The sequence below is a fragment of the Neovison vison genome, chromosome 1, assembly GCF_020171115.1.
Source record: "Neovison vison isolate M4711 chromosome 1, ASM_NN_V1, whole genome shotgun sequence".
Lineage (NCBI taxonomy): Eukaryota > Metazoa > Chordata > Mammalia > Carnivora > Mustelidae > Neogale > Neogale vison.
The window spans coordinates 23,310,499-23,569,718 of NC_058091.1; the positions used below are offsets into that span (position 1 = coordinate 23,310,499).

At 43.8% G+C, this 259,220-nt stretch overlaps 1 protein-coding gene, 1 non-coding gene and 1 pseudogene across 2 annotated transcripts; all 3 read right to left on the bottom strand.

Moving 5' to 3' along the window:
* Window positions 1–98,027: 98,027 nt before the first annotated feature.
* Window positions 98,028–98,562, bottom strand: LOC122898478 (annotated as a pseudogene).
* An 18,800-nt stretch (window positions 98,563–117,362) lies between these two features.
* FOXO3 (forkhead box O3) lies at window positions 117,363–240,342 on the bottom strand. The gene is made up of 3 exons (XM_044244534.1): window positions 239,663–240,342; window positions 134,883–136,315; window positions 117,363–122,144 (listed from the first exon to the last, which is right to left on the bottom strand). The coding sequence occupies exons 1-2, from the start codon at window positions 240,278–240,280 to the stop codon at window positions 134,918–134,920; spliced, it is 2,016 nt and encodes a 671-aa protein (XP_044100469.1). The 5' UTR covers window positions 240,281–240,342; the 3' UTR covers window positions 117,363–122,144; window positions 134,883–134,917.
* A 10,152-nt stretch (window positions 240,343–250,494) lies between these two features.
* Window positions 250,495–250,597, bottom strand: LOC122898273. Its single transcript, XR_006382946.1, has one exon. It is a non-coding gene; the product is annotated as a U6 spliceosomal RNA (small nuclear RNA).
* Between the last annotated feature and the right edge of the window lie 8,623 nt (window positions 250,598–259,220).

The window sequence follows — 259,220 nt, forward strand, 5'->3', positions numbered from 1 at the left end:
TTTTCCAGTTGGGAAAAAAAAAAAAAATCACGGAAGAATGAATCTCTCCCACAGAATTCAGCATGGAGTTGTTTTGTGCAGTCATTCCTCCTTTCTGGAAGCCAGGAGGAGGCAGCACGGAGGGCTAGGAGTTTGGCTCAGGGCACAGGTGATGGGGTGCTTTAGTCCCAGCTTAGCCTGGACACGGCTCTCTGTAAATAATGCAGCCTGATGAGATTTCTCCCCTTTCCTTTACCCTCTCTCCTAACCCCTTTGGCTCAGTTTGCTTACATCATCCTGCCGGGGTTTAAACGGCTACCTGTGCCATGCTCTCCTAGATACACAGATGGAGGCACTGGCTACCGCCCCTGCTGGCCTCAAGGGACTCAAATGCAGGAGGTACAGCTTTGGGGACAGTGGCTGCCAGAGCTCGGCTGCTACTAGGGTTCAGTGGCTTTTTTGTCACTAAGGGAGGGAAGAACATAAAAGGTACAAGAGGTCAGTCCTGAGCCCTGCCATACTTGCATGCCTGGTGTACAAATTTTGCTATGTCCTGGGTATAAGAGGAAAAGATCACACACATCCTTTGTTCCCTCCTGTTGAACTGCAAGCCAGTAATAAAATCAAACTTGGTGGTTCACTGATAGAATAATTTCAGCTCAAAGGAAAAAAAAAGAAATAAAAGATGGATAGGAAATCTCTGGAAACTGCAGCCTTTCTCTTTTCATTTTAAGGATAAGTTAGCTCCATCCTAAGGGCAGTGAGATATGGCATAAATATCAAGCTGAGTTTAACTTCACTCTGCTCAAAAATGAACGCTTTTAATTATTGTAGTTTTTTTTTTTTTTTAAGCCATGAATTACACGTTAAGCAGTCTGCGAGGCTATAGTCATGTTCAGTAAGAATTCTTGCAAAGAAAACCGCTGTAAGAGAAAACTGATTGAGGAAGGTAAGAGTGAGACTAATGTAACCCGCTGGAATCATACCATTCTCGAATTTTAATTAAGTAAATTTAAAAGCACTGGAGAGCCATCTACACAAATAATAGGCTGAAAGTTAGCATGCTGTGTTGAATACGGCAATCATCGTTCAAAGGAAAACTGGAAAACCTTAACCCTATCCGTGCAGCCTGCAAGGAAAGTGAACACAACAGAGCAGGGAATGGGCACAGAGAGAACGCCTCGCTTCCTATTCAGAAAAGCATTATTTAAACCTTTGCAGAAGAAATGCAATAAAGTATAATGGAAATTACACACACACACACACACACCACCCCTTTACAAAGAGATTAAGCCACAATCAATTTAAGAGATAAGAATAAAATTGAAAGCTCATTCCATTTTATTTTATTTTTTTAATAAAGATTTTTACTTATTTATTCAGCAGGCAGAGATCACAAGTAGGCAGAGAGGCAGGCAGAGAGAGAGGGAAGTAGGCTCCCTGCTGCGCAGAGAACCTGATGCGATGAAGGGCTCCATCCCAGGAGCCTAAGATCATGAGCTGGGCCGTAGGCAGAGGCTTAACCCACTGAACCAGCCAGGTGCCCCCTCATTCCATTTTAAAAGGCACAGAACTAATCCCCATAAAGTCACTTATGCTTATAGCTGGATTCTTGGAGTACACTCTATGTGGTCCAAGTAGTACTTTTTAGCTAATTCAGGCCTCTTTCCAGCCTTCCTCACCATCAGGCCAGGCCCGGGTACTCCCCCTGCTTAAGGTCAAACACACCAAAGAATAATATTCAGGAACACACGGGTGATGATTCAGAAAAAAACAATCCCCTTTGGATATCCCTGAGGCCGCTAGATGGAACACACTTACCATCCTTGCAGCATCTGAATGCAAAACATCGTAAAGCAAGATCTGATCACCTCCTTATTCCAAATCATTAATGTATAAGCCATGAGTTAGTGAATTTACACTTTGGGGTTTCCTAAATGAAATAATGATTTTCCTTGTTGAGATGTAATACTCCTCTCACATAATAGTTGGTTGGACTGTTAGTCACATTAATCTTTATACTTTTTGTATATTTAAACTATTTTGCAGCTCTTAAAGTGTACATACCATTTGATCCCATAATTCTTACGGCAATGTATTCTATAACTATGCTTATATAGAGGCATTGTTTGAAACAAGGGAAGATGGCAAACATCCTGGAAGTTCTTTAAAAAGAACTGTCATGAGGGGCGCCTGGGTGGCTCAGTGGGTTAAAGTCTTTGCCTTCAGCTCAGGTCATGATCTCAGGGTCCTGGGATCGAGCCCTGCATCAGGCTCCCTGCTCAGTGGGGAGTCTGCTTCCTCCTCCCTCTCTCTCTCTCTCTGCCTACTTGTGATCTCTGTCAAATAAATAAATAAAATCTTAAAAAAAAAAAAAAAGAACTGGCATGAATGCTGTATCCATACAGGGGAAAACCATGCAGCTCATCAAAAGAATGGGGTAATCCTGATTATATGACATGGAAACATCTCCACAATTCACTATTAAGAGGACGAAAGTGGAACACCTGGGTGGCTCAGTTGGTTGTGTGTCAGACTCTTGGTGTGGCTCAGGTCATGGTCTCATGGGCCATGGGATCGACTCCCACATAGGCTCCATGCTGGATGGGGAATCTGCTTGAAGATTCTTTCCCTCTGCCCCTCCCTCCACTTGCATGCATGTTCTTTCTCTCTCAAATAAATGGATAAATCTTAAAACAAACAAACAAACAAACAAAAAAAGAAGGCAAAAGTGAGGATAAGAGTGTATACAATACTGCCATATATATGTGTATATATATATATATTTTATTATTATTATTATTTATAAACAGAAGATTTTAAGTGCATGCAAGAAACTTTTCTGGAAGGCTACTCCCCAGTCCCTACCTCCCAAAAAGATAACCGCTGTGGCCTCCAGGGAGGCTTAGGGCATCTGGGGAACAGGAATGTGAGAGGGACTTGCTTAAATATCATAACTATTTTTTTTTTTTCCGATTTAAGTCAGCTTCGTTGAGACATACTGGATGAGTTTTGACAAATGAATGTTATATTCTTTTGTACTCTTTGATTTTGTGCATGGATTACAAAAAATAATTTTGAGGGGCTCCTGGATCAGTGGGTTGGGTCTCCGCCTTCAGCTCAGGTCTTAATCTTGGGGTCCTGGGGATCCTTGGGGTCTCTCTGAGCAGAGAGCCCACATCGGGCTCTCTGCTCGGCAGGCAGCCTGCTTCCCCCACCCCCACCCCCCACCTGCCTCCTCTCTGCCTACTTGTGATCTCTCTCTCTGTCAAATAAATAAAACCTTAAAAAAATTATTTTGAGGAAAAATATCTAAGCTAGATTCCTCAGAAGTTCTATGGAATAAAATATTTACATAAGATACTTTCTTTGGTCTGTGAACGAGTAGTAGAAGGTGGCCACGGTGGGATGATCAGTTATTCTGATCTTATAGGTAAATGTCCCATGTGGTAGTGAATCACCTGGGAAGTCGTGGAGGTTCCAACAGTGAAGAAGTGGAGGGTGGGTTTAGGGAGGTGACAAGAAGCCAGAGGGCTGCTCTCACTTCTATGAGCTAAAAGTACCCCATCCTATGTTATGGTCTGAATGGTCGTGTCCCCAAAATATTTGGGATATTAAATATATTGAAGCCCAAATCCCTGATGTGACAGTATTGGGAGGTGGGGCCTTGGGGAGGTGATTAGTTTTAGATGAAGTCATGAGAATACAACTTCATGATGGGGTTAGGGCCCTTATAAGAAGATGGAGAGACATCAGAGTTTCTTCTCCATCCTTTGTGAAGATACAGCAAGAAGAAGTTGACAGTCTACAAACCAGGAGAGGGCTCTTACCAAACCCCAATCATGCTGGCACCCCAATCTCAGACTTCCCAGCCTCTAGAACCATGAAAATAAACTTCTCTTCAGACATCCAGTCTATGGTATCTTGTTATGGCAGCCCAAACTGATTAATACAAACTAGTACAGAGGAGACCAGAAAGCTCTTTGTTTTATAATCACTGCAACAAAATTTAAGAAGGTCTTCTTGAAATGCTCGCTTATGGTCCAACATTTCCAGGCCCTTCTGAAGATATCTGTGAATTAGTCTGTGTGCTAAAACCAAGATAATGCTCTTATTGTATCTCCTGTCAACTTCGGAAGTGGAATTCCATTTCACCTCAAGTGGTTTGAAATTTACAATGCCAGCTTGGTTCGGGTACTTTGGCCCTTCTTTATCAGGAAGGCCCTTGGAGGCCCAAGCAACAAAGAAGGGAGGACTGTGGCAGAGTCAAGCAATGGGCTGGGAAGGCCACAGAGCAGGAACGTGGTACATTAACACCACCAGAGGCAAGGCTAAAGGCCAAGCATGTATAAGGAAGAGGCTGGAGACGTTGAAATGATCCTACCCAAGCAACCTGAAGTGTGATCAGCTTGTGACCAAACACTGTCACAAGCTGATCATTCTCTAGTTGTTTCACATGTATGCAGTCTGTGCTTCATTTTCCTCTTCTGTAAAATGGGACCAATAATAGTATTGCCCTCACAGAGTTACTATGTCCACTAAATTTAATATATATCATATACATATAGATATGTATTAATATATGTATGCTGAGCGTAATACCAGGCACACAGAGACCATATAATATTAACTATTATGATTATTACAATCCCTTAATTATTTACAGTTTCCCCACCTTAAATAGCTTAGTAGTATTAACAATGAAATGGGATGCCTGTTTCACCTAGGGCTCAAGCATTCTCTGGGCTCTAGGTAATGACGACATGTACAAGAGTGGGTTGCAGATAATACACTAATTGATCTTGTTTACTAAAGATGGAATCTATTCTACATTCAAGTGACTGTACCCATCCATGAAAAGAAGCCTATCTACAAAAAGACCTAAATACTACACAGATAGGGGTGTTAGTCATTAAAATGTGCTAACAGGAAAAAAAATTCCATTTCCTGTCATAATTATCACTAGGGAAAGAATTCATGAGAGCAGCCTAGGAAAGGCAAAATCTGCCATCAGACCCTGAGCACAAGGCAGCCTCAACTTTTCGAGATACTGAGTGCCCCATCAAAGGCAGAGTAATTCCTTGATCAATGTATTATATTCTTCCAATGGACTCATCTATCTAACATGAATTCAATTTAGAGGATACTGCCAGACAGAATTAAATATCTTCATTTGAAAAATTACAAGGAAACTGTGTTTATAATAGCTCCATTTTGATTGACTCAATTTTCTAAGCATTTATCTTTTAAGAGTCCTAGAGGTCTTGCCCATATGGTGTGTCTCCCAGATAGACTTGTATGACATTTTCTGCTGCAAGAAAGGACCCCACAGTGTTTTTTGTGGTTTTTTTAAATGATTTTTTATAGATTATTTATTTGATAGAGAGAGATCACAAGTAGGCAGAGAGGCAGGCAGAGAGAGAGAAGGGGGAAGCAGGCTCCCTGCTGAGCAGAGAGCCCGACATGGGGCTCGATCCCAGGACCCTGAGATCATGACCTGAGCTGAAGGCAGAGGCTTAAACCACTGAGCCACCCAGGCGCCCCCCCCACAGTGTTTTGTTCTGGGCCTTCAGTAGCTGTCCAAGGGGACTACTGCAGGAGAAAAATGTGTGAAATGTCACTTACCGCAGACATTTCCACAAGCAATTATTCTACCCCTTACCTAGATTAATTATTAATTTGTGTTTTTTAGGGAGATCAGAGTTACAGCAAAGGGGTTATGATGGGACATGACTAATGAGATGATCTCAAATACTAAATGGGGATAACCCACATAATGGCACCAGTTCTGATTAAGATTCTCATGCAAGAAATAAGAATACCCCTTATGAAGCTCTTGCCATTAGCCAGACTTTGCACAAGCCTCTTCATATATAACTTATCATTGGTTTCTCATGTTGATGCTGATGGGTTTACTTTACAGATGATGAAATTAAAATTCAGAGAGACTCTGTGAGGTTAAAAGAAATTGCCCAAGTCCCACAACAGATTAACGGCAAAGCTGGCATTGAAACCCAAGTTCAGCTGACCCCAAAGTATATGCCTTTTTGCATCCTACTGATCTGTCAGGCTCAACAGCTAAAAGTGTAAAATATGCAGTCTTTTCTCCCAACTATTTTCAGAGATATTCCCCTAGCATAGATCCTATTAATTAACCAATATTCTGTTAAAAAGATTATAGCCACTGTAGGACTATTCTCTATTTTTAAAAGGTGGAATTGGAGAAGGTATAGTGTCTTTATGGGATCCCCCCCCAAAGAAATTTCAGTCCTCCTTTTCAAATTTAATATTCTTTTTGAGGAGAGTTAATCCCCTTACTTTGTATTAAGTCAAAAATCACAAGAAAGAAATAGCAAATAGATCTGAAAAGTATTCTAAGTGCAATTCAGAATGAGATTTTTGTAATAACAAAATAAAGACAATGAGAGTCTAAAATGAGAAAGTGTAATACTCACAGGAGTTGCAGAAAGAGACTAGAGCCTACTATATCCAAATATTAATAGCTGAGAATATTCTAGAATTAATAAGAAAAATAAATCTTCTGATTGAAAAAACACAACAAACATTAACTAGAATAAATAAAATAAGACTCACTTATATATGGTGAAACTGTGGAACCTCAAAAATAAATCTTAGAAAAATGTAAAAACAGTCAGTAAAAAAAGCACATTGTCTGCAAAGGAACAGCAATTAGACTGAGAGTTGACATCTCAGTAGCAAAAATTGAAGCCAAAATGAAATAGGAAAATATTTTAAGAACTGCAGACCTAGAATTCTACACCCATTTAAATTATAATTCAAAAATGAAAATGAAATAAAGACATTTTCAAACAAAGACTAAGATAATTTTCCACTCACAGATTCTAAATGAAAGACCTATATAAAGAGGGGCACCTGGGTAGCTCAGTTGGTTAAGCATCTGTCTTCAGCCCAGGTCATGATCCTAGGGTCCTGGGATGGAGCCTGACACCAGGCTATCTGCTCAGTGAAGAGTTTGTTTCTCCCTCTCACACCCCGGTGTGTTTTTTCTCTCTCTCTCTCAAATAAATAAAATCTTAAAAAAAAAAAAAAAAAAAGAACTACATAAAGATATACTTCAGGGAATAGGAAAAATGAACCCATGAGAAAGGATTCAATAAGCAATAAATTAGCAGTGCACAATCTAAAAAAAAAAAAATTAGGAAAACAATTCCATTTATACTAGCATCAAAAAGAACAAAATATTTAGTAATAAATTAACAAAAGTACAAGTACAATGGTACAAAACTTGTACTCTAAAAATTACAAGATATTTTTAAGGAAATTAAAGAATTCCTAAATAAATGGAAAGACATCCCATGTTCATGGATTGAAAGATACTACTGTCAAAATGACAATACTCCTGCATTCATCTATAGATTCAATACAATGCTAACAAAATCCTATCTGACTGTTTTTTTTTTTTTTCCTATCTGACTTTTTGTACAGAACTCAAGATATTAAAATTCACACTTAGGTACAAGGGACTCCAAATAGCCCTCTGAACAAGAACAGAGTTGGAAAACTCACACTTCTGGACTTCAAAACTTATTACAAAATTATAGTAATGAAGACAATGTGATACTAGATTAAGAATAGACACACAGATTAACAGAATAGAGTCCAAAAATAAACCCTTGAGTTATGGTCAATTGATTTTCAACAAGGGTACAAAATATTCAATGGAGAAAGAATAATCTTTTCAACACATCGTTCTGGATAACTGGATAATTATGTGTAAAAGAATGAAGTACTTATTCCTCACTCTATACAAAAAAATTAACTCACAATTAATCATAGATGCAAATGTAAGGTTGAAAGTATAAAATTCCTAGAAGAAATATAGGGATATATTTTAATGACACTGGGTTAGGCAAAAACTTCTTAGATATGATATTAAAAGCACACATTAGGGCACCTGGGTGGCTCAGTGTGTTAAGCCTCTGCCTTCGGCTCAGGTCATGATCTCAGGGTCCCGGGATCGAGTCCTGCATTGGGCTCTCTGCTAGGCAGGGAGCCTGCTTCCTCCTCTCTCTCCCTCTGCTTGCCTCTCTGCCTACTTGTGATCTCTCTCTGTCAAATAAATAAATAAAATCTTTAAAAATAAATAAATAAATACAAGGCAGTATTGTAAATGTATTTTCTCTTCCTTAGGACTTTCTTATTAACATTTTCTTTTTTCTCCTTACTTTATAGTAAGAGTACGACTACAGTATATAATACATATAACATACAAAATAGGTGTTAAATGATTATTTGTGTTATTGGTAAGCCTTTCACTCAACACTAGGCTATTAGTAGTTAAGTTTTGGACAGTCAAAAATTATACATGGATTTTTTTACTGTGTGGGGCGTCGGTGTTCCCACCCGCTGTGTTGCTCAAGAGTTGACTATATATTTTAGCAAATATGTTTTTTTAAAAAGCAATAGAGGGTAAAGAACTTGATAAGTATATAGTCAAATCTAAACAAGCATTAAATGTATCAAATAGTAGAAAAAGCACTCACGGAAGTTATGAAATTTGATGGAATTAAAATGCTGCAACAACAATAAATGAAAACAGCAGAAGACTGATAAGTGATAAAGTATCCCAAGATCCTTATTTTATTTGAAAGGAGAGCAAGGACTACTGATCAACTTATAAGACTGCAGAACAGGATGTCTGCTAAATTTAAAAGTAAATAGGAAAAAATAGCAATAGAATCACTCAAGAAATACATTTTTAGTTCTACAGAAGAGAAGGAGAGAAAAGAACAACAGGGTGAACATAAAGCACACAATAAAAGAATAAGTCCATCACTATATGTAATCACAAAAATGTAAATGGATGAAATATACCAGGTAAAAGACCGAGACTCAGATTTAAATAAATCCAGCTGTACATAGTGGTGTTTTTTTTTAATTACATTTTTTGTCTGTTCCTGGTAATTAGGATGATTTGCATTTGAATATTTTTCCTGGTCTTGTTACTGACTTTAAATGGGATGCTCTTAGCATTTCACCATTAGGAATAATATTTGTTGATGGGATGGCTGGGTGGCTCAGTTGGATAAGCGTCTGCCTTCAGTTCAGGTCATGTTCCCAGGGTCCTGGGATTGAGTCCTATGTTGGGCTCCTTGCTCAGCAGAGACCCTCCTTCTCCAGCTGCCTGCCACTCCCCCTGCTGTGCATGCACTCTCTCTGATAAACGAAACAACAAAATCTTTGAAAAGAAAAAAAAAAAAAGAAGAAGAAGAAGAAGAATATTTGTTGAGGGATGGGCTGAATGGGTGATGGGTATTAAGGAGGTACTTGTATTGAGCACTGGTTGTTGTATGAAATGATAAATCACTAAATTCCACATCTGAAACCAATTTTACCATATATGCTACAAACTAGAATTTAAATGAAAACCTGAAATTTAGGGGCGCCTGGGTGGTTCAGTGGGTTAAAGCCTCTGCCTCCAGCTCAGGTCATGATCCCAGGGTCCTGGGATCGAGCCCCTTGTCAGGCTCTCTGCTCAGCGGGGAGCCAGCTTCCTCCTCTCTCTCTGCTTGCCTCTCTGCCTACTTGAGATCCCTGTCAAATAAATAAATAAAATCTTTAAAAAAAAAAAGAAAAAGAAAACTTGAAATTTAAAAAGAAATTTTTTTATGGTTTTGGTAGATACTCTGTTTCAGGTTAAGGAATCTCCCATCTATTCTTAGTTCACTAAGAGAAATTATATTCAGAATGTCAAGAGAAAATAACTGCCAACTTAGAATTCTAAACACAGTTAAAGGCTGAAGTCAAAAGATTTCAACACTATAAAAAAGCTATATAGTGCCTAGATGTAAATCTAGCAAAAGACATGGTAACTTTTATGAAAAAAATTCTAAAAGCTTATGGAGAAACATAAAAGATAACCTGAGTAAATGGAGTCATATGTTCATATATGGGAAGACAAGAGCTTCACAGTAAATGTTCTCCTAGATTTACACTATAAATTTAATAAATTAAATTTATTAAACTCTGGGGAGTTTTTTTTCCTTCACTGACCCAGATAAGCAGCTCATAAAGTTCATGCAGCTCTAAGAGTAAAGGCCCAAGAATAGCCAAAACAATGTTGAAACACAGAAAGGCCTCACCTTAACAAATCTCAAGTCATCGTAAATTAATAGCAATTCAAATACTCTAGTATCAGTATCTAAGTAAACAGATCAATGGGTGAGATTTTCTGTAAAACCTAGAAATATTATACACATAGGAACTTCAAATGTGACAGAGGGGACATTACAGATATTACAGATCAGTAGGGAAAGGGTGACTATTTCATAAATAGCACTGGGACTCCTTGCTAACAACATTCTCAAGGGGAAAAATTAAATTCACACCTCACAGCATGCACAAAAATAAATTTCAGATATGTTAAGAGAAAGTTGGAAACATGTAAACAAAATATAGGAAAATATATGTAACATCCTAGGAGGGCAAAGCAACAAAAATCATGGAAAAGTGATCAACTGAACTATGTAATTTTTAAAAACTTCTCCAAGACAAATGACAATAATAACAAAGTAATAAGACAAGCACTTAGAGAAAATATCTGCAACCTACTCTTCCAAGAGTAGGTAAGTATCCAAAATGTACAGTAAGTTCCGAAAAATAAGAAGAGAAATAAGAAAATACCAAAAAGGCAAAGGATATGAAGAAGCAATTAGCAGAGGTGGTCAAGAGACACATGAAAATAGGCTCGACTTCACTAGACGGGGAAGAGAGGCAGATTACAACAAACAGATAATATGTCACAACTATTAGAGTGGAAAAAAAAATGTTTAATGCTCACATTACCAACAATACCAGTTGGTAAGAACAGAGAGAGAAAAACTTGCATCTGTTGCTAGTGGGGGTATAAAATTCTATAACCATGACTGACAAGGATCTGGCCATATCTGGTAAAGTGAATGCATAACCTGTGAATGACTCCGCTTTGATGTATCTAGAAGCTCCTTAGAGATACATGGGCCCAAGGAGATACAAACGGAAGAACATTCTTTTCAGCACTCCATACGCTAAGCTGAAAAGTAGTGACAAGCTACCTGGCCTTCAGGGGTAAAATGGGGGGAATAAAACATGCATTATTAAAATCTTTTTATTGGGGCACCTCGGTGGCTCAGTGGGCTAAAGCCTCTGCCTTTGGCTCTGGTCATGATCCCAGGGTCCTGGGATCGAGCCCCACATCGGGCTCTCTGTTCAGCAGGGAGCCTGCTTCCCTTCCTCTCTCTCTGCCTACCTCTCTGCCTACTTGTGATCTCTGTCTGCCAAATAAATAAATAAAACCTTTAAAAACATAAAATAAAATCTTTTTGAAAAAATTTTATTTATTTATTTGACAGACAGAGATCACAGTTAGACAGACAGGCAGAGAGAGAAAGAGAGAGGAGGAAGCAGGCTCCCCGCTGAGCAGCGAGCCTGGTGCGGGACTCGATCCCAAGACCCTGAGATCATGACCTGAGCCAAAGACAGAGGTTTTAACCCACTGAGCCACCCAGATGCCCCGTTTTTATTTTTTTAAAGATTTTATTTAGTTGACAGAGAGACAGAAACTTCGAGAGAGGGACCACAAACAGGGGGAGTGAGAGAGGGAGAAGCAGGTTCCTCGCTGAGCAGGGAGCCCAGCATGGGGCTTGATCCCAGGATCCTGGGACCAAAACCTGAGCCGAAGGCAGACGCTTAATGATGGAGCCACCCAGGTGCCCCCAAATGTGCATTATTTATACAATGCCACATCACACAGTGGCTAACATGAGTGAACTACCTCTCTGCCCTCCGATAAATCCAAAATATATAATGATAAGCTAAAAAGGTGCAAAGTAAATATTTACATGCAGTATCATTTACATAAAAATGAAAATAAGTGAGACAATAGTACATATTATTTACAAATGCATTAAAGATATCAAAATCTTACCAGTTACTATTCACACCTCTGAGGCGGAGAGAGAGGCGCCTCCTCGTCCAGGTGTCCTGGAGGTCCTTGAGCTCACACATAAAACATAAAAGGGCTTTTTGAGAACTAAGCCACTAATGAGCGCTATTTGTGTACTTCAGTACAAAGAACCCTAAAGACATTCGGTGGATTCTAGTATCAAGAGCTAGTTCTTCTTCACTAAGGAATCAAGGAGAATGACCCTCCAGCAGCGGGGCTGACAGAACAGCTCTGGACAGGCTCCTGTCTTCTCCTGCAGCTTCTGGACTATTCTCTGGCACCTAGGCTGGTTTGCACTGGGAAATCCCCTTGTGTTTCCTTGGGCATCCCCCAGAGGTACAGCCCGACACCCCAAGTTTTACCTGCTGACTTCCATAGAAGATTCTATAGCTTTGCTATGCTTCTGAGCCACACGCAGAGAGCCTACCCTTGTGCTTTTCAAGGGGCTGCCGCTTCCCTGGGTGGGCTTAGCTTTCCTCTAGGAGCTGCCACGCCAGGCAGAGGACCTTTTAAACTTCCTTCAGCCTGGAGTTCCAGAACCATGATCCTTCCTTGGTTCCTCTATTCAAGATGTGCACACACACACACACACACACACACACAGACTCTTTCATATTCACACAAACACACTGATACACACATGCACACACGTACACAAACTAGCACATACAAAGAAACACACACCTACCACTCCCTTCTCTGCAACAGGACCCCGGCTTGCTGAATCACTCAAAATTCAATATTGTGTAGACATTGTGTGGCAGATCTGATTTTATAATGGAACACAATGGGAATAATAGAATTTACTTGTCACGAACACATAGATCTCAAATATCAAAGGACAATTGCACGATACTATTGAAACCACTTAACACAACAGACTCCTCCTCTTGCACGAGCTCAAATCCTGTGAATTTTCTTTTCTTTTTCACTTGAGGAGCAGAGTTGATGCAATTATACCATTCAGTTCTTAGCCCATTACTATCGCCATTCTGGGAGGCCCCTCTCTAGTTCTATTTTTCTCGATTTTATTTTTCCCCTTCGTGCCTGATTCCACTCTTCCGGCCCTCCCGTCCCTCACAGGCGTCCTCTGTAATGTCTTTGATGTTTGCCCAGTTGTTATTTATCCTATTGCTTGTCTACTAGGATGGCCCCGCTAGATGATGTTTATCTCTGATTCATTACCCTGATTCATCTTTATGAAGCAGCCATAAAATTGTAGGTGTTGTGCGGAGGGGGAGGAGGGGGGCTCTGCCGTGGCACCTAGTGGCCAAATGATGTGAACATCTGTCTAATTTTGATGGTGGGTCCAGAGGTGTCTGTTATATAATTTTCTTTATACACAGAACTCCGCTCACGAGTTGATTCCCTTGCAGGAAAAGTTTTCTTTCAATCGGGAAAATGCGCACTTGTCCCAAACGAATGGCTTTGTCTCGGGCCAATGGTGCAGTGACTGTGCCACGAAGAACCCCTTCTATGGGAAGATGGGGGCCTGGCCAAACCCCACGTGCGGGCTCCCCTGGAACCTGGCCCATAGGTGGCAGTCTCCCATCATTGTTCCTGGACCACAAACCTCAGAAGGGCGGACTGCACTCTAGGTCTCCTTTGCTCTTTTCTTCCGGTTTCCTAATATTTAATGTGCCCCCCCCAACTTCTCCTCTCCCACCCCCAACTTCCCTGCACCCAGCGGGTAGAGCCCAGCGTAAGGGAGAGCAGCAGTGACACAAGAAACTTTGCAACCAGCCAAAGTCAGAAGGGCCTGGTTGTGCCCCCCTTTGGCTCCTGTTTCAGAACTGCAGGACAGCTTTCGCAGGATTGCTCTGTAAATGGCACGAAGGGTTATCGTTCACTCTAAACAGAAAATAAAGCCTTTTCGAACTGTTATACTTTTTAAAAAGCAACCACGCTAATGCAAGTCTTTATCCTCCCTGTTTTGTCTTGCCCCTCACCTCTCTGCCAACACACACCCACAGATTTGGGATTCATTTTTGGGACTGGATTGTGACTAGGCGTTCTTCTCCAAATATGCCCCAGCCCTCACCTAGCCCCTCACAGAGCCTATCTGACAGGCAGAGATGGGGAGAAAGAATCCGCCTCTCCTTGTGCAGAGAATTCTAGATAGAAAGTCTGATGAGGGAAACGGAGAGATAAAGAAAAGTACCACCTTCTCACCTTCCTTCTACCCACTCCACACCAGAGAAGAGAAGGCCAGAGGAACACTAACCCATCCCCAGGCCTTTCTAGGAGAGTCTGGCCATTGAGCTTCTACCAGCCTGCCCCTCTGGTCTGCCACTCAAGGTTTAAGAAGCCAAAGTGAGTTTCAAGCACTAGCAATTGTCAAATGGCCAGAGGATCCAGGATGTACTTGCCTAGGAGGCCAAATGGAGTGGCTCGTTAGCATTTGTAAAACCTGCCTCTACAACAACAACCAGGTGTTGGGGTGGGTTTTGTGTATTCCACTTGAATTCGCAAGCAGAATGTGTTTGGGCGCCTGGGTGGCTCAGTCGGTTAAAGCCTCTGCATTCAGCTCAGGTCATGATCCCAGGAGATCGAACCCCCCCCCCCCCCCCCCCGCATCGGGCTCTCTGCTCAGCAGGGAGTCTGCCTCCCCCCGCCTCCCTGCCTGCCTCTGCCTACTTGTGATCTCTGTCTATCAAATAAATAAATAAAATCTTAAAAAAAAAAAAAAAAGAATGTGTTTGCAATGTTACTAAAACCTGCGTTCTAGAAAGGACACTAAGGAAAAGACTTCCTTGAAAGGGGGCTTTCTCTGCTTCTAGGTACTTCCCCTCTCCAGAGAGTAACCTAGATGCCTTGTTTCCCCCTTGCCCAGAGGTGGGTAGGACTCACAGGACTCAGAGATTGTTGATTAGGTTTAGAGGAATGAAGATACAGGAAGTCCCAAGTGTTACAGGAGGCATTCCCCAGTCAGAGAGTCGGTGGTCAGCCTATTCCAAAGGCCAACGCGTGTTCCTCCAGAAGGCTAGAGACGGGCGGGGCGGGGGTGGTGCTGGTGGTGAAGGTGGAGGGGCTGGTGGAGGAGGTGAAGGTAGAGGGGACAGACACGGAGGGGTAGTGGAGAAGGAGATGGTTGAGGTGGAGGGTCAAGATGGAAAGAGTGCACGGCGTGGAAGAAGGACTAGAAGAGGCCTGGCAGAAAACTGGGTCAAGCTGGAAACTGACTGAGCCGCCGCCATGACAGGGAAGCCTCTACCAGCCCCAGGAGTCTTCTGACACTGCCTTGGTCACTTGGCCAGTCCGTGGCATGCACTGGACTCACCGGGTGTGGTTCTGAGGAACCAAAGCCCCTCTCTTCTTGCTTGGCTGACTTCAGGGGAGACAGTCCCTGCAGTCTAGCTGGGGGTGTTAGGATGTGCCTGGTGGCTAGAACCGTGTGAGGGGGCAGCCAGTCAGGAGGGCTGCCCTCTGGGCACATACCCACAAGGGAGCTGAAGTCACTGCACTTTCAACCCTAGTTGAGAATTTCTGAGATGGGAAGACCTGGTTATTCATGAGCTGGACCCTATCAGGAAGGTCCACTGTCTCAGTGGCTATGTTCCTTTATGACCCAGGAAATCGTTTGTGGAAACCAACATTACAAAGATTCTGTGGATAAAAATGTTGTAAAACAACCACAGGATTTCAGGTTAATTTCTTCTATCTGGATCAGATCTGAGTTCATTATAATTCTGTGATAATTTACCACTCTGCATTTCCATTGACCTTGGAGGTACCCATCAACCTGGGGAACAAATGCAGATCAGAGAACGTAGGATCTTTCCTCTCTTTAGACTCTTTCCCTTGAAAAGGAAAGAGTCCGTGGATTCAGATTTTTCTCTCTCGTGGAAAAACAACTGCTTAAAAGCACCACCAATCCTCGAAATCTATACAATGAAGGCTTACCGGGGTATTTCAATTCCACTGGAACATGAGCCCAGCAGCCTTCCTACTTCATCTCCTATCGCTGACCTCTTATCAGACTCATCCCAGTTGTCCTTGAAATACCAGGAGCGTTTCCACACCTCTGTGCGTCTGCTGGGCCTTCTCACCCTACTCCACTTGCCCAGAGATCCTTAGTCCTCAAGGCCTGTCTCAAATTTCGCTTCCTTCCTGAAGCCTGATCCCTCTGGAGTAGGTGACCAAGACCCATGCTGTGCTCTCGTACGCCCTGGGGACCTCCAGACCATTGTTTTTGATCACTGCCCGGTGGGTGAGCAGACTGCACGTGTGGCCTGCCTTCCTCCACAACCTTAAGCTCCTGGAGAGGGTCGTCCATGTCTCTGTGGATTTCCTCTACTACCAGCCCAGTGTCGCCCAGTTGGAAGAACTCAACAATTGTTGGCGCAATTTGCAGTCAAACCATGTTAGCTTACAAAGATAAACACAAATGTCAGGCCTAATCCTTCCCTATTCAATAGAAGAGGCACCACTAATTCACTTTAAACAGAAGAAAATTAGTAATTTAAAACTAGAAATGAATCAGCTAATGAAGTGAAAGACAAAGAACATTCAGCCCCTCTGAAATTCAAAGACTTGCCTGTGCAAATAAGGAAATGTCAAATTTGGCAAAATCAAATTAGCAAATTTCGAAGAACTTAACAGTACTCATTGTTGCCGGAGTCACAGGGAGACGTACGTGCTCACTGCCAGCAGTACAGGAAGGACAGCCTCTCTTAAAGTAATTTGATAAAATATCTCAGGAGCCTGAAAAATCTTCATTCGCTCTGATCCAGTAACTCCAACAAGAACGTTTTGCAAGGTAACGAGCTGCGAGGCAAATGAAGAGTTATTTTTATTATTATGACCATTGCAATGAGTGTGATTGATAATACTGAAGAGTTGAAGATAACCTAAACTCCAACACTATGGAAATGGTTCAACAAATAATGGCAGATCCGTAGAATAGTTGGCTGCCGTGTATTAAGATGATTTTTAAAAAACATTGTCATGGGAAAGTGTACACAATATAGTATTAACTGAAAAATAAGACATAAAACTGAATATATATTAAGATTTCAAATCTGGTGTTATGTTTACCTGTATATACATATTTATATACCTATATATGTGTATATAACCAGTTTTATCTAATATGATCACGACCAGCCACGCGTGGCTATTGGGCACTTGAAATTGGGCTAGTCCAAAGTAAGAGATGCTGTGTCAACTACATATTGGATTACAAAGACTTAGTATGAAAAAATGATGTGTAAATTATCTATATAATTTTTTATTGATTACATCATGAATGGCAATATTTTAGACATATTAGACTAAATCAATTCTATCGTTAATCTCGCTGGTTTCTTTTTACTTTTTTTTTTTTTAACATGGCAACTAGAACGTTTAAAATTAAACATAGAGGGGCACCTGGGTGGCTCAGCGGGTTAAAGCCTCTGCCTTCGGCTCAGGTCAGGATCCCAGAGTTCTGGGATCGAGCCCCGCATCAGGATCTCTGCTCGGCGGGGAGCCTGCTTCCTGCTCTCTCTCTCTCTCTCTGCCTGCCTCTCCGCCTACTTTGTGTCAAATAAATAAATAAACTCCTTTAAAAAAAATTAAACATAGAGTACACATCTATTTCTTTTGGACTTGCTATATTAGACAACTGCATTTTTTTAAATGAAGAAAATTTCTAGTTGAGGTTATCCCTGGGTTTTAGAATTCTAGGTGATTTTAGTTTTGCTCTTTAAATCCTTCTGTCTTCTCCCTGTGTTCTGAATAAGCAGATAAACACTTCCAGTGTTTCACTCCTTTTGGGGAGCTTTCTCCAACCTCCCAGAGTGGTGGTAGATGCGCACATGACTTACTACACTTCTGTACAGCACTTGCTAGAGTTTGAAATTACATGCTGTCTGATCCTGATTCGTGTCAACTAGCGCAACCGGCTATAAGATCCACGAGTCTGGGACCCATGTCTGTTTTGCTCAATTTTGTGTCCCTGGCACTTAGCAAAATGGATAGTATATAGTAAGTACTTAATAAAATGCTGGTTGGATGGATGGATGGATGGATGGATAAATGAATGAACAAATCCATGAGTGAATGATTAAGAAAAAAAAGAATTCAAAACCAGAAAAGCCCAAGTCACCACAACAATAAAATCAAAGGAATTCATGTAAGAGAAGTATTGGCAGACTTCATGCCAAAGGAATGGTCAAAACAGATTTTGGAGGTGCGATGGACAGCACATCTGTGGTAGGGAGCACTGGGATCGAGAGCCTTGGTTGCTGAGCTATGAAGCCACCAGGAGCTCTGAGGATGCTTCTTCAGCGGCTCCTGGCCAGTGACCAAGTACAGCAAGGAGACTAAGGCACACCCATTCGTGCATGAGGTGGGACTCTTCTAACTGGCCTTTTACCTCAAGGACCCCCACTGGCCCTGCCAGAACTTCCTTCCATCCTTCCCTCTCTTCTTCTCAGGAGTCAGACCTTCATCACCATCTGAGGGCTCTCGCTGCCCATTTTCCCCAGTAAATCACTTGAGTGTCTTATTTCATTTGGGGGTTTGCTTCTCAGAGGACCCAAATAATGCATCTGTTTCCAGAATTTAAAAATGGATCTTATTTACTTATTTGAATGGGCAATCCATACACAGTCTACAAAATTTAAACTGTACAACATTTACAAGGAGGGTATATTATAAAAGGAAAGTTGTTCCCATACCCCTTTCCTCCAGCCACCTAATTATTTTCCAGATTCCCATTCCAGTCCCAGAAGTCCATCTCTGTTCTACCATTCCATTCTGTAGATACACTATCGTTACATTGTTGTAGTCACCTGAGAGTGTATCTTGACGAGTTCTTCATGACTTATTTCCCCTTATTCTTTTTATGGCTTTATCATATTCCATTGTATTTCCCTGTTTCCACATTGGTGAACATTTAAGTATATAGAGTCTTTCACCATGATTATTGTACTGTTGTAGTTTGTCTTTTCATTTAGGTACAAGTATATTTGTACATAAAAAATTTCTATAGAAAAAGTCCAGTAGTGGACTTACTGGATCTAAGGATGAGGGTATGCTACATTTTACTGCTGAATTGCTCTCCATAGAGGTCAGACAATCCATACCTTCAAGAGCATGGCCTCACACCCTTGCCAACACGATGTTATTAGTCTTTTCCTCTTTGTCTGACAGGTTAAAAATGTAGTTCTACTTTTCTCTTATTGTAAACAAAGTCAAGAATCTCTTCATACCATTAAGAACCATTGATTCCTTTCTTGTGAACTGTTTTCCCATCCCTTGCTCGTTACTTTATTGAGTGTTTTTGCTCTCCTAAAATTGATTTGTCAGTGCTCTTTACACTTTAGGAAATTTACACTTTGGCTGAGATTTCAATGTGCTAGATTTTTTCCCAGTTAGAATTTCACTGGTATTTACTTTACTGTTGGTGTTTTGTTTTGTTTGGCTGAGAATTGTTTTAATTTTGAAATTAATTAAATTTATCATTCTTTGCCTTTTAAGATTTCTACATTTTAAGTCAGACTTTGAAAGGCTGTCTTCACTCTGAGATTTAAAAAAAAATAATCCCCCAAAATATTTCTGCAACTTATTTTTAAAAATTAGAAAAATTTAATATATGTTTTCTTTTCTTCCCTCCCTTTCTCCGTTATTCCCTCCCTTCTTTCTTTTTAAACATTTTACTCTTTTATCATAATTAACATTGGTATAAGGTGTGAGTTAGGGATTTGTGCAAGAGAATAACTAGTTATTAACCAAATCCATTTCCCCCCTGGTTACAAAGCTAAGACTACATTTTTCCTCTTTCCTTGAAGTTAGGTGTGGACATGTGACTGAGTGTAGCTAATGGAATGGGAGGGGAGGTAAAGTGACCCCCTCCTCCTCTCTCTTTTCCTATCTGCCATGTCGTTTCGACATGGAGAAGACTAGACCTAGAAGATCTAGAGCAGTGCTGTCCAATAGAAATAAATGTAAGCCATAAAAGCGAGACATATTTGTCATTAAGTAAACAAAAACAGGTATTTCACTTAACCTAATAAAGTACTATCAGTTGAACAAATAATCACTGTAAGATGAATTAATGAGATGTCTTACATTTTTTCATACTATGTCTTCGAAATCTGATGTGTATTTTATACTTATAGCACATCTCACTTTACATTGGCCATATTTCCAGTTTTATTGAAATAGTGTTGGGAGAATTTGACCTACACTATTTCCATATCTTTCAAGTAAATAAAATATTCTTTCAGTTTAATATAGTCATATTTTTCTGACTACTGTTTGAATACTTCTACTTTAAAGAAGGTATATTCTCTAATACAGTGTTTGAATATATATTCATGAGGTCTATCTTATGTTATTTAGGACTTTACTATTTTTATTTTTATGTACCTGTCTGGGCTCAAATTTTAAAAAAATTAAAATCTACCATCGATATTTTCCTTCTTTTTTTTTTATGTTCTGTAGCCTTTGCTTCATTAATTTGTTGGTATATTATTAACTATATATTTGTAATTGTTAGATGTCTTTTGTGATTTACACTTTTATCATTCTAAAACAGGACGCTCTGTCTTAATGATTAATTTAGTGCTGAACTTAATGCTTTTTGTCTTTAATTCAACCTTGTTTGATTTGGGGGATCAATCCCATTTTTCTGTTTTCTTTGTTTTGTATGATTTTACCCATCTTTGTTTTCAAGTTTCGAAGACATGTGTGTTTCATATATCTACACATATCCATATTCCATTTGGGCATTTTACTTTAATATCTAGTTTAGCCTGGCCATTTCTAACCATTGAAATGTTTTCCTCCCTGCTTCCTGCCTCTCGCCTTCAACACCAGCTCACCTATATTCATTTCTTGAGTTATTTTTATTCTACCTCCACAGGAACTAGCATGTTAGCCTCCCTTACCATAGGCATCATACTAGACCATAATAAATATCCTTTGAGTCTAAATCAAAATGCAGAACACTTACTTAAAAATTGGGTATGAATATGTTATGTGTGTCTTCCTACTTCAATCTTATGAGTAAAGTTCATATAAACAAGACAGTACAAATGTACACATATTTGGCATTTGGGGTGGAGACCTTGCAAGGAATATTTTATTTAGGAGATTGCCCTTTAAGAAGTCACTGAAATTGACTTTTTGTTTTATTTAATAACTATTAGATACTAAATAGACGTGTATGTGAAGCATAAAAGCAACTGTTCGTTCATGGTAAGCATAATTACTGAAAACTATGTTCTGATAAAAGTTCTATGACTGTTTAAACAAACAAACGATTCCAAAATTCAACAGTAAAAGACAATCACTGTAGTAAAGATTGTGTGGGTCAGGAATTTGGAAAAGACCAGGTAGGAACAGCTTGTTTCTACCTCAAAATGTCTACAGTCTCAGCTGGAAAGACTTGGAGGTAGAACAACTCAGCGAGTAGGGATAGAAATTATCTGCAGACATCTTCATTCATGTTTCCAGTGGGCCCTCAGTCGGCCCTATGAGCCAGAGCACCTACGCCTGAGCTTTGTGCAGCTGGGACTTCCTCACAGCTTGATGACCTTGGACTTCTTACTGGCAGCTCTGGGCTCCAAAGGCAAGAATTCCGAGGGAACCAGGCAGAAGCTGCACTGCCTTTTATGACCTAGCACCAGAAGACATGGGGTGTAATTTGTGCCTTACTCTATTGGCCAATCGGTCACTAAGGTTGATCAACTAATCACAAAGGCTCAAATTCAAGAGGAGGAGATAGTCACCCTAATTCTCAATGGGACAAACATCAAAGAATTTTCAGTCATGTTTTAAATTCACCACATTGGCACTGCTCATCACTGGGCTCTCTCTGTGTCTCTGTCTCTCTCTCAGACACCATCACGCACAATCACACCCATACTCACAAACTTGCCTCGCTGCTTATTAACACTAGCTGTCAGTATAATAACCAAACTGCAGTGGGAGTTGCTGTGGCACTTTGCAAGCAAAAACACCAAAACTGAAAAAAGTGACATATACTGGTTATCCACAAATAATACATCTAAGATGATTTACAGTCCCCAAATATCTACAAAATACAAGGCCAGAAATTTTAAAGGAAATTACACAAGGTAAAAGGCCAGAGACATCACAAAAGTATATAACCTGCCTCCTGTTTAATTTTCCATGTGTTGGGATGGCTTCAGAGCCTCCCTGACTTCACCCTCACTAACTTTCCCCTCAAACCTGACAGGTTTCTTTCTTCCTTGACATAAGGATTGTGTATCTTTTGCTAAAATTTACTCTAGAAGGATACAGTGTTTTGCTTCTCTGCTACATGCATACCAATGTCCCATCCATTTTTATTACTTTGTTTCTCCTACTTAATAGTTCCTTTAGCAGTCATTTATCAATCACTGACCATGTGCCAATCCCTGCAGTAGATACCCAAAGGACAGGTAGACGGAGCCTAGCTATGCTAGAGTACTGGACACCTGCAGGCAGCTGGTGCTGGGGTTCTTCCCAGTGTTAGTGGCAGACACCTCCAGATGGTAGGGAAGAATTAGCAAGGCATGGAAGTAGATGGGGCAGGTGGCATCGACAGACCAATCGAACGGATGGAAACAATGGCTATGAAGGAAAAGGAAGGCTTCAGCTAGAGCAGAGGAATGGTTGGGACCTGCAGTAGCAGAAATTTTATGTGATCCACTCCTCTTCTTGTTGGAGGGCTCCTAGAGCCATACAAGAGAGGGAGGGACTTTGCCATTTGGTTGATGGAGGCTGTTGACTCCAGAGACATCAAAACACACTGTTAACATGATCTACTTTAATAAGGATTCTCAAGCGGGTAGGGTTTTATAGTAATATCTATTTGAGACAAATGTAACTTCTTGTCCCCCCCCCCAAAATTTAAACAACTGAAGAGAAGATATATAACAGTTTTTTTAAAACTACACAAGATAAGCATGGGGCAGTTTGTCCTCAATTTCCCTATTACCAAGTATAATATCTGTGATCCATGTCTTTAGACTTTATTAATTGCACCCATTGTAGGAAGAACTTCTCACCCCTGAAGACGGGCTCATCCTGTGTTCTTTGACTTTTCTGTGTTGGTCTTCTTCTCTGGTTCCTCTTTTTCCCTCATCCTTTGCCTAATGATATTTTTTATGACTCTTATGAGGCTTGCCTCTCTTCATATTCTGCCTATTCATCAATAGCCTTGGCTTCAGCTATCACCTATCAGCTGCTGTCTTTGATCAGGTTTCTTCAAAAACAGAGCCTGAGGCAAGGATTAGGTACCTATGCTTTATTTGAGAAGCGAGGAAGGGAAGAATGTGAAGCAAATGCAAGATCATGCATCACCACACTAGTCATTGCTTCATAATGAACTGTGATGAGTCACAGGTTATTAGCAAGTATGTCTGCATGACCACATGGATATTCCCAAATAGGCCAGCTGGACACACTATACCTCTGTATCAGTTCATAGGACATAGGAATTTCCTCTGCTCTCCTATTACCCCTTGGTAATCATTTATTCCATGGGGAGTTAGCCCCCCCACATTCTCAGATTATATCCTTGGCCTCTTGGTGACTGTTTGGAATGCCAGGACCCATGAACTGTGATAAACCATTTCATCCAAGTCTGGAAGTGTCGGGAGGCACCTGAATCTACAATATGTTGCCATTTGGCATCACTGTGTGGGGGTGACCAAGGAGGGGGTGCCTGGCATAGTTGCCTTATTGCAAGCAGGTTCAGTCAACTGGTGATGACCCCATTTAGAGCAGAACAAGTGGTCAAGGGTCCAACAGGCAGTGGTGGCAAGAGAATCTGAGAAAATATGTAATATCCATGTCCCATACACATGGCAACTCCCAGATCTATATCTCTGCTTTGATTTCTCTCCTCATCCCTAGGCCTATATTTCCAATAAGAGGTCCCAATGGCAGTTCAAAGTCAATGTGCCCTCATCCTAATTCATTATTTTACCCCTCCACCAAAACATGCTTTCTACCATGTTCCTTAACTCAGTGTAGAGTGCCACCTCTAGAATTATATCTAGAATGGTACTTCATTCTCTCAGAGATCTAGAGATCTCTAGAATGGTACTTCATTCTCTCAGAGATCCAATCCCCTGTAGTTCTGGTTGCCTCAACACTTCTCCACGCTGTCAAAGAGCTGTATGTATTTTCAAGGACAGCTTTCATGGTTGCTCTTGAGAGGAAGGTAATCTGTCAGGAGCCACTCCCTTTTAGCCAGAAGCAGAAGCCCTCTGCGAACCTTCCTAACACAATTCCATTAAAAAGAAAGAGTGGCTCAGTTGGTTGGACGACTGCCTTCGGCTCAGGGCGTGATCCTGGAGTCCCGGATCGAGTCCCACATCGGGCTCCCAGCTCCATGGGGAGTCTGCTTCGCTCTCTGACCTTCTCCTCGCTCATGCTCTCTCTCACTGTCTCTCTCTCTCTCTCAAATAAATAAATAAAATCTTTAAAAAAAAAAAAAAAAAAAGAAGTTTCATTGTAAGAAATCTATGTAACAAACATTTACTCCGTAGACAGTTTATGTAAAGTTAAAATCTTACTTTATGAAGCAGGACCCATTGACTGCAGTTGAGAGAAGACACGTCCTAAACCGGGTTAAACAAACAAACAAACAAACAAATTTTTTTTTTGCTCTATATACCAAAAATTTCAGGAGGAAGATCGTTGTGTACAAGATTTCACATGAAGTTTATCAGGATCCAATTTTATCTTCGTCTCTGCTCAGCTTCATGTAGAATGGTAAAGCTATTCTCAAACAGGCTTATGACCATGAGATGGCTGTCAGCTACTCCCTGAACTACACCCTTCCAGGTCCACACCCAGCAGAAAAGGAATGTGGAAAACCTCATTGGCTCTAATTGGGTCACTGCCCATTCCTCAATCAGTCACTTCGCCTAGGGAAATTTGAGAGAATGGAGTTGGTGGTAGTTCCCAAGCAGGAGGTTAGGACGTGGTTATGAACAGGAGCAAGCAAACTGGTTTTGGACAACGGGAAGAACAGTTGTTCACTTCTCTGGCCAAATCCAGTCTGTACATCCACACTGCCTAAAGTTACTTGGAAGATTATAGTCTTCCTGCTTTGGTCCTCTAAGTCCATTTCTGGGATCCTGTTCTGGATCTGTGACCCCAGCTCCCTTCACACAGCCATGTGCTTGATACCCAGCCCCTCCAGAACACACATACAGCTCTCCCAACACTAGCACGTCCCTACCCATGTGTTCCCTTTCTCCTGTCACTCTGAAATCTTAGCAAGGTTTGCGACAGGAGTAGCAGGAGGATGACATGGTTTTATTTCCTCACTGTCACCATTTCCTTTTCTCTCACTATCTGCCCACACACCGAGAGTTGGATGACCAGATTTCACTCCCTAATTCTGCCCCTTACTGCTGTAATTCCAAAAGACTCACTTCACCACGTGAAGTCTCAATGCCCACAACTGCAGACAGAGCTAGATGTTCACTTTACTCCCTTCCAGGCACTCTCTGTAAAGAGTTTAAGAGTTCTCTAAAAGAGGAAGAGGGTGACAGGCCTGGAGACGTCCTTCCTTTGAATGACTGTTGAGGATGCTGGTGATGCTTCTGATAGAGACATCTCAAAATGTGGGATTTTTTAAGCATTTCAATGATTGTGAAGGTTAAATGAAATATTTTGAAAATGTTTGTAGACTCTAAAGCTCTTCAGAGATGCTGAATGGCATTCTGGGCCCCCAATTGGTCATTGAAAAGCTCTTGCTCCACCTGAAGTGTTGTTTGTCTGTAACACTCATCAAGGGTTTCCACCCCGGGAAACAAAAGCACAAAAGTTTCACTGAAGTCCTCTGGCCTAATCCTCTTAAGACTCATTGAAGACTCTCTGAAGTGATCCAAAGGTAGTCAAGTACCTTCTTAAAACAGGAAGCTCTTTTCACATTCTCTTGCTATTCCTCTTTCTGACAAATTCACTGAAGTGTTCCTTGCTACCCATCACCATTCACCGCTGGCAGCCAGATATTCTGCTGCAGTGGCACCACAGGGATCTTTCTAGAATCTGCCCTCCCTCCAATTGGCCAGGGGAAGCCAAGACTCATAACTACAATGAATACAGGCTGTGGAGCATCTGAAAACCATAGATTTTGACCCCATCTTGGGGGAAGGAGGAGATGAAGTGTCTGAGTCAGGGCTGTACGCACAAGGAGTGGCAGGTGTGGAAGTGGAATCAGTAAGATTAGCTCCTGGACAGGTGCAGGTGCATAACCCGGAACCGAAGTCCTACAACCAAGGGCTTTAATGATCTTTGCAATGTCTGAATTAGTGGACGTGCAGTCGGCCTGACGGTTGGGCTGGACAGGAACAGACAGATTTCAGACGTGTCCTGGACGGTAGGCAGATAACATCTGTGAGTGGGTGAACATGAAGGATGAAGGGAAACAAAGGGCAAACTACGGCCCTGGGTCTGGGGAACTGGCTAACAAGAGCCATTTGGGTGGGATGATTAAGAAGCCAATTATAGCTTTGGTTTGACGTGATGGTAAGTCAGCCGTGGAAACCCTACCAGAGATTTCACAACATTACATGAAAAATTTATATGACATTCAAACGTTTTGATGATAAAATATTAAGCCCATAGAACATTTCTTACAAAAATGTTTCTTTAGACACAGAGCACAGATTGCTAGACCTCCTCCCCACCCCCACTTCTTTTTTGCTAATAGAACTCTAATTTTTTTCTGAGGCAGCTATGAGCCAGGTTTAATATTTCCATATTCCAGTCTCCCCTGCCAGATGAACCTGGAACTAAATCTAGCCAATGAGATATCAATAGAAGCTGTTGGGAGGGACCCAACTAACATTGTTCTCTTGGCCCTTCCCCTTTTTCCATTGGCAATGCAGCCCTGATGGCTCGCGTTCCGGTAGCCATCTGACGTCCTCGAGGATGGAAACCACATGCTAAGGATGGCAGATGGAAGGAAACTGGGCCGTGAAGCTACCATACCAAGCTCTGGATGCCATCCGGAGGTTTCTGTTTAACATGAGAAATAAAGCCTCTAACTTCTTATGTCTCCGTTTTTCAGGTCTTTGTTACTCACAGCCAAATGCGAAATGCGATTTCTTGTCAATATACCATTTGTCTTAAAAATTATAAAAGACAACCTCAGAATGAGTTTTAAAGTTTTGCAAAAGTAATTAGAAGAGTAAGGCATTGGCACCTGAATCAAAATAATGACCACCAGCCCTATAAGCATGCCTGTTATTTAAAAAACCTGAAAGGAAGCCTTTGGGGAGCCCTGTGAGATTAGTCACTAACACAGCCTCTGACCCCCAACATCACAAAGGTTAAGAGAACAGCATGTCTCATACACAGTCCAAGGTTATAACGCCAGTTCATGACTCTCAGTTTGAACTCAAAATCACCTATATGTACTTCCCGTGATACAGAGTCCAATAAATTCCAAGAGCATCCAGGTTCTTACTGTGGTGGAATTCAGTGAAAACAAGCTCATTCTTAGCAATGACGTCCCAGGGAAATCACAGTTAGTGAGGGGAAGGAGGGAGGCACCCATGTCCACAGCAGGCTCTCTCTTAGCTCTTACAACTGAGTGGGAGGGTTTTGTTTGATTGAAGGCACAGATCAGAAATGACCGGTTCAACCCTGCCTCCGTCTTGCACCCAGCCCCAGCCAGCCACTGACCACCAGACTGGCCAGGCCCAATGCCATTTTCCAGGAGACAGTCTCTGCTTGGTCCAGCCCAATTTGTAGACGGGTTCTCCCCAGTCAAAGGTGGGGCAGGATCAAAAGAAATGAAATCTTGCCATTTGCAATGACGTGGATGGAACTAGAGGGTATAATGCTTAGCAAAATAAGTCAACCAGAGAAAGACAACTATCATATGATCTCCCTGATATGAGGAAGTGGAGATGCAATGTGTGGGGCTTGGGGGGGTAAGTATGAAAAGAATAAATGAAACAAGATGGGATCGGGAGGGAGACAAACCATAAGACACTCTTAATCTCACAAAACAAACTGAGGGTTGCTGAGGGGAGGGGGAGTTATGGAGAGGGTGGTTGGGTTATGGACATTGGGGAGGGTATGTGCTATGGTGAATGCTGTGAAGTGTGTAAGCCTGACGATTCACAGACCTGTACCCCTGAAGGTAATAATACATTATATGTTAATAAAAAAATTTTTTTTAATTTTAAAAAGGTGGAGCAGGACCTTTGCATGTAAACCTGGCTCAGAAGCACACCCTTGGCCAGGGGCAGCAGCAATTCTTAGAGCGAGGGATGAGGACACCCAATAAATTCATGTTTGCAAAGCTTCCAACTTACCTGATTTACTTAGAACAGATTCACACAGGAGGGTGAACTCTTACAAGAGCTGCCTCTGAATTTCTTCCCCACCCTGAAGTTTTTGGAACTCCAACATCCTCAGTGGTGAAAGGGAAATGAAGCACACTCATTAAGTCTTGTCTAAGCAGTATTATTTTCTCCAGGCACGTCCAGAGGGATGGGCAGAGTATAGCAACTGATTCCAAGGCCAGTAAAGAGTGAGTATAGACAGACACTTCTCTCTTCATGTGGGAATAACGGAGTGTGTTTTGATGAAGGCAGATGCAGGCAGTTTCTACAGCTTCTACAGCTCCTCTCTCAGATGGGGCAGCCTGCACCCAGCATTTAAATTTCGTGTCACACACATTCTGTCACCTCCTAGATGACTAGTGTCAATCAAGTGACCTTGCTTAGCTCCAATCCCACACGGTGTAGGGTGCCACACACCAGTCCCTGCCAGCAAGTCAGACTGTTGCCCGTCTGACGGGAAGGAGCTCACCCCCCCACACACACACCTCCCATCCCTACTTTTAGTTAAACTCCTCTCCCTCTAGTTTCCATTCACCGGCCTAGCTCTGATCCTGCCGCTTCCTACACAGACTCTGTATTTTTTCATCTCCCTGACCCTTTAATTATATAAAGACCACCATCAAGTCCCCCCACAGAGTATTCCCCTCCGATTTGTCAATGACGCTCTTAAAGAACATTCTTTTGGAAGCCAGTGCTCACATGGCCACGCATGCCAACTCCAGGGGGAGTCCTTCTAGGCCCCACACCTCTGTCCTGGAGCCTTGGGTTGCACTGTCAACCCCAGTCATGCTGAGCCTCCAGTCCCCCCAAACTCGTCAATATTCTCCAGTCCAAGCATGTGACTTTAGCTTTCTCAAAGCCTTTCCCAGAGTAAGAAAGCTGTGGATCAACGACCAGTGCCACCCCTGGCGCCGTCATTATTAAACCTGAGTACAGTTCTGCCCATTTGCCTTAGAAGTTTCATCCCAGCGTTCTGACCAGTCTCAAGATCATCTAGAAACCTGACCCATCATGTGTCATTATTAGCTACACTCTCCAGCAGCGTGGCATTCACAAACTTGATGGGTCTACCTTTTATTTCTGTATTGACGACATTGCAATAAAAGTTGGCCGGATAAACCAAGGGAGTGAGCAGATGTGATCAAATATGTCTTATGTGGGGTTTTCTCAAGGTCACACAGCTGACCTAGGCACTGTGGGAATGGCACTGGAATTCCAGTCTCCTGAAGCCCAGGTGGAGATTTTCCCACAGTGCCATGGGGCCACCATGCAGGGTGCTTACCTCCCACAGGCCCTGTTATACCTGAGCAGATGCTCGCCATCCACTCCACAGGTAGGGTCTTCACACAGATTTCACAGCAAGAATCTGTGTTTATTACCTTGCTTTGGCTGACACAGAGGTCTATACTGAATAACAAAGTTGCTTTCTATTCACTTTCACTTCTAGACTTCAAGAGATTCTGACCAAATGCAGCCAGATCCTTCTCCTCCATGGACCCCCCCTTATATCTGTCCAGCTGGCCATGATGGGATTGACATGATCTGATCCAGACATTAAGAGACTTGGGCCCTAATACTCATCCCACCATATTTAAGTCCTTGACCTTGTCTGACATTTAATTTCTATTTATCTCAGTTTTGTCACTGAAAATAGGGGACCACTCTGCCCTACGTTACAGGGCTGAATTGAGCATCAAAGGAAGAAAATGAATATAATTTTTTTTTTAAACTATCCGATGCTTTGCAATGTTTATTGTATCAAATGGGTACGGAGAACTCCAAAATGACTCAGTATCACTTAAAATTCCTTTTTAAACAGTTCATTGTATCCTAACCTATTTATTCATTTCTTTTTCTTTTTTCCTCTTAAAGTCCCAACAAAAACTGAATATTAAGAATGCATGCAGGGAGAGCACTGAATACAAATTAGCTATGCAATGTTCTGTAGTCACTTTGGCAGGGAAATGATACACCTATTAAAATACCCCAGTCAGAGCTGGCACGTACTCTGCTGATAACCCCAGCAGGCAACGACCTTGGCACCATTACAAGGGCAATATTTTCAAATGGATGAACTATTCCTGAACAAAGTGTCCAGTGTACTAGGAATAAACAGGCTTTTCATCCGCCAAGCATGTGTGTTTTCTGGTTCCAACAACCTTTCCCAGAGACAGAGTCGGAGGGCAGGGAGGGGGGACCAGGAAGCAGCACCTCTTAGAAACCCGCCCAATCTTGCTCATCTCCCCTTACAACTATGACTGAATTGGTCTCCAAATCTCCATCCTCTCTTCTGAAAGTTTCATGATTTCTTCCCTGCACTCTTTGAAAAGTAGAACCCAGGCTGTCCATTGTTCTCATGATCAGATCTCAAGGTATTCCCAGTAGGAGAACAGGTCAGGGGATCAGCACCTCCCACCCCATTCCCCCATTCCCCCAGTGTAAAATGGAGCCCTGGAGCCTCACGAGCAAGAATTGGTGCTGGAGATTCACAAAGGATGTCACCAAATATATGTGAGGTCAACTCTAGGAGAAGGTAGACAATTCAAAGTTGAATACCAAAAGGCTTTGAAGATGAGATTCTTAAGATGAAATTTTCTGGGAGAGCAAGAAAGGGCTCCAGATTCACCAGGAATGAAGCACACATGCAATGCTCAATTGGTGGGGCCTGATTCCTCCCCTGGGCCAACAAGGCTATGGGGGGACCATTTAGCTACTCATCCTTTCATTCATTCTGTGATTACTTCCTGATCATCTATCATATGCTGAACATTGTTCTCTGTCCTGAGGACACAGAATAAACAAAGTTCCTGCTCTCCTTACATCCTGATGGGAGCGGGGCAGCAATAAACAAATAAATAATTGAATCTAGGGTTTGCCCAGTAGTGGCAAGTGCTAAGAGGCACAAGGAGTGTAACTGTGGGTGAGCATGACTTTGAATCAGGGAAGGTGACACCATTAAGATAAGTTTGACTGGGGGTCTGAAGGAAGTGACACACCGAGCAACGACTTTCTGGGCAAGTGTGTTCCTGCCAAGAGCGTACTTGAAACAGCAAAGAAGACATCGTTACAGGAATGGAGCAAGCCAAGGAGGGACTCTGAGGAGATGAAGTCAGAGAGGTAATGGGGAGCCAGTTCGTGCAGGGCCTGAGAGCCATTTTAAGAACTTTGGTTTTAATACTGAGTGATCTGGGAAAACCCTGTGTGTCAAGGGAGGGGGAGAGATTGGAACAGAAAAGTGAGATAATTTGATTCATGTGCATAAAGCTCTTCTTGGCTGTTCTGCTGAGAACAGAATGTAGGCAGGAAAGAATGTGAGCAGGGAGACTATCAGGGGACCCCATGATAATACAAGAAAGAGATGATGGCAGCAGCTTGCACCATGACAGGGCACTGTGAGGGCGAGGAGAGGTGCTTAACATTTCTTTACTATTTTTTTTAAATATTCATTTATTTATTTATTTGACAGAGAGAGATAACAAGTAGGCAGAGAGGCAGGCAGAGAGAGAGGAAGGGAAGCAGGCTCCCTGCTGAGCAGGGAGCCCTATGCGGGACTTAATCCCAGGACCCTGAGATCATGACCTGAGCTGAAGGCAGCAGCTTAAACACTGAGCCACCCAGGAGCCCCGGTGCTTAACATTTCTAAAGCAAGACCTACAGGAATCGATAATGATGGGATGTGGGAAATGAGAGACAGTCAAGGATTAGTCGCTGGCTTTTGGCTTAAACAGTTGGAAGTTAGCGGTTTTAGAGTTAGCATTTTTCTGAGAAGAGGAAGATTATGGAGGAAGTAGAGTGAAAGTCATCAGGAGAATGATTTCAGATGCGCCAAGTCTGTGATGTCTGCTAGAAGTCGAGTGGAGGGGTCTAGCAGGCCACTGGGTTAGCAAGTCTTGGGTCCAGGCAAGGGATGTAAACTTGGGAATATCTTCGAGGAGAAGGTATTTAAAGCCAAGAGCAAGGATGATATTACCAGAGAAGTGAGTACTGATGGAGAAGAGGTGTAAGAACTGAGCTCTGGGCTGAGCTAATACAAGGAAAGATGAGCAAAGGTTTTATTAAAGGGAGATAGAAAGAAAGAAAGAAAAAAAGTCTTGAAGAGGATGTGAAGAAAATTTCTCAAGAAGGAACCACTGACTAACTTGGCTAAATGCTGCTAAAATAACTGAGAATTCACTATTGGATTTAGAAATTTGGAGCTCACTGGTAATTTTATTAGGATAGGCTTACTTCTGTAGCAAATAACCACCAAATTAGTTGACTTAACACAATAAAAACTTATTAGTCACTCATGTTATAGTGCAGTCAAGTGTTTAGTAGATGACCTTCCATGCGGTGATTAGGGTAGTCAAACTCTTTCCATCTTGGGTGTGTTGCCTCCAGGGTCACCTTGGAAAGGGAAGGGACAGTCATATGGAAGTACTCCCATACTCAAATGCCTCAGCCTGCAGCTGGCACATTACCCTCACTCACATTCCAATGGCAAGAACTAGTCACATGGTCTCATTTAGATGCAAAGAAACTGGGAAACATCATTTATTTGTGTGTCCAGGGAGAGGAAACAGTTTTGTGACCATCTGGCCAATTTCTACCATAACATCCTTAGCAAGATCAGTTTTGGGGTCTAGGGGGACCAGAAGACTGATTGAGGGGAGTTCAAGAAAAAAAGAGAAGTAGAGAAATGGGGTGGTGGCTAAAGTGGGATTTGAGATCAAGAGAGGTTTTGTTTTGTTCCCTGCATGTTTATACAGTAATTGAAAACAACCCAGGAGAGAGGGGGATAGTACGATGATGCACACGAAAGGTAGTAACCTCCGGAGGGACATCCTTGAGCAGGTGCAAGAGAAGGGGACCTAGCTCAGTGCTTCTTAAGCTTCATCATGCATAAAAATCACTTGGAGAGCCCATTGAAACACAAACTCCCAGACCTCACCCTAGAGAGTCTGATTCAGCAAGTCTGGAGTGGGGCTGATGAATTTACATCTTAGACAATCTCCCTGGTGTTGCTGATGCTGCCAATCAAAACTGAGGACCACATCTTAAGTAGCACTGATTGAAGCTTGGGAATTCATCCTCTCCTAGGAGAGAAGGCAGAGTGGACAGGCAGAGAGGACAGTGAGCAGGTGGGTATAGTGGTGGAAACGTGCAACTTCGTGGTTCATTGATCTATTATCTCCGTGGATTAGGAAGCAAGGCCATCGACTGAAAATGATGGCAAGGGAGGAAGATGGAGGGGAGAGAAAATGTGAAATCATTGTCTTGAAGGATGGGAGAACAGTGGTGTAGGGAAATCAACAGGAGTGCAGGTGAGCCCCAAGGACCCGCCAGCGGCTGTGGTGCTAAATTTAAAGTAAGACCAGCAGCCATACCCGGTTGTCCAGATACACACGTGGTGGACAGAGTGTAGATTGAGTCAAGGTCATAGTTTTTCCAGGAAAGTACAATATAGGGAGAGAGAGGTCAAAGGGTGTTGATTATATATCAATGAACGGGGGGTCATGAGGGACCACAGAATCCAAGTGAGTAAGGAGGGCAGTGAGGACTTGCAGCCAGTGGTGGGGTGGAGAGAAACAGCGGAAACGTGTGAAATCAATCAACTGTGGAGTTCAGTGAGGTTGAAAAACCACCGGAGAGAGCAGAGGACTGAGCAGGAAGGAGGAATTGTGATAGTGGAGTGGGATGCTTGAAATCGAAATTACGGAGGGAGCACAATTGTTGGTAATGATAAGGTCAAGGGCAGAGCCAAGGTGTGAGGGGCCACAATACCATAAAGCACAAGATTGCTGGAGGAGAGGAAGTCGAGGAACTGGGAGGCGCGGGAAGGACCTTGTTTGTGGATATTGAAATCACCGGGGATTAGTATCAAGAGTCTTGTTAGAAAGAGTACTGAGAGCTATTGCTTTCAAACCCTCCTACAGAATCTGGTGCTCTCAGGAGGGGGAGCAGTTCTAACATATAAATTCTGGGCCCCCAAGCAAAACTTTCCCCATGAGTCTCCTTCTAGCACTAATTGCAAGATAAACCCGTAAAGCAGTAGGGGCTGCCTGGGGAGAGGCTGAGCCAACAGAGAGGAACCTCACTCTAGCTGGCTGGTGTTGGCCTTAAAAGAGCCCAGCTTCCCCCAAGCTCGTTCCCTGCTTAATTTGAAGAATGAAAAGTGATGGTGGGTTGCTGAGAACCTGTGGTGATTCATCCCAGCCCGTGAATGCTCATGTCTCTCTACTCATTTTCCATGGAGTAGCAGGCTGCTGGTCTGTGACGTCTTTGATTTCATATTTAACTACTATGTGTGTTCTAGTGCAGAAAAGACTAAATATAGACTCTGAACTAAGAAATCTAAAAGGAAGACCAAAGTAGCATCAGTGGTGAGCACTGGAGGAACCGTGACTCGGAGCGGCAGGCACGTGGCCAAGAGGGCGGGATCCCTGCTGGAGGCCCCGCTCCACGACCACCGTGTGCCAAGACCAAAAAGAGCAGCTTCAGGAATTGTTGAGAATGAACATCCTCCCTCCCCTTCACTTGTCTGAGCAGAGCTGTAGCTCGGGTCCTCACTGGGAAGGAGCCGCACTCAAATTCCACCCAGACCGGGGTGTGCATTTCTCTCTCCTCTGGGCCAGACACACCCCTGAGGCAGAAAGGGGGCCAGATTCCATGCTGTCCAGTCCATTTACCCTCCAGGCCTGAGAATCCAAACACAAAACCTGGCCTCTTCCCTACACAGGCCGGGCTGCCAATCAATGAAGGGGGTGATGTAGGGGGAGGGGCCCAAACTCTGACCACAGACGGATCCCATCTGGGACCGTCACATGGGTATGCAGCTGGGTATGAAGCCAGAGCTAAAGAGAGAAAGGAGGGGCAGGGAGGTTTTCTAGCTAAAACAGACTGTGGTCATCTCTGGGTAATAGGGTTATGGATGATTTTTCCATTGTCTCACCTATAATTTCTAAATGTTCTAAAAGGAGTGTATGTTACTAATGTGTATACTAATATATGTGGAAAAACTCATCAACTTGTTTTGTTGTTTATAAAATATTTTGATGGATGAGTTTCCCTTGGCCACACCAACCATATAAGACCAGGCAAACAGCAAAGGACTCACCTTGCTTGCAGCCGGAGCTTGAATCCTGCACAACAATGGCAAGCGTGGAAGAGTCTGGTGATTCAGAGCTAGAATCACCTGACAGGTGTGCCCTCTCACTTGCCAATGACAAACTGTCAGAGCCCTAAAACCCAAGAGGATGGGAAAGACAAAGAAGCACGGAAGGCAGTGGTGGCATTCTTAAGGGGGAGAGGACACTTGGGGTCCCCTCTAGTCTCTGATTCTCCATCTGGAGAATGGAGTTTCCTCCTGGGATTTCCCTGCCTGTGAGCAAAGGGTGCCGCTCCATTGCTGTGGGCCAGTATCCCAAAGAGGGGATCCTGGACCGCCCACCCAAAGCACATTTCATTTTTGGCCATTGGTCCGGGTTGTTGAATTTGAGTGCAATACCCAAAATGCCACATTAGCTTTGACCTGAGCTTTGAGATCAGGTTCAAAGACCTCTGGTCTAGGGTAAACACACAATGACCTCCGATCAAGGGCAGGGCCTAGATAAAATTGTTAAATGAACAAAATGCATCTTTGGACCTCTCCCTGAAAAGGAAAGAGCGGTTACTTCTTATTATGGAATCTCATTCTGCAGGATTCCATGCAGGAACCCACTGTAGAACTTCCCCGCCTGATTCCCTGTGCCTCAGGATCTCCTCCCTGGATGGGCTCCGTAACCTGAGTAACACACATGTTGAGGAGGTATCAACCCGATGTGTTCACACCTCTCACCAGACTGAAGCTGTGACTGAGCTTGGGTCTCTTTCTAGAAAGACATGGCCTTACCCAAATAAACAAAATGCTAATGATAGAAATTTTGGATTGACCTACTGGACACTGGTAAAGGAGAAGTTAAGGGATAGGGTAGAAGGTCAGGAGTCTCCCCAAAATAATAACACTTAAGTACGTCAACAAGAATGTTGACTTAACAGAAGAGTAAGCTACCTTAAATCCTTTGTGGAACAAAACTTCTTAAATGACAAGAAAGGAGGGAAGGGAAGGGAAGAAAGAAAAAAGGAAACAAGGTATTAGTAGAATGAGCAACTGATTCTCAAAACACAGATCCACATTCTTTTGTCTGCTTTTCTCTTTTGTCCTTTGCAAGGGGCAAGATAATATTTAGCCCCAAGATAATGTGCTTTAAGTCTTATTTTTTTTAATATGGTTTCCTAGGACAGCAGTTCTCAAAGTGTGTTCCAGGGAACCCTGAGTTGGGGGAGGTCTTAGGCCATTTTAAGAGATTGTTGAGATCAAAATTATTTTCATAATAAGACCCGATTTACCTTTTCCACTCAGCTGAGTTTTCCACAGGCCACATGGTAGGTGATGACATCCTTACATCAAAAAAGATTCTGTGGTCCAAAGAGTTTAGCAAATGCTTTTAGACATCCTTAGAGAATTCAGTGTCCACTAGCATATTAAAGGCTCTGAGAAGTTCTGAGTAAAACAAAAACCAAAACAAGACCCTGTTGAACATGGTTTCATATAACATTGCAAATTTACTTGACCATGGAATTTATTCTTGTTTTTGTTTTGGTTGGTTGATTACCTGTTGCTGTCATGTTTTGGAAAATGCTCCTCCAGAGGTAAGACATTAAGCCAATAATCCTCTGGCCAAGGAACTTATTAAGGATCCCTCATCCAAACCTGCTGTGAATTGTCAAGGAGTAGACAGTAATATGTCAGCATAATGCCAAGAACACAGCCAAGATGCCTGAGTTCAGATCTTCTCTCCCACTTACTAGCTGTGACTTTGGACAAGTTACTAAACCCCTCTGTGCCTTATAATCTTCATGTATAAAATGGGAAAGCTTAAATACGCCTCTGTGTGTGTACCCATATCTTACAATGGACCTTACATTACACATTGCACACATTATATAAGAATTAGCTATCATTTGTTCCCTTGAAAAACATGCTGGCCCGGGACCAGGGCTTCAAGCTAGGCCACCCACCAGCGACATGCCCCGAGACAGGTCGTCTCTCTGCCACAGACTTCAATATATCCATGTGTCAAATGAAAAATGAGCTGAGGCCATCTCTGAGGCTCCCTCTACTCTGGATATTCTCTGATTCCACGCATTTGTGGCAGAAGGAGCACTCACGAGAGCGTGACAGGAGAAACAATGTCGGGAGGTCAAGGGCAGTCTAAGAGCCCTCAGGCCCTGGGCAGTATCACTGAGGGATGGAAGGACTGACAAATTATGGTTGGCCTTGGAGGATGGAGTTCATCTGCTCCAGAGTTCTGCCTCCTACCGACCTCGCTTCTCAGCCCACCCAGGTAGGAAGCAGAAAAAAGGTGGGGGCTGCCATTTCTGCCACCATCACCAGCATGGCCCCACAACTACTTAAACTGGCTACTTGAGAGAGGAACCTGGTTACTGAGTGGAAGAGGCTCTTCAAAGGGGGTTAATAGCTAATGGGGTTTCTGGCTTCATGGGCAGCCTTTTCTGTCCTCTTCTGAGGATCCTTCCCACCGCCCCATCCCCAGAGAGAGCTATTGGACACCTACTCCTGATAAGGCACTACAGAGGTCACCTCTCTGAAGGTTCTCCGATGCGACCACAGTTGGGAGTGAAGAAAATGCACAGACTAAAAACACAAAAAATGCCTGTCGAAGAGAGAGCTTTGAATTGCTGACAGCTGTGGGCCAAGGTAGAGACACCCAACATTATGCTTAGCAGGCTAAATTGGGAACATTTGAATGCTTGGTTTTACTTGTGCTTAAAAAAGCAAGTAGCATCTCAGCTGCCAGATGTTGGAGAACTTCAACGTGGAGTTCATGGGCATGGTATCAGCAATGCTTTTGCAGGTGACTACACGTCAAAGGGAAATGATGACTTGCTTTCCTAAAAACTGCTTCTCGGGAGGGAGCCCAGTGGCTTTCGTGTTTCACTTTCGCCAGAGAAGTTAAATTTGGGAACACCAAAAAGGATGTCACTTAACTCAGAGAAGAGTAACACTAGGGTTTGTCAGCAAAGGAAAAAATTCTGAGAACTGAGGCTTCATAAGAGCTCATATTCCCTGTAGCTAAGGCCTTTGAATATCACTGAACTACCTTCTAATTTGGTGTATCAATTAGGAATTGCTTTTGGTTGCTGGACACAGAAAACATATAATAAATAAACATATAATAAACATATAAACATATAATAAAATAAACATATAAGAAAAGGCTTTTATAAACATATAAGGTTCTTATAAACATATAAGAAAAGGCTCTTTCCTTCCCTATGTCATAAGAAATGCAGACATGGGTAATTACTGGTTCAATCAAGAAATCAGGAAAATCAGAGTTGAGTCTTTGTGATTCTCCTAGTCTTTTCCTCATGGCCTCAAAATGGCTGTGGCAGCTCCAACCATCATATCCACAACCCAAACAATAGGAAGCAGGTAGGATGGAATGGCACAGAAAGCTTTCCCAGAGGTTCCATCCAACAATTTCTGCTTTTGTCTTCTACAAGAGAGTCTTTTCACTGGATGCATGTCACCTAAAATGGCACTGGGACTCCGTTACTCAGAAAGAAAGAGAGTGGAAATTGCAAGGAAACTAGCACTCTCTGTATGGGACTTCCTAGAGAGATGTGCCTAGACAAGAAGTTGCTGCCTGGCCTGATCCCTCTGGGATAACTTGTTATGTGAAAGGGCAGGTATTGGCAGGAGCCTCAGTTTACCTATGAAACTGACTTTCAGACCTCTTTCAGATGGGAGCAAAACTGGCCTCTGTTCCAGGACTAGCCCTACTTCCCAAGGACACTTAGCTAGGAAAAAAGGATTCTGAAAACAGGAAATGAAGCAGCAGATTCGTTTCCTGATGAGAGACAGTGCACTCAGCATGGAGCACGCGGAGGTGAGTGTGCCCACAGACACAGAACGACTTGATGGCGTGAGGCAGGAGGCAAGTAGAACACGTGGTTCTGAACCTCCATGATCTTAAAATTTAGGAGAGAGAGAAAAACATGCAGATCATCAGAGAGGCTGTCACTGATTGAATATGTGTGCCCTGACCCCAAACTCATTAGTTGAAATGTATCCCCCCCCAGTGTGTGGTGTTAGGGATGCGGGGCCTCCAGAAAGTGATGCAGTCGTGAGACCGGACCCCTCGTAAACGGAAGCAGTGCCTTTATTTAAAACAAAACAAAAAGAAACAAAACCAAAAAACCCACAGAACTCCCTTGGCCCTTTTGCCACGTGAGGACATACCAAAAAGGCAGCCATCCATGAAGGAGGAAGTAGGCTCTCACAGGACATGGGATCTGTCAGCCCCTCGATCTTGGATTTCCCAGATCCCAGAACTGTGAGAAATAAGTTTTTGGGGAGCGCCTGGGTGGCTCAGTTGGTTGAGCATCTGCCTTCAGCTCAGGCCATGATCCCAGGGCCCTGGGATCGAGCCCTGAACTAGGCTCCCTGCTGGGCAGGAAGCCTGCTTCTCCCTCTCCCACTCCCCATACTTGTATTCCCTCTCTCACTGTCTCTCTCTCTCTTCTCTTAGACCAGTTCTCCTTAGGTCTTTGTTCTTTTTTTTTGAAATCTTGGCTACACAAAGACCATCCTTTTTTTTTCCCCATAAGACATGACCCATGTTCACATCTTGGCCTGATTCTTGCCTGTTTTATTAGTTAGGAGTCAAAAATGTGTTTTGCTTTTGACCTATTTGTTCCTTTCATTTCAAGCTGATATACATCCTTTAAAAACTTGGTGGGTTTTTAAATGATCACATTATAACCCACTTCACTGTATAAAAGCCTTATTCTGCTTGGAAATCTCCTTATCCTGATTCATTCTTCATTAACTACCCTTTCTAGCTTTTATGATAAAACAGGTGACAGTTTTTTCAGCTGACTGACTAGTATGTAACCCAGGTCCCTGGTTTTCCAATCCCCGAGAGCAATTTCTTCATTGCCCTTCCACTCTTCACTAATAGTCTTACTAAGGCTCTTCTATCTTCTGACTGGTCCCAAGGACAATGCCACAAATTTTAAGTTTCTATTATGTCAGCAAAAAATTCTAGGAACAAATTTCTATTTGTTAATTGCTACATTGTAAATATCCCCCAAACATAATGGTATAAAGCACCAACAGTGTATTCTTTCTCATAATTACATGGCCTGACTATGCTGTTTTTTTGCATCCCATGCTGTTGGCCAAAGCTGCTATCATCTGGGGCTCAACTGAGCTGGTGTCTTAGCAGGGACAACTGAAAGGCTGGGCTCTGCCAGCTGTCTCTTCTCTATATGACCCCTTCATATAATGTCTCCATGGAGCCAGCAGCAAGGGGAAATTCAGCAGGGAGCTGAATTTCAATTAGTAGCTTAGGGCTCCTCAAAATGCAAGTAGGAAGCTTCCAGTCCTTCTTAAGTCTTAGGCATGGTCCAGCCCAGTAGTACTTCCATTGTATTCTGTTGTTTAAGATGAAACACATATCATCCAGGTTCACTATGGAGGAGGGAATGGAGAGACACTCCAGCTCCCCATCCAACCACCTGAAGCAAAGAAGTGCACCTAACCAGATCCAGCAAAAACCAGGGGAGGGCACAGCACACGAGAGAGACACCATTAGCTGAGAACCAAATACCAACTTTTGCAGGAAGTGGAGACTCTTATACCTATGAATAGGGGGATGGGTTAAGGAAAAGGGGCTACTTTGTCCTGGCCTTTCTTCCTGGGCTTCCTGCAGGTTTGGGAGCAAAAGCAGCTAGAAAGACAACCGCGGTATCTGGGCTGTGGGCGAAGCAGCAGCCAAGAGGAGGAAGGATGAGTGGCTGGTTTGGTTGCCCTCAAGCCTACCCATTTCCAACTGCCCTTCCGCGCTTCCAGCAGTTACCATATGTTCACAGCTTTGTTAATCACGATAAACGTCACTGAGCTGCTATGGAATAATTCCCACCTTTGCTCATTTTCCAGCTCCTCCCTTCAGATCACATGGCTTAAATAACGGCCGCTTCCCTGCTGCTCTTGCACACCCTTGCACGTCAAGGTCACAGCCCCTCTTTGTTAATGGCCATGAGAATGGCCGGTGTTACTCCCAGGGGAAGAGAGCAGCATCACCGATTGACTGCTGAGCTTTGGATCGGCCGTGAAATGCTTAGTCCCTAAAAGTCCTTTTTCCACTGGTTAGATTTTCAAAATATTTCTCCTCTCTAGTGGCATCTTTTAATCAAGCAAATTATCATGGGCTCACAGCAGCAAAGACTGATTCCCTCCCATCCATGGCGTTTTACTTGCATCCCGAGAGGCTGAGGACGTGGGAGAGAGCTTGTGTAGTCCTCTGGAGATGGGCTCTCTGGGCTCAAAGCCTGGCTCTACCTCTTACTCGCTGTGTGACATCGGGCGCGCTGTGTAACCAGTCTATGCCTGGAGTTCCTTGCTTGTCCAACGGACTGATGAAAGCGTCTATCTCAAAGCACTGGGAGGATTCAATGAATTGACCAATGTGAAGTAACGAGTGCCAGGACCAGATGCTAATCATTATTATTAGTAAATAGCCCTGAATGTAATCATGTACTTGTTGAACTTCGTGGCTTCTTAAAAGTTAAGTCTTGGGGCGCCTGCGTGGGTCAGTCATTAGCGTCTGCCTTCGGCTCAGGTCATGCCTGGGATCCAGCCCCACATCAGGCTCCCTGCTGGGCAGGAAACCTGCTTCTCCCTCTCCCACTGCTTGTGTTCCCTCTCTTGCTGTGTCTCTTTCTGTCAAATAAATAAATAAGATCTTAAAAAAATAAAAAATAAAAAAGGTTAAGTCTTGCAGGGAACAATGTGTTTGCACAGGTGGACTCTGGGCAAGGAAAAGGCCTGGTCTTCTGCACACCTTCCCTCACTCTCCCACCTGGGCTTCCCATCGCCAGTTTCTTTGATAGTAGCAGGAGGAGGTCTAGCAGGGGCTAAGTTCTGGCTTACCAATGCTCAGCCACAGAGGGGAACAGATGAGACCGAGGGATGGCAGAGAACTGAGGGGGACAAGGGCACCTGGGGCTGCCTTTGGCTCAGGTCATGATCTGAGGCTTCTGGGATGGAACCCTGCTATCGGGCTTCCACTCAGCGATTTCTTCTCTCTTTCTCTCTCAAATAAATAAATAAAATCTTAAAAAGGGGGGGTCGGGGGGACAAAGGAAGCGTCCTCAGCTTGGAGATTTTCTTTCTTACTTTTCTGCAAGCCACTAGAGTTGCTACCTTACACCATTGCTTTCTATCCAAGGCATCCAATTATTTGTACATCTGTTTGAAAGCAGCCTGCTCTTGGGGGCAGGGACACAGGCCTGGCCCAGCTCCTTGTGACTCCAAACAGACTAGCACTGCTCTTGGGATCTCTGCCCAGTGGTCTGGCCTTGGAGGAGCTGCCAGCTACCCAGAGAGAGCTGGAGCTTTGCCATGTAATGAGATTGACTCAAAAAGAACAAAGTTGCTCTCAACACCTGCTCACCCTCTCACAGCTATGAAGGCCAAGAGGGGAATGGGTAATTGCAGACCACAGGCAATGAAAGAAAAAGACAGGAAAAAAAGAATCAGCAGCCCTTGCTTCAGCATCTTCCCACTGTCCTTTCACGGGGGGAGGTCAATGCCGATCGCTAGCCATGTCTGTCTCTGGGTGGAGAGCTGGAGAACCGAGTGGCTCAGAGGGCAGCAGGCAGGAAAGGATAGAGGGATCTGGAGAAGAAGCCAGAGAAGGATCTTTTTTGTTGAAACTAGCTGGGCATGAGTTTCTATGACTTGGACCCACTCTCATTTGTAATTTACCTTGTGAGAAATGCAACATGGACACCTTGGGCCCCAACAGAGTAGCCTGGTCACGCTGAAGGAGGGGCAAGTTGGCTGCAGGATCCCCAAGGCACCCCGTGGGCCTCGCCCCACTCACTGACTGGGCCTTCCAACCTCACCTTTGCTCACTTGGGCCTCAATGCCCAGCCCTGACCAGCTTCTACAGAGCTCACATGATAGAACTCACAGACGACAGCAGAGACAGGGACGCTATGAAGGGAGTTTCTTAAAACTGAGATTCATTCTTCCACCAACTTTTGTAATCATACCACCAGGTGTTGCCCCAGTCTTTGTAGCGGGTGCCTCCCCCGGGGCCTGCCCAGCTCATCCCCAGGGTGATGGCCAAAGGATGGCCGAGTTTATGTCTTGTGACTCCCGCCCACACTGCCGACTCAGCACACAAGGAGTGAACCCCCAGTCCAGGCTCAACCAGTCTGAATTAGGACCTGATATAAAAGTCTGGGTTCGTGGCTTGAACATAGGGGTGTGTAATCACTGTGCCACGGAGCGACGATATTGGGCCCTGCAAGCCAGTCTGCAGAGAGAGAGAGAGAGAGAGAGAGAGAGAGACAGAGAGAGAGAAATGAAAATCAGAGGAGCCAAAGGGAGTAAGGTGCTTGTGGTCCCCACTCTCCAGACTCCATTTCTGGATCTAGCCTCCCTTCCGGCCATGCTTTCTGAGACGTGGCCCAAGATCCTTCAAGCCAGTGCCTTCCTTTTTTGCATATTTATTGGGTTTCTCTCACACGCGTCCAGGAGAACTTCCACGAAGGCAGACAGTGATTCACAGTTTACTGAACGCTTTTACATGTTACCATGTTTAGATTTTGTGTCTTGTGCTACTCTAGGGAAAAGGCAAGGGAAGTATCACCATCTGCATGGGATGGCCCCAGAATCCCAGGTGATGATAGTTAAAGTTCTCCCAGACTGGGAGAGAGGTCTTCCACCCATGCCCAGCATCCCCTCTACCTTGAGACGTTGACTTTTGGCGGTGTGCTCCCAGGAACAGGGACTTTGGCCTCAAGGTGTAATCAAAGGTGATGTATTGCATTCCTCAGCACAAGCAGGTGCTTCAAAAAGAAAACAGAAGCTTCAGCTGGGTCATTAGTGGTCACACCTTCATGAGCCTGTGCAGGCAGAGCTGGCCATGCCTCTGACTCAGAAAATAAGGTGCACAGAGAAAGCGGAATCAGGCATGGACATTTCCATGGGGGAATCCTCCCTCTTACAGAAATATGTGGAGGGGCGTCTGGGTGTCTGCCTTTGGCTCAGGTCATGATCCCAGGGTTCAGAGATCCAGCCCTGCATCAGGCTCCCTGCTCAGTGGGAGGCCTGTTTCTCCCTCTCTCACTCCCCCTGCTTGTGTTCCCTTTCTTGCTGTCCTCTTTGTTAAATAAATAAATAAAATCTTAAAAAAAATATATGTGGAGTTAGTACTATTACGATACCACTCTAGCATATGCAGAATTTTACATCTTTCTTCCTCTAGGATACCCATGAACGATGGGCAGACAGGTTATATTTCTCTTCCCTACCTTTGTCTGGTCCTCACAGACATTTTCTCTGCAAGGTTGATTAACTCGGAAACTGGCAGTCTCTCATGTTAGCGCACACACGTGTGCATGTAAACACGCACACGTACACAACTTGTGGATACTATTTTTAAAAAAACAGCTTTTTGACATATACATTCAGATACTGTACAATTCACCCACTTAAAAGATACAATTCAGTCAAACTGTTCCAAAAAAATAAAAGAGGAAGGAAAACTTCAAATTCATTCTATGAGGCCAGCATTACCCTCATACCAAAAACAAAAGCAATTCATCTGATGAACATAGATGTGAAAATCCTTGACAAAATATTAGCAAGCTGAATCCAACAATACATTAAAAATATCATTCATTCAATCAAGTGGGATTTATTTCCAGTATGCAAGGATTGTTCAATATTTGCAAATCAATCAATGTGATCCAGCACATCAGTAAGAGTATGAGTAAAGACCATATAATCACTTTCATAGATGCAGAAAAAGCATTTGACAAAGTAAAATATCCATTCATGATAAAAACCCTCATCAAAGTAGGTTTAGAGGGAACATACAACATAATAAAGGCCATATATGAAAAATGTTTGTTATTTGCAGATGACATGATACTATATGCAGAAAATCCAAAGAATCCCTGCTAGAAGTGATAAATGAATTCAATAAGACTGCAGGACACAAAATAAATGTAAAGAAATCCCTTTATTGCTGTAGACTCTAATAATGAAGCAGCAGAGAGAGAAATTAAGAAAATAATCCCATTTACAGTTACACCCAAAATAATAAAATACCTAGGAATAAACTTAACCAAGGAAGTGAGAGACCTGTACTCTGGAAACAATAAAATACTAATGAAAGACACTGAAGACACAAACAGCAAGATATTCTATACTCATGGACTAGAAAAACAAATATTGCTAAAATGTCCATACTACCCAAAGCAATCTATAGATTTAATGTAACCCCTATAAAAATACCAAGAGCATGTTTCACAGAGCTAGAACAAACAATCCTAACATTTGTATGGAACCACAAAAGACCCCAAATAGCCAAAGCAATCTTGAACAAGAAAAACAAAACCAAAAGCCACAATTACATGGTCAGTTAATCTTTGACGAAGGAGGTGAGACTATGAAATCGGAAAAAGACAGTCTCTTCAACAGATGGTGTTGGGAGAATTGGGACAGCTACATGCAAAAGATTGAAACCGGACCTCTGTGTTACACCAAACACAAAAACAAATTCAAAATGGATGAAAGACCTAAAGGTGAGACCTGAAACCATAAAAATCCTAGAAGAGAGCACAGGAAGTAATTTCTCTGACATCAGATGTGGCAACTTCTTTCCAGGTATGTCTCCTAAGACAAGAGAAACAAAAACAAACTATTGGAAATATATCAAAATAAAAATCTTCTTCACAGCAAAGAAAACAATTTAAAAAACTAAAAAATAACCTATTGAGTGGGTGAAGATATTTGCAAATGACATATCCAATAAAGGATTAGTATCTAAAATATATAAAGAACTGATACAACTCAACACCCAATAGACAAATAATCCAATTTAAAAACAAGCAGAAAACATGAGCAGACATTTCTCCAAAAAGACATCTAGATGGCCAAGAGACACATGGAAAGATACTCAACATGACTCATCATCAAAGAAATGCAGACCAAAGCTACAGTGAGGTATCACACCTCACACCTCTCAGTCCATCTAAAATCAAAAACAGAAGACACAACAAGTGTTGGTGAGGATGTGGAGAAAGAAAGAACGCCTGTGCACTATTGGTGGGAATGCAGATTGGTGCAGCCACTGTGGAAAATGGTATAGAGATTCCTCAAAAAATGAAAAAGAGAACTACCCTAGGACCCAGTAATTGCACTACTGGGTATTTACCCAAAGAATATGGAAACACTAATTTGAAAAGATATATGCACCCCTATGTTTATTGAACATTATTTACAATAGCTAAACTGCAGAAGCAGCCTAGGTGTCCATTGATAGATGAATGGATAAAGATGGGACATATATGTGTGTGTGCACACACACAGACACACACACACACACATACACATACACACACTGGAATATTATTCAGCCATAAAAAGGAATGAAATCTTGCCATTAACAACAACATGGGTGGAGCTAGACAGTATAATGGTAAGTGTGTCAAAAAAAGACAAATGCCATATGATTTCATTTATATGTGGAATTTAAGAAACAAAACCAATAAACAAAGGAGGAAAAAAAAAGAGGGACAAACAACAAGAAAGCACACTTTAAGTACAGAGAACAAACGATGGTTACCAGAGGGGAAGTGGCAGGGGAGATGGGTGAAATAAGTGATGTAAGATTAAGAGCAGACTCATTCTGAGGAGCGCTGGGTGAGGTATGGAACTGTTGAATCACTATATTGTACACCCGAAACTAATATTTAAGCACTGTCCATTAACTATACTGGAATAAAAGTAAAAATGTTTAAATTAGCATAATAATGTACACTTCAGTGAGTTTTGGTATATTACAGTATTTTTAAAATTTTGGTAAAATACATAACATAAAGTTTTCTATTTTAACCATTTTTTAAAAGATTTTATTGATTTATTTGACATAGAGAGAGATCACAAGTAGGCAGAGAGACAGGCAGAGAGAGAGGGGAAAGCAGGCTCCCTGCTGAACAGAAAGCTGACACGGGGCTCTATCCCAGGATCCCAAGATCATGACCCGAGCCGAAGGCAGAGGCTTTAACCCACTGAGCTACCCAGGTGCCCCCACATTTTAACCATTTTTAAGTGGCATTAAGTACATTCACAATGTTGTGCAACCATGACCAGTATCTACTTCTCATGGGTACGATTTTTTGCTCTTATACTCTTCTCTCTCTCTCTCTCTCTCTCCCTCCCTTCTCCCCTTTTTTTGTTTTTAAGAAGAGAAGGAAGCCCATCTTCCCCAAGCCCCAGCTTCCCCGAGCAGATGAATCCCCACTGTACTGCTCCCCTCTACACTCTTCTACTTAACCAGTGTAGAAAAGACTTGGAGGCAAGATACTGACTTGATCTTACGTGAATTTCTGCTGAAAGTCTCCATGACACAGAGAGAACTTAATTCTTCTGGAACATTTCTGATGCCAAGCTCCATTGCCTGAAAGGGACCTGCTTGAGTACAGAGCTATATATCCTCAACCTGAACCCCTGAATTTGCCATAGGGGCTCAGCAAATGACTGCAAAATGGCCTTGGCCCCCAATTGTGTGACAAGCACCTGTGGGGATTTCTGAAGGAATTTCTTCCCAGTGGAATGTTAGATTTTGATTTCTCTTCTCTTTATCACCTTTACTTGCCTGCTGTTACTTCTTACTTGCCCTAACTGGTATAAGAAAAGAACCTTCTAGAAATGTGGTCTATTTGGATGTTAATGTGGGCTCTCCCTGAGTATTGGGTGCTGGATCCTTACTTCTGGGTTCTGTGGGGGGTCCACATCCTCCTACCAATCTACTCAGAGGGGAAGAGAGGAAGAAGAGGGTGGCTTTCCAGAAGAGAAAGCACAGTTCTCAAGCAGAGCCTCGAAGTCTCCCCACACAGGACTGACTTGTGAACCTGTCTGGAAGGCTTCCAACGAGAAGCCCCCTGTCAGCCGCTGCTGCCAAAAGCCGTCCTTTGGGGGATGTCATTACTGCCATTCACTGTGCATATGGACGATCAACAGCCGAGTCCCTTGTGAGGATCTTTTGTGTAATTAAACGTACTAGTCCGACAGCCCCCAAAAGGGGGGTAATATCTCCTAGAGGTAGAATGGCTTTTCTCTAAACCTGAATGACAGCATGCTATTGCTAGGTGCCCAGTTTTCTGCCTTTCAAATAAAAAGTGACTAATGGGGTATATTTCATAACACATCTGCAAGTATGTAGTTATTCTTATACTTCAATGCCCTTTAAAATATTATTATCTGCCAACACTTGGACTATGTGCTGGTATGCAAATTAGACATAATAAAGGAAGCAGGGAGACGTTTCTTGCTCTTGAAAAATCATATTTATAAGGTTAACAAGATTTATATATTACATCAGGGAACCAGGGTTAGAAAGCAAGACTTTTAAAATGTAATCGTTGGCAACAATAAAGATTCTCTGGTGTTTTCCCCTGGACGAGATCAAAACTTTTCATCTATGCAGAGGTTTAATGAGATGAGAAAAAAAATTCCCACAAAATCAAAACACATAGAATCCAACTTCAGGAACAAGGCTGACATTCTGAGTTGAATGTTTCTGACTGGCAGTGCCAGGAACAGCAGCAGTGTTTTAAAAACTTAGGACTTTGCATTTTAAAAAATCAAGTTAAATTAATCATTTCAATGAGTTATCCATTTAAGCCTGAAAGTGGGCAACTTTACTTATTTACTTATTTTGATAAAAGGAAAAATACCAGGAAAATTCAATCTAATATAAGAAAATACAGAACAAAGTGGGAACAATGTATAAACACATATACACCTTTTGTTGAATTATGAACTACTTTATAAACAAACAGAAAAAAGTCCTGAACTCAGTCTCTCAAATAATGGGGTGTCAGGATTTAGCATACATTCTGACAATGGGAACCACCTCTGTCTCAGAGCTTACAACTATTTAGTATAAAGATAGACTCATAAGGAAGTTCATACTTCGCTAAAGAATCAGGTATCAACAATACACACTCAAGACTAAAAGAGTTGTGATGATCAAGTTATTAGCACTTGGGATCTTGCTGCAATTGGGACCAAGCTCTGGCTCTGTAGCCACACACCACGAAAGAATGACAGAGTTCCCATTGATGGGATGTTGAGATAATCAAATGCAGAGGTTTGAAGAGGTTTCAAGAAGCCAGCACGTGGTGGATGCACCCAGCATACCCAGAAGAGGCCAAATCCAGGCCAGTCTTACTCCTTGCTGGGCATACCTGGGCAATAGCCCTGGGCACATGGTCCACGCTGGGTATTTGGTGACTGCATAGCATGAACGAATGAATTAATGAAAAACAGAGAGTTAAATTGGAATGTTTCTGTTGTTTGAGATTTTCTGCTGATGCCAAAAGCTGAGATGGTAACAAGAGACCCCAGATTCTAAAGAGAGATGCAGCTTTCATCCATGTAGGATTTGTTAAGATTTGGCCAAAACTACAGAAGTGAACATAGACATAGTTTTGGGTTGGTTGTAAGGGAGTTCTAGTAAGAAGTATTGTGCATTTATTTTCCTTTTCCTCTCAGACTGGGCAAGGGGAGGGAGTGCTCATCCCATCACTGATCCAAGTAAAGATGGCCAGAAGACGACTGTTCAGAGAACAGGGGAGGGTGCCAGGAGCAGAGACTGAAATCTTCCTTTCTGGTGGGTGCTCGCTCAGCTGCATGGTCTTGTAGGCCTGCCATGGCTTCCGCCATCTTGGGGGGAAAAATGTTTTCGGGCAAGGCCTGCACTTCCACAGTTTGTTGTGACAATGGGTAAAAAACTTCTCTGTGGGCCATGTGGACTCTGCAGATGGCAGCTGGGCTCAAGTCCTCTTGATACAACCGGCCAGGGCCTTACTGCCAGAGAGAGGAGCACCTGGCATTAGATGGCTCATGGAGTATCCCACTGGCACCGGGGTTAGAGCAGAATCATAAGAGTCAGCCAGGGAGGGCATCAGTCTGAGTGTAGACACTTTGAGGCACAGGCCCTGGGTTGGGTCGGGCACATCCAAGGGACCTACCAAGGTGCCTTAGAAGGAAATAATCAGTATCTGAGCATCTGTGTTTAGAGGACACCAAGGGCTGAGTTATTTTGCTCCTTTTCCTGTTCTCCCCGCTCTCTGCCCTACCTTGGGGAGTCAGAACCAGCTAATGAAAGCCAAGAAACAACGCAATGATAAAAGGCAGACGGTGCCAGCTTTCTGAGCTTGGGTCTAGCCTGAGCTGGGAGAGGGGAAATAGGTTTGATGGGGAAGAGTTGTAAGTGTATATTGGACTAGGTTTTTCAATACTGCAACACGAGAGCTGTTCATTAACACCTGGAAGGAACTGGAGAGTACATGGGAGCTGCCTGAGATGTTGCCCAGGGAGAGATGGGACAGAGGAGTCTGGAAAGAGAGTGATGAAAGAGGAAAAAGACGCTCTTCCCTGTTATACCCCAACGAGCCCAGCCCATTCAGTACAACAGTTATAAGTAAACGGAAGGATACGTGCTTGCATGAACGGAAGAAATCATTTCTGTGTAATTCAGTTGGCTCTGTGCCTACCACAGTGGCCCTGCTCAACCTATATCCAGACTACGTCCTTGCCTCAGCTGCAGGCGGGGGACAGGATGGGACCTCCGTACCAGCTTGGAGGTGTGGCCAGAAAAGTCACCAAGTCGGTGAGTCAGGGATGGCCGACCTCCTGCCACTCCTGACTTCTCCCAGGTTCACTATGGGTTGATCATTCACCACCCCCTTCTCAAACACTGTAACTGCTTAGTGTGACTTTGGCCCCAATAAAAGAGAACTTTCAGCAGCCAAGCTAGCCAAGTGCCCAGGTGTGACACACCCTACGCTGAGTGCACCTGGGGTTGCTTGGGACACTCTCTGTGCAATGCAAGACTCTCTCCAAACACTAGGGGAAGTGTACCAGCCTCTCCCCGCTGGGGCTCTGCAGGCTGCAGAGAACAACCCTGTGTGAGAAGGGTGGATGGTTCCTGTTTTCACCGTGTCTCCCTAAAGAGCACAGCACAGGCGCTATTGCAGAGGAGTCAGTGAGATGGAACTGGCAAGAAGGTCCCTTCTAATTCTGCTACTTAAGTGGGCATCATTCCCATTTTTCTGTGTCACCCAACTGCATTGGCCTGGAGTGGACCAATCACTAGCCTGTCTCTTCTTCAGAAGAAGGGCAGAGGTTTTCTTGGATTCCTAATCCTACCCTAAGTGCCAGGCACAGAGTAGACCCTCAGTAAGTTCTGGCTCAGGGAATGAATGTGATTTGTTCTGCCAGGTCTCCCTGAGACAGGTGAAGTTACAGAACAGACCCATTTTCCAGATGGAGCAGCTGAGGCACAGAAACACAGGTGGAGTGCTTTGGCCAAGGTCCCGGGGGGAAGCAGAAGGACAGGGGAGACTAGAACAGGGTGATGGGCCTTGAAACAGAAGCATGAAGCCAAATGTCTCCCTAAACGCAAGCCAAGAGCCGGCTGCCAAGAGCCTCTGCGCACAGAGCCCCTCACAGTCATAATGCCACCGCACCCTGTTTGATAACATTTTGCGAATTACCAAATGCCTCCCTACTCTTCACAGTGATCTGGAGGCCTGGCACTATCATCTACATTCCATAGATGACGGTTTGCGGGGTTTTTTTGTTTTGTTTTGTTTTCTTTTTAAAGATTTCATTTATCTGAGAGTGTGAGAGAGAGCAGAAGCAGGGGCAGAGGAAGACGGAGAAGCAGGATCCCCGTCAATCAGGGAGCCCAATGTAGGACTCGATCCCAGGACCGTGGGATCATGACCTGAGCTGAAGGCAGATATTGAACCCACGGAGTCACCCTGGCGGCGAGTCAGGTGATGTTCTTAAGGATGCACAGCTACTGAAGGGGAAATGATGGTGAGCTTCGGTCAGGTTAGCTTCTCGCCAAACCTGGACAAACCTGCCTGTGCAAAAAGAGCCCGGGGCCCACATCAGGCCCCCCTCGATGTCCCTTTCAGTTAAAGGCCAGCGCGAGGCGAGAGGTCTCCCCCTTTGTAGGAGTCCCTCAATGCCGCCCCTTCTGGGCTCACTCCAGCAAGGCGGTGCTCCTGTTCCCCGCATAGCTACACTCGGTGCCTCCTCTGGGCTCCCGGGTGTAGCCCCGGAGCACGGTGGCAGGATCTGGCTCCCAGTCAGCCTCTACAGCTTGCACAGCGCCTGGGCAGGACAGACTGCCGGGACGCGCTTGCCGTATGGGCGAGGTTACTGTGCTAGCTCTGTCAATCTTCCACTCCAGAGTGTCAGGCGAAGATGGAGACCGACAGCATTGGCCCCTCGGCGCCTCAGATGGGGGGACTCTTGTCTCCACCCCCCACGATCCCCCAGGCTGCCTTCTTTTCCAAGGAGCACCTCATTACGAGAAGTTGGCAGAGTCCAGGGTCTCATTGACAAAGTTGGGAATCAGAAGATGGAATGGCTTTCGAGGTTTCATTCAGACTGTTAAAAGAGATGCCAAAAGATGTCTTTTTTAAGTTCCGTTGGCTTCATCTGTTAACGTCAATACCGGCTTCATGCTGGAGGTAACAAATGATATACGGTAATAGCTCGCCGGGTTAATTTTTAAACGGCAATTTCGGAAGGGGGGGAGCCTGAAATGACTTTCTGCTTGTTTGTTTTTTAATGACAAAGCATATTTAGACCAACTAAATGTGGCAAAATAAACAAGTAACTACAAGTTCAGAGATGGCAATTCACTGAAAGCAATTTTAAAAGCAAGAGGAGACGTGAAAGGCAGAACATCCACTCAGATTCAAACAGTTTCCAAGGAAAATTCCTGTAACCTTGAGGAATAATAAAGGCTCACGGATATATTTGGAATTTCTGAATGGCAGGACTGTTTCCCAAGAGCATTTTAAATATCCCAAGTGAAAAATGAGAACAAGGCCTAAATTGTTCAGTAAAGAGCAAAGAACCCTTTGGTTTAAGAAAATGAGAAAAAGACTAGAAGAGTCAAAAATGCTATAAAGGCCTGGAGCTTCCCATGAAATATGAACAACAGAACTTTCTTACCAGAAAACTTTTTACTTGATGCCATATGCAAAGAATGTATACTGCAATTTTTTTTTTTTTTTTTTTAACCATCTCATGCCATCTTGCATTGCATCCTGTGAGTTTTCCCTTCGCGTTTTAGTCCTGCACAGGGTATCAAGGTCTGGGGCCCTGCTGGCTGTGGGAGGAGGTCTGCCAGGACATAAAGCCAAGCCCTGTCTCCCATCTCTGTAGGACACTAGGCATCGGTAGTCAACAGTCCCCTCCCTGCCCAACTCCCTGCCAATCTTGAGGTGGTTGAGATTTTTCTGCTCTTATCTTTATTCACTCCCACATTTCCTAAGACCCTCAAACCTCAAAATTGGGCATTATCCTGGTCCCTAGGTACTATTCATACTAGGGACACCTGGTAGACAAGGGACACTGCCTGCCCTTGAGTGACTTATCCTCCATGGGCCTGGCTAGGTATCCTGTAACACACATAGAAGGTGAAATCACAGCCAGCCTCATCTGATGAATATACTGAAGTCCAGGCTCTCAGAAATTGTTAAGAAGAGAGCAAATACTTCCGGCGGAAAGGGCTAGGGAAGCCCTCCTTCAAGCAGCACGTTGCGGTTAGGGGCTGGGACAGGGAGTGCGGGTGGCAGGAACGCCAGCCCCAAGCCCGTGTGCGGCCACACCAAACGGGCTACGGGAGGCCCTGGGAAGGGCAGTTGGGGCCCCTGCCATGGGGGGTTTGAACATCATGATGAGAACTGAGTTCATTCCAGAGGTGAAGTGAGGCCACACATCATCTTTGGGAGCAAAGGAATCATGAAGTGCTCAGGACCCATGGGTGGGCTCAGGGGAGCCAGGAAGCCCCTGTATGTGTTCCTGTGCACATGTGCAGTATGTGGGGGGGAGCACCAGGATAAGTCTGTAGCTTTCCCTCACTTCTCAAAAGGTGTCACTGTTCTGAGCCCACACTCCAGGGCCAGGCTGGAGAAGGGCCTCACCACCACCCTTCGCCCCAGAGCCTCATCCTCAGCCCAGACATAGGACACAAAAGTCATTTCGTGCCCACACTCCCTAGACACAAATCAGCCATTAAAATAGAGACCTGGGGTGGGGGGGCTCCTGATGCAGGTGGCCCCATCGGGCCTCTGGGACCTCCTGTGTTATTAAGGTTCCAAATTATGCAAGGGTGTTCATTTACACCGCATTTCAATGTCAAAGGAATGGAGAATTCCAGAATAACTTCTGCCCCAACTTTCAGATTTCCAACTTTCCCCCTTTGGCAACATCGTCTTAGTTATCTGAAACAAGGCAGCGAACTCCACCCATAATATCCGGCTCCTATGGCAGCTCCAAACCAGACCCCAGCCTCTCCTCCTGCCCTCCTGCCCTCACCGCCACCAGCGAGCAACCAACAGAACTCCACTAGGCCTTCTGGATTTTTCTTCTTGTAAAAGTAAATGTGGCCTCTTCCCCTTCACCCCACTCCTCTCCTGCTCTTCCTTGGCAGGCCAGGCTGCAAATCTTGTCCTCGGATCCCTTTGCACTACAGTCCACGACAGTGATGGACTTCTCCAGAACGAAGCCCATGCCCCATCTGAGATTAATGTTTGTTGTTTTACCACAACCAACTAGCCATTGTTAACAGCACACCTTTGCCCATCAGAAGCCCTCTGCCTCTAGAGCTTGGGGCTAAGCATCCCCTGCCGAGGGCTGCGGGAAGTGGAAAGAGGAGTCACAGAATCTGGGGGAGGGCCAGGACGGGGGGTAAGTTTTGGATTCAAGTCAAAGCCCCCACGAAGACTGGAGAGAGAAGGGACGCATCCAAGTGTAGCTTCTGAAGTGGCCTGGCTGATCTGGGGAAGTATAGAGGCTAGAAGCCAGAAACACCTTTCAGAAATCTTAGATTGAAAACACGCAAACTGAACGAACCAGTGTTTCCTTACAACATGCACGTGTATGGGCGCACCTCTGTCTGCACCTGTCGATAGGTGTCATTCCTGCCTCGAGCGTCACGGTAGATGCCTTTCCTCTCCCTCACCTGACTAGGACCTTGCAAGGTGTGGGTGCCGAGTCACCCGGGCACTCTGCCTCCCCCTGACACATGCAGTCTGAGGTACGGGCCTTGCACATAGTCGGCATCAGTAAGTTTGTGCCAAAGAGAATTTGCTCGTTCAACTGTTTGTTGGGGGGCGCTCCGGTGGCTCAGTTGGTTAAGCATCTGCTTTCAGCTCAGGTCATGATCCCAGGGTCCTGGGATCGAGTCCCATGTCAGGCTCCCTGCTCAGGGGGAGCCTGCTTCTCCCTCTCCCTCTGCCCCTCCCCCCTGCTCATGAGCACGTGTTCTCTCTCTCTCATAAATAAATAAAATCTTGAAAACAAAACAAAACAAATGTTTGTTGAAATCTCATTATGTACTGGACACTGCAGCAAACCCTGAAGACAAACTTAGATGAATTAAGCCAAGTCCTGGTGCTCCAGAAGGCTATCTAATCATGGCAGACATGAAGAGGAGAGCTAACATTTAAAATGACCTAAGACCTAAACAAAGGAGGAAGTGAACAAACCAGAAGGCATAGGATGGGTCTGGTAAAACTCTGCTTTTATTGGCAATGCTAAACTGCTCACATTACCTGAGACTGAGGGCAAGGACTTAGCCTACTTACTTCCTCCCCTCCCGGTAGAGCCAAAGGGAAAAGGAAACCATGTCTTAGCCCCAGCAGGAGAATGTTGCTGGACATCAGCCCCTTCCTCTCTCCCATCTCACCTCTTGGCTCTGGCTGCTGGACATTCACCAGCATGGTTTTGCTCAGAAACACAGAAAGGTCAGGACACCCCAGTGTCCTGGGGACAGGTGGCCTGGGACAAAGAAGACAGGAGGAGGTTGACTGGAAGAGAAAATTCAGAGGTGGAACAGCAAATTTTTAGAACTTTCCCTAGGCTAAACACACACACATCCACACATCCCTATCTGTCGGTCTATCCATCCATCCATCCATTGCTTTTTGCTTTCAGAAGTAAAAATAAAGAAAAAATAGAGAACTAGAGTTTTGGGGGGGGGTGGGAGGAATTGGGGCAGGATGTGGAGCCTCTTAGTTTAAAATAAACTATAAATGAAGGACCACAGCTCTCTCCTTACACTCTCCCTGGGAGCACACCCCTCCCTTCACCCTTCTTACGAAAGTCCCTGGCTTTTATGAGAAAAATAAAACAAAACACATTACAAAATCTGTACAATCCCATCTAATTTGAGTTTCTTCCTGAGTAACTACCATCAGTCCTACCCTCGTGACCACACACCCCCCTCCCCGCAATACTTTCTAATTTTAGAGCTAAGAGCATGGAACTTGACACTGGATATGTTTCCATTTACCATGAAAGGCATGTTTCTCCACAAACAACTGGAGGGCAGGCTTGGAAAACAGGTTTAAAGACCAGACTTGTGGAACTTTGGCAGGGCAACTTTCTGGAAACGTCTACCATCCCACCAAGAGGCAGGAAGCATTGAGAATGAATATGTGTTCTGGCTTCTTTCAAGTAAAATGATTTAATTTTAAGAGTTTCAATTCATAAAATAGCCCCAGTTAATTTTCCAAGGAAAATGAGCATATTTTGTTTCTTCTCGTTCTTTAAAGAATATTGGGGGCATGAAAAGAATTGGTACTGAAGACCTAATTGGGCAATGCCCCCGGTGTCTTTGAAGGAATATAGAGTGGTGGGGAAAAAGGCAAGTTTGATAGGGATGGAAAATTTGTGACTTAGAAATTTGCAATCCGTTTAGCTGCCATGATATTCACAAACAAAAAATAAACCAGAAGAAAATCCTTTAGCATGGTATAGTTCATGTCCATAGTTTTATAGATCTATAGAATTAGGAGTTACTTCTACGGGGGGGAAAAGCAAAGTCTTTATTTGCGAAGCGATTATTTTCGTATCTACATGGATGTCCTCTTCACCCAGAACTGTGAACCAGCTCCCTTTATTGCCACACATATACTCAAATTATCAGTATTTCCCATTAATCGGCACCTTATCAGAGTCAGAAGGCATGGTCAATGCAGTTAAAAGAAAAACAAATCACACCTGATTCCTAGCTGTTCGATCTCCTTGTCACCTCCCTCTCCCTTGCCCACCCCCTCCATCACCTGCCCATCCAGAGGGCAGCAAGCCTCCTGGTGCACAGGCTGCAGGGACTTGACCTGCTCTTCTTTCCGTTCCAGAGCTGCTACAGGACAAAGAACACTTTTCTTCCCCCATGACCAGCTTCTGAGCAAGGCACGGTCTCCTAGGCAGCTCCCTTCTGCCTCATTCCTCCAAACAAGCAAATCAGCAATCAGTTCCCCACTGAGTTAAAGATCTTACTGCTAATCCCACTGTAGAAACTGATGGTAGGCGGCCCCAGTAACAAGCATGAGGAAGCCTCCGCAGCTTAAGGAATCTCCTCCAGCTCTCCAAGGCACGTCTCTGATTGGAGCCTGACTTCTTCTTTCTATGCAGCCTCAAGGAGCTTCTCTCAGGGTGTCCTGGATGGTGGGCAAACCTGTGGAGATTGGAGGCCAATTTAATTTGACCTGGCTTCCCTGCTGGAAAAATTGATCGGGAGCGTTCTCAGCTGTGTAAGGTACACCGACCCCGAATGCCTGATACTGCTGCTCCTCCATCCCGAGCCCACATCAAACCCACCCAAACAATGAGAGATCTGTCTTCTGCGAGCCTGGACGAGGCCCTAGAATCTCTCTTAACAAGGTGCTAAAGTGACCGTTATTAGCGATTTTTAGATTTGGCCTATGAGATCAACTTCTTTGCCCTTTCTGTCCCGCCCTGTCCCATTCCCTGCGTGCTCTGAGGGACACACAGCATCAACCAGTTGTAAAAGCTGTGTCCACCTTGCAGTAAAGCTTGGCTTCTTTGCCTCTGGTCTTAAGGGCCTTCCAACAGATGGGGATTTAGCCTTCTTGCCCCCAGCTCCTCTGCTAGGGTGTGTCAGGCCTGAGGTTTTTAGCAAATCTTCAAATTTCCCATCAGTGCATATGAATGAGTCAGGGACTAACTCCCTGCCTGCAAGAAATTGAGCCCTTTGCTCTCGGCATGGAAAGGGAGTTCACCTGATGCTGAAGGAAGGGTTGATTCAAGTTACTGGAGAAGGCAGCTGTCCCCACTTCCTGAAGGGCGTCATCAGAAGACCCGGAGACCCGGCAAGGCAGGTTCCTCACTGGCAGAAGGGTTAAGGAAGCGATGGAGGTGGTGAGTTTCTCCACGCTCATGGCCTCCCCTGAAGCCAATGAGTGATGGGACACTTGGAAGAAGACACAGTGAAGAATGCACATCCAGTCTATGTTAATGCAGGCAAAAGGCTGGGTTCTAGAAAGTTGGAGAGATTTCCTCAGCAGCTTCCTCAGAACCGGCTCTTGTTAGCATCAACATGCTCTGAGGGGGCTCACATGGTTGTGCCCACCTATGATGGCATAAATGATGCCAACGCATGGCATCGAGGCCGCTAGGGGAAGGAAAGTATTTCTTTTTTTTTTTAAAGATTTTTTATTTATTTATTTGAGAGAGAGACAGTGAGAGAGAGCATGAGCGAGGAGAAGGTCAGAGAGCGAAGCAGACTTCCCATGGAGCAATGTGAACGTGGAAGTATACAGGCTTCCCGACTCTTGTGGGTGGTGGTTTGAAAAGTAAATAAAACAGCCTTTCTTTCCCATTCCTGAACTGCTTTGGGTGCCACAAAGTGACAGATTTGAGCCACTGCAGAGGTGTCTGGTGGAAATAAAGTCACAATTTAAGAAGACGGTCATGGACGAAGTGATGTGAATCATGCGTAAGTTTCTCTCCCTGCCTTTCAACTTGGGGTGTGGCTCAGTTACCACGCATCTGCCCCATGAGGATAACTCCGTTTCACTGGATTGACCACCTAGATGACAGGAGAGTTCCAGAAGCTTGAAGATACATCAAAAAACAAACGGTACTTGAACTGTCTGCTTTGAGCCAAACTCTATGCCTCACATTTACCAGAAATCAGCTGGAATCAAAAGTCATCACTAGTCCCATAAATCTACATTGAGAATTGAGACATGTTTTATACTTAATACATACCATAGTTCTTGAGGATAGTCTTCTAAATACCATTAATCTCTTGACCTGGCCACATCTGATTAAAGTCTAACTCTAGGCTTCTAACTGTATAATGTGATCTGAAATAATGCTTTAGATGGTTTTTGTGTTTCTGATAAATGCCTACATCTTTGACTAGATAAAGCATTTACTGTTAAAACATTTCATGCAGCAGCGTACACCACATACGGACTTTTGGTTGAATGGTTTACAAATTAAAAAACAAAACAAACAAACAAAAAACCTAAAGCCTTCTCTCTTAAGGTAAGGCCTGGCCTAACTTCTCTGGATTCTACATATTCTAAATGTGTTAATCCTTTTAACTCATTCTTCTTTCCATTTCCAGCCAAATGGTTTTTATTTAAATTCACTGTGTCCTAAGGCTTGGGTTCCTGATTCCAGTGTGGAAGAAAAGTTCTTGTCGGTTCACTGCCATGTGCCAAGCTAAATGATTGGCCTGTCCTGTGACTAAGGAGGGCCGACCTTTCTGATTTCATATCCTTAGCCCCTCCCCCCACCCCAGGCCCCTCAGGTTTTCTGGAATGACTCACTCTCTCTTATGCCTCACAGGCCCTTCTTCTGGAGGACCTCCTCCCCCTCCCTATAAGGGATCCTCTGAAATTACCTTTTAATAGATATAAACAGAAGAAAAAAATGAACTTTTCTATCAAAAGGAGAGTCTTTTCACATCTCAGAGGAGGAAGAGGAGGAGGTGGAGGAGGGGGAGAAGGAGGGGAGGAGAAAAAGAAGAAGATTTATTTGGGGGAGAAAGAGAGAGCACATGCATGAGTGAGTCGGGGGAGGAGCAGAGGGAGAGAATCCCCAAGCAGATTCCCCTTGGAGTGCAGAGCCCACCATAGGGCTCTTGACCTGAGGGGAAACCAAGAGTCGGTCACTCAACTAACCAAGCAGTCCAGGCACCCCTTCTCAGAATATGCTAAACAGAAATACTTCAGTCTTCATTCTGAAGCTTCTAAGGACTTGTAACAGTTCCAGTGGCTCATTCCCATCTACCCTCTGCCATCTTGCCCTCCATTCCTGGACATGACAGGAGTCCTGACTGGCATCTTCCAATCTGCCAGGCAGGGTTCTCTGGTTTTTCTGCGCACTTCAATCTCAGACAAAGGGATCTTAAGCCCCCAGAAAATCTGGCACCTTTTTCCATTCTTTGTATAACAGGAAGAACGGGGAAAAGAATTTATTGAAAAAGAATCCCAGAGAGTACATTCCTGGCTTGCCACTAATTCCCTTGTGGCATTTAGAAGGTCACATCCAGTGTCTCTGGTTTCACTTCCTCATCTCTCACAGGAGGTATTGGACCAGAAGACTGCCAAAGCCCTGCCCAGGTCTAGCAAGATAGAATCTTCCCTCCCTTGGGAGAGCCCTGGAAAGTGGCCACCAGAGAAATGACCCTTCGTGGCCATAGAGACGGAATGACTGATCCTACTCTGTGAGTGTGGTGGAGAGGCAGTGACAGGGAAGAGCAGAAGTACAGAAGCTGATGGGGTGGCTAACAAAAGCTTTTAAAATGGACAAATAAAACAATACAGCGGGAGAAAGACAAATACTGAATGATCTCACTTAAGTGGAATCTAAAACGCCAAACTCATAGAAACAGAGAACAGATTGGTGGTTGCCAAGGGTGGGGGTGGGGGAAATGGATGAAGATGGTCAAAGGGTACAAACTTCCAGTCATAAGATGAGTAAGTTCTGGGGATGTAATGTACAGCATGGTGACTGTAGTTAACAACACTTGATTATATATTTGAAAGTTGCTAAGAGAGTTGATTATAAGTTCTCACCAAAAAGTTCTCATGCAAAAAGTTGTAACTAGGTGACGTTATAGATGTTTTATTTATACTTTATTTTTTTAAAGATTTTATTTATTTACTTGAGAGAGAAAGCAGAGGGAAAGTGAAAGAAGCAGACTCCCTGCTCAGGTGGGAGCCCACCGTGGGGCTTGATCCCAAGACTCTTGAGGTCATGACCTGAGATGAAGACAGACACTTAACTGAATGAGCCACCCAAGCACCCCCACATAACTTTTTTTAAAAGATTTTATTTACTTGAGAGAGAGAGAGAGACAGCAAGAGCACAAGTAGAGGGAGCAGCTGAGGGAGAGGGAGAAGTAGGCTCCTCGCTGAGCAAGTACCCTGATGGGGGGCTCAATCCCAGGACCCTGAGATCATAAACTGAGCCAAAGGCAGATGCTTAATGACTGAGCCACCCAGGGGGCCCATGATGGATGTTTCAACCAGCTGTATTATGGTGATCACTTTGCAATATACATGTGTGTACACACACACTATGTATAAAATTACTACTGTGTTGTACACCTTAAACTTACACAGTGTTATACATCAATTATATCTCAATAAAGCTGGGGGGAGAAAACAGTAAGGATGAACAATTGTATGACACTTCGTACTTAAGTCAGGCTTTCATTCACACGATCGCATCTAAAAGTGGAGAAGCACTTTATGGAGTACAATCCCCATTTTTATAAATCATAAAACTGAGGCTCGGAAGCTATGTGAGCTGTCCCAAGTCACATGACTAGGAAATGATAGCGCACAGTCCACCATGCAAGCCTGCCATTATTAGATCTAATGTTCTTTACACCGGGCCAGGAAGACTTGTTCAGTTGCTCCTCGACTCTGCAACTGTGAAACCCCTGACCTTGGCCCCTAGGGCGCTGGTAACCCTTCCCCCTGCCAGACCTCTTTTTTACTCTAATTTATTACGATTTATGTTCTTTGGTTCCATTCATCAAAGCTTCTCATCATGTTCTGGTAGCTCAAGTTCACCTCTCTAAGAAAAGTCAAGGCAGGGGCACCTGGGTGGCTCAGTCGGTTGGGCATCTGCCTTTGGCTCAGGTCATGATCCCAGGGTCTTGGGATTATGTCCCGAATTGGGCTCCTTGCTCAGCGGGGAGCCTGTTTATCCCTCTCCCTCTGCCTGCTGCTCCCCCTGCTTGTACTCTCTGTGTCAAATAAATAAAATCTTTAAAAAAAAGAAGAAGAAGAATAAAAAGAAAGGTCATGGCACTTGGGATTTGCCTTCTCTATCCCTAGAGATCCCAATATACAGTTATTAGGGCTTTACAGGGGGAAGTACAAATAGAGCATTTCTTTCTTTCCTTCTGTCTTTCTTTTTTTAGAGAGAGAGAGCAGGTGGATTGGTGGGGAGAACGAGAAGCAGATGTGGGGCTCAATCCCAGGTCCTGGGGATCATGACCTGAGATGAAGGCAGATGCTTAACCGACTGAGCCACCCAGGCACCCCAGAATAGAGCATTTCTTAAACGTAAAAAATATGTCTGTTTAAACAAACAACAAAACCCTCATGCCTCTGAGGATGGATTTAAGTTATTTTCACTATGTTTCTTGAGAGCAGCTCTCACTGTGGCGGCCGTCTGGCACCTCTGCCTTTTCCACTGGAAGGGAAGGTTCTGCCGGTCCTGCTGGCCGGATCTTGCCACCGGCAGCTGGATAAAAAACCAGGTAAAGATACAGATGTGTGTGACATCTCCACACGTGTGTGGCTGTGGGCTGTGGAGTCTGGCAGGCTTTTCCTGCCCAGGTCTCCCTCATCAGGGACGATGCCTTCACATACGTATATGTGGGGTGGGCCCTGAAGAGTGGGAGGCACCCGGGTCTTGGTGGTCCCCCAGATGACCCAGGAGAGGCTCCTATAATTGGGAGGGATCATCACTGCAGAAATCTCAGTCCCACACAGCCCTGTGGAGAAGTACTGCTCAGGGGTACAAGACGTCACATCTTGGGTTCAAGTCCCTCCCAAGCCTTTTGATCACTCTGTCACCCCATGACAAGTCACCTAACCTCCCTGTGCATCAACATGTTCATCTAAAAGACGGAAGCAAAAATGCCTGCTCTTCTAATCTTACAGGTTTCCTGCAAGGCAGTCGTTCTCAAAGTGTGGTCCCCAGAACAGCAGCATCAGCAGCACCTGGGAAATTGTTTAAAATGCAATGCTCAGGCCCTCCGACCCCAGACTTATAGAATCAGAGCTATCGCTATGGGCAGGCAATCTGTGTCAGCACAAGGCCCCCCAGGTGGTTCCAACGCCCTCGGACATCAGAGGAGACCCGCTCTAGAGCAAGGAGACAATGAATGTGAATGGCGTCTGCAATCTGCAACACCAGCACCCTCACCGTGAGAGCCACGGCTCCATGGAAATGATGGTCCCGACTGTATCCCCCAGGCTCTTGTTAAAACACTGACTCCCCTGAGGTGAGTAATGCCTTAGGCTTTGACAGGTGTCAGTCACTTGCAACAGGGTGGCAGGCTGTTAAGAATAAACACTTTCCAGGGGCGCCTGGGTGGCACAGTGGGTTAAGCTGCTGCCTTCAGCTCAGGTCATGATCTCAGGGTCCTGGGATCGAGCCCCACATCGGGCTCTCTGCTCAGCAGGGAGCCTGGTTCCCTCTCTCTCTCTCTCTCTGCCTGCCTCTCTGCCTACTTGTGATCTCTCTGTCAAATAAATGAATAAAATCTTAAAAAAAAAAAAAAAAGAATAAACACTTTCCAGAGGAAAACCTTAGGAAGGTCGAGTGTCTGTATGGTGGATAAGAGGCCAGGAGTGAGAGGGAAGGAAGGGACTTCGGCCATGTTCCGCCTCTGCCACTCACCGGCTATATGACCTTCGGCAAGTTACTTAAAGGACATCCTTATTTCGATAATGACCTCCATAGGTTCTCAAATTAAGTGACGCCATACGTGCAAAGCTCTGAGAGCGATGCATGGTTCATACAGGCCTCCAAGAAGTGACAGCTGTCGTTAGCAGGAGGGCACCCGGGCTACCTGAGGCTACCACCCAAGACCAGTCCTTGCTCCCGTGTTGCTCACCAGGCCCCCAACCATCCTATTGCTGCTATTACTCTCACCATCGCCATCAACAGCCTCACTCCTTCCAACCCACAGCTCCCCGCTCCCCGACCTTAGGCTTAAGACTGCACCCTAAGATGTCCTTGAAAAGCTGAACTGCCAAGGAAGGAACGAGGCAAGGGATTATTTCCCAAAAGGGCGTGGCTGTCTCAGAGGCAGCCTGGGCCATGTGATGCTCTCCAGAGGGGACAGCGGTGGGTGACACATTCTGAAGCCAGGAAGATGGCAGGCTACCAGGGGAACAAAGTCCTTCCTCTGTGGGCATGCCCTTTTCTGGTCTGGGGGTGTGGCAGGTACAGCCCGAGGTAGGCAGAGTGGACAGCCTTTGTCCATTGTTAAGCACTGGTGGATCCGGCCAGCCCAGATTTTATGTCTTGGGTGGCTCCAGGCACCTGTCTGCCCTGGTTCAGTCCTCTGAGATGGGTCATGTGGGCTTGTCTTGTCTTCCCCGGGATGACTCAGGGGCAGCAGGCGAAGAGTCGCCCTCTGCTCCACTCCTGATAATGAGAGGCTGGATTCCTTCGGATTTAGTAAGGGCACTGCTCGAGGCTGTCTTTTGTCACTCATCCACAGTGGGAATTCTCCTTTAATGAGCAGTGAGGCACACCCTTCCCCCAGAATGGGGGGTGGAGGTGGGGGGGGTGGCCATTCCGGGTGGCACATGAACAGTGCTGATTCCACAGTGGCCGGCCCAAAGGTGAGGGACAGGGCGGGGGGGGGGGCAGGCCTGGCTAGAGCAGTCTGAGAGGGACACGCCTCCTGGGCTCGCTTGGCCAGCCCTCCCCAGCCTTCCCGCCCAGGCCCCAACTCCTCCACACCCCACCTGCCCAAATAGCTCCAGGGAGATGCTGCTACAGACGTGGGAGGCAGAGGAATGGTCAAAGAGCGGGGGTCCTGAGTGCTCAGTGATACCCGACTGGGGACAAACAAAGCCGCCACTGGGCACCCGTGCTCTGGCCAGCCCCACTTAGAACCCCGGGGAGGCCTTGGCCTATTGCAGCACCCTATCCTTTGCATGCAATGCCCTATCCTTTGCACGCAGTGCCCTATCCTCTGCACACAGTGCCCTATGCTTTGCACGTTCACACCCTGTCTCACCCTGATCCTGAAGCTCCCCACAGCAGGAAAGGAGGATGAAACTTCTCTTCAGCTCAGGACTGCTGAAGGACACATTGGGTCACATGCTCCATCCCGTGAGGTCTGACTCCAAAACCCATCCATTTTCTTCTACTATACCACTGGTTTTTAAACGTCTTTTTTTAAAAAGAATTTTTTGAACATCTGAAAAGAATGCCTCACTGTATTCTCTGTATAACTTCCTGTGAATCTATAATTATTTAAAAATAAAAAGTGAAAAATATATCTATGCGGGGCCCCAATATATAAAATACATCAATGAGATACTAGGAGAAGTCAGGAGAGTGGCTCCCCTTTTGGGGGCAGTGTTGGAAAGGAGCATGGGGGCTCCTGTGGGGCCCAGATGTTCTATTTCTGAAGCTGTGCTGATTCCACAAATGTGCACAGTTTGTAAAACCTCCCTGACCTGTACCTTGATGATCACTGCCTTTTTCTAAGTAAATGTTAAACTTGAAAAATGCAAAATCGAAGTAAAGGTGCTTGGTTGAAAAGGCAGTGGGGCTGGGGTTTGCTCAGGGTTCTACAGAACCCAGCTTGGAGTCTGGGTCTTGATTCCTCCTACTGGTATGTGAATGGCTGGGTCAAAAGCCCTCGGCTCCTTGGGTCCCTTGCTGACTCTTCCAGTGCCATGTTCCATCACCCAGTTACAAACCGTAGCCCTCGAGCTAAAAACCACCATTTGGACGTGTGTGGAGAAGAGCTTCTTCCTGGATGTGGAGGAGGATACCACAAAAGGACGCTGAGTGAGAATGGAAATGACAGGCTCTGGGTCTCCCACAGAAAAGCTGTGGGACCCACTTGGCGGCAGGGGATGGGGGGCACCGACTTACACAGAAAGCAAGGGCTTAGCGTGGAGGATACCCAGAGCAAGCCAGGTTTTTGAAACAGACTTCTTTGGACGCAAGAAATCCGTTCAACAGTTCTCTAATCACAGGGAGCTAGAATTAGCAGCCATTCAACATAGTCGCTAAGTAAAAAGGCAGGAGACACATAAAACAAACTAGCAAATCTTACTCGTGCTGAAAGCTGGCCACGTACTTCATTCGCACTTGATTTGGCTTTGATGCAGATTTCTGGGTGGGCCGTGTACCTCTGATCAGCATGTCTCAGCCAGGCTGTTTGTTTCCTCGCGCCTGGAGGATGTGGTTAACATTCTCTCCTGTAATGCACCAAGTTAGTGTCCATGGTTCCCTGCCCACTCCTGTACCTGGAATCGGCAGTAGCTGCCAACCCACAGCTAAGGGCAGAAGTTGGCCCAGTGTGAGGTTAATTGGACCAAAATGAAGCCATGACAGTTTAATAGACCCTCCCAGAAGCCTCCTGGAGGAATGCTTAGGTGGGCTCCCCCAAAACGTAAGCAAAGTTTGGAGGTGAAGTTGCTCTTGCTATTTATGACAGCAGGGTCTCCTGTCCCTGTGTCAAACAGCCACTCTCCCACCTGCTGTGGGGTAAATCGGTTAGACAAAGGGAAGTCGTTTATGAGCTCCTGTTTCTAGAAAGGGCTATTCTCTGAGGTGTTAGGATAAATGATAAAAAACGGTAACTCAGACCAAGGACCTGACCTAGGAGGGGAGGGCAGGTGAGGAATAAGGCATGCAGGTGTCAGGGTCTCCTTGGTGACATGGCTTTTCTGTGAGGTTCTTTCCAGTTCAACGGCACTGCACTTCACCTCAAAGAAACCTGAGTTTTGTTCTACTGAATTTTCAGGCTAAGGGGAAAATTCTTTTTAGATACAGCATTTGTCACAGGAGAGCCACGTTCTCTGATTTCTGCCCAGGACACTCTCTCTGCCCTAGGACTCCTCCTCTGCAGAAGAATGGCGGGGAAATCCCAGTTGGTCAAAGTAGAAGCAGCCAATCGCAGCACATGGTTAGCTCTTATAGTAAAAGCCAACCCAACTCAGACACATCCATCAAAGGGTTCATCTAGCAGAGTGTGGTAATAACATGGTCCCTCTATACTTTCAGACGTCAGGTCTGTTGGGTCCAATTGTGGGAGTCTTATTTTTAATACTGACACATTAGAATCCTTCCAGAAAAGAGACCAGCTTGGTAAGGTATCTGGGAGCTGAGTCAGTTGAAGAGAAGAGATATGTGTAGCCCAGGAAGAGAGGGCTTATCTGGGGATGGGATAGTTCTTAGGCAGGGGGAGGGGGATGAAGAGCTCTGACTCTTCTGGGTGGTGACCATCTGAGTGATACTAACAAGGGCTTGTCCAATCCGAACTCCTAGATAGAGTTTCCCCATGGCCCAGTCACTGATCTGAACTCTGGACATACAATGCACTCATTTAATGCTCATAACAGCCTTATGGGGTACTGACTGCTGTTATTACCCTCATTTTATGGAAGTGGAAACAAACACAGAGAAGTAAGTGACTTGCCTGGTGTCACACAGCTATAAATGACAGAGCTGGAATTTGCACTCAGCCCTCTTACTAGCCCAGGATTTCTCCAACTTGGCACTACGGATATTTGGGGCTGGGTAATTCTCTGTTGTAGGGGGATACCCGGTGCACTGTATGATATTTTGTGCCATTCTTGGCCTCTACCTGCCAGAAGCTGGTAGCACCCCTCGTCAGAGCAAAGAAATGACTCTAGAAATTCACCAGTGTTTCTTGGAGGGCAAAGTCACCCTCAGTCAAAAACCACTAAGCGCGAAGGGATGGGACTAAGATCTCTTGGGATGGGACAGCGAGCTTCGTGCAGGAGAGGAACCATGCTGCTGCCTTCCTCTTCCATTCGGTTGTGGGGGCCAGAAGGACCTCTCTCCTGGAGGCTTTATCATGCTCATCCTAACCGAACAGTGTGATTGCCTTGGACCCTACAATTGTCTAGAGACATCCTAGCCCTAGAGGCTGTTTTGATTTTTTTTTTTTTAAGATTTTATTTATTTATTTGACAGAGAGAGATCACAAGTAGGCAGAGAGGCAGGCAGAGAGAGAGAGGAGGAAGCAGGCTCCCCGCTGAGCAGAGAGCCCGACGTGGGGCTCGATCCCAGGACCCTGGGATCATGACCCGAGCCGAAGGCAGAGGCTTTAACCCACTGAGCCACCCAGGCACCCCTGTTTTGATTTTTAACATGCCCAATATTTCTTAATTTTACTACCGTTTGCCTCAGTATGCCAAAAGTCAAAGGCCAGAAAACAATGCCAGCTCACTGGGGCAAAAGCTGAGGGAAGGCCTAAACCAAAACCCACACGTTTTTACGGGAGGCTCTCAGAGATAAGCTCAGACAGACAGTGCTCACAGTGATACACTGGGACATGGATAGCCGGAGCAGGAGGGGTGAGTGTGAGGACAAAGGGTAGGAAGCCGGCAGTTTCCACCCTCCTGGGAGACAGCTAAGTGTCACAGGCTACTGTGACAGGGCCAAGGACAGGGTTGAAGAACATATTGTCCAACTCGGGCCCTGTTCTTTCTGGGTCACCAGCCTCCTCTGCTTTCACTATCTCTCCTCAAGAGCCCAGAACAGTCTGTTAAAACCCTCCACCTGACCATGTCACTCCCCTGCTCTAAATCCTCCATGGCTACCCTTCTCTCCAAGTCAAAGCCCAGACTGTCCAAGGCCAGACTCATGAGGCCCTCTCCACTCCCTGAGTCCCCTTACACTCCTTCTTTCCTGCTGTACCTGGAATTCTGGGCTTTTCCTCTTCTGTCTCCACGTCAAATCAAGCTTTCGAATGGAATGTTGCTGAGTAGATTAACCTCACCTCCTTCCTTTATTATTCAAGCTCCAGATGGCTGGGTCATCTCTGTCCATGATCCAACAGGTAGAGTAAGTGCTCCAACTTTGTTCTTTTTAAAGTCAGCTTTAGTTGTCCTGTATGATTTCCAAGTCCACGTACATTATACAACAAGCCTATTGATCTTTATAAAAGATCTTCCTAAGACTTTTTTTTTCTTCCTAACACTTTGATTGAAAATATGTTGAATCTGTAGATCAATTCAGGGAGAATACTGAATCTTCCAATCAACAAACACAGTACTGCTTTCCATTTAATTGTATCTTCTTTAATATCTCTCAGCAGGGATTCGTAGTGCTCAGCATGGAAGACTTGGACATTTTTATTAGACTCATTTCTAACTATTTTATGTTTGGTGGTGCCATTACAAATGGAATTCTTTTATAAAAGTTTCCTTTTCAAATTGTTTGCTGCTAGTATTTAAGAATATAATGGCTTTTCCTATAATATCTTTGTGCCTGCAACCTTACTAAATTCACTTACTAGTTCCACTAGTTATATGGTAGATTCCTTGGGATTTTATGTATAAATAATTGTAACATTTGCAAAAAGGTAAAACTTCGTATGTTCCTTTTTGGTCTTTGTGCCTTTTATTTACTTTTCTTACCTGATTGCAATGGTTAGAGCTGCCAGTGTAATATTAAATAAAAGTGAATGCAGGTATCCTTCCCTTGTTTCTCATCTTAGGGAGAAAGCATTTTATCTTTCACCATAAAGTATGATATTAGCTGTTGGTTTTCCAGAATTGCTTTTTATCAACTTGAGGAAGTTTCTAGTTGCTTAGAGTTTTTATCATAAATGGGTGCTGAATCTTATTAAGTGCTTTTCTGCATTGATTGAAATGGTGAAATGGTTTTCCTCCTTTACTAAGTGTCTTAGTCCGTTCATGCTCTATAACAAAATACCAGATTGGCATATAAACAACAAAAATTTATTTTTCAAAGTTCTGGGGCCTGGGAAATTCAAGATTAAGTTGCCAGCAGATTCAATGTCTACTGAAGGCTCACTTCCTGGTTCATAGATGACTGTTTTTTTGTCCTGTCTTCACATGACAGAGAGGATGAGGGAGTTCTCCAGGACCTGTTTAGAAGGGTACAAGCCCTCGTGAGGGCTAGTTTCACAACTTTATCACCTCCCAAAGGCCCCATCTCCTAATAGTATCACATGGGGGATTAGGTTCCAACATACGAATCTGGGGACACATACAGTCTGTAGCACTAAGACTGACGTAGTTTTATGGAGGTAATAAAAAGTGTGGCATATGAGATCCTGCCATGGAAAGCTTCCGAGTTCTTGGAGAAGAGGTGCGAAGGTGTGAAGGTGACATAAGGACCACAGCTTTTCAGTCAGCAGACCTGGCCTTGAGAACTAGTTCTACATCTGACTATAAGCAAGTCAACTGAACCACTTTGAGCCTCAGTCTTCTCAGATGTCAGATAAAGGAAATAACCCCTACCTGGGAAAGCTGTGATGAGGATTAAAGCACACCACCTAGTGTCTAGCACATTTAATAGTAGACACTGGGGGTGGGGGCTGTGGAGGACACAGTCAGTTAAGTGTGTGACTCTTGATTTCAGCGCAGGTCATGATCTCAGCATCATGAGTTTGAGCCCCCATCTTGCAGGTGGGGGTGTGTGTGTGTGCTCAGCACGGGGTCTGTTGAAGATTCTCCCTCTCCCCCTGCCCCTTCTCCCTTCCACTCTCACATCTGTGCACTCTCTCTCTAATAAATAATCTTTTTAAAAAATTGTTTAAAAAAATAGGGCATCTGGGTGGCTCAGTTGGTTAAGCAACTGCCTTCAGCTCAGGTCACTATCCTGGAGTCCCAGGATCGAGTCCCGCATCGGTCTCCCAGCTCCATGGGGAGTCTGCTTCCCTCTGACCTTCTCCCCTCGCATGCTCTCCCTCTTTCTCTCTCTCTCTCTCAAATAAATAAATAAAAATTGTTCAAAAAAATAGACACTGTTGCCTATGCTGCTATATGTGAAACTCTTTTTTTTTTAAAAAGATTTTATTTATCTATTTGACAGAAATAGAGATCCTAATTAGGCAGAGAAGAGGGCAGAGAGAGAAGGGGAAGCAGGCTCCCTGCCAAGCAGAGAGGCCGATGCGGGGCTCAATCCCAGGACCCTGAGATCATGACCCGAGCCAAAGACAGAAGCTTAACCCACGGAGCCACCCAGGCGCCCCAGATGTGAAACTCTTGAGGCATTGCTTCTGGAGAGTGAAGATACAGTGTGTCCAGTTGGGAGGACAAACACCCCAATGCAGCTTCAGCTCAGGACAGAGAAAACTACTTCCAGGAATATGTGGATAAAGGCTTCTCTGATTCTTTCCTGTGTGCCTTGATGATCCTGTGTAGCAGACCGGTTAGATAAAGTAGTAGACTCATTAGATAAAAAGCCACATACATCCAAAAGTGGCATTGTTTTTGATTAAACAAAATGCTCAGATGCTGGAGTATCTGAATCCAAAAGGAACCAAACCCATCTTTCGCAAGAAGGCCGTCTTTTTAAACCACAGGTTAACAAAAATTCCTGATGTCACAGAACATCCCCTTTTTGGATTTCCAATTCAATTTAAAATCTATCTTTAAAATTATCACAATCCTTGAGATAGCTTACACTAGGAGTAGGGTAACTTAGCACATCTCGGAGCGTTACATCAAATCAGGGATATTAACCATGTGACATGAATAAAAGGGTCCTTTTTATTAAGTGGTCCAATAAATGTGCAAACACTGAGTTAATCACAGTTAAATATTCTTTTTAAATCACAGGACTTTAAGATACAAATGCACAATGCCAACTTCCTAGAGGAACATATAGGTTATAGCGTTTCCCAAACACCACATTTGATTTCAGATCTCTTTCACAATCACCATCTCTTTGGTTCCAAAAGCACAAGCCCTAGGAAAGCCCAATGCAAATTTACACACGTCTTAGTGACATTATACTTCAGAAGTTTCAACCTCCAAGTCAAATATCTTTAGAAAAATCCATACAAATTCATTCCTTGCAGCTTTCCACAGAACCACCCTTCGGAGGCTGTTAATAAGTAGGATTAAATTCTCACCAAGTATCATTACCCCTAATTTAGAAGTGAGAAGAAACCTAACACTTGATATATTTCATCTAAGTGAATCGGCTCTGCTTCCCGGTCAGGTAGGCATCACTACCACCAGCTGACAACAAAGGAAATTAAATGACTCATCCAGGGTCACACACATCTAGCGGCAGAGAGTAAGAAAAGGAGTTTCCATCACCTCCATCCACCCGAGGTGAGTGGGTCACTGGGACAAAATGGACACAGATGCACTGATCCAAATTCCTCCGGAGGACCACACTGGGCAGGTGCTGCTGACTCACCCCCATCCAGCATGCCTCCAGGTGGGACTTTGGGCAGAAGAGGGAATGAAAGTGTAGGTGTTAAAGAGCTCTGAGCTACTTGAACAAGAGGGCTTTGTTTTCTGGGAATCCCAGTTGACAGCAAGAAAACCGAAAATCGACAGTCGGATCTGCAATGCTGGGCTCACACACCCCACAGCTCTCGGGTGGGTAAGGCTTTTTCTGCAGCCCGTGTTGGCCTTACTGCTTAGACTATGTGACTAGTACACTGAGGAAGGAAGGAGGCATAAGTCCTTCACACAGATGTTTGCATGAATATTCCTCCCTACCCCAGTCCTGCCCAGTTTTCAGCTGAATAAGAAGAGAGAGAGAGAGAAAGAGAGAGGGGAAAGCCCAGACCTTGAAAATTCAGAAAATTGTGGATGGAGGAGAGTGAAGAAAATGTACAACCTGATATTCAAAATTTAAAAGTTGTCCATATGGTGGTTACTTGATTGTATTAATGGGCAAGTAGCTGCCAGGGTGTGGGAAGGAAAAGACCTCGTCAGAAGGAGCTGAGGGTAATTTAGTAACCCCACCGAGACAAGGAACAGACACCATCCTGAGATGTTTGGAAATCTGACTTTACGTGTCATTTGTGGGGGGCGGGGAAACTCGGGTTTGCCTTTATTTTAAAGACGCTGAACATTGCCTGCCCCACTATTCCAGGTTTAAATGTGAACATTTTAATATTGGACAGGGTAGGGGAGGAATAGGCAGTGAGATGTCAGCTTCCCAAACAAATGAGGTAGTTTCTTTCTCAGCCGTAGAAACAGTTTGATAAGCATCCAGCAGTTTTCGTGGGTCCACAGACAGAAGCCACCCAGAGTAAGGGGAGAAATCTGAGACAAACATGAAAAATTAATCGGAGCTTATAGAAAAAGACCTGTAAAATGAATGACACCAAGCCCCCAAGCAGGCATTTTTATCTTATCTGGGATCACGGATCCACGGGGGAATCTGATGATCACTGATACAAACACACAGAACTTTGTGTGAACCTAAGGTACTCACTGTCTGGGGCCTCACCATGGACCTTCTGGGCACGCAGATACTAGATTAAGAGGCCCTCATCTTGGCAGAAACCAAACTTAACTGGCAAGTGGCGTTATGACTTCCTCCTTCAGTTTTGAGATAATTAGCCGAGACGACTTCTAGAGCGATCTCTGGGACCACTCCAAGAAATCATTTCACTTAATCATCTAAGGTAGTCTATTAGATATTGGCTGTTCTGAAAAATTGGTCTGCAATCTGCCAATTCTGGTGACTTATTAGAAATGATAAAAGACAATTCCCTGCAGGACAGATTTAGATTCCATTAACCCCTGCCGAAATGTGGTGCAAATATTCAGCAGAGTACCCTGGTCTCCCGAGACGGGCTTTGGGATGGGATCTGCAAGCACCACCAACTGCTGATTGCTGGGGAACTCATTTCGTCGTTGGCAAAGCACATAGCAAAATAGGCTGAGGATGCCCTGTGCTAAATTTGACAAGAGTCCTCTTCCTCTTCTCCCATATAGGGGGTCACTGGCAAACATTTGGGGATGGGAAGAGCCCAGGCTCCAGGGGCAATTGTTCAGGGTTCTCCTCTTTAAAGTGGAGCTGGTATTCTCTTCCACTTCTAGGCCAAGGACCTCACGCAGACTCCCCACATGACCAGGCTCAAAAGGTGAAACTGATCAGCTTTACCAATCCACTCAAGGGTCTTGGCTACCATTTGGGTTAGAGCAAGGAGTGACGGAGAGAAAGGGGGACACTGACCAGCCACAGAGTCTCCTTGCCCATACCACAGTAAGGAAGGCATTTCCTATATCCTTTCAAAGCTTCTGGGTCACTCCAGAACAATGCCCTCCGACATTTGCGTGGGTCATCCTACCGGGAGCGGTTTCCCCTGCCTGGTACTACCTTATTTTCTGAACCAAGATGGAGGCAGGGCAGGGGGAGGTGCTCCTGGTCTGGTGTGCAACAGCAGACGCAGGGGGTCACATGAGCTGGGGCCTGGCTAGTCTGGGACACTGGGAGTCATCGTAACTGTTCCTCACATTGCCTTCCCTCCCAAGATGGAATCTGACGGTCCATCCAGGCAGGCGTCTTGGTGCGCTTCTGAAGGCAGTGGCTTGTTTTTAGGGCAGAGTGACTGGAGCCCTGCCACTCTGTGGCCCACCTTCAAGGCTTTCTAAGTAAACTCATGATAAATCAGATGCTGCCTCACATTATGGTCTACATTCTGGACCACAGAAGCATTTCAGGTGATTTTTAAGAAGAATTAAATAAGAACATTCTTAAAACTGAGGAAAATTAAACCATGAACCTAATTTCCCACCTTCTCTTCCCTCTCTCACCCCCTCCTGTGAATTAGGAAATGACCCAAGTTCTTTGCCTTGGGAACAAATCACCCTAATCCAGCTTGTGATGCACCAGCATCAGCTGGGAGCCATTGGTTTAAGGTTTTAAAAGAGAAGTGAAGGGCGGGGGGGAATAGAAGGAGAGAAGGGGGACAGAATTATTTGCATTGGTATTACAGGGAATAAATCTAAAATTGTCTCATGATAGCAGGCATTTCCTTTCAACCAAGTTTCTTATGTCTCAAAAAAAATCATAGTGTTTCACCCAGCTTTCCATTCAGCTTAACAATTTAAATCTGTTTCCAGCAGTCTGAATGGAAGTCTGCGCGGACTCCATGAGATTTCTTTCTATTCAGATTTTCTGAAAATACTTAAAATGAGAATTTTTTAAATTCTCCTTATTTATGCCTTCCTAGCAGAGACGAGGTGGCTGCTGGCATAATCTGGGGAGGTCAAAAGCCACCCTCACCCCAAAACTCTTCTTCCACCGGCTTCCCGCACCGCCTCAAACGTTTCCCAGCACATCGGTAAGGTGTATTGAAAAGAGAGCGGCCTTGGAGGGAAAGCAAACTTAAGATCTAAAACCTAGTTGTTCTACCACTTACTAGCTGGGAATCTTAGCAACGTATTTCGCCTCTTAGAAACCCAGTGTTCAGTCTATATACCTAAATGCGATCTACACTGGTTTGGGTCTGAATGGTCAAACTGATGATCTAGGAAGTCAACTGATACCTAATAGGGCACCATGCATGTCGATTTCAGGAAAACAGAAACCAGCTTCCGAGGATATAAAGCAAGAAGAATTGAACGCAAGGAATTGAATTCAAGGTGACAGGAAAGGTTAAGAAGTCAACCAGGGGAGAGGGTGGCAGCCCAGAGATCAGCTACAGCTGAACGCCACCACCGCTTGAGGCTGGAGTGACACAGGCGGCAGGCAGGCTCTCCAAGGGCAAGCACGAAGGTCACCGGAAGGAAAAGTGGGGCCACAGCCACGGTGGGAGCCGGGGTCATGAGAGAAGCCTGTCTGCTGCCAGAGATGGCACCCAAGGCAGAACAGGAGGGGGAGAAATTCTGTGCTTCCTCCCACTCCAGCAGTCCCCCACCTCTTGCCAAAGCCTCCGGCTGCCCACCCACACCCGGGCAGTGCCGCCTGCAGAGCCTGCTCCTTACCACACAGAGCCGAGCCGAGGCTCAGGAACCCGCCTCAGCACAAGCAGGCCTGGAGACCGGAAGTCCTGATGCCACGAGACCGGAAGTGCCAACGTCACGTGGTCTAGCCACGTGGAAGCCTGTCCCCTTGGGGCAGGTCTCAGGTGTTGCTCCTGCTAGTCCTTTCTGTAAAGCCAACACCACCTTCTATCTTTCTCTAAACAGACCCTGGAATAAATAGATTTCTATTTCTTCCTCTTTCTAGGCATTGCTCCCTAGAGGCAAACACTCCCCACCGCACCTGCCCAAACCCATCGTGTTGGGCGGGGTAGGCAGGGGACAGCTAGCCTGGAAGCACACAGGCTTTGGAGGGTTCACAGGCAGAGTGCTGCCCTCAGGCTTGGGCTGGGGTGCCCCTCCTCTGGACCTCACTTTTAAAAGGCCAGGACTCTAAGAGCCAAGGGAAACTGGCAGCTCCACGCCCCACCCCTTTGCCCCTGCTCCAGGTGTCTGACATCTAATTCCCTGCCCAAGGAGCCTGGAGCATATTTCTAGGCCCTGACTGGTCTTTCCCTCTGCTCCATCCTCCTGAGGACGGACAGTCCCTCCAGAGCTGTCATCCTTAGACCTGAGGGGTGACCATTCATGGGGGTGCAAGATGGGAAGGGAGGGATATGGTTATAAACATGGCTTATGTACCACATACCTGGTGTCTACACATCTGCCTGTGGAGCCCCTCCTGGGGAGGGATGTAATGAGGGGCGTGCAGAGAAGGGGGACAGGCTGTCTGCCTGGGGTTGGGGGGTTGGGGGGTTGGAGTCAGCTCTCCACCTGCCATGACATTCTGGCATAGAATTTTAAGGAGTTCTCCATAGGAATCCGGACTTCCAGGTTGTTATGAAGATGTGACTACTGAATTATGAGGACAGAACATATTTTACTTAGCAGTTTTCAACTTGATTTCTAACTTTCATGTATTACCAGCGGCCATGAACCCTCCTGCTTTGGTCCCCACACATTTTCAGTGTGGACATGGGCCAGAAGGAGGTGGGCTCTTTAACCAGAGGATGGGCTCTGAGAGTGTGGGGCTCAGACAAAGGGGAAAGAAGAGGCCCAGACCCACGGATTCTCACAGGCCAGGGATGCACAAGGGCTCTATATCCACACAGGGCAGGGGTTCCAGGGCTTCTGAATCTGTTATCTGTAGCCTTCTTGAGAAGACTTCTTCAGGCTTTGCGGGACAACACCCTTCTGATATTTCTGAGCTAACATTATGGAATATGGTGTATTTTGTTCTAAACACATTCCATCTGTTGTCACATGTAATCCTCCTGTGAGACAGATAATATCATTACGTCCATTTCACAGATAAAGAAACAGATAAGGAGGTTAAGCAATTTGCTCAAGGCACAACCAGGATTCAGATCTCTGAGTCCCAGTCTCAAGCTGGGCTCTTAACCACACCCCAACTTGCCTCCCACTCCGAGAGAGAGAGAGAGAGAGAGAGAGAGAGAGAGAGAGAGAGAGAGTGTGTATGTTTCACTGAGGGCTTAAAGAAGTCTCTTACCCCCCAGATAGTGAGGGACCACTCTATCATTCTCCCAAACACTCCAAGACAGTTCTTGTGATGCTGGCCAAGCTGCCTCTTTTCCTGGCTGAACATTCCCTTCTTTTTGCTTTTCCTCATGTGATAGAACATCTAAACCCTTTACCAACCAGCCTGGGGTCACTCCATCCTGTTTCATCGTCTCTTTTGAAATGTGGGACCCAGAACTGAAATCCATATTCAGGTTGTCTGATCTTCCCTGCATGAGCAGAATTAGGAAATCATTTCTGCCCATTGTTCTTGTGCAAACATAGCAAGACAGGATTAGCCCTTTGTAAGAACCTGTCTGCAAGCATTTGTTGAACACCCATCCTGTGAATGAGAAAGCCTGTGCTCCGCGAGAATATAGTCCAGTGAAAGAGACAGACGGGAATTGATCATTTGAACAATGTGTGAGTGCCACGAGGGAGCCCAGAAGAGATAACATTCTGTAGCAGGGGTGGCTGGAAAATGAACGTTAGAGTCAATGGGAATCCATCAGGTAGGTGAGCTAGAGAAGGAGGTGGGAACAATGCGTGCAGAGGTAGGGAGGTGTGCAAGGACATGGCACAGTCCGGAACCTGTTGAATAATCCATCTGATCCTTTGGAGGGATCTGACATCCTGAAGGCAAAGGGGAGCCACAAGCCTTTTTCTAGCACTTGATTTCTATTAACTCATGGAGCTTTTAGTCCACTGAATTCCTGAATTCCTTTCACCCTGCGTCACTGATTTGCTAAAGTCCAGAACTTTCCACACTTATTCCAATTCAGTTTCATCCTATTAGATCCTGCCCATTGTGTCAGTCAGTCTAGATCCTATTTCTGCACACCCAAACTGTTAATTCTCCTTGCATCCGCTGCCCTTTCTCTATTGATAAAAGTATCCAAAACAACAGGCTTGGGCAGGGACTTGTTGCCCACCAGGACAGACTTCCTCTGAGTTACCATGAGTTGGCATTCCTCAGGTCATGTGTTCTATACACAAGCACATCCAGCTCACAATTTCCCAATTTTGTCTACAAGAAAGTCCTGAGAGATATCCGCTGTCCCGCTGAAATCTGGATATGTCATCATCAACGTCTCCCTGACCTACCGGCCCAAGAACCCCATCAGAACAGGAAATGAGTGACACCAGCCTGATTTGTTTCCAGTGGACCCCTGCAGCGATTCAGCTCTCTGTGCTCCTATTTCTAGGGTGCATGCACTGTTTGCTTACTAGCATGTACTACAGTTGTGCTGGGTTTTTTGGTGCTCCCCATCGTACCCATACATATGTAGTTTGCAGAATCCAAGTACTCTCCCTTTTGAAGATGAGAACTTTTGCCCACCCCAATCTTTGGATCTCTCGCATTTGCTACGGTCTATGAAAGATTAACAACAGCTATGGAGCAAGCTGGGATCCTGCTCTCCCCCTGGCTGTGCTGGGGCTGGGGAGCACTGGGAGGGCATCCAGAGTCTCCTCCAACCCTGTCACGGGCATCTTTTTTTTTTTTTAAAGATTTTATTTATTTATTTATTTGAGAGAGACAGTGAGAGAGAGCATGAGCAAGGAGAAGGTCAGAGAGCGAAGCAGACTCCCCATGGAGCTGGGAGCCTGATGTGGGACTCGATCCCGGGACTCCAGGATCACGCCCTGAGCCGAAGGCAGTCGTCCAACCAACTGCGCCACCCAGGCGTCCCCTGTCACGGGCATCTTTGCACCAACCCTGGGCTCCAGTTCCAACTCAGTAGGGTTATTTTTCCCTTTCCAGACTGAAGATCATTCTTGAAAGAGGGAAGAGCAACAGGAGTTTGGCATTTTGTCATACTCTCTTTAGTGCTTTGCATCGCAGGCTGAAGAGTTTGAATTTGATGTGGTAAGTAATCCCCAAAGATTTTTGAAAACAAGAGTGATGTGATCCTATTTTAGGTGCAGAGTTTTAAGGTTCTGGACTATTTTGCATCATAACTACGTTGCTCTCAGCATTAACATCGAACTCTAGCAGTTGCCTATAACATGACAGGCAGAGCAGAACACAGTAGCCAAGCAGAGTAGCGTAAGATCATTTTATCTTCAGTACGAGGCAGAAAAGGGAAATGGTGGTGAGTAGGATTTGCAGTCTGACAAACCCAGGTTTAAAATACCAGCTCCATCATTTAAAGCCTCGGGGCCTTAACCAAGCACCTTCTCACCTCTGAGCCTCAGTTTTCTCATCTGTGTAATGGGAATAATAATTGTACCCACCAGTCGGAGTCAATTGCAAAGCACCTTACTCCACAGACCAAGTGCCAAAGAAGTGGGCCTTTATCCAAATCCTTCATCTTTAGGTGTTATGATTACACAGTGGTCATTTTGCGGGATTCCAAAGCTCCCCCAAACCAGGGGGCATCCTCCGGAAGCAGCATGAGGGGGGTGACCCCCTCCCCCATCAGATGTGGGCTCTGTGAAGGGAGGCGGCATCTGCTGGTTGCGGCTCTGAGCCCTGAGCGGCCTGCCTGAGGCCCCAACCCCTGAATGACCTGCAGGGGAGGCTGGCACCAAATTCCTAGAGTCCTGATTGCCCCTCCCACCCTAATTAGCTCCACCTGGCTCTGTGTTTTTGTCAGGAGTTGCAGGGTTAATCACTGGAAGAACCAGTTTTTTTGGTGTTTTTTTTTTTTTTTAAGATTTTATTTATTTATTTGACAGACAGAGACCACAAGTAGGCAGAGAGGCAGGCAGAGAAAGAGGAGGAAGCAGGCTCCCCACTGAGCAGAGAGCCCAATGCGGGGTTCGATTCCAGGACCCTGAGATCATGACCTGAGCTGAAGGCAGGGGCTTTAACCCACCAAGCCACCTAGGCGCCCCAAGAAGAACTGGTTTTAAAATGCACCTCCAGGTTTTAAAATGCACCTCCTGGGTGATTCTTCAGAGAAAACTGGAGCCTGGGAGGGAGGCGCCAAGCCCCAGAGGTGGCCTGTGTCCCACCACCCCACCCCGGAGGAGCTGGCAGCTTCCGGCGGGTGTGGCCTATCCCTTCCCACACACCTGCGCTGCCCCCTCCTGACTGGCTGGGCGTGAGGAGAAGGGGATCATATATGACCGGGGCGGGTTGGAGGGGAATGACAGCTGGGGCACCACCGGCCACCTCGCTCTCCTGCTCTCAGACCACCCAGCCCTGAGGCTGGCCTCCCAAGGCTGAGCAACGTGGCTCTGGAGAGTGCGTGGTACCTACCTTGCCTCAGCCACATTTTCTTCCCACTACATCCACATCCACCCAGAAGCCCAGTTCTTCAGATGGAGCGAGAATATCCCCATACGTGCCCTGACTCTGTCAAGAATCCTTGACCTTCCTAAATATCAACGAGTTCAAGGGTTTTCACAGGACGGCTGCTTAGTCCTCACTCTATGCCTGTGATAGGAGTGCAGCTGCCCCCATTTTATAGATGAAGAAACTGAGGCACTTGAGAGCTCAGGTACCTTGCTGAAGGCCCCATGGCCAAGTAAACAGCAGAGATAGGATTTGAACTTATGAATGCTTGCTCTACACCGTATTCTATTTCTTCTTTTGTGATACAAACCTGGGGACTTTGAGACCTGGCAGGGACAACTACCGGGCAGTGAGCCCCAATGCACTTCCTGTGGGGGCTTAGTCCAAGTAAAAATTACCCCAGGCTCTCTGGCGACCAGGTTCATTTCAACATCTAGGACTTCTGCCGCAGGACGGAAGTGAAGCAGAATCCAGCCCTTTCCCTGCCCCAGGAAACCTACACACACCCTTCTCTTTCCTCCTTTGGGGTCCAGGAAGAAGTTCAGGCTCCAGTGGCCTGCGCAGACTGGTGGGAGCCTTGGGCCTCCCCCACGCCAGGGTTGCAACTCACACGTGACAACAGTACTTACTGTTAACATCTTCCCCGTGGCCAGAGAAGCCAAGTGACTCTTGTTGACTTGTAGAAAATCCCTGAGCATGTTATAATGGTCTCAGAGAATCCCGGAGGAACTGCTACAGTTCCATGAACCATTCCTGGGTGAGCTGTGTTTGCAGTAGGTGGCGAGTGGATAATGATCCACTGTAATATTAATTATGATTTTACATTCTATGATTGCGATGATATGAATGATCATGGAATGTAAGTTCCATACAGGCAGAGACATTTATCTTGGTCATCTCTCCATTCCCAGCACTTGGCACATAGTAAAGGCTCAGAAATACTTGTTGAATGAACAAAGAGTAAATGAAACAAAGAAATGAATGCTTAGCTTTCTGAATGTGTACAAACCAGTCCCCCGGAGTCAAAGTGGCCCACAATGGCGGCCATTAGCAGACTGCCCTTTCCTGCCTGTGGGGTGGCTTGCAGACTGGGGGTCATGTGACGTCAGCTGTCCTCCAGTCTTGCTGAAGCATCTTGTACCTGGCTTCCAGCCACCTGTCCCGTCCCATCTCTCTCTTTCTCTCTCTCTCTCTCTCTCTCTCTCTCAGGACTCGGGACTTTGTTTTCTGATGCGGCTGTCAAGGAGAGGGTTTCAAATGTTTGAGAAGGGCGGTCTTAGCAGAGGATGTTGGCAGGCAATGAGAAATTGTCAGCTTCATTGCAGGAAAAATAAAATGAATCTCTTCTCGCTCTTTGCAGGGAAGAATTTTCAGGATCTCAGCACTTTTTTTGTACAAACAGTGAGATCTGGCAGCCACCCACCCCACTTCCAGATATGAAGACACTTAAGGGGAGAATGAGAATGAGGGGCTTTCGAGCTAACACAGACACAGCAAAACTTGTTTTCTCTAGTATGGCCGAGGGAGAGGGCCACAACTGTGAGGAGAGTACCCAGGGCCACACTCGGATGTCACAGTCTATAAGAAATACAGTGAGTTCACACTTGCTGGGTGCCCGGCACTGTTCTGGATACTTCACAAACTCATGTAATACTAACTCATTAAATCTTCCCAGTGTTCTTGAGGGATGTCGTACCCATTGTAGAGAAGGGAATACCAAGCTACCGAGAGGTATGTCGCCTGCCCATGGTCACACAGGTCCTGGGATCTGGATCCAGGCTTGTGGTTCCAGAGTCTGGGCTTTTTCCCTTGAACTGTACTGGATCTCTTTAATCATTTGTCAACCTGTTAAGGTCACACCATTTACAGAGAACCTAGTATGTATGTAGCAGGCCCTACCCCTGGGAGTGAACAAAACACAAGCCTCACTCTAAGGCTTTTAGTCTACAAAGATGTTCATTCCATATGGGTCTTGTCTATAAAACTGAGCCAGGCTGAGTGGGAACCTGGACTGACCAATTGCCAAATCAAATTCAAATTTACTTAACGATCAAGATTCATGACAAACGACTTCTCAGGAGGGAAAACTGAATCTTTTTTGAAGAAAACGGCTCTAAGAGTAGGTGTGTTTTAATGGTGACTCTGGCCTCTGGAAGAGATTTTGGCACATTCAAACCAGTAAGGGAAGCTGTTGACTCCCCTGTAGTGCCCTTCACATGGGGGCACATCTATCCACCCAAGAGCTGAGGACGGCCACGATTTCCTCATGAAAATATCAAATGAAGCCATTAGTAATATCAAGTGATATGAACATCGACCACATTCCTTCACTGGAGTAGGATTGGTGGGGTTCCTTGGGCTGCCCCTTGCTTCCCTGGAGAGCCCAGCCAAATAGCATTTTCTTGTCAATTCAAAGAAATCGTGGATTCTGTGTGTGCAAACTTAAAACCCAGAATGGCAAAGCCCCTGCGCACCCCAGACACACTGGGGAGAGACGGACAGAACTCTCATGGGTCCCCCTGCTTACAGTGCCGTAGGCCGTTTAGAGCTGGGGCCTGGATTAACTCTCAGCTCTGCCTCTCATGAAGGCAAATCACTTTCTGTCCTTCAGTTCCCTCACCTGTAAAATGGGACCCCTAACTAAAAATCTTATGTTCTGCATGGGTTGGATGTCAGGATCGAAGGAGGGAATCTAGTGGGGAAATGCCCTGAAAGTGTTAGCTCTTGTCGTGTTACCATTGACCCTAGAGCAACATGGGTTTGAGTGGCACAGGTCCACATATATACAGATCTTTCTGGATAAATACAGGCTAGTACTCAATGGGTTTTTTTTTTTTTTCTTTACCGTTTCCTTAATAACATTTTCTTTTCTGTAGCTGACTTTACTGCAAGAATACAGTATATAATACAACATACAAAATTTGTATCGATTGACTCTTTATGTTACTGGTTAGGCTTCTAGTCAAAAGTAAGCTATTAGTAATTAAGTCTGGGGGGGGGGGGTCAAAGCTCATACGTGAATTTCCACTGTACAGGGTGCAAGGTGGTTGGAGAGATGCTGCCCTTAAGCCCCACATTGTTCAAAGGTCACCTGTATCTTATTATATATTATTACCTGCAAATGATTAAATGATTAAAATTCAATACATGTAAATAAATGTGCTTTGAGTACCTTATGAGGATAGTTTATCTCTGTTCCTCAAAGTTAAACATGATCCGTGTTAGACTCAGGGTAGGGCTGTGGCCTGTTTTGGGGGTTTCCAGTGAGGGGACACTAGTAGTATGACTCCCACCTTCCAGCCTTTTTTTTTTTTTAAAGAATTTTTTATTTGAGAGAGAGAGAGAGAGACAGGGATAACAAGAAAAAGCATGAATGGGGAAGGGCAGAGAGAAGCAGACTCCCCACCGAGCGGGGAGCCCCACGTGGTACGTGATCCCAGGACCTTGGGATCATGACCTGAGCGGAAGGCAGCCGCTTCACTGAATGAGCCACCCAGGCTCCCCTGTGCCTCCCTTCCAGTGTGTGGCTCCTCACAGTAGCTCAAACCTCCTTCCTTTAACCCTGACTTCAGTCCACTTCGTATGTTCAAAAAGGAGAGGCATTGCCCACCACACTTGTCATGACTTCCGGTTCTGTTCTAGGTTGGTGTCCCTGGAAAGCAGTGTTGGGGACAAACAATGCAGCAAGGCAGTGCTCCCAGAGGTAACCAGCAAGGGAGAAGGGAGATGAGGCCAGGGAAAGTGAGGAGGCTAAACAAGAATGAGGTCCGAGCAGTCTGACTGAGGCCAGCTTTAGAGACTGACCTGGCAGGGGGGCCTGGAGCGTGTGGCACGTGACTGTCCAGCCTGAGGGGCAGACAGGGGAGGGTAGCAATGGAAGTGGGAGTGGCTCTGTCCACCACTGTACAGGTGACCTACCTGGGAGAAGCTGCATCTCCCATTGACACAGCTGCCCCAGACCTAGGGTTCAGAGGCCCTGATTCCCAGAAGGGAGACATCGCATCTGGCAAGGGACCCAAAAAGAGCCCCACTAAGCCTGAATCAATGCAAGCAGTTGGTCATTTGGCGGCTTCTCAGACTGGCAGCCCACCTGGCAAAGAAAGGAGCTGCCATCCTGGGTGGGGGTAATAAGTCATCAGGAGTCCCCGCTCGCTTGCAGGGGCCAGGCAGGAGTATGTATGGAACTCAGGCAGCTCCAGGTCACTCCCAGGCCTGGGGCGAATTGTGACCCGACAATTAGATAGAACAGGCCGAGCCCTGGTGACCAGGGACTCAGACTCTACCGGGATGAAGGGCAGGGTCACAGCCCGCAGGGAACAGCCCGCAGAGTGCCAACGGGCCAAAGGTGAGGGGTAGAGGGGGGTTACAAGAAAAGCCATTTCTGGGGCGCCTGGGTGGCTCAGTGGGTTAATGCCTCTGCCTTCAGCTCAGGTCATGATCTCAGGGTCCTGGGATCCAGCCCCGCATGGGGTTCTCTGCTCAGTGGGGAGCCTGCTTCCTCCTCTCTCTCTGCCTGCCTCTCTGCCTACTTGTGACCTCTGTCAAATAAATATACAAAATCTTTAAAAAAAATAAAAAGAAGAAGAAGAAAGAAAGAAAGAAAGAAAATCCATTTCTTCTCCAGACTAGCTGCACCGGGTCGGGGAGGGGCGGGGGTGGGGGGAGGTAGGCCCGGAACATGACTCCGAATTGTCGGACTGACTCTCCTCTTGTAGGTTTCCTATAAACTGTGGTCAATCTCCATAATGAAAGGTCTGAACTTGAATGTGGGGGGCTAGTGGGCAGCGTCTAGCCTCTGCCAGATCCCCTTAGGTTCCTCTCTTGTGGATTTGTCCACTCCTGGCTTCGGTGTGCTTTTCTTCCCAGCTCCACTTCGGGTACCACTCATCTTAGATCAGGTGCCCCAAAGCAGACCCCAGATGAGGATCCCTGTGCGCGACACAGGAGCCTGGTAGGGAGTTGTGGGGGGAGGCAGGACCGGGGAGGAACGCAGGCCGGGGCTCCCAGAGGGTGGCGGCCACCGACCCCAGCCCTGGAAATGGGTTCTAGGCACTCCCTCCATGAAGCTGAGGCCACTCCAAGCCCTGAGGGCCATCTGCCAGAAAGAACCATGGGGCTGGCTTGGAAGCAAAAGGCAAAAGCACACCAAGGCCTGGCTGCACCAGAAATGGTGGAAAGGATTAGGGGCATGTGGATGGGCGCTGGCATTTTCTGCTACCAGCTTTACTAAGAAATGGCTTTTGGAGTCGCTTTGCTCTCACAGTAAGAACGAACTCACACCCCAGACAGAGAACCGAGAGGGGAGAGCAGGTGTGTTTTCAACAGAGCAGAAGACCCACCTGTGCCCAGCCATGCCTCTGAGGGCCAGCGTGCAGGGGAAGGTGGATACACAGCTCTGCCCTCCAGAACGCCGCCTCCCGCCCCCCACGCTCCGCACAGGAGAGAAGCCACCCGTGGACTTTTGAAACCACAGGCCAGCAAGCCCCCAGGTGGCCTCTTATTACAGGGCAGAAGGCAAGGATAAGACCCCGGAGATTACAGACGGGCAAGGTCACTCGGAGCCCAGGAGATGAAAAAACAACGCAAAATAAAGAATTGGCACTGATGAGTTCAAGACACAATTTGTTTCTTCCAATGACACTTCCGTAAGTTTTGCTCGGGCCTAGAGCTGTTTGCGCATCAGGCCAACTTCCAAGGATCAAAGACTGTTTCGAGAGCAGCCACATTCATTGGCGAATTCACGGTGTCTTTCTTTTAGTACAGGTTTGCGTGAGTCCTGCTCTGTCAGCGGTGCCTGGGCTGAGCATAGAGTGGGGAGACCCTGACCCTGCCCTTGTGGCCATGCCCTTCATGGTTTAGCGAGGAGACAATGGCTACATGAATAAGTACCCACAGATAGGGAAGTACATATTGGGATGGGTGTCTTAAAGGAAAAGTGTGGAAGCCATGAGAGGGCAGAGTGGTCTGAACTGAATTAAAATGGTTGGTCAGGAAGGTCCCCTCTGAAGAAGCAGCATGTGTACGTTGAGGCTTGAAGGACGAGTGGGAGCTGAACCATTTCGAGAGAAGAGGTTGGGTGTTGGGTGGGGAGCCATCCACAGCAGAAGGAACAGCCCCAGGTTTGGGAGGGGGGGGCTCAGTCGGTTGAGTGTCTGCCTTCGGCTCAGGTCATGATCCCAGGATCGAGCCCCACATTAGGCTCCTCACTCAGTGGGGAGTCTGCCTCTCTGTCTCCCTCTGCCTCTCCCCTCTACTCATGCTCTCCCCACCCCCTCGCTGTCTCCCTCCCTCAAATAAATAAATAAAATCTTTTAAAAAAGAAAGGAAAGGAGGAAGGAAGGAAGGAAGGAAAGAACAGCCTGCACTAAAGCCTGAAATTGGGAAAAAATAGCAGTGGACCTGAGGATCAAACTAACCAGAGCCAACAGGCAAATGAAAACCCCACAATTCCTCCAGAGGATCCAAGCAAAAGTCTGAGCACGTTTCTGCATGTGGGCAGTGAGGGTGGGGTTCCAGGAGGGGCACGGGACCCTGGAGTGGTGGTAAACTTCAGCCCCCAAACCAGCTCTGGGTCAGATACTTAAATCAGACAGAAATAATGAACCTTCTGATTAAAGGTCAGATCAAGTAGTCTTGGCTCCCAGCAAGCATGGGCCCGGAGGACGCGCCACACACACCACAGTCTCCATGAAGGGGGCCCTAGCCATGGGGAGCTTGTGCAGCCATAATGTCTGTCTGAAACAGAGCCTGTGGGAAAGAAGCTCTCTGGAGATCACTGGGGGAGAAAAGAAGGTAGCTGAACATTTGAATTTTTATTTTCAGAAGAAGCTGGAGGCCAGTGAGGCAGGACAGCAGAAATTACAAGTATGAGATATACTGAGGAGAAAAGAGTTTGTTTTCTACAACAAAAAATATTTGTGAAACTTTTAGATAGATAATATCCAAGAGCCAAGAGGAAAGGTCCTACCCTCATAAAGCCTGTAGTCTAATGAGGGACAAAAGACATTCATTTAAATAATATAAAAACAAATGTGTAATTGTCCATTGAAAAGCCGCCTACAGGACAGGCCTGTGGGGGGCTGGGAAGTGGGGAGTGGCGTGTGTCAGGACAGCTTCCTGAGGAAGGGGAATTCAAGTGCAGATCTAAAGTTTGAGAAAAGGTTGTTCAGGCTAAGGGAGCGGAGTGGGGGCAGGGTGAGAACATTCTAGGCATTGCGAAGGGTATGAGGCACTGTCGTGGGGACATCTGAAAAAAACAGAAGAAACCTGGTGACTGGGGTACAGAGAACAGAAGAATAAGGAGAAGTAACAAGGGTTTAAGGATTTAGAGTTGGATTCTAAAAACGTATTTTATGTTTTCATGGATGGTGGAATTGTGGGGGCAGGAGACCAAGCAAGGAGACCAGGTAGAAAGCTCTTGGAGAGGTATAGGGTGGCCTGGACCAGGGTGTGGACAGTGATGACAAGCAAAGGAGCTTCAGAGAATGGGATGGTTTTGAGACATATTCAGACGTAAATTTATAATGGATGCTGGATGCCGGGGAGAGAGACAGGAAGGATGGATTCTGCCTGGGGAACTGGGTGGGTGCTATAGGGTCATACATCATGTTAGGGAACCCTTCAAAGGAAGGTACTAATTTTAGGCATTTGGGTTAGATTAAATTGGAGGTGTCCTTGAGACCTCCAAGGGGAAGCAACAGGGTTGATTAGATCTGAACCTCAGGGGAGAGACCTCAAATAATAGTATCAGTTTGGAAGTTACTGATGTATGAGAGTTATTGAGGTCATGGGTCTGAATGAGGCCACAGGGGCCTCATGTATGAGTATGAAAGTACGTATGCATACAGAGATGTGGCTTTGTTGCTCAAATTTATTTGGAAAACACTGGGTTAAATATCCTTAAACTGGATTCTTCACTGCAGGACTTCTCAGGGACCTTTAAAAGGCTAATGAGTGGGGCACCTGAGTGGCTCAGTCAGTTAAGTGGCTGCCTTCAGCGCAGATCATGATATCTCCAAGTCCTGGGATCAAGTCCTGCATTAGGCTCCCTGCTCAGTGGGGAGTCTTTGTCTGCATCTCCCTCTGCCCCACCCCTCATGGCTGCACATGTACTCTCTCTCTCAAATAAATAATTAAAATCTTTAAACATAAATAAAAATAAAAGGTTAATGAATATATGCATTTCTGGAGGGAATAAGAAAGACTAATGAACACTGGGAATCTCTAAATGCAGATTCAGAGAAACCTGAATTCAGAGATTCCTGAACTTTCTTTGACCACAGAATCCTTCTACCTCAGGGCATCTTATTGCACTAGAAAAATCTTTCTGACAGTACAGTACGGTAAACAGAGCCCTGTCTTTTTTTCCTTTGAGGATAAAACCAACAGTAAAACTTCACAGTTGAATAGTGTACCACACTTGTCTGAGTGCTCTCATATCACTTCTTAACTCCCCAAATAACCCTGTTGGGGTGGTCTTGTGAACCCCACTCACAGTGGAGGTGCAGCTATGTTAAGGGGCATGCCCAATGCCCAGTGTCTCACAGCTGGTGAGGGGAAGGCCTGGAACTAAAGCTGGGATGACCAGGTCACCAAGTCTAACATCAGGTTCAGTTTCATGACCTTGGCTGTTCCCACGTGAAAACACATGTTCTTTAACAATGTTACTAATTTAATAATTGTGGGGCTGCTGCTTGGGTCCTCAGAGCCTTCATCTGACGTGGCTGTTGGTCTGCTACTTCTTAACAGCCTCAGAACAGCGACAGTGAGTCAGACCCAGACCTTTCCACTGACAGAGGAAGGACATGGTGGTTCTCACAAGGTCAACTTCAAGGCTAGAGCCATACCTCCAGCATCCCAGCTTCTCATTAGTGGTCAGTTATGGATCTAATACCTTCAGATTGACCTAAAACGTACAAAAACCTATTTATTCTTTTAATCTTGTATCAACACTTGAGATAATGAGGTCTATGAGTTCACCCTTCCCGCTATAAAACCTTTATTAATCTTTTATATGTTGATTGAAAATTAAGCTGTTAGAGGAAATAAATTTCTCCAAGAGGGAGGATTATCCTTAAAGACAAGCCAAGACTACTATCTAACATGAGGGCAGGACTCCTCATTTCATAAAATTAAATATACGCTCCTATTAGTGATGGCCTTAAATAACATTTGGAGTTCATTTCTGCTCAGCTATGCCCTCAGCTGAACTCCTCTCCATGGCAAAGGTCTGTGCAGGCTCTAGTGGGACAACATAGAATATATTCCCCATTAAGGAATTTTGGGTTTTTTTTAAACTTTTCTTTTAAGATTTTATTTTATTTATTTGAGAGAAAGAGAGAGAGAAAGCATGAGCAGCGGGGAGGGGCAGAGGTAGAAGCAGACGCCCCACGGAGCAGGGAGCTAGATGCAAGGCTGGAACCCAAGACCCTGGGATCATGACCTGAGCCAAAGGCAGACGCTTAACCAACTGAGCCAGCCAGGAGCCTTGTTTTTTCTTTTTATTATATAAATTTTCGTTGGATTATAATATATTTTTAGAAAACTGTGCACTCATTAGTTTTCACAAAGTAACCGTGCTCATGCGACCACCACCCACATCAAGAAATAGAGCGTTATCAGCTACTTGGCTGCTCTTTCCAACACCAAGACTTCCTTCCTTCCTAGGTCAAGTAACCAGCCTTCTGACCACGTTTGAGCTTCCTTTTACGGCTGCAACAAAGTAACACAAACGTAGTGGCTTAGAACCATATTCTCCTACAGTCGTGGAGAACAGAAATCCCAAATCAGTCTCCCTGAGCTAGAATCAAGGTGTTAGCAGGGCTCATTCCTCCTAGAGGCTCTCGGGAGAATGTTTCCTTGTCTTTTCTAGATCCCGGAGGCCACCTACTTTGCTTGACTTTCCACCCTCTTCCTACATTTTCAAAGCCAGCATCGGAGCCTTTTCTCTCAGACTCTGATCCTCCTGCCTTCCTCTTATCAGGACTCTTTTTTTTTTTTTAAGATTTTTTATTTATTTATTTGACAGAGAGAAATCACAAGTAGATGGAGAGGCAGGCAGAGAGAGAGAGGGAAGCAGGCTCCCTGCTGAGCAGAGAGCCTGATGTGGGACTCGATCCCAGGACCCCGAGATCATGACCTGAGCCGAAGGCAGCGGCTTAACCCACTGAGCCACCCAGGCGCCCCTTATCAGGACTCTTATAATTAGATTAGGTCTACTTGGATAATCAAGGAAAATCTCCCCATCTCCAAACCTTTAATCACATCCACAAAATCTCTTTTACCATATATGCGGTAATATATTCCAAAATCCGGGGGATTAGGACACAGGTAAGTTTGGGGGGGCCACTGTTCAGCCTACCGCAGACTGTAATGCTACAGATTCATGTCACCCATTTTGAACCTTAAGTAAATAGAATCATACACTTTTTTCATGATGTCTTTTGATTTTAAACAGTTTTAAGGTTTCGAGTAACCTATCTTACCAGTCTTTTGCTTTAAGGTTAGTGCTTTTGTGACTCTTTAAAGAAATATTTGCTTACGTACCCCAAATAATGAAAATACTCTGCTTCCTCTGGTTGTTAGATTATTTTGTTTATCATTATTTTTTTAAAGGTTGTATCTATTTATTTGACAGAGATCACAAGTAGGCAGAGAAGCAGGCAGAGGCTGGGGAGCGGGGGGAGCAGGCTCCCTGCTGAGGAGTCAGCCCGATGTGGGGCTCGATCCCAGGACCCTGAGATCATGACCTGAGCTGAAGGCAGCGGCTTAACCCACTGAGCCACCCAGGCGCCCCTACCTATCACCTTTAAACCTACAAGCCATCTAGAATGAGTTTTTGTGAATGGTGAGAGGTAGTTACTAAGGTTTATTTTTTCCTGGGTGGGTACTCATATGATCCAGTATGATTTTAGGAAAAGACTGTCTTTGCCTCATACGTCTGCATGACCACCCTTATTCTAAACATCTGTTTCGGAAACATACCATGCTGCCTTAATCACTGTAGCTTCTAAACAAACCCAGCTAGCCAATGGTGCAAGTTCTCCAATGTTGTCCTTCCCCAGTAGTATCTTGGCGACACCTGGCCTTCTGTATTGCCACATAAATTTTAGATCAGTTAACCAATTTCTTAGAATTTGACTGGGACTGCACTGAATCTGTAGCTTATGTGGGAGAGCATGTTTATAATCCCTCGTCCCCTAGTCCTTGAACATTTATTTGGGTCTTTAATTTGGTTCAGTGACATGTTACTCTTTTCACACAAAGGTGTTGCACATCTTCTCCTGGATTTATTCTTAGGTGTTTAACATTGGTTATGTTGTTGTAATGCTGTATTATTATTTAAACTTTTTATTTTCTGATTTATTTTTAGTATATAGAATGCAATGGATTTTTTTATGTAGATCTTGTATTCAGCTGTCTTGTTAAGTTCGTTTGCTGATTTTTGTAGTTTGTAGCTTCTTTTGGATCTTCTCTCAATAGCTATCTCTATATAAATAATATGTATTACATACATACTCATAAATATTTCTCTATTTTATCCATGATCCTGATGAATAATGGCAGTTTTCTCTTTCTTCTTCATTCTCATTGTTCTTGCCTTATTGTATTAGCTGTGAACCTCCAGTCCAATTTTGAACAGATATGATAACGTGTCTTTGTCTCATTTCCAAACTGGGGAGATTATGATGTTTGCTGAGGATTGTATAGATGTCCTTTATAGGATTAAGGAAATTCTTTGTATTTCTAGTTGGCTAAGAACTTATTTTTAATCATGAATGAATAATGAATTTTTTAAGATTTTTGATTTATTCATTTGAGAGAGAGAGAGAGTGAGCAAGGGAGACCATGAGCAGGAGGGAGGGGCAGAGGGAGAAGCAGACTCCCCGCTGAGCAGGGAGCCCAACACAGGACTTGATCCCAGGATCAGGACCCTAGCCAAAGGCAGATGCTTAACCCACTGAGCCAACCCATTGCCCCAGTATTGAATTTTTCAAATGTTTTTTCTGTGTCTATTGACACAATCGGTAAGATTTTTCTTTTCATTCTGTTCACGTGATATATTACATTAACTAAGTTGTCTTGGCTTTTAATTTTGAAACAATTTTAGACTTACGGAAAAGTTGCAAAAATAATACAGAGGTTCCTTATACCCTTCACACAACTGCCCCAAATGCTCATTTTATAGGATAATTGTCAACTTAATTGTCACTTAAATAACACTGGTATGAAACTTTGAGTCATACTACATCCTTTATTCAGATTTTACCAGTTTTCCCACTAATGTTCTATTTCAGGATACCGTATTGCGTTTAGGGGTGGTGTCTCCTTAGTCTGCTCTAATCTTTGACAGTTCCTCAGTCCTTCCTTGTCTTTCATGACCTTGACACTTTTGAAGAGAATTTTGTTAGACTATCCTTTAATTGAGGTTTGTGCAATGTCTTCTCATGATTAGACTGAAGGCATTCATTTCTAAGCAATATTCTGCAGAGGTGGTGTGCTCTTGCCAATCATATCGGGGGTACACAACGTCTTGTTACCGGTAACGGTAACCTTGATCACTCGGTTATAGCGGTATCTGCCAATGTTCGTTGAGTTTTAAATATTAGACTTTTCCTTATATTCTTGGAATAAACTCTACTTGGTTATTTTTTCATGTATTTCAAGCTAATATTTTAGGCTAATATTTTAAATAGAATGATCATATCTATGTTTATAAGAGAGCTTGGTAATTTTCCTTTCCTGAAGATTTTTCTCAGGATTTAAGGTTACGTTGGCTTCATAAAACCAGGTAGTAACTGTTTCCTCTTTATTCTCTAGGAGAGTTCATGGTTTATGTAAGATCGTAGCTGTATCTTCCCTAAATTCTTAAAGAATTCACTGATGAAGTCAACGTGGGCCTCGAGTTTTCTTTGAGGGAAAGTTTTAAGTGACAGATTGGATATATGTAGGACAGTTAGATTTCTACTTTCCTTTATCTCAGGTTTAGTACAGTGTCCCTTTTGAAGAATTTATTTCCTATTTTCTAATTTATTGGTAGAAACTTATAATATCCTTACATTCTTTTTTTTTAAAGAAATTGCAGCATAATTGTTGAATGGAATTTCATACCACAGTGAAAATGAATTAACAATTCAACATTGTTGAATCTCAAAAACATAATTTCAAGCAAAAAAGACAAATTACAGATGGATATATATATATATATATATACAATGATTTCTTCTGTATAGTTTGTTGTTGTTGTTGTTGTTGTTGTTGTTGTTTAGAGAGAGAGTACCTGCACATGTGTGTGTGAACAGGGGAGGGGTAGAGAAGGAGGAGGAGAATCTTTTCCTTTTTAATTAAAAAAAAATTTTGTTTAGTTTTTTAAAAAATTTAAATTCAATTAATTAACATATCGTGTATTAGTTTAAGAGGTAGAGTTCAGTAATTCATCTGTCTTAGATAACACCCAGTGCTCGTTATATCACATGCCCTCCTTAATGTCCATCACACACTTTTTTCTTCTTCAGTGGGCTCTATGCCCAACATGGGGCTCCCACTCAGAACCCCTGAGATCAAGAGTTGCACTCCCCACTAACCAAGCCAGCCAGGCACCCCTGCTTTGTATTCTTTTAAAGGTATGATGTGTGGTGAGCTGCTCTTTTTCATTCTTGATATTAGTACTTTAGTTCTCAATTATTCTTAATGGAGGTTTATCAAGAGTACTGATCTTTTTGTAGAACCAACCTTGGGGTTTGTGGATTCTCTCATTGTACATTTATTTACTATCTCATTAATTTTCTGTTCTATGTTTATTAAGTTCTACTTTCTTGGGTGTTTAATTTGCTGAGTTCCTCCTCCCCTGCACAGTTTCTTGTGATAGGTTCTTATGTAAATGATTTTCAGCTTTTCTTCAATATCTGCATTTAAAGCCACAAATTGCTGTCCCTAGTCAAGCACAGTTTCAACTGCATCCCATGTGTTCTGTCTGATATGTTATATTTTTATTATCATCTCGTTAAAATGTTTTCTCATTTCTCTTTGATGCATAGATTATTTAGAAGTTTATTTTCTAAAAATGTGGAGATTTTTCCAGGTATCTTTTCTATTGATTTCTGACTGACTTTTACTGTGGTCATAGACCAGAAATTCTCCCAAAGAAATTAAAGGTAAAAACACTTAGCATTCATTTTATGAGGGCAATTTAACCTTAATGCTGAAACCTGACAAGGATATTATGTGGGGAGAGAAAAGGAAAGGAAAAGAGGATTTAAATCCTCTGAAATCTGTTGAGGTTTGTTTTATGGATCAGCGGACAGCCAGTTTTGATAAATACACTGTGTGTAATCAAAATTTTAAAACCGTATTCTGGGGACACCTGGGTGGCTCTGTCAGTTAAGCGTCTGCCTTTGGCTCGGGTCATGATTCTGAGGTCCCAGGATCAAGTTGTGTGGGGCTCCCAGCTCAGGGAGAAACCTGCTTCTCCCTCTTCCTCTGCCATTCCCCCTGCTTGTGCTCTTTCTCTCAAGTTAAGTAAAATCTTTTTTTTTTTTTAGATTTTATTTATTTATTTGAGAGAGAGAGAGTGAGAGAGAGAGCATGAGAGGGGAAGTCAGAAGGAGAAGCTGACTCCCCGTGGAGCTAGGAGCCCAGTGTGGAACTTGATCCTGGGACTCCAGGATCATGACCCAAGCCAAAGGCAGTTGCTTAACCAACTGAGTCACCCAGGCGCTCTCAAATAAGTAAAATCCTTTAAAAAAAGATACAAATAAAACTGTATTATGCAGTTGTGTACAGAATTCTCTGCATAATAATTGGGTCACGTGCATTTGTTAATTGTGTTGTACAAATTTTTTATATCCCTGTGGCTGGTTTTGTTCTCTGCTGCTGCTTCTAAAAGTTGGAAAGAGAAGTGAAAGTTATGTTAAAATCTCCCATTTTCCCTTTTGTTTCTGTCTATTTTTGCATCATGAAATTAGAGGATGTGTTATTAGGTACAGTTTAGAATTGTTATATCTTCCAGGTGGATTGACATTTTTAGCCTTATGAAATGTATTACTTTATCTCTTGTAAAGTTTCTTGCCTTAAACATGGTCTGATGTTGATATAGACATACCAGATTTACTTAGTTAGAAATATATTTTTCCTCCTTTTACTTTTATTCTTTCTGTATGCTTATATTGGGGCATAGTGACATGTTTATTTTTAATCCAGTCTACTTTTATCTTTTAATTAGAACACTTAATCTTACATTTAATATACTTATTGACATATTTGGATATAAATTGACCATCTTATTTTTTAGTTGTTACAATTGTTCTGTTTTCTTTTTCCCCTCTTTACTTTCTTTGGAATAAAATATTTTTATAATTATTTCATTTCCTTCTTTTATTAACTAGTTCATCATTGATTCTTTTATAATTCTTCTATTGGTTAACCTAGACCTAAAGATTACAATATGTATCCTTGACTTATTAAAATCCAGTTAGTATTTTTTTCAGTTCATGGATAATGTTAAAGACATTGGGATACTTTAACTTATTTTTCCTATTTTCATTTTATGTGTTGTTATGTATGTTAGTTCTACAAATACCCTCTCTCGAGATACAGCCAATACTAATTTAGATTTCCTCGTTTATTCTTTACAGTGCTCTTTAACCCTTTATCCATTTTCTTGCTCCCATTTGGAATTCTTTCCCTTCTACCTGAAAAACTAGTTTTTGCTTTTGTGTCTGTCAGCAAGCTGCAGCTCATCTCAGTTTTTGTTTGGCTGGAAAGGTCTTTTCTTTTTCACTTTCATTTTTGAATGATATTTCCTCTGGGTATAGAATTTTAAGTTAGCAGTTATTTTCTTTTAGCTTTTTATTTTTATTTATTTATTTTTTCAATCGAAAACTATTCATTGGCCACTGTTTACCAGTATTTAAAATAAAGTAAACAAGATTCAGTTGGATTCTGACTACTACAAAGTTATTTTTTTCCTAGTGTCTGCAGAACCAAGAATTCAAATACTAAGAAGAGTGAGCCTACATGTAAGGAATGAATTTGGGTAAAGACAAAACATGCAGGTCAAGAATTTAGATTATAGGAGTTTGTTCACCCATTTATTCCAGCTGGTCCTAAATTGCCAACATCTCTAACCATCTGATTATGATTAGGTTTCCATGAAAGAAGTCCTAGACATTCCATGAATCATGATCTTTTAATCAAAATAGAAAAGGGATTTCAACCTCTTGAAAAGGAATGGTTCACTAGAAGGAACTCTCAATGTCCATTTTACTGAGTTTTGCTTATCTAATTAAAACACACCAAGACTTGTCTAGTTTTCTCATTTGGGCGGAAAGGTTGTTGGTAGTGATAAAATTTTCCTTCCAGCATCTTGAAAATAAATTTGTATTATAGGACTATAGGTATAGGTATAGGTATGGATATGGATTCTGGTATGGCTGCTTTTAAATCGTCCCATTTAAATTGTTTTCATTATATTTAAATTTTCAATTAATTACAAAATTTGAAAGGTTAAGACTTCAGGAAAAATTTCGATTTACTTTAAGTAATTTATTTATTAGGTTGCTGAAAATGATGGCATCCCAGAAATATGGGCTTACCCATGGCTATGAAATGTTGTTTTTAATTTGGTGAATGTTTAAAGAAAAAAAAGAAAAGAAAACCACTTACACTTGTGTTTTTATGTATACACACATCAACAAAACTCCAAATAAACAAAATAATCCAGAACAGTCCTTATGCCTATAGGAGTTAAACACAAATTCTGATTGAGTAACAACTCTGAAGATTTCCCCCAACATTTAGAAAAGATGTTCTCTGATGCAGGGGAATAACATACCATGGTCTCAAATATTCTTTCCTGATAAAGGAAGTAACTACAGAAAGCTATTATTTGTTTGAAGTAACCAGTGCTATAGATGCCTAAAAATCCCCAACTCCCCTGATACTACTTTTAAACAAACATATCAAACTTGATTTTCATTAGAACGTTATTTCATCACACTAATAAATAAAAAAACCAAGACCCAGATTTTATATATCTATAAATAACTATAAAAAGCAATGAATTATTGAAATTCATTGAAACTTCAAATTATTGAACTTCATCTTCTGGACAAGAATGCCAAGGTAGTCTCTCTTCGTAAAAACCAATTACACTTTGAGGACACTTCCTACTTGCCCCTTTTGCTAGCACTGAAGGAGTCAGCCTCGTCTGAATCTTTCCATTTCATGACAGACATGAATTCTCCACTGGCATCTCTGGTACCAATTACTCATTTAGGATCAAGACCTCTTGGTTTATCTGCAGCATCTCTTTCCTTCTTTTATTTGCCATCATCACTTTCATGGTCAGATAAAGATTGCCTTTTCGTGCCACCTTTTTCTTTACCAGCTTTCTGAGAACTAAGAAATACTTCAATTTACTCTGGATGATCTAAATTTTCTTCACATTCCCAAATGTTGTCAGTGTCTGTAAGTCTCTTCCACTTCAGGAAATACTCCACCGTCCCATTTACTACATGTTGGTCCAGTACTTTTTCCACCACAAATTCTTCAGGCTCTGCCTCTTTTACTTTTTTACTCTTTCCTTTCTCTTTCTTCCCCATTTTCTGCAATGTTGTTTTGTTGGAGGCTTTTTTTTTTTTTTTTTTAGTGAAAGCTTGAAGAGCTGTTATTCACCACTCTGGGGCTGCTCCTGGTCCCAGGGTTGTGACATATCTGGCCCCACACTCAAACTGTAGTGACATCCCTTTCTTTAGCCTTTTAAAGATATCCTTTCATTATTGCTCGGCTTCCATTATTTTCACTTGAAAACTTGGCTGTCTTATTATTGTGCCTCTGATCAAAATGTGTCTTATTATTTTTCATACTAGCTGTAGTTACAGTTATTGCCTTTAGTTGTTTTTCACCTGTTTTACCATGACGGGTCTAGTTGTAACTTTCTTTGTATTTGTCTGTGGCTCTATGTTTTTTGTCAGTTTTTAAATCCTCAGATTATTTTCTCTCCAAAATTGTTTATGCTGTATTATCTCTCTCCTTCTCTTCTCTAATTACAAAAATGCTTATACTGGGTCCCCTATATCTCTTAGTCTTCCTTTTCTGTACTTCTTAAAATTTTTATCTTGTTGTAATTGTAGTGAAGTCTTCATATTTCCTTCTGGTCTATACTCAAGTTCATGAATCATCTCTTCAGTTGAGTCTAATCTGCTTTTAAATCCTTCCACTGAGTTCTTAATTTCAGCCCTAGGATTTTTATTAGACCATTTATAAAATATATTCAATATGTGTGTTTAAATTACAGAATTTTTTTCTCTTGGTTTTCAGTCCTTTGTTCCTATCTCTTGATGTGCCCCATTTTATTGTTGTTATTTGGTTAATGCCAGAACCTGTGCAGGAAAAATTGTGGTGATAATTTGAGAGTCTGGATGATGTCATCTTCCTCCAAGGAAGATTTACTTTGGTTCAAACAGGCAGTTAGCCAGGAGAATATCTCTTTACTCTGAGATTGATTTGATTCAGATCTGAGTTTCAGTCTCTGTAAATGCTAGTCTATTTTCAGGCTAGCTTTTGTGACCAGGGTGTAGTTCTTTAAGATTCCCAGCTGAAAGACTGGGCTGTTTACCAGGACCTCTCCTTTTGGAAAGCTTTGAATCCCAAGTTTTGTCTCTTTACCCCTGTAAGATTGCCAGCCGTCCTGCTCAGCATCTCTGTATGTATTCAAACCACCAAATGCCTCATGAAGGAAAGTAACTACATATGGTCGGCTGTTCACCTCTCTGTATTTCCTTTTTCCCTGACACCTTAGACTCTGAGTGTCTCTCCAATGCTTTCAGTTGTTTCTCACTGTTTTTTAAAAAAAAAAAATCTAGGTTTTTCTAGCTGTTTTCTTATGGAGGATTGATCTGATACAAGCCAATTCATGGTAAATAGCAGCAGAAGTCTTTCCCTTGGGAGTTTATAACTAGTACTGCTCCATTTCATCATCCTTAGTTCCTGCCCTTGAAGAACTTTTCTTTAAAATTCAGTCCTGGCTGCTGTAATGAAAAATCCCAGGATGACAACAACAAAAACTATAACTAAAACTGACAGCTTGGGGTGCCTGTGTGGCTCAGTTGGCAAAGTGTCTACCTTTGGCTGAGGACGTGATCTCAGGGTCCTGGGATCGAACCCCACATTGGGCTCCCTGCTCACCAGAGTCTGCTTCTCCCTCTCCCTCTGCCTCTCCTCTCTACATTGTGCTGTCTCAAATAAATTGAAAAAAAAAATTAAAAACCTGATACCTTGGATATTAAAGATTATTTTCCAGGCAAATCTTATAATACTGATAAAATAATTATTCAGTGTATACTCTGGGCCTAGTATGTTCCATGAATCAACTCATTATTGGAATAGAGCGAGAGTCCAGTGCTGTCCATATCCTTTAATCATAGAATTTGACCAAGGGTGGGTCCTGGATTAAAGATGATATGTAATTCAAGAAACACAACACAACAATTCAACAAACATAGCCAAGGCCCAACTAAGAAAAAAGTTTAGATGTTGTCTAGGCTATCAAAATGCAGGTAATATGCAGAAGAAAAGGTAATCTACAAGCTTCAAACTATTTCCCCAGTAGTCTCCTTTTAGGGGGAACCACTAACAGAGTTCATTTATAGCAAAAGACTGACTGACAATGAGCAAGCTTTCTTTCCACTTGTGTGCTCTCTGGCAGAGTGATGTCTAAAGTAAGTAGCAGGGAAGAAGTAACAGGAAGAGAAGAGAAAACAATCAAAATCTTATGTCATCTGTCTCTGGGTGTCAAAAATCAGCATTATTTGCATTCAACAGACACCAAATAATGGCAGATTTAGGCCACGGAAATGAGTGGGGGGACCCATATAAGAATGGAATGGGTGTGATACGGTATTAATGGCCCAAGACCCAGCCAAGGAGAAGTGAACGGGATATTTTGGCTGTTGGCCCAGAGAGGCAGAGGTATACACCGAACACCAGGCCCAGAGCACAGAACACGGCAATCCCACACCAACTCAAGCTCTCAGCCAGATAGTCTCCAGAGTCAGACACTTTTCACCCTTTTGTATCCTTGCGTCTCGTAATAAACAATGTGGGTGGGCATCCTTCTTGCTATTGGATGGAATTCTATCTTGCTTCCTCTGGACTCCAAAGAATTTTGTTTCCACCAGTGGAAGAAGCAGTCTAAGGCAGGAGAAGCAGAGGCTGCCCAATAAGTCTGCCTTAGTTTATGTCTTGACTCACTGTTACTTAGGCAAATTATTTAACCTCTCTGAGCGTCGATATCCTCCTTGTGGAATGGAGAGGATGATAAAAATAATCAAGATGACATGAGATAATGCTAGTGAAGTATTGGCAAAAAAAAAAAAAAGGCAAATAAATGTTGGCTACGGCCATTATTTAACTTAAATTAGGGTCCTGGTATGTGTAGGAAGGTCTTAGACTATTGTCATCAGATTCCTCATTTGAGAAGCGGCCTCAGGAGTTTGGTGGGAGGGGAAGGAAGGGTGGAAGACAGGAGATTCCATGGTTCTACAGGTGAGCAGGAGTTTATTCCCACAGGGATGGGGCTCCTCAGGCTGGGATCCAGACCTTTCTGGAGAAACACTGCCCAAATGTATGACTCTTGGAAGCCATTAGCCAGGTTTCCTGTTCTCACTTCTCCCTAGGGAGAAACTGGTTCCATTTCAAAGACATCAGTGTCTCTTCTTCCCTCTACCTCCCCACTCCAGAAACACTGAGGCCAGCAGAGTCCTCGGTTGGTCATGAATGGATGTTGCCTCCCACCTCTTATGGTCAGAAGTGCCCTCCACGGAGCTCAGGGGTCTCCCACTCACCAAAATGTCTCCTGAGTTAAGTATTAAACATCAATTATTTAGCTCTTAACATGATTGAATTAATGTGTCATTTTGCCCAAGCATATTTGCATGTTATGCCTACTTTTGCTTGGGAAAGAAAACCAAGAAACAGCTGTAAGATGGGGAGCTCCAGAAGAGCCATCTTACAATCACAACCCCTCTCCTCATCCTCGCTTCTGGTTCTCATTAGCTGTGTGGCTTTGAGGAACTTATTTTCCCTCTATTGTCCTTGACATCCTCATTTAAGGGTCTCAAAGTTCCTTCCAGCTCTAAAAGCTATATATCTGTGAGAGTGGTATTATTTGGAGGACCTGAAGCCAGCCCAGAAGTCACCCACAGGAGTATACAGTCACCCCACAGCCAACCTGACCCGGGGGAGCTTTGAACACACCCAGCGAGCCCTCCTGCCTGCCCCTCACCCAGCCCCATGAGAGTCTCCCCACCCTTCTCCTCCCCTGAGGGCAGGAGCTGGGCCTCAGCCAGGCTCTGAAGGTGGTGGTAACCAGCCCACACCCCAGCCAGGCAGTGCAGGCCCCTCCTCCACCCCCTCCCCATCCCCATTTCCTGTCAAGCAGATTTACAACTTGGTTCAAAGAAGGAAGGATGATATAACAGCTTTCCTGCTCCCTCCCTCTCCCAACTGACTTAGTCTAGCTGGCTTGGGGCCAAGCTGTTTTGTTCTCCAAAGCCTCCCATAAGTAAAAATACTTCAGGCCCCAGCCCCCCGCCTGTGACATGGCGTCAGCTCCCAAACCCACTGGTCAGGCTTTTGCTTGTGGGCGGGAAGGAGGCAGCCCTGTGCAGTGCTGGAGTCTAATTAAATGCTGAGGAAATAAACCATGGGCTTCAATTTTCGTTCTGAAAATAGCTATGGCCTAGGATTCCTCTCTCCCGTCTGAGCTGGGAGACTTGTCCTACCTCTTGTCTTCCTGTGCCTGGGCTTCAGGGTTTATGCAGAGGAGAGGACAAGGGTCCAAGGAGCAGAGGCCGCCCACAGAGGCCCAGGGGTTCAGAAGTCAGTGGGAGAGGCACCTTTCAGGGATGGGGGATTGGAGGGGCTTGGGCTCTTCCGTACCCTTCATCCCTACTTTGCATCCTCGCCCTTGCTTCTAGAACGTGCTCTCAGCCTGCAAGTCATCCAGGAGTTCTGGGCCCTGCTAAACGCACCTCCCGAGCCCCATGTGGCTAAGAATGCAAAGCGCTGGCCAACGTTGAGGTAATTCTCTAGGCAGATCATAGACTACACATCACGGTTTCGTGTATAATCAATCCTCTCGGGCAATGAGGGTGAGGAAAAACATCAACAAATGGGTTTGTGGAAATTCAAGCTTCTTCAAGTCAACTGAATGTCTCACTGTATCCATTAGAGACTGGATCCTGGACATCGCCCCATTGCCTCTCTGCCTGAAAGGAGAGAATCAGCCTGCTGAGGGAGACAGGGTACCCACATGAGTCAAGGCAAAGAGGGGCACCCCTGTGAACTAACGGCAAGTCCACAGGGGTCATCAGCTTTGCCAAGTGGGAACTCCTTGGTCGTTCACCCCACCCCAGCTTTTCTCCCACTGTACCATCATTAGCGGTCATCTCCCCATTAGACCACGGACAGGGGCTCTAGATTCTTCCTGCCTGTCATGATCCTGGAGTCCCGGGATCGAGTCCCGCATCGGGCTCCCAGCTCCACGGGGAGCCTGCTTCTCTCTCTGACCTTCTCCTCATTCATGCTCTCTCTCACTGTCTCTCTCTCAAATAAATAAATAAAAGAAATAGATTCTTCCTGCCTTTTTTTTTTTTTAATTTTATTTATTTATTTGTTAGAGAAAGAGAGAGAGCAAGCACAAGCAGGGGGAATAACAGGCAGAGGGAGAAGCAGGCTCCCCGCTGATCAGGGAGCCTGATGCAGGGCTCGATCCCAAGACCCGGGGGATCATGGCCTGAGCCAAAAGCAGATGCGTAACCAACAGAGCCATCCAGGTGTCCCCTCAACAGCTTTTGATCCTTTTCAGCCTCCCCCTTTGAGGTATAAGGACGGAGCTTACTTCTTACCGTTGTGAGCCCTGTTCCCTCAGCACCAAAGCGGCCGGGCCTGATGCCACGGTCAAGAACATGGTAAAGTTCAAATGAACAAGTTCACTTGATCTGCCTGCCCGACCAGAGGGGACGGCAGACCTGGAGGAAGGTCTCCAACACCAGTGGTGGTTGTGAAACCAAACATCGCATGTGCCTAGAACTAAGCCAGGACTCACTGCTTCTAGGGACCAGCTGGAATAAAAACGAAGGAGAATCCAAAGGAAATCAAACTCAAAGGGCAGGAGGGAGGGCTCTTACCTGCCGTTCTTTTGTGAGAGCTTTTCCATGGGGGTTCCCTGGGCAGAAGCCCCTTGGGCTCCTTCTGCAAGCTATCTTTAGATCTCTTTGATCTCTTCAGATTAGTTGTCACCCCCACAGTGTTCCGAGCAGCGGCCATCACTGCATCTGGTGGGTACAGTGGGGTGGGTCATTACAATACAGGGCGACAAAGGCTGCGTCAAGGTGGGGACCCAGGGCCTTGGGGCGGACAGGGCAGAAGGGGCCTATGGCTTCATGGTGGACATAGAAGCCTTCCCAGTGGGGGCCGAGGCTACTCGGCCTTCTCCCGGCCCACCGCCTTCCCATCCCTTGACCTGGCTCTTGTGAAGGGGCCCGTGCTGTGGGGGACAGGCAGACAGAAGACAGGTTTCGTCCTCCAGAGAGCCTGGGCTGCCTGGTCTCCTGCTTTTTGCTCTCAGGAGCCTCCTCAGGCCCTAGTCGTTCCTCCACAGGCCCTTCTCTTGCTGGAGTTGGAGGCCACAACCCAGGCGATGCAGGGCAGCAGTAAGGCTGCTGGGAAGGGAAGGGAAGGGAAGGGAAGGGAACCCCGCTGCACCCTCCTGCCCCACCCTGTGGGTAACTGTCTCAACCCCCATCTGGGCTTGTGGAGGCGCAGTGCACTGTGGCCAAACCACAGAGTCCCCATTTGGAAGATCCCGTTTCCTAACCACCTTGGCCTGACATCAGTAGCAATATTGCCCCACAAGGAGCGGCAAGCCGTTTACTGCGGGAACTGCCAGTGCCAGGGCTCCAACACCAAGTTCAGACACGAAGAACTCCCCTCTGGGGTGTAAAACCGAGTTCAGAAAGAAGAAAAAACAAAGATTTCAGCCCAGCTCTCCTCCACGGAGACACCCTCCGTGCCAGGGCTGGCACCTCCTTAGAAGCCCATGGTCCCCAGCTATGCCAGCTTCCAGGTCTCCTCCTTAACCCTGTGGTTTCCTCCATCACCGCCAGAGAAAAGTCAGGCCTCGGAAATCCCACGCAGTGCCCAGGGGCAGAGTGCCACCTACCCCATGGCGCGCTTGGTTTGCACGCTCTAGATTTCTCCTAATAAACCGAATGAATGATAATTGCGGCCATTTATGGAGTACCTCGTGTGACTTACCCACTTGCGTTGTGAGCCCTTCTGAGACCTCTCAGCTTTGAACGCTAACGAGGAGGCAGGAGTGGTTTCACCTGTCCTGTGAGAACACAGAGCCCGTGAACCCGGCAAGCAAAGGGGGGATTTAAACTCGGCTTAGCTCTCTTTCGGCCCACCCTACCTCTTACTTCGAGCAAGAGTTGGTCCTCAAATGTGCAGATTAAAGAGATAACCACCACTCTAAAAAAACTTTATAAAACTAGATAACACTGGATTGAGGGTGGGAAGAACCAGGGTTTCTCCCCAAACCAAGGGGGCTCATTGACTTTGGACAAGTACCAGCTTCCTTGAGCTCCCACAACCTTATCTTCAAAGTTGAACAAATAAAAATATCTTCCTTTCTTCCCTGTTGGGTATGTTGGAAAATCAAAGAGATCCAGTCGGGCAAAAGCATCACAAACCGTAGAGAACAGTGTTTGATGACTCTGACTCCTCCGTGGGACACAACAGATTCCAAGACGAGAGAGGCTTACCCCGGTGATCTCAGAGTTTGGGGGCCTGACGTGCGTAGAGCCTTTCATTTCATTTGTCAGAAACAGGCTCTGAGGAACTCTGTAAGAGCCTGTTGTTTTTACGGTAGACCAGAAGGCTTATCACAATGATAAACTTAAGTCCTCTATGAATGAAGCTGGCCCATTAAACAGGTGACCCACTGGCAGAAACCATGGCGAGCCATTGTCTTCAACCCCCGTACTACTACCTTCCCTTACCACTGGCATTATGTCTGATTTTGACTCTCCCACGGAAAAGAATCGGTTTATTAAATTCAGATCATTGAGTTTATCACCAAAGGCCACAAACAACCCCCCTGTCCTCAGCTGGGGAAATAGAGAAACAATCATGGTACAGTCATACGACAGGGTATTACTCAGCAACAACAGGAATGAAAGACTGTAACATGCTACAGGTGCTTTATGCAGAATGGAAAGAGCCAGACTCAAAAGGCTTCGTACTGTAGGATTCCATTTATATGACATTCCGGAAGAGGCAAAACTATAGGACTAGGAACAGCAGAGGTAAATTTTGGGAAAGATTTGACCATAAGGGAGTGAGTGACACAAAGGAGTTTTGTGGAGTGAGAAACTATTCTGTATTTTCATTGTGGTGGTGGTTACGCGACTCCATGTACTCGTTAAAACTCAGAACCATGTACCCTAAGGAGTGGATTTTACGGTAGGTAAATTAAAACAGATTTTCAAAAGTTAAAAAACTAATGGTTCCGAATTTTTACAAATGGGTCACTGGGACAGTAGAGCAATTTGGCAGGGAGTCCCATAGTATAGTACGATGTATTAGGTTGAGTATTATAGCCGAGTACAGTGTAGTAGTCTGGGAATTTGGCCCCTAGTTCTCTGACTTGCGTTGGCAACAGCCACTTGGGTAAGGTGTTAAGAGGGCCCCATCCCCAGGTGATCTGATTCCTTGATGAACCCTGGAGTTTGTATTTTTTTTTTAAAAAGATTTATTTATTTATTTATTTGACAGACAGAGATCACAAGTAGAGAGGCAGGCAGAGAGAGAATGGAAGCAGGCTTCCTGCTGAGCAGAGAGCCCGATGTGGGGCTCGATTCCAGGACCTTGGGATCATGACCTGAGCTGAAGGCAGAGGCTTTAACCCACTGAGCCACCCAAGTGCCCCGGGAGTTTGTATTTTAAACAAGCTTCCCAGGTTGTCTGGGTTCAGGTGGCGAACACCCTGCATTTTGAGGCCCATTATTCAGCTTTTCTAATTATTTGGGAATTAAATTCCTTCATGAGCAGGACCTTGCATGCCTTGGAGTTTCTACCAGTAAAATGAGGACAATTGGCCTGTCTCCTGCTCTGCAGTGACTTGGGCTCGAACACCTGACCCCAGATCAAGAGTTACATGTTCTTCCAACTGAGCCAAGTGTCCCCCTCCTTTTTTTTTATTTTGTTTTTTATTGAACAGATCTATATTTCACCATTTCTGAAATGTAAAGCTTGAACACGGTAACGGGGTGCCTGGCTGGCTCTGTCTAAAGCCCCACCTTGGGTAAAGAGATTAACTATGAAAAAAAATCTTTAAAAAAATAAAATAAGACTAAGAATGTCAAATAGTGGGGCACCTGGGTGGCTCCATTGGTTAAGCATCTGCTTTTGGCTCATGTTGTGATCCCGGGGTTCTGGGATTGAGCCCTGTCTGATTGAGGGGAGTCTGTTTCTCTCTCTCTGCCCCTCCCCCTGCTCATGCTCTCTCTCTCTCTAATAAATTAAAAAAAAAAAAAAACCAACAGAATTTCAAATAGTAAAAGTGGGTGAGGTCCTATTCGTCCATTTAGTGAGTAGGCAACTAGGAAGATGTCATAGCGATTTGGGATGGGAGAACTTTCGGGTGTGTATTGGGGGTGCTCCAAAGTGCTCCTTCCTCCCAGGAGCAGTGGGCGTGGCTGCCTTGCTGATCCGTCCTTCTGGAGCTTGCACCCGGAACAACTTTTCTAGTAACTCGACATCTTGCAATTTACCTAACCTCTTGGGAAGTGGTAGCTTTGACCTTAAGGGATATTAAGATGAAATTTTGTCTCTCTGAAATGCTTTGAGTTTTCTCACGGAAAGAAACCCAATGCCAGAACCATATGCTTGCTGAGATGACCATAATTCTGAGCTCTAGAACCATTTAAATTGAAGACAGGATGAGAACTTGTGTTCACATCTCATGTCCATTATTTATTGTCTGTGTGATTCTGTCCAGGTAATTTTCCTACAACCTCAAATTCTTACATTCAAATATTTCAGGTATAAAATGGGGTCAAAACCGGTACTGACTTTGTGGGGAGACGTTGCAGTTTGAAAGATGTGTGCTGAGGTATTAAGGGTGTTATGGTGGCTGAACTGTCAAAAGATTTGGCAAAAACAAAACCATATAGGGGTGCCTGAATGTCTTAGTTAAGTGTCTGCCTTCAGCTCTGGTCATAATCTCAGGATCCTGGGATGGAGCCTCACCTCACTGGGCTCCCTGCTCAGGGGGAATCTACTCCTCCCCCTCGCCCTCCACTCATGCTCTCTGTCTCTCTGTCTCTCTCTGTCTCTCTCAAATAAATAAACAAAATCTTAAAAAAAAAAAAAAGCCCAACCATAAATACCTGTGTTATATTATATACACGCATACAGAAATACATAAAACAAACACGGCAAGTGTTAAGAATTATTGAATCTAGGTGAAAGATATATGGGTAATCATTCTTTCAACTTTTCTGTGTGCTTGAATATTTTCATTATAAAATCAGAAGAAAAAAAAAGATGATGTGTGTAAGCCCATCAATACAGCGCCTGCTGCCCAGGAGGTCTCAGCAGGCCCAAGAGCAGGGAAGGAGGGAGGTGGCAGGGAGTGGAGGGGAGAGGAGGGGATGCAGGCTAGTCCAGGGTCGGGGGGCGCGCTCAGGGAGAGCAAAGAACTGAGGGATGCAGAAGACCCTGCAATGCCCCCTCTCAGGAGGGCGTGGGTTTGAGAACGGCCTTTCATGTTCCCATCTCCAGAGAATCTGGGCGTGGGGGATGTTCCCAGCATGTTCTTTCCCTTTCCTTGGGTGCTTCAGGCTCTCTTGGTTGAGGTAGGAACTCTGCTAGAGATCTCCTGAGCCTCCAGGTTATTCGTAATTTGTAGACCCTCTGAGCCCCCCTGCTGTAAGTGAGTCTTGCTCAGTAGCCTTCCTAAGCACCAGAGAGTAAATGCAGAAGGAACGAATGGCAGAAAGAGGGTCAGCAAAGCCACGAGAACAACCCAGAACTGCGCAGCTGGTCCCTTTCCCTTGTGGCTCCCCTGAGTCAAGGCTCCCCCCCTTGCTCATGGCTCAGACCAAGTGGCGTGGGTCCAGTGTACTTGAAGAGGGTATATTCCTTTCCTGTGGCTTAAAACAGCACAAGTATTTGATGATTCTAGAGGTCGGAGGTCCAGAATGGGTCTCCTGGGGTAAAATCAAGCAGGGCCATGTTCCTTCTGAAGGTTCTAGGTGAGAATCCGTTTTCTTGTCTTCTCCAGTTTCTAGAAGCTTCCCACATTTCTGGCTTAGGGGCCTGTCTTCATCTTCGAAGCCACCAAAGTCTTCCTCACTTTGCCACTCTTCTTGTCTCCCTCTCCTCCGTTTAAAGACATGCGGATTACATTGGGCAGGTAATCTCCTTATTTTAAAGTTCATTAATTAGGACCTGAACTCCCCCTTATAACCCTAACACAGTCATAGGTTCCAGGGATTGGAACATGGACATCACTGGGGGGCCATTACTCTGCCCACCACAGAGAAAGCTCCTCAGCGGATGAGCGTTTTTACCTGTTACCCCCCGGAAATTTTCAAACTTCAGTGTACTTCGGAATTGTGAGAACCAGTGTTTGTGAAAAGGCACTTTTATGCCCCATTGGATGCTAATTCAGCACTTCTGAAATGGACCCAAGGAATCTGGATTTTCAGCAAGCTCCCTTCACGCTTTCCTGATACACGTGATCCTAGGGGTACGTTTTGACAAATCTGCTTTCCTTTGTCATTGGAAGGTATAGTGACTATAGAGACCTAATTACAAAATTTATGGCCTATGATTTATTGAGCAATTCCAGTGAATTAATCAATATAGCTAAGTTCATCCAGCACCTACTCTCTGCCAGGGTCTAAGCTCCATCATGTATCATCTCATTTAAAGCTCCCATTAGGGGTGCCTGGGTGGCTCAGTGGGTTAAGCCGCTGCCTTCGGCTCAGGTCATGATCTAAGGTCCTGGGATCGAGTCCTGCATCGGTCTCTCTGCTCAGCAGGGAGCCTGCTTCCCCCTCTCTCTCTCTGCCTGCCTCTCCATCTACTTGTGATTTCTCTCTGTCAAGTAAATAAATAAATAAATAAATAAATAAAAAGCTCACATTAACAAGGCCGTGGGTAGACCTGGGATTGTCATCGCCATCTTGCCGATGAGAAAGCAGAGGCTTAGGGCATTAGGTGACCTGACTAAGGTTACACAGGCAAAGCCAACAGCCTATTCATCTCCTTCCTTTTCTTTTTCTAATGCCTGAGCTCTTTTCTTTCCTTTTTTCTTTCTTTCCTCCTTTCCTGCCTTCCTTCCTTCTCCCTTTCTTTTTCTTCCTTCCTTCCTTTTCTTTCTTTCTTTCCCTTTTTCTTCCTTCCTTCCTCCTCTCTACCTTCCTTCTTTCTTTCTCTCTCCCTTCCTCCCCCGCTTTCTGTCTCCCTTCCTCTCTCCTCTTCTTTCCTTTTTTTTTTTCTTTCTTTTCTCTCCTTCCTTCCTTCTTTCAAATATCTTATTAAACAGAAGCTCCCTCGTGGTCTAAAATGAACGACCTGAGCTCTTCACACGAACGGGCTGAGCGCAGTCACACAGTAGGCCCTCGGTAAGTATACACTGAATTATAGGGTAAATAAATAAGTAGGTGTTGGTATGAGCTAGCTCTAATCCTTGTAAGAATCCTAAAGGGAGGTACGATTATTATCTCCAGAAAACAGACACGGCCCCAGACCGTGAGTGGTGAGGGCTGGCTCCATGCTCCACGGCCGCATCTGACTCCGAAGTCCACGGGATCCTGCTCCCACGCCAGGGGCCTTGCAAGCAGCCGTCCACAGGCTCCTGCAGAGGACTCTTTTCTCATGATGCAAGTTTTATCTGCTTTGAGTTCTGTCATGATCAAGTGGCTTCTATCAACAAGAAGCTGAACGTACAAAATCAGGCCTGAGCGACATTTCCTCTCCTTCCTCCACAGCGGAGCTGGCCCTGGGCAGAGTCGGCCCGAGGGAGGTGGCCTGAGCCTGAGGGAGGAGGCCAGAGCCCTCACACTCAGGGAGGTACAAATACGGCAATTCGTTTCAAAACACGCTTCTCTTTACTTCAGTTCTTCTCCAAACACCCCACAGGACCACTGGAGTGCCCTGGGCAGGAAGGGGTCTGTCTGTGAAAGAAATGCCATCCTAGCCCATCCTGGAGATGGCAACTCAGAGGCCTGATCCTCCGCCCCCCTCCGCTACACACACACACACACACACACACACACACACACACACACACACACCGGCATGCACATCCCCAGGGTCAGGTTCCAGTCCTTACACTGGCAGGCCCCAGGCTGCTGCCTTTCCTGGTAGCCTTTAAACTAGCAGGGGTTGGGCCTGGCTTCCTGTGTCTGTCCGAGAGACCTCCCACTCCTGGGTCATTCTACCTCTTGAGACTTCTTGAGATTGGTGAGCCGGGCTCTAGGGCTGATGTCTGCGGAGGGCTACAAGCTGCTCCTTCCCCATGCTCCCTGCCTGCCACCCCCCTGCAGGGCCTCCACTCCTTTTTCTCCCTGCCAGCCTTTCCCCTGTTTCCATTTCTTTCCTCCCCTCCTTAGGGGGCGCTGGACCCCAACTCCCGCCCCAGGCTCTCCAGGCCTGATGTGTGAGGCTTTGGAGGCCCCCTGGGGCCGAGGACTGGCTTGTAGCAAGAAACTGTGAACCTTGAAGCCCACTTTGGACTCTGCCTCTGTTTCCCTTTTGGAAAATGATTGTATTAACATTTGCCAACTTCCTGACTCAGAAAAACATCTGTGGTTCTTACTTGCTTTGTGGTTTGTAAACTGGGGGCTGCACATCTGGGCTCCTCGTGCTAGCCTGACGCAGTACAGAATATTCACCAAGTAGACTTTGTAGATGGGGAGACCGAAGGCCAGAGAGATGGGGGAGTGGGAACATGACTCCCTCAAGGCCACAGTGTAGTGGCCAAGCCAGGACCAGGAACACATCTTCCAATACTCTCTTGCCATGACAGTTGAGTTCTTTGGGATAATGGGTATGACTCTACGGTACACGGCACGGCCCAGGCACAGGGGCTGCCCACAGATCCCAAAGGACATCAAAGAAACCGAGAGCAGGAAAACCTTACAAGTTGGCTGTTACCTTTGATGCGTAGTTACTGCACAATCTAATTATCCTGATGAGGTTCTTTGATATGTCCAAGTTGGTTTTATGTTTTCATATCATAAAAACCAACACCCCACACAAAGCAAATGAACAAACAAACAAACAAACAAAAAACAGCATCAGACCTATAAATAGAGAACAAACTGATGGTTTGCAGGAGGCAAGAGGGGGGAAGACGGGAGAGTGGGTGAGGGGGAGCGGGAGGCACCAGCTTCCAGTTAGGAATGAACAAGTCACCAGGACGAAAGGCACAGGGTAGGGGCTCTAGTCAATGGAACTGTAACAGACGGTAGCTGTTCTTGCGGGGAGCACGGCCTAACAGAGAAACTTGTTGAATCACCGTGTTGTACACCTGGAACCATTGTAGCATCATGGGCTAACTGTACTTTAATTAAGAAAAAAAAAATCCCACATCCCGCAGTGCGTGGGCCAATGGGCTGTGTCTAGAGAGAGAGAACTTTGGACGAGGGTCTTCGCCATGTGGAAGCAGGCTGCGGAACCTCACGGGCTCGCTCAGATGATCCTCACAACTCACAACCCAGGCAGCCTTGTTCCCATTTCACAGGAGAGAAAACAGAGGCTCAGAGAAGTGAACTGACTCATCTATCGTCATTCAGCTAGAGAGTAGGTAGGGCTGGACACACAGATCAAGGTCTGTCCCATTCCACAGTTAAGTTTCCCTCTCCTACTCCGTGATACTGGCTCCCCACAAAGGCATAAAGGGCTTAGTCATTAAGTGACTCAGTTTCCTCTTGTGTAAAAGCCTGCCTCCTGGTTTCTGTGTTAACTAAGGAGCCCCCCCCCACACACACACACCAGGTGCCAACCTGCCCAGGAGGGCCAAAGGAGGGTTCCCAGAGCACCAGGCTATGGGAGACTGTGAGAGCCTTTCCTCTGGAAGAGCAAGTTTCTCCCACTTAGGAGGAGAAGCCAGTTGGACTTCTGAGGTCGCTGAACCCCCCAGGGACAGCCTTGCTCTGAAAGCTGGAAGGCCAGCCTGGGGCACCAATGGGGCAGGGCCCGGCCCCCATGTGGCCCCAGTTTCCCCTTGCCCAGCCGGGCTGCTCTCCAGCTGGTTGTGCAATCTTGCTATGAATAGGTCTAGGTGTGGGGTTTGGTGCCAAAGAGACCAGACTTGTCTCCTTCGGGTGACAGCTCCCTCTGGAATTCTGGGAGGTGAGGGAGCACAGCTGCGAGGTCAGGTGGCTGACCCTGAGGCTGGGCGGTCCAAGCCGGTGGCGTGAGGGGTGGAGCCCGTGGCCAGACCGGATGGACAGGTTGGCAGCACAATCGCCAGCCTGCTGGCACAAGGATGGGAGCTCGACCGAGTGCCGGGAAACGCCTCCCCCCGCCAGCAGTGTGGCTGGGCTGCCCGATGCGGCCTCCGGGAGCCTCTCCCACTTGCCCCCCTCCCCCTCACCAGCCCCCGGCCCCCGTCCTTTAGGTAGGACTTAAAGAAGCCTGGAGGGGGAGAGGGAAAGATGGATTTCCAATGTAATTTTTAAAACATTAAAAATATGAGGATGTGAGAAAACAGAAGTTCTCCTGCATTGTTGGTGATGTGACTTGGTACCTTGGAGGGCAACTTGGGCAGTCTCTGTTAAAATTGCAAATATATGTGTATCCTTTGGCCCAGCAATTCCAAGTGTGGCCATCAGTCCTACAGAGATTCTTACGTGTGTCTGTAATGTGTATAAGATTATTCACTGCAGTGTTGCTGATAATAATGTGCATTTAGAAACAATGTTATCTAGTGGTGCCTGGGTGGCTCAGTGGGTTAAAGCCTCTGCCTCAGACTCGGGTCATGGTCCCAGGGTCCTGGGATAGAGTCCTGCATCGGGCTCTCTGCTCAGCGGGGGCCTGCTTCTCCCCCTCCCCTCTCTCTGCCTGCCTCTCTGCTACTTGTGATCTTTGTCAAATAAATAAATTAAAAAATCTTAAAAAAAAGTAAACAATGTTATCTATCAATAAGGGACCCCTGGTTCCATGAGCTAGATATAATAATGCAATAATACTACATAAGTATAAAAATGAGGAGGCTTTCTCTGTACTGGTGTTTTCTCTCTGTGTGAGAAACTTATTAACACAGTAAGGTACCTGACAGCGTGTATAATGTACTAGTGGCTCAGTCCATTAAGCATCTGCCTTCAGCTCAGGTCATAATCCTGGGGTCCTGGGATAGAGCCCCAAGTTGGGCTCTCTGCTCAGCAGGGAGTCTGCTTCTCCTTCTCCCCCCACCCATGCCTGCTCTCTAATAAATAAATATTTTTCAAAAAAAAATTTTAAAAGGGAGGAAAAAGAATTTGTGTTTTTATTGGTTGTAGGTGCATAAGAAATTCTGGAAGGATGAACACTAAGAGGCAGAGAACTAGACCGGGACAGGAGGAAAACATTTCCTGTGCATATCTATCTGCTTTCTGGCTTTTGAATTTTGTGCATGAATTCCCTTTCAAAGTATTTAAAAATATAGTGCAACAAAACGAAGATAATTTTGCCAAAAATGTTCATAACCCAGTTGCCAGATACAATGGACATTTGTCTTCTGGGGACAGATGCTGGCATGAAACTGTATTTATCTTTATAAAAGAAACGCACTCCCACTTTGGTAAAGTAAACTTGTACAGAAGGTGAAGAGTTGAAAGCCCGGTCCCCTGCCTGCACCCCTAGACTTAACTGAGTTTTTTGTGATTTCACTAGATCAGGGCTTTGGTCTCAGTTGTAAAGTCACAGGGATGCCGAGATCTGTCAGCCCTTGGGGCAGCCTCTAGGGCCCATCAGAGGCCTGGGACCCGGAGCAGCTTCTTCTGTCATCCCCGTGGGCAATACACGTCATCATTTTCTGTGGGCAGCATGTTGTGAAAATAGTTCCAGAAAAACCATGACTTCTCGTTTCCTCAACAGCTTCCTCCTAGGACCCACCTCCCACAGCGTGCCCTTTCTAAAGGCCACTCGAAACAGCTCCCTGCCCTGCTCTCTTCCCATTCCACTATCAGAGTCCAAGACGCTGTTCTGGAATTTTCTGGCAGCCCACTTTTCTTGCCTGACTTCTCACCGATCTTCTTTGAGCTCTTTAAGCCCCAAACAAGCCCAGTACTCGCGATCTCCCAGAAATGTTCCAATCTTGCTGCCGCCTCTGTCCCTGCGATTCATCACTTAAGCTAGAAAACCCGACCCACTTCTACCTTCTCCCTCAAACGTCCCCTTCCTCTGGGCTCCCACGACTTTACTTCCTCTGTCCCATCGTGCCCTGAGCAGCGTTGGCAGGATTCATCCACGCAAGAACTCACGCCAGCAGCCCTACATCTCACTTCGGCCCCTTTACGCCCCTCTGTCTGGGACAAAGACTGTGCCTGCACTCGGTAGGTGCTGCTGAGACGGATGAAGGTAGGTCTTGGAGGAGGTCCTCGATCAATCTAAGAAGGGCATTGACACTTTTCTTCCCTGAGTATAGTGTTTCTAGAAGGTCCTCAGAGAAGGCAGGCAAACGTGCAGTTTCGAGCCACTTACATGGCGGACACCAGGCAGAACCACGCACACAATCTTTTCTCAGGTCTTACGTATTGCTGATGGCTTTCCTCTTGGGACATTCAAATTAAGAAAATCCCAGGGAGGGTCTCCTCTTCCTCCAGTTCCAAAGGTGTCTAGTCCTCAGACCCAGCTCCATTGCTGCTTAGATGGAGATAAAAGCAGAGCGAGGGAGGGCCCCTTCCCAATGCTCCTTCCATCACCTCCATCCACACTTCCAACACGCTCCCCCTCCTGTTGCCTACTTCTCCCCATAGCCATCTCCCTAGTTTACCGTGTCCCAGGGCTCTGGCTGTGCCGGAAAGGGTGGAGACAGTGGCTGTGAATTCTGCCTTCTGTCCCTGCATTCTGGCTATGCAATGGGCGACTTGGTCGATGCATGTCACATTTGCTAGCTTAAAGGTTTGCCCTCATTCCTTGAAATGGATTTGCAAAATCGAATCCCTAAGGTGTTATGGAGATCAGTCCAAACTCTTCCACTTTTCAGCAAGAAGCTGAAGCAGGGAGTCCTCAAGTTAGCCCTTTATGCATCTAAGTGGAGCAGACACACCTGGAATACAAACTCCTGGGGGCAGGGCCCACAGCCTGGTTCTCCTGGTGCTCATCACAGAGTCTGGCCCACGGCCACACTTCACTTAGTTAATTGTTGATCATTAACTTTAATTAGTTTTTGGTTGAATTTCTACTTGGTTTGGGAGAACTCTCTGTTGAGACTCTGATGATAACTAGTGTTAGGTTTCCATCTTCAATCTTTTGGGAAACAAAGTAAAAGCTGAGAAGCCATCCCAAGTGAAATAACTTTCTCCCACTTGGCTTTGGCGTTAGAAGATGGTGAGATTCTGCCTTCATAGGTAATTAAAACCACGGAAAGGATACTTCAGAAAGCAGGACTCTCCACCAATATAAAATTTATCCTGAAGGGCAAACTTTATTATTTTTTTTCCCCAAAGGGCAAACTTTAAAGTATTTACTCACTTGATCTGAATGGCGTCCATCATGTTCCCTGGTACTCTGAACCCAATCCCAGGGAATTTCTCAAAGCGGAGTAATTTTTACATCTATTACAATGAAGACTACCACCCAAGCAATGAGGGGTAGTTTGACCTTAGCGTGGGGGTTCCTCCTCACTTTACTGAGAGGCCCTCGATGTTCACATGGCAACTGTTGCCAGCGGAGGCCTGAAATACTGAACCTGATTTTCAATATGCAAAAGGGCTCTCTGGTGACCAGTGTTCACTCTTAGCACTGACATGAGGGGAACTTACTGGAGCCTAAGCTTTGACAGGTCAAAATCTCTGACATTCAGTGAAGGCAGAGAGTCTAAATCTGGCTCCCTATCTAAAAGCCCCTCCTGGACAGCACGCCGCCATGCACACCCAAGTGACCATCTGCCACCATGAACAAGGCCATAGATCGGACCTGCTTTTATTCAACTGTCTGGCTGTAGAGCTCACAAGTTGTCTGGAGAGAAAGTCTGCTAGATCATTCCATTTAGAGGGCTCAGGGCAGAGCCTCTCAGCTTTATGCCTCTCCCAGCCTGTGAAGTCATTCCAGCGAAGACCCTGACAGAAATGCGGCCTTTCTCATAAGGAGTTCAAGAAAGGGGAAGGGAGAACAAAAGACTTCTTGGAGTGAGACAGAGTGTCACTGATGCTTTATTTACATGCGTCACCATCTCTTACAAACTAGATTACGGTTTTAAATGGAATACACAAGGCAATTATCTACAAACACCAAGAAAAGTTAAGTACTGTGTCTCTATTTCATTTGGAAAGGGGAAGGTTCCCAAATCAAACTGGTTTTGATTCTTGAGAAGAGAGGTGGTAGAGTTAATTCATGGCAACATATGGTTGGACAAAATCCTCAGTAAGAATGCAATATGATAAGTGTTTGCTTGGAGAGAAAAGGTGAGGTGCTTCAAACCAAAGTATCAACCGCTGTTCTCTCGGGTGTCTGAATATGGCCATGCACCATATTTAATTCTAGTCTGAGTGGGGTATGAGCAAGAAATTGGAACAGGTAAGACAATTTTACAGATACTGTATACAGATTTTTTTTCCATTCATGCAACTTTTTTTTCTTAAAAAAAGTTAAACATGTGAAGCCAAAATGCACAATGTATTTTTTTAATATTAACTAATTTTTCTGGTCCTCCTTCACATCTGTTTACATTTCCCGTGTACATAATGTGCTAGGACAAGTATACGAGAGAAGACTGATTGCCAGGCAATGAGATAATTTTAGAGAAATAAGTGACCAGACGCACAGGTTTTTAAAGCAGCCACACACAGAATTCTGGAGTGTGGCAGAGGCCTCAGAACCAACCATTCATCAAAGAAAAATACACACAAATAAAACCAGAGGAAAATATTTCATTCATTCAAACTGCATTAAATGTTACCCACCGACAATTCAGATCAAATAGAATAGACTCTTTTCAGTTACTTGGGCATGTGTGTCAAGATCTCGTGTGCAGACAGGATTTCACAAGGCCTGTGCTATCCCCTCATTGTGCCTGCTGCCCCCGGTCTTCAGGAGAGGCTGGCTTTTTCGTACCTCCTTGCCAGTGATTGCATTTCTACAAAAATCTGCTAAACTAAAAAATACAACAGTATGCCTAATCATACAATGTTCCCCAAATTCATCAAGAAAAAGAAAATTAGAGTTCAAGCTGTCAGGGTTTTGCTTCTGCTTTCAGAGAGAAAGGGTGGATTCGCACTTCCATTTAGCAGCCCACGGCATCAGCGCGCGACCCGGGACTGGCTGCCCGACTGCCGTACTCTTGGTCGTCTCCCCGAGATTCCAACGGTCCTTCTTCCGTAAGCGGGGTCCACTGGGTGTAGGCTGAGGCTGTCCCTACCGTCTTCAACAAGACTGGAAGCCACCTGAAAGGTCGCCCTGAGACTGGGCAGAGCTGTCCTGAGCTGTGAGTCACGAGGGCCTCCCACAGGGCGGTCAAATGCTACACACAGAACACCCAAACTCAACACCACACACACACACACACACACACACACAGCCCACCTTGTATCACACATGTGTGCACAATCGTTAAAAGGAAAGACAAACTTCAGAAATTTTTTTTAAAAAAAATCTGTGTTTCAGCAATCATCCCATTGCGAGGGGATGCAATGAGGGAGCCGGGGCTCAGCTTCATTCACAGTTAACGGGGCGCTGAACCTGGCAGGCCGCTCTCACAGCAGGAGAGGGAAGGCTTATAAAGCTCTTTTCTAACTTTGGTACAAGTTATCTGGTGCTGGAGCCTGAAGAGAGAACAACAGAACCCCAGAGTGCATGTCATGTTTTCAACATTAGTTACTCTTCTTTTTAATTTCCCGTCAAAAAGTGGAAGGCTCCCTAGAGCAGCTTATTTAGAGGCTGGAGATAACCTGGAATAGTTCTCTGCAGGATGCGAACATCACAGCCGCCAGGTCCCCGGAGGCCTAGTATTCCACCGGGACGCTCCAGATCAGAAAACTTACGGTGAGGGACGCGTGACACTCAGAACTCCACGTGGTGGCCGACGGCTGGCCATTGCTGAAAGCAGAGTCTCCGTGTAAGAGACGGAGGTCTGAGGCGGCCGCCCTCCGCCCTGTGTGACCACCTCCTGCTGGCTCCAGGGGAACCTGGCCTGGGGGGGTGGGGGGGAGGCCAGCTGGCAGTGGCCGAGGCTGAGAGGGGCGCTGCCGTGATCCTGGACAGGCCTGACTGTTCCAAGTCCCTCTCCAAACTGATGCTGGCACTCGGCTTTGTCCTGATCTCAGCTCTCCACAATGCTCTACCCGTAGATACTATCTGCATTGTTAAAAAACAAAAAACCCAACAAATGCAAAGCACCCCTCCCCCTCCATTTTCCTGATGTGCTCTGCGGCTGCCCTGCTCCCAGACCTCCTCTGTCCCTCCCTCAGCTGTTTCGGATTAAATTATAATCTGGCTCTAGGACATTTTGTAAGACATTCTGCCTGAAATCTAACAAACGCGGAGAAAAAGAGAATAATAAATGAGATGCCACATGTCTGAAAGGAAGTCAACATGGATTGAAACCTATTTGGGAGTTTTTTTTTTTTTTTTTTTTTTTTTACTCCCAAAGTAGCTCCCGGGGTCTATAAAACAGAAAAGGCAGACTAGCTGTTTTGTTAGTTTGCTGTTTCTTTCTGTTCAGGAGAGACGTTCTCTGGGCCCTCTCACGATGTAAGCACTGGGGATTCTCCTCGCTGCCCTCCCTCCCCATCTCCCTCCCCAGTGGCTGTAGTTGTGTCCCTGTGGCATCCCCCCATTCCCCCCCCACCCCCGCCCCGGTCAGGGCAGCATCAGCTTCGAACCCAGAGAGGTAGTCTTCTCTCAACGACACGGGACAGTTCCTGTGTACAGCGGACCACCGAGGAATCAAGGAAGTGGCTAGTGTCATTATAAAGGGATACGGTAAGCTGAAGTCTGTCTCACGGACAAGCGGACCACATGAAGAGAATACACACCTTTAAAAATTATACATACTTTTAAAATGAAGATTAAAAACGTGTAGCAGTTTAGAAAAGGCGATATGCTACAGGCCTACTATAACCACAACCGCACGACAATTTACAGATTCAGTAGAAGGCAGGGTGAAATCAACAGGGCCATCACTCAAACATGAGAACCCAAGCGAGGCGGGGGAGACGTGGGACAATACCAAATGGAACTTCCATTATGCTGGGAGCTGTTCTCACCACCAGTATCACCCCCAGAGGAATTAGGAAGCAAAGGTGCACAAGGGGGCCCCTGGCGGCAGGTGGCGGGTGCAGGGGTCGGGTGGCATGTCTACGGTGGGAGGGAGTCAGTGCCCACTGCACGGCGCGAGCATCAGCGAAACTCATGCAGGGAAGTCTGTGCTGAACTACTAGCCTGTGTTCCTAACGTCCATGCAGAATGTTCCATTTTTGTACTGTACAGGATAAAATTTATTTATACATTTATATACCTAATGCTTTTTATGCAAAGAAAAGAGTCTTCATCTATCACTCTGGAGAAGTGTGCATACGCTGCGCTCGTCAGAGCTTCGTCACACCAGCTTTTCATGTGTACCCAAGGTGTTCCCAACCATTCTATCGAAGAGGGTAATGATATAATCACACTTTCCTGGCTCAACAGAAAGCACCTATACAGCACCATTAACTTTTTGAAAACCAAACAAAATGAAATCCATAGAAGCAGAAAGATGAGGGGGGAAAAGTCATAACTGCCCTATCTTGTACTTCCATCATGTCATTTGTACAATTACAATCTAAGCTTTTATATATATATATATATATATTAGATTGTGTGTGTGTGTATAACAATCAGTTTGTACGCTATTGCCTCTCACTCATACACGTCTAGAGATCCGATTATACACAGCAAGGCTGAAAATAATCAAGGGTATTTTAGGAAAATAGTGACTCTGCTTTGTACTTTTCACACACTTCCCACTGTAGGCTTAATGCTCACCTGCAAGTTCATTTCTTCTGCAAAGCAAAACAGGACTTTTTTTCCCCCCTTTCTCCTTAAAACTAAATCCCTTAGTGGCATTTGGCAATGAGTGGGCAGCTGAGCTTGTTTCTTGAAAAGACCCTAATTTCTAACCAGCATACCATTGTTGTTCACTGCATTAGCTGAGGATAATGCCAGGAGACCAGAAGCCCGACTGCTCTGGAACTGCAGACCAGGGGCTGGGCCCCCCCCCCCCCGTCCCGACTCAGAACGAAAACACAGCGGGTCGCACGCGGCACTCCATTCGTCGGGCCTATGCAGGGCTCAGTCCTGGACTGGTGCGCACGGCGAACAGTTGTGCCATTGTCCAGTTTTTAGAAAAGGATAGTTTTCTACCGAACAAAAGAAAGAAAATCCCCCTCTGGTTTATGTAATTTGTTAGTTTATGGAGTTCCAAGAGCTCAAATGCTTGTGATGCCCAAAGCTAGACTAGTAACTGGTACAACACTTTCCTTCTGTTTTTAAATTTGCCAGGGGAAGGATGATTAACATTTTAACATAAAAAATGCTGCAAGTTAATGCATGTGGAAAAACTCAGAAAGTCAAAGGAAAACAAACACTAAAACGACACTTAAAACATCCCATAAACCATCGTGATAGGACTACACCACAGAGTCGCCAACAGGAGCTCACGGTGTGCTCTGAACGAGGGTGGGTGGTGCTGACAGGGTGCCGTCCTTCGCTGGCAGGTGGCTCATGACCCTGTACAAGGAAGATTTTGCATACTTTATATAGAGAGTTCTGTTCCAAGGGTAAGTGCTTCACCCGGGGTAAGGGGCCATTAACAGTCTCTGCTGGGTTAGGAAAATGGTGCAGGATTCACAAAGGTGTTAAGCTGTAAACGGTATCACTGTCCACTTGCTGAGAGCAGATTTGGCAAAGGGTTTCTCGGTAGGTCTTGTGTCAGTTTGAGGGTCTGCAGAGGAGAAAAGAAAAACCAGAGATGATTAAGGACATTCAAACAGCAATCGTAGGCCCCTCTGGCTCACGCTTCACCAGCCTCCTGTCTCCTCACCTCACCTCCAAACTAAGGGTACTCACACTAAAGCTGTTTTGCTACACTAGCTTCAGAGGTCTGAAAACCTAAGGAAAAAGCATGGAGACTACTTACCTTATTTTTCTGCTTGATTATATGATGCTCCCAAGTTGAAAAAGCCTAGAGGAAATGAGGTCATTCATTTTGGGAGGTTAACAAAGAAAGGCAAGTTAGGGGTGTTTTAGTGGGCCCTCTCTTTTTTTTAATCTCTAAGACTTATTTATGTATTTATTTGAGAGAGCCCACACAAGTGTGTGACTGGGGAGAGGGAGAAGAAAAGCAGCAGACTTCATGCTGAGTGCAGAGCCCAATGCGGGCCTTGATCTCAGGACCCTGAGATCATGACCTGAGCCAAAACCAAAAGTCAGATGCTTAATGGACTGAGTCATCCAGAAGCCCCGTTAGTCTGTCCTTTTAAGTTAGGTGTCCAGGGTGCAGATGGGATTTTGCTCTAGGAGTTTCAAGCAACAACCAGAAAAGTTGGTCACCCTAAGCAGACCAGCTATGCTTTTCTGGTTATCTACCACTGGCTACATGGACTAAACTTGTTTACCATGAGTACCGGGGAGCTGAAATGGCCACTTTCCACAAAGGCTTACTCAGTCTGCACCACTGGTTGGAGATCACTTTGACTCTCCTTGCTTATTAAAGGAATAAGCAATCTCTAAGTGGACTGTGTAGGAATTTTTTTTTTATATTAAAAGTCTGCAAAGAAAAAAAAATTATGTAACACACACATTTAGCCAAAAACCCCTCCCACACAAAACATCCCTTTAACAGTTAACAATTTATTATTATTTTTGCCATCAACAGTCTTCAATGGGAGGCATAAGAGGTCCTCTCAGACCCTGTGAATTTACATGTCTGAGTAGACTTCATGAGACCTCTGAACCCAGACAAGTTAAAGGACTAAAAAAAGTATACTCACAGAGATGTAGCTAAAGGAATCAACACAATAGACCTCAAGACATAAGACCTTTGTTTATGGAGACAGTGTCAGCTGTCAAGGTAGGGATAAAAATGGCTTTAGGCCAAGAAATAGACAAGGAGGAGGGAAACAAGCTGAACTCACCACCTTCTCATCAGAAAAGGTAAGCAAGTCATGAAGCGTTCACCAGTAAGCTCACATACACATTATACACATCTGCTTCCCACTTTTTAGACCAGATATTGTCAGAGGTTCATTTGGGATTTTCACAAACTTACTCAGGACTTCAGTCTCTTCTGTGGCTGGGCTGGCTGGCAAGCTCACCTTTCACTACCAATATTCAGAAAGATAGCCGGGCTTAGTATTGGTAATGTTACATACCCATGGTCACAATTACCCTCGCTACTGCTCCAAACTGAAGCTCTTAGGGGGTTTTATCAGAGGCAGCAACAAGAAAGAAGGAAAAAAAGGCCCTCTTTCCCCCACCCATTCCCAGTATTTATTTTCCCTGGCTGACGGATTTTTTTTGCTTTGTAAAGGTATTAGACAATATTATCCTAGACTTGTTGATTTCAGAGCAAGAAAAAGCTAAAACAGGGACATCGGGGTGGCTCAGTTGGTTAAGCGTCTCATGATCTCGGGGTCCTGGGACAGAGTCCCACATCGGGCTCCTTGCTCAGTGGGGAGCCTGCTGGTCCCTCTGCCTGCTGTTCCCCCTGCTTGTGTACATGCTCGCTCGCTGACAAATAGAAAAAATCTTAAAACAAAACAACACCCCCCCCCAAATCTAAGAAAGAAAGAAAAGAAAAAGCTAGAACAGGTACCTAGTTGGCTCAGTCAGCAGAGCATGTGACCCTTGATCTTGGGGCTGTGAGTTCAAGCCCCACGTTGGGCCTAGAGATTACTTAAAAAAAAAAAAAAAGCAGTTAAAATAGAAACCAGATCAAAGCATCCATAACGAATTAGCCTCCTAAAGCCAGCCAGTGCTATTCTAGCTGGAACCCCTGAGGACTGAATGGATAAGGGTACAGACATGGTCCTTTGGAAGGGTATTCAGTTTTTCCCTTCACAATAACACTTAATAAACCACAATCTAACATCACTATGCAATTAGTCATCAGGGACTGTGGTCCCCAGGTGCTAAGAGAGAAGCTGTAAAGCATTACCTAATTCAGACCCCATCCTGGTTCCCTCTGGTATTAATTATTCAGCCATGGAAACCAGTGCATACTGGGAAGGTGACACACTTCATTCCCCAAGTACAGAGGCGGAGCACGCAGCCTGTTGTAATGCTGGACCTGGGTCCACACAGGGGGAAAGAAGGCATGGGGCACCTATAACCCCCAACATGGCATCATTCTAAGCAGAACAGGGCATGGGCTCTGAAAACCAGGGGCAGGAGGCCCACACTGGGCAGTCACAGAGCAAAAACCAACAACAATCCTTAGGCCAAACACATTCCCTCATCAAAAGGCCCAGAATCTTCAGGGAACATCATCATTAAAAAGGACAGGCACTGATCAGGACTGCTTCCATTTCTGCAGAATGGGCTTAGGGCCCCCTGTATCTGTGGCATTCCCCGGGGGTCTCCCAGGCCATGCCTCTCAGCCTGCAAGGGAAACCTCGTGTTCTTAAGAGGGGAGCTAGGAAAGGAGAGGCAATAAGGAAATCCAACTCCACAGGACAGAAAGGTGACAGAAAGCAAACAGATCATAAAATATTGTGAAAATCTAAAGAAATCAGATAAATGTTGAAGAGAAATACAAGCATTCTTCTAAAAGATACACCAGAATCACCATTCACTAGGAAGACCTTATGATTAAAAATAGTCCCAAAGAACACAACTCCTTATCTGCTGTAGATTTTTAGCCACTTTGGTGACTCATCATTTGCACATGTGTATCTGACTCCACCAATGACAGAGAATAGAAGGACCACTTTTAAAAGATGACACCAGCTACTGAGCTGGGAATTTAATGATACTTAGGTTGGGTACAGGTGTGGTGGGTTTCAATGAAGCTCCCGCATTTCTTTTTCTTTTTTTAATTTATTTGACAGAGAGAGGGATCACAAGTAGGCAGAGAGGCAGGCAGAGAGAGACAGGGAGGCAGGCTCCACGCTGAGCAGAGAGCCCAACGCGGGACTCGATCCCAGGACCCTGAGATCATGACCCGAGCCGAAGGCAGAGGTTCAACCCACTGAAAGCTCCCGCATTTTTAACACTGTTTAAAGTAAGATGAAATTGTTTAAGTATGCTGATGCTGATTCTAAGTTTAAAAATACATCATATTAAGCAAAACTTCTGGAAGGAAAAGGAAGCATATAGCTGAAGGGAATTATAGCTATCACTTTGCAGTCACTAGACAATAGGCCAACGAATAATAAATATAAAAATGTCCTTAAAAAAAACAAAAACCAGAAAATGTTGTTCTGTCCCATCTGTGACTTTCATTGATGGGGAGAAGATCTCTCTTCTCCATCCATGCCCAATAAATATGTTTGAAATCAGACTGTTGATGCAAGGAAAATGAAATGGGGATGCCAAATGATGAGACCCATTCTAAAAATATCTATGGATGCTGTCATCTGGTCCCTGGTGAGAGTAAGTCCCTCTATAATCTTGGCATCTGTAGGGAAGACAAGTTTCTGCCTAATTATCACCACTAAATCACATGACATGCTAAGAAAGGGCAATGCCTCCAAAAACTCTACACAAAACATAACAACCCCAATCAACTTAAATCTGGGAATAAAACATTAAAGTACCTACGGCTGTCCTCCTACAACTTAACTCCACTGTGACAAATACGGATTTCTCAGCAGTGTTTTTATCTTTTTGGCACAGAGGAAAGGAACAGGACCCTGACGCCAAATATGACACAGAAGGAAAACAAGCCAGTAGCATGAAACCCTCACATCCACAAATCCATGAAGGTAGCCACTGCTCTCCTAAGCTAAAACGAAAGATGTCTGGAGGAGGTCTGCCTGAAACACAAAATTAAAGTGAAGCACCGCTTTCCCTACTCTTTAAACATAAAGATAATTTAGGCCAAACCTGCCAACCCCAGGACAAGCTGGGGACTAAATACAGAACATTTAGGACAGAAAAGGAAATGAATCAATGTTCACTCCATCTGACAGGGAAGACTCATGTGGAGTTCAGAGAACAGGTGTGGGCTTCAGACTAGGAAGTCTCCACCCCTGAGGAGAGAGCAAAGAAATGCCTGCCTGCCACCATCTCTGCTTTGCCCCCGGGGGGATCTCTGGGACACCCCATCCATCATGAGCCACAATCATCTGCCACCATCCACCCAGGCTTCTGGAGCTGGTGTCACCCCCGGAAAAACGGCGTTTCTGTGGGTCTTGGGTTGGGCAATCACGTCTAATTCCGGAGTACCAACACAGCAGCAGTTCCCTTGGCGTCCATCTTCACGGCCAAAACACGAAGCAGCTGAAGAAAACACCTGACGGGTGCAACACTTCGTTTAATTTGGTAATTTTTCAGCATCTCCCAGGTTGGAATGGGAGACAAAGACTTATGGAAGCAGCGGAGGGCCAGCCTGGTGGTCACTGTGACAGCAGGAGCCTGTCAGATGACAATCCGGCCCTCTGCCTGCAGTGCTGGCCTAACAGTGCCATCCTCCAGGACTACCAGAGACGGCGAACGAGGTGGTGCAGCTCTGTAAAAACACATTCTGAAGAATGCTGTCAACCTGCCACTTTAGCAACTGAATAGTTAACAAGGGAAGCAGAATAGGTAGGGAGGTTTCCGCCAGGCGGGAAGCCAAATGTGTATTCAGTTTGAGGAGCCTCAGTAAAGGAAAGTCAGGTTTCTAGGAAATGCAGCCCATAGGCACAGATGCCTTTTTTTTTTTTTTTTTAAAGCTTTATTTGAGAGAGAGAGAGAACGCAGGCACATGCGTGCTTGTGGGAGTTGGGCGGGGGCAGAGGGAGGAGGAGAGGAACCTCAAACGGACTCCCTGTGAGCGCGGAGCCCAGCAAGGGGCTCAATCTCACAACCCTGAGATCATGACCTGAGCCCAAATCAACAGTCAGATGCTCAACCAACGGAGTCACCCAGGTGTCCCTCCATTAATACAACTTTAAAAAAATTAATTAAAAAATTGAAAACAGTAAGTATTTAATATTTACCTTCTCTCATCTTTCCCGTGTATCCTACCATACACAGCCTTTATTTCAAGGACCAAAATCGACAGTCTTGCTACTCTCAGACTGCTATCACCGCTTTGGTGACTCACCACTTAACAAAAACAAGAGGGAACCGTAGTACAGGAAGAAATGCGTAGAGCCATAAACCGTGACCTGAATGTCACATGTTTTATGTTTGCCGGGTGACTCCTCACTGCATTGACTGGCTGGGGCGGGGTGACTGGGAGTGTGCAGCCACCGCCTCGGGCTGGGGAACAACTGCATCCCTGGGACGCGGAGCTGCAAGTACGGGTCCGGTGTGTCAGCCCATCGAAGGGTTCCACAACCAGCTACAGAAGAGAGGGGGCCCCAAAGCCGTCTCTGCCTGCTTTAGATATACACGGTTATGAAGACCATCTTATTTTTCCAAAAGTGATTCTGAAATTGAAAACACAAAACCAGCCGTTTTAGTTCCACCAATAGACCAAACCACTCATCCCTCTGTAAGGTAGGACCAGGACATGCAGGTGACACAGGTGGTGGCCAAGAAGCAACCCTTAGACCAGTGCAAGAGAAGAAGGAAACCAAGAAGGGAACTGAAAGGAGGGTCTCAGGGGTGGCTCCAAGATCGGCAGACAGACAAAGGAGTGAGGTAAATCCAAACCTGGTATGGCTGTGGGAAGCCCTCGTGTCCCTGCTCAGCCTGGAGCTTGCTTCCATGGGTACCCCGGCCGGCAGGCGACCTAAAGTGAATGGGGCTGGACAGGGAGTGCTTTGGCTTGAAACATTCAGGCAGCAGGCATAAGGGACACCTCTACCACATCTGTACCCATGTGGGGCTGTATTGCTTTCTGATCATTTCTCAACATACAAATGACCAGTGGACGTTCCAATTAATTATAGTGGCAAAGTATGCAGGGAGACCCACTGAAAATTAAAAATTTCAACCTCAGAATCTATGGCCTTCTCTTTTTGGCCATTACATTTCTTTAAGGAGTCAAACACTCCACACAGACATGAATACTTTAAAAAAAAGAAAGAAAAATCTTATGATCCAGACTTCTTTCATCAGAGAGAAAGAGAGAGAGGAAGGAGGGGGAGGGGAGGAGGGAGAGAGAAGACATCCTGATATGCAAACCTTCAATCAAGCCAAGACTGGCAATTAACGTTTTATCCTCTGGAAACACTGGAATTACCTTCGGAGGCTTCCGTAACTAAGTAATTCTCATCGTTTAATAAATGAATATCATATATTTTACCCAAAAAGAGGTCATTAAAAAAAAAACAGGAAATCTAGAATTACAGAGTACAGCCCACATCTATTACTGGGGAAGAGAAGCAAAGCACAAGACCCGCACCCAAGCACGCAGCAGTTCCTCGGGGAGAGGGGCGTGTTCCCATTCTAAGCCTGGTCCTGCTTCTTTGGGAGGAAAGCTCCCGGAGAACAGCCCATTTTCTCTGGGTTTTCACTGAACTTACAGTTGGAAGAGATCTTAAGGGCAGAGTGACCACATTTTCTGAATCCCAAACTGTGTCACACTAGCCAGTAAGGGGGTCAACCTCCAGCCCTGGGGGTTGGGGTGTCCACGGCCAGACCACGGCCAGCATCAAGCTATTTATTGTGTGGCAACTTCTGGCTCTCAAGAGAGCCCTAGGAGGGCCGGAACAGCTCTTTATTTCTTTGCGGCTTGGGACAGGCTGGCAGTGGGAGCGGGAGGATCGGATTTCCAGGCTCCCTACCAGCAGGGATGGGCTATACCGAAAGGGAGCAGAGAAGGGGCGTGGGGAGGCTGCTCCCTCTTCTGTTCCCTCCGCAGAGTGCTACCTACCGGCCAACTGGATGCTGACAAGACACCCCCAGGAAACCCGAAGCCAGGCGTCTGGGACTTTTCAGGCAATCCTCTGAAGATGCTAAGGGAACACTCTGGGTACCACACACAAACCTCATTCCATCTAGGTCGGAAGTTCCCTGTGAGTGAAACAGTTTCTCGCAGGGGTACCTCCAAATTGGTAGCCAGGACTTCTAGGGGGCGTCCAAAGCTTCACAAACAGGCAACCACCATACCTTTTTAATAAAAAGAAGCCAAACGCATTCTAGTTTAGGAAAGTACTTGCTCTTTCTGCCAACAGTGTTGCGTATGGCCTGGCTGCCTCCCTTATTGGTATCAACTCTGCAGCCACTGTCAGTAACAATAAACATTTAGTAACTTTTTAAAAAGCTGCCAAAGGACCGTAGGCCATACAAGAGCTCTGTGGGGTAGACGTCCATTTTAACCCCATTTCATAGATAAGTGAACTGAGACTGAGGGAGATGAGTGACTTCACTCTGACACATGGCCACGCAGATGGCAGCCTTCTGCTACAAATCCCACAGCTCCTCTGCCGTACCACACAGGTGATACTTGGAGTGAGTTGTAGGGGAGGTTTTTTAAATCCATGGTTCCCACCACAGCACAACCCCAGGGACAGTGAGCTAAACTGGGTGGCTGGCTCATGTCTTTAGGGGTTTCCTTAGAACATGGGTCCTATGGCTTCTTGAAGAAAAAGGATTTGGCTCAAGATATCAAATAAATTTAGGAAACACTGCAATCTTATCCCAGAAGGTTCATAACATACATGAACTTTCAAGGCTCTTCGTAGCCCATCTGGCAATAACTCTAATTCACTTAAACATCATATTCCTTAAACTTATTTGACCACAGAATGCATTTTCTACTTAGTATCCATGAATGTCTTGAGGGTCCAGTATTCTGTGGAACACTTTGAGAAACACTGATTTATGGGACCTCTAACTATCAGAAGTGTCACACTAATTTTCAAAACAAAACTTTAATTCATTTTAGGTTTTGGAACTTTAAACTTCAAAACAGTTTGGAAGATGGGGGAAAGCAATGTTCTTACAGCAAAAGAACACATTCACAAAACCAACGTGAAGTAGATGATGTCTCTTACAAGATGGGGAATCTCCATCGTGGAATGAAAAATCCAGCGTTAAAACTTGAATCTCCAAGTCGGGAAGAGAAAGTCTGCAAACATCCCTCTACCTGCCCCAGGAACAAGGCAGAACCCTGGCCCTTCTCTCCAGCAACAGCACAGAGGCAGGTCGCGACAAGCCCTTTCTCCAGTCTCTATGAAGAAAGGGAAGCCATGAGAAGCACAGGTGGCACCTGGGGGGAGACCGTACTTAAGAAAACGTTACTTGGGAGATGTTGAAGAGTGAGCATTAGGAACCCTGGGAAAAGAAGCATCTAATGGGAGCTTAGAATTTACAAGGATTTCCAGGAGTAATTCAGGTGATTTTCACCCCATTTATTCATGCTCCACGTCAGCTCTGTGGCCAAAGAAACCTTCCAGAAAGCCATCTATAAATGCAACTGCTTAAAGTGACAGTCACTCAAGGCTCTGTCCCTGTGCCCCAGAGAGCAGCATCGATACCAGTGCTTTCTAGGGAAAAGAATGTATGTACGGAGTGTAACCAGCCTCTGCATAGAAAATGCCTTTTCACAGCTGTGTAAATTTTCCTTTACTGTTGTCAACACTAAAAAGATCCAGACAGCCATTCTCTCAATGAATGACAGTTCAGACTTCAGGCTTTCTTTGAGGTAAGAATAAAGATCCTGCAGATGCACCATTCTCAAGATGAACATATTTATCGATATGAACATAATTATCGAGATGAACCACAAACTAGACTAGAGCCCAAGTAAGTGCAAGTAACAGAGTGTGTTCTCCATGCAATACGCACGGATTCGTGTTCATCATACGTTAACTCTAACAGAGAAGTAGCTACCTTAAGGGGAAAAAAATATGACACAAATAGCCTACATTGCTTATTCAGTTAGAATTAATCCTATTCCCCAACACGAATACCTAACAGAATCACAGCATTCAGATATCCGTTGAAAAGGAATCAGAAATGTGCTCCTTTTGGAGAGCAGCCTCACCAAAACCTAAACGGGCTCCAACACCAGGGCCTGCCGTTTCCACATCTGTATCCCACGGTTTCTGTAGAGTTCTGTATCACCACGTACCTCTTACCAGGGCCACTTCACAGACAGAATGTTAGGTTTCGGGTTTACAATTACATCTACTGTGCACTTCTGAAACTATGATTCTACCCTCATCTGGCAGATGACGAACCTATTATTGCGAGAGAGTCACTGGTGATGTGGCAGAGGCAGGGAGAGAACTACTCTGCTCTCCAGCTGGGCCTTTTCTGGTTGATGTTTTCCAATCTTTATTGCAAAGTAGTTTAAAACTAAGTATGGGGCTGCTCCCTAGTAGGGTCTCCAAATGCCAAAAGATGAAGATGAATGAAAGAGCTTGAGAACTTAGGCGTCTTTTGACCTCAAAATGACAGCGAGGCTGAGGCTGCCTACACTCTAAGGAGACACACATCAGACCCAGAAGCTCAGCCTTCCAACCACCACACCGGCTCACAGACATCTCTGCTGCCAATCTGAAAGGACGTGCACCAAGCTTTATGAGAGAAGACAGTGCCCTTCACACCCCAGTAGCTGTCTCTCATAAAAAGGGATGGTTATTTTTTTTCTTTTCCAGATAGACCCATAGGTCAAAGGATTTTACACATGGTCTAAGATGAATGACGTGTGTGAAACACCCAGGCCTCCAGAGAAGCACCTCTCCACAGCTCTCTAGCAAGATGGTCTGTCAACTGGACAGAGCTGCTCCATTAACTCCACAACTACGGGGCTCTAATTTAGGGTCACATGACCTTCCTGTTAAGAAGGGAGGGAGTCCAGAGAATACCATGACTACTAGTTTAAAAAAAAAAAGGAAGGAAGGAAGGAAAAAAGCTTTACCATAAAAGTCATTATAGAACAAGTCTTGGGAAGCTGGGGTGCTTAATTTGGGAGAAGGGAGGTCTGAGGTGGTGACCTCGGGCCTGTTTTGTGAATTCAGGAGAGTCACAGGTTTAAAACTAAAGAATATATTTCAGGACATCTATGTTCCTGGCTGCTTAGACAAGCAATTCATTCCAAAGCAATATGGAAATCCTAAACTCAGAAACCAGACTCTCTAAAAGCCCCCGTTGTCTTTAGGATCTTTCCTCTCTTGCTCTGATCACACTGAGCTGATTTACGTTTGAGAAATTTTGAAATCTGGTGATTTTCCATTCTTAAATGAGAAAATATCTTCTCAAATCAATCTCCCCAAAATGTTCTGAGAAAAAGATGACTAAATGACCCTATGGTTAGGACAAAATAACAAAACACATTATCCCCAAAGCAGTTCTTTATCATCTAAATAATAATTCATAAAATATGCTTTTAAAATATATTCACATTTCCCTCAAAATATATTTTTTAAAGATTTTATTTATTTATTTGATAGAGAGAGAGCAATCACAAGTAAGCAGAGAGGCAGGCAGGGGGGGGGGAAGCGGGGGGGGGGAGAGAAGCAGGCTTCCCGCCAAGCAGAGAGCCCCGATGGGGGAGGGTTCAATCCCAGGACCCTGAGATCAAGGCAGAGGCTTAACCTACTGAGCCACCTCCCTCAAAATATTTTTATACAAACTTGTAGAATAATACATACACAAGAAAGGTCTGCTATTCAACTACACTTGAAAAAGTAAGCAAGAACTGACAGTACGTTTTCTTCTGAACTACCTCTTCTCTATGAATTAGAAAGTGGCCTCCTCACAACTACACCAAAAGTAAAAACTTGTGTCATTAGAAGCCACAATCACATTCCACTTCTTAAAGGAAGGCAAACTATTTATTCTTCTAAAAGCCAAATATCTACCTTTCTCCAGGCCAGTCTTCACCAGTCTGCGTGCTGGTACGGGACTGAACTGGCGGGCAAACAAGCCTGTCACCCTATTTAGCTTCCATTACAGTCTTTTTACCATCTCAAGGGCTATTAAATGACTGAAAACAGATGTCTGGGTTCCATTAGGGGCCTGCTGATGCCTGGGAAAGCTGAGAAGCTTTAACATCACAACACTCTTGACACTCCCCTTTCTACAACTACCCAGTGAGCTCCACTGAGCTCACCACAGGAGACCCTTGTAATTCCTTCCCCGGGGCAGAGGGTTAAACAAGGCTCAGGTTTTAATGGCTTTGAATCCCATTTCCTCTTTATATCATTTAAAGAAGGGTGTAAGTGGATTGCCGAGATGTTTTTAATAGAGGATCTGGGGCACAGAACAGAGCGCTTGAACACGGGTAGGGTCTGGGGGTACAAACCTGTCAGCAGAATACCCCAGTGCTCATCTCACTTCTTAAGGAGAGTTTTAAGGCAAGCCTGTGCATTATCTGCTACACTGGCTCCAGTTCAGAGCACTTTCTATTTTTTCCTACCTAGAGAAAATTCAAGAAAACTATCACAGTTCAAGCCATTCAAGAAATACGGATTCTGGGTCCAGCTGTGTGACCTTTGGCAAACTACTTAACCTCTCTGGGCTCTCTGCTTACTCATCTGTCAGTCAGTATGTTTACCTAATTACACTATACATATTTCAGCCCACTGCAGTTTTACCAAGCACTTTCACATACTTCAGTGCATCTGATTCCTAAAATAACCCTGTATAGTAACAAGTGGGCGATTATTCTCTTTTCATAAAACTGGAAACTGAGGTTCAGAGGCTAAGTGACACATTCCTAACAGCAGCCAGAAAGTAGCAGAAGTGGAACTGAACCCTTGATTTCTGATTCCAATAAAATGTCTTTCTTATCACATCACATTGTGTGATCTTTCTGGTTCCAACATTATTAAAATGCCACAATTTAGAAAATCTCTGCTCCCATTCACAACCCATGTCACTGTTTGGAACCTGACCTCACCCACTTATGCTTCAGGGACAAGAAGCACAGGAGCAAGTGCCCTCTTCCTCTCTCACATAAAAACTGTCTCCAATTTAATTCTTTTGCTCTTTTAAACGTGTAAATGTTAAGCACTAACTAATAAAGATGATTAGTACCATGGTGAAGAATCTAACAGATCTTGCTTTTGGTGGAAATACTCATGCATGAAGGAGTCCAGAATATACATTCTACAGTTAAATTAGAAGTACCTGCAAATTGTTACTTTACCAGAAAAAAGAGGAAGAAACCATAACATAGATGATCGACAATGGCAGTGTTGGACTTGGGAGGCTAAGAACGTCCTCTGGGACAATGGGTCCTCTGGCTGGGTCCTTAACTTTGACGTTCATGTGATCTAAGGTCCCCCTTCTCCCCTTCCATTCTATCCTCATCCATCCATCAAGCAGGGAGACCTGTGTCATGGGGAAGACAGAAGGACTGGATACAAAGGAGAATGAAATCTCTAAATGTGTGCATGTTCTCTTTACTGGCAGTAAAATTCCTGAGCTGTCAGCAAATTGTGGGGAGGGGCACCTGATGGCCCTGTCTGACTTGGGAGATGAAACGGTCGGGAGCCACGTTACTGTGTACCAGTGTTCCATGGTTCTCAACTTCTCAGGGTGGAGTAAAGTTCAAAGTAAATAAAAGTCAGCCTCCCCCGCCCCCCCCGTCACCCCCACTTTGTTATCAAATGTCATAGCACTGGGCACTGACCTGCTTTGCCCACTTCCCCTTTCCTCAGTGATTCTTCAGCCTGGCACCCAGCTCTGAGATGAGGCCTGCTTAGCACCAGTGAAGTTCCCCACGTTCAAACCAACAACATTCTGTGTGGACATGAGGGAATCAAAATTAAAATCCAACCCATCAGCATCCATGAGTTCGCTACGGATAATGGACTCCATGTCACATTCCAAGCTCCCATTGAACATGTCCAGGTCCAAGTCACTGGGGAACTTCTCATGGCCCATGACGGGAAGGTTTGCACTCGCAGAGTACAAGGAGGAGCCTGAGAGAGAGTCCGAGAGGGTTTGCATAGACTGGCTGACAGGAGACTGTTGCTGGTGTTTAACTGACCCAAGGCTGCTGGAGTCGCTCAAGCCCATGTTGCTGACAGAATTCGACAAGGCACGGCTGCCACCGAGAGCGCCCTGGGTTTGGTGCTGGTGGTGGAGCAAGTTCTGATTGACTAAACTCCCCTGGTTAGGCTGGGCGGCAAAGGACATCATTGGGTCATTTCGAAGCATCACGTTCCGGCGGGAGTTCTGGGCAGACACAGCGGTGCTGGCCTGAGACATCAAGGGGTCCGACTGGGTCATCATGACATCGCTGTGGCTGAGGGAGTCTGAAGTGAGCAGGTCCTGGAGTGTCTGGTTGCCGTAGTGTGACATGGACGAGAAAGTAGCTGGCTTGTTCTCTTGGATGGTCTGCATGGGAGACTGGCGCAGGGAATTCAGAGATGAGGGTCCAAACACCGTGCTGTTAAAGGAGCCAGTTGGAGAAGCCAGGCCGGAGCCCTTGGTGGTGTATGGGAAGCTAGAGCTTCGCTGCAGGAGCCCTCCAGTGGGCGATGGCTGGGACGATGGGAGCGTGATGTCATCCAGCAGGTCATCCATGAGGTTGTCAGACAGCCCGTCATTCAGATTCATGGTGCCCGCCATGTCGGTCAGCCGTGGTAGCTCCACGGTGCATGGCTTACTCACAGAGGGTGAGAGGCTAGCTGAGCTGTAGATCATCGGGGAGAGCGGTGCATCATCATCCTGGACGTCATCCAACTCTGTGCTTGCCAAGATGGGTGACAGGCGGCCGCTGACAGTGCTGGCGTTGGAATTGGTGCGTGAGCGGAAGTCCGTCCACGCATCCAGCTCGTCGCTGCTGCGTGACGTGGGGCTGCCTGGCCACTTGGAGAGCTGGGAGGGACTGTCATCAGCGGACTCAGGGGCTGTCTGCAGGGCTGCCTTCTTCTTGGCTGCGCGGCCACGGCTCTTGGTATACTTGTTGCTGTTGTCCATGGACACAGCCCGCCGCCGGGGTGCCTTTCCACTCTTTCCCCCATCAGGGTTGATGATCCACCAAGAGCTCTTGCCGGTACCCTCATTCTGGACCCGCATGAACCGGCTGTGCAATGACAGGTTGTGTCGGATCGAGTTCTGCAAAGAGAAAGGAAAACACAGGACATGAGACAAAATGGCCCATAGCTTAGGCACCCAGAAGAGGCAGTTAATTAGACTCGTTTGGGGGTGGGGGCACACCTTAATTTTGGAGGTTAAAGAGAAAAAAAGACAAACATTTGGATGAGACACCCCCATCCAGGTTGGAATTCAACGACAACACTGTAAATGGCCAAGTGTTGTATTTAGGAGGTGGGAGATGGTTTCATACCCAGGAGAAGCTGGAATAGTATAAGCTCAATGATGGTTGTTTTCCCGAAATTCCTGAATTTCTATAATTCTATTTCCTATACTGAAGTTCATACTTTTATTACCAAGCACTCTCTCCCTGCACTTTGCAACAAACCTCCCTGGTTCCCTACGGGTCATTAATCACTTGGAGCTCATTTTATTCTCTCCTCCACTACTGTTAAAGGCAGCATCTATCTTTTCTTAACCACGTCGATAAACTCAGAACTGGTGTGAATTGTTACAGATCCTTTCTACGACTCCACCTCTTCCTGCCACAACTTCACACCTGTCCAACAGGCATGAGAAAAAAAAATGGTAGAGCAGGATTTGCAGAGTTTACAGAAATAGGCAAATCTTCCATTCAGAACAATTCCAAATAATTTATATAGATACTCCCCCCTCAAGGCAATGGTCTGAGCACCAAAGAGTATGGAAAGGAAGGGAAAAGATAACTTTACAGTGGAGATGCAAACACTGTCTCAGGTGATCAAGGTCAGCATTAATATTGCTAAGTCATGCTGATAATATGCATTCTTTTTTTTTTTTAAATTTTCTTTATTTATTTAACAGAGAGATAGAGTGAGAGAACATGAGGGGGGGGTCAGAAGGAGAAGCAGACTCCCCATGGAGCTGGGAGCCCGACGTGGACTTGATCCCAGGACTCTGGGATCATGACCTGAGCTGAAGGCAGTTGCTTAACCAACTGAGCCACCCAGGAGCCCCGATAATACACATTCTTGATATGATGAAAATGGAACTCTATTTTTGTAGTCTTTCTTCTAAAGCCCATCACCACAGTCTAATTATGAGAAAAACATCAGACAAGTTCCAATGAAGGGACATTTAAAAAAAAATGCCTGCCTGTTCAGTACTCCTCCAAACAGTCAGACCCATGAGGAACCTAAGGAAGAATGATGATTAAATGTAATGTGTACCTTGGATGGGATGCTGGGCAGAAGAAAAACGTTAGGTAAAAAGGAAGGAAATCTGAATAAAATATGCTTAGTTAATGAACATAATAACTGATTAATATGTTAATCATTAATATGTTAATGACAATATATCAATAGTGGTTCATTAGTTGTGACAAATGTACCAAACTAACTTTAGATTAAGATAAGATGTTAACAATAAGGGAAATTTGATGTTGGGTATATGAGAACTCCCTGTACTAGTTTTGCAACTTTTCTGTAAACCTAAAACTATTCTATATTAAAGGATTTAAAAAAAAAAAAAAAAAAAGAGGGTAAAATATCTTCAAAACCCTAACAACTGCAGCCATCTTGCAAGATGCTCCTCTTGGCTTGGTAGATAAGCCTGGTTGGCTGGGATGACCCAGATTCAGTCCTATCTTCGTCACTGATCAACCATGTGACCTCGAGCAAATCATTTAATCTGTCTGCAACAAGTCTACTTCTCTACCTTCATTATAGCCATAATAACATCCAAACTATCCCTCCCTGACAGGGATGATGTAAGAATGATACAGGATCAGGAACCGGTCATGCTACCAAGTCAGGGTGTTCTCACTGCTATTACAAAACACAGAGTCCGTGATGACAGAGCTCATTCTAACCCATAAAATGCCTCATGTGCAGTCAAAGAGAGGAGCTGATGGCATCCCGTAATCTGCAACAGCACCTACAGGCCAGATGAGCTTTTATTTGCAAGTTAAGGCAAAAGGTATTGCTTGATGCTGTATATTAAATACAAACAATCCTAAAAGTTACCATAGTTTTTAAAAAATTGGCAATCGCCAACTGTATTTATGTAGGAAATGCAAATACATGTGTTCTCCCAGAATGTTTTGTAAAACATAGAAAGTCAGCGGGATTTTACCATAAGTAAATAACCCAAAATACTCAGTGTTTCCCATGTGTAAGTTCCCATGCAAGGAGGGCCTACAGCTCTGGTTGGGCAATGAGCATTTACAGCCATGGGCTTTATGTTGGCATTTCCATGATGGCCATAAAGACACATCTGAGAGAAAAAAAAGGGGGAACACGCTGAGGATCTGATGAGACAAATGTTGCTCTGGAGACTATATACTCTGATTCGCCTTTACTCTTACGGCTTTTGAAAGAATAATGGCATCTCTGCTAATGGTTCAGAAATCACGTTTCTTTAAAAAACAAAATACTTTATACATCAGATACGAAGTATGCTCTTAAAATTCACTGTAAGGATTCAAAAAGCAGGCAAGTGCAAGGTGGTTCTACCATCTGAGTACTCCAATGACTAGATCTATTAAATAAAAAACTTAAACATGAACTTCTTGGTGAAAAAACAGGAAGGTTCTGAAACTCCATGGGAGCAATGTGCAACCCTGGCCAGCCCACTTTGCTCTAGATTTTGGAAAGAGTTCATACCAACACCTAGGATTAACAATGACCAATCTTATGTGTTACCCCTGCCCCACTTAAAAAGCACTTAGGAGGGGCACCTGGGTGGCTCAGTTGGTTGAGCATCTGCCTTCGGCTCAGGTCATGATCTCAGTGTCCTGGGATTGAGCCCCCATTTCAGGCTCCCTGCTCAGCACAGAGTCTGCTTACCCCTCTCTCTCTGACCCTCCCCCTGCTCATATGTGCACACACGTGTGTGTGTGCTCTCTTGCTGCCAAATAAATAAAATCTTTAAAAAAAATTAAGAAATTAAAAGCACTTAGGGACATAGTTTAAAAAAGATATTATTTATTTTAGAGAGAAAACCCAAGTGTGGGGAGGGTGAGACGGAGAGAGAGAGAATCTCAAGCATACGCCCCACTGAGTACTGAGCCCAGCAAAGGGCTCAATCCCAGGACCCTGAAATCATGACCTGAGCCAAAATCAATGGTTGGACATTTAACTGTGCCATCCAGGTGACCCAACAATGTGTGTGTGTGTGTGTGTGTCTGTGTGTGTGTGCGTGCGCGCGCGTATACACACACATATACCTATATATATATATTTTTTAATGTATTTTTGGTTGAGGAAAAAAAAAAAAGTAACACTTTATAGAACTCCAAAATGCCCTATGTGAATTTTCTAATGATTCTAATGAATCATCTATTACTACAACTCCAAACCTCAATGTATGTGAATAATTTCGTGAAATTACAAGCTACAATTGGTTAAAATTTGGAGACAGAAATTAAGCCACTCTAAGGGCACGTGGTAAAGGGGCTAGAACACCCACAGCTAGGGCCAGAACTGCAGGGTGTCAGGACCCAGGTCCCTGATCTCAAGGGGTAAGAAATGAGAGCCTGCCCGATTAGAACACTGCCAATTACTGGGCCGTAACTTTCAGATCCATGATCTCTAGTCCTCATAATAAACCTGCGAAGTTGGTATCAGTGCTCTCATCAGAAATATGAAAGCTCAGGCGGAGATATTAAGTAACTTACTCAAGGTCACGCAGCTAGTCTCCCTATAACCCCAAGTGAAATTTGTTTTCCAAACTCCAAAGCTTTTATTATAACTTTCCACAGCTTTGTCACCAAATTATTTTGAAGTCATTGTTTGAGCTATTTGTGCCAACACTTAAAGAAACCTTTAAGAAAGAAGGATATAAGAGGCACAAATTTAGGGGCGCCTGGGTGGCTCAGTGGGTTAAAGCCTCTGCCTTCGACTCAGGTCATGATCCCAGGGTCCTGGGATCGAGACCCACGTCAGGCTCTCTGCTCAGAGGGGAGCCTGCTTCCCCCCCTCTCTCTGCCTGCCTCTCTGCCTACTTGTGATCTCGGTCTGTCAAATAAATAAATAAAATCTTTAATTTAAAAAAAAGGCACAAATTTATTCTGCTCAGAGAAAAAGCTTCCTTTTGGGGGTGCTTGGGTAGTTCAGTCAGTTAAGCGACAAGACTCTTGATTTCAGCTCAGGTCAGGATCTCAGGGTTGTGACATGGAGCACTGTGTCTGGGTTCTGCGCTGGGTGTGGTGCCTGCTTAGAGTTCTCTCTCCCTCTGCTCCCCAAGCCCCTGCTCTCTTTCTCTCTTAAAAAAAAAAAAAAAAAGATTCCTTCCCAACAAAGAAAAAAAAAAACCACACAACTTTATTACTATAACTTTGTTTATGAAGTAGGGATACTAATTTGATGGGTCTTTCCTAAATTTTTTTTAAGGAAGTTCTTTCAGAAGAACCCATCTGCAAATTAAGGCTTACACTGCCCATGTCCATACTTGTTCTCTAAATGGCTTTAGCGGCATTCACTCTAGGAAGAGCACAGTGGCCACTATACAAACCAACGTTAACTGCCCTTAGATACTGAAATAAAACCTGACTTCTTAAATAGGTTATTAGCTTCAGTCTCTAGTCTTTGCTCAACTCCTGTTTTAGAGGTTAACAGCAGCCGAATGCATGCCCTAAGGCATGTTACCTGTTTTTCCAGTTACATTACTAAGACAACACAAAAACTGCCACCACCATGGTGACAGTTCCCTATTTCAGCAGCCTCTACCCATACAGGCTGGTCAGCTTTCCATTTACAAAATCCATAATGTGAAGATAGGCCACTGACAGAAGGCCAATGAAGAGGGCCCCTCTGTCCATTTCCCGTCCAAATGTCCCCTCACCCTAATAAGGTCAGATGCTAGGAGTGTATTCTGGTTGTCCTCACAGGTCATGATTCTAATCACTAGTTCCCCTACCTAAATTTTGGAAGCAGGAAAAGGTAAATAAATAAATGTCAAATAAAATGTCAGAACTGTAATGTTTCTCCACACCTTCCCGGTAACAAAGTTAATGGTGATATGATTTCCGTAAGGTTATAAAGCACCACTCCCTCATGCAGTCCCCAGAAACAGAAGTGGGATTTATAAAAACAGACAAGCCAACTGTAAAATCTACTTATGAGCTATCATTTAAGATCTCTACATTAGGGTCTGTAAATTAGTTTCCATTGTACTATGTGTATTTTAAACTATAAAACCACCATTAAAAATATTCTATGGTTTTCCAATTCACACATCATACCAGTCTATATTTCTAAGATTTTACATTATTTTGGGGATTGGGAGCCAAAGTAAAGAAGGACGGGTTCGACAGGACTAGACTGGTTCTTCTTATACACACTTTGAAATACCTCACAAGGCAGGCCATTGTTAATTGGCTGAAGCACCAAGGATATGTCTTCATCAATGCTGAAGTGATAAGGTAAATACTAACAAACAGGACATGAGTGCCGGCGATTCTGTCATCACATTTACTTACTGAAGGAGCCAAGAAGCTACTACAATCTCAACCCAAAATCATGTGAAGAGTTCTGGTTATTTAAGTCCACTCCTAAGAAATCTAGACACTGATGAATTAAAGGAAAGCAAACATCTTCTAGGAAGAAACTTGAGTGTCAGGGACAAATATGCCAGTTTTTCTCCAACCTGGCCCAAAGATTTAGAAATTCCTTAAAGCACCTCTAATACAGGTCTGAAGAGAGAGCAGAGATAAGAATACTTTTTATCCCATTTTATGTCAATGCTCTTTTACAAAATGATTTACACCCAAGCAAGCCCTGTCCTGGACAGAAATGCTTCAGATGTAGTTAAAAAGTAAAAGAACTAGAGCAAACCTGCATTCTGTGTGATTGCATCTGCATTTAGTGGCCTAATCCTTCAGGCAGGTATTCGCAGATGTGTGAAGGAGGAAGCACAAGGGACTCCCATTTCACAGTCATGCTGACTGGGGGCCACAGCCTAGAGATTTCTTTGCTTGGCCCTCCTCAAAGAAATTAGCATAAAGATGACTGCACTTACCAGAATCTGTTACTTTTCCTGCTATCCTGAAAGACAGTTTTTTACTGTAGACACATTTCTTGCTAATATTATAATGCACCCGGTCACTACACATATGCCAACTGGTTGTCAAGACAGATGGACCCCAAACAGATGAGACGAGGTGTCAGAGAGAAGCTGCCTGAAATGAGCGAGTATTCTCCAGTGATAATTTACAAAGTGGTAATTCACACATGCAGTTTAAGGTGGCCAGTGGGGGGAGGGGTTGTGGGCGGGCAGCAGGATGCTGAAGGAAGACTACAAGCTTTGACGTCAGTCAGGTCTGGGCTGGAATCCCCGCTCTGACATTTGTCCAGTGACCTTGGGCAACTAAGTTAACCTCGCTGCCCCTTTCATAAAATGAGGATAAAATTACCCTCTCTGCCTAACTCTAGGATCCTCGGGAAGGTTAAATGAAATTACGCATGCTTAGTACCCACTGGAGTGCCAAGCACGAAGAGGCTCTCCACTGTCAGATCCCACATATGGAAGCAGTGACATCAGAAACATTCACTTACTGTTTTCCGAGCATCGTATAATTTAAGCCAAAAGGTGAGAGGGCGGCTTCTTCCAGGAAAAGATTTCAAACTCTTAAAAGTATTTCAAAGGTGCCCTGTCAGTCGGGAGTGACTGGTAATTTCCTAACTGTTGCTACCCTATGTCCACTCCAGCCTCTTCCAACCCATGTTTACCTTGTGGGGACTGTCCACTAACCCAGACGCCAGCTGCATGTGCTTCCCCTGGAACACAGAGAGGGTTTTGTCTGGAAGCAACATGTGGTATCAATTTATCTTTCTCAGCAACGGCAACAAGGAATCCACTGACTTTAAAAATAAAAAGGGAGTTGTGTAATTTAACTCTTAAAGGCTCCTGCCCACCCTCCTTTCTACGAAGACAACCCCTCCCTCTCCCTCTTTTTTGGTGAGGTCTCAAAAGTAGCAAAAGGAGGGTCACGGCTGTCAGCTGCTAAGCCAGACCCACTGCTTCCTACCGCACAGCCTGTAGGCACCCACCTGTCCTTCTAAGGGATTTCAGTGGGACAATTTGCAAAGGTTTGCCTTTAGACACAGTACTCATCTACCTTGCACACAGGACCAGCATTTCAAGTAGGTCTCACTGCTCTGACTTGCGGGCAATGACAATTCAGAATGAGGCTGCCAAATGCCTGAATTCTAATACATGCATCTCCTGGGCAGTCGATGATAAAGGTCACGTGAAAAGCCCGATGGAAACCACAAATCAGGGGGAGACGCAGGGCGTTGTGTGCCACTGCAGAGTAACTCGAAGATACAGTTTCAGGAGAGGGCCTGGGAAGCCGCCTTTGATTTATAATGACAGGCTCTTTTCAAGGCAGTTCTCTGGACAAGGCCCTGACTTCTCTTAAGGATTAATTCCTCCCCCTGGCTGCCCATTAGAATCACCTGGGGAGGCTTTTCATACTCCTGCCCCACTCCTAGAGCTCCTGATTCAATCAGTATGGGTAAGGCTGGGGTAGAGGTACATTTTTAAAGCTCCCCAGATTATTCTAATGTGCAATTAGAGCTGAGAATCACTGGAACTTCCACTGACTGAGACTCTAAGTCCAACCTAATGATCCCTAGTCTTCCCGAACCTGGCAGCACAGCACAGTTGATGTTGTCTAAGTCCAAGATCCCCCCATTTAGAAAAGAAGGGCAAGAGCCAGGGCTAGAGATTCAAGCTGGGATTATAGGTGCAGACTAAAACAGAGCAAGTGTTCAGACCACTGGGATCCAGGTATCTTTTTTCTTAAAAAAAAAAAAAAAAAGAAAAAATAGGCAAGGGAGAGGGTGAAGGGTCCCGGACCTTGCAATAGTCTTCTCATTCTGTCCTGTGCCACTTCTCCACCCAGCACAGACAGGCACGGCAGAAAAGAAGCCAGGTGGACATGCACAAAACTAAGAACTGATACAGGCTGAGGAAAGGATGAGCTGGGCCAGTAACTGATCCCTGTAATTTTCAGGAGCCTCCCTGAAGTAGCATGCAATCTTGTACAATCCCTTTCACAAACTATCCTTCAAGCAAAATGCCGAAAAGACAGATTGGGTAAAAATTTCTCCTGAAAAAGCCATACTCCAATTGTGAGGTACTAACTAGCTCCCACTGTTTAGAATACAGCAAAGTATTACTTAATGAACTTCCCTGAGGACATATTCAGCCTCAAAAATAACAATCACATACTCTGTTTCTCATTCCGCAACTGTGCAAACCACTACAGCATTACAGTCAGTGCAAGGATCCTGGGTGGACGCTGTAAGGAACCAAGCAGTGCTGCCATCTGAGGGGGAAGTGTGAGGTTGGCCCTTCCCATCAGATACTGGGAGAGGCTAGGTTTTAGCAGGCTTATCTTCTTCCACTAGATTTTGTTTTCTCTGGGGCTAACTTGTCGTTCAACAGCAAGAACAGAAAGTATGACAGAAATCAGACATCAGACTAGAAATCAGAAATCAGAAAGAGTTATTATTTCTGACAATATGGAATACCAGCTGTAATAGCCAAGCAAGCCTTTCAGACTGGGAAGAAAACTTAAATAAACATTTACATAAAGGATTGCACAATCAACCTTGATGTGTGAGACAAGTTCCAGGCTAGCTCTACTCTTACTCTTGTCTAAAACACTAAGTTTAAACCATTAAGGGGCTTATTTTTGAAAGACGATGTTCTAAAATAAATATTGTCAGGACCTTGGATGAAGGATTAAATTTCCAGCTAGAAACAAGGTTTCTGTTGAATTTGCTAACAATAATCCTCTACCCACAGAGATCTCTTTGAAAACTAACATTTGTTTCAAGTTTTCATGCAGTAAGTGACAGGTCCTGGTATCTCATTAGAAGGAATAAAATAGAGGCGCCAGGGTGGCTCAGTCGGTTAACTGTCTGCCTTCAGCTCAGGTCATGATCCCAGGGTTTTGGGATCAAGCCTCGTGTTCAGATCCCTGCTCAGTAGGGAATCTGCTTCTCCCTCTGTGTGCTCCTGCTCTTTCTCTCGCAAATAAATCAATCAATCTTAAAAAAAATAAGGAATACAGTAACAATCATCTGATAATCAGCATAATGAACGCATTCTCTATCCAAGCAAAATGAGACACATGAGGCTTTCTTAGAAGAGGAAGGACTGGGCAGACAATCTGTCCTGCCCCCCCCCCCAACCCTGCCCTGTGGAAAAAAAATCCTAGATAGGAAGAAAGTTCTCTTGAAGAGCATGAAAAAGACAACTACCACTCCACTGCAGTTTTGTTGGGGTTTCTATGTGGGTTTTATTTTCACATTAATTTTTTTTTCATTCAGTAATCTTCTTTTCAAGCTCTTCCACAGCTGTTTCTGTTCTTGGAGGGCAAGAGGGAACATTCCATTCCCTACAGCCAAACCTGCACTTCCGGCACAAAGAGAACCCTGGCAGCTTTGCAACCTCTGCCCACACCCACTCCCTGCAGCACCCTGTCCCTCCCCACAAACCCTCTGGCTTCCAACCCCCGTCCGTCCTCCCCAGACTGAGGGAGAAGCAGCTCAAGGCATGCAGTCAACAGAATGACAGTCCCCAGAAAGCTGGCTAAAGCATTTGGCAGCCCCTGCTCTCTTCCCCCAAACTTCTTCCCGGACGTTACTGAATCCACTTCCCTTTCCCATGAGGGGCTTGGCAAGCACATACTACGTACTATGTACATTCCCTGGTAAGACCATGCACAACCGGCCACAAGGAATGGATGCTTCAAAGAGTTAAAAGCCATGAAGCTGCAGAACAGACTCTGCCAAGTAGAACAAAGTAGAACAGAAATAGTTTTACTATTAACATAATTTTCACTTCGATTTAAAAAAAAATAAGGCCGCAAATTTTTCCAGTCTGAAAATTTGTTGTGGGTGGAAACAGAATAAAAGGGCATTGGAAATACACAACCATAATTCGGGAATACATCAGAGTTTAATCCCTCTCGTGCCATTAGGTACGTGATCAGAGCAGGAAGTTCAGTAAAAAGTAAACTGGGAAAAATGGAGAGGGCTGTGAAACCCATCTAGTAACAAGTACCTTTAACTTCAAGTTTCTAACAAGTTTCTTTAACTTCACAGTGAAAGAAACAAAGGACCAGAGAGACACGGGAGTGCCTGAACTCAATCGGCTAGTAAGTGGGCTCCAAGCTGAGACAAACTCCAAGCACCCAGCCTTAAGGTATAACAGTAATACCCAGAAACAACATCAGCCCCGATGTCTGCATTATCACGCCAACGGAACGGATGAGATGCAGGGAGCACAAAGCCCGGGAAGTACCTTCCACCCACCCACTCACCAGTCCATCCATCCACCCACCCAACCAACTTCAGTCTGCCTTCTCTTACAATTTGAGGAAGAGAAGTCTGTCTACCCCAACACACATCAAACTCTTTACAACCAGTACCACATTATAGCTTTATCATCTAGCATGGGGCCTGGTATATAGTAGGTGCTCAAAAAACACCTGTTTAATCGAAGAATTGGTGGGAAGGGGGGCAGCAGCCACAAAACAAACCTAAATTATACTTTGAAATGTTATAAAACATAAGCTCAGTAAGCAATCCTCACGTGAGTGAAGGCGGAAGCAAGCATCCATTGTAAAATGTGAAGCAGCAAGTCTCTCCCTTGGGTATTAACTTCAATTATACAATCCAATTTCCAAAAACAAGACGACAGTCTAATTAGTAGACTTAAGGTTCTCTATAATAAGAGATGCTAAGAAGGGCAAAATGACAGTGTGTGAGCTACGTGGTGGGGCAAGGGCTTGGCACAGAGGCCCCACGTCCATCCAGGGAGAAGAGCTGACTCCCTACCTGTCTTGGAATGCTATGGGGCCTCCTTACTTGGTGATGAAGTTGGCCCAGAGCCCTCAGAGGCATACTCAAAACCACAGATCACACACTCTGGTACTAAATCTTCAACGCACATCCAAAGAAAAACAAGAACACGGAAAATCCAACCTAAGAGTCTATTTCACCTGTAATCTGAAAGAACTTAATGTATTTGATATCAACCAGTGCTAAAGCTCTGTGCTGGACAAATCTGATCTCAATTTCATTTTCACGACAAGCCCGTCAGTCAGGAGGAAACGGAGGTACAGAAAAGTTAAGTAACTTGTCTGGTAGGTGGTGGTGCTGTAGCTGAGCCCGAGGCTAAAGCCAAAGGGAAGCTCTCACCACTCTACCATGTGTTTCCCTCTGGCGTCACCAGACTGTCTAAGGAGAGAGGCACCACTCACTGGTGACCAAGGAACACGAAGGAACAAGAAAGAAAATCTATTTTACTGAACTACATGTTCCCATCTTTACATTTCTGCACATGGTCCCTAGGATTATGAAAGCAAGGTAGAGTTGAAAAAATGACCAGCCATGAAGTGAGTTTTGTTGAAACCAGATCATCTTCAGAAATGACACCTTTCTTCTCAGATATAGCCCAAAAGAGACACTATAAGCATGTCCTAGCCTGACCTGGGATCACCACTTTTAGGGAACAACCAAGCATAAGTCCTGCCATAAGCTATTAAGTATCCAGGCCTTCCTCAATGGCATGTCTGCTGGCGTCTGTGCTCAGAGAGTACTAACCTGTAAGTTGAGCCTGGTCAGTATTACCTGGGCATCCTTGGCAGACTTATTCAGGCCCTCAAACAGCTGGCACCAAGCTATGGGGCCTCAAGCCAGAGACATCGGGCAAAGCCAAGCAAATGTCTGCTTTGTCCTGACCTTGCCATTAAGAGGCTTAATCTGAAACAGGGACCCAACTCTATACTATTTTAAACATATAATTAGTTTATTATAGAGCCAAAAAAGATTAGCTTTCTTTAAATCTATGTGAATTTTAAAATATGTTTTTGCCTGCCAACTGACAGCACGATCAGGATGCTTCTGTTTAACCTCAATCAAAAACTGGTAGAACACTGCTTTAAGGCTGTATGTGCACACTATTTTATTATTTGTCCTCTGGCAAAAAACCCTGCAGAAACAGCAATCACTGACAAGGCACGCAAGCACATTAAAGGGATGGCTGTGCAGGTGCTAAGTGGGTGAGTTAGACAGCTTGAGCAGTCTGTCATCTGAAATCCAGGAAAACTGCTTTTCTGTTCTTAGTTTACGATCCCTTCCTTCACGTGAAACTCGCTGGCTTTAGCGTCACACATACAAACACAACTGTTTCCAGCTCTTTAGATGTCATGGCTCAGAAAAACCATTCCTGTCTTGTGATTTCAGGGGCAACTGATTTCTTCTGGGTAGCTCTGAAATATAGGCCAGAGCGTGGGCACAGGCCCACACCCTGGAAAGACTGGGAGGGGTAGAGGCACATTTTCCAGCTAGGGAAGGAGAAAGTTTGGGCTCAGATTTTCAAAACAGACAAGTGTGTACACATCTGGAAGCAAGCTATCTTCCAAATGTCAACGTTCATTATTCTAACAGTCATCAAAAATCAAGATGATAATGGTAAAAAGCCGAAGACAAAGTCAATGCCACACAGCAGAGTTACCTCTGTTGGCTACTGCAAAGAAAACAATGGATGGACATTCTCTTTGTAGGAACAAAGAGCACAGCAGTCTGTTCTGAAAAATGACTCAGGCCTACAGTACTCTCCTCTCTCCCTTCCACACCCTAATGAAATTCAGCCGAAAAGGAGCCTCCTAAGGAACGGCTTTCTCTACCCTCTAACCTCACCTGCATGTGCAGCATTTCGGTGTACTGGTCTTGCAAGATTTCTTCTTGTTTAAAACCACAGGGTGCAGAAGGGGCTGATGACCGATGTAATGATATTGCTAAACACCAAGTGAATCAACTACTCCTTCCAGACACTGCTGGGTGCCAGCGACACATACAGATAAGCACCACACAGCTCAAAAGCCCACAAAAAAGGAGCAAATAAGGAGAGAACACTTCCATCAACTAAGGAACCAGGCATTCATTCCACTGCTCTGGGGGGAAAAAACATTTAGACACTCATGCATTTGACTCAAAATCTAAGATGTTCCTAAATGTACAAGTTAGTATCAGCATTACTCTCCCAACCATTAGGAATGAAAAGGCTGAATGTGGGCGCCTAGGTGGCTCAGTGGGTTAAGCCTCTGCCTTTGGCTCAGGTCATGATCTCAGGGTCCTGGGATGGAGCCCCATATTGGGCTCTCTGCTCAGCAGGGAGCCTGCTTCCTCCTCTCTCTCTCTCTCTCTTCCTGCCTATTTGTGATCCTGCCTCTCTCTCTTCTGTGCCTATTTGTGATCTCTGTCAAATAAATAAAATCTTTAAAAAAAAAAAAAGGCCGAATGTACATGGGATAAGTCACAGTTTTTCTAAAGGCCATGAAAGGACCACAGTCCTTTTGTATTAATACGTACTTGGCTCTAATGTACTTCATGTGTGGAGGTGAGCTTGAAAGCACTTAAAACACTGGAAACAGAAGCATCAGTAGTACAGTGTCTATCACCCAAAGCGCAGTAAGGATAATATTAACTGGCAAGGACAGGCCCATAATAGACTGAGTATGGCGGAGAGTCAGGGGGTGAGCCCACCCTTCACCCAGCAGAGTCACAGGGCTCCCTGAATACCAGCTGTCTGTGATTCCAAGGCCATTCCTGAGGACACAGGACCCTTTCTTAGCCTCATAACAGCCTCCTGGGTTGAGTTTGGCGTGGCCAGTTTAGTCCACAGATTTTTCTCCTCAACTTCCTGGAGCCCATTACGAGGGCTCCCTGAAGTTTCCAATTCTCTCCCCTTAATCAAGTCGTTTATTTGCTAATAATATGTGTGTGAGCTCATAGCACGACCAGGTACTAGATCTTCCCCTAAAGCAAAACAAATCATTGTACGTACAGGGATCACTGAGATTGATCCCTTCAAATTAAGACAAGGGAAGAAAAATACACAAGGACAGATGTTGCTGAGCTATTTTCAGGTTCAAAGGCAGCTTCAAATAATGCACTTCCAACTCTCTGAGGCCTTATGCGGAGCAGTATCACCCAGTACTAAGTTTTCTCCAGAAACAAGTTCATCAGGTTCTTTCAAACAGCTGTGACCTCAGTAGTCTTCCCAAGAGAGAAAGACAGCTGAGTCCTGATGTTAATTTGTGGACAGAAACAGAAGTCCCACAAGTTTCTTATAGGGTTAATAAATCCAAGATGAGACACAATTCTCCAGGAGTCTCTGGTGTTTCTGCATGTCTCACAAGCCAAGTACTAATGGCCCTCTGTTCTGGACTGTATTTCTAGCATGTGTGCATTTGCACAGTGAACAATCCTGAAAGACAGTGAGTTTTCCTCCGAGCAACAGAGCCACATACAGATATACTTACTGCCCATTAGGAAAGATATAGGATCCCCAAACTCAGGGTTCCCCTCCTGTTAACAGAACACGCCGCATGCATGGCAGGAACCTGGGCGCATCTGTGTCACTCTTGTGGGACTCTGGGACAAAGAGGAAGCGGACGCAACATCGGCGGCTGCTTGTGTGCTTGCTGTGCGGGGCATGAGTAAGCAATTCCTTGGCTTCTGACCCAACAGTCTCAGGATCAGTGGAGTCAATGCAAAGAAGCAACTCGGCAATTCATCCGTAGCTAACCTCCTTCTCTACCCCTACGTAAGAGAAAGAACACCAGACAAGGGGATGAAGAAGGAAAACGAAGTCACAGGTAGGAGAGGCAGACATGCAGGGCTCCAGCATTTGGAGTATTCTGATCCGGTTCTGCTGAGGACCCATAAGGCTTTAGGAAAAACAGACCATTAATAAAAGAGCAGCTCCCCAGACCCAGTCACACTGCGGGGTTTCTCCCGCATCAGGTCACCATCCTTCTCAGCTGTTTCTCGACGCTGCTGTTTGCTTGTGAAGAGCAGAGCTGAGTGCCCTTCACCCTCCCTGCCTTCCTCGACCAGACCCGGGGCAGGACACGTCACGTCCGCCGTCCCCACCTCCCTGACAACCGACTGCCCCACTGCGAAACAGTCCTCTAGGTAACACCTGTGGAGTTTCCACAGGGTCCAGAGCTCCATTTCGGAGCCCCTGGTGATTCTCGGAGGGAATCCGTTCCCTACACTTGTCTATGGGCTGCTCCAAATTTAACCCTGATGGAAATGCTGTCAGGCCTTTCTCCTTCCAACAGTGAATCTGTCATTATTACAGGTCATCCTGTTACCCAGGATTATCCAGGATAAAAATCTTGAAACCCAGGATTCCCTCTTGCCATTTTAGCTCTCCCTTACCCATTTTCTTCATTCCTCTGAAAGTATTTAGCAGCTTTATATCTGCAGAAAAGAAGATGGACTAGGCCCATGAACCAAAGCAAACACATGCATATATATGCATATTTTTATATATAAAATTTTAATAAAATTTTTATTAAATTTTATTAAAATTTTATATATAAGAATATGCATATATGCATATTTTTAATAAGCTAGAAAATTAACTCTCTTCTGGAAACTTGGAGAGAGAAAAAAAATACATATATATTTTTTTTTCTCCAAGTTTCCAGAAGAGAGTTAATTTTCTAGCTTATTAAAAATAAACCAGAAGCCTCTACTACTAAATACAAAAACTTTACAAGATTTCATGCTCTACAGTTCTTTAATGAACTGATTTAAGCCAGGCCTGTTCTGGTACATAAGAAATTGATATTTTCTTTTCCCTCCCCTTTCTTCTTGGATAACCTACTTCCATTCTTGGCAAAAGAAGGCATATATTTACTACAGTGTTCACATGCACCTACACGTCCAGTGCCTCTGGAATAATACTGAATTGTTGCCACACAGCCAAATAATGTGCTCTTTGAGAAATAATTATCAATTAGAGTGCTATAAAATGGGCCAGCAGTTCTACTCTGCTCGCACTGTGTGGTATTTTGGCCACCAAACACAACAAGCTTTCTTTGGTTACCCTTTACATCAATCAGAAAATTACATTAATTTGCTGTGACGCTATTTGTGGACAGACGTGGAAAAGAATGCAGACGTCCAGGAGTAAATTAGAGCCAACTCACTCTACTTGGGCAACAGGTCCCCCCCACAGTCACCGCAGATACTAACATTTTATAGGGACGCTGGCCTGGGCTGAGTGACAAGGGCTGCATAAAAAAAGAAACTATTAGCAACAACTTGCAAGTAATCAATTTCTAGTACTTTCAGTCTAGAGCAGCTGCCAAAAGAACTTGGCAAAGGCATCATTTTAAAAAACACCAATTTAAGCTACAGTGCAGTATTCTTACTATAGCGAAACAGGTTTTACTTTATCTATATATGAGGTCTAAATATAGAAAAAAAATAAAAGTTTAATATTCAGATACCATTTGCACATTAAAAAAGCCTTCTAGTTTTTCTGTCATTCTTCCTGACAGTTCTGTTTTATACAGTACTATGTTTAGTAATGATTATTAAAATATTTCTTGGAAGGAAAATACATAAAAATATGAACTCATATGCGTTCATATAAGAAGCCTCCTTATCAATGCTAAAGATGCCTGATACAAAGACTCATTTCTTGAAATGAACTCCTCTTTCATTTTCTCTTTTGAAATAAACCACGCTAAATAAAGTGGACACCTGCAATACAGTCCAGGAAGTCCAGTGTTAAACAGACTCTCTTTTCCCAGGTTCTTCATCTCCAAAGAAATCTACCTTCAGCATCGAAAGTCATAGCAAATACACCATAATAAAGTATCCGATTTTTAAAAGTTAAGTCGTCTGCCTTAAACTTCAGAAGCAATTAGAAGTTTGAAATGTAGATACTATTTGTTTTATTAGAAATCATACTCATGCTGCAGTGGACAAATACAGGAGGAGGGGGCACCTGGGTAGCTCATTTGGTTAAGCATCTGCCTTCGGCTTAGGTCATGATCCCAGGGTTCTGGGATCGAGCCCCATATTGGGCTCCCTTCTCGGAGGAGAGCCTGATTCTCTTCCCCACCCTGCCCCAGCATGTTCTCTCTTTCTCTAATAAATAAATAAAAAATCTTTTAAAAAACAAGCAAACAAAGTAAAAGTAGCTGACTCAGATGAGAGAAAGTTCCTTTTGTTCTGCATTACTTTTTTCCATCTATATCTAAATGAACCATGAGGGACCCTGAGAATGAAAACCACTGGCAGTGATGGAACAGAATCCCAGAGATGAATCTTCAATCACTTCTTAGAATGCCTATATCAGCCCTAGACTTCTTTTACATGAAAATAATTCACTATTAAATTTGGTTTTTCTATTATACATAGCCAAACCTAATCCTGACTGATAAACCCAAAAACTAATTTTAAAAATGAATCATATTGGTACGCCCTTCTGCATGTGTTATCCATATGTGTTCTCTAACTTCTATGTTTATTAATTGGTAATTTAAAATTGTTGATTATAAAATTCCAAGTATTAATAATGTAAAGAATAATGTAAAGTGTTAATAATTATAATCAGAGGTTTCTAATCACATCAAGTAAATAATGCAACAGACACACCTAGCAAGAAAGGCTTTTCTGTGCCTGTTTCCTACCTCCCTTGATGTATGTGTCATCAGGCACTTTGCAAGTGCTTTTCAATGACTGACTGTGTGTGTGCCGGTCACTGTCATCCTCCAGTATTACAAGGTTGGCAGGGCAAGCAAGCAGTGATCCTCCTGGCCCCAAAGAAACTTTGATGTGGAAACCACAGAGGATAGGGACTCAACACGTTTGCAAGTGAAGAAGCTGTATTATGAAGCTCTTAAAACCTGTTCTGGGTCAACCCTGATTTCAAGAGAAAGAGCATTTTGGGGGCCTCAAGACATAAAATTAAATTATGGGAAAAATGGCTAAGAGACATATGGCCTTAAAAGGTTATTTCTATCAATCATGGGAATATGACTGGGCCACTGGACCAGCAACAATTTTCACAAAACTATCGGAAGTAACACCAACAGCCAGGGAGCAAAGAATATCTAGAATATGCCACAATGTCATAACTTGGATGAAAGCTTATGCTCTTCTGACTCTAGAGTAACGAGCTATGAGCAGAAAGTAAGGCCGACAGTGACATATCAGTTTCCACTCAAGCCCAGAGCATCAAGTCCAAAAAATAAAAATGCTATCCAATAAGGAAACTAATGTGGGATAGCATCCAGTAAGAGTATTAAAAATAATTCTATATTCCCACTGAACCAAACTGTGGTCAGTTATCCTTCCCTAAAACGAATTTTCAAAAATCAGGAAATGAGCAAATGAAGAAATCTGTCAGAAAGCCACTCCAATATTCTGAATAATGAACACTATACAAGAATAAAAACTATTGCATTAAGATACCATTTGACTATCCCAATTTTTCATGTCTGAAGTCTAGATACTAAGAACTGTGTCTATGAAGACCCAGTAAACAGGGCAGCATGACAGATACTTAACTACGCTGACCAATTCTGTTAGTACGTAAGAAAGAACAAGTCAGGGAAGCCGTCCTGAATATTCCTAGTTAGGTGTGTACATGCTGGGTTATAGTCACTGTTAGCAAACAGAGCTGTCCCCAGGAGAAGAAGAGAAGATGGGCTGGGCCATCTACTAAGAGGAAAGGTGGTTGCTTAGTAATAGATATATTCATTTTACTGAAAAATACAACATAGTTGCTCCCTAAGCCAGTGTGGGATGCAAAGGGTTTATTTCAGAGTCTAACTACTCCTTTTGGCATCTTTGAACTCCTTGTTATGCTACTAAGTCCACTCCTGGCACTTCATAAATAAACCTGTGAAGTGTTGGCTCTGAAATGGCCCCTGTGGCAGCAACATCCTTGCGGGAGTGTACGGCACTGTGGTCTCCCGTGGAACTCCTCACACAGGACTGGGCACAAATATTCTTTCATTAAACTTGTAATCACACTAACGGAAACCTGAAAGGAAGAAAACCCTCCAAGTCACAAATGTTTGATGAACTAAGAGCTGTTTTGGTTTGTTGTATTTTGTTGTCAGGTATAAATGCTCTACATCAAGTCCTGAATTCCTTTCACTTAGGGATTTGAGCAAACCACCCAGGATGTTCCATCCTAAGTGCTTCCCAGCAACAAGCACCTGGTGCTTCCTTTAGTCTTCAGATCATTAACTTTGAGGCTTCTGTGTTTTGAAGGTGAAAGGGAAATGGCACAATTCCATAAGGTTTCCTCTGACATATAGGGTAGATCTAGGTTGGCAGGGAGTAGAAGGAAGAACAACAAAGGTCCAGCCTCTCTGCTCAGCCTCACCAGAGCCGCCAGGGCTGGCGCCACGGAGGAAGAAGCGGAGGGGCCGCATACACACACACAGTAGGCAGACAGGTGTTTACTGAGGTCCTTCCACGCACAGGGCATACAGACACTAATGAAAAGACAGACAAAGTCCCTGGTCTTCTTATGATTTTGTAGAGTGAAGGGGAAGTGAGGGACAGACATAAATTATAATGAACAAATAATACATAATTACAAACTGAAAAGGGCTCTGAAGGAAAACAACAGGGTACCATGAGAGAAAATAATGGGTTGTTTGGATGGAGCGAAGACTTAGACTGGAAAGTCAAGAAGGACTAAGACCTAGAGAATGAGCAACCAGGTAACCAAAGTCATTGGAGTGGATGAGTTCACCTAGAGAGAAAAAGGAAGAGGAAATCTGAGTTTTCCTTGAAGTCATGACATGAGGTCAGGTAGAGAAAAGGACCAAACAAGAGAATGAACAGGACCACCACACAGGAGGGGAGTGTGGTGATCAGGGCCGTAAGAACACAGTACTTCAAGAAGGAGAGAGTAGTGTCCACTGAAAAACATAAAAAGAGGAGGAGATGGAAGTGTGTTCATGAGCTTTGGCAATAACAAGGTCATTACTGGAGACTGAGTGCTAGTGGCAGAAATCAGGGAAGATGCCAGCAAGGAATCACTCATCATAACAAAAAGCTAATATTTATTGAGTGCTTATTACATACAAAACACTAATCTAACAATGGGAGTAAAATTATCCCCATTTTACAGATGAGAAAACTGAAGCTTGAGGAAACCTGTTCCCAGGGCTGGAACTCAAGGGGTCTGGCTCCGGAGCCCAAACACCATGCAGTGAAAGCCTCAGGGAGTGAGGGAATAGGACCTAGGGCCTACAGATAGGGACGGGCACTGTCCTGGCCCTTGAGTTACACAAGAATTTCCCAGTAGAGGTCATGAGATGAGGTAAGAAGATTCTAAAGGCAAATTCTACTCTTGCAATAGCCATAAAATTGTTCTTTCATTTGGAGAAAATTATTATCATCTAAGAGCTATATCCCAGAATACATACTACGACAATTTCTAACTTGCTTTTCATCAGTGAGAGACCTCTGAAAATAATTTCAGCATAGAGATGACCTAAAGGGTATGCCATGCTGTGATCCACACTTCAGTCACATGTTCTGCTTCTGCCCCTGGCCTCAATTCTCTGCAGTTCAGCTCTGGACAGTATCACTTTTAGTCCATGGGCCCCACTGCCATAGGCTGGGCAGGGACAAAGCAAAACACATGGGATCATTCTGGCTGTGTGTCCTTTCCTTACATGGTTTAGGCAGGAAGGAAAGTGGAGCAATGAGAAGAAAGTGACGGACTGCTGTTGAACAATCCTTTCATTCCATGACAAACACAAAACAAAACAGAGCAGCTATGCATTTCTTCTGAGGTCTGCTCATCCTGTTTTCAAAACCCAGCAATCCCATGGCCTTCACCTCCACCTGGGAATCGTTTCTTAGGTACTTGAGAGGAAAGTGCTAGTATCTAAGGTGACCTTAGTGGTGCAAACCAGTAATGGAAGTAAGCAATGGTCCTTGCCTGGCCTAAGCCCTCCCATTCCCCCCACCCTTCCTGTCCTTTCTGCCTTCAGCCAGTATTAATATACACCAAGTCCACTGGTCCTGGTTAAAGAATTTTATTTATTGTTTACACAGTAAAATTACAAGAATGAACCAAAAAATGAAGTTATCTTCTACAGAACAGCACTGCACAAAACTGGGGTGAAAGCCAATTCCTCCTGAAGTAAAGTTTCCCATACAGATTACCAAAAGGTGGGGAAAGCTCAGTTTGAAAACATATTTAACATTTTACAAGTTGGTCTCTTTGGATTAGGAAGCAGAGAGCACACAGAAATTCTTTAGCTCAGAAGCTCAGCTGTACTTACCAGATCACGTGAAATACACAATATGTTTAGATTCTTAGAAATGAGCTCAATCTGTATGCAAAGGACTAGAACAAGCGACAGCAGTAACAAAACTAAAGCCGCAGTAGCTGGGGACTGATTAGCTTCATGGGACCACTAAGGAGGTTGCATGCTAATTTGGCTGGACAGGGGTCAGGCAATCCTACCAAGGACTCTCCCAGCAATTGTCCAAAACAAGGCAAATTAAGAATTAAAATTCTCACCTCAGTGAGGACAGTAATTTAGAGTGCAGCTACTGCCATACACAAATTATTCTAATTTTTCAAAAATTTTGTCATTTGCTAGCCTGGAATTAGGTAAAAGTTGCTGAACTTTTGTTTCCAGTCTTAAACTTTCCTTTTTTTTAAAAAAATATTTTATTTATTTATTTGACAGAGAGAGAGAAATCATAAGTAGGCAGAACAACAGGCAGAGAGAGAGAGGGGGAAGTAGGCTCCCTGCAGAGCAGAGAGCCCGATGTGGGGCTCGATCCCAGGACCCCGAGACCATGACCTGAGCCAAGGGCAGTGGCTTAACCCACTGAGCCACCCAGGCACCCCTTAAACTTTCCTTTGATTACCGAAATAATACATGCTTATTCTAAAAATCTAGCAAAATCAGAAAAACATGGAGACAAAAACCAAAAAAAAACCACCCAAGGCCAGAATTACTAAGGCTTAATATTTCAGGTTTCCTGTCTTCTTGCTTTCTTCTTCCTCAAGCCCACAGAGAATGCTCTTCCAGCTATTCTGCCTGTGTAGACATGTCCTAATACAATGAAGGTACTCAAAGTACAAAGTACCCCCCCACCCGAAAAATTTGTCTTTTATAAGCAAAACAGAAGGGGGATATTGACTGTTGGGTAACTATTCTGAAAATGGGGACAGCTCTAAGTCCTACTGCACACATCACAACAGACCTAAGGTTGTCCCTCAAATACTGATACTTGGATTTTAACAGTTGCTTCTGTACTCCCCAGTTCCCATGTTCCATTCTTTGCCAAGAAAGGGGGGAAAAAGACCCAAAAATGGATTAAGGGGAATTACACCTTAAATCTATACCAAGTAGTCATTGTAACTCTGTCTGGTTGATAAGTTAAATGTTATTACCTTATTTAATGCAGAAGAAAAATGGCACAGAGAAGTTGAGGCAGAATTCTGGAATGGGAAGAGGGATCAGAGATCAATTAACTCAGTGGTGTTCAAACTGCTTAGTGAGGAGCCGTGAGGGTGCTTCAGGGCCACAGGTAAGGGAAGCAGACCAAGTCACTAAAATTCAATGTACTAAATTTACCAAAGTTCATTGCTTTCAAAAGCATTTACAGAAATGTTTTAATATGATTAGCAAGAGTGTTTGGTTTTTGCTGCTGCTAATGAAATAGTTTTAAATAAATTAAATCAGTAACTTAAATTCAAATGCATCAGAGGGAAACCAAAATGAGCTAAACCAATCCCATCCCACTGAAAAGTTGAATTTTGTTTCTAATCAGTAACAGCATAGTAGGGCCAAAAATACATTTGTTAAATGAGCTTACGAATAAATGGGATCCATCAACTTTGTAGAAAAACCTAACATGAAATCATAAAATAATTCAGAGTGGTAGAAAGGATGTCTGGAAGGTATTAATGAGTTGTATGATTAATTACCCAAATTTTGCACCTACTAATTATATATATGAAACTGTGAAGGATCAAAAAACCCCAATTAATTAAATGTCCTAAACATGCAATGTGATGGATGCTAAAAAGTTCACACAACTGAAAATGATGGATTTAAAAAAATTTTAAACATCGGAACAAATGGAACAATATTCACATGAGATACTGACATTTTTGTACTGATGAAGCATATCTTTGTAAATTTATTTAATATGTGCTTAATGTTCAGAAAAAGTATAGTATGCTGCTGTTAAAGCACTCGGGGTCCTAACACAGAAGCACGTGGCTAACTTGAGGGCAGGAGTGAGCAGGAGGATACATATCTTCATTTCCTTTCATGCTATAGGTATTGCTGCCCAAATTATGTCACTTGAGTCTCCTAACTTAATGCCTACTGTGTTGTGCGCAGCTAAGTTTTTCAGCAGTCCCGCGTGTATTTTCAAAGCCTCAATCCCAATTATCACACAGTGACATCATCTTTACCTTTCTTCTCCAAGGAAAACTGCCTGCTTCCTTCTGTGAGTCTCACTGGGAGCACTGCCTCTGCTCCTCCCCACGCCCGGTCACTTCTGTCGCATTCCAACTTAAAAGTATTTGCAGCAAGGCTGGCTCCCCTCCACTCAAATCATGGTTGTGCTTCTCTGCCACTGGAAGCTGGCACCCCAGTTTTAAAAGCAGAAGGGTCCTACATTCGGCGCTTTGCAGTCTTGAAGTAGTTTTTCCTACTTAGGGCTGCCTTTCCAAGTTGACTGTAAAGGGAGACCAACAAGCAAGTTCTCTGCTGTTTCTGCATCTCCGAGTGAATGGCACAGTGGGAGGCACACAGTGTGGTGTTCAACATATATTCACAAAGTAAAATCTACAGCTTTACGCCAAAGGACCAAGACCTCAACACACTGATCATGTAGGTTTTGTTCTCCTAAAATGGACTGTACCTTTTGGGGAGTTAGACCACATTTAATTTATTCAGGTTAAAGAGAAAAGGAAGGTGCCTAAGTTGTTGCAGTAGCTGGATTGGGGGTGGGGGGTGGTTGGGGAACGAATGTTAAGCCCCACCTCGGAGCATGAAGCCAAACCTGCCCAAGACAGGGTCTGGCTCCGCTCATTGCCTTCTGAAGGGCCCCTATTGTTGCTGTCACCTGGGGTCGCTGCACCCATGCTTAAAGCATGGTTTTTCTGTCCCAGGAAATGCTTTCTGAGAGCGAAATACAATAAGAAATAAGACCAGCTCCTCTGGCTTTCTCTCATTTCAGTCCAAGGCACTTGTGACCAACAAAGTGAGCTTTCTGATTTTATCTACAAACTGTATACTTTAGTACATGAATCTGAAAGCTTTCCCCAAAATCAAAAAGCTAATGACTGAATTAGTGTAGCAAGCAATGGAGTTCTTGTTTCCTTCCCCAGAGGCGATCCGGTGAAGAGTCCGTGCTTTGCATATGAAAGGGAGCAGGATTCAGGCCTCACCTGCCCCAGCCTGGAGAGGCGAAGTCTGAAGGAGGAAAGGAGCTGTGGGGTTCTGGGTGCCAGGGCTCCAGGCATCTTCAGTGAGAAAGGACAGATCCCAAAGTTACCCTTCCTCTTGGTCTGTTAACGGGGAAAGTTTCCTGCTATAGACCTGGATATCAGGAGAGCCTCCTCACACCCATCTAAGGCCATCTAGACAGCGCTGACACAGCACTGGGCAAAGATTCTGGAAATGGGCATCTGAGACCTGTTAGCCAGGACACGGGCCACTGCTCTGTCCCCTTTCCTTTTGTAGATTTGGCATAATTTTAGGATGAGAGAAACTACTGTTCACTTCTTCGGAGGAGCCTAGGCTTCTAATTTTAAATCAATAAGTCGTCTTTAAAAACAGCATCCTATCGCTCCTTGTCCCAACCACACACTCCTATTAGACACACAAATATCAACAAACCACAAGTTAAAAACCTCCAGATGGGGGCCGCAGGAGGAGGCTGGGAATCATAGTCCTCTTTTCCTGGAGTTACTCATTCTTTAACATCACCAGAATTTAATCCTAAAATGTCCCAAAATACCCGAGCTGTAGGCGACCTTCAGACATCACCTTACCCCAACCCATCACCTCAGACAGGGGAACACCAGAGTCCGGAGAACTGAAGCAACCTGCACAATGTCACACACTCCTGGGGAAGGATGGGGCAGGGCCTGCGCCCAGGCTCCCTGGCTCTGATGCCAAGATTCATTCTTTTCTCTATACCATCTTAGTCACACCCTGATACGCAGAACAAATCACAGCAGAAATGCTCTGGTTAAGGCTGGGGCAAGAAGACCCAGAGGCCCTCCTTTCCCTACCCCCATTACCCTTGGGGTCCTGCAGCCTGCCTCTGAGGATTTCCGGGGTCTCTAAGGTCTGCATTTGGAAACAATTCCCTTTATACCACACTCATTTACATTCCACTGTCCCACACACCTAAAATGCTGTATGGTTTGGCTGGGTGGTGGGAGAGTTTAAATATAAGAAAACATATAATCATATTACTGAAAATTCAGAAAAGAGGGTAAAAAGGTACTCATAGTCCAGCTACCCTGACTTGACCATTGTTGACAGTTTGATATATTATGTTTTCATTTTTTCTTCTAAGTATATTTGTTTTACAAATTTGAAAACATAATTTTCTGTCCCATTTCCCTGGCTTGCCACTGGACATATATTTACTGAACAAATTAAATTTTTATAACATTCATGAGGATTTCGGGATGTTCTTTTTGATAAATGGCTACCTTAGGAAATATGTCAGAAAACTTGGACATTATAATCATGCAACAGAAGTGAGGAAAAAATTTTTAATAGAGATAATATTAGCTATGGGGGAAGACAATCAAAAAGCTATTGCGGAAAGATAAGCCCAAGACAAGAGGAAAGGACACAGGCTGCTGACTGTCACATGGAGAGAAAGACTGGGGGAAAGAAAGAGATGTTAAAGAAATTCTTACTGGAAATAAGCCTAACCGAAAGAACCACAACTCTAGAAAAAGGAACTACCTCTATCTTTACCAGAGTCTGATATGCACCCTAAACCCATACAGACTCAACTCACCTATCTTACTTTTACACATCCATGAGCATGCAGAGGCTAATTACAACATTCTGTTAACAACCAACTTTGCCCCCACTATCCTGGAGGAGAACCAAAGGTTGGATTTAGACATTTTTAAAATCTGCAACAAGGTCCAAGTAATGCAGGTCTTGGGGACAAAAGCCCGCGGCCGAGTTCCTAGGCTGGTTTCTGGCCTTCTAACCTTGTGGTCTATACTGTGTCGCTGGACCCAGCAGCATCTTAAGAAGCGACTGATTCACATCCTTGAATGGAACTCATTAAGCTTAAATATAATTTTTTCTCCGAGTGGTGCTAAACTAGCCAAACAAAAAGGAAGACAAAAACTAGAAAAATAACCTCTCAGTCATATATGTGTGTGCTTTTAATGCCTCAATTTATTTTATTCTTTGCCAGCTTTGGGGAAGACTAGGATAAAGGAAGACATAAGCTGGAAACGACAGGAGAGACTAGAGGCAATGCAACCGAACCCTGCTCAGCACCCAGAAGCCCCCCACTCTCTCTCCCCAGTTCCTCCCTGCACGGGGCTGCTCCCTCAGAAGAGCTTAAATAGAGGCAAGTCAGTGGGACTGCGTGGGAGGAAGCTGCCTGGGTCTGGTAGCCTTCAAACTCTTCCAAGAAAGGCAAATATGCCTGGAAAGGTACAGAACATGAAGTGAGCTCTGCTCAGCCACTGCCAGTCTGGATGGCCTTTGCTTCCTGTGGCTTCTCACCTGGCGTAAAGCAAAGGTCCCTTCCCTTCCCAAGTGGTGAGCTCACTCCAATCCTCACCCTCACAAACGTCCAGAATATGCCCCCTCAGAGACCTCCCCATCCCTACTGAAAGGAGGAGGTCATTTCCAGGACACGTCCCGATGAAGCGCTGGTCTGGTCTTCAAGTAACCAGCTTCCTCAGATTCTAGGATACTCAAAAGTGGGGTCTCTGGAAGCTTGGGTCTCCTGCTCCAATGCAGCCCTTCTCCCTAGCTCCACACAGGCTCAACACAGCCTGTGTTCTATTAGCAGGTTTCACCTGTAAGGCACGTGGGGTTTACGCTTTCTCTTTGTTAAATGGATTCTCTCAAACCTAGGAAACAATGATCTCTGGTTGGGGTCTAAGTGAATAAAAATACCAAAGAAGCAAAAATCTTACATCTGTATTCCCCAGGAGATCAAGATAACATTTATTGTGTGGTATGGACATGCTCACCACCCCCAACACCTATAAATACATTAAATCACACAGAATGGACCTGGGCACAAGAATCACTCCAACCTCCAAGTCTTCAGATAGGGAGGCATGGAGGCACTAGCCACGTTTTAGAAGCAGGCCATGAAGCCGGGCCTCAGAACAATTGGTCTTCTTACTTCCCAAACTGAGGGCTTGCCTCTCTAGCTGAGGAGTGACACAGCCTAATCCTGCTTTGTGTGGGAAGGCTGACGAGATTACCTCATGGACCACCAATGAGTAGTAGAAATCACTTTTTTCTGGTAAGTCTTATCAAGGAAACCAGTTATTAAATTTTGCACAAAAGCTATGCTTTTAAAAAAATCTCCCTTTCCCTTGTTGTCTCTAAACACTGGAGTCATTATCACCAACTCATCCCCATGACTTAGCCCAAACCTTCTGATAAAGGCAACAGGTCAACATGTTCCAGAAAACACTAATTCTGCCATAGCTAACCAGCCTTTAATTCTGACTCCCTACTACCATCTCTCCTGACCCATGAGGGCTTTTTTCCCATTATGCAACTGTATGAGTGACCAGCCATTTCATCACCCATGCCAAGTGAAACGCCATGACAGGATGTGAATCTCTAACAGAAGAGGAAGGCACCCCTCCACCTCCTACAGCTTGGCTCCTGACATATCTAAAAACACTTTCTGCTACAGAATCATGGCATTTTATTATGATGTGTTTTAAACAGATGAGACAAGTTATACAGAATGTAACATCCATGTACCCAGTGTTCAACTTTAACACAGCTTAATATTTGCCATATTTACTTCAAATAACCTTCCTAAAAAGAAATAAAACATGAAGTGCCTGGGTGGCTCAGCTGTTAAGCGTCTGCCTTTGGCTCAGGTCATGACCCCAGGGTGCTGGGATGGAGCCCCTGCATTGGGCTCCCTGCTCAGCAGGAATCCTGCTTCCTCCTCTCCCACTCCCTCTGCTTGTGTTCCCTCTCTCGCTGTATCTCTGTCAAATAAATAAATAAAATCTAAAAAAATAAAATAAAACATTACAGGAATGCCATGTGTCCCCTGCTCATTCTACTGCTCGTCTACTCTCCTCACAGGTAAGCATTATTCAAAAGTTAGTAGTTATTTTTATAAAAATTTAAAATTTTTACTATATAAGTATATATGCATAAACAATACATATTCTTTGCATGGTTTAAAACTTTTAAATAAATGGCATCACACTACAGTTAAGCAACTTGCTTTTTTTTGCTCAATTTTTATTTTTTCTTACGAAAGTTTCAAACATATGCGGAAGTCAAAAGGTTGTAATAAACTCCCATGTACTGATAATCCAGCCTCATGACCAGTGTTTGCATCTATATACATAAATTATATCCATCCCCTACTCACTCATCCCCCTCCTGGCCCCCTAATCACTCTGTAACAAATCCCGTATAGGTAAACTTTCAAAGGTCTATTTTCTACTGGAGCTAGCTTTTTTTTTTTAAAAAGAGAGAAGCCAAGGCAGAAGGGATTGGGTGGTGGGGAAAGAGAGGGGGGACAAATACATGACATCCATCCACCCTAGGAATTACAGCTCAAATCATTAAGCAAATGGAGCCAATAAGGCAAAAAGGAAAGCTAGCTTTGGTTAGGGCCGGAGGAGTCTAAGCATGAGTTCCTTCCTTCCCAGGGGCTTTGAGGCAGGGAGGTCATCTGTGAACCTTTCCACTGCCCACCACCTTCAACTCCAGCTCAGTCTGCTTTCTGAATACTTGAACTCTCCAAGATAGTCTCTTCTTTGACACCTAGAGAAAAACTCTGCCCTCCTTCACATACTCGATACCTGAACTGCATCTCCAAATACATTTACATGTACTGATGTAATGGTTAGCTGCTAATATTTATCATGTGATTTGTGCCAGGCATTTTTTTCATGCCTCAGTTTGTACTATTAACTCATTTTACAGATGAGAAAACTGCACAGAGGAGTTAAATAATTTCCCCAAGGTGGCTAATAAGTGAAGCCCTGTATTGAACTCCAGAGGACCAGCTCTAGGGTCCACATAACAACCCACACTGCCTCCTTAGCAAAAGGGCCAGTTTCCAGTGGACTCAAAGAAGCCACATACTTGTTTGGAAGCAATCAAAACTCCACTAGCAAATATGTGATAAAAATCTGAGCAAGCGAGCCAAACTGAAGGCTGGCTGGCTGTGGATGCTCTGCGAAATTGGTTCTCAGCTCTATGCTATTCTTCAACTTAATATTCCTTTTAAGGGTCACAATCAAATTGACTTCAGTGTAAGAAAAGTAAAAAAAAATAGCACAAAGGTAGACAAAAGCCATTCATTAGTCCAGCTTCCCCTCTCCACAGCCACTTACAACAGGGAACAGATAAAGAGATCATGCTCTTATTGCCTGAAAACACGTGACCTTCCTTCATCTTGAGAATGTTGTATCTCCATATCAAAGAATTCTTTGTGTTGCATGCACAAAAAGGGGCAGAATTATAATGACCTAAGTACTTGACTTTTATGCGGCAGTAAATGCATCAAAGCTTGGTCTCTAACCATTTTTGGTCAATTGTAATAAAAATTGATTCTTAAGGAAGATATGTCATTTTTCTTTTAAGAACAAAATCCAGAATTTTACTCAGCAGTTTTTAGGCTGTGTATCTTAAACGCTGTTTCTTTATAAACATAAAATCTCAAGGAAAAAAATCGGGTTATCAGATAAGATAAATACTTCTATTTACCAATGTGCTACATACATAACACACACACACACACACACACACACACAGAGACACTCTCTCTCTCTCTCCCCCCTCGAAGCAACCCCAAGTGCTTGGCCAAAATTCCTTATCCAAGATGGGCTACGGATATTTTTCATGATCATACTGCTTTCTTGCAATATCTAAACAAGAGTAAATACTATTACCCCAACATCTCATTTTATTTACTCAATCACTATTTATTGAGCACTGCACATCCAGCACTACATTAAATGTTCAAATACAGTAAACAAGAGACTCCTCGGGAAGCCTTTATTTTGAATATACAGAGGAATTTCTTTTTGCTTAAGTTCTTGATTTATGAACTCTCAATTGAGAGGGCATCTTCTAGTTGAAATTTTACTTCCTTATGGGAGATGAGAATTAACGAGGGGTGGGGATTACGTAGAGAAGATACAGGTGTAAAGACTATACTATGGTAACAGATACTATTTCATAGGTTTTTAAGATAGTTTTATCAAGTCCACATAAACAATTTTATAGCTTTAGCTTTGATGGTGTAACCCCTCCATAATATCTCTCCAAAACAAGCGAAAGAGGGAAAATAAATGCTAAGGTGTTTGACAGAAAGCTGAGGTTTCTTACAGTGTAGTATTTGCATGCTCTAAATTAACATAACCCAGGCAGGAGGAAACGGAGAAACAGAGCCAGAGGCCGCTGATGGGCCACCAAGTTCAAGCATCGTTCCAGCTTTCTCTTTTACGGTGAACTTCACCTACCTTTTGTGTGTCACTGACTAGATATGGGGAGTTCAAGGGATGTCTATAGGTCTTACCCTGACCGAGGTACACTAAAAAGCATCTGCATCTCCGTTGTAATATTTGAAATAGGCACAATAGGTAAAGGGAGAGAGAAAAAATACTCAAGAAAGAATTAATATAAAACAAAACTTTATAGAAAGAGCATAGCTACTATTGCAGAGTATTTCTTTTCTGTATTAACTATTTTGCATGCTGAAATTTCCAAGTCTCCTTAGGCAATCTCTCTCTCTCTCTCTCTCTCTCTCTCTCTTTCTCTTTTTTTTAGGCAATCTCTCTTGATGAGAGCTATTTACTAACTGGTTAACTCTTAACTTCCTGATCCCCAGTTACACTTCACTTATCCTCCGTCATGCTGTTGGTAACCGTGTGCTTCCGAAAAAAGTTGAGGCAGCTGGGACTATACTTTGTTCATCTCTGTAGTCCCCAGAGTGCCCAGTACCGTGTCCAAACCAAACTCTGTGTTCACTCATAAAATTTTTCTACTTAATTAAGGAGGTTTTCCCTGGTGTGAAGCCATGTGCAGGACATTGCACAATGCAACTAAAAAGGCTAAACCTGAAGCTAATCAAGCCTCTAGAGCTAATTTCCAGTTTCAGGAAATTCAGGCAATAGACAATGGCACCACAAGAAAACAGACATATCCAGAATGTGAGACATTCTGCAGGACAACAGACCCACTTTCTGCAACAAGCCGAGGCATGACCAAAAAAAAGGGCGGGGGGGACTGGGGGCTACTCCTGATTAAAGGACATAATATCTACAACCCATGGGTAGACCTTAACAAGATTCTGATTCTATCAAAAAACACTGTAGAGGCGTCTGGGTGGCTCAGTGGGTTAAAGCCTCTGCCTTCAGCTCAGGTCATGATCCCAGGATCGTGGGATTGAGCCCCCCATCGGGCTCTCTGCTCGGCAGGGAGCCTGTTTCCTCCTCTCTCTTTCTGCCTGCCTCTCTGCCTACTTGTGATCTCTGTCTGTCAAATGAATAAATAAAATCTTAAAAAAAAAAAACACTGTAAACACATACACACACACATACTCATTTTTACACAACTGAGAAACTTTTTATTACAAACTGGACATTAGATGACACCAACAAAATATGTAAGTATAGTTATGTATAAGTATAGTATAGTATATAAGAATATGCCTGTGTCTATTCATGCCTTTTCAGAGCACCCTGAAGTATGCAGAAGTGAAATAGCAGGCCTAGGATTTGTTTTAAAATTGTCAAGGAAGGAAAAAAAGAAAAAAAGAATACATTAACCCAATGAGGCAAAATCTTGATAGCTATTGGCAATGTACTTCATTCTGTTTTTTTCATAATAATTTTTTTAATTCATAATAATTTTTAAACTGAAGCTCAAAAGCAGTAATTCAAAATTATTTATACAAAAAGTAAGCAGGTATTTTCAAACCTAGAAATGAAACATGCTCACTTCACAGCTGCTTCATTAGATGAACAAAGTAAGCTTTCTTTTCTGATTACCTCTACCAAGTTGTTTTTTTTTTTTTTTTACAAGAGTGTGACACTTTACATGCTGTCTGATGAATAATAAATAGGAATGCTCTAAGCAGTGTCCGTCATTACACACGGTCTCTTCAGCTGACCACTGGCATATTTCCTACACCAAGGACAGCAGGCCTCATGGAGCAACTCAAAGGACAATACTAAGGACAAAGCAGAAGAAACTTATAGGCAGGGTAAGAGAGTGTTGACATAGAACATTGTATTAGTTTCAGCAGAAAGTACCTTTAGGCAAAGCACCATACTTTTCATGGGTTTACTAACTAAATTCTTATCAAAGGTACTTGAAGACAAGTGCTACTTTACAAAATGAAAAAAAAAAAAAGCCTTGGAAAATCACATATAAAGTAGTAGGTTCCATATTTAATGACTTCTGTAAGAGAACAAAGTGTGTTTTCAAAAGATTATAGAATAATCAATCATTTAGAGAGTACAAAAATCCTAGGCCAACACTATCCTATCTATACAAAAATCACCATGTGCCCTCCTCCTTACCGCCTTTCTTCCCCTAATGCCCAAGAAAATAAAATCCCAAACTGCATATGGATTGAGGGGCCAGGTGTTTGCAGACCAGGGGTACCAATGACCGTAGCTGTGGGCCAGATCACTGAAGACAGGAATACCCCATTTACCTGGAGGCAGCCTGACGAAACTGGCATTTTCCACTTCACCCATCTGCATCATCTTTCAAATTTACAGACCTCAACTCCAACAGTGAGCACAGGGACAGGATTTGCCTCGTCCACCACTATACTGCCACATGCCGAGCACGTAACACACACTCTGATGAAGATGAGGAAATATACCCATAATCCTAATTACCTCAGCCTTCTCTCTTCTCAAAACCAGAAGACTTAGAAAATACTGATGTCCACAATGATAAGTTAAACTCCAGAGATTCAAGCAGGACAATTTAATACATTTTAGAAAGCTACTATTAAAATGTCTTAATTTATAAAAGGGCTGGGGAACTTATATATGTTTAAAAACAAAAACAGAAAAAACAAAACCCCAAACCTTTACTGAATGAAAAGCAATGATCCTAAAGTTCATAATTATTTTATGCATTCTAATCAATTTATTAACAAACACAGCCTTTTATAATGGCTACCTGAGAAGGAGGATGATGATCTTTGGCGGCAATACAAAGAAAACAAGGAAAGAAGGGTAGCAGAACTTGGTAAAGTCTATTAAAGTTTCATTGTCTTGAAAGAGAAAAACAAGTCACAAAGAGTTCTCAAGAGAAGTGGCAAGACTTATGCATGAGTTTAGCTAACTAAGAGAAAGCAGGTGGAATGCAGAACTAGCTGACCCAACAAAGTCACAAGAAAACTAACATAAAAGGACAAGCAAAGCTGCCTTCTGCTGCTTCCACCCCCCTCCAAAGCACAGAAGTTCAGGTGATCCCATTAGACACAAATGCCCAAGAGCTTCCTTGCTCATCCAGGTTCCAAATACCACCCTGTTCAAATTCCCTTGAAACCTCATGACCATGAGGGCATCCCTTGGGTACTGTCTTTCTCAAACCTATTATGTTCTCTTTTCCACATTCACCCACCTCTACCCTTTCATTTGAACTTCACCTCCACCATTCCTACCTAGTGCCTTCTCTTCTCCAGATTGTTCCTTTTCACCTATTTTCACCAATCTGCTCCCTTCCTCCCCCTTTCTCTTCCAACCTGCTCTTTTCTCTCCCCTCTTTTCTTGATACCTTTCTCTGTTTGACAATGGCTCCCGCTCCTGGATCCCACAAAACTTTATATACCTACCCCCCATTCCTCCCCTCTACGTTCTACACCTAGAAGCCACTTTCTGAAGCTATTTGTGTCTATGACTAGGGAAAAAAAATCTTAGAAAGGGCAAACACAGAGTTTAAACCAATAAAATGGGGCGCCTGGGTGGCTCAGTGGGTTAAGCCGTTGCCTTCGGCTCAGGTCATGATCTCAGGGTCCTGGGATCGAGTCCTGCGTCAGGCTCTCTGCTCAGCAGGGAGCCTGCTTCCCTCCATCTCTCTCTGCCTGCCTCTCCGTCTTCTTGTGATCTCTGTCAAATAAATAAATAAAATCTTAAAAAAAAATAAACCAATAAAATGTTTTTAAAAATTGGTCTCATTAAAAATTTTTTTAAACAACTTGAAGGTTGGCCTAAAAAGTAGTAATAAGGAGGCCTGCCCACAAAGCTTCAGGTGGGCTTTTCCTATTTCAGGGCCAGAAGTGCAGAATTTCTATAGACCCAAAAATGTATCTAAATCAGCCTCCTGGTCTGTATTTCTAATCCTTTTATCACAGGTTCACCATCAATGCCACAGGAACTTAAAAATGAAAAGATCTCTTTTCCCTGGCTTGTGATTTAAATTCCTATCCAAAGTTGCCTAAAGACAAGTGCTACTTTACTCATTCATTCATTCATTCATTCATTCATCTGAGAGAGAGAGAAAGCACAATCAGGGGAGGGGGTAGGGGGAGAGGGAGAAGCAGATTCCCTGCTGAGCAGGGAGACCCAATGCAGGGCTGGATCCTAGGACCCTGGGATCATGACCTGAGCTGAAGGCAGACACTTAACAGACTGAGTCACCCATGCCTCCCAAGTGTTACTCTATTCATAAAAAAGCCTGAGAAAAGCACATGAACAGCAGATACCCTGATTATTTAACGTTACTGGTCACTTAAAAACTTTTTAAAAAAGATTCTAGGATAAATTTTTTTAAGGTTTTGTTTAATTTTTTAAAAAAATTTATTTATTGGGATGCCTGGGTGGCTCAGTTGGTTGGATGACTGCCCTCTGCTCAGGTCATGATCCCATAGTCCTGGGATCGAGTCCCGCATCGGGCTCCCAGCTCCACGGGGAGTCTGCTTCTCTCTCTGACCTTCTCCTTGCTCATGTTCTCTCTCACTGTCTCTCTCTCAAATAAATAAATAAAATCTTTAAAAAGATTTTATTTATTTATTTGAGAGAGAGCAAATGAGAGCGAGAGAACACACAAGCAGGGCGAACAGCAGAGGGAGCAGGAGAAGCAGACTTCCTGCTAAGCAGGGAGCCCAACATGGGGCTCCATCCCAGGACCCTAGGACCATGACCTGAGCTGAAGGTAGACACCTAACCAACTGAGCCACCCAGGAACCCCTAGAATAAAACTTCTGGAAGCTTTTACTATAAAGCAAAAATATTACCTAAATAAAGGTTCAACGCCTTCCTAATCCCTTCTGAAAAGCTTACTGCTTATAACATTATTATCCTTTGACTTTTCAATGGCACCAATGTACAACATGCTACCTACATAAGATAGTAAGAGGAGAGAAATAACAAAGGACCTCCTTCCAAACGGATACTGCAAATTACCAAACCTCTCTCTGCTGGCAGTTCTCCGCTTGCCCCTTGATTCCACTGTGTCCCAGATCTTAAGAGACCCCTACGAAGAAGGCACCAGAAAATTATACAACCTTCATTCTCAACCTTAACTGCCTTTCCTACAGAACTGAACCAAGAGGTTTTAGAAGGGTTGTTCATAATCTATAAGGGAATTTTGATCTCTCACCTTTGAGAATGCTGCCTGTTTCCTATTCTATCTGTCCTCCTTGGCACCTCTGATAATCGCTGATGATTACTACTATTACCACAAACACTAACAGATAAGTGTTCATTTATTTGGCTAGCAACTATGCTAATAAGCCTTTAATATGTATAACCTCAATGCAATCCTCAATTGGGATTTTACCTATGAGAAACGGGCACAGAAAGTTTACAGGACTTGATCAAGGTCCTCAGCCAGAGTTCAGATGGAAATTCAGGTGTGGTTCTAAAGCCCAAACCCTTAACCATGATACAGCCTTAACCCAAAAGGACCATCTATACCTCCATCTCAACTCCAGAAATTTGGAGATCCCCAGTGATCAGAAAACCATCAACACTTACTATGTAAAAACCTTTATATCCACCCAAGGTTCCTCATCTTTTGCGTCTTTTCCTCACAGAGCCTAACAGGGGAAGAAGGAGGTAGCCTTCCTCAACCTTCCTCAGCGTAGAGTGCTGTTCCACTTCTTCCTAATTACATCTGGCTGAGAGAATGGGTTTAAGCTCTTGTAGCACCATGGAACCTGCTTAGATAGCCTTAATGAAGTCCACCTCTCCCTCTCTGTCTCCACCTTACATCCTGGGTGAAGCCAATGGACCTGGAGGAGAGCCACATAGCAAGCCACAAAGCTCCAAGGTGAATCATGGCTCTTCCTCACCATCTCCTCAAATCCGATGGGTGACATTCCCTTCAAAGGACCACCAAAATATCCTGTCACCACTAGTTCTCTCATGTGGGAGAAAAAGATGGAGAAAATGAGTTACTGTGATTAGCCATTAGAAAGCTCCTAGCCATTAGAAAGCTCCTACTGAGCTCATGCTTTATCTTAGTTAAGACTTAAATATGTACACCAGTGACTTCCGGCTCATATAGGGCTTTTGCAGGAGGGGAAAAAGAGTGCACAGAAGTAATCTTGTCACTTTTCTTAGCATGGAGCAGCCCAATAACAAATGCATATTTTGTACTAAAAAGTAGATTCTGAAACCGAAAGCAAAAATAAATGACTAAAATACATTCTATCTTCCCATATCTCTACATAGGGACAGCCAAACAAACTTATACCAAGAGGCAGGTTATTAAATACTCAGAATGATAATGGTTACTACAGATGGAGCAGTCTGTCTGTCAGACTCTGTGCTGGGTGCTTTACAGACATTATTTCACCCAACCTTCATAATCCTGTGAAGCTCTTATTACAGGGAGGAAATGGAGGCTTAGGGACTCTACCCCCAAAGCAATTATACAGCACTTACTGTGTGCCAACTCTGTCCTACGTATTTTAAATACACATACCTTGACTCATTTGATCCTCATGAAGTAGGTGATACTCCGAAGAGATGAGCAAACTGAGGGAGGGAGTCATTAAGTCACTTGCCCAAGGTCACACAGCTGATAAGTAACAGCAGGGATTTAAACCTAGACTCTAAGGCTCCGACATCTGAGCACTTAGTCACTTAGTGCTCTTTACCACAAATATACTCCCTGGGCTTTTATTTTACCATTTTGCAGGTGTTATTTCTCCAACAAGAATGCAAGCTTTTGGAGGACAGGGAGCACTTTTCACACATCCCACTCAGCAATCAGTACGTGAACCAGCTAAGGCAGGGTCGTTGGTAAATGACCCAGTCTGGTGCAATGCAGGGAAGATCTGACTGTTGGGCGCTCTCCCTGTCAGGGACACTGCCCCCAGTCTCTTCCACCTCAGCAGTCCCCAAAGTCTCATGGCCAGCCCGTGGGGGTCCACTCTGGGAGCATGTGAAGGCAGACTTGTACAGACTGAAAATGGTCTAACATCAAGACTGGCTTCATTACTCCTCCCACTTCCAAACTACTAGGGAGCAAACTCTGCAACAGGACTGCCATGTCCTGCTCCATCCACCCCGCCCCTCCAGGGGCCACACAGCTCAAAGCCCCAGCTCCTGCTACACCAGAGAGTGAGGGTGCGAGAGCGCGTGATCTCAGAAGCCGCCACTAACCAGCAGGTCAGCCTGCAGGAGGGCATCTACCAACCACCCTGCCTACAGCAGAAGAACAAAGCCTCTGGTCTGACACTCCAGGCCTCTCCCGGGCTCCAGGTTATCTTTGGTTGATCTGTCCCCTATCTTCCCACCATCTACCTTTACTGGGGAGTCCCACCACACTGTCATTTACTTCGTGGACAGCTATTTATTAATGAGTAACCACCATACGCCAGAGTCTCTGTTAAGAGCTGGAAATACAGGGGAACTGGAGACACACAGTCTTGCCTCATAGAGCTCATCCATCCTGTCCCATCTTAAACCACAGCTGTCATTCAAGGTACAGCTAACATGCCACCTCCTATGTGAAACCTTTGGAGACACCCCTAGTTTTAAGTATCCGTCTGACAGCAGAGTTTATAGTAGATTTCAAAAAGTCACCTAAAATCCTAGTAAAAATACTGGCATAGCCAGCGGAGGAACATAAAATTCCAGATTAAAGATTAGTAAGATTATCCTCACAGGACTTTTCACTCTGAAATATGCAGAACAGTAAAGGTTAAGATAAAAATCCACAAAATCAATGACACCTGGGGGGGAAACATCTGAGAAGGCAGGGCACCCTGAACCACTGTAACTTATACACTGATTTTATCTATCCCTCCCTGGCTATATAGCTGTTCTTCATCTCAAAACAAAACAAAACAAAACAACCCCCCCCCACAAACAAAAAACAGACAAACAAACAAAACCAATGGCCTACCTATCTGTTTATCTCTGATATATGTGCTCAAGTCATCGAGTAACCTAGGAACGCGGATGTGGCTTGCCTTAAGGTAGTGGCATCTATTGCCAAAAACAGGGACCACTTGTTGGGAGGACAAGGTGCCACAGGTATCTGGGCTGACAACACAACCCATGAGTTCGGGCACCTCAGGAAAGAAAACCAGCATCTCTGGAGATCACACTGGTAACCACAACTCGAACTCTCGCCAGGCCCCCGATATACCTTATCCTGTGCCACAGGAAAATAAAGGAAGTACACATAAATCAAAGGTTCAAATAATGAATGCTTACTTTTCAATGCCAAAACATTAAAATATTAGTACTCTTAAAAGAGTGTGGACAGAATGTAGCATTTTCTGGATGTCTAGGGTCACAGTAAAATGTGCGTTTAACACTGAACAGCCCCAGGCTTCTCACCCTCAGCCCCACCCCTCCAACCCGCTGTGCACCTAGGGAGACTGAAAGGAAGTGCACGTAACCACTCTTAGGCAACACACCAGCTGAGCTGAGACACAATCTAAGCAGACACGCTCTGGCCCCTCTCACAAGGGGGCTGAACGCAGGGAAAGAGCCTGAACACCCGAAGCACTGGGGGCCGAGGAGGCTCACGCAGGAGTCTGTCCTCTCCAGCCTCTCACCCACACAACCCAGCGCAGAGCAACGGTATCTCTACTTTAAAGAGAAGGTCCTGGCAAAGCAGTCGGCTCACCCAAGGTTGCCCAGACCTTGGTGGTGGTGGGCGGCAGGGTCCCAGCCTCTGACTCCAAGGAGCGTCATCCTTCCTTGCACCAATGCTGCGTCACAGGGGCATGAAGGCCTCCCCAGAAGACCCTGACGCAGTCTGCAGTGCTCACCAGTCTCCCAGCATGAGAATTTCTTTGTCGTTAGGGAAATTCATCTCACTATTACATGGGGCTCCCCTTGCCAGTTTATCTCTTAGAACTAAAATTTATTGGTTAAGTGCAAATAATTACTATAGTGAAGACAAGTATCTCATCCCAGACACATGGGTGCACCTTTAACTGTGGTCCTGTGAACAACTGAGATCTTCACTAGTTGTCATCAATAACCCTAAAGAATGAAGTAAACTATTATGACTACCCAAGAGGGGAATCCCCCTAATGATCTAAATGATCATCTACCTAATGATCTAAAATCAGTTCTTCAACCATTATTTTATGATTTAACCATGGCACAAACCTGACAAAGAGCACGGAACTGTTGAGAAATGGAACTTTTCACAAGAAACTAAATAACAATTGTTAAGAAAATTAAAACTACAAGTTATGTTCACTATATGTAGTTTTATCAGTACTCCAGCTTAAATTATAACAAATACCAGATTAAAATGTTTCTTCATATGCACATGGCATGTGTTCAGAGAATTAACTGTTTAATCTGAGTCTTTAAAAATGTCAAGTAACTGCAAAAAAAATCTATACATGTAAGAAACACCAGCACTCCTCCCCACTCAGCTGAAGATGGTCTTACGATATCTTTGACCTCTACTTTTATGCATAGAGAAAAAAGTTCATTTAAAGAAATATGAAATACATCTGAAGCTTTACCAAAGTGCAATACTAACTTTAATTTTTTACATTTTGATTATTTCCTGTGAAGATAAAGTAACAACCTAAATTCTTCTTTTTAAGCCCACATACAGGACATGCCCTACAATTACAAATGATCTTTTCTAAAAAGTGCACTCATCCTGGAACTTGTAACTTTATTCTTGGCCACTATTTATTAAGTGAGCAACCAACTGGTCTGATAAGCTTGGTAATTTCCCCCTTCTTATCTTGAAATAGAATTATAAAACCTAATCCTCACTTGTACGCAGTATCTTTCTAGAGTAAAAATCTAGAGTCTGTTTTTTGTTGTTGTTGTTTTACCATTCGTCTATCAGAAGAAATGTCTCATCAGAGCAACGAAAGGAGATACATCCTAAATTCTATCATCCATCCATGGGATTCCGAGTCTTTGGTTCAAAGTAAGTCCTTGGGAAGCCCCATGTATAATATGATCTGGATCAAAATTCTTCTGCTTGCTCACCAAGCAAGTAAAAGAATTTCCTTCAGAACATTCCCAAAATATTAAACAGGTTCATGGGAAGAATAGAAATTCTCTTGTTCTTGTGGCCTCAACACTATCTTACAATGCTTTTATCACAATCTGTATACAATCTAGATGTCCAAATCTTGGTGGCATGATGACTCCTACCTACATTCATTTACTGATACCTCTTTTTATTAAAGAAACATATTTCTCCATTACTTTTAAATCCATTTACCAAGGGAGCCAACACAATTTGCAGGTGGTTCTCTATTTTTTAGCTGAAAGGTAAAAACTCTTCTGTCAACTGTTCATAAAGGAAACATTAAGAACAGTTAGCATCATAAAGAGGAGGACTTCTCCTGTTAAGTCTAGTTGATGAATCCACAGCCCAAGACCTGAAGTTCTTTCCTTTCCACATCATTTTAGTAGCTGCAATTCTTTACTCCTTAATCAAACAGTATAAACTGGTATATACTTGTTGCAACTGTGTTTTCTACAAAGGTTGGAGGCTCCAGAGAGATACAGTCCTTTCCCTTCCCCAACAGACTGTGTGATTTTTGTATCATAACGATATATTTTTTTTAAATGCCCAGGAGCAAGAAGTCTGACAGGGGCTGCCCAGGGGAAAAACAAGCTTTTCCACAACTGAAGGCCAGGCCCAGCAGCCCACAGTGGGGCATAGCCAGTATCTGTCAGTTCCGAACTTGTGACTGGGCTTAGCTGTGTTTAGGATGGAACCTGGAGGAGGTGAGACACTGATAAGGAAAGGTTTACATGTGCAGGTAGTTTCACTAAAACGTACCTGCCATGAGTATCTCCTACTCTACAAAGCATCCTATAACTACTACCCACATTCACAAAGGACCCAGAAATCATGAAAGAAGGCCAATTTATAAGCTCATTGGAGAAGGCTCCCAAGACATCCAGGGCTCAGGATGTCTGCCCTGACCCTTCCTGGGAGACAGCCCTTAAGAGCACCCCAGAATCCTCTCCCAAACCAGATGCTGGAAACCATGAGCAGATTCTGGTAGGCTTCTGAGGCATGCTCTTGGTGCTATGACATGGCCAAACGGAGAAAGGGAACTGTGCCACGAAATGGAGTTGCACCAAAAGCATCTGCCCAGGCTCAGACCTTCCTGTGTCCTCTCCCGTGCGTCTCCCAATGTCCTAGAAGTGGCTGATCTTTCTGCTACTTCCACTGTAGCTCAGGAAGGGGAACATCTCCAACTTTACAAAAAGGCCCTCTTACACACGATTCTTGAACTCCAGAGAAGCAAGTTCCTCAAAGAATGTCTGAATGGGAGACAAAGCACAGAGGAGGTCCCAGCTCTCACAGACATCATGCAAGATGAGTCACTTCATCTACGCCACTGCTGATGCTGCTGCCACCCTTGCTCAGAGTAAACGAGCAGACGGATCCACACGGATCTGCGGAAACTGGACATGGAAGGTTATCACAGCAACAGGGAAGGAGGAGTCCGGGGAGAATGCCTGCTGCTCCAACACATGCTGGCTCCTTCCCTACAGGAACAGAAAGGACCCTCTCACAATGTCTATCTGGTTAGAGGGAGAAGGGGAAAGGGGACATCCTGGGAAGAGTACAGAGATGGGGAAAACAAAAAGTACCCCCAAAAGTGTGTGTGTGTGTTCGTTTTCGGGAAGAAAACAAAAACAAAACAAAACAAAAAAACAACTCAGCTCAACCGGTCCCTCAGTAATTCCCCCAGAGACAGGGACTCTGCCCTCTGATTTGATCCCAAGGAGAAATTACTCTGGACAAGATCCATCTCCTTCCCTCCACTACCTTCTCCTAGCTGATTCAAGTGGATTGTCAGGTATAAAGCAAACCTCAAGACAGAAACCTTTCACTCTCCCTGGTTCTCTTGTCCTCCAAAAGGAATTTAAGGAGAGATGCCTAACCACTCAAAGTTTCAGATGCTTCTGCTTCTTCCTTCCCAACTCTGCAGACTGAACATGCAATTTCTTCCATCAGGGGCACCGGGCCCAGACCATCCCTAAAGTCACATAAACATGACTATATGAGACCTGAGGCCCAATTCAGAACTCCTTCTAGCATGTCCTGCCATGAGGCCCTGCCTACCTGGCAAGTACTGAAGTGGCCTGACTTAAGAGAACTAAACACCTCTTCCCTCCCATTTTCTCCCTAACAAACTGTGAGATGACCTGTACCCATCACACCGATGGCAAGACTCCCAGGCCTGGGCACTACTGATGTTTTGAGCTGGATGAATTTCTTTTGGGGGCGGGGGGATCCTGTGCTGTGTAATATGTTCAAAGCATCCCTGGTTTCTACCTCCTAGATTCCAGCAGCAGCCACGGCCCCCCACCTTGTGGCAATCTAAAGTGTCTAAATGTCACCTAGGGGTAAAACCACATGCACACACCACACACACACACACACACACGCACACGCACACGCACACACGCCTCACCCATGCTGAGAACCACTGGCTTAAGGTATTGGCTCTGCATATTCTCTTTGTGAAGTCTCATAGTCTTAGAGGGAGAAGTAAGACCTGAGCAGCACTCCCAGTGACTGAGACTTTGGCATGAACTAACCTGTGTTCTGAGAGGGATATAGCCTGGTAAGGGTATCGCTGCACTGAAAGGGCTCAGCCTTGGAGGCAGGGCTGAGGTGGGGATGGGAATGGAGGATGTTATCAATAGGAAACGGTACAAGAAAGAGCTGACCCACCATTCACAGCACAGAACCTGAAGCTGCCTTTCCCTCTATTTATGAGGGAATGGACCTTAATTCAAGTCTCTGTCTTACCCAAGGAATACAGATTTGGCACTGTAAGAAGTTACAGAACCTCAGAAAGACTGAAACTCCCCAAACACCCATAACTAAAGGGTCAGACTCCACTTGGCCAGTAAAATGAAGCCCAAAATCCCACCATTTCTGCCTGAGGAATGTCTCTAGGAGCACTTGTAAGTGCCCCGGTGCTCCACAAAGAAAATCTGGAGTAGTTGAGACACATGCCTACGATGTGGAACGATTCAAGGACTCAGGACCACATTGAAAAAGCAACCAACAATTATTATTCGAGGCAATCTAGATGACACACAAAAGAACAAGGCATGGTTCCTGCCCTCAAGTTGCTGACAATCAAGTGGGGAAAATAAAAGATTAATTACATACTCACCAGCATCTACACCATCTAATAGCAGCAGCTAAGGTTATGGGAAGCTCATAATGTGCCAAGTGGTATGCAAGGCACTTTATATCCATTATCTCTTTCAATTCTTACAAAACTCCCTCAACCTAGGGAGTATTACTATCCCCCATCCTATAGCTGAAAAAAATTGAGGTTCAAAGAGGCTAGGCGACTTGCCCAAAGTCACACAGCCGATCCACAGTGGAGCTGGAATTCAAATACTGATTCCTTTCATTCCAGACTCATTTAAGTCCACGCTAAAGCCCTCAACACTGCAGGAGCACACAAGTGACAGGTACTTGGAAGACCACTGGCATTCTCAAAGGAAAGCCAAGCCCTAGGGTTGGCAAAGGAGAAGAAAAAGTACTTCCAAGGCAAAAAGTTCTTTAAAACTTAGCTCCATGTTTCACACAGCAGCCTACAGCTGTTGCAAATGATACTGCCCACAAGGGAAATCAAAGTCTTTCCTTAAATGGATTCAGGGCTTGGAGTGAGTGGGGTGTTGCAGGCAGGAACAGATGAAGGTCAATAAACACTCCTTTTTCTTCCAACAACGAATGTTACCCATTCTGTTGGGTTTAAAACTTTAACTCTCCTTCCTTGAGCACGCCCGTTGCTCTAGGCAAGGGACTCTCCATGCTGTGGGCCCTCTTAGGGTGAGGTGAATGCGACGCACCCACTTTCCAGAAAACACCCAGGCGCACATCCTCCAGCATGCCATCTGAAGAACCCTTAAAAACCTTTAAACGTTACAAGGTTGGAAGGCCAGAAATACCTAATTTGGTCCTAGGTTTGGATTTCATTTTTTCAGGCGTTTTCTTCCTGACAATCCATCTGGTCCTTCTGAAGCAGGTCTGTCCTGGACTGAGGAGGAGCCGGCCCGTGTGGCGGGAGTCATTCCAGTGATTCTTCACTCAGTAGCAAGGTACCTCATGCACTACATATAATTGCTTTTTCCTCCTGGACACTGCCTTATTAATTGCTTCTATCTTGAATGTGACTCTGGTCATGGCCTTAAAAATGACCAAGGAAGGTCCTGCTTCGGTCTGATGGCATTTGATGCCTTCACGACTCATATCGGCAGTCAGCCAGCAGAGCAACTGGCTCGTTCACCAGAGCAGAGGCTCGACCCGTCACCCCAGTGACTCCAGCCCGGATGCCCCGCTGCTCCTCATGGGCAACTCCTAGCTTTTCAGGCAGAGCAAGAACATACAAGCCCAGTTTCCAAAATGCTTAATGGCAATTACACTGGGCTGGTGATTCACTAAGCAGTACAGGATGTGCCCAATTATACACTCTATTTTCTTCCAATCTTATTTCATAAACTCCAATTTCACAAGAACATAGATTCTCCAACCAAACAAAATTATCCAACTTAAACAATTGAAATACCAGTTATCCTCAAAATTTTCTTCAGAAGCAGGGATATATAAGGCATGATTTGAATAGACATTTGAAATATTTTTTGATTGTCATTCACTCAAACATTTCAGTACCTACATTATCAATATTGTGGGAGGTCGCAGGTACAGAGAGGGAACGATTTGCTAGCGTCAGTAATAAAACAGTATATGATAAAGACACCACCTGTATCAAATAAAGCAACTTTTATCAAGTAAAAACATTAACAGTTATTAATTTTGCTCTCCCCTATTCCCACCCCAGATTAAAGACTATCAACTTGAAATCTTTAGTAATAAGCTGCCAAGAACAGCTGCTACTGAAAAATAAAAGAAAATTCTTACTATAAACAAATTATTAGTTCTTTCCAAGATAAATAACAATGCGGTGTCCTCACCCTCAGACTCAGAAACATGGCCTCATAACACAAATGATTCCAGGTCCTACAGAAGAGCATCATACCTTCAAACTTACACAACCCCTTCCATCTATAAAGTACTATGGGAGAAACAGAGGGGCTCCGTCTGCGAAAAAACAGTTAACTTTAGTTTTTAGGGGAAACATCTACATCCCACATGAAATAAACTAAGGCCACTTACCATCGTATATTTTCCTCCTAAAGAAACTGTCACCCTCTTATTTAAGAAAAAGGATAGACAAAAAGTTATGTACTGTTAAATGTGTTAAGAAAAAATGTTTCACACATAAAAACAAATCAAAAGGCAGCATAAAACCGTGGAAGACCTCTAAGAAATTAGTCAATGATGCTGTGTATTTCTAGGCTCCTGAGTATAAGCATGGTCTGTTTTTCTGACCCCAAAAATAAAATGAAAGATTTAATTAACTTCAAGATTTAAAAGAAGACACGGTTAGAACTGGGTTTAGAAAATGAACATGTTCTTAGGCAAAGAATGTTACTTAACTATTCTGCTCCAAGAATGGTATGTGGAGATTCCCCATGACTCCATGCAAGCTTGGTCCTGTCATTTAACCTGTATGGAACCCAGACAGGCTTAGGAAATGAGGTCTCAAGAAGGCAGTGACTTGTCTTAGCTTGGCATGTATAGAAGACTCATTTGTAAAGCTTTGCAACCAAGCTTAAGTGAGATTTAGGAGTAAGACACGCCAAATTAAAACTCTTAAGGACCATTAATCACACCCTCATGACTCCAGATACAGCAATACAACATATGCTTATGTAGGTCTGGTCTTCATTCTTAATCAGAGGTATTAGCTTCCTACTGCAACAGCCTATAAGGAGGAACTGTTTCAAAAGTGGGGCAAGCATGGTTCAGCCCATTCATTATTTTAACTAATTAAATAATACAGATATGGCTACAACATTTTTGTTATTCCTGGAGATAAACAAACAGATGGCCAGTGAGGAAATGAGATCAACTTTACAGAAGCGAACATACTATATACCACTCCCAGTTTCTGAATGTCAAAGCCTGAGAGAGAAATCCAAGAATATAACTGGTAACCAGAATAACAAAATTATTTTTATTTCATTTGTTTGACATACTCCAACCGTTAAGAAGTAGAAATAAGAAATAATGCTGAGCACAGCACCACGTACTCTGTGGATATTTAATAAATATCACTTGGCTGACTAAAAGGGACAATTTTTCAAACAGTGACTAGTGTACTGAAAATTGAGTATCGTTAAATCATAAATGCCCTAAGTTAGAAAGCAAAGGTACCATTTCAGAATAGGCAGAATGTCTGCTGTCTTGGCCCCACAGTTAAGACTAATTCCTTTTTTTCTCCCTATAACAGGCTTTACTTTAAATGGTCAATACAGTAGCAGACTTTGGCACTGACATCACCTTTATCATGGCTTTCAGCTATGATGGAATAACAGCTAGAAAACCAGACAATATATGAAGCAATTATTTTCAGGCACTGGACAACAGGCAATATAGGACTTAATTCCTGAGGAGAATGAAACAAATGAGCATGTCCCATGATGCCTGATTATTGCCAGGAGGCAGTTTCCAAGCCATAGAACAGAGAAGGGAAAACTCAGAGCATGGCAGTCATACTGAATTGAGGGAGCAGAGATCAGTACCCAGGGAGGCCAAGTTGGCTAGAATTGGCAGAGCAGCACACCTGGAAAGAGGGGACAGAGCAGAAATCCTTTAAGAATCTCAGCTTGAGTTCTGATCTGTGTGAGGAGACCACCTAAAGTTGGGAAGAAAACACCAAAAGCTGTTGGTCTAAATCCCAGAGCTCAGAATGGGAATGGTTCATATTTCCACCAGTAGAAGCAGAAATAATTCATAATACCACATCATCAGATAAAATCCTCAGACGAGTACTGTAGTATTGGGAGCTAAATCATTCCTAAATCAATGGCTGCTCTGGACCTACCCTAATAAAGCCTAACAGCTAGCTTCAAAAAAGATACAGCTTATTTCCAGTAACTTATATGCATGCCAGAACAAAGCCCAGTACTATTTAAGGGAATACAACAAAATCTAGCACCCAACAAAAGTAACTTCGCAGGCATGCAAAGGAGGAAGAAATTATGATGCATAATTAGGAGAAAAATCAAAACAAACATATCCAGAAATGATAAGAGATGATGGAATTAGTAGATAAGGGCATTAAACAAGTTATTATACTGGTATAGATTCCTTAGAAAATAACTGGACAGTTCCTCAAAACGTTAAACATAGAATAACCATATGTCCCAGCAATTTCACTCCTATGCATATACCCAAGAGAAATGAAAATACATGTCCCCACAAAAACTTGTACATAAATGTTCTGAACATAAATGTTCAGTATTATTCATAATAGCTCCAAAATTGAAACAACCCAAATGTCCATCAACTGATGAATGAATGAAATGTGATATATCCGTACAATGGAATATTATTCAACCATAAATAGGAATGAAGTACTGATACATGCTACAACACCGATAAACCTTAAAACCATAACTAAGCTAAGTGAAAAGAAAGAGTTACAAAAGACCACACATCATATGAGTCCATTCATATGAAATGTGCTAAGTAATCAAATCTATAGAGACAGAAAGTAGGTTAGTGTCTATGTGAGCTGGAGAGGACTGAGGGCAGCTAATGGGTAAAGAGTTTCTTTAGGGGTGATGAAAATGTTCTAAAATTAGACTGTGATGATGACTGCACAATTCTGTTAATATACTAAAGCACTGATTTATATACTTTAAATAGATAAATTATATACCAATGTGAATTATGTCTCAATAAAGCTGTTAAAAAGTTATTCTAAATGTATCCCAGGTAGAAAAAGGAAGCAGAGAAAAGACAGATAAATCCAGTGGTACTTTCAGTGAAGAAAAATGTCGTTTCTGAAATAAAAAATATACTGGATAGGAATAAAAGCAAATTAGACATTGCAGAAGATTAGTAAACTTTAAGACACAACAATAAAACTATGCAAAATGAAGCACAGAGAGGAAGAGACTGAGAAACAAATTAAGAGTATCAGTGACCTGTAGGACAACACTAAGTTGTCTCACATATGTGTAATTCAGGTCAAGAAGAACAGAGAGGAAGAGGACAGGAAAAATAATTGAAAAGTTATGGCCAAACTTAAAACATTTTTGCTAAAAACTGTAATCCCACAGATCTAAGAAAACTAAACCCCAAACAGAATATAAAGAAAACCACACAAAGGCACATCATATCAAAACTAGTGATAAAGAAAAATAGATAAAAGCAGTCAGAGAAAAAAGACATATTAATAGGAATAAAGATAAAGAATACAAAAATATTAATTTAAAGGGATATAAGTACCCCTGTTTATAGCAGCATTCTCTACAACAGTATTATCTACATATTATGGAAACATTCCAGGTGTCCATAGATTGATGGATGGATAGGGAAGACATGGGGTGTGTGTGGGGGTGTGTGTGTGTGTGTACTTCACACACACTGGAGTATTACTCAGCCATATATATATAAATATATGTATTTACACATATATATATTTATATATATGTATATATATACATACACACACATATATATATAAAATATATATTTTTATATATATACATAAAGAGAATGAAATCTTGCCATTTGCAACCACACTTACGGAGCTAGAGAGTATTATGCTAAGTGAAGTCACTCGGTCAGATAAATACCATGTGATTTCATGCATATGTGGAATTTTAGAGGCAAAACAAATGAGCAGAGGGGGGAAAAGAGCAAAAGAGAGAGGCAAACCAAGAAACAGACTCTTAACTATAGAGAACAAACTGATAGTTTTTACAAACTGAAGTGGGGGTGGGGGGTGGGTCAAATAGGTGATAGGGACTAAGGAGTGCCCTAGTGATGAGCACAGGGTGATGTATGGAGGTGCTGAATCACTACACTGTACACCTGAAACTAATACTGTCCATTAATCGGACATTTGGATTGTATGTTAAGTAACTGGAATTTAAATAGAAACTTAAAAAAAGAGAGATGAGAGCAAAGTACTTTCCATAAACTATTAAAACAGAAGAAAATGGAGGAATGTTTAACAAGGGAACTAAGGGAACAGAAGCAGCATCATCCTAGAATTCTATACCTAGTAAAACTGTCTTTCAAAAATGAAGATTTTAAAGACTTTCAGACAAACAGAAGCTGAGAGAATTCCCTGCCAGCAGAGCTGCACTGTAAGAAATGTTAAAAGAACGTTTATCAAGGGTGCCTGGGTGGCTCAGTCAATTAAACATCTGCCTTCCGCCCAGGTCATGATCCCCAGGGAGCCTGCTTCTCCTTCCCCCTCTCCTCTGTGCTTATGCGCTGTCTCTCTCTCTCTCTAATAAATAAGTAAAAAACCTTTATTAGAAAAAAAAAGTTCAGGGCACCGGGGTGGCTCAGTTGGTTAAGCGACTGCCTTTGGCTCGGGTCATGATCCCAGAGTCCTGGGACTGAGTCTCACATTGGGCTCCCAGCTTGGCAGGGAGTCTGCTTCTTCCTCTGACCTTCTCCCCTCTCATGCGCTCACGCTCTTTCTCTCTCTCATAAATAAAATCCTGGAAAAAAAAGGTTCGCGGGCGCCCAGGTGGCTTAGTTGGTTAAGCCTCCGCCTTTGGCTCGGGTCATGATCTCAGGGTCCTGGATCAAGCCCTGCACTGAGCTCTCTGCTCAGAAGGGAGCCCGCTTCCCCCCCTCTCTCTGCCTGCCTTTCTGCCTGCTTGTGATCTCTGTCTGTCAAATAAATAAATAAAATCTTTAAAAAAAAATCATTAACCAGAAAGAAAATGATACCAGATGGACATCTGAATTTAAACAAAAGAATGAAGAGCCAGAAATTATCAATATACGAGTAAATATTAAAAAAAAATTTCCTTATTTTTAATCTTTTTAAAAGATAATGACTATTTAAGGAAACCTACTAAGATATTATCTATAATGTGTTTACACTATGGTAGAAGTAAAACAGAACTAAGAATTAAGAATAGTAAGGGAGAAATGACAGCATATTGTTTCAAAGACTTTATACTCTATGTAAAGTCTTATTTGCAGATTAACTATAATTGGCTAAAGATGTAAAAACACTAGAGCAACTGTTATAAAATAACAAAGGGGTGTGGCTAATAAGCTAAAAGCAGAGGTAAATAGGATTCACTAAAACAATAACAACTTATTTAAAAAAGCAGGAAAAAAGGAGAAAGAACACAAGAAACATAAGATAAATAGAAAACGAATGGTAAGACAATAGATTCAAACCTAAACAATTCATATTTACATTTTATGAAAGTCTTTATAAAAAGCCTCCTATAAAAGGCAGAAAGTATCAGATTGAATCAAACAACAGAAACAACAGTAAAAACAAACCCACCTATATGCTGTCTACATATATACAAAGACAAGTTAAGTCTAAAGATACAAATAGGTTATAAGTATAAGGAAGATAAAAGAGTCACTATACAAATACTAATAAAAGAAAGCTAGAGTAGCTTACTAATCAAAAGTAGCAGCAACAGCAGTACATATTAGTTTTATTATATAGATTTTAACAAAGAATATTGCCAGGATAAAGAGGGACATTCCACAGTAAGAAAGGAACCAATGTATCAAAAGGGTATAGAACAACCTTAAATGTTTATCTGCCAATAACAGAATTTCAAAATACATGAAGCAAAAACAGAACTGAAAAGTAGAAAAATCCACAATTCATTTCACCAAATAAAGCTGACCACCTTGATGTAACTGGCATTTATAGAACATGTCACCCGAAACAGCATATAAATATTCTTTTCAAATACACATAAAACATTCACCAAGCTGGACCATATTCTAGGCCCTAAAATAAGTCTTGATAAATTTTAAAAACATGGAAATCATACAAAATAGATACTTTGACCACAAAAGGATTAATTTAGAAAACAGTAATAGAGGGCACCTCGCTGGCTCAGTCTGCAGAGCATGCGACTCAATCTTGGGGATCATGAATTCAAGCCCCTCGCTGGGTGTAGAGCTTATTTTAAATAATTATCATAGACAGATATCTGGAAAATCCTCAAAATACTTGGAAATTAAGTAATTCATTTCTAAATAGACTATAGGTCAAAGAAGAAATTCACAAGGTAAATTGGCAAGTATTTTGAACTGAATGTAAAAACAAACATTGTTGTCTCCCTCCCAACCCCAACTTGTTTCATTTTTTCTCACAAAACAAACTGAGGACTGCTGGGGAGAGGAGTGGAAGGGATAGGGTGTCTGGGTTATGGACACTGGGGAGGGTATGTGCTATGGTGAGTGCTATGAAATGTGTAAGCCTGATGATTCACAAACCTGTACCCCTGGGGCAAGTAATATATTATACGTTAATAAAAAACAATGTAAAAATTTTTTAAAAAAACATTGTTGGATACAGTTAAAAAAGTTGTTTGCAGAAAATTTATCTTTTAATATCTGCATTATGAAAGAAGAAAGGTCTCACAAATTAATGATCTCAGCTTCTATCCTAAATTACCAGGAAAAAAAGTCAATTAAGTCCACAACAAGCAGAAAGAAAGATTAAAGAGCAGAAATTAATAGAACTGAAAACATAAAAATAATAGAGAAAAATCAATGATACCAAAATGTTGATTCTTTGAAAAGATCAATAATATCATATGGCTCTAGCCAGACTAACAAGGGAAAAGAGAGAAGGCAAGTTATCAATATTGAGAATGAAAACAAAATCAATACAGATCATATATGTATTAAAAGGGAAATAAGAAATAATAGAAACACCTTTATGTTAAAAAAATTTGGATAACTTAGACAAAATGGACAAATTTCTAGAAAGACACAATATTCAAAATCATTTAAAAAAAAATTTAAAAGCTGTTAACAACACTTCATCTATTAAATAGACTGAATTAGTAATTAAAACTTCACAAAGAAAACTCCAGGCTCTTAAGGATTAACTATTGAGTTTCACCAATCATTTAAGAAAAGAGGTAATTCAAATTCTACCAGAAAGCAGAAGAGAGAACAATTTCCATCTCATTTTGAGACTATTATTATCCTGACACCAAAACCAAACAAAAATATTGTAAGAAATTTATAGATCAATATCCCTCATGAAGATAAACCCCAAAAATCATTAACAAAATTTTAGCAACTCAAATCTAGCAACGCAAAAGGTAACAACATATCATGACCAAATGGGACGTACTTCAGCAATGCAAGGTTGGTTTAACACTGAAAATCAATATGTTTCTTCATATTAAAAGACAAACAAAACCAAACCACATGATCTTGATAAATGTGGAAAAACCATGTGATAAAATTCAATAACTGTTCACGATTTTTAAAAAAGAAAAAAAAAGTACTCAACAAACTAGGAATAAAAGAAACTTCTTCAATCTGGTAAAGGGCACATATGAAAAACTCAAACCTAACATCCTACATCATACTACAGTAAAGACTGAATATTTTCCCTTAAGACTGGGAACACAGCAAGGATCTCTCCTCTCACTACTTCTTTTCAACAATGTGTTGAACATCTTGGCCAGTGAAGTAAGGCGAGAAAATATGGTATATAATATATGTAATATTAAATATATAATAAAAATATAATATTTTATATAAGAAATGGAATTAATGTGTATGTATAGGTGTATGTACACATGTATTTAGGAAAGGAAGATGAAAAACTCCATTCACAGATATTATGATCAAAGTAGAAAATTCTAAGGTATCTACAAAAAAGGTATTAGAGGTTTTAGAGCTGGGGTGGCTGCAGACGTTAAGCATCTGCCTTAAGCTCAGGTCATGATCCCAGAGTCCTAGGACTGAGCCCTGCATCAGGCCCTGCTTGGAGGAAGCCTGCTTCTCCCTCTCCCACTCCTCTCTGTCAAATAAATAAATAAAATCTTAAAAAAAAAAAGAAGTATTAGAAGTAATTGATGAGTTTAGCAAAGATGCAAGAGGTACAAAAACCAGATATACAAAATATATACAAAAAGATACACATCAAACAAACAACTGGAACCCGTAATTTTAAAATACCATTTACAAAAGGGATGAATTTTTACAAAAGATGTGCAAGAACTGTGCTCTGAAACATATACAACGCTGCTAGAGAAACTAAAGAAGACTGAATCTAGATTAGTCCAAATGATCTTAAAAAAGAATTATGTTGAAGACTTGTATTCTCTGATTTTAAGATTTACTATAGATTCAGAATAACAACAGCACAGTACTGGTATAAGAAAAGATATGCAGATCAACAGAACACAGAGTCCAGAAATATACTAAGGTATCAAGATAGTTCAATGGATAAATGAATATACTAAAATTAATCCCAAATGGATCATACTTAAATTAAGAGCTATGCAGCTTGCTATAGAAAAAATTGGGAAAAAATAAATGTTGTAAACTTGAATTAGACAAAAATTTCTTAGGACAGAAAACGCATAAACTGGACTTGAACAAAATTAAAAACCTGTTCTTCAAAAGATGCTATTAATAAACAATCTGCAGATGGAAAAAAAACTCGCAGAATTTATTTCTGAAAAAAGATTCGTATCAAAAATATATAAAGAACTCTTATAACTGAACAGTATGAACACAAATATTCCTATTTTTCAAAAAGGCAAATTTCAACACTTGACCAAAGATAGACAAATCAGAAATAAACACATAAAAAGATGCTTATTATTAATTAAATAAATGCAAATTACAAGATTATCTACTTACATAGTATATGCTACAGAAGTTAAAAGTAAAATGACTGACATGTCATTCAAATGTTGGAGAGGATGGGGAACAACTAGAACTCTCCTACACTCAGATTGGTGGTTTGGCAGTTTCTTATGGAATTAACATACACCGTACATATGACCCCGCAATCACATTCCTAGGGATTTATCCCAAAGAAATGAAAAAATATATATCAAGAAGACTTGAAAGTGAATATTCCTAGTAACTCTATTCATAATAGTTAAAAAAAAAACAAACTAGGAACAACCCAAAAGTCCATCTACTGGTAAATGGATAAAATACTGTCCTGTATTTATATATAATAGGATATTAACAACACGGAATACTTCATAGCAATTAAAAAGAACAAACTACTGATAAAAGACAGGAAATGAATCTTACGTGCACTATGCTAAGAGAAAGGAACTAACATGAAAAGCTACATACAGTATGATTCCACTCATATAAAATTCTAGAAAAAGCCAAAGCAACCCAGATATTGCCATGGACCAGAAGCACGGGAAGGGGAATGACTGCAAAGGTGTACAGGGCACTATTTGTGGTGATGAAAATGTCTGAAATGTTTTACACAGTTATGGTGTTACACAACTATGTATCTTTATCAAAACTCAAATTCTGCACATAAAACAGCAAATTTTATTGTATTCAATTATACCGTTCAACAAATGTAACTACTTTTCCCCCACAGGTGAATTTCAAAATACATCACCATAGTTTTCTGGTTTTTTTTTTTTTTTTTTTTTTTAAAGAGACAATTTTATTTCATTGTAAAATTACCCAAATGCTTCAAACAGCAGGACTGTAAGAAAAAGTCTTCATCCTCCCTGGGTCACAAATCAGAGGTGAGGGTGGGAGGGAGGATCAAGAACAAAAATTGTAAGAAAAATGTAAAAAGCATAATTAGTAGAAGAAAAATGTGGGGGCTGTCCTCTGAACTGCTTTAAATGTACTTATAGGCTCTGGATTTTGCCAATCCCTACTCATATCTACTCACTCATATCTACTTACAAAGTGACAGAGTGGAAATGTGTTGTCTTGCTTACAAAAACCAAACAGACACAGACACACCTCAGTCCCTTACACTTGATTCCTCTCTGATTCAGAGCACAAAGGTGAAGAGGTTCGGCTTACTGGGCTGAGAGGTCCAGTCTCACTCATTTGTACACTGAATCCTCTGCTCAATGCTATTGCATTTCTTGGGGACAAATTTCCCTAGACCTGGCTTACTGTGAGGTCCTGGTCAGGAGTCCACAGTTAGAATCTTAGCAATTTACGGAACTCTTAGAGGCAGTTCTTTTATTTTAGAATTATAAAAAACAGTAATTATAATATTACAGAATATTAAAATAAAGTTAAAAAACAAGTGCTCTCCAGTGAAGAAACAGTTAGATAAATTTTAAAAACATCCAATCTTCATCCATTTAAAATAATAAATTATAAAGCCTATGCATGGATAAAAACAAAACACAGAAAACAAAGAACAGATTATCTTTTTTTTTTTTTTTAAGATTTTTTACTTATTTATTTGACAGAGAGAGACACAGCAAAAGAGGGAAGACAACAGGGGGAGTGGGAGAGGGGAAAGCAGGCTTCCTGCTGAGCAGGGAGCCCAATAAGGGGCTCGATCCCAGAACCCTGGGATCATGACCTGAGCCGAAGGCAGACGCTTAACCACTGAGCCACCCAGGTGCCCCATCTTAATAAACCTAAATAAATAGCTCATGTGCAAATGACCAAAACTACAAGGAACTCATATAAATTAAGAAGAATTGTAATAGGTCTTCTCCAACTTTTTTGTTTTCAAAACTGTATGTGTGTATATATATTTTAATCCAATATGCACATCTCCTGAATTGAATGAAAGGACCCTTGCCTAGGCAGCAAGCAGCCCTGTGATCAAGTTAAATCTTCTAGGCACATTACCAGCATGTACGTATGTGTGTTGTCCAGTTGTTCTAAGCTACAAAAGAAGGACCAGGGATGATGTGTACCACTAAAGCAATGTGATATTAAGAAATGGTAAGAACACCAGGGCTTTCCAGTTGAAGAGATCATTTTGTTGTCCCAAGTGGCTGACCCAAAAACACAAAAACATTCACCCTTAAACATGATCCATACAGGGGCACCTGGGTGGCTCAGTCAATTAGGCATCTGACTCTTGATTTCAGCTCAGGGCGTGATCCCAGGGTCATGAAATCGAGTCCCATGTTAGGCTCTGTGCTCAGCACAGAGTCTGCTTGTCCCTCTCCCTCTGTTCCTTCCCCCAACTCACACATGCACGAGCTCTCAAATACATAAATATATAAAACCTTTTTTTTTTTTAAGGTGATCTATAGCATTATATAGAGAGGGGTAGTGAGAAACAAATTCACTTGCCTTATTTAGCTTTCTGTCCTCTACCCCCTTCTTTTTTTTTTTTTTTTTAAAGATTTTACCTATTTATTTGACAGACAGAAATCACAAGTAGGCAGGCAGAGAGAGAGAGGAGGAAGCAGGCTCCCCACCGAGGAGAGAGCCCGATGCGGGGCTCGATCCCAGAACCCTGGGATCATGACCCGAGCCGAAGGCAGAGGCCCTAACCCACTGAGCCACCCAGGCGCCCCCCTCTACCCCCTTCTTAATAATACCATCTTCAATAGCAATACTGTATTGTTACCACCATCTTAAAAGGAGTAGACAGGACAGATCGTATTTTGGCTAATTTCAAAACTAAAGAGATCAAGACCCAGAGTTTATGACTCTGCCCAAGGTCACTCAGCTACTAAGTAGCTAAACCTGGACTAGAACCCAGGCCCATGGGCACCAGGGTATGTAACTCCCAGTGCCTCTCTGTGAATGCTAGACACTACCCCAAATCAGCACAACCACTCCTACCCACTGCCTTCTTCCAGGAGTAATGCTGAAGCTCCATCTTGTCTCTAGGCACTCACTGAAACAAAAGCTCTTGGGAGAGACGTGACAATTCACCATTCATTTTTGCGGAAAGGCTAAAAATAGTAAGGCTTAGAGATAATCCATTTACTTAGCTTACCAGTTATAAACCACTTCTTTACTGAATGTGAATTACAGTAGGCTGATCTTAAGACATTTAAGAACTAACCTCCAATAACCTCTTCTGCATCATGGCCTCTGGTAACTGTCCATTTGGATTAAGGCAAAAATCTTGAGGTCCAGCTAACAAACCTTGCAGCTGGTGGAAGCACCCCAGCCACCGCAGTGTTAACAAAAGGACACAGTTGAGCATTTACTGCCTAAGCAGCTCTCTTCCGAGAGTGAAACAAATCTGTCCAGGAAATTAAGGGCCAGTTTTCTGACTATGGCAGGGTAGGGGGTAAAAGATTTTTTTTTCTTTCTGTGGTAACAGCCTATTTCTCTTCGAACTTTGAAGAACCATTAGAAATACTAAATGCGATAAAAGTACCAAGGCCAAAAAGAAGATCTTTTAAATTGTTTTTCACTTACGAACACACTGGAATTGTTTTCAAATAAACCTAAAGATAGCTAAAAGGGATCTTAAATGGTACGCTCTGTTCTGAACCCACTGAGCTGGCTAGCAGGTAGGATATTTGGTTTCCTGATTTCTGTCAGAGTATTTTTCTTTCTGGATTTTGTTTTTGACAAAGAAATTACAGCACCATCAGAATAGGACTAGAATTTGTTTTTTGTTGTTGTTGTGTTGTGGGGTTTTGTTTTTGTTTTGTTTTGTTTTGTTTTTTTAAACCCAACAAGTTCTGAAAAGTTCTCTGATCATCCTTTTACTTTGTTTGGACTATGTCTCTAATCTACTCTGTGGTCTCTATACCTCTGGGAGAAAAAAAGACAATTAACCAGTTAGAATAAGCCTCTTTGGCAGGAGTGCTTGTAATACCAGAAGATATATCTGTGATAGTCAATTCTCAACCATCTTTTAAGTAGGATTGTCAATTCAGTCACCCATCAGTTTTTCAAGGGATTGAACCAGAGATTTCACCCAACTCAAGCATTCTAAAAATGATTCTTAGTATTAAACACTTAGAGTTAGAGCAGAGAAACTCGAGTGATCTTGAGACCAAATGGGAGTATACATATGAGGTTCTACATTACTCCTAATGAATCCAATGAGGGAACTGGACTAGAACGTCTACCTACATATCTTTCAACTCTGGCATTCTATAATCCCAAGGTCCTTGGAAAACAGCAAATAGGCCAGGAATGAAGGTCAGACTTGCTCTCAATGCTCAGAAGGCTGCTGTGAACTAAGAAACTGATAATGATCAAGATTAGTTCTCCCAGGGTAACCCACTGCTACGGAACACACATTTCAGTGCCTGGCACATAGCAGGCATCAATAAACATTTATTAACAAATGAATAAATTTCTTCCTTATCATTTGTGGTAAGGCATCCAAGGAATTTAATCTGTGAACCCCCACAAGGATTCTTATGTCTTACTAAGTGTCAGGATTTTCAGAAAAATAAGAATATGAGAACTTCCTTAGGCTTTAGAGACTGAGCAGAATTTATCTATAATCATCTGTGCATCTGAATAAAGCAAGATCAATGGTGTTAAAAACAAACACATGCCATTTTCAAGACATGTAACCTTATCAGAATCAGAAAACACAATACTAGTGAAGCAAGTTTCTGAAGAGAGTGTAAGAAACATTATTCTTCTGTAGTATTTCAATTTTTGATTAAAAAAAAAAAAACAAAAAACCTTTCATCTCCTAAGTATGCCCTTTGGCATATGCAAGACAAAACACACAAATTAATAATTTAAAAGTCTAGTTATAAATTCTGTGAGTCTAAAAACCGATGACAATACCTTTTTCCTAAATACTCTAATATCCCAGAGATCGCTTTGTTTTTTAAACATAGCAAAACAAAAAACAGGAACACCTGCTGGTCCAACTTGCACTGACTCCTTCAACATACTCCTGTTGACCTATCTTTATGAGACTTTAAAAAAAAGATTTACTTATTTATTTGAAAGAGGGTGGGGCAAATGAAGAGAGAGAATCCTGAAGCAAGCTCCCCACTGAGTGCAGAGCCCAACTCGGGGCTCGATCTCAGAGCCGTGAGATCATGACCCGAGCCGAGATTAAGAGTCAGATGCTTAACCAACTGTGCCACCAAGCTGCCCCTCTTTGTAGAACTCTTGTCATGCAGGCAACAAAAATGAAAACTGCACACAATGGCGGCCAAAGAGACAATTTTTATAAAATTTACACAGAGGCGTCTGGGTAGCTCAGCAGGAGTCTTGCTGTCCCTGTCCCTCTGCCCTTCCCCTACTAGTGCTCTCTCAGATAAATAAATAAGTAGGCAAGTAAAATCTTTGGAGAAAAAAAAAAAAGTTATGGGGGACCTGGGAGGCTCAGTCGGGTAGGTGTCTGCCTTCGGCTCAGGTCACGATCCCAGAGTCCTGGGATCAAGCCCCACATTGGGCTCCCTGCTCCCTTGCGGAGAGCCTGCTTCTCCCTCCCCCTCTGTCCTGCTTGTGTGCTCTCTCTCGCTCACTCTCTCTCTCAAATAAAATAAAATCTTTAAAAAAAAAAGTTATGCAAATTAGCACACACTAAAGGTGGTCAGAATACAAATTTTAACCATTTAAAATGTGAACACTGATCACTAAACCCTTGGTGAAGTAGGACAGGCTGATAAATGCAATAGAAAAAGTTTGCCAGTTCCCTGGCTTTCTGAACCTGCCTATTCACAAGGCTGCTTCCTGGGAAGAATAAAGTTTTTAATGGAGTTTCCTTAATCACAGCATGGCAGAACCATGAAGGCACATCAAATTCTAGAAGATTTTTTTTCCCCTTTCTCTTTTTGATTTTTGTTCTACCAGGAGCATTGCCACCGTGTGTCAAGAACCCAAAGAGTTTAGAGTGAGGGGGAGGAATGTCACAATTGCAGAGGCCTGATTACTATGCAGAAAACACCGCCCCACCAGACAGACGTGCCAATGAACCGCCCTTGGGAAGAGGAGCCAGGGTACAGTCTGTGGTGGTGAACAAAAGGGGTGATGTACTGTGGAATTAGTTTCAAAAAGAATTCCTCATCTCCAGAGTTTCTGGATTTCTGGGCAAGAGCAGCAATTAGTCATTAACTGAGAACATTATTGACAACCAAGGAAGATGCTCTGATCAGCCTCCTATCAAACTACACAGAACTCCAGTCTTCAAACCCACGATACAAAATTAATTATTTTCTGACCCTGTCCCACCTCTTTCAAATGCATAATTGTTCTGTTGCAGACCAAAGTTGTTTGGTGGCACAATCCATCTTATTTTACTTATAATTCTTACATTTTAAAAAAATCTGAAACTTCTCCCTCTAATTGAATTTTCTTCTAAGTTGCTGTCTTACTTCAATCTCATGCTACACTTCCATGTTCACCACCCTGCCCTCACCCATCCCAACCTAGTCCTTCATTTTATCTGACCAGGTTATCAAAACAGGAACCATCCCCATTTTCCCTGTGCTAAAAAAAAACAAAAACAAAAGCAAATCTTCTCTTTCCAAGGTAATACAATAATTCCCAAACCATCTGTGAAATTAAGATAATTTAATCTAAAATCCTATCCCTGCCCCCACCCACCAAGAAGGGCAAGCTTCTTATTGGTCTAAGCTTCTGTTTCCTCTTCTGAGAAATGAGTAACTTTGAGGGTATGTATGGATTAGAAATACGTGTCTAATACATTCTGTGTACACAAAAAAATCAGTAGTAAACAGAAGGACCCCCATAATGGAAAATATGACTATGAACTTCACTTATCTCAATTTTTAAAAAGCTTATTTGGCCTAAGGAATATCTTAGGCTTAAAAATGAAAATTAGTAAAGCCAAGAGGCCATGCCCACATGGAACTCTGTGAAGAAAATCTGCAAAACAGAAGCATGTGGCTTTAAATATATATCCTTTTCTCTCTTCTTATTGGGTGTCATGATCCGCAAGCAAGCAAGGCACAAGAAAATGGAAGAAGTCACTACCCTTCACGACATTCAGATATGGCCATGAGGGTACCTCCATAGGGATAAACTCCAGTTACTAAACTCCAGTTCTCCAGTTACTAAAAGAAAGGACCAAATCAAATACACTTATATGTAAAAAAGACAACAACAAAAAAAACACAACCCTCAAAACTTAAGGGGGCCTGAAACATCCAGGCTAACTAACTGTTTTCTTTGGCTGAATTCATAGGCTGTTCAGTTCCAGCACAGATCCTACAACTATAACATTTATTTGTGGTTTAAACACGATAATGAACAATGAATGTGAACTGAATAGTCCTTGTTCACAAACAGGTCAATGTCAAACACAGTATTATATACTAATAAATCATATGAAGCCACCACACTTCAATACAGTTTTAAAATAGGACTATTCACTCACGTTAGGCAAAAGCAGGTCTCTGTTGAGTGTTATCCAAATCCAGAAAGAACACAAAATATGCTGGGAAGTTCTTCCACACAGTCACACAAAGGTTATAATGATCCACAAAAACTTAAGCTTTGCTGAAGACAGCAAAGAAACCCAATGCTTTTTCCCCCATTTATCCACCAAAAAACCATAATGCTGTCTTTCAGTTCTCTTTTATTCCTTACCATGTCCACTATAATTCTAGATTTTCATGAACAAATCTTTCCTGAAGTATCTATATAATAAACCTTGTTTGTTTAAAATACATTTTTCTCTTCAGCACCTTCTGACTTCCTCAAAAAACTAATTCTGCATGCTGCAGACCGGTCTCCTGAAAGTCACTCAGATCAGAGTTGAACACCACCATTTTGGTCAAAGAATTCTGAGGGACTGATTCTGTTTGTATCTAATCATTCTCAACATCATGTTCTTTTGTTGTTGTTTAAGTCACCATTCTTGGTCAAATTCATAGTCAATGATTCTTCTAGGAGTTCTCAGACCTGCAGATATTTCCATGATCGTTATAAAAATACTTCTTTTAAAAAAACAAAATCTAAATATACCACATAGAGAATTTTTATTTCAAAAATAAAACTAAACTCTGAGCTTCAACAGAGTTGACAGATTCTAGGACCCTTCCACAGCCCTGAAGGAAAATTATGATAGTTTAAGGAAAAGCGATACAGGCTAAGCTCAAATCAAATGCTCTATCCAAAACTCCCCCAATGATCTCTCCCCCATTAAGCAGAATTCCCTTCCTGCATGCTCTTTAAACCAAAAGTAAAATTTTAGAAATATGCAACACCTGGATATAAGAATGCCCAGCTTGATGTTCAATAATACACTCTCCTTCCTCGGCCAAAATGTGTGTAAATGTTTTAGATACTTAATGTTAAGATCAGTCACTGGTGCTGTAAGAATCATATTAATTGGGAAAAATGAAAAGAGAAGGTTTTCTTTATCATACCTGCAAGAGTGAATAGTTTTCATGGATGACGCTTTACTTAATCTGCATTTCATTATATTCGTCATTCGTCTCCAGCTAAAAACTTGCAGAAGGTATTTAAATGGCTGAACGAATAAGAATTCTTACAACTTTAAAAAGAGAAATACCAGATTCTGCCAGCCTCCTTAATTCATCTCTTTATAAGAATGGGGTCTTTGTCACAGGATGCTAACTGAGCACCAAACAAGCTGGTGAGCACGATCTCTTCTGAAGTCATCTAATCTTCTAGAAGACTGATTTGCCATTCTAACAATAAAATAACTGAAATCAGCCTGATTCATCTTAAATATGGTAGCCACATATAAAGAAAACTATTACAGATCTCAAAACACAAAGAAGAAAAAAATGTCTTACATTGAATGGAATGTCAATTTGCTATATCCTACCAGAAAGTAATTTTCAAACCAAAGATTTCATTTATCTCAGAAGACAAATACATTTTTCAGGTTTTGGTAAATAATCTTCACCCTGTATTATTCCTTCAAAATCACTGCCTAGTCACACTGGGAAAAAACAAAACAAGACACTAAAACACTCTGGTGTAAGAAGGGAGAAGAAAAGCATCTACCATTCTGCCTACTATTAACAGTTCCATTAGAGGACTATACTTAACTCTCATCTCTCAGAGCTATAAATGGGCTACTATACTGAACAAGACACACACTCTCTCACCTATACTGTTTATATTAATCAGTTTTTTTAAAAAAGTGATTCACATCTCAAAGCTTTTTCTGTCTTTTTTTTTAAGGCTGTAAGTGTTTGGTAGCACACCCTTAACTAATTCTCCTGGATGAACAGGAGGTAGAAAAGAGACAACACACAAGAACAGGAAGATTAAGAATGATTTCTTATAATTCTCTGTACCCAATTTTTTATTTTATTTTATTTTTTTATTTTAAAGATTTTATTTATTTATTTGTCAGAGAGAGAGGGAGAGCGAGCACAGGCAGACAGAGAGGCAGGCAGAGGCAGAGGGAGAAGCAGGCTCCCTGCCGAGCAAGGAGCCCGATGTGGGACTCGATCCCAGGACGCTGGGATCATGACCTGAGCCGAAGGCAGCTGCTTAACCAACTGAGCCACCCAGGCGTCCCCATCCCAATTTTTTTTTTTTTTTTGAAGACTTTATTTTTTTTTTTAAGTAATCTCAACACCCAATGTGGGGCTCGAACTTAAAACCCTGAGAGCAAGAGCTGCATGTTCCACAGACTGGGCCAGCCAAGCGCCCCTCTGTACCCATCTTCTACCAAATCCTCTGACGCTCTAAAAAAACTACTTCAGCAGAGTCTGAAGCTTCATATAAAAACAGGATCTTAGGGGCGCCTGGGTGGCTCAGTGGGTTAAGCCTTTGCCTTCGGCTCAGGTCATGGTCTTAGGGTCCTGGGATCGAGCCCCACATCGGGCTCTCTGCTCAGCAGGGGGCCTGCTTCCTCCTCTCTCTCTGCCTGCCTCTCTGCCTGCTTGTGATCTCTCTCTTTCAAATAAATAAATAAAATCTTTAAAAAAAAAAACCACACAGGATCTTAGTGGAATTTCTACGAGTCTGAAAGATTTCCTTAGGCGAAGTAGGAATGGAAAGCTAACAGTCAAGCTGTAAGTACATGTGGCTAGAGGCGGGTATGGTAGAGATTTGAAGAGTTTATAAAGTAATAGTGCTCTGTATTGGCAAGGATATGAGAAATGGGTAAATGGGCACTTTTGTACATTGCTGGTAGGATTTTAACAGGTTTCTGTAAGAAAAAAAAAGAGAGCGAGACTAGAGAATAAAAAGAAAAGCTTTGAAAAATCTGCATCCTCTGAGGCATCAATTTCACTTCTAGAAATAAAAGTAGATGTGCATTAAAGCTTACCTATAAGATTCTCATCAGTGTATTTGTAACAGCAGAAAAACTGGAGGGATGGGGTGCCTGGGTGGTTTAGTCAGTTGAGCGTCATACTCTTGGTTTTGGCTCAGGTTATGACCTCACTGGTGGTGAGATCAAGCCCACTTTGGGTTCTGCTCTCAGTGGAGTCCGCCCCTCCCCCACTTGCATTCATGTGCACTAAAATAAATGACAAAATCTTTAAAAAAGAAAGAAAAAGAAGAAAAACTGAAGGGAAAAGAACCTTAATCAATCTAGAAATAACCAGCTAAATGACATATTTATTTTATACAATGAAAAATAATGTCATACACATGAAATATTATGCCATCATTAAAATGAAGTCATTGGGCATTTATCCCAGAGAAAAACTTATGCTCACACAAAAACATGTATACAAATGTCAGAGAAGTTTTATTCAAAAAAGCCAAAAGCTGGAAAAACCCAAATATCCAATCAACTGATAAATGGTTAAATAAAATGTAATATATCCATACAGTAGAATACTAGGCAGCAATAATCAGAACGTATTGATACGTGTAGGAACTTGGAGAAATCTCCAGAGAATTAGGCTAAACGGAAAAAGCCAATCCCAAAGGTCCCACACTATATGACTGCACTTATATATAACATTCTTGATACGACTTTATAAAAATGGAGAACATTTTTGTGGTTGCCAGGAGCCAGGATGGAGGTGAGGGAAAGGAGGTGGGTATGGCTATAAAAGGGCAACAGAAAGAATTCTTGGAAATGTTTTATACCTCGACTGTATCAATGACAGTAAACTGAGAGTACCACAGTTTCACAAGATACTATCACTGAGGGAAACTGGGTAATGGTCCATGGGACCTATTTTTTCTTACAACTATATGTAAATTTACAACTATCTCAAAATAAGACATTTAAATTTTAAAAATGAAATTATTAACAATTATCTAATGACATGGAAAAAGTATTTATAATCCCTCCTCCTTTATGAAAATTAGCCGAGATTATCAAACTACCAAATTCTGAGGCTTAAGGGAGAAACCAGGTGTTAAAGCCATAGGTAAATACATAATCCCAGTCAACTAATCAACCAAGATATAAGCACAAAGAAATGTTAACAATAAACTGTAGAATTATAGGTGATTTTTATTTTCTTCATTTTTTCAATCTATAGTTTTCAAAAGTTTTCAACAACACAGGTACTTTTATAATAAAGGGAAATAAACTTTTATAGGCTTATATTTATGGAACACTAACTTGTGTTAAGCTAGTCTTCCCAGATAACACAACTAGGTTTTGTCAGTACTTGGTGAATGGCTTAAAGTGGGGGAAAAATGTTAACTATGTGTGGTGATGGGTATTAGCTAAACTCATTACAGTAATTATTTTGCAATCTAAAAATATACCAAGTCATTATGTTGTACCCCTAAAACTAATACAATATTATATGTCACCTATTTCTCAATAAAAAATGAAGTAAATGAACAACTTACCCCTCAGAAGTCTTGAAAGACAGGAATACCTAGGTACAAGTTGTGCTGTCCCGCAAATCAATCTTGACCAAACAGAAGGCTGACACATACTCGGATGGGTCTTTAAAGAAAGAACGAGCCACCCAATATTTTCCTGCTGGAATATGGCTCCATTCTATTATATGGAATGGCTAATGATACCTGTATTCTATCCTGAGAGGAAAAGTGAAATGGGACAATCCACATCAACAGTCAGGAGTAAACGGGATGAACAGAGGCTGGAAGTGGTGTGAAGAAACAGAATAGCCCTTCACAGAAACAACTGCACATCTGATGTCTCCGATACTTATTTTAAAGTATTTCTAAGTTTGTGAGTCAGATTTTCATGGACTAAGTACTTTTTTTTAAGGGGGAGTAAGAGAAGAGTTTTAGAAAAGCAAATCCATGGAACTGTAAAACTTTCAAACCTGGGAGAGCCTTTTGTGGCTGATGATGAGGGAAAAGACCAGAAGCAGAGGAAGACACATATTGGGTGAAAGATCATTAAGAGAAGCCTATAATCTTAAACTATTTATGGGGCCTGACGATTAAACTGACTACTGGACACAATTCAAATAAGAGATAACTGTTCAGGGGCGTCTGGGCGGCTCAGTGGTTGGGCGTCTGCCTTCAGCTTGGATCATGATCCCCTGGGATTGAGCCCCGAGAAGGGCTCTCTGCTCCACACAGAGCCTTTTCTCCCTCCCCACCCCCACCCCCACTCCCCACTTGTGTTCCCTCTCTTGCTGTGTCTCTCTCTGTCAAACGAATAAATAAAACCTTTTAAAAAGAGAGATAGCTGTTCAAAGCATAAATCTGCAAACTATGGTTCTGAAATGCCTACACACACACAACTCTAGGCATAGCTGAGAGCACAAAGAAGTACAGAAATTAATATATTTTTGGTCCTAGAATAAGCAAGCAACAAAGTTAGTATACCCAGGAGGACTATATATTTCTCTTTTATATAAAACTGCCCTGTCTTAAAAGAAAACTCCAGTAAGAAAGGTTATGTTTTTAAAGAACATTCCTGAATCTGTTTCAGTTCAGAAGGGTCATTTACTTATTACCTGGAATAATAACAGGGGGGAAGGAAAATGGAAGACAGGGAATAAAAACAACGTAGTTCTCCTGATCTAGGAAGGAGCAGATGGCACTCATCCAAGTTTGAGGTGCGAACCAAGCAACTTGGTTTGTGCCTCAAGGTTCTTCTACAGTAACTGTTAGTAATCCTTTTATTAATTACATCTAAGAAAAGGGAGAGAGAAAGAACATGCACAGATAGGAATTTGAGAAATACCTTCCTGGTTATCAGGACAAACTAAGAGTGAAGGAGATGGAGGGTGAAGAGAGAAGGGCCCCTGCCCTAGGTTTGAAGTCTCCAACCACCACCGGGTTGCAATAACAGGAAAAAAGAGTCTCTCCAACCATCCACATGTTGCTACAGAATTCTGGTTGGCATTCCTGGAAGCCATTTATCTGCCAAACCAATTCCATGAATGGGAGCCTTCCCAGAACATGTTTAGAATTCTTTCCCTAAATTTCTGTTTCCATGATGGTGAATTCCCAGTAAGTCAATCACCACAGAATGTCTAACACTTCTCCCTCCCCGCCCCCCCCCAAATCTGGACAGCCCCAGAACCTTTCAGAATTATGCTTCTGACTCATGTTGTACTTAACGCTCAAGAGAAAGCTCTCGATTTTCTCCCGTCTCCCAGCAGGCTCCAGCACAGACAGCTGGTACAGAGCAATGGGTCGGTGCGTGCCCGTGACTCTTTTGTGAGTATCCTGCTTGCGGTTGCTTCAGCTCAGTTTATCACTCAGCAACTGCTTGGCAATCCCCTGTCATCCCCAGCCCACGAATGTCCGTATCAGCAGAGCCGGGTAGCAACAAGTCAGCAGAATTTGGCCAATCCATTCCTCCTCTGGAACTGAGGTGACTCAAGTGAAGATGAAGCAACTACTGAAGGTGCCAGGGTGGCTCAGTGGGTTAAGCGGCTGCCTTCAGCTCAGGTCATGATCCCAGGGTCTTCAGATCAGTCCCACATCGGGCTCCCTGGTCGGCAGGGAGCTTGCTGCTCCCTCTCCCTCTGGCTGCTGCTCCCCCTGCTTGTGCTCTCTTGCTCTGACCAAGTGAATAAATAAAATCTAAAACAAAAACAAAAAAAAACCCCACTATTGAAGAACACAATTCTGGAGCAAAAAAAGCACTTCAGATTGAGAGAGGCACAGGGGTTTTTCCCCTCCCTAAATTGGGGGAGACAAAAGAAGGGGGAGGGTCAGGAGCAAGAAGGCAAGGATTAAAGTAGAAAAAACTACAAAATGGTACATTATGAAGCGCCTGTGAACTGCATCCTTAAAGGAAAATACATGCCCCACCAAATAATCAGGAACCTCCAAACTCCATGAGAGTAATTACGTTTTTTTAAGTTTTCTTCTTGCTTTATTAGAAGGTTCGAAAATTCCAACTTAGAATTTATGGGTTTAGGAGAGGTTATTTAACAAATATGGCTGACTATAAGTAGTTTCAGCAAAGGAAGAAGAATCACTAATTTAAAAAACCAAAGCATAAATTCTAATTTTAGGACCTCGTTAGTACTCTAGTGGGTGGCATGTGATGGACTCTGTGATACATCCCAACAGTCAAGCAGACCTAAGTGCTTATTAAAAATTAGAGGAAACACGAGGTTTGCTCCTGAAATAGCTCTCTGGCTACCGCACATGCTGCGGCTGGACTCAGCCACATAAAGGTCTACAGTATGAGGCACCAAAGCCTATTAAGACTGCATAGTATCTGTGTAAAAAAAAATTCCTTGAACATATTAAAACAGGGAGTACCTAACCAAGAGAATGCTGGGCTCGGGACCGATAACAATGCATACTGATATCAAAGTACCCCCTTTGCCCTGCACTGCTAGCTTAAATTTAACCCAAGGAGTCCCTAATTTCACATCGTCATTATCCAGAATGGGTATGAATACCACAGGGCAGCTCAGAGATGTTCTGATCCAATTAAAGACAGCACGACCATTTTGTTTAATAAGAAAACAATTTTTCTTAAATAATCATCCTCACAGGTAAAAAGAAAAATACCTTCCACATTCAGAATCATAACCAATTTTTTAGTGCCTAAGCCCATTAACTATTCTCAACCTGGTGGGCTTCTGGATTTAATGGGGACAAAGAAGTTGAAAGAACAAATCTCTAGGGTGACATTGTTTCTAATGGCTCAACAAAGTCTCAGGTCTCTCCTCTCACATAGCCACAGTAAGAACTTACACAACCTCTGAGCTGTGTGTCTCTCAACACAGCCTGACAGCATCACCCACATTCCAGCATTTCCCCCTTAGGGACAAATGAAGGCACAACTGCATGGCCTAGTTATGGTCTCACTTAGCCGCTGCCACCCCCAGAGTGAAATTTTCTCTCCGGTCCTTTGGGATTCTCTCTGCTTATTGTGGTTCAGGCTACCGTCCACACCTCAGAATCAAAAAGTTAGAAAGACTAATTTAACTAGTCCAAGCTTTTCACTTCCCAAAGTGTGTTCTGCTGATAACTGTTTCCTGGGGGTGGGGTGGGGGGAAGAGGAGAATCCTTTGGACCTAAAGCTGTTCGGATACACAGAGTTAAACTATGTAAAACAGTTTTGTGTGTGTGTGTGTGTGTGTGTGTGTGTGTGTGTGTTGTTTTGTTTTGTTTTGTTTTTTACAGCAGGACTTCTCAGGAACTTCAACCTGCAGACATGTGTCCCAAAGCCCCTGACGGGCAATAGCATATTAAGTTATTTTCTCAACTCACTGAACCCCAGATCTCTCTTTTATTAAAACGTGGAAATAGTCTAAGGGTTCTAGGTTCTCCCAAACTTCCTATAATTTTGCCTATGAACAGGTAGGTGTACACTGACCTCCACCTTCCCCTAAACGTCCCTTCTTAGTGCTCCTATCTTTTCGATTCCATTTCCTGACTAAACTTTCCCACCCCTTCTCAAGCATTTTCCTTCCCTGCTTACAAAATATATTTGAGATGTTCACCCTCCATCAACCCAAAACTTTTCAAGTAATCTGAACATTTCCCCCCATATCTGAGTCTACATTACTACTTTTATTTGAACAATTTTTTTTTCATTAGGAAATTAACCAGGAGTCCACAGATGGGATTTAGAGGGTACTAAGCCCCTGAAATCATATGCAAATCATATGCAAAATGTCTTACATAACCACATTTTTCTGGAGAGAGGCAGTACAATTTTTTCAAAGGGGTCAATTATTTCTCAAAATCACATATGGCAAATATGGTTTTATAAAAATGTTTTTAATGCTAAAGGCATAATAGAATGGAGGAGAAATGTAAAAACAAAATCATGCATTTGATCTTTATGGTAAAGTAATACACACTGACATTATAAGTTTGGGGAGCACTCTTCAAAGTAAGGAAATATTTTAGTGAGAAAAAAATTAAAATAGTTTTATATAAAAAGGACTTTTTACATAAAAAGGAAACAGAGTCTAGGCAGGGTGTGACAGGATGACAGGGAACAGGGTTGCCACCATTATAATATATATTACACTAGAATATAAGAACATTCTGTATTTGGCTTAATAATGCAAAATCCATTTTTGGCAAAAATACGAAGCTCATCACTAACCAGGTAAAACAGTGACTTGTCATGTTAACACCAGAAGGTGCCTTATAAACATGTGGTCTTACAGAGGTCACTATGATTTCATGTGCATGAGAAAAGTTCCCTTAGACAGCAATTACTATGAACAGAAAAGTGGGTTTTACCCTAAAGTCTTGAGAATTTAAGAGACATAAGAAGGCAAATTCTATGAAGTTTCTGCTTCGTTACTTCTCTTCTCTAAAGTAAATAACCAGCCTTTGGGACTTATATTAACGAACTAGCCTTTCCTCTAAAGAGAACATCAAATAATAAAAGGGCAAAAGGGTTCCCTGCCCCCAGTAGCTTGTGTTGAGTTTTTTAATAACAAAAACTTAAACTGTAATTCACACAAACAATGACTATACTTGGGAAACAAATTCAATATAATAAGAACCAAAGTTTGTCCAGATCACTAGTTAAATTCAGATTAAGTTGAAGAGTTGGAGAGGTGAGTTATAATGAAAAGCATTTTCAGGATGCCTGGTTGGCTCAGTTGGTAGAGTGTGTGACTCTTGATCTCAGGGTTATAAATTTGAGCCCCATATTGCAGAGATTACTTAAAAATAAAATCTTAAGGGGCGCCTTAAGGTGGCTCAGTGGTTAAGCCTCTGCCTTGGGCTCAGGTCATGATCTCAGGGTCTGGGACCGAGCCTGTATCGGGCTCTCTGCTTGGTGGGGAGCCTGCTTCTCTGCCTACTTGTGATCCCTGTCAAATAAATAAATAAAATCTTAAAAAAAAAAAGCCTTTTCACCCTACCTCCTTCTCCAGAAGTATTTCCAGAATTCCTGAAAACTCTATTTGCATTCCACATCACTACCTAGAAACACTGTATGTTCACACCTCTCATAAACTCAACAAAAATAAGCAGGAAGCTTTTGGCCTCAACAACTCATAGCTTGACAAGGGTTTGCAAACCCAGCTGTCTGGGGGAGGGGTAAGTGGAAAGGGTCGAAGACATGCCCCTCCCCCGACCCCATCTCTCCTTGAGTACAACATTAAAATACCGGAAGGATAAACTGAACTCCTGGTTCTTGCTAGTGCTGTTAGGGAAACCACTGTGAAAAATACCTTGGATCACAAATGTCTCCACCAAAAATCACATACTTTCCCTGACACACACAGAACACTCACACATGTTCTGAAGTGGCTTCCATAAGCACACAAAGAGAGAGCCACCCACAAAACTGCTCAGGTGAAGCCCAATCTTATTTCACTGCATAAGGCTGGTAGGAGTCAGGTTGGAAAGAGCTGGACCTCTGCCAGATTCAACAAAGCCAGATTGGGGGATGAGAGGCCAGGCTGAACTCCTATAATATCTTAGTCACTGTGACATGCCAGACCCAGAGGCCCAACAGACTCAAGGGGGCAAAGGACCAGGGGCCACCACCAAGGAGGCAGAGTTCGTATTTGCCATCTATATTCTTGGAGTTTAGAAAGTAGTAATACAAAAACAATATGGCCCAAGCCAAAAGAAGGGGGCCAGAGAGGGAGGCAAGAGCAAAGCAGGAAATGGGACTAAGTGAGGCAGGAGGGAAGAAAGTACTGGATGTCTCTTATCTCGGAAAATTCTGGGGAACATGGATAGTGCTGTCATGGTCCCAGAGACCATTTCACACCTTTATTCTTTTAATAAAAAACCAAATCTCCAGTAACTTGACAGCTTGGTTTTCTTACTTTGAGCATCTAAACCTTAGGAGTATGAAACATGCTTTTGATACCCAACAACTCTACTGAGAAGGAAAATGAGAAAAAGGACTCTCCTTTTCTCTTCTCTAAAGCTCTGTAAACTTCAGATGTTTCCATTTTAAAAAAACAAAATAAAACAAGAAAACTCATAGCTTAAATCAATCTAAATATCTCAAGTTCTACTCTCCCCCTCATTTGAAATTAATTTGCCAACAACTGTCTGGGGACAGAGACAACAAGGAAGAGGGAAGAATATCAGCATATAGCTTTGTGCTCTCTCTCCTCTGATTCAGCAGTAAAAAAAAAAAAAAAAAGTCAAAGTTAAAAAACCACAACACAAATACAAAACCAAAAGATGTCCAAAAGAAACACACAGCAAAGGAAAAAAATATTTACTTTTCCTTCCCCCTGCCCCCCAATTATTTAGCTTTCCTTAGGCATAGTTAACCTTCTGGCACAGCCCTTACTCAGTCTTTCAAGCTCATCTATTTAAAAACAGTAAGATCTAAAATATCCGCACACCCTATTTCACAATCAACATCTTCTGATAAACTAGGAAATAAAAGAACATCTTGTTACTATAATGTGTAATCCTCCCTTCTAAGAAAAAACACTTGTACCAAATCCAACCAACGTCCATTAAGAACAAGCTAGCTCTTTCTTAGAGGCTAACTTTGACTGTACATGGAGGATATGAACTTTGAAAACAAGCACTCAACAATTTTCCTGATACTGACATGTTCAAATAACCCACTAAATTACACATTCCTAAGCATGCATCCACTTCTCGGAGGATACACTAGAGAAATGCCCTCTCTAGTTTCCAGTGGTGTTGAGATTGAGATTAAAGACTAGAGAACAGGGAAAGCGCTGGGACCCGCCCCCCCGCTCCCCACTGAAACATCACCACACAGACCATTTTAGTGCCCGCTCAACGAATGGCTCCTCAAACTCTGAAACCACAACAAATGTGCAACCTGGGGCCCCGGCTGTGGCAGACAAACGCCAGAAGCAAAACTCATGACGATCTCAGCACTCACACAGCTTTCACGGGTGTGAGGAACCACAGCACAACGACCTGAGAAACACACACCCTCCTTCCACACACATACACACATGCTTCCACCACACGTCCATTCCAAAAGGCCACCAATGCTTACAGAACCTCCTACTTGAAAAATAATTTCAGGTGAATTTAAAATTCATTCTTGTTTGCTTCTAAGAAGGACTGTAAGTTCCTGAAAGGAAAGAATTTCTATTGATCGAATCATGAAAGGAGGAGGGAGGTGAAAGAGAAGGGAAGACTCTTGAGTGAGCATGATTAGAGGACTAGCTGAAGGAGTGTGAAAGCAAAGGACCTCACTTACAGTGCTAAAAAAAACTGGCCAAAATATTCTATTTGTTCTTCAAGAAATTCCAACCATAATCTTTCCTCAACTTTTTCTTTTTAGATCAACTTTATTGAAGTATAATTTATATACCAAAAAATGCACCCATTATGGGGCACCTGGGTGGCTCAGTCATTAAGAGTCTGCCTTCTGCTCAGGTCATGTCCCAGGGTCCTGGGATCAAGCCCCACATCAGGCTCCCTGCTCAGTGGGAAGACTGCTTCTTCCTCTCCTACTCCCCCTGCTTGGGTTCCCTCTCTCCTTGTCTCTCTCCTCGTCAAATAAATAAGTGAAATCTTAAATTTGGGGAAAAAAAAAAAAAAGAATCTTCCTTTAAAAAAAAACGCACCCATTTTAAGTACACAGATGAATTTGGGCAAATGTATACACCAATGTAACCACCAAAATAATGATACAGAACATTTTTACATCCCTACAAAGTTAAAGTTCCCTTATGCCCTTTTTGCAGTCAATCTCCTCCTACCCCCATGGCCCCTGGTAATCACTGATCAGCTTTCTGTCACCATGGGTTAGTGTGACCTTTTCTAAAACTTCATATGAATGGAAACAAATAGTATGTACTCTTCTGTATGTTTCTGAGACTCACCCACATTTTTTTTAATCAATGGCTTGTTTCTCTTTATTGATGAGTAATATTCCCTGTGTATCAGTATACCACAACTTTCCAAACTTTTCTTTAAACAAAAAGGCAGCAATGGTTAACTTTAAAACACATACATAAAATTGGGGTGCCTGGTTGGCTCAGTCAGAAGAGCGTGCGACCCTTGATCTCGGGGTTGTGAGTTTGAGCCCTACGTCACTTGTGAAGATTACTTAAATAAGTAATTACAAAATAAAACACATATTTAAAACACTTCAAGAAAACCATTATTTCTCTTTCTCAGCATAACGAACCCATAAGTAACTATATAAAGTGCAGACCACAAAACCTTTGGCTTCAGGAACTTTAAGTTTTGTTTCACCTCCCTATAGAGTAACTTGTTCAATCAGATGGAAAGAAAAATAATAACCTGATATTTTTGTTTACTGCCAGCTCAAGATGTCATTCCAAGCTGCTGAAGAACTATGAGGAAACTGTCTTCAAGCAAATTTTCATGTGCTGCTTCCTGAACACCTGACCGAAAAGTGAACTTCAGGGCTATAGTTTAATACGGTTTTGACCCTTCTGCTTTTGCCTGACTAGTGAGAATTCTGGATTTCATGCTGGCTTTTGAGTCATCCTACCACCAGAAGGATGTTGAAGGATTGCCGCCAAAAGAGTCCTGTTTAGAAAAGAAAATAAACATCCCATCTAAATTTTGTGTAACCTAACCTAAAACCATGAAGACTACTAGTATTTCCAAGGGAATACAATTTGGGAAACATCGTTCCAACAGATATATTGTACTTCCCTCACGTGGCACTTATCTTTAGGACAGTGGCCTGTAACAGGCATGTTACATGCTGAATGTAAATGGACTACCCTTTCCGGTTGTTGGGTACAAAGATGAAAACAGAGTTTCTCAAAGATCTCCCAGTGAGTCCCAGCTACACCTGTGAAATGAGAAACTCTAATTCCCAGAAGCAAAAGGAAATCTCTGTACCCTCAGCCCCCACTGCCCTACCCATGCCCAAGCATGTCTTTAGAACATTAGTTACAAAGGCATGCAGCAGCATCTTCTAAGGGAAAGGTTCTAGACTGAGAAGACTACTTCCTGTCCATTCTGCCTGATCAAGTAGTGGGTGCTCTGAGCCTACCACCAAGTTCTGGCCTTAGTTTCTTTTTCCTTTTTTTCCCCCCCTAAGATTTTATTGATTCATTTGAGATAGAGAGAGAGAGTGTGAGCAGGGAGAGGCAGAGGAAGAGGGAGAAGCAGACTCCCTGCTGAGCCGGGAGCCTGATGTGGAGCTCGATCCCAGGACCTGGACATCATGACCTGAGCCAAAGGCAGATGCTTAACCATCCAAGCCATCCAAGCCCTTCAGTTTCTTTTTTCTATTGAATGAGGCAGATGACCTAGAATATGCTCTAATGTACCCTCTAGTCTGAAAGCTATAATAGGAGTCTCATAAAAGAGCAATAATCCCAAGACTGAAAGGAGAAAAGTTGCATATTTTTTGAACCATAATAGAATTTGTGAGGACTTCCAAAATTCTAACAGAAACATCAGTCTCAGGTGCCTGGGTGGCTCAGTCGTTAAGCATCTGCCTTCGGCTCAGGTCATGATCTCAGGGTCCTGGAATCAAGTCCCACACTGGGCTCCCGGCTTCTCCATCTCCTTCTGCCCTTCTGCCCTGCTCCTGCTCCCTTGCTCTCTCTCTCAAAAGAATAAATAAAATCTTGAAAAAAGAAAGAAAGAAAGAAGGAAGGAGGAAGAAAGAGGAAAGGAAAGGAAAGGAAAGGAACGAGTCTCGATTCTCCATTCATAATTCTTGGCTGTTACAGTTTAAATAAATATTTTTGTTTTGTCTATCCATTACCTCTTTGCTCTCCTCTAATATGAGTATTATACCTCAAAAAAAAAAGCACTGCACTGAAATTAATAAATCTTAATGAGTTGCAGTCTTCACATTTAACTGTACATATCTGTGTGCCTGTTGTCTGAATACTGATGCTCAAGGTTTTTCATCATGACACTGTATAGAACATGACATCCTTTGATTAAGAATAAATCTCTAGAGGGTGAAAACTTCCCTTAGGGAGAAAAAAAATACCACTTCATTTTGCAACAGTTTCTTCCCGGGCAACATGCTTTGATTTTTCATGAAATTGCAAAGGATCACTTAAAGCATGACTAACATTCAGTATAAAAGGTTTTTTTTAATACACTCACAATTAGAAGGCATCTTAAAATCTGTATTAAGAAACCCTGTATAATCCAAAAGCCCCTTAAGTTTCCCATAAGCGTCGAAAGAAAGCACGGCTTTCCCAAATATTAGTCACAGACTCTGGTCCAGGAGAGTCCAGGAGAGTCACCCTGCTCTGGCACCGTCCAGCCCCTGCCTGCTTCTTCCTCTTGCTCTTCAAGTTAACAGCAGCTAAAGCTGAGTGTCTACTCCTGGACAAGAGTGCAGGGGAGGGGGCCTGCAGGTCCAGCCCAGAATCTGGAAAAGGATGGATAGCCGCACTCGCAGAACAAAAGCCTGCCGCGTGGATAAAGCACTTCCCAAGACCAGAATGGCAGGGCTGAGAGAACGCTGGCAGGAGCCCCTGTGCAGGCGCACGGTCCTTCTTAGTACTAGATGTCCCCAGCACTTGGAGGGGAAGTAAACAAGGATCCGGGTTATGCAGGCGTCCGTGTGGCCCAGGCAGCCAAGGCCTGGCCAGTCAAGACTCCGACTCCCAGTCAGGGGGTGCTGACGTCATGAAGCTCCAAAATGTGGGCTGCGTGTGACCAGGAAAAATTACAAAGGCCAGTTTAAATACAGCCTGATTTTCTCTCCACCAGTTGGAGGGTTTTTTTTTTTTCTCCAAAAACAATAATTTTCTGAAAAAGTGAAGTAAAGCCGGAAGATGGGAAACAGCTACCTGCGGAATGGTCACAGGAGCAGCTCGCAGGCACCTTGACGCCCCCTATTTTTTTCCTTAGGACACATCTGCCTCGAACTAGTCCAACTCCACCAGACCAAAAACAGGTTTGGCTGTTTGGTCTTCGAAAATAGCCTCGGGAATGTCAATCTTTAAACGTCCTCCTGCAGAACCTTCCACACTGTTTACTTAATAAATGCTAAGCAACTAAGATACTATCATTACTTTCCATCAAAAACTGTTTATTCTTTCAAGCTTTTCCATTTCCCAGTCACACCAGAACAAACTGTGTTCCTTCGTTCCTTCTTTTTTTCCTTTTTTTGGCCTAGTTGTAGAAAATAATCCCAACAGAGCCGAAAGCAGCCTGCTAAGGTTTTGAGTAAGAGGGCAAGACCCAGTCAAGTTGTATTTCTCTGTTTCTCCCACCTACTATACTCGGGGAGGCCCAGACCCCAGCTTCCAGGTCAGCAGGACACTGTATCTTGACTCACCACAGAGATCATCTCAGTGTGTCTTGATACTCTGTTTCTTCTTAGCCTGTGTCTTTGGGGTGGGGGATGAGGGACTCGGGAATATAAAGATATAAAATAAAAGCAGTGCCGACCAGCAGGAAGAAAAGAGAGAGCTTTTCCTGTATCTACACACATAGATCTCATTTTGTATAATAAATGTATTCTTGTAAAGTTGACTATAACTGAATTTCTGAAACCGGACTCTTTAAAATGTAACAGCTCTTTGAAGAAATGTGATTGTACAACAACCTCAGTTTGTATCTCTTTGTAAATCATAATTTGTCACATAGTTAGATTAAAAAAGTAATACTATTATATCCAGGTAATGGTCCACGCAAATGAATCAGCACACTAGCAAAAGAGTAAGTCCAAGTGCAGAGATAAACAGGAATTTAATTTTTAAATATATTAAAGAGTTCAAAAGTAATTTAACTACTCGAAAAACAGCTCACACTGATCATCTCTACCTTTGTTGTATTTATCAATTTGAAGATGATGAAATAAACGAGGTCACAAGCAATGCAACTGGTTAGCAGATCATCACAACAACTAGAGGTTTAAACTCTGTTAAAGTCACCTTAAAAACTGACTTCATTTTAAGATGGATCCTTATACTTAGGAGGCAGGTCCCTTTTGCTTTACTGTCCAAGGGGTCTTGGGAAGGATGGCACCAGCAAAAACCTGCAGGGGTAGGAGGGGAAGCCCTTCTCCAGCGTGTGTCCTAGTTAACGTTACTGGTTTGGAAACACTGGTCTGAGCCATCTCAAAATGCAGGAATCCTTAGTTTTTCTATAAAAATATCTGTGTCCTATGACAGACTTATTGCAACACAGGTGGGTAAAAGAAAAGTTCCAGATTTCAGAACCAAATGCACCATCACGCAAGTCAACTCAGCACAGAAAACCTCAAAGAGAAATTAAACATTTTGTCAAGGGTTTCTGATGACAATGCAAAAGCAGGAGAGTACATTGTACTTTAAACAATGCCTTGTCTGTTTGCAGGAACGTGGACTGGCCTAAAATGGACGGGAGAAAAAGAAGGGCAGCACTGAGCCACAGCTTTCACTTCAAAGGCAAACTGAGAAGTGTGTGTGTGTGTGTGTGTGTGTGTGTGTGCGCGCGCGTGCGTATGCGCGCGCACGTGAGCATGCATGTGTGTGCGTGCACATATATATACACATATGTATTTTTTTCTATAAATTGGCAAAATATATGTACCACGGGTGGGCACACAAAGCTCCTGGTGCTGCCTGACACCCCCTTCCCATTAATCCCTACATCTAATACCTCGCAATGGAACCACCTCACTCCCTTGAGCCGTTTGGGGACCAATTCTGCCCAAGGAGAAGCAGTCTCAGGATTCCGTAATCTGTCGAGCTGAGGTGTATTCAGCCCTGAGGAACTCTTCTAAGTGACAGAGACCTCTGACAGAGGAGGGGCAAGTAGGAGGTGGAGGTGGACTGAGTCTACATTCACTCTGCCCCTTGGAACCTGGGTGAGGAGATTGATCCACTGGGGGCACCAGACACCTGCCGAATCAGTCAGGGGCCAGACCCAACTCTGAATCTCAGCTTCCTTAGCAACTGAAAAAAAACCCAGATTTACCCTTAGACTTATTGTGAGGATAGTGCCCAGGAAATGTTATTACAGTTTCCTGACCCCTTCCCTGAGAATCAGTCCTGTCTTACACCCCGAGGCCTCCTAGAAGCTCAACTGTGGGTTGCCCTTGTGCTGAGCACGAACTACCTCCTAGCTCCTTGGCATTCCCCTCTACTCCAGTCCCTTCTGCTGAATCCATGCTAATGCTTGGTACAGGCAAGGGCTTATACCAACACTTTTGCCTTCTGCCTACTTCCAGTTCCTCAGTTTTCCCACCTGCCTTGGTTTTCTCCATGGGTAGCAATGAGAACTTTCCCAAAGAATTTCATGCCTACTGTTTCATATGTAAGTCCCAGTCATTCCCAAAGTCTGGAGCCATACACTCAACCAAACTCCTCATATGTCAAAAAGGATTTACAAGGCTCGACAGACAAATAAATAAACCACTGAGCAAGAACCCTCAAGCAGAACAGCTCATTACCCTAGAGAACCGAATCTCAAATCTGAGAATGTCGTCTATGAGATCAGCGATGTTTATGATGTCCTAGGAGAAAAAGTTTCTCAGTAACAGAAAAAGCCATGCTTCTTCTGTGAAACTGATCTGTTTTTATTAAAGGCAATTATAAGGTCAGAAGTCAAACTTACATCATTTTTTGCTTCAGCTCCTACGAAACTCAGGAGCAACATCTGTGGCCTAGCACCTGTCAAGCACTCCACTGCCCTTTACCCCCAGATTTGTCCTTTTATATAGCATATATTTTTGTAAGTTGTCACTGTGATATTATAAGGGGAGCAGAAGCAAAAACCAATTTGAAATTAACACCATTAAAGATGGTCTCTGCTTTTCTGTCAGTCTGGGTCTATCCAGGAACAACAGATCTGGGTCCATTTTTAAAGGCAATAATAAAGCATGGAACCTGCTGACAATGTGGGATGGGAACGAGGTAGAAGCAGAACTTGGGCCTCAGCCCCTCACGTCTCCCCATGCACCTTGAAGGGTGTGTCAGGACAGCAGCCAGAATGAAGGGCACAGATGCCTGGGGCAGCACACTCTGTCACTCTGCAGAAGCCAATTTTGGATGAGATTGAGTCCAATGTGTATTTAAAGTGGTTTAGATTTTCATTTGGCTAAAACCTGCGAGGCTGTAGACTAATAGAATAATAATTATGATCGCTTTTCCTAAGGTGCCCTGAATAGCCTTAGAAGCACTCTAATGGAAGGTAAAAGGCAACTCTAAATTATAGGAAAGCAAGGGGCACACCTTGCTGAGGCTCTCAGCTGTCTTGGGAAGAAGAGCCCAGCCTCATTCTGCTGAAGTGCTAAGGAAGTGCAGAGGACCCTCCTTGAGGGCCAAGGAGTTAAGGATGCACTGCCAAGTGGGCTCTAACTCAACAGTCAGCAGCTGCTCCCGAGGCTGAGGGGCCTGTGAACCCCGACCAGCCTTGTGACCGATCACACGTGGATTTAGACACCTTCAGCAGAATTTAAATTCCAGGGGGAAACTCTGCTCCCCAGCGGGAAAAATAAGATGACAAAGATTCTTCATGACTTGGAGACTTTGCAGTCAGCTCCATGCTTAGAGTAAAGCAAGAGCCAAAGTCACAGGTGGTGAATTCAACTTTCCATTTCAAAAGAGACAGCTCTATGACCCTGTGCAGGCTACCATGTTTCAATTTCATCACTAGGAAATAGAGTAAGATTCCTGCCTTTTATCTCCCATTAGTGTGCTTTTGAGGCTATTCAGGGCTCCTTAGGAAAAGCGATCATTATTATTATTCTATTAGTCTATAACCTCCTAAGTTTTAGCCAAATGAAAATCTAAACCACTTTAAATACACATTGGACTCGGTCTCATCCAAAATTGGCTCTGCATCCTAGTAAATGCAAGTTTCCAGATGGCAAGATTTTAGGTGAAATCATCAAAAGACTACATAAGTGCCACATATTATTACGTGCCTTCCACTCATTAATTCACCCAACACTCTGAATGTTAGGGATGAGCCAAGTTATCTCCTTTACAAAAAGCAGACTCAGTATTCTTTCACAGTTACACAAACAAATAGCAAAGCCAAAGTGAAAGGAAGGACAACTCCCTCCCCTCCCTGTACTCTGCAATTTATCAAGCAGGGTCTGTGTTTTATCACTTTTCCTTGAGGGTTGCAAAAGTTCTGCAAGGAATTCTTTGATTACTGTAATACTTTTATCAATAAAAGAAAATGAGCCAACAAGATACCATGCTGTCAGAAAGTTCGCTATCAGAGGTGAAAACGAAGGAAGGGCAGAAACATGTGCCAGGACATACAGTTGAGCAAAACTTCCCTTCTTTCCCAGCAAGGTAGACTCTGGGCCCATGGAGGCCCGCCGTAAAGCAATCTCCCAAGAAACACTGCACACACTTTCTGTGTGCATTTCTCTATCATTCACCGCACTATAAACTCATCAAAGCCAACACCTACTTCTACATCCATCTTATCGTCAACACATCAATACATTCGCTGAATGAAAGCAGATGAATAACTCAGATGAATAAATAATCATGGCTGTAGCCCAGGCAGCACACTCCCATGCCCTGTCCCAAATGATTACAACATGTTGGCCCTGGAGAGGGGCCTAGACCCCAGCCCAGGCTATAGAAGCCTGCAACACGGCCAGCAATCCACTGCTGAGGGACCAGAACATCCACTCACTTGTGTTATCAAAAAAACTTATCTGACTCAGATAATTTGCCATATTTTTATTTCACCTTTAAAGGACATATAGATTAATTCACCACAGCATTAGAAATCCCATCTGCCATAAACCTTTCAATAATCAGTGTCAAGACGGAAATCTGCTGTTAACATGAAAAGTGACCATAATGGGCACTTTTGCTCTCAGTGCCAAAGAAATTGTTCATTCCAAAGACTTACCAAATTTCTTCAATGCCTTTTAAAGAACTCGGCATATCAATCAGATTTTAATAGTTACAGAAAGCTGCTTTGGGGGTTTAATTTCCGAAGATATCCAAGTTTACCAAACACCATTTAATGTACAGCCTGACCAGCGTCAAGACTGGTGCAACTGCAAATTCCCCTTGCAGCAAACTGCTGACAATTAAAGCCAGGGATCCAGCTTCTCTGGCACAAAGTCACTTATTCCTGGAAACATATGCAATGGAACTCTTACCCCAAGTTACAACCATCAAACAACCACTTAGAAAATTCAGGCCCCTTCACTCTAGATTCTAGGGGCTGCCACCCATCAGTCATTCTCCAAGGTCTGGAGATTGGTAAGGCAACATGTGGCCACCTGAGAAAGTCTCTCACAGGTCCACTTCCAGAGAATGCCTCCACACTGGCCACAGTGAAATAAAAAGCCTTGTTCCTCCCTGGAGAATAATGCAGTAGTGTCTGAAGTGCGGAACCTGCCCAGGCAGGTACAGGCATGCTCCCAGACCCTTACGAGGCAGTCGGGCAGGTTGTCCTCCATCAGAGTGGTGGTGACTACGATGTCCACTAGGCAGCTCAAAACCAAGAGTGGCCCAACTGTGCACTTTTAGGTATGTTCCCTTACATCTCTCATCCTTAATTTCCTCCTCCAGAAAATAAAGGGATAAACCAGATGAGATACCCAAAGCCTTTCGTTCTGGAATTCAGAGGTGCCAGCAACAATTTAGCATTAATTTGCTTCCAGTCCTTCTCCTGGAAAATCCCTCAGGAAACAGGGCCCAGGTAAGATGGGATAGAGGAATGTCAGGTACATCAAGTGGGGCTACCCAGAAGGGTGGTCTAGGTATTGAGGCTCAGGAGGGAGGCCAGTTACCCCTAATACAGGTAGTGAGTTAACAATGCATTGACCTACTGTACAACTTTTTCTGAGCCTGTACAATTTTTTCTGGGTCAGACTTGGCTTTCCCACCTTGATGTAAAGGAGGTAACAGAAACCCAATGTCAAGTCTGCCCTGAAAGTTGTCTCCTCAAAAAATGAAAAGAACCTCACCTCTTCACATCTTCTAGAAGAGTCACTCACATCTACAGGACAAAAATCTAACTGAAAGGTATTAAATAGGAAAAATGCATGACCTTACAAACAGCTCCTTTATCTTCTTTTAGGTCTTTGAGGGCACTTCTGTTTTCATACAGAATGCAATATTTTCATATAAAGAAGTCCAGCCTCTTTTAAAAATACCAGTCAGTGACTGAGAAAGATCTTTCTGAGTTCTTAAAATGAGATAAGAAGATTTCCATGCAACACCTTAGATGAAAAGCGGTCTCCCACTAAAACACAGGACTGGGAGTCCTGGACTTCCTAGCACGGGCCTCACCTTCACTTCCATTCACGAGGTCTAGGGCAGGTCACAAGCCTGCTGGGCCTGCTTCCCACATCTGGAAAACAAAACATTTAGGAGGGTCCCTCTAATCTAAAAGCAGCTGGTAGGCACTTGCTTAAGCAGCTAGTAAATAAATGGTCTACGCCAAACCAAAGGCTGATTTCTCCTTTTTTTTTCACGGGGGTTAAAAGTGCAAGGAAAATATTTTGTCTCTATATGACAGTGAAAACTCTGTTTGTGTAATAAATATTCAAAAAATAGCCTCAATTGCTTTTAGGGCTTTTTCTTAGAGAGTGTACAGCCTATATTTTAAAGTATTGAGAAATTTTATCTTTATCATTAATCTCTGGGAAAAAAATGGAGACACTTTATTTTTCATGCAGATGAGAAATACCAGACAACCAAGTTCTTTTAACGAAGTCTTGGCAGCAAGTTGCAGATCATTTTTCATCGACAGGGTGATAATGGGAAAAAGATGGCACATACAGTTTCCTGTTCCTCTCCTCTCATTCCTTTGCCCCTCAAACACCAAGGACTTTGGGAGATTTGGTTTACAGACAGAATGCCTCTCCCACTTTGACAAAGAAAAAATTATTCAGAATTCGGAACTCCCCGAAAGACACTACACCAAAACACAGAACATTATTACTTTTTTATCATTCCAGAAACACAAATAACTTTGCTTTCGTCTTTTTCCTTCCAGAATAAAAACTGCTATGGTTCCCTTCTCTCCCCGAAGGAGTCTCTATGGTTCCATGACAGACTGAAAACAAACGGTTCACATTTTAACCATAAAATGTATTCACTGATGATATCACTTAAGCAAAAGTATGTATGTGTTTTTGATCATGTTCTTTGTAGGAATTACATAATAGCTTAACGGTCCTAAACCTGGCCATTGCTCCTAGTATTTCCTCACAATCAACACAACTACCACCCTCCCTCCAGCTTCTGCCAGGTATTTTTACTGGGCCATCACCCATGCTCCTAGATCCCTCTTTGCCAATCAGGTAATCACCCAGGTCCACTACAACTTAGCCTCTTCCTCCTCAGGCTTCCATCATTCAAAACCTGTTTACTTCAGGTCACCTTCTTAAACCATCAGACACAATACCCTGGGGCTCGAAGGAAAACTAGGCCTAAATGATCCACTGGCTTCCAAAGCCAGACCACATAGATGTAGCTGTTCACCAGGTGGGGGAACACAGTTAGGCTGCTTCTACTTTCCTGGGGGGAGAAGGAGAGAAAACACAGTCCTCTCACATCTCTGTGTCTCACTTCTCCATCTGCAAAATAGGACCTGGGTCACCCTCCCTGGAATATCACTTACATCTGCTTTGCAGCCTGGAGAAAATAGGTAGTTTGCAGAGTTCCCATCCCTAAGAATAATTATACTTCACAGGAATGCAAGTCTTTATAAAAAAAAAAAAGTCTATTGGGTCTAATATGAATGCTTGTCTCCAACCTCACACTCAAATCTGTTCTCCATAGGCTCTGCAGAGTGACTGGCCAGGTAGAACACAACTGTCTCAATTTTAACACAAGATCATGCAAACTCCCCTCCTTTCTTTACTCTTAAACCCACTGAGAGATGTGGTAAGGAGGAACAGCCCAGTGAGGTCTCAGGCAGTATTATAAAATCAAAGATCCCTAAATCTTGAATCGTTGATTTAGTCAAAGCAGAGACATACTGATGCAGGTATATTACCTCTATCACTTGCCAACCATATGGTCTTAGCCAAGTCAACCATCCTGTACCTCAGTTTCCTCATCTGTAAAGAGGAAGTGCATTTAATATGCATAAAGCTCTTAGCAGCATCTGGCACATAACAAATGTTCATTTAATAGTAGATTTTAGTTATAGTCAAGAAAATGACGGTTAAACCTAAGGCTGAGACTGCACGTATCACTTCAATTCACACCAATGCAAACTGAAGATATACTGGTTTTTGCCCCTTTTGCGGGGAGGGGATAAAAGCTTTCCAGTGTCAACGTCAACTCTCCCCAGTTCAGCAGCATAGAGAAGTCAGGGCACAGGGACCTTCTTCTCAAAACCAAAGGCCTCCTCTACAGCCTCCTAGAGGGGATTTTAAAAGAGAGGTCAAGCAGACAGATGTCCCTTATTATACCATCTTCAGATCTGGGCCACAGGAGCCAAGGACTCAGATCCTTCTGATCCTTGGGCTGGGAGCCAAGACTTCTAGACTGCTGCCAGGCAGGTTTTTTCTTATGAGCCTAACTGCTCCATACGGCACTTTGCTCCTCTGTAAATGCATCCTTGATGCCAGACTTTTTTTAAGATACTCCCCTTTCCCTGCCCCCAAAACATGGAAGAAATGACCCATCCTTTTGGGAAACCAAAATGGAAATGAATTAACACGTTTACACATTTCATCTGTGAGCAGTGACAGCTTTGAGAAACACCCCACCAGCTGCATCTGACTGACTTCAGGTCTTAGAACACCCTAGTAATCTCCTGCAGTCCAACTCTGAATGCTGCTTACAGTGTGCATGGCACATTCAGGTCATCCTCCAAATACTGCTCCAGACAGAATCTCTTGACGCAGTTCTCTCTACCACTGCCTGAACTTTCTGATAACTCAACACCTCAACCTGCCTTCTTGATCTTTCTCAAGAATCTTGGTGAATCTAAGAAAAAGAAACTTTTCTGGCTTCCCCATTCCCAGCAAGACACCTCAGATCACTGTCCCTCTGAAGCTTAGCATCCAAGCCCTGCTGTCTTGGAGAGAGCTTCTTGAAGGAAAAGGTATGCTACCAACAGCAGAAGAATTTGTAATACAAACTACTCCCGTGTTGTTGTTTCTTTTTAATGTGTCACGTTTAAGAGTATTTATGAATCTCAGCGCTCTGAAGCAGCTGCTAAGAGGTCCTGAAATGAACTTCCAAGTCCGGCCAACCCACTGTTCTTTGCACTATTTATATTCCTAAAGCCATCAGCTATGTTTGATATGGCTGATCATGAGGCCCAGCTTAATGGACTACAGAATCCAATGATACTGACAGCAGGAATAACTTGTTTTGATCTTTACCTGGCTTCACCTTGTGGGAGAGGCTGTGCGCCTTGGTAGGACTGTGAGCCAAGATGGAAGCCATCTCCTCACCACAGCGTCGCCTCTGAACTCATCATGAGAGCTGCATCACTTTCCTCTTTGCTTCACTCACCCTCCACACCGATTACACCCAGCACATTTTAATCTTATCTTTCTCCCACATGTCCCACGTCTGTCTGTGGATGAGTCACTGTGACTACTCCCCTGTCTGATGCTAGTCTTAAAACTAAAAATGTTCCCACAAGACCAAAACAAGGGGGAAAGATCACAAAACAAGAATCCAACCTCAATGCAAATCCTTAGAACATAATACATGCAGCGGGAGAAACATTTCACATCCTCTGTGTACCTGAGCAGCTCCTTCACCATGGACATCCAGGAGAGAGGCTGGTGTTCTCGCCCTGTACAGAAAACTACACAGCATCCAGGAACTGTGGCAAGTCTACAATACCCAAGGGGCTACAACCTTTGTTACATTTCAGCAGATACCACTGTGAGACGGCTGTTCACCTTCTCCCACTCTTGTCAGGGTTCTGAAGCCCAGGGGGCATGAGAATTTTATTTCTGACTCCCAATCTGTCACCAGAGGAATTCCAGTCTTAGCAAATGACTTTAAGTAGGGCTTCTCAACTTCAGCTTGCAGAATTACCTGGAGACCTTGTTATAACACAGATTGCTGGGTCCTGAGTTTCTGATTCAGTACGCCTGAGGTGGGCCCAAGAATCTGCATTTCCAAGTTCCTAGGTGATGCTGACACAGCTGACCTGGAGATCACACCTGGAGAACCACTAGCTTAATGCCATCAGAATATGGTAGCTCCCCACCCCCGCCCCGGGATATCAGGTTAGTTTGCACAAAAGAAGAACAGTAAATTTATGTGTCTCAGTGTTCAAGTCTCATGCAATGACTTGAGCATGACTCATGCACCATCTCTTTTTACAAATTCCTGAAAACTTTAAAATATGTTAATTAGGGTCCAGTGGAAACTAGAAAAATAGATGGGAGTTGGAAATGTTAAAGAAACCACATTCATTTATATAAAAGTAAGTAGAGGAGGAAATCCTAGTTAAACACAGTTAAAAAACGATGCCCTTGTCTTGGAAACCAACTGTTCTCTTAGAGCCCAACTAGACAGCACTCTTTATATGGAGCTCCCAGGGAGCAAACTCTACTTGGTAATCTTCCCATGGAAGAGAGGGTAGAAATGGGTCTAAAAGTCAATTCTAAAATAGTTGATAACTTCCACCGCCAAAATCTCATTTCTCTAAGACAATGGTTCTCAGCCCTATCTGTATACTGTAACCTCCAGAGTACTTCAAGAAATGTAGATGTCCAGGCCCCATACCTAGAGATTCTAACCTATTGTTTTAGGATGGGACCTAAACACAGGTGTTTTCCAAAGCTCCCTAGGTGATTCTCAAATGCAGCCAACCAAGGCTGAAAATCACTGACGGAAGAGAAAGATCAGAGAAACGGTAGGTGGATAGGAAAAAGAGAAGGGTAGTGAGTCCCCTTTACATACTGTCTAATGACATAAAAGGAAAGAAAAAAGAATGGGAGAGTGGCTGGGAGTGACAACAGGTAAAACTGAGGCTCTGAAATTCTGAGACTCATCTAAAAATCAACAGGATTGTTGGCTGTTTCAGGTTCAAAAATCAGAAATTGCTACGTGATCAAAGAACTGCCCACATTTGTCAAAGACTTGGTAACAGTCCAAAGGACATATCAGTAAATCCTTATAATAAAAAAAATTTTTTTTCCTAAGAAGAGTTAGTAACTAGGGACTGGAGGCAAACAGCTTTAACCTCTCACAAACAAATCATCTGAAGGTTCAACTTGGAAATCATGTGCCAGAAAATCTACCACCCTGGACAAAATTTCAAAAAAATTTTAAAGGGGAGGCAAGAGGAAGGAAATTGAAATAACTCAGAGCACTTGATAACTGAAATTATCTTCCCAGTAACCACAATGCCAAAGGAGTTTTCAAAGTTGTAAAATCATGTGATTCAGATGATAAAACCAAGTTATTTTCTTCTCTTCCTTCTTGACTAGGATAGATGCAGGACTTAACAAGCTGAAAAAAAAAAGTCTGAAAGCTTTATGATCCTCTTTAAGGCAGAATGATGAACCCAAAACAGAACACAGTACTGGTCGTCAATGGACGGAGCAGAGAATCTCAGAGCAGGTAACTCAGACAGACATCAGGGAGAATCATCACTGCTCACACCAACAGGTCAAACACTGGGAGCCCAGAGACGAAAAACTCAGATATATTTCCACTGTGCTAACAGTTAAAATCAATTCATCAATTTACAATTTTTGATCTGATTAGAAAACTAAAATGTGGATAAATCTGTCTTAAAAATGAGAACTATAATTTTCAATTAAAAACACCCATTTGTTAATTATTTTAAAATCCATTTAGAAGCCATGGTTTTCACTAACACCACAAGTTAACTTTCCTAATTTAATATATGATACTTCAGTTATTTAGTACTAATACCCACGAATTAACTCAAAGCATTCCCTGATTGTGAGACTATCAGAATAAACCTCTCCCCTCCTCCTGAAGCATGCCCTATGAAATGATACCTATGGTCAAAGTGCTGAACTTCACCTTAGCAACTAACGTGAAGTTCAGGCAAAGCCAAAAGCATGACCCAGAACACAGAGACTTCCAGCCTGAAATAAGGCTCCTTCTTGGAAAGGGAAAAGATTAACAGGACTTCTTTAGATATTCAGGTCAGCAGAGGACATGCATCTATTCAAACAGAAGGCTGTAAGCTTATCTTTATTGGACAGGGTTGGAGATAGAAGGCCTGATCTAGGCCACTAATTTCAAGAAACACTATCCTAGCTCACCTAGGAAGTTATCTATCAGGAGCCTAAGAACCTAAGTGTGCCAAAGCAAGCACACTCACCCTGGAATCAGCTCGAAGAGAACCTTAAAATAATCAGGTCCACAATTTTCATATGCCCGTTCTGGGCTCCTCAGGGTTATACAAATGGTACACCTAATCTAACTGCTCACTACTCTTTTAAACAAATTCAGAATGTTTGGGCTCAAAGTTTCAATGTTTACTTTTTAAAAAGTTATCTTACCGAAAATTTAGTCTGTGGTCTGCTGTTTATTTGCAAGATGGGTACAGGCATACATGGCAAATTAACGCTTTTAATGAGACTGTACTGAAACTGTGAATAAAGACTCACCCCCTTCTCATTCTACCAACTGGGAGGTTAACAAAAAGGGGGGGTACCCAATACAAAGATGTAAACGTATGGGGGTGCCTGGGTGGCTCAGCTGGTTGAGCATCAGACTCCTCATTTCAGGTCAGGATCTCAAACCCTGGGTTGCCTGGGCTCAAAGTTCAGCAGGGAGTCTGCCTGGGATCCTCTCCCTCTGCCGGTCCCTCTGCTTGCATGCACAGGCACACCTGCACATTTCTCTAAAAATAAATAAATAAATCTTTAATTTTAAAAAAAAAAAAGGATAAATATGGGGTGCACCTGGGTGGCTCAGTCATTTAGTGGTTGCCTTCCACTGGGATCATGATCCCAAGGTCCTGAGATTGAGCCCCACGTGGGGCTCCCTGCTAAGCAGGGAGTCTTGTTTCTTCCTCTGCCTCACCCCCTGCTCTGTCTTTCCTACTCTCTCAAATAAATAAATAAAATATTTTAAAAATAGATGCAAATGTATGAAGGGTGAGATTAAAACAAATCCTTGATATGGAAATAAATGCTGGCAAAAGTCCCAGGATAGCTATCCTATGAGGTAAAAACTCTAGAAGATCTACACCAACAAGCAGTTTTAAATTAAGTTAAAAAGTTTTTAAACAATTTATGAGAACAACTTCTAATGGAGAGGTCTAGAGAAAAGTTTTACTTTATAAAACCATTACAGTATTACAAAAAATTTAAATGTATCAAGCTTTTAAAAATATTAAAACTTAAGAAAAGAAAAATTGAGCAGGACGTGTTAAACATCACTCAGCTGAGCTTAATATGAAATATGGAGCTGAGGCAATTATCCAGATAATTTATGATGAAAGAAATATGATCTTAAAAATCAATTATTAGGACATTGCAGCCTAAAAGCAGTTTGAGATTTGACTTATGTGAATTGATGACTCAACTATCCACTTGATCTTTCTGAAGCCATACTAGTTTCAAGACATTTAACAAGTTCTACTGGATATAATTTTATGCCTACCATAAACTTCAGGTTTCTACCCAGAATTGTACCTTTAAAAGTCCACTGTGGCCACTGCCACCTTCTACTGCAACTGTCTCCGGGCCCATCACCCTTCCCAGCACCCTGGCTATACTCAGTTATCAGGCAGAACCATTTGACCTGCTCCACATTTATCATAGTGTCTCAGTCTATCTTCTGGACACTATCCAGACACAACTCACCTATCTTTACTATGAAACTGAGAGTTCCAAAGTTTTCTCCAACACACACAGGATTAGTATTCTGCTAGCCATGTTTTATCTTAGGGCACGGAGTACTACACTCCCCTAGCCAATTAAAACCATCATTTTTAGGTCCTACCCATACATATCTTTACCTTAAAGATAAAAGCAGTAAACTTTTCAGGAGAGATAAACACTTTAACCCAGCCAGCACCTTGCACTATGCAACATTTTCTGTCTCTGTCTTGACAAGCTACCTGCCTTTAAAGCCGACAGTAACCGCATTCCAAAGAGTCAACCACCACACAAAATATTTTAATACTTCAGTTACGAGACCTGATTCAGCAGGCAAACTTCTGCCAGGAACTACTTAACAAGTTGTTTTCCCCGTGAAATCTGTTTTTCTTGGTGGTCTTATCTCCATTCATCTACCTACCTGAAGCCTACAATATAACAGAAGCACAGATGCCCTGTTCTCCCAAAGCAGAAATTGGCCAGAGATAACAACCCAACCCAAAGGATGTCTACATACGATGTAGCACTCTATTAGTACTAATTGTAACAACACTTTGCATCTGACCCAGAGTAAACCATGGTCAAGCAAGGAAGTGACTATCAGAAACGAGAATCACCAAACCAGCAGGTTTTTGACAGAATTCTCATGCCATTTCTTCTACTGTCCCACTAAAAGCCAGTCACAAACCCAATTCTTAAGTTATTAGCTAATAAAATCAAGGAAATGAGCCAAAATCATGGGTCTAAGTCCACTCCCCTAGCAGCACACAGAGGGTTACCTCAGTCGGCCACATTTCGGCAGACAAGCATTCAAGACAGCAGTATTCCAGAGGATTACTATGAGGATTTAATGGTAACACACACAAAGATGTGGCACTTGGCAACTTTTAAAATGGCAGCTGTTTTCTAGAAGTACAAACCTGCAGTTATAGTAAGTCATGGGGACGGAGAATACAGCATGGTGACTAGAGTCAATAATGCTCAACTGCAGGTGCGGAAGTTGCCAGGAGAGTAAATCTTAAAAATTCTCATCACAAGAAAAAAAAATTCTGTAATTATGTGTGGTAATGGAGGTCAACTAAACTTTTTGTGGTGATCATTTTGCAATAATATACAAGTAGTAAATCATTATGTTACACACCCGAAATTAGTGTTACATGTCAAATTTACCTAAATTTAAAAAAACACACACAACCCTTCCCGCCAAATGAATCCTGCCAAATGAATCACAGTTATTTAATTTCATTATTGTACATCCCCCACCCAACCCAAAGTCCTACCCACACTCTAGGAGGCAGTAGAGCATAGCAGAAAAGGCAAAAGCTCCAGAGTCAAAGAAAAGTAATAATAAATCGAACCATTTCTTGAACCATTTCTTGGTCTTTAAATCAGGACTTACACTGAAAAGCCTACGATGCAAGAACAATATCAGATGTAAAAACCCAACTGTGCATTTGATGCCCATTGTTCAATAAATCATAGCTACTACTGTTATAATTATTTATGCCTGGGCCTGAAAACGTGGTTGTGTAGACTCCTTTTTATTGTAAAAATCATCCTGGCTCCCCTTCCCAAAAATATCATTATGAATATAAGATGAACCAGCACAATTCTGATTCCTAAATACTTCAGAACAATTCAACCCAAACACCTACCAGGCACCTAGAAAGTATCTGCTGCTACTTTTTTTTTTTTTTTAGATTGTTTTTCTTTTTGCAGTTATGTCTATGAACTAAGTTGTGTCAATTACACCAAATTATATAAGACAGATATCAAGATCATTTTTTTTCCCATTATGGACATCAAATTACTTGATTCAATGTCTTTGATGTATTTCTTCAACATCATTTGCTCTGTTTGATATACATCAAGCAACCAAATATATGGCTCCATTCTGGTACTATCTACATTGTTCATCTATTCTTACGTCAGTAGTCTATGAGGACAACCACTCTGTGTTCTATGCTTTATTAGGATGCCTGGGTTTTTTGGACATAAATGTACACAGAGGAGACATACACCTGAAGCCTCAGGTGTAAGAGACTGAAAGTCCCTGAACCAAGCCCAGGAGAAGCAGAAGGGACTCCAGAGAGATTCTGGATAGCCTTACTACCATCACCAATGACAATGAACCTTATCCCCTCAGGTCATGGCAGGAAAGAAAGGATTCTTCTTCAACACTATCCTTCTGCTGAGAACAGTAGGCTCCTCTTTCCCCTCAAAGGCTGGCTGTTCTAGACCAAAGATCTCAGCCAGAACTCATAAACCTCAAGCCCACACTCCACAAGTACAGCCATTCCACCAGCTTCAAGAAATAGGCCAAGAAATAAATTCAGTAAGGGGGGGGGGGAGTTGGTATAATGAGGGGGAGCCCAGGACACATTAGAAATGGGAAAGAAGAAGGGGCACTTGGGTGGCTCAGTGGGTTAAGCCTCTGCCTTCGGCTCCGGTTATGATCCCAGGGTCCTGGGATCAAGCCCTGCATCTGGCTCTCTGCTCAGCAGGGAGCCTACTTCCCGCCCCCCCCCACGTGCCCCCCCCCCTCGTTCTCTGCCTGCCTCTCTGCCTACTTGTGATCTTTGTGTGTCAAATAAATAAACAAAATCTTGGGGGAAAAAAAAGAAAGAAAGAAAAGAAATGGGAGAGAAGAGAGTAGAACAAGTTCTAGTAATTCTAACTGGGAAGTCAGGTGAATTCATGCCTCCCTTCTGTCCGCACAGCCAAATGAAGTAGAATTTTAAATGACCTGTGAATGATTAACATTTTAATCTAAATTAAAAAATCCGGGGGGGGGGCTTGCAGAATGGGTAAAAGTTGTCAAAAGGTACAAACTTCCAGTTGTCAAGTAAGAGACTAGACCTTAAAAGTTCTAATTACAAAAAAAAAAAGAAATTTGCAACTTTGTGTGCTGATGGACCTTAAGTAGGCTTACTGTGCTGAATATTTTGTGACATACACAAAAATCGAAACAGCATGTTGTATACCTAAAACCAATGTTATATATTAATTATACCTCAATAATAAAATAAGTAAAACTCTATATTCTTATCCTCTGCCTGCAACCCTGCCTGTCCCTCTCTTCCATCTCTATGCTTTTGTGTCTGTTTCCTAAAGCTACCGTAACAAATTCAGGGTCTTCAAATAACAAAAATTTATTCTCACAGTGCTAGAGGCTAGAAGTCCAAAATCAAATTGTCAGCAGGGCCATGCTCCCTCTAAAGGCTGGGGGAGCATGGCTAAAAGCCTCTTCTTAGCTTCAGGTGGCTCCCAGCAATGGCCAGTACTCTTCTTGGCTAGTAACTGCATCGGGCCAACCTCTGCCTCCGTCTTCAGACAGGCTTCTCAGCACCTAGTGCATCTTAGTTGTCCGCTCCTCTCCTTATAAGGACACTAGACATTGGGTTTGGGGCCGACCCTAATTCAGTACAACTTAATTTTAACTAATTACCCCTTAAAAGACCCTACTTTTCAAATAAGGTCACATTTTGAGGTTCCAGATGGACATGAATTTGGGAGGACACTATTCAACCCACTACAACTCCCAAATTAAAATAAACCATGACAGTGGGGCACCTGGGTGGCCAAGTTGCGTAAGCTTCCGACCTTGGTTTGGGCTTATGTCCTGATCTCCTGGTCGTGAGATGGGACTTCTCAATCACCAGAGTTTGCTTGGGTTTCTCTCTCCCTCTCCCTTTGCCCCTTCCCACCACCACACACAGGCACACACAAGCTCTTTCACCACCTCCCAAATAAATAAATGAATAAATAAATATTTTAAAATAAATAAATAAAATACATCACCACCACCAAAAAGTGATGGGAGATGACAAATCACAGCATTACAGAAATATAAAAAAAAATTCAAAGTTATAATCACCAGTGGACTACTTCTAATCTTAATTAGCAAAAAATGTATCTTTTGCCTTTCTATCAACAGTGGGAAACTGTGAAGTCTTGAAAATATCAGAAATCCTATTCAAGGGACACCTGGGTGGCTCAGTTGGTTGGGCTTCCAACTCTTGGTTTTGGCTCAGGTCATGATGTCATGGGTCTCAGGATGAAGCCCCAAGATGGGCTGCACCCTCGGTGGGGATCTGTTTGAAAGATTCTCTCCCTCTAATCCCCAAATTGGCACGTGTGTACTCTCTCTCAAATAAATAAAATCTTCACACACACCCCGAAAAAAGTCCCATTCCAAATAGCACTAAAAAAACAACACTCCCCTGGCCCAGACACTTGACATAGAAAAATCTGGTATTAGATATAAACACATATATTATCAGGAATGGAACAGCAAAAAAGATGAAAGACAGGGAAGGATATTTTTCAGTTAAAAGTGCTTTCATTTAACTATCTGGGGATGGAAAGTAGACCATGAGTCGCAGAAGACCAAGGTTTCCTTTAAAAAAAAAAAAATTACCTTGGGTTTTTAACAGCCTCCTCCCCAAATTATCCTTTTCTAATGAGGATATAAACCTACATGAAAGCACTATATATCATAGTTCTTTCTATTTTAATCAAGGTATTATTTTAGCTTTCTAGGGGAAAAAAAATACTTGAGATGAGCTTAAAGACTTGTGTACTCCCTCTGCTGGCTCTGAATTTAAAATGAATTATCAATGGCTTCAGGAGCCAAGTTATTAATTTCACTAGACATCTAAAACACAATGAAAGATATGATGCGGATTCTCCCCCAACACACATACGCAAAGGTCTTCAAAGAAATAAAAAATTCCAAACTACTAAAAACTGCCATAAGCTGGATTTAGCGTAGGTTTACTCCAAAGGAAAGCTAATGCATTCCATTTGTTTGGAGCAGGAGTCACTTCCTGCCTCGGCCTTGCCCCCTACAACTGGGCCACCACTTTTCCTGGCTCTGTGCGCACCTCTCCACGGCAGGACTCCGGTGCATCTGGATACGCAGGCATGGTGACCCCCTAGAAGATAACCTGGCTTCTTCATCATAGGCAATCACTAGAAGGACCATAGTCCATAAGGGAAGTTAGTCCATTTCGTGTTATGTTATCTCGTAATGGTAACCGACAAACTGCAAAGCAAAAGTCCCAAGATTAAAATCTAGTAGAATGCGAAAGGCACGCTCCCTGGAAAATCCCAGCCTGAAACATGCACTACTCATACTCTTGTGTTTTATCGAGAAGGAGTGATACATCACAATATTCTAAAGCTGCCTGCTACTGCTTTTTCCAACTGGGGAAATTGTGATACAAAGAAGTGAAGGCTGTCTGGTTAAGAATAAAATGATTAAAGATACTGAGTCTGCTGGTGTCACGATGCCATCAGAATTGGGGTCTTCTATCATAATCACAGCCTAAACCACCTATTTAGAAAACTCTTGACTCGGAAGAGCTACACACTGGCCCAGAAAAGATCCACTCAGAGAGTGCTTGCTGTCTCTTCCTCCTTCATATGTGACTTTCATTTTCCAATCCGCAGACAAAAACTCCAAGTACCTCTGGGACTTCTGCCTTCAAAGCAGAACATCGTGGGCAACTGAGTTTTACACAACAGCTTTGCTCCTGTAAATAGTGGTAAGTGAATTGTAGGCTGAACAATCCTATGGTAACCCTTTCCAAACAGTGCATATTGACATGGCATCAGTGGGGTACACACAGGAAACACACTTGATTTCAACTTTCTCTGAATGAAGTCATTCCTAGATCAAGGTTCTTCTCAGTTTCTGTGATGGGCAGTGACTGGCACTAATGAAGTTTTCAGGGACTCGGAACATAAGGAAACAAGACAATGCAAGAAATGCCTTGAATGGCAGAGCACCCTTTTATGATTATACTCTATCCTATCAACATGAATGCGAGGAGGTCCAAGACTTCATAGCTACAAGTATCCAAGACACTCTACACATGATGTCACCTCACTCCCGAGTCACATCATCTCCTTTCAGTCTCAGAGTCCCAGAACAAGTCTATCTTTATGGGCTGAGGACATAATGAAACAAAGAACAGCTCTGAGTATCAGAAATGTTTTTGTCTGGTAGACACATTCCATGCTTTGGAGGCTCTTACACTGTCCTTGGGAATATGCAGGAGTCACAGAAAATGACAAAAGAAATAGGTGGGAGTCCGGGTTGGGCATGGTAGGGTGGGGTGGGCTTAAGATAGATGGCTTTTTCAGCAAGGTTAGCTGGGAACACTGATGGAGAATGCTAAAAAAGCAACACAGCTACTCCAGCATGAGCCAGCCTAAAGGACAGAGGAGGGGAAGCAGAAGCGAGCAAATGAAGTAAGAGTTTGCAGAAATGGAGGCACTGACACGAACAGCTGTGAAACCGCAATGGTTAACAGCAGACAGGCCAGAACTCTGCTGCCGAGGGCTCACGCGGACACACTCTCAGCTGCATCGCTGCCAGCTGCAGGTTCCTCAGCCAGTCGCTCACATGTTCTTGTCCTGCTTCCTTACCTGTAAAATGAAGCAGTTAGATGATCTCCTACACCTCTCTCAGTTCTAAATTTGAGGCAAGAAGCAATGTGGATGAGTCAGCTGTATCGAGGCTCCACCTCCACTCCAGAGGGAGGCCAGTCCTACACCAGGCCCCACAAGACAGAACTGGAGACCCCCAACTCAGGCTAGGACCACAGGTGTGCTCTAATCCACATGGCCCTGGGAAAGCCCCAGCTTCTCCCAAACAGACCTAAACCACAGGAGCCATGCTCTAGCGGCCCTGCATCTCCAAAGCAAGCTGAAGACGACCTGCAGAGAATTAAAAACCAGCTCCAAGCCAGAGTTCAACACCAACTTTGCCTTTTGCCAGTAACTCCTCTGCAGAGAGTTGAAGCATTGAGGAAAGCAGAAGTACAGACATGAAAAAAAGGCAGACAATGAACGACAATGACAAGTTCACAGAACACAGATTTGCATGTTTATTTTCTGTCTTCCTCCAAAAGAACCTGAATCCTGTGAACTGAACCTCTGCCTTGTGCACTACTATATCCCTGAGACCCAGCAGAATGCCCTGTGAGCGGGATGCCCTTGGTAAGTATTTGTTGAATGAATAAAAGGGCATGTGATGAAAACAGGTAAAAAGGTTTTCTCTAACTTGTAGTCACTTACTGTACACCAGCTATAATGTCTGCTGATACTAATCCACATACACCTACAGAAATCTAGAGATAAAATCCACCGATGTATATCATTCTGAGCTCCCTCTACAGCAGCAAAAAGGCAAAGTGGCTCTTCAGGACCTGTGATACAGGAAAAGGTCAGGAGCAAAATGGGGAGTCAAAAATTGGATCGAGTCTGTTCCCCCACAGGCAAGATGGGTCAGATATGAAAATAAAATAAATTCCATATTCTCTCTAGCCCTGGGAATCTAATCTTGATAGGCAGTGGGTAAGTAGGGTACCCTACCAGAATGTATAGACTGAAACAGTCTTACCTTTGCATTTTTAGAAGATCTTTGGATGGACAGTGTTTGCTAAGCTTTTTCCAGACCAAATAAATGACTTTTTGGTAGGACAAGGACTCTTCATTAATTTTCCAAATAAAAATATCTTGCAGGTTTTAAGTAAGAATCATGCATATAAAAAAGTTTAACTACAAGATGTTCTTCTATGGTGTCATTCTCTTAAAATAGAACCCTCCTAAAATCTCCTAAAAATAAGTCTGCATAGTTTCATTTCATTTTCTAAGAAGGAGATAAACATATCAAAACAAACACTTAGCTTCTTTCTTAAAGAGTCTCTCTGCTACATAGGGCTCACAGATCAAAGTTAAAAAGGGCCAATTTCTTCACTTCATAGGTCGATGACACAGCTTTGAAAAAGAGGAAAAACAGTCCCCCTAGTGTACTGCTGCTGTACGAAGAGGAAGTCTATTCGTTGAGAATCACTGACGAAGACAGTACTGCCAAAGGAAATTACAAAACAGCATTTTGGCAACATAGGCCTAGCAGAAGACAGATTCCTTACACACGACCATAACGGGCCCTTTGGTGAGTTACTCTAAAAAGGCGACCGAGGCCAAAATTACAAGTCAACATGGAATTACCACAATTTTGTCATTTTGAAATTTTAAAGACATATTTTTTAAAATCAAAGTTGGAGTTAAAATCACATTTTCTTAATCCAGTATTGTTGGGAAGGAACTGGATGCATTAATCTAAAGAACAGTGAACATCAGCAGGCATTATGTGGCAGGGGGCCCTCATCTTTTTACGCTGGGGAGAAGCTATAAGAGCACACGTTCTCACAGGAATGAAGACGTCGTCTCTTGCCGAATTACCCTCCACAGGAGCAGCGGCAGAAGTCGTCACACGCACGGGAGCCTACATTTGTGAAATTGTGAGAAACAGCACAGAAACTCAGGGCTGCCTCATGTAATCGTGTCCTAATCCCCCAGGAAATGCAGGTGTGTGGGTGTGAGGAGATGGAGAGAGATAAATAAGCCTTAACAGGTAAACCCTGGAATCCTAGAGGTCTGCCCCACAACGGGAGGAACCGAGAGAACAGAGCAGTTTAATTAGGGGTGGTGCAGTGCAAATAAACTTAATCTGAATTAAAGGAAATGTAACCTTCTCCCCTCTTAACCACATCTGACTATTCATTTCTACTTTAATGCCTGAGGTAAGGGAATCTGTGAGACAGCCATCACCTCTCTCTCTGGCACAAAATGTATCCGACAAACCTAGAACCTGAACCAAGAACTTCCTCCTTTTGTTAAAACGCTATCTTTTCTGCCCCCTTTATCACTTTGTAGTTCCTAAGCACGGGTACTGACAGACCGGATGGCTATACAAATGTAATAAACTCGATCAGGCTCCATCGATATTCCTTTTTCTGATGCTAAACTAATAACCAAAACGTTTTCAGACTGAGAGGCAAATACGCTTTTCAGGAAAGCATCTTCCACTTATGTAAGACCCACCCAATTAAAACCAATTTTCTACATATTGATAGTTTTTAAAAAGCTCCCAGGTGATCCAAATATATGCAACCAGGGCTTCAAACCACTAGTCCTTTTCTGATCTCCAAGGCCTCTTTTCTAATTCTTTTATCCTCTAATCTTAGGGTGATAATTCTGGTGACAGGATCTCATCATGTAATAGCCCAAAAAGCCACAAAAGAAGTAAGGCCCAAACCCTGCATACTGCACCATTGTGCACACAGGACTAGGAGAGGTAAACCTGAATTCTAGACATTTTCAGAAATTAAAAAGCCTAATGCATAACTCAGAATGAAAGTAGTGTGGTTTAAATGCACAAGCATGCTCTCAAAATGACTAATCATGATAGGAATCGACTCCTGAAACTTGGACGCATGGAAATGGGTCACAATTAGCTCCTGACCTCTCCCTTTTCCCTCTTCTTCCACCCCCACTAAACCACAAGCACAAAAAAGGCTGGCTATTAGTCATAATCGGAATATGAAACCAGCCCCAGTTTCAAAGGGCTTTCTTCATCATCAAAGATTTGGAAGTTCCTGCATGGGTGCATCTTTTGATGAAGGTCATCTTACAAAAACTCTTTAACTAAATTATATCCCCACAGTCTTCAAGGATTATCTGCCATGTGATACTGAGAAATAGAACTGATGTAAAATCTTAAAGTAAAAATAATTCTACTTACATAAAATAAATAAATATTTTACTTCATGTCCTGTATTAAGCATACTAAGGCTTGAGTTTTAACTTACAATATTTCATAAGTTTTAAAGAGAGATGAAATGGAAACTAATTTAACACTGTGTTGACTATACTTCAACAAAAAAAAAAGAGAGAGAGAGAAAGAGAAAGAGAGAAATAAGATATCAGAGAAGAAAGAAGAAACCATGAGACCCAAAAAAAAAAAAAGTTAAGGACATAAAACCACAAAATCTAGGACTAGGCCCAAAATTTCTATTGCAAGTCCCACTAGCTACATGAAAATACAATTAACCAAATCACAATTCATGGCTACTTTTGGTAATACTACTTTCCCACCTAGATTAAAAAAAAAAAATCAAATGCTATTAAGCAGTTACTCTCTTTAACTACAATAACAAGAGATGTTATTTGTGGGATTAAACTACTTGTGTAAACTTAAAAATCAAAGGAAAAGTGAAAACCCAACATTAAAAGTTAGTTAGGTAACTAACTTTCAACTAGCAGATTCTCTGCACCAAACTCAAAATACACAGGACTAATTTCAAGTTGGGAAATATGAAAAATATTCCAAACGCCTATATCCATTTTCTTAGACCCTGAAACTCACCCCTTTGACACTGTACCCTGGTATTAACAATCTGCTATTCACTTGGAAACTCAGTTTTAAAAGATATCACAGTAGCACTGCTTTGAAAAGGAATTCACGCTCAAGCTTTCTGTAAATGACCCTCATATCACACAACTGGCATTCCTTTGCAAAGCTATAAAATTAAAGCAAATGTAAGATTCATAATGTCAGCAGTTGTTTACGAAGAGATATGTGGAATAACTTCAAAGCACACATTTAGCTTTTAAAGTTTCTCAACAAGTCCTCTCCAATAGGAGCCATAAGAAATTTGGGGGGAAAAAAAAAAAACCAGCAACAAAGCAGATACTTTGTTTGCAAGGTTTTGTTTGGTTTGGTTTGGTTTGGTTTTAAGCAAATTAAAACTCTGAGGATTTCGGGGGGAGGTGGAATGAATGAGCCTGGTGATGGATGTTAAGGAGGGCACCTATTGCATTGAAACACTGGGTCTTATACACAAACAATGAATCGTGGAACACCACATCAAAAACTAATGATGTACTGTATGGTGACTAACATAATTTTAAAAAAACTAAATTAAATAAAGCAAATTAAAACTCAACACCCTAAATCCCCTAGTTTTTTTTTCACATACAGGTTCCTGTGTTCCAGTTCTCCACCAAGATTAAACTGTTCTTTCTGTATACACCTACTGGAACCCAGGAAGATGCAGGGCTCCCCCAAAAACCTTGAAGGAAAGAACTGAAGGAGGAAGGAACTATCTCATTAATTTAAAAAAAAAAAAAGATAACTTGCAAATAGAAGCAACTGATAAGCCGTAAGTGTCTCCAACTGTACAGGACTCCTCTGCCTGGTACAGACACATTCATGTCCTGGGGAAAGAGGCCAGGATGATGAGGTGCAGGAAGAGCAAAGCAGCTGGGTATCAGCAGCCCAGCAGGGGCACAGGAGTTAATCTGTTTGGATGCCCAACTGCAGGAAGTCATTACATCATAGGCCTTTCCACACCTCTCTCCCTACCACGTGTCCAGTGCCCCAAGAGGCTGAAAAGGAACAGTAGGGAGCCTCTCTTCTGGTTCACTTGTAGGGAGAAGCCATTACGGCCCAGCCCTGACACCACACCTCCCTGCCAAGGGCCGAGGTGAAGCTCCAGGCCTCGGTCCTCCAGACCTGGATCCGGCCTCAAACCTCGCCAGAGTCCAAGCCTCAAGGAGAGCAGCAGGTGTGGCTGGTCCGCCCGGAGGCCGCAGGGCTGGCCCGCTCCAGGGCTCAGAACATCTCAAGTTGGGGGGCAGGCTTACTGGAGAAACATCTCTAAGGAAGAAAGGTGTCAACACAGGCAAGTAAAGACATTCAGCCAGGAAAAGGTTTACAAGCACTGCTTTTTCTAGTGGGATCGTTGTGCCTGTGGGAACTAACACCCACAAGCCAGAAACTTCGACGCAAGGGTTTTCACCCAGCTAGTGACAACGACCATGCTCTGTAACCGACTGGAAACCACAAATCCAACCCCTCCTCCGGGTACCAAGTCCCAAGCACACCCCCACATCCCCTCACTGCACCCGCAAAGCCCTTCCCGCATCCCCACTACGGCTGATTTCTACTTCGAAGTTGGCGGAAGACCTACCTCGTCTGTGTCGTCCCGGGAATCCGGCAAACGCACTCCCGTCCGCCAGTCCTTCCCTCGCCGGTATCCCTCGCCCCCTCTCCTCACCCGCCCATGCCCGAGGCTTCCTGGGAAGCCTCCTTTCCCCGCCCTACCCTCCGCGGCCGACCCCAGGTTCCCCTCCTCTGGGGGTCACAGAGATCCCCCGAAACCTCACAGCGGAGGCTCTCGGTGCCAACCCTTCTCCCCAGCGCCCGCAGGCGCGCTCCAATGAATCGAAGGCGCGTCTCGCACTGCGCAGGAGGCCCGGCGGGTCCGGCCGCCCGCCCGAGGTGGGTACGCACCTTCCACCCCGCAGAGCTGTTGCTGTCACCCTTATCCTTGAAGTAGGGCACGCAGCGCACCATCCACTCGTAGATCTGGGACAGAGTGAGCCGTTTGTCCGGCGAGCTCTCGATGGCGCGAGTGATCAGGTCGGCGTAGGACAGGTTCCCCCAGGCGTTCCGCCGCGACGAGCATTTCCTCGGCTGCCCCGAGCCCCCAGCCGCCCCCGGCTGCGGCGGCGGTAGTGGCTGCTGAGGCTGCAGCGGCGTCTGCGTCCCCCCGCTCAGCGCGCCTGCCGCGGGGGCTGGCCCGGAGCCGGGGTCCTGCCCTCCGGGAGCGAGCAACCGGGCCGAGTCTTCAAGGAGCAGCCCGGAGCCTAGCGCGCCGCTCCCGCCGCCGCCGATCGCCATGGCCGAACCGGCCCTACCGCTGCCGTCCTCGTCGTCTTCATCGTCCTCCTCTTCGGGGATCATGGAATCGGCGGCCGTCTCCCCCGAGGGTTTGGCCGGGCTCCCCTGGAGCTCTGGCCTCTGCAGGGGCCACGTACAGGAGCGCGGCCGGCTCTGGGGTTCGAACTCCGGGTCCAGCTCCACTTCGAGCGGAGAGAGCGGGGCCGGGGAGGCCGGTGCCTCTGCCATCTTCGCCGCCCGCCCGCGGCTCGGGCTCTCGCGCTCGCCTCTCGCGCCGGGGCGGGGTGCGGCGGGGGAGGGACGGGGGCGCCGCGAAGGCTCGGGCTCCCAGGAGTCGTTGCCGCTACTGCCGCCGCCTGGGGAAGCACGAGAGAAGAGAGAAGGAGAGTTGGTTATCCCGGGCTGGAGCCCAGTCCTCCGCGACTCCGCGCCCGCCGCCGCCGCCAGGCAGACCTGGAGACGTGCGTCCCGCGAACCTGGCGCCGCAGACACCGCCCCCTGGCCAGGCCGCGGGGGAGCCGGGAGCGAATCGACGGGCTCGCACGGGGCAGCCCCCTCCCCCCGCCACCGGGGCCGCCCGATCTGCAGGTCCCTCCCGGGCTAGGTGGCTGGGCGGGGAAGAAGGGGGAGGGGCGGGGGCGGGGGGAGGGGCGCGAGCCGCGCCTTTAAAGCGGGCAGCGGCCAGAGCTGGCGCAGCCGAGCCGCGGTCGGAGCCCGGGCGGGCGTGCGTTTGTTTATGTTTCGCTCCGGCCCGCTCAAGTGCCTCCCGCGGCGCCGCAGCCAAAGTCTGTGGCGTCTTCCGCTCTTCTCCTGGTCCCCGGCCCTGCCGCCTCCGCGCCCCCTTGTACCCCCTTCTCCCCGCGGAGGGACCCGAGTCCGGGGACAGCGCGGGCAGCCCGCTTCTCCCCTCTTCGCCCGCGGGCCAGGAGGACGAACGTAGGTCCGAGCGCGAACTGGCTCCTGTCACTTCCAGAAAAAAGACGGGAAGCAGGGGGGGCAACCAGCGCGGCGGGTGTTTGCAAAGGGCCAAGCCAAGCAGGCACGACCACTTTGGGGGTCTGTATGGTTTATTTGCCCGCAGGCGCTGCACCCTCCACCCCCTTCCCAGGAAAGGACGGGGGGAGGGGGTAAGTCGGAACATAAATCTTCCAACAGGTCAGGAAGCGCCAAGTCTCCCAGGCTACCAGAAAACCCGGACCAGCACGTTCATCACCTCCTTGCTCCCGCTGCTGCCATCTTGACAGTTTTCCCCCCTTCACTCAAGTCCTTTAAAAATACTAACTGGAGGGAAGGGGGGCGCGCACACCGAGTCACGGGGAGGGAAAAGGGAAGCGCCTGGCCCAGCTCGGAAGCAGATCCGGAGTCACCGGGAAGGCGACCGCCCCGCTGCACAGCTCCGGCGCCTACCTCAGTTCCTTCCCTTCAGGGACGAGGGGGGAGGACGCACAATTCTGCGCGGACCCGGGGCACCGCGAGGAGGGGGCGCGCAACCTCGGCGAAGGAGAGGCGCTCCGGCCGCCGCCGCAGCCCGCCTGAGGAAACGCCTGTCAGCCTGTGCGCCGCCGCCTTCCACATTCCTCCTCCTCCCTTCCACGAGCAGGGCGGCCGCGGCAGCAGCACAAAGTTATAGACACACGCAGGGTGCCTCAACCTAGGCTGACGGCGGGCGGGTCCCCGCCCAGGGGGAGGGCTGGGCGGCAGGCCCGGGTGTGCTGTGTGCGTGCGTGCGTGTGTGTGTGCGTGTGTGTGTGTGTCTATGTGGGCTCGCTCGCGCGCGCGCCTGCGCCGCCGGGCTCCGCGGGACTGCGGGCGTGGGTGTCAGGGAGCGCGCGGCGGCCCGGGACCGGGCGGGCTCCCGCAGCCGTCCCCGCCGGGCTCCCCCTCCCTCCCGAGGGCCTCGACGACAACAAAGCGCGGCGCTGGCCTAAGAGAAGAGGGAGGGGGAGAGCGGAGACCCTAACGCTCCACGAGCGCAGTCGCGTGGCCTCTCAGACTCCGGGCAGGGCGCCTGGTACCGGGGGTCCCCGGCGGGCGCGTCCGTCCCCCGGGCTCTGGGCCCGCCCTGGTGTCCGGTTCCCGGTTAGAATCGGACACCAGGCAACACGCGAGATAAGATGCTGACCGCGGATCGCAGAGATTACCACGGCGTGGAAATACAAGCGAAAATGTTGGTGCCTTACAGGACTTCGATAAACTGATGCCTTCAGATTTGATCGGGCACCGAGAGGTCTGCAGCCGAGTCTCTTACCTAGGACGCCCGACGCAGCGGTTCACTCTCCAGGGATTTCACGGCAGAGGAGGGGAGAAGTGTAACTAACTCAGGAGAAATGCAAATTATTCCCCATTCCTAAACTCAGGAGCAGATTTTGAACAATTATGAATGGGAAATACTTTGATTCTAACTTGTAAATGACTCCAGAACGGCTACTTGTGCATTTTTGAGTTTTTAAAAAAGATACTTCTTTAAGTTTAGACAAACATCTTAGGAGTCCTTATCCTGTCAGTGCCTAAATTGTTCATTTGTGCGTTATGAATGCACTACCTGCGACACGCACACCAAAACTCGATCCACTTTGGTTCATAAATATCTCTTCCCACCTTTTTTCTTAAATCCTTCTAAGTCACTGGTGATATCTCAGAATCTAAAGCTCGCTCCTCAACAACCCAATACACAAAAAGGTCCAACCCAGGGTACTCGGGAGTCCGCCCACCCAGCGGACTCCAGGCTCCGGGCTTTGCGCAGGGCCCGTCACTCAAGTGACGTAAAGCCCCGCCCCTGCACCAAGCTAGTTCGACGCGTACAAACAGATGATGTCATTGTATCCACACGCGCGTGACCGGGGTGCTCTGCGCCGCGTCCCCATTCGCTGCGCCGCCTACTCGTCAAACCACGCCGCGCGCTGACTGGCCGCGGCCACCAGTCTCCAGGCCCCAGACACCCCTCTCCGCCCCCCGCCCCCGCCCCCCAGCAAATAATAAACAATCGAGTAAAATTCTAGGGAAGAAAGGAGGGGAGGGAGGAGAGGAGAAAGAGACTCGGGCGACCCAGAAGCCAATCCTCCGTGCGCTGAGGGAGAGTCCAAAGGAGGGGGACTTGAGAAGACGTGGGAGGGGAGAAGGGGAGCCGACCTGGGGCGATGGGTCCTGCCGCACTGTGGCGGTGTCGGGGGAGGAAAGTTGGAGAGCACCCTGCGGGGCGCGCCTGGCAGAGCGGAGGGACGCTAGGGCCCGGGAGCGGCAGGACTCCGGGCTTCGGGGCGGTGCGCGGCTGTCCGAGGGGGAGGAGAGCAAGCCGCGCTGGAGCGGCGCGGGCGGAGCCGGCAGACACGTGCGGGAGGAGGGCGGGCGCGCGCCGTACTGGCTCGCCCGGGCGCGCGGCGCGGTAGCCGCGCGCGCTTGTTTACCAGCGCACGTGGGTGTTATTTTTAAATGGAATGTTGTGCTGGCGGCGCGGCTGAGTGGCGGACGCGTGGGGCCGCCCGCGCTGGCTGGGGGACGCGGCAGGCCCGCGCAGAGGCCTCTCCCGGCTCTGCTCACGGGCCAGCCAGGCTGTCCCTACTTCGGGCTTCCGGCGCCGCGGCTGGCTCGGCCCTGGGAACCTAATGGCGAGTTTCGCGCGCTGCCAAAGCCTCTACGGAGAAGTCGCGTTTCCGCCGCGGAAAGCTGCATTTTTAACGCCAGGTTTCGGCTCCCTCATTCACATTCCGGGAACAAAGCCACCTACTTTCTCTTCGCCCTGGAGGCCAGGCCAGGCTGGGCTCCGCGGCCACAGTTTCCAGAGCCAATTTCACACGCTCACATACTCCCTGGCACGGTATACCCCGGCCGCGAGGTAGACTGTTACCATCTTGCGTAGTTTGTGACCTCGCTACCTGGCTCAGAACGTCCCCAGCCCTTTATGCGCCCGTCACTTGGGCATACAGTTCTGCCAAGCACGACGCTTTTGCTACCTCGGCTTGTCTTTGGAAGGGAGCTCTGGGAAAGGGGGCCCTGACCGCTTGCTGGGGTTGCTCCTGTGCTTGCTGCTCCTCTCCTCTCATTGTGGGTCTGCCCTTCAGAGGAGTCCCGAGTTTGCATTTCGTTTATAGCATGGAAATGTGGACGTTGATACAGGACTGAACTGCAGGTGTCCATAGGGGGTGGGGGGGGAGATCTGGGTTAGAAGTGCAGGGAGGGGGTCTGGGGGTGCCTTTGGGCATATTATTGGGAGTCGTGTTCAGGTTTGCGGGAGGAGCCCTAAGGCCACATCACCCAGTGCTTTGCACCTTGATAACAGCATAAAATCCAGAGACGTTTCTGTTGCTCCTTCTTAATGTTTATAACCCACTGTAAAAGAAATGCATGCTTTTTCCTCTCTGAATGTAAGCAATCTTTTGTCGGTAAAATACATGCAGATTTAGAAAGAATGTGTTTACACTGGCTGGGCTCTCAGCCATTAAATTTTTACTATAAATCTGTTGAGTGTCCATTTACAGAATGCATATCCCAAGGGCATTCAAAAAAAATGGAAGTGTTAAAGATTCTGTAGGTTAATTGAGCTCCTTGTAATCCTTTGGTGAGGAATGGGGGTCGGGGACATGATATAGCTATGTCCCTCAAAGAGCTTAGAGTCGTGGCTGGATAGACATCAAAAAGTTCGATATTTCAGGAGTTGAAAAGCAGTACAAGACAAAAACACAAGAGATCCTGCATCGTGTTGGGTAAATTTCAAATGGATTGGAGGATCTTAACTTCAAATGGAAGAACAACAACAACAACAAAAACTTCAAATGGCCATGACTATAAGCATTCAGCTTGATAAATGTGCATCATACCCAGAAAGTTTATACCCTTGTAATTTGGCCCTGTGGGCAAACCTTTGAAAACTGAGGTTGAACCTCAGTAATTGATTTATTTTAGCCTGAAGTTGCTTTGACCTTTGCTTTTCCCTCCCAGGCCTCCATGGTCCTTCATTTCTTCCATCCACCATTTTTTTTCTCTAAACTTTTTAATACATACAATGCCCAACTTAAGATTGTTCAGTTTAGGATTTTAGGATTTTTCGACATTACAGTGGTGCAGAACTGATTCACATTCAGTGGAAACCCTACTTCAAATTTTGAATGTTAATCCATGCTCCCCTACCCTGCCCCCCTCCACAGCTCCTAGTCAGCCACCTGATTCCAGGCATTAACAACCGATGTACTTATAACCATTCTGTACCCATACAATCATTCTGTGTTCGCTTTCAGTACAGTGTTCAATAAATTACGAGATAATCAACACTTGATTATAAAATAGGGTTTGTGTTGGGTGATTAGGCCCAACTGTAGGCTAATATAAGTGTTGTGAGTGTGTTTAAGGTAGGCTAGGCTAATCTATGATGTTTGGTAGGTTAGGTGTGTTAAATACTTTCTCAACAATATTTTCGACATACACTGTTTTTCTTTTTAGGACATAACCCTATCATCACAAGTCAAGGAAGAGAGGCACCTGGGTGGCTCAGTCATTAAGCATTGCTTTCAGCTCAGGTCATGATCCCAAGGTCCTGGGATGGAGCCCTGCATCTGGCTCCTCCTACTCCCCCCTGCTTGTATTCCTGCTCTCGCCACTGTCTCTCTTGTTGTCAAATAAATAAATAAAACCTTTAAAAAAATAATAAGTCAAGGAAGATCTGTATAGGAATGCTGAGTAAGTTAACAGTTGTTGATCGAGGAGGAATGCCAGCATTATCTTTGTGGGAGAATTTTTAATCAAAACTTTCCTCATTTCTTAATTCATTTCTTGTTAATTTTTACAAATGACTTAAGGTGGTGATTGTCCACTTCATTTTGTTTTGTTTTTAAAGATTTCATTCACATGGGGGCGCCTGGGTGGCTCAGTTGATCAGTCTGCCTTCAGCTCAGGTCATGATCCCAGATCCTGAAATGGAGCCCCAAGTTGGGCTCCCTGCTCAACGGGGAGTCTGCTTCTCCCTCTGCCCCTCATGCTCGCTTGTGCTCTCTCTCTCAAATAAGCCTTTAAAAAAATTTTTTTTTTACCTGAGTTAGCTAAGTAAATACACCATTTCCAACTGTCAGACAACTGGAGCTCCGCCTCTAAGGGGCCACCATTAAGCACCTGCATCCTTGCCCTATGCTGCCTGCCAACAAAGTGCTCATTTCCCTCCATGACTAACTTCTACATCCATCTCAACAGTGAAGAGTGAAAACAAATACAATATAAGCCTCCAAAAAATTTGTGAGCCAGCTGGCAAGAAAGGTCTATAGCTGCTCAATATTCAGGTCTATAGCTGCTCCTCACCCTTTGTCTGACATCTCCATTAGTCCCTTCCTCTGCCTCCCATTCTTCTGCAAACTACTCATGGGAAGAACATATTGAATACTATATACTAAAGAGCTTGAACTTGAGCTGTCTTTAAGGGTGTTAAGGAGATAGCAGGCCCAAAATGGAGTTACTTATGCTAAGCCCCACATCGAAAAACCAAGACTTCATACCTAACCTAACTGCAGTTTCAACACCCACCCCATCCCACCCCCAGGAATATAACCCTTAACCGGTCAGTACTGATGAGATAACCAACCTGATGGACTCTTGTCTAGTCCCCTTAGGAAGGCAACCTTGCCTGAAACAAATGCATTCTTTTCTAGTAATTTCCGTCGTCCACTCCCCTTCCACCTTTAAAAACCTTTCCTTCTCTATAGCTTGGTGGAGCTCCCTCCTATTGCCAGATAGGATGCTCCTTACTTCATGAATGGTTTAACGAAGCCAATTGGATCTTCAAATTTATTCCACTGAATTTTTGTTATTTACCAGGGCATCCTTTGAGGCAAGTTTAATCACCCCTCTCCCAAGAATCTCTGGAGCCCCTGTCCTCTCTCCTCTTTGCCTTCTTCAGGTATGATCTACCCCAGCAGAGCTTCCCAGTCATTACAGCGACTGTCCTAGAATTCATTTGGAGGACAATATGTGTGTTTACAGCAGGAAAGAAGTGGGGGATCCAAAAAAGATTGAAGATATACCTGAAAGGGATTTGCATAGGGAAGAGAAAATGGAAAGGATTCTCTGTTTGGGTATTATAAAGTAACCATGATAGCTAACCTTTGTTTGTCACTTCCCGGTCCTGAACTAAACACTTTATTTGCAGGACTTAAGCCCTATATCTGCCCGCTCATGGGAGGCAGGTACAGTAATGCTAAATGGCATGGGGTTTAAGAATTCAGGCTCTGAGGTCAAGTCTGATTCCCTCACTTACCAGCTATGTGACCTTGAGCTGTTATTTAACCCTTGACCTCAGTTCCTCATTCGTGAAATGAGAATAACGGTTTTGGGGGTTGTTGGAAAGATGAGGTTAAATGAGATGAAGCTAAAGCATTTAGGCTTAGAACACTGGGAAGTGTTGAGTTTTAATAAGCGATGCTTGGGCTCCACCTTGGACCAACTGAATCAGAAAGTGTTAATTTTTTTTTTTTTAATGTTTGCCAAGTGAATCTAAGACAGTGAAAATCGAGAACACTGAATGAGAGGTCTCTTCTTTATACTCCAGTCTTTGCCCTCCTCTATGACTATTGGCTTCTGCTCAAGAATGATGACACCGTCTTTAAGTATGCACAAAGGGGGCAGGTCCCATACCCATAACATCTCAGTTTGCCTCTAGAACAACCTGCCCCATCAGGAACCATCCCTCTCATTTCACATAATTTTGCCCTGGGTCACACAGTGAGTGGCAGGCCCAGAATTGGAACCAAAGACTATGGGAATCCTCACATGCGCTCCTTCCCCAGCCCCGCAGTGCTTTTCCAGCAGGATTTCCCTATGGGGGCCCTTTAGCCTAGAGAAACAAAGCTGGAACCAGACAAAGAAACATAACCCCAAGGACTAACTCAATCAACCCAAGGCTGGTATTTAGACAAATCTATATCCATCAGGTTGTCTTCTTGGATCTCTTATGTGTTTTTAAGTTTTTGAATCAATTGGCAACATTTGAAAAGGAGGCCATTTCACCTGAAAGTCAGATTTCTCAGTCTTCTTGAAAAATAAGATCTGGTAACATGTGCCGATAATTAGCTGTCGTGCCGAAACTCCTCTTCATCATCAGGCCCTCTGCATGCATGTCTCCTGGTGGACCACTAGACATTGGACTTAGCCTCCCTAATTTATATCTACAGGCCATGGCGGGATTGGCTCATTGCAGCTCGTGAGAAACGGCTGTGCTCGTCCCTTCCCAACTCTTTGTTCAGTGAATCAAATTAGTTACTTGAAAGCAACTGCTGTGGGAGTTGTTACCGCCACAGAAACTGGCAAATGCTAACAATCAAGTCTTTTATGGGTTTGGTTTGTTTTCTTTTTCCTGGGGGTCAGTTTGCTAGCACACCATAGCACATCCACTCAGCCACTGTCTGGTGTTCTGAAGACAAAGATTTGTTCTGAATAGAAAGTGAAGGGAACAGAAGCATTTGAGAAACTACTTCAATCCTGCTAAGCAATTGATTATACATCATCTAACCTTTTCTCTTTCTTTAAGATTTATTTATTTTAGGGGTGCCTGGGTGGCTCAGTCATTAAGCGTCTGCCTTCAGCTCAGGTCATGATCCCAGGGTCTTGGGATGGAGCCCCGCCTCTGGCTCCCTGCTCAGCAGGAAGCCTGCTTCTCCCTGTCCCACTCCCCCACCCTATTTGTGTACCTTCTCTCGCTGTCTCTCTCTCTGGCAAGTAAATAAATAAAATCTTAGAAAAAAATATATTTATTTATTTATTTATTTATTTTAGAGAGAAAGGAAGAGCAAGCCCTGGAGCAAAGGGAAGAGCAGAGGGAGAGGAAGAGAATCTCCAGCAGACTCCCAACTGAGCGAGGAGCCTGACATAGGGCTGGACCCTGAGATCATGACCTGAGGCTAAATCAAGAGTCAGATGCCCAACTGACAGAGCCACCCAGGTACCCACTAGACTTACTTTTAAAGTACTTCAAATTAATATGTGAAATAAATACCCAGAACAAACCTTTTGATGAAAACCAAAGTTGGATATGATTTTTTTACTATTTTTTTTAAATGACTCAAGCTGGCAAGAAAGTGGGGATAAAACGAAGTTAAGGTAGGACCCCTAATAAGTGAGCAAACTCCTGGAAAATTTATCAAACTGCAGTGTCCTTGAACTTCCACACTGATAGGTGTGCAGCGATGGAGACACAGAAGATAAACCCTCAAGCCTACCCAAGATCATAAGCAAAGTAAGAACCTATCCCAATTTAAATTGGCACAGTCACTATGGAACACAGCAAGGAGGTTCCTCAAAACATTAAAAATAGAACAACCATATGATCCAGCAATCTCACTTCTAGAGATCCAAAGGAAATGAAATCACTGTCTCAAAAAGATATCTGCACCCCCAATATTCATTGCAGCATAATTCACAATACCTAAGGCATGTTTCCCAGGCATATAAACAACCTAAGTGTCCACTGAAAGATAAAGGAATGAGAAGATGTGGCCTATATATGCAATGGAATATTACTCAGCCATAAAAAGAAGGAAATCCTGCCATTTGTGACAACATGGATGAAACTCGCAGGCAGAATGCTTAGTGACGTAAATCAGACAGAGAAAGACTATGTTATCTCACATATATGTAGAATATTTAAAAAACTCTCCGAATTCATAGAAACAGAGTAGATTGGTGGTTGCCAGGGACTTTTTGTGAGGGAAATGGAGTTGGGGCGCCTGGGTGGCTCAGTCATTAAGCATCTGCCTTGCACTCAGGTCATGATCCCAGGATCCTGGGATCAAGCTCCACATCTTCCGGTTCCCAGCTGGACAGGAAGCCTGCTTCTCCCTCTCCCACTCCCCCTGCTTGTGTTCCCTCTCTCACTGTCTCTCTCTGTCAAATAAATAAATAAAATCTTTTTTTAAAAGTTGCTTACAGAGAATTTACAATTAAAAAAATAATTTATGGGTGCCTGGGTGGTTCAGTGGGTTAAAGCCTCTGCCTTTGGCTCAGGTCTTGATCCCAGGGCCCTGGGATAGAGTCCCGCATTGGGCTCTCTGCTCAGCAGGGAGCCTGCTTCCCCCTCTCTCTGCCTGTCTCTCTGCTTACTTGTGATCTCTCTCTCTGTCAAATAAATAAATAAAATCTTTTAAATAAAAAATAAAATTTAAAAATAAAAAAATAATTTAAAATTGTAAATTTTAATTTACAATTAAAAAAGGAAACGGAGAGCTGTTGGTCAAAGGATACAAACTTTCAGTCACAAGATAAATAAGTTCTGGGGAGCTGATGTACAGTGTGGTGACTATAGTTAGCAGCACTGTATTTTATACTGGGAAGTTGCTGAGAGTATATCTTAAATGTTCTCACCACAGGCACACAAAAGGGTAACTATGTGAGGTGATGTGTTAACTAACCTAATGTTGATAATCATGGCACAGTGTATGCACATATCAAGTAATCACACTATACACCTTTAAAGAAAAATGGAATGCTTCCCAAACTTGCATGTAACCTTTGTACATGACCATGCTAATCTCTGCATCATTCCGATTTTACTCTATGTGCTGCCAAAGCAAGTACTCATTGTACACCTTAAACTTACACAGTGTCACATGTCAATTATACCTCAATAAAGTTGGGAGAAAATAATTTCATTTACAATAAAATACATATATTAAAAAAAAAAAGAACATCTTTCATAAAACTGGGATACCAAAGAACCACAGTCAAGATGAAAGTGAAATTGACTTGCTGTGCAGAAGAGGACCCCAGAAATATTTGCCTGTATTGATCCTAGTGTTGGATAGAGAAAAACAAAAAGGAGATATGACTCTTCCTCACGGGTTCATAATTATAGTGTGGTCTGCATGGAAGATTGTGATCTAAATTCAGGATACCATGGAATGTTTCAAACTTAAAGAGTCCAAGATTGGGGTGTTCCAAACACCAGGCAAAACAAACACAAATGCTCTCTGGAGATTTTCTTGAATTTGGGCCCCAAAGAATGCCTACAGATAAAGCTTCAAGAACAGAAGCTTACAATCAGAAAACAAAACAAACAAGGAAGCAAGCCTCCATAAGTAAAAGCAGATAGAAACATTAGGATCAGATACACAAAGATTTGGGATATTGGAAGAAGCAGACACAGAAAATAAGTGTGTTTAATGTATTTCAAGAAATAAAAGAGAATGAAAGTCTTAAAAAAATAGATTTGAAATGAAAGCACTTCTTATTTATTTGTAATTTTTTCTTCCCAAACAGATTTTAGATCCTGGAAGACATAGGGGCCAGACTGAATACTTTGTATGCTATGTTTGTCAGTTGAAGGAAGAAAGTACTCAGCTCCTCTTTTGAACAGTAAAACTGTGACCACAGTTTTAAAAATCCTTTTGTAAGATCCAACAAATCACTTCTACAGGAAAGGAAGGCACGAAGGCAGAATTAATGCAATCCTGCATTAATCCAGCTGGAAATGGCATTGGGCTTTGTGAGTGGTCCATCCACTCCTTTTCTCATCTTGGGAAAACTAGAGAAGTAAGCCTGGGTCTGTGTCTTCTTGTTAGAAAACCTATTTTAAATATCTAGTAACTGGAATCTTAAATACAAATTACTTTAAAATATTGATGCAGGGACGGCTGGGTGGCTCAGTCAGTTAAGCACCTGCTTTCCACTCAGGTCATGATCCCAAGGTCCTGGGATGGAACCCCGCATCAGGCTCCCTGCTCAGCAGGGCATCTGCTTCTCCCTCTCCTTCTGCCTGCCACTCCCCTGCTAGTGCACTCTCTCTCTCTCTTTCTCTGAAATAAATAAATAAAACCTTAAAAGAAATAAAAAATAAAATATTGATGTGGTACTTTAAAGGAATCAAGGCCGTATGGAACCATCCATTACCCTTCAGACTATATTACATCTACCTGGTGCAATTTGGCATGTCCACTAGTGTGTCAAGTTTTCTAGAAGAAGCCTAATACTAAAACCCCCACAGAGTGTGTTTTAGAGTTCAAGAGACATTAGAGCTGATTATTGCCTCAACCTACATCCCCACCTGAAAATGGAGTAAACTTGTGGAACAGGAAGGTGACAGAGCAAACAAACAAAAGTTTGACAGATTTCGTAAGCCTGATGTAGACAGCTCACAGTTCTCAAACTAGTAAGGTATGAGGCCTGCACATATGTTACAGCAAACCCTAGCACAGAAAAGTACCAAGTCAGCTCCCACAGTTGCTTCATAAGGATGGTGTCTTTGAGTCTGAATGTTATTCATTAGTGACGGTTCAAATACCTTAGAAGAAAGTTTATCCTTTGTTGGAGGAACTTTTCTCTCAGTTCAGGTCCTGATTGACCCCTTCTTGGTGGCCTGTCTGAGCAAGGTGTCCTAGTACTGTTAGTAGGATGGGCTTTCTGAGTCCACTCCGAGTCTCTCTGCCACCCTGAGAACATTCCAGGTGTCTGGCCTGAGCACCTGGCTTCCAGTTGGTGGTTCTATCCACTCTTCTCCACATGTTGGAAAGGTCTCACCTTCACTCCTTTGTCCCTCAGGATAGTCCTCCTCTAATATCTCATCTCTGGGCCCTCTTCGGGGCTACTCGTGCTCCTTTCTAGAGAGACAGCTGATGACAACAAAATGGGTGACAGAACTGCCAAGGAGACGTACGTGAGGAAGAAGTGTCTAGGCCTCCAAACACGAGTCCCTTTATGAAAGCGTAACATCTGAACTTCACACGTTTGCACAGCACTAAGAGCCCTTTTGCAACTCCAGTTCTCAAATGTATAATGGGAAGAGGGCTTTTTTATTTTTATTTTTTTACTCTTAAAGTGATTTTTATAAAATCCGTGTTTTGGAAACCAATAAACCAAGTGAATAATTCCATAAAAACCACAATCCCTAGGGCATCTGTCCTGTTTAGGGAACTAACCAAACTCCATCACTCTGGGTCAGACTTTCCTATTCACTATGGAGAGTGAATCTCCCTTTGGAGTTTGTAGGAATTTTGATCACCAATTAGAAGAGGGTTGAGCCAATCCAACATCTCCCCCCGCCACCCCTACCCCCACCCCACCCCCGCCTCCGTTTTTCATTTGTTGTGCTATGAAACTATGTTGTTCCAGAGTGCCTTGGTTGTCATGACAATCAATTGGAAGGGCTGTGACCCATAGGGAGCCTAGAAAAGGGAGAGACTGTGGCCTGCACCTCCAGCCTTTCTCCAGCGCACAGGCAGGAGAAAGGAGAGTCCAACAGTCAAGAGAAGGTCAGTGGCCTCAGAAACCCTTCTCAGCTGTCCCCCCAGACCTGACAACTCTGCGTGAAGTGGTGAAATCATCTCCTCACCTGCTGCACCAAGAATCAGAGCCCGTGTTGGGAAACCACAGATGGAAGAACTCCATGAGGCTCATTCTGAAGACGGTCATTTTGGCTTTTTTTCCTCCCTCCCCCTAAATACACAATATTATCAAGAAGTCTTTTTAAATGAATTGATCCCCGAGTGAACAATCATAATTGCATTCCTTTCTCAAAAGTAGAAGAACTAGTTTATCTGGGTATGTTGTAAGTTAGTCCCCCTTCCCTTTTTCATAGTTGTAGTCTGTTAATGCTGAAATCAGGCCAATCAGAATTCTTATGTCATTGTTGCTCAACTTCTAGATTCAAGAAATAATCAGAAGATGAGACTGCTTGGGAAATCCCTTCTGGAAGTCCTTCATGTGGCCCCGCCTAATGGTTTCATTCTCTCAGATATATATATATTTTTAAAGATTTTTATTTATTCATTTGAGAGAGAGAGACAGTGAGAGAGAGCATGAGCGAGGAGAAGGTCAGAGAGCGAAGCAGACTCCCCATGGAGCTGGGAGCCTGATGTGGGACTCGATCCCGGGACTCCAGGATCACGACCTGAGCCGAAGGCAGTCGTCCAACCAACTGAGCCACCCAGGTGTCCCTCATTCTCTCAGATATTAAAAAAAAAAAAAAATTATTAACCTTAAATCTGTCAATTTATCCAGTATGAAACAAAGGCACTTTGTTAAATATATAAAATATTTTTTATTTTAGAGACATCTTTATTTTCTACTTGTCCTGTATCTATAAGGATGATTTGCCTATCTCCTTTTTTAACATATGCTTTCTTTTTTTTTTCCACTTCTCTATTGAGAACTATAACATGCCTGCAGAAAATAACAGAAGAGTTTATTTCATGTGGCAGTACAGTTTAATGAATGCTTGTTAAGAGAACATCATATAACGAACACTCAGGTCAAGAAACAGAACATTACCAGTGTCCTACAAATTCCTGGGGTACCCTTCCCCATCAGAGCCTTCCTCTCTCTCCCTAGAGGTAATCACCTCACATTTTTGCAGTAATTTCTTTGCTTTTCTGTATTGCTTTCTGCCTATGTCTGCATCCCTAAACATAATCCTTTAGTTTTGCCTGTTTTTGATCTTCATATGAATAGAATCATACCTCCTATGTGATCCTTTCTTTTCTTTCCTTTTTTTATTAATTATTTTTATTAACATGTAATGTTTTATATGCCCCAGGGGTACCGGTCTATGATTTTTTTTTTTTTTAAGTAGGCTCCATGCCCCACTGTGGGACTCAAACTCAAAAGCCCGAGATCGAGTGTCGTCATTCGCTCTACGGACTGAGCCAGCCAACTCCCCCATATGTGGTCTTTTCTGTGTGTTTTTTGGCTCTTGCTGCACTCCCTTGATATTATATTTGTGAGATTCACCTATGTTGCTGTGTGCTGCTGACCTTCATTTTCTTTGCCGTAGTGTCCACTGTGTGAATACCTCTCCATCTAGCTATAATCTATAAATAGTTTATCTATTTTAATGTTGACGGCTACCTGGGCTGTTTCCAGTCTAGCACAATTGCGAACATTGTTCTGACGTGTCCAGGCATATGGGCATGAGTTTGGTGTATACTTAATAGAGGAGTTCCTGGGTCATAGGCATGTACATCTTGCCCTCACTGAATGCTAGAAGGTTCTCTGAGGTGGTTGTACCATTCATACTCTCACCAGCACTAATGAGTGTGCTCCTTGTCCACATTCTCACCAGTACTTGAAATTGCCAAACTGCTTAACTTTTCTATTTTCTTCTTTTAGTGTTGATGGATTTAAACGATTTAGATTTAATTGAGATTACTGAGCACCTGCTAGGAAGCTATGCCTGTCCTTGGAGCTTCCCTATGCATTTAATCACCATTAAGTCACAACAGTCCTAGAAAGGAGATGATGTTCTCCCCATTTCATAAATGAGGAAAATGGAAGCCACAAGCTGGAAGTTTCCCAGCAGAGGCCATGACAGAGCTGGCATGACAGAGCCTTTGTGTTTCCATCCCCAACCTCTGCTTCCCCTCACCAGAATCTGGAAGACAGATGCCTGAGTTGGAAGTGTGCTGCCTAGAGCCCACCCCAGGCCCTCACTGGGTGCCAGGGCCTGGCTTTTACCTCAGACATAACTGCTTTAGCTCACAGAGTCCACCACCTCAAGGGAATATTACAGGAGCTCCTGGGGCACTGACCCAGCTGAACCACATTCCTCTTGTTATAAAGGATTCCTCTTAAACATTTTTAAAACTAGTTTATTCTGTTTTGTTTAATGCCCAGAAACCCACTTCCTTCTCCTTCAGCTTGGCCTTAGTCCTTTGCAGTGGTATTTTCCCTTCTAGACTCTGAGCTACTGAAGACAAAGACTACGTTCTAATCCCTTAAAAAAAAAAAAAAAAATCCCGTGTTGTGGGGGAGGTGTCAGTCAAAGGGGATAAAATTTTAGTTATGCAAAATGAATAAATTATGGAGATCCATACAACCATGGGAACTAGAATGAACAAGTCTGTACCATACACTTAAAATTTTTCTCAGAGGGTAGAGTTTATGGGAAGTACTCTTACCACAAAAGAAAAAAAGTTTATAAAAAGAAAGAAAGAAACGGGGGAGAAATAAATTTTAGAGGTGATGTGGAGTAAACTGATTGCCTTCATGGTCTCAGGGGTATATACTTATCTCTAAAGTCATCAACTTCTATACCTTAAATATGTACAACTTTTTGTACATCAATCCTCATGCCTCAATAAAGTGGTTAAAGTAAAATAAAACAAGATAAGATAAAATAAACAAACAAAACAAAAAATCATATGTTGAATGCCCACAACAGGAGCAACGTGGCAGAAAAAGCCCAAGGACAGGAGATACTGCTGCCGTTCCTGGCTCCTTCCTTGTCTCACACAGGCCTTTTGATCTTCCCATGTCTCAATATCCTCCTCCCTAAAATGAAAAGACTTGCCTAGAGAATCTCAGAGGCACTTGGCGGTGTTAGCATCTGTGACTGTGTTAATTAATTTCTTCAAAAAGCACTTATCTAGCGCCTTCTGTTTGCAGCCTTTAACAAACAAAACCTCTGGCCAGTATCATTGCTATGTCAGTAAAATGCCACAAAGCTGTTTTGTTTTCCCTTCTTTACATGTTTGTGGATAGTTGCTATTTCTTCATGGTTTACCTATTTCTAACCATTAGATTTAGTTCTTTTTTTAGCAAGAGCCGTCTTTGCTATTTCCCCACTGGACTGGAAGCTCAGGGAGGCTAGGGGTTGTGTCTAATTTGTATTTCCAGCACAGAGCAGACATTCCATAAATGTTGAAGGAAGAAAGGAAGGGCAAGAGAGAGAAAAGAAGGACCGATACTTAGAATCTTCCCATACTTGTTGTGATAATCACTGAGCACAGAGAGAGTCGATATTTAAACCCCATGCATGGAGGCTGCCATTGTAGCAAGCTCTGACATTTTACTGAACTGGTAAGTAGAGCGTCAGAGTTGTACAAAATTAAATTTTTTTTTACTAAAGCTTTTTGCAGGTACCTAATGTTATCATGGCCTGGATAAAGGACGCCAAGTGTTCCTGAGGGCAAAGGAGAAGGGAGAAGTATTATAATAAAATTACCAGACTCATTTGGCTTTCAACCACAGAAAATTGGCTGCTCTGGGAGATCCTTTATTTCTGCTGAATTGGTATTAATGTAAGGCAACCTGCTTTCTGGTATTTTTTGATAGTGTGTTTTAGAGGTGCTCTTTAGGAAGGTCTAATTTTCTTTAGCTAGGTCTCGCTCTGGGCTCGCCGAACTTCCTGGTGACCTGTGACTTATGAATATGCCCCAGTTCCATTTCCCGCCCCTCGTTACCACCATGTCCCTAACTCAAGTGTAAAAGACAAAATTTTAGTTTGCTCAACAGGACAACCCCTTGCCTTCTGAGAAAGAAGTCTTTGGACTTCAACTTCTGGACCTCTCCCTGGGGGGCAGGGAGGTACAAAATAGACTTGTCACCTTCCATACACGCCCCCCCCCCCCAAATAAAAGTCTGACCACTGACTGGTCTTGGAGGATCAGGGTGCTGGTTTACTTTTTCTTTACCACTTTCCCCTAAGGTATCCAGGGGAAGAGGAAGAATCTCTAGGTAGAAAGGCAAATTCTATTTTTCAAAGTACCGCAAGTGAGCCTGGAAAAGGAGACAGGCTGACTTCAGGCTGTTTCTATCTCTAAGGTTCACAGTTCTCAAGCCAGCGGAGGTGTGGTTGTGCTGAAGGAAGGTCCTAGGCGTGGAGCCGCCAGACAGCCACTTGGTTCTGTCCAGTGTGGAGCTGGGTCCTGAGATAGCTTCTGACCATAGGTGCTCCCTCCCCTCTGCTTCCCCCTCAGCAATCCCCAGCCATTCAGCTGCAGCTCTGGGGGAATCTCTGGGTGAAATGTACTGTGTCACTGACTTGTCCCATAGCTCTCAGTCTCCCTGGGCCATGCTAATCCCATCATTGTGAGGTCCTTTTTAAAACTAGATGATAGATTTCTTTCTTTCCTTTTTTTTTTTTTTTTTTTTTTTTTTTAAGGATTTGATTTATTTATTTGACAGGGAGAAAAAGAGCACAAGTAAGCAGAGCGGCAGGCAGAGGGAGAAGCAGGCTTTCCCGCCTAGCAGAGAGCCCAATGTGGGACTTGATCCCAGGACATGACCTGAGCGGAAGGCAGATACCTTCCGGCAGATGCCTACTGAACCACCCAGGCACCCCTAGATGATAGATTTCTTTTTTTTTTTTTAATTATTATTTTATTTGACAGACAGAGATCACAAGTAGGCAGAGAGGCAGGCAGAGAGAGAGGGAGGAGGAAGCAGGCTCCCTGCCGAGCAGAGAGCCCAATGTGGGGCTCGATCCCAGGACCCTGGGATCACGACCTGAGCCGAAGGCAGAGGCTTTAACCCACTGAGCCACCCAGGCGCCCCAGATGATAGATTTCTTAAGGGTAGGGATATGGCTTAGCTTTTCTCCCTCTTGCGTTTCCAGGAGCTGTTACGACGGCTCTGCCAATATCTTTCAACCACTGCCTGATAGTGAAAAAAACACTCTTACGCATCCATGTGTTAATATTTTTGAATGGTATTTAGGCACTGTTATAAACACTTATCGTTAATTTTTCCCCACGAAAGGACAATAAAGTAGAGCCACAATCATGGGAGAGGCCTTAGTTCATTTGGACACTAAAAGGAAACCCTCATCTATGGAAAGTTTGGGCAAAAGATCTCAGTAGATGTTTCTTATCTGGCTGATGGCCCTTTAGCCCTGTTCTTGATCCCTGACTTCCTGTTCTTTTGGGATTGGGAGAAGGAAAGATGCCAATATCAGCGGATGATGGATGGTCTTGATGTCTTTACACTTCTGCCTTAATTGGCCTGTATCTGTTGTCATAGCAAAGATTCAGCTTGGGAAAGAGAAAAAAAAATCCCTTTGTAAAAAGAGATTAGTGGGGCACCTGGGTGGCTCAGTCACTTAAGTGTCTACCTTCAGCCCAGGTCATGATCCCAGAGTCCTGGGATGGAGCCCCACACTGGGCTTCCTGCTCGGCGGGGAGCCTGCTTCTCCCTCTCCCTCTGCCCCTCCTCCCCATTCTCATGCTCTCTTTCTCTCTCAAACAAATAAATGAAATCTTTAAAAAAATAATAAATGAATAAAAATAAAAAGAAATGAGCTACATAAGAAAGCCCCTAACATCTCTTCTGGGCCTTGTAACCACTACCGTCTTCCTTCTAATCTTGCCTTTCTTTAAAAAAACTGAATCGTTGCTGCAAAGTGATTCAGTCATGTGAGGGCTGGGACCCAAGTCTGGAGCATTTTTTTCCCAAAAGGGTCATTTTTCAGACTAATCTTGAAAGCTGAAAC

What these genes read in the sequence shown, in the direction of transcription:
- FOXO3 (XM_044244534.1), bottom strand. Translation starts at nt 240,280, where the DNA reads ATGGCAGAGGCACCGGCCTCCCCGGCCCCGCTCTCTCCGCTCGAAGTG. An exon ending in ACAGCTCTGCGGGGTGGAAG is followed by an intron (nt 136,316 to 239,662) that starts GTGCGTACCCAC and finishes TTCTCTTTGCAG; the next exon opens with AACTCGATCCGACACAACCT.